This window comes from Serinus canaria, chromosome 5 (genome assembly GCF_022539315.1).
Source record: "Serinus canaria isolate serCan28SL12 chromosome 5, serCan2020, whole genome shotgun sequence".
Taxonomy (NCBI): Eukaryota; Metazoa; Chordata; class Aves; order Passeriformes; family Fringillidae; genus Serinus; species Serinus canaria.
This window is the reverse complement of record NC_066319.1, coordinates 4,430,902-4,719,259: the sequence shown is the minus strand read 5'-3', so window position 1 is coordinate 4,719,259 and position 288,358 is coordinate 4,430,902. Positions and strand designations below refer to the sequence as shown.

General features: G+C 39.0%; 1 protein-coding gene and 1 long non-coding RNA gene across 3 annotated transcripts; both read right to left on the bottom strand.

Annotated features, from left to right (window-relative positions):
• Positions 1-13,618: 13,618 nt before the first annotated feature.
• Positions 13,619-20,029, bottom strand: LOC127059696 (uncharacterized). Of its 2 annotated transcripts, none has more exons than XR_007777734.1 (3): positions 19,939-20,029; positions 19,036-19,186; positions 13,619-13,702 (listed from the first exon to the last, which is right to left on the bottom strand). It is a non-coding gene; the product is annotated as an uncharacterized LOC127059696 (long non-coding RNA). The 2 variants fall into 2 exon arrangements; XR_007777735.1 differs by lacking the exon at positions 13,619-13,702 and adding an exon at positions 18,187-18,236.
• A 76,462-nt stretch (positions 20,030-96,491) lies between these two features.
• Positions 96,492-221,501, bottom strand: LUZP2 (leucine zipper protein 2). The gene is made up of 12 exons (XM_050975281.1): positions 221,279-221,501; positions 169,867-169,984; positions 167,185-167,255; positions 164,168-164,246; positions 153,518-153,580; positions 141,089-141,151; positions 137,458-137,520; positions 125,544-125,618; positions 120,784-120,948; positions 101,352-101,444; positions 97,575-97,652; positions 96,492-96,832 (listed from the first exon to the last, which is right to left on the bottom strand). The coding sequence occupies exons 1-12, from the start codon at positions 221,338-221,340 to the stop codon at positions 96,728-96,730; spliced, it is 1,035 nt and encodes a 344-aa protein (XP_050831238.1). The 5' UTR covers positions 221,341-221,501; the 3' UTR covers positions 96,492-96,727.
• Positions 221,502-288,358: the final 66,857 nt, after the last annotated feature.

Sequence of the window (288,358 nt, the reverse complement as noted above, 5' to 3'; positions counted from 1 at the left end):
AAGCAAGAGTGCACTGAGGGCAAAGTGCTGCTGTCATGATGGGTTTAAGCAACTCCAGATTTACACAGGATAACAGAGAAAAACCCTGCCTGGCACTTCCAGCAGAATAAACAAAATATCTGCTGGCTGAAGCAAAGTGCTGTGTTGCTTGTCAGCTCAATAGGGAATGAGCAGCCGTGGCTTTGTTCCTGTGTGGGACAAAGAAACAGAGGGAAAAACCAAGTTTTTGGAAGCCCTTAATGCTGCTTGGGACACCTCCATTTGTCAGAGCTGATGATCAGCCACTCCCCAAGCTGTTCAGACACAGCTTCCCAGGGTCATTTCAACTTTCTGACTGCACAAGTTACAATTTAGGGTCACCCAGGTGGCTTCAGGGGAGAAAAGAGGCAGCACAGGATCTTGTTCTTTGGTGTGCAGGGCAGGATTTGTAATATTCCTGTGTTTAATAGCATTAAATCATTCATTTTTATTCAGTTCAAATTGTTCCTGTGATGAGTAATAAACAGCAAATACGAAATGTCACAGTTTAGCAGAAAAAAATCATTAATTTAAGCAATTTTCCCCAGAAGGAATAATCTGAACTTTACTAATTGCCCAAAATGAAGCACTGCAAGACAAAACAATTTGGTTTTATTCTTTTCTGTGGATGACAGGAACTGTTCCTGTGAGCTCTGTGTGTGTATAGCATAGCTGTTCATACCCAGGTGCTCCAGGTTACCTGCATTTCTCATATATCTGTCTGGGAAGGACCATGCACCTCCCTGAGTGCTGTAAAAATTAACACTTGAAGGAGCATGATCAATGAGTTAGCCAAGTAAAATTATGCTTTTATCAGTGCAGCCACTTTGTAATGACCTTTGCAGGGCTGGTACTTGGTTGGAAATTCAGCTTGCTTGGTGACACAGATCTATTGTCCCCTTTCCTTCCTGGGGAGGGGAAGAGAGAGAGGTAGAATGGAAGAGGAGAAGGGATGAGAAAGATGGAGCTGAACCCCAGGTTCATTCTGGAAACACACCCCAAAGCCATTTGATGCAATCTACCCTCAAAACTGAGGTGTTTTGGTATTTTCTTCAAATTTCATTATTGTTGCCAGCAAAAGGCCTGCTGGTGATGAAAGCTTGCTGGTGATCCAAGTCTGAGTGACTCTTTCCTTCCAGAGAACATGCCAATCCACAGAAGACAAATGTCTCTAGAGAAAGAATGGTCCAGAGCTGCCTTTGGCTCCCCAAACATTTCACCTCAAATTGTATCACCACTGGTTTTTGGAATTACATTGCAGTGGTCTCTTGCAAGAGGGAGCCCCAGGAATGATGGAAACTCTCTCCAGCTGCTTTGCATTGAATATTCCACTGGCAGATCTCGTGCTGGCAAGTCCTGCTACAGAGTCAGAACAGTTTTATATCACTAAATGTCTGAAATCTCTGACCTGACTTGCAGGGACAAGGGTAATGTGGTTAGAGGCAGAAGAGCCAATGGGTAGCAGCCCAAACAATATTTTTTTAACATGGTTACCTCTGGCATTTTCTCCACTCACCACTGGAGCAGCAATTTTGGCCTGTCTCAGCAGTCTCAAAGCAGTTTTAAGTCCATTATCAGAGGTTTTCTGTCAAAGGTGGACCTGTGCCACACACATCCACCCTTATTCTCACCTGGTTTAAGTTCAGACAATGCCAAGGCTTCTTGGTAGAAGGGATTCTCTCTCTCTCTTCTTTCTCTGTCCACCACTATAAATTTCCAGTGTAGCAGTTCTCATAGACCAGAATCTGCACTCTGATTTTTGGGTGCTCAGTGCTGGTCCCAAAGCATTGATTTATTTCACTGTTGTTACAGATCAGATCCTGCTGTTGTTGTTTATTAATAAAGTCCAAATGAGTGATGTCTGCTTTCCATGCCCATTTTAAATTACAGACCTGACCTAGAGCACCTCACTTTTATTCTAAGAATAAAGAACTTTTTTCCATTAAAAAGTTCTGAAAAAGAGAAGGCCACAATGCATCCATAATTTTCTTTTATTACCCTATTTAAATCTAAATGAAGCTGTGGGTCTAGGAACAGCAAATAGGTCCCTCTATACATAAAATCTTGCTTTATTTTGAAGCAGACATTGTTCCCCAGTCTCCTTTTGGCACCAATCCCTTGCTCTTGCCTGACCTGCTTCACAGCGAGGTTTGCTCTGCTTCTCACAGACTGCACTTTCATCTCATGGGACTCACCTGAACCACAAGAACTGTTACATCAACAGAATTATTCATAAATAAGGGATCTTTTACACCAAAGGGAACACAAAGCATCTCAGTGATGCTGTAGAAGCACAGGAGAAGTGTGATCTTAATGAGATGGCCACGTGGTGTTTGCTCAAACACAGACAGCAATTTGGACTGAATGAGAATTGCCCTGAGTTTATGAAGAGCTAAATCTCACACTTCCTACCAGCAAAGATTAAGCAGCATTTGGCAGTTCTTAGAAAAAAATTAGGCACTCTATCTAAGATAAAACACTATATCTTCACCTAAGTGCATTAGCTAAAAGATATGGATAAACATTTCACTCTGTAATAGCCTCCTTTATCTACATAAAGTGGAACATGCCTGCTGCCTTTTCCCACCAGAACTGCCAGCAGGATGTATCTGTGAGCCACCAATTTATACCTATGGAGCCACTTTTTACCCTCCTCCCTCTCCTTTTCTGCTTAACAAGGCCAGAAACCTGCGAGTAAAAACATTACGGAGCTTTAAATCACTTTGTTTGCCACAGCAAATAATGAATGAACAGAGTGACCTTCCCAGAACTCGTTTTTGTGTGTACTGAGGGGGAAATTCTTCCTGGCATGAAAGCAGACAGCAAGAAGAGTGCTTGCCATAAGGTATGGATTGAAACAAGAAACAACTCTCAGGTAGCTGTCCATGCACATTTTAAAACTTAGAGATTTAAGAGTGCCATCAGAGCTGGTTTATGAATCCTGCAGATCATCTGATTACACCACTCAGTTCCAGGGCATTGTGCAGTGCAACCTTAATCAGTGATGCCAAAAACTATTCAAGAGACCATTTAAAATGGTGAGTGAGGCTTCATCATATAATTATTGTATTAATATCAGTAATTCCTCCTGGAAGCTTTTACATTTGGCATTGCTATCATTACTAAATGTGCTTATGTCAGCCACTTTAATAATTTTTCTAATGCCATAACTTTCTTCAGTTAATTATAAACAAATTGGCCCACTAATTAATGGGTCCTAGTACTAATGATATATTATCCCAGATATGTGTGAGTGATACCCTGCTGCTAGCAGTGATGCAGCTCAATTAATGATGCCAAACATCACAACCTTCTCCATAGCAAAAGGCACACCAATGCTCCTAGAAGGAAAATTAGACATCTTTAAAACAGAAACAAAGCAAGAGTGCACTGAGGGCAAAGTGCTGCTGTCATGATGGGTTTAAGCAACTCCAGATTTACACAGGATAACAGAGAAAAACCCTGCCTGGCACTTCCAGCAGAATAAACAAAATATCTGCTGGCTGAAGCAAAGTGCTGTGTTGCTTGTCAGCTCAATAGGGAATGAGCAGCCGTGGCTTTGTTCCTGTGTGGGACAAAGAAACAGAGGGAAAAACCAAGTTTTGGAAGCCCTTAATGCTGCTTGGGACACCTCCATTTGTCAGAGCTGATGATCAGCCACTCCCCAAGCTGTTCAGACACAGCTTCCCAGGTCATTTCAACTTTCTGACTGCACAAGTTACAATTTAGGGTCACCCAGGTGGCTTCAGGGGAGAAAAGAGGCAGCACAGGATCTTGTTCTTTGGTGTGCAGGGCAGGATTTGTAATATTCCTGTGTTTAATAGCATTAAATCATTCATTTTTATTCAGTTCAAATTGTTCCTGTGATGAGTAATAAACAGCAAATACGAAATGTCACAGTTTAGCAGAAAAAAATCATTAATTTAAGCAATTTTCCCCAGAAGGAATAATCTGAACTTTACTAATTGCCCAAAATGAAGCACTGCAAGACAAAACAATTTGGTTTTATTCTTTTCTGTGGATGACAGGAACTGTTCCTGTGAGCTCTGTGTGTGTATAGCATAGCTGTTCATACCCAGGTGCTCCAGGTTACCTGCATTTCTCATATATCTGTCTGGGAAGGACCATGCACCTCCCTGAGTGCTGTAAAAATTAACACTTGAAGGAGCATGATCAATGAGTTAGCCAAGTAAAATTATGCTTTTATCAGTGCAGCCACTTTGTAATGACCTTTGCAGGGCTGGTACTTGGTTGGAAATTCAGCTTGCTTGGTGACACAGATCTATTGTCCCCTTTCCTTCCTGGGGAGGGGAAGAGAGAGAGGTAGAATGGAAGAGGAGAAGGGATGAGAAAGATGGAGCTGAACCCCAGGTTCATTCTGGAAACACACCCCAAAGCCATTTGATGCAATCTACCCTCAAAACTGAGGTGTTTTGGTATTTTCTTCAAATTTCATTATTGTTGCCAGCAAAAGGCCTGCTGGTGATGAAAGCTTGCTGGTGATCCAAGTCTGAGTGACTCTTTCCTTCCAGAGAACATGCCAATCCACAGAAGACAAATGTCTCTAGAGAAAGAATGGTCCAGAGCTGCCTTTGGCTCCCCAAACATTTCACCTCAAATTGTATCACCACTGGTTTTTGGAATTACATTGCAGTGGTCTCTTGCAAGAGGGAGCCCCAGGAATGATGGAAACTCTCTCCAGCTGCTTTGCATTGAATATTCCACTGGCAGATCTCGTGCTGGCAAGTCCTGCTACAGAGTCAGAACAGTTTTATATCACTAAATGTCTGAAATCTCTGACCTGACTTGCAGGGACAAGGGTAATGTGGTTAGAGGCAGAAGAGCCAATGGGTAGCAGCCCAAACAATATTTTTTTAACATGGTTACCTCTGGCATTTTCTCCACTCACCACTGGAGCAGCAATTTTGGCCTGTCTCAGCAGTCTCAAAGCAGTTTAAGTCCATTATCAGAGGTTTTCTGTCAAAGGTGGACCTGTGCCACACACATCCACCCTTATTCTCACCTGGTTTAAGTTCAGACAATGCCAAGGCTTCTTGGTAGAAGGGATTCTCTCTCTCTTCTTTCTCTGTCCACCACTATAAATTTCCAGTGTAGCAGTTCTCATAGACCAGAATCTGCACTCTGATTTTTGGGTGCTCAGTGCTGGTCCCAAAGCATTGATTTATTTCACTGTTGTTACAGATCAGATCCTGCTGTTGTTGTTTATTAATAAAGTCCAAATGAGTGATGTCTGCTTTCCATGCCCATTTTAAATTACAGACCTGACCTAGAGCACCTCACTTTTATTCTAAGAATAAAGAACTTTTTTCCATTAAAAAGTTCTGAAAAAGAGAAGGCCACAATGCATCCATAATTTTCTTTTATTACCCTATTTAAATCTAAATGAAGCTGTGGGTCTAGGAACAGCAAATAGGTCCCTCTATACATAAAATCTTGCTTTATTTTGAAGCAGACATGGTTTCCCAGTCTCCTTTTGGCACCAATCCCTTGCTCTTGCCTGACCTGCTTCACAGCGAGGTTTGCTCTGCTTCTCACAGACTGCACTTTCATCTCATGGGACTCACCTGAACCACAAGAACTGTTACATCAACAGAATTATTCATAAATAAGGGATCTTTTACACCAAAGGGAACACAAAGCATCTCAGTGATGCTGTAGAAGCACAGGAGAAGTGTGATCTTAATGAGATGGCCACGTGGTGTTTGCTCAAACACAGACAGCAATTTGGACTGAATGAGAATTGCCCTGAGTTTATGAAGAGCTAAATCTCACACTTCCTACCAGCAAAGATTAGGCAGCATTTGGCAGTTCTTAGAAAAAAATTAGGCACTCTATCTAAGATAAAACACTATATCTTCACCTAAGTGCATTAGCTAAAAGATATGGATAAACATTTCACTCTGTAATAGCCTCCTTTATCTACATAAAGTGGAACATGCCTGCTGCCTTTTCCCACCAGAACTGCCAGCAGGATGTATCTGTGAGCCACCAATTTATACCTATGGAGCCACTTTTTACCCTCCTCCCTCTCCTTTTCTGCTTAACAAGGCCAGAAACCTGCGAGTAAAAACATTACGGAGCTTTAAATCACTTTGTTTGCCACAGCAAATAATGAATGAACAGAGTGACCTTCCCAGAACTCGTTTTTGTGTGTACTGAGGGGGAAATTCTTCTGGCATGAAAGCAGACAGCAAGAAGAGTGCTTGCCATAAGGTATGGATTGAAACAAGAAACAACTCTCAGGTAGCTGTCCATGCACATTTTAAAACTTAGAGATTTAAGAGTGCCATCAGAGCTGGTTTATGAATCCTGCAGATCATCTGATTACACCACTCAGTTCCAGGGCATTGTGCAGTGCAACCTTAATCAGTGATGCCAAAAACTATTCAAGAGACCATTTAAAATGGTGAGTGAGGCTTCATCATAGCCCTTTAAATATTTTGACTGAAACTGAAAGAACATTCTGCAACACTTCTTGCATAATATGAGTCTATAATATAACCTGTTTACTGAGAGGTTTTGTGAGTCATTAGGAAGTTCCTCACTTAGAATAATAATTTTTTGGCTGCACCTACTGCTAAAGAAAAGCAATGGATGATTGTATGTACAAGCTTGCACAGAACAGTTCAATTAAAATTCAGGCAGCAGAAAAGATCACTGTGTAAATGAGCAACCAACAAGCAGATCCTACAAGTGGAAAATATTCCCGAGTGTGGGCACACAGCTGCCAAGTTTGCCTTGTGTGCAGCAACACTGACAGAGAAAACAGTTGAGGGGGATTGATGCTTACATTTTCCACCACAGTGAACAAGAACAGACACTGTGAGTTGCATGTTTAGGCTCCATGTTCTCAGAAGGCTCATTTATTTCTTTGTGATACTATATTATATCAAAGAATACTATATTATACTGAAGAATACAGAAAGGATACTGACAGAAGGCTAAAAGGATAATAATGAAAACTTGTGACTTTTTTCCAGAGCCCCAACACAGCTTGGCCCTGAGTGGCCAAAGAGTGAAAACAATTCACATGAAACCAATGGAACAATCTCCAACCACATTCCAAGAGAGCACAACACAGGAAGAGCAAATGAGACAATTATTGTTTTCCTTTTTCTCTGAGGCTTCTCAGCTTCCCAGGAGAACAATCCTGGCTGAAGGGATTTTTCCAGAAAATGTGAATGCCACAGTCAAGATTTTCCAAGAAGGGCTATCATTTTCTGTTCAGTGGCAATTCTGCCCCAAACTCCTTAATTTTTATTGATCTAAACATATTGCTTCATTTGCTGAACATAAAACCAATTTCAAAACTAGCTTGTCCATGTTTTTAAATGCCCAGGAGGATTTCACTGTGTAGCCTGTCATTTGGATATGGGGACACCTTTCTGTAGAGGCAGTGAGACAAACCCACCATCAGTGGAACCCACAGAAACCAGCAGGTTTGGTGAGTGCAAACTTGTTAAAGTGCTGCTGTTGTTCACCAGCAGATAAGGCCCTGCTCGGATTTTTAGGAGAAAAGATTTTTTTAACAGATATTTAAAATCAATTATTCATTTATTCAAATTCAAATTGCAGAGTGTGACTATTGATGTCAGGCTGCAATAATCTTCTCAAAAGCCTGCAATGCAGATTGCAAATGTTCATTATGTGTGTACCAGCTTCAAGGAAACAGGGGTTTGTTAGCACTGGATCTTGTAACCTGAACTCCAGTTCTTTTGCCATTGCAATTACTTAAAATGTTTGCAAATATTTGTGATTTAGTGTCGATATTTTATTTATTTATTGTGAAGAAAAGCTCTGAATGCTTTTTTAGATTCACACATGAGCTTTTAGCTTAAATGTGGAGCAATAAATGAGAAGCTCAAATGATAGATCACTGGAAATATTAGTTTTCCTATTGCATTGGCAACAAGTTCAAGCTAATGTGCCCACATATTTAAAATGCTTTTCAATCAGACAGCATGTTCTGCAATAGGAGAGAGTGTACTGAGCAGCACAGAAAGGAACTAAGGGAGGTTGATGGTGAGCATGAGAAAAAGGAGCAAGAGTTTATCACACAGTTAACTTGATTAATCAAATCAAAAACTTTGTTCCATGTAGATTTTAGTTTAGTGCAGTTTATTGCTTCTTAAAAAATTGATCTAAAACATCAATTCTCAAAAAAAGCTTGGGAGTATGAAAGTACATCCTTCATTACATTCTGCCCTTCATTTCCTCTAATTTGAACAAACCCCTGGTAAAGAATTCCCATGGTCCGAGGTTTCTTTTCTCTTTCTGAAACAACAGACCTTGACTTCCTCTTCCCCTTGCTGTCAATGCTTGATTGCAAAGTCACAGAAGCTGGACATGACCCTGCTGAAGCTGCCCAGCCATCCCCTCCCTCCCAGCAATTCTGTGCTGGCTCTCATGGTGCTGGAGCCCTGAACTGCTCCACGCTGGGCTCTGCTCACAGCTGGGTGGTTTTGCAGCTCAGGGAAGCGCTGGGGTAGGTATCAGATCTCAGGTACACTCCAGGTGCTCAAAGTGACTCTGAAAATCTACTGGACAAGAGAGAAAACCCTTGGTATTCATCACAAGCAACTCACCGAGATGGTTCCAGTGCCATTAGTGAGCCCCAAGAATCTAAAGTGCCAATTATTTCCCATTTGTGTTTCTTTTCTAAAACAGAAATACTGATTCTCCCTTTTTCTCAGCTTCAGTTTGTCTTGCATATTGACACCACGACCTCTTCTGGGTAAAGCCTTTGTGTGCAGCCACTGATGTAGACTGGTTTTGATCCTACTGGTTTCTAGTATAAGTAAGGCAAATACTTAGTAAAAAGGGAACTGCCATTTTTATCATCCAAAAAAATGAACAACCTTTAAACATTCCAGACATTTGTTCCCAAATCTTGCAGAAAGATACTTTCAGTTAAATTAAATGCCTGCTCTTCAATTCTTTCAATGAGAGAAGTTGCTGTAGATTTAATAGTCAAGTGTTTAATTTGGCATGCTATTAATGGGTTTAATACCATGACTTTCAGCCTTCCAGGATTTTGTGTGTGTTCTCCAGGGTCTAAACTAATCCTCATGTTCATCCTGTGCATCTCTCTACTTTTTTATTCCACTTGAGGTAAATTAATCAACACTTCAACTGCCAACTTCTCCAACAGAAGCAAGGCTGTCTGTCCAAAATAATAAGGGGCAAAGAGAAGCCAAACCTCCTATCCAGGCAGTGAGACATTCAGAAGCATCTGAGGGAACAGGGAGCTCAAAAACTTAGGTTACTGAAAAATACATTGCTTTTATTCTCAGAAATAACTGGAGGTTTACTTTGAAATTCTAGTCAAGATACTTACCAGGCACGGTCAAAATGCTCTGTCCTGACATCCAGCTCAAGGAAGTCACAGCTATTTGGTACAAAGAGTTCCCAAATGTCTTGGTTTGGAAAGACAGGGCCCTGCTGAGGAAGGCAGGAGCCTCCCCTGAAATGGAGAAAATTACCCCCACCCCCTTTCAAATTGCTATAAATTTTTAATTAAGGGGTTCTCAGGCAACAAAAATTATGGGAGCAGGAAATAACAGTTCTTTAACAGGAAAGAAATAAAAGCATAAAATAAACAATGCAGTACACTGAAACACTGTCAGAGCCAGTGCACAACCTGACTCCCTGTGGGTCAGGGTGTTGGTAGCAGTCCCATTGGAATTGTGGCTCAGCCCTCCTGGAGTGTCAGGGGTGGTTCTGTTGGAGCAGGGATCCTGGAGAAAGGTGGAATCTTCCTCCAAAGATCCAGTGGAAGAAGAGGCAGCTGCTGTTCCTCTGGGGAATCCAGTGGAGAAGCTGTGGAGTTATTCCAGAATCTCCAGATTATATCCGGGTAGGAATGCTTGGCTCCTCCCTCTGGGCTCCCATCTCCCAATGGGATGCTGTAGTTCTTATCAGCCATGCAGGGACATTCAATGGCCTGTTATCAGCAGATGTCCCCTGCCAGGGAGGAGTGATTGTGATCACTCAGAGAGATAAAGAGAATTGCCCACTCAACAAAAGACAGCTGCCATGCAGATGGTAACAGAATACATCTTGCCTTGAAGTCTGGAACACCAATTTAATTCTGTTGTTAATTCTATCAAATTAAGTCACTCAGAGCACGGAGCACCAGTCACTCAGCAAAGGAAAAGGCTGAGCCCTTGTTGGAGCTCACTGTTAAGTTGGCAATGCCACTCGAGTTAAATACCCTGCCATTCTGGGTGCTGGCAAACAGCACCAGCACCTCCCAAATCTAGAATGTGCTCTGTTTCCAAGGATATTTCCAGCTGGCTGCCATTTCTACTGAAAATTGGAATTCAAAGGCCGTTTTGGGAATGGTTCAAAAGTACCTTGAATGGATTTGTAAGCTTTTGTGCTTTGTCACCTTTCAAGTGAAATAACATGAAGAAAACAGTTTTCTTGGTTACTGAAAAAGTAAACCCCTAATGATTTTTCTAGTGGGTTTAGGATCAAGCAACTGAAACCTTCATGCTCACATGGCTTTTTTTTTTTTTCAGAATATCTTCTGTTCTCAACACCCTGTCTCAAGAAAAAGCTCTTAAAATTAATTTTAAGGATATTCCAAAGAAAATGTCTTCTAACAGCACAACAGATCTTTCCAACACTGTAATTTATTCTGACACTAAAGAAAGTAGCTAGAAATCTTTAAAGTATAAAATAGTATTTTATGTAGTATAATAAAATACAATAAAGTCAGATATAAAGATTTGCACCACCGTAGAATTAAATTTAATAGCAGCTAATGAGCTATCAAAAGGAAAAAGATGGTACAACCTGACTTGGCAAGCAATGCAAGTTCCTCCTGCTGCATGTAATACAAGAACACATTTACCATACAAGAATAACTTCAGAGAGCCTTCAAGTCACATTATTGAACTCTGAAATTAAGACACTGTTATTGTGAAACTGCCTTCAGAGCCCTGTGTGTATCTGGTGACCACAGCACAGTATTTACTGACCTGTCACATATAAATTATATACAATTTAAAACTGCCAGTAGCTGGTTTGCAAAGAGGAAATAAAATAATTTTCATAACTACCCCAATTTACTTTTTCTATATGGTAATAATCACAATACAATAATGCTATATGGTAATAATCAAAATATGGTAATAATAATAATAATCAAATGGGTCTCAACAGCTACTGTTGTTACAAACTAAACAAAGTGCAGTTCTGTGATATTTTGGAGGATTCTCATGGGCAGCAAAACTGTACAAGAAGGCACAAATACAGACCAAACAGCTTGGCAGTGTCACACTGCTGCCATGGATTTAATTTCTGCTGCAGTCTGTGGGGTATTTGTGAAGAGAAGCAGCATTGATCCCAGACAAAAATCCTCCCCCTGGGGCTTTCTAACAACCTGGAGGAGTTTCTGTGGGTCAGAGCTGAGACAGCTGACTTCTCCAACTCAGAGCAAGAAAGATCCACACAGATTTCCTTTGATATATTAAATAATCAGGTCATGTCAAACCAAACCTCACAGACTCTAAAACGAAAACTCATTTTCCTGCTTCACAATTATCTTTTAAAGCATATTGCCTTTCATTGTGAATCTTGTTTTTCTATTGAATTTCGTGTAGCCTTCCTGTTCTGAATAAAATACTGCAGAATACTAATTATTTAAAATGCTAAAACAATTGCAGAAGCATTGGAAAGCTTCTACAAGTCTGTAAGTATAGATGAAGTTCTGCTCTGTATTCTGTAGCTAACCAAAACACCAGCAAAATAAAACCTCTAACAGGAGCTCCATGTTTCCCACAGTCTTTTATTAGACAAAAGGATGTCATTCTTAGAAAAGGAAGAGTTCTGCCACATACCAAAGAACCACAAATCAATATACCAGGGGGCTGGGCAATAGGGGGCATGGGAGGGAGAGGAAGAAAGGTCCTTAACAGATGGAGAGAATAAAGAAAAAAAACCCCAAAAAATTATGACATCTGCCTAGAAAACACTAAAGAGTGGAATTAGAGCATTTATGCCATCCAGAGCACAATATATTATTCAATAATTACTAGTGTTATTGCTGCTACTCTCAGTAGTAGCAATGTTCTTCAGCCAGCAAAGTCCAATCCCAGATCACTACTTGTGCTCTAATTATGTGTTTATTTCTTCATCAGAAAAGCATTCTTACTCATTAAAGTACCAAAGTGCAAGCTTCATTTCAAGGGTTTAAGAATGCACTAAATGTTAAATTTTGCTTACATTCCACTGAATAAATCTTTTAAAGCAGAAAGTTATTGGTCTACTAGAAATAAAAATTTCCCTTTTGTCACAGTCACGTTTTCTGGAGATATCCCTTTGCCCAGGATTTTTCTCCTGGGAAGCTGAGCAGCCTCAGAGAAAAAGGAAAACAATTCTTATCTCATTTGCTTCCCTTGTGTTGTGCTCACGTGTGGAATGTGTTTGGAGATTGTTTATCCAACAGGAGATTGTTGCGTTGGTTTCATGGGAGTTGTTTGACTTAATGACCTATGAAGGCCAAGCTGTGTTGGGGCTCTGGAAAGAGTAATGAATTTTCATTATTATCTTTTCAGCCTTCTGTCAGTATCCTTTCTGTATTCTTTACTTTAGTTTAGTATTCTTTAATATAATATAATATCATAAAATAATCAATGAGCCTTCTGAGCACATGGAGTCAGATCCATCATTCCTCCCTGCCATGGGGCACCCTGCAAATACAAGACCCTTTCTCTTGGGGAAGTTCTAGGTACAGTAAAATGTTAAGGACTCTTGAAAATCCCAAAAGGAGAAAAGACTCCTCAGAATTTGGTCTGGATGAAGCCTTACAGATACCCTGGCTATTCAGTTCTGGGTTTCATTTTGATTGTTTTGTAGGGATGAACACTTCTGACAGATACAAACTCAAATGTGGAACTGAACTTGACAAGAATTTGATTGGATGGTTTGCAGCCATGGCTTGACCTTCACGCTTTGAAAAAAGTTTAAATATTGGGACTTCTAGGGCACAGAACTTGCAGCCTTGCACTCTCCCATGAGGTTCCACTCTTTCCTGACCCAGTTTGATCTGTTCTTGTGTGCAGAGCCGTGGTTTTGGGAGTTTTTAGGGGATTGCTTTGGTTTTGGGGTTTTTTTTTGGGGGGGGTTGTGGTGGATGCAGGGAAAGTTTGGAGGTTGGGTTTTTAGTTTTGGGTGGGGGAGGTTTTTTGGGTGGGTTTTTTTTGAGAGGCAGGATATGAATCAGAAAAAAAAAAGACATGACTGCAGCTTCAATGGCCACCAAATTCCATAGCATTCCCTGTAGTTTTGTTTTTTACTAACATTTGAAATTTCTATTTATTTTCTATGGTTGGGTTTTTTTTTTTTTTTTTTTTTTTTTTTTTTTTTGTTTGTTTTTTTGTTTCTTTTATGTGGGGATAAAAGCAGAAGAAATCAAAAGTGTCTGAATATATTGGCAGCTTCAGTGGAGAACTGGCTTTTCTCCCTGAGCATTAATGCACTTAAAAAATGGGCATGTGGATAGAAAAGATATAAAAATGCTCATAGAATGGAATAGAAAATGTTTTACTTGCATTTTTTCTCAATTTTCCTATATCTGGAATTAATTTCATTCCTTGTTCCCATGGAATCTTGCAACCTCTTTCTGGCATACTCTGCAGACGTAGGTAAAAGACTGCTGCAAATCAGAAAATTATTTTGGTTAATATCTGAGAAATAATGAATGCTTAGCAATTAACATCAGGAAATACAATTTTTTTTAACCCAAAATTTATCTCGAATTCAAACCAAAATTCACCTTCACAGTTAAAGACATGCACCCAGGGAAACAAACTCTTTAAAAACATGCTCACAATAAATGTTGTATTCTGCTGCTGATTTTCTATCAAACTTCTTCATCCTCTCCTCACTTGAACCAGCTCCTAATTCACTTGGTGCTGAAGAGATACTCTGCATATTACCCACATATTTACCTTCTGCATATCAATGGCAACTGGGAAAGCAGAGACAGCTTTTCAAAAGTTCAGGTATTTTATCTTAAAACTCAAGCAAATTTTAGGCTTAGCAAATTCAGTGCAATATTCAGAGAAGAACAGCAGCAATGGAAGATGCACGAGACAACCTGCAGGATGTTCTCTAAATGGTGACACAAGTCCTGAGCTGGATACAGGGTGGATTCCATGAAGGAGGATCCCATAAATGTCATGGCCCAGCATGAAATTGCTTTTCCTTAAGCACACTTTACTAAAATATGCACAGTGGATTTTTATGGTTTGCTTCCACTCATAATTTCCAGGTTGGCAGAAATGTTACAGTATCATTTCAGCCTTATAACCCTGCACTAATCATCAAAATCTAACCTCTTTTGAAAACAAAGTGGACCTCTGAATGTTAAAACATGGGGAGAGCTAGACCATGTGCTGTGGGAAGAAGATTTGACAGGAAATTATCTTTACAATCTGCTGCTGAATAAATATGAACTTTGCTTGGAAACAGGTTCTTAATAGAAAATGTTAAACATTAGAAAAAAGTGGATGTTTTTCTCCAAAGCAATGAAGCTCATACAGCCAAAGTGATCTGCATGAAGAAACACCATCCCACGAAACACAAAACATCAGGCAGTGCAAATATCAAAAGACAATTTGAAGGGTAACATCCAGTTTGGTTTTTAAAAGCATGTCCAGCAAATACAACAGAACCCCTTTGTGAGTTCTGTCCATCCAAACTGGGTCCCTGGGCTCCACATGCCAAGAGCATGAAGTGAGAAATGGGGGAAAGTTGTCCATGGGTGAGAAAGCCCTTCCCTCTGCATGTGAGGAAGGAGCTGCTGCTGGAGCTGGTGGCTAGCAGAGGAATTCTGCTGGTACCTGGGCTTCCTCAGAAATTCCAGGGAAGCAAGAGCACAGGTGGTGCTCAGAGCAGCCCTTTGGGTCAGAAAGGGAAGCTGGGACAGCCCTGGGAGAGCCAAGGACAGAATTAACAGCACTTGGCTCCAGAGAGGGAGCAGTGGGTTTTAGGGAGCCAGAGCACAGATGATTCTGCTGCTCCCCTGTTTTTTCACTAAGGAGAACATACAGATTTTACCTCCTGGACCTTAAAAGCACTTTGTAAATCTCCCTGGAAGACTAAGAGTTAGATTTGAGAAATAGGAGGTCTGATGTTTGATACTTGTGAAAAATTTTCTCTCTGATGAAAAGCTATATTTTCCTGACCTTCTGTGTAACTACATTCAGGCTTTTACCCATCTAATTTAATTTATTTATTATCTATCTATCTATCTATCTATCTATCTATCTATCTATTCATCTATCTATCTATCTATCCATCTTTCTATCATCTATCTATCTATCTATCCATCTATCTATCTATCTATCTATCTATCTATCTATCTATCTATCTATCTATCTATCTATCTATCTATCTATCTATCCATCCATCCATCCATCCATCCATCCATCCATCTATCTATCTATCTATCTATCTATCCATCCATCTATCTATGTATCTATCTATCTATCTATCTATGTATCTATCTATATCTATCTTTATTATCTATTCTTCATTTAGATCGATTTCAAGACAGAAAACTAACACTTGAAAGCCACAAAGCACCTTGCAGTACAATAGAATGGCAATTTCCTCTCTTCACCACACAAAGTAGGCAACTAATAGTTAGTTCTGTCTAACCTTTTATTTCCATGCAAATAAGATGTGCCAGAAATATGCATACACTATTATTTTCACAGGCTGGGTTGAAACAAACTCTATTTAATAATAAAAAAGAAAGGTTAAAGTGACATTAACTTTTAAAGTGAATACTGTTATTAAACCAGTAACACAAGGTGAGATTACTGTGCTGTTCAGACCTCATGAATATGTGAAGATTTTCCTATAATGCTGGCACAGAACTGTCTGAAGGAATCTTTCATGTAGTACACATTGCCTTTTGCTCTGCTCATGGACGTATTTAAAAGTTTAGATACTTTAAATAAGAAATGAGGTTCTGTTTGACATCCTATTCCACTGAGGTTACTCTGAATTATGAAAAGTGAGCCTGATTCTGTAGAGATACAGCCCTATGAGCTAAGGTACTTCTCAGAGATTAAATATGGTTTCTTCATGAGTCACATTGATTTACAGAAAACCTAGAGATTAGAAAACATTAACTATTAATCAAGATCCTAATTTTATTCAGGCCTTGTATGGTTTAACCTATTGAAATACCTGAATGTGATCACTGAAATTTGATAACAAGAGGGAGAAAGAATTCTTGATGAATTTGATGCCCACTGTGCTTCAAAGACTGCACTTTAATAAATCCTGTACTTAGGAACACTGAGCCAAACTCTGAAAGGCTTTAGCATGTGAAGACCATGATGTGATACCAAAATGTGCCAAAATTCAAATTGCTGGTAACTCAGAAGCTCTTAGAACTATGTGGCAACTGAATGCCTGCTCTGAAAAGCTAGAGTTCATGGAATTCTCCAATCTAGTATTCACAATGTCATTTTTAGTTATCTTACTTTAGGGTATTTCTTGTTGAAAAATAAACTCTGCCCTCTCTCTCTGCTACTGTGTGGAAATAGAAACTACCAGGAGCAGTCCCTGGGCACATGGGGCTATCTGGGATTTAATCTGTAAATGCTGAATAACTGAAGTGAAACACGGTAACAAACCATGTCCTTTTCAGCAGCAATCCATGATTTTGGAGGGCTAATCTGAACTACCTTTAGAGGCTTTGATTTCCTTCTCACCTGTCCTTCCAAGTGGAAATAAATGCAGCAAAGCAGATGCTCCATGGTTGCTAAGAGCAATCACTGCCCTGTCTCTTTTTTTTTTTTTTAATTTCAATATAAACCATCCCACACTAGAAAACCTGTCATTTCTGAAAAAAAAAAAATAAATACTATATTTCTCAAAAAATGTACTGTTTAAAATTTGTTCTGCCCAGCAAATGACCACTGTAGAGAGGCTTGATTTACTTCTGGGGGGTTCCTGTCTCCCAAGTTGAGGGGCACAGATCAGACTTTGCTTTGGATTGTTCTCTCTAGGCACCTCTCAGCCAACTGAACTAAACAAATAATTTTAATGAGCAGTGATGTGTGCAGAAAAACAGAGTCTTTCATTGAGCCCAACTAATGAAGCTGGAAAAAAAATTATTTTAGGCTCACAAATCCTTCACGTTAAGTAAATAATCAATTTCATCATAAGTAAATAAAAACACTGTGTAGATTAAAGGAGACTGAAGTTTAGGAATTAACATTTATTTGGGGGAAAGATTTTACTAAATTTTCGTTCAAGCAATGTTTTTTTAGTGGAATACCAATGATTAAGAAGTATAAGGGAAAAGGTGGGAGTTTGGGCCTTAGTTATCCTTGGTGGGGATTTGAGGGTTTTTGCTGTTTTGGGCTTTTTATTTTTTTTAAATATAAAAGCTCTGAAAAATCATAAATCACTTCATAGAAGCACAATCTATTTTAGCCCCTTAGTTTTTAAAGAATGCATTAGCTTTCACTCCTCAAGATTCATTAAAAAACTCCATTTAAAAGCTGCCTTGAGCCCCTCAGGAAAGTGCCATCTGGGATTGTGTCACCCAAGAATATTCCAAACCCATTTAGACTTGAAAAGGCTTGCTTTGGAAGACAAAGCCTTCTCACAATTATCTCTCTGAAGCTGTGTAAAAAAAATATATATTAAAAGGGAAGATGACAGACAACCATCTGCTTCACTTTGTGAAGGTAGAGATGAAAATAAACACAAAAAAAACCCTTTAAAATAAGAGGCCTCCACAGCATTCATGCCAAGAAGGAAAAAGCCAGCCCTGCAGATGATACCAGGAGTGAGTGGGGTGCAGATGATACCAGGAGTGAGTGGGGTGCCTTGACATGACTTCAAATCTCTGCTTGGTTTGTCTGAACCCTGACAGGACCTTGCCAGGATCTGGCCTGTCAGTAAGGCAGTGAGTGCAGGGTTAAAGATGCACTGAGCTCAGGGATGTCTCTGGGCTCAGAGGGCAGAATAAAGGTGGAGAGGAACGTGACAAGCACCAGTGGGTGGGCTGAAAAAGCTTTGGAGCTCCATGGCAGGCTGGTGGGGAAGGGCAGGACCAACAAGTCCTTTTTGGTGGTCAGGCACTCCCTGAGGCTGGCACCTGGCCCTGCTTGGCTGCAAACACTTCTCTTTTTTCCACACGTGCCAAAACCATCAGTTCCCTAAAGAAAAGAGGAAGAAAAACTGCTTTATGAGAGGGCAGGGTTATAAAGCCTACAAAAGCTGTTACCATAAAGAGAGTTTGCTCTCCTGTGTGAGAAGGGCTCTTCAAAGCAAAAGGGAAAGCAAAGACCCTCATTTTCATAGCTGCACACACAGCAGCAGGACAGACGGACAGTGCAGGATGCACAATTTCTATTGCTGGGTGACTTCACTGTTACCAAGACTGCAGTAGTTACTAGGTGTAACTACTAGTAGTACTAATTACTACTTTCAGCTTTGTATATTTTAGGCCCTTATTTCCCCAGCTGCATTTCTTTAAAGAGGCTGCTGTCCCAGTGGATGTGTTCTGAGCAGAACTTGAACAAATAAAGGATTTTTGGTATGATGACGTAGGAGAACATAAGATGTGCTGTAAATATTTGTGTATGAAAATGTCTCTCCCAGGTACAGCAGCACATTACCTACCTGGACACCTGACAGATCAAGATATTTACAGTGCAGGGTGACACATCAGAATAAACAACAAACAAATCACAGAAGGCATTTTTGGAGAGTGACTGAAGGTGAATGGATCCCTGATGCCAAACACTTTCAATATTTCCAGCTGGAAGGCAAAACTGAAAGCTGAGTTTGCTGCATGTGTGTGCCCCAGGGAATGTGTGAGTGCTGCAGGTGAGGGTTCCAGCAGAGTGCATGGCTCCCCAGCTTTGGGCACAAGCCCACCCAGAAGAGCTCTCCTCTCTGCTCCCTTGGTGAGATGCCACCAGCTGCTGTCCCCATTGTCCCCAGTGAGCTCACCTGGCCTTCCAAGGACAATAAAGAAATAAAGCTGAGTGAATTAGGAGCCTCCTCCAGCCAGGTCTCATCAGCTCTTGGAGAAATATTTCACACCCATAGCTCAGATGTCTCAGAAGGCAGAAAAATCAGCAGGATGGCTTCTGTGGGAGTGCTGGAAACAAAAAGGTTTTAATAAAAGGCTAAATAACAAAAAACTGAGCCAGGTGCAAGAGGTCCTCCTAACCCTGATAAAACATCCCACAAAAGCCATTGGTTCCTTTGCTCTCTTCTTTTTCTACTAAATTGCTCAGTTGGGACCTTTTGGCTCCTGCCCAATTAGCTCCTTAAATCTGAGGTGAAGTCCCCCAGGTCCTATGAGACATCTTTTCACCTAACTGAGGAGAGAAACTTCTGGGCTCATTTCCTTTTCAAGGGGACAAAGGACAGTTTTGTCACTCTGTCAATAAGGGGCACATTCCTACAGCTGGGCAAAGTCCTCAATCTGTCCCAAGCTCCTTAGGAGCACTGGGGCAGGGCATGCTCAGGTGAGTCAGGTGTCTCCAGACTTCTTAAACCTGAGTAAAAGGTTCAAGACTTTAAAAAAAAAATTAAAAAAATCTTTCTACACTCCTTTCTAGAACAGAATTTTTGCACTTCCATTCAAGTTTCCACCCTCCATAATTCATACTTCAAATTCCAGGCCCAAGAGCAGGAATTTCTGAAGGAGGAATCTCAGGGCTCAGTTATATTCACAAGCTCAGAAAGGAGGGCAGATATTTATTGCAGCCACTCTTAGGACCCTGAGAAGCTCCTCTGTAGGGCACAAAGTGGGAGGCAGCAGGAATCTGCCTAAAATCTCCTTAAAAATCCAAATCTTCTCTCTGTATTTGGGAGAATTACCCAGCCAAGCTCATCAGTACCCACCATGCAGCCAAAATGCAGCAGAGCTGCTGGATGCATTTCTCATCCTGGCAAGATGCAGAGAGAGCTCCAGGTCCTTTTGTCTGCTCTGTCCCAGCTGCCTCACCCAGGTTAAAATGGAAAGGAGGAGTCACTTGGAGCAAATTCCAGCCATAAATATAATGCACATTAATTTAGCAGACATGATTATATCAGAATAATTACATGGAGTGTCTGGGATGCCAGACAAGTATTTAGTCACAAAACAAACCAAAAGGTGTCTAGGTGAATAATTATAGTTGAATAATTAGGTGAATAATTATAGTTTCCCTGAAGCTGGCTTTGTTTGGATTTTTTGGGGTTTTTTTTGTTGTTGTTGTGGTTTGGTTTTCCTGCACATCAGCTACAGGGCTATTAAATGAATGAAAAATCATTTTCCAAAATTACATTTTTCACTTGGGGACCAATTTATTTTCCCTGCACAGAGATTTTGCTTGATGTATCAGCATAATTTTGAGCATTTGCCACTCTTTGCAGATGTCAAGCACATCTCCATTACTCTCAACATATGTGACTTCATAATCTCTTTTTTTTCCTTTTCTGAAATCATATTGAAAGCTTTGCAGACTTTCATCCTCCCTGTCCCTTGAGGAGAGACTTCATTTTTTAAAAATCCTATTTTTGTTTGTTTTGTTCTTAGACTTCATAAGTTATTTTATAAAACTCTCTGTATTTTTGCAAAGATTAAGGATGTAATCAGTTATGGCCCCAAAGAACACACCTGTGTAACTTTTCACTGGCAATCCTCTGGGAAAACTCAAATATAAACAAATCCAGGCAGAAATGGGTCTCTCCATTGAGTTTAATAGAAGAAGAGGAATATCAAATTAATAAAATTCCACACTGCAGGAAAAAAAAAACAACTCCAGAAAGGATCATTGCTATCTCAATCCCACTTTGGAGAGCAGAATCCTATGGATGATCTCAAGATCAGGGTTAGGATATTTTGGGAATGATAATTATCAACATGCTGTTTTCTTCCCTCACCAGGGCCTTAGAGAGAAGGAGACTGGTTCAAACTGCAGATTCAAAATTAGCAGAAGGATTTAATCTGTAAATTTCAGTTATTAACAGCAGGGTACCACATGATTTAAATCCAGATTAATGCTTTGGTACCTTCTTTATGGATGAGATCTGTTCTTTCAAATGTTACTTTGATTTACTTGATGAAATAGTCACCTAATTTATGTGATTATTTGATTGAATTCATAGAATAGACAGGAACAAGATATTGGCAGTGAGAGGAAATAATCCTCTCCTTCAGCTCTGGAAAATGCAATGACTTGTGATTCAAACAGAACCAGAACTCAGATCTGGCTGAGTTCAGTGAACTGAGCTGTGGCTGCAGCAAGGCAAGGCTCTCAGCTCTAACAGCAACTTCCAGATGGAAGCTCTGGAGAGCACTTCAGGGCTTCCTAAAGTGATGCACATAAGAAAGAAATGAATTATTGTATTTTTAAAAACATAATTTAAATATTATATTGTGATTTCCCATCATATAGTTCTTTTTTTAGGCTTATTTTTAATGCTAAGAATACATAACCAAAATTTTTTCAGCAAACATACTATGCAGGTGTGGATTGAAATGATCTTACTGGATATACACATAAGAACATTTCCAAAGTCTAGAACTCGATTTTTGGTTGAGGGGGAAGAGAGTGCTGCTGCATTTCTTTGCTCCACAACACATTTATTTATTGTCCCCACCTGTAACAGAGGTGTCAGGGTCTGCCTCACATTTAGCTTCAGAGAAATTAAGAAAAAAAATTCAGTTGAATGCTTATTAAAAAAAAATATTTTTTCCATGGGAAAATTTAAAATTCTTATGAATTTTTCCAATAATTTTCTTCAAACTGAAAGGATTTCTGCTGGCAATGCTCAGCTTTCATCACCCTGGGTTTTTATACTGACTGTGTGCAGCCACTGCTGCTGTGACAGTCAAGCATCATTCTTTCAATTCAAGCATCATTCCTTCAATTCTTTTCAATTCTTGATTGTTACAGTTTTTCTCATACTCTCTTTTATTCAGGTTAGTGTAAATTATTTAGAACAAAAAAGGAAAACTCCTAATTTGCCTCCTCCTGCAAGCATAAGATCCTTAGCTGGCATAAATCAGCTGATATATGTCAGAGGAAATGCTGTCCCAGAGAGAGTTTGGGATTTAGCTGAGAGGGGTGGGGGTTTTGTAAATATTTAAATAACATATTTCCACCTATTAGTTTTCATTAATTTACTAGGTGTCACCCTAGTCATTTGACTTTCAAATTACCAATAAGGACACTAATTTCTGCTGGACCCAGGTACTCCAGGAGGGGCTGGTTTAAAATCCAGCTGGAAGATCTTTGTAGAAATCAATTTAAAAGAAGCAATTAAAGATAGGACTTTGGCAGCTGCCTTAAAAGAAAACTGACAGATCATCACTAGAAACATTTGGTTTAATATTGATTACTCCTTGGGCTGTTCAATTAGGTTTCTAATTAAGATTGATTGGTTGTGTCCTTAGCAATGAAAGCAAAGATGGCACCTGAGAAAAATAAAAGTGTAGGTGGTTGGGTTTTTTAATGAATGTGGGCATGCATGTCCTTTAATCAAAGAAAAACTTGCAATACCCTACATATTCTATATTTTTTTCTGTTTCAGTCTCAGGTACACAACCATCCTGGTTTTGTATCATACCTCCTGGTGTGGTTCAGTCTATCTAAATAGAAAGCAGCAGAATGGAAATCTGCTTTTCCACAGGGCCTGAAAGAGACCTCACAACTCTGGAAAAAAAAAAAAGGAAATAATAAATTACCAGGCCATTGAGTTCCTCCCAGCTGATCCCCAGGGCATTGAGAACTGTTCTGTTCTCTCTGGTTTGTGTCCTGCGGCTTTCAGCTATCCCATGGCACAGTTAAATTTCTCATGGAAGGGGATTAAGATCCCACAGTGGTTTCTAAAGAATTTTCCACTCTTGATCACTCAGTTCCACACATCTGTTTGAAGCAGCTGTTTCTGCCTCCAGCACGGAGGTGGCTCAGGAGAGGCAGGCAGGGCCAGCCTGTGAGCTCAGCTGAAAGCAGAGCCCTGCACTGCCCTGGCAACTTCCACAGGTTTTATCCAGACTAAAGAGCTTTCCACACTTCCCTCTCCCATCACTGCTGTCAGCAATGTCCTTGCTGACCTTGACACTGCCCTCCCTGGTTCTCTCCTGCACAGAATTTTCCTTGGCCATCCTCTCACCTGTTGTGGTGCTGTGGGTCCCAGGGTGAGGTGAGAGATGAGAGTTGGACTCCAAGTTCTCAGAAGGATGATTTATTATGTTATTATAATAAAATAAAATAAAATAAAATAAAATAAAATAAAATAAAATAAAATAAAATAAAATAAAATAATATACTAAAACTATACTAAAGAAAGAGAAAGAAGACATCAGAAGGCTGGACAAGAATGAATAATAAAAACCCATGACAGAGCAGAGAGTCTGACACAGCTGGGCTGGGATTGGTCATTAATTAAAAACAATTCACATGGAACCAATCCAAGCTGCTCCTGTTGTGAGCAACCCCCAGACCACATTCCAAGCCATCAGATAATTATTGTTTACATTCCTTTTCTGAGGCTTCTCAGGAGAAAAATCCTGGTGAAGGGGTATTTCAGAAAAGATCCTGGTTACCAATTTATCCATGTGCTGGGGAAAGGGTGGAGGGAGTCCTGTCTCCAGCTGCCTGCACCAAAATTACCCTGCTGCCTCTGTTTGGTAATTCCCCTGTGTTAACATTAATAGATTCCTGCTATCCAGGGACTCTGAACCTGGCGCTGCCTCTTCATTTAAATGCTTGAAAATCAAGCCCCATTAACTTCAATCAACAGAGGGTTCTCTCATCACCTCGGTGTAATCTCGGATTTGCACTGACAGCATCAGATGGAACACGGTGCTCATTATGGATGTATAGCTACAATAATGCAGTGGGAACAACCCACATGGAACTGACTTGGAATGCATAAAAATGTAGGCATTTACTGACAGCCACATTCCTTCAGGTCCCTGTGTGCTAATGTCCCCGTGGTGACAGGAATTGCTGCTGTCCGGGGCATCTTCAGAGCTGTTAATTGACTTTGTGTTGGCAGGTAAGAGCCATCAGCTTAGGATGAGGATCCACTAATTGTGCAAAGCAGCCAGCTGCAGTGAGCAGCTTTGGCTTTCTGGAGTACTTAAAAGCAATCCAGGGATTTGTTCTCATTAATGGCAGGAACATTGGTGTGTTCAGAGTAGAAACAGAGCCCACCTCTGCCTATTTATCTTACAGCTGGATCAGGCAGGATGCACTGAGCCACAGCCTCTGAACCAATCTGATTTGGATTCAATTTATTTATTTTTAAAAGCAATTCAGGGATTTGTTCTCATTAATGGCAGGAACATTGGTGTGTTCAGAGTAGAAGCAGAGCCCACCTCTGCCCATTTGATCTTACACCTGGATCAGGCAGGATGCACTGAGCCACAGCCTCTGAACCAATCTGATTTGGATTCAATTTATTTATTTTTTTAAATCTCATTTTATAAGCTAACAGGCTCTTATTTACACGAGGTATAAAGAGGTTCAAATAATTTCAATTTTTGGAAATGTTTAATCTATCTCACTAGATAGAGATAATTCTTCAAAGGCCAATTTCTATGCAACAGTCCATTAAGGTCTGACTGAGCTTGCTGAGACCAAGCCAGGCTAATCTGTCCCATTTATTTATCCTTTGGGAAGCAATCCTACTGCAGAAAGTTTTTCTGCATCCAAGAAAGAAGCACGTGAAACATACAATTTTTAAATTTATTTCAGCACTGACATTTGAGTTTACTCCCAACCCTGGAAAGGATTTTGGGGGTAAAAGAAGTGCCTTTCTTGTACAGGGGATTGTTTTAAAGGGAAGTGGATGGAGTAAATTGTTTTAAAGGGAAGTGGATGCAAGAGTGTAGGACTGGAAGTCTTAAAATCCCAGACTATTGTTGGGTTAAAGATCTGTTGCTCACACAGCTCACTGCAGCTGCAGACCAATTAAAATCTACCAGGCAGGATTCTCATGGCTCTGTTAGAAAAAACAGCCAGCACTCAATACTTAAAATATCATTTATGCTGCAATTCAGACTCCACAGTTGTGAGAGAACAGTGGGAAAAGCCCAAACCTTTGTTTCACTAGGCCAAATTTCATTTGGGGTGAGACATACTAAATAGCAGAGGCATGAGCAACAAAATTTGGTTCTCAGGGCAAAGAGAGATTTTGAGCTCCAGCTCCAGCAGTGCTCTCATTGCCCAAACCTCTGCTAAGATTCTGTGATGTGGAGAAACAAAGCAGCCACAAAAGGTGCAGCAAGTGCCCCACTGGTGTTCTGCAGAGTTCTTCTCACTCCCTAAATTCAGGAATTGAATTGATCTGAATGGATTCTGCTCTGATGTCTCTCATTGCTGATTCATATTTATTCAGGCTGCCTCCAATTATGACTTGAAATCTTCCCCAGGGGATGCAGAACTCATGTAAAATTCTCACTATTAATGCACCCTACATCTGACACACAAATTTACAAGGCAAGGGCAGACAGAGACCAGGAATTATTGCAGCCTTTCCCCATTTCCTAAATTTTCACTCCTGGGAACATTCTCTGTCACCTGCTCCATGATTTTGTGAAGTGAATTAGAGTTCCTCCTCATCAGGGCTGTGATCTCACCTGTCCAGCACATCAGAGCACATTCCACATCTCACCAGGATGAGAGAGAGCACAGAGGGCTGTAGGAAATTAAATGTACTCTGAAATGAACCTCAAAGTGTTTGTGGATTAACAATTCTCATCCCTGGAGCAGAGGGGTGCAAGAGGCTTGCACAAGTAGCAACTAGTTTTCCAGTAGAGCCTAAAAATTGGCTGTCACTTTGAACAGCCCTTAGCACAGCTGAACACAAGGTGGAGAAAATACTGAAAAAGAAAGAAACAAACAAAAAAAATTAAAAAGAGAATGGGCTGTGTCTGAATGTCATTTGCAAGGCCAAGCCCCCTCTGTTTCAAAACAAATGGAAAAATATGACCCCAGAAACCATGACATATTTTATCTTTTAAAGCCAGTACCATCTATTTTCATCCAGAAATTATTGGCTGCTTTTATAATTAATATCCAGTGGTACAGAAGAAACTTGTTTAAAATGAAAATCTGCTCTGATCCTTATTAATTTGCCCAGCAGTGAGACCCAGATGCAGCACAATGTTGGTGCCCAAGTGGTGCAAAGAGGGTCAACCCCACGGTGCCATTCCAGGGTTAAGGGCACCCTGCCAGGGTGTCAGGATGGAGAGATGGAGAAATGGGAGAGAAGGGGAGGCAGCAATGGAAAGGAACTTTGTTAAATTGGTATGAAAGGCAAGGCAGCCAGCTGAGCCTGCCCTCTGCTTTCAAATCAAACCTGCCTGACTGAATTCCTGCCCACAGAAGGGCCTGAGCTGGAGTCCTGCTGGCAGAATCCCATGTGCCATTTGTACAGCTGGATTAATCTGCTCTGACACAGCCTGCTCAAGCAGTTCATGCAGCAGTCATGGGGCCAAGGCACTGCAATTCCATCTCCTGCTTTCCTGCCTTCCTGCTTGCAGCCACACACAGGTCATTTGAATTCTTTGATAGCTTTAAAAACAAATAGATAAAATCTGTTTTCAGTTGAGCCTCCTTCACTCAGTTTGCACCCAGTGCCCCCATCCCTGGAGAGTCACAGCACCTTCAGGCAGTCCATTCAAATCTGGCAGGGAACACTGACCTGGAGGGCCCCAGGTAAGAAGTGAGCTCTGCTCAGCTCTGCAGCTCCACTCCAGCCCTGGATTCCATCCCTGTGCATAATCCCTCCCTGCAGATACCAAACTGTGAGTACCAGTGACACTGTCACATTCCCTGGAAAAATCCCTTTGCCAGGATTCCTTCTCCTGGGAAGCTGGGAAGCCTCAGAGGAAAAGGAAAACAATATTATCTCATTTGCTTCTCCTGCTGCTTTGGAATGGGGTTTGGAGATTGTTTACCCAACATGTGAATTGTTTTTACTTGATGACCAATCCCAGTCCAGCTGTGTCAGGACTCTGGGGAGGGTCACGAGTTTTCATTATCATTCTTTGTAACCTTCTGTCTCTATCATTCCTTATTCTTAGGATAGTAGATAGTAATATAATATAATATAATATAATATAATATAAGATAATAATAAGAGAAGATAATAATGAATATAATAGAATATAATAGAATATAAGATATGTTAGTCTTAATGAAGTATATATTCATATTATATTATATTATTTATTTATAATTAAATATTATTATATTATATTATATATATTATATTATATTATTATATTATATTATATTAATGATATATTATACAATAAAATTACAATATTATATGATATAATATTACAATATAATATAGGAAGTGTAATATAATATAATACAATACAATACAATAAAATAAATACAAAATAATATAATAAAGTAATTGTAATATAATAAATATATTATAATATAGCAAGTGTAATATAATACAATACAATATAATAATATAGTACAATAGAATATAATATAACTATATAATATAATATTACAATATAATATTACAAAATAATATAATATAGTAAGTGTAATATATAATATAATATAATATAATAGAATACTAATATAATATAATATAATATAATATAATATAATATAATATAATATAATATAATATAATATAATATAATATAATATAATATGATATGATATATATGATATGATATAGCAAGTGTAGTATAATATAATACAATACACACAATATAATACATATAAAATAATATAATAAAGTAATTGTAATATAATAAATATAATATACTATAGCAAGTGTAATACAATATAATACGATACAATATAATTAATATAACAATAAATATAACATAACACAACATAATATAATACAATATATAATTATTCTGAGAACATGGAGTCAGATTCTCAACTCCTCCTTCATCCTGGGGACCCAGCAAATGCCACCATCCAGGGTTACCACGGAAGGGCACCCTCTGAAAGGCCCAGGAGGACCCAGTTCCTGTGAAAGCATGTGACAAACAAACATTGTCATCACATAACCCTGTCAGCAGTTCAGCCAAACACAGTGACACTCTTTGTCCCCAAAGTGCTGAATGTTAATCAGATTGTAAACTGCTTACAAAAGTACCAGCTTGGGGTTTCTCATTTTTCTCCCAGATCCTGGATTTTTGGGGGGCTCTTGGAATTATTTCTCTCTGCAAATGGATTCCATTACAGGACTGGACACTCTGGTCCCTGCAGGAGATGGAGCTGGAATGGTGTCAGATAAAGTTGCCCAGTTTCAAGAAATGCATTTGTCTGTATGATTCCCACAAGTCAATTCCTTCTGAAAACACAAAACATCCTGATAATGCCTCAAATGCCACCAAACCTCCTGGCAGATCACTGCTTGCAAACAGAACAGCTTCTCTTAAATCATCCTGCTGTGAAAGATCATGCTTTAAAAAGAAAGGAAAAACACCCCAAGCCCCTCAGGATTCCTGAGCAACTTCCTTAAAAGCCTTTTTGCCAAAGAAAGTGCTGTTTTTTCCTGCTCATCAGCTTTCATCACATGTAAGAGTAGAGCAAAAGAATTAAATTCACCTATGTAATTGCAAAGGATGTCCTGAGTCACCAGAAAAAAGGCAGCAACTCACTCTGAGCAGACACTGCAGGTACATTTGGCAACTCAGGTTCAAGCTGTGCACCTGTCAATAAAGGTCTCTTGAGGTTTTCCAGACTGTTGCAATATGATTTTATATGTCACACAATGCATGCTACGTTAGCAAATGTTATACATATTACAAATTAATTTTAAAAACAAAGTTCTATTCTTAAAGGCTAAAAACTCCCTAACATGAGGCCATGTTACATAAAACTGAATTATGTTTAATTCATGCTTGAACAACTCAGACCAAAGGGATTTCTTATAAATAGGGAAATTCTTTCTTAAATTTAAAATAAAAAATCAATCCAAATAGAAAAACTAATGGAATAGTCCTTTAAATGTTAAAAATTTAATTTCTTTGTGCCTCTCTCATTAATAGGTGGAAGGAAATAAGACAATGGATTTATTACTTCAAATGTGATGCAATTGGTGCTGTGTCCAAGGTTCCCAACCCAGTTGCATCAAAATTTGTTCCCCCTCATTTGTTTACAGACAGGTTTCAAAAGGATGAAGAAAGAAGTTGCCAACAAACTAATTACATATAATTCAAGGGGAAAAGAAAAGCAAAACCAGTAACAAATTCCAGGATTATCACTGCAGCCCACAAACTTCATCTAGCAAGTGATGCTGAAAAGCAGGCAGAAAAACCTGGAACATGTTGGGAATGGAACCAATGCATCTGGCACACCAAGCTGGCCATTGGGTAGAGAAAGATGCAAGAGGATCTGACTGAAATAATCCCTCCTGTAAACACTGCTTAGAGCTGGAAAATTGACAGGATTTAAGAATAATGAGGACAGAAACAGTAGCCAGCAGGAGCTTGATACAGCAGTGGTTTTTTATACCATAACCAGCTCATCCTGTGCCTCAGAAACATCTTGTTTTAATTGCTTTTAGAAAATCCCACACCTGTACTCCTGAGATAATCACAAGGCACCTTAAAATGCAGATTAGGCCTCAGGAAGAAAGGAATGACACAAATATTGCCTGAGGATAGCAAAGGCACACAGAAATTTAGAGGCATATTGGGAATGCTAAAAACACTTCTTGGGATATTTCTTGGCTTAATTGTCAGATTCAAGAATCCCCAAATTGGAACATTTTTTGTGAAGCAGTTGACACACAGCCAACTTAATCTGAGTTTGGGATGGAAAGACAGGCAGATGCCAGTACATTTTCTGCTTGAAATATTGATGAACTTTGCTTCCACTGTGAGTTTTGTTCAGGATGGCCCCTGTGGATTGAGGAAAGGAAGGAGGCACTGCTGAAATTCCCTGGGTTTTGGTATGGCTCTGGACTGCTGCCACTGGCTTGGCTGGAGTCTCTCTGTTTTGGGTAAATAGGAGGTGAATCAGCTTCATGCACTTCAGGAACCACCAGGTGACACTTTGGCTGGAATAGGGTTAGATTAGGGTTGGGGTTGGGGTTGGGGTTGGGTTTGGGGTTAGGGTTGGGGTTGGAGTTGGGGTTAGGGTTGGGGTTAGGGTTGGGGTTAGGGTTGGGGTTAGGGTAAGAGTTGGGGTTGGGGTTAGGGTTGGGATTAGGGTTGGAGTTGGAGTTGGGGTTAGGGTTGGGGTTAGGGTTAGGGTAAGGGTTGGGGTTAGGGTTAGGGTTGGGGTTAGGATTAGGGTTGGGGTTGGGGTTAGGGTTGGGGTTGGTGTTGGGATTAGGGTTGGGGTTGGTGTTGGGATTAGGGTTGGGGTTAGGGTTGGGGTTGGGGTTGGGGTTGGGGTTGGTGTTAGGGTTGGGGTTAGGGTTAGGGTTAGGGTTGGGGTTAGGGTTAGGGTTAGGGTTGGGGTTAGGTTTAGAATTAGGATTAGGGTTAGGGCAAGGGTTAGCGTTGGGGTTTGTGGGAATCCACAAAATCAGAGGGTTTTAGGAAAACTGCAAAAGGCAGGCCTCAGAAACAGCAGAAATGTGATTAGAGCTAAGTAGTAGCCATGAGATACGTCAGCAGAAATATTGTTTAAAAAGTAGAAAAGCAAGGACAAATAAAACGGTCCATGTATTAACACTTGTCTAGTGTAACTCCCTAAGCTGCAGAAAAGTTTATCTAGCAAGATATTGGTAAGTTTGAAGCTTAATAATGGAGCTCTGTGCATTGTATTTTAAGGCTGACAAGCAGGCATTGTATTCAAACTAAGCAGGCATTGTTTTAACCAAAGGTATGTGTGCTTATAGTGGTTGGATAGAACCACTGTCAATGTGCTTTTGCTTTGTGTGATTGGTCAAAAAAGTTATAAAGTGAGTTGTAACATTCAGTTCTTGGTCTGCTGCTTGGGATGTGAGCTGCTGGCATCTTCCCATTGTCATAGCCATGTAATGAGAGTGATGCTGGAAAATAAAACAGCTCAAGGAACGTTCCACAGCAGTCCTGTCCTGTTTGTGGTTTGTACACAGCCCCCGGCCGGTGGCAGGGTTGGGGTTGGGGTTGGGGTTAGGGTAAGGTAGATGGCCTTTTCCTCCCTGTAGCCCTTTTGCAGTTTGATGCCTGCCAGTGATAAAATTGAAAACGATCCAGAAAGCAGCAGGTGGGCACTTGGCAGATTTATCCTCTCTGCTCTTGCAAGCAGCAGCCAGGAAGGGCAATCAAAGCAAGGAGAAGAGTTATCACACCTTTTAATTTGTGTGTAACTCCTTCAACACAAACTGATAAAATTACATTTCCAGTCTTAGCCCCAAGGACACATTTTTGGCCATCTAGCCACCCCTTAACACAGAATATTGTGGCAGCTGCATTTTGCATTCTTGCCTTGGGATTAACCCACTATCAATGGTGCAGTGGAAGAGTGTTTATTCCGTTACCAGTTTATTCCATGACCAGTTCCAGGGCATTTTTTATAGAGAGACTTGCACATCTCCCAGCAAGTCTCCAGCAGAACCTTCCACCCTGCAGCTGAAGATCAATGTGCTGTTGCACTGGCCAATTTCTCCCTCCCATCACAATTTTCCGAGGGGTGTTCTGGAGCTTGCCCAGCTGATTTTTCCATGGAAGTAAACAAGTTTCACTCTATTCAGGTAGTAGTGGGATAATAAAGAGAGAGAGCTAAAAAAAAGATCAGGAATGACATAGAAGTAATTCTGGTTCACCTATTTTTTTATATACTCATGTATCTAATTTCAATTGAATATTCTAAATCAACTATTACTGTTAGAGCCCATTACTCATGATGCAGCTTGATTTCAAACTGAAGAATACAGCCCCCAACTTTGCTGTAGATGTAGAATTTGAGAGTTTGTCTCCCTATTCACGTGAAAATTTCGTTTAAGGGGATATACTTTTGTTAAGCTTTCCCCAAAAAATCCCTGGGAATAATTATTGTGAGGCACAATGATATGAAAATTCTCAAATTCTCAAATTTTCGTTCTACAATCATTGGAGTCTGCACTAAAACAGAACTCCTGCACGACTAATTAACTCCTAATTAATTAACTCCTGCACAATATGATTAAGCAGAAGCCCCTCATTATTTACATTATGCACTTATTTATACATTCTAGCCCAACATGCTGATCATGCTCTTCTCCATGGGTGTCCAGGTGTTCTGCAGGCACTTCCCAGAGGATGTGATTGGTTACAGACCAGGCTGTTCACCTGGCTGTGGTCTTGGTATTCTGTTTCTCAGCCTCTATTTCCTAATTTAGCACAGTTTGTGTCTTAGTGACCTCGATGCACTCCAGGGGGCTCTGAGAGAACTCTGGCAAGAACAGCTACAAGCAGTTTGGCTGGTGCACAGTGGGGCCTGGCTTGCTCAGATGCGTTCCTGCAGGAGTCCATAATTTGCTGTTTATTAATGTTTTTCAGGCAGATTAATGTTTTTCAGGCAGATCCCTTGGGGATAAAAGATAGTGGCAGTGATAATGGACACCATCTTGTCATAATCACATTCTCTGGAAAATCCCTTCACCCAGGATTTTTCTCCTGGGAAGCTGCGAAGCCTCAGAGAAAAGGGAAACAACTCTTATCTCATGTGCTTCTCCTGTGTTGTGCTCATGTGGAATGTGTCTGGAGATTGTTCCATTGCATTCTGCTGGGAGTTGTTTTCACTCTTTGGCCAGTCAGGGCCAAGCTGTGTTGGGACTCTTTCCAGAGTCACAAGTTTTCATTATTATCTTTTCAGCCTTCTGTAAATATCCTGTCTGTATTCTTTAGTATAGTTTAGTATAGTATTCTTTAATAAAATACAGTATCATAAAATAATAAATGAGCCTTCTGAGCACATGGAGTCAGATCCATCATTCCTTCCCTCATCTGGGAACCCCACAAATACAATTACCCCACATTCTGTGGGGAAAACCTGAAAGATCTGGCATTGTTTCACTTACAGAAAACATGTTAGGGAGTATACAACAGCAGCCTTCAAATATATGAATAACTGCTGCAAAAATAGTTTTTTCCAGTTACACAGAAGATATGGCACAAACTGAGGAGCTCAAATTTGTACATAAATATATACAACTGTAGTTTTTAAAAGACTGCAATAGTTTCACTGAAACCAGTGGTAGAGAACAGAGTAAATGAACTTTTGGTTTGTTAAAAGTTTTTTTCCATTGGCTCTAATTATAACTTCCTTGCTGATTCACAAGCAAGAAAATAATCTCATATGAATCGACTAAATAATTCTCTCTGAATAATTCATTTAGCATGAGTATAAAATTATACTTTTCAAATGGAAAGAAAGCATGTTTCAAAAAACTCAGGTGATAAAAAATCATCAAATAAAGACTTATTTCTTGACCAGATGTATTCTACAGCAGAATGCTTGAATTCATTGAACTTTCTGCTGGGTCTTGGTGGCTACCAGCATCACTCATGGACAAAGGATGGCTCTTCTCACAAAACAGAGCTCTAAATAAGAGCTTTCAATCCTCATTAATTTATGAGGCACCCAAATGGTGTCAGAGATGGCAGCACTAGCAATGCCAGCCCTTGGCTAAGGTCTGTGATTAAGGCTCCTGACCTTCTCTGGGGCCTGGCTGCCACTTTGTACCTTTGGTTACAGGGAGAGACTCTGTGCTCTGATAAGTTTCAGCTTTGAAACTAAATCAGTGATAAACTTTTAGGTTCTTTACTAATCTCAGCATAGAAAAAAATATCTCAACAGTGAAATTCAGTTTTATTTATCAATCCTACATCTTGTTTTAATGGGGTTTTTAATTGCCCCCAATGTGGAAGGCACTATGATGTAAAGAACATCTGAAAATGTAAAACCTTCCTATGGAAATGACATCTCCAATTTCTGGAAGTCATTCACTCTTCAGTTATCTTAGGTGTAAATGAACACAGTGAAAGATCTCTGGTGTAAACTTAACCAACAGGCAAGATCACACTGGGGTTGTTTAACCTCCAGGAATAATTAAAGTGCTTTGGCAGCTACACTTCAGTGCTAATTTATAATTAACTTCAGGTGCTTCTTTGATCTCCCTGATATAGATTTTCCCTGTTTCCTTATCAAGAGTCTGCATGCAGTCTGTAATTTTGCTTCTAAGTGTGACCACAGCTTTAAGCAAACACATTAATATTAGCTTTGGGAAAATATGAGTTGAGCCAAAGCAAGCCCTTACCTCTGAGCTGGAGCATCACCTGGAGCCCTGTTGACCAAAAATGTAGGATTAGGGTAGCTCAAAATAGGTTTGCCATAAAAATAAAAGAAGGATTCCCAGTTTTAAGGTAAGGCATGACAGAAGCAGTAAACCTTGCACCCTACCAATGACCCACAAACTAATAATCCACACGTTATTCAGAGCATTATTACCACAACACTACAAAATGTCATGTTTTATATCCAACTAGGCTCTTCAGCCAAAGAGGAAGGCATTTCAAATTTTTTTATGAATAATGAATAATTGTACCAAAAAGATTTTTTTTAAATGTTGTACCAAAAAGGGTTTTTTTTAAGTATCAAAAGCTGTTAAAATAACAGTGGTACAGACAAACCTACCTGAAACAAGAGAAAAAAATACATAGTGCAAGGCAGCACTTAATTAGTTCCTTAGCTAATTGCTGAGCAGGGTGGCAGAACAGGTAGATACTAATCCTGACACACTGCTCAAGGACTTTTTCCAGCAACGTGACCTCCCCACTGCAGGACAGCTTCCTTTGAAATCAGTAATTCCATAAGAATCAGAATCATTCTATAAGAGGAAAAGAGGAATAAAAAACCAAAAAAAAAAAAAAATCACAGAATGTGTGAAATTCACAAGCAGAAGCTAAGACTGATGGGTGAATAAACATGAAGGCACATCTTTCATTTTATTAATTTTTTTCCTTCTACAAAGATGAGATAAAACCAGCCAAGTAGCAGAGAAATTTTTTAACGTCACAGATCCAGGAGTCTCCCCATCCCACATCACCAGATTAAAGGCATGTTGTGCTTAATTTACTGCAGACTCATTCATTATTCTACCTGGCAGCAGCCTGGAATGTTAAAAATAAACATTCCTGGTACAGCCTTGTAGCTGATGCCACACAGCACCAGCTGGGGTTGTGCCAAGAGCAAATTGAGTGGCCCAAGGAACTTTTTCCCTGTGTCAACAGAAGCAGCTGTTCATCCTCGTGAAATCTCTGTGGGCCATTATATCCTTCTGCCTCAGAGTCAGAATTTTGGAGTGTGCCATCCAGGAAGAAAGGCAGAGTGTTGTCCATGATGGAAATTCCATTTCCACAGAGCAGCATCAAGCACATCTGGAGGAACATCTGGCAGGACCTTGCCAAAGATATTTTGGGAAGGAGAATTTTTGTCTCTCTATATAAAAAAATGAATGTGTTCCATTCTCAACTGCTCTCACAACTCTGTTTTTTTTCATTCAAAACTACTGCAGTCCTTCTTGAATTATCAAAGCTTGCATTTTATATAATCATGAACAGCTTTTATTAAATAGTGAGAAATCCCACATGGTAACCTTTTATGAAATCTTCTTGTTATGGGCTCTTTTCTTAGACATTGTAATTTCTTTATTGATGGTATGACAAAGATTCATTTGTGCTGCAATGTTTCTTTTCTGGTGTTTGTGACATGCTTTTTCAAAATACAAGGGATGCCTTAATCTTGCATGTTCATCTAGGAAGATTTCCATTCACATTTTCTGGAACTTCTCTCAGAAATTACAGAGTATCTTTCTGTGTGCTGAATTATTTATGAGACCTTCAGGGAACAGTGTAAAATATCTCTGCAAGAGTGTACAAGTGACAATGATACCATCAATGCATAAACAAATTAATTTAATACATATTGTTTACAAAAGTGAAAACTAACCAGGCTTACATCTTAACCTCTTTTTTAGTCTTTTGCCATGGTGGAATCACCTTGGGGAAATTACACTTAACACTATTCTTCAGGTCAGCTCTTTCATGTTTTTCAAGGCAGATTTTGCCTGTTCCTGTAGCAGTGATCAGGCTGATTTGTGTGGCAGAAACCTCAACAGGAAAAAACCCTGAGAAACCTGCTTTGTCCATTTGGTCAATAAACAATTTATTCAATTCATTCAGGGTGACAGATTCATGTGTTACCCTGTCCTGAGGAGGAGATGCTTTGACTCTTATGTTAAAATAAAAAAGTCAAAGAAAAATACATAAATCAATAACTGAAGCTAAGGCAAATTCAAGTGAGATATGAATTTCATAGTTGTGACATCGAGTGTGACACTTTCTTACATGTTCTATTAACTGGGCAATGCTAAAATGTGATTTCTTTTTTTTTTGTTTGTTTGTTTGGGCTTTGAGTTTTATAAATGGCTTCTTTCACACAGTAGTTATTTCTGCAGAGAAATCCACAGTCCAGTCCACTACAAACATTTTTGTTGAAGCCAATCATATGAATAAAACAATGCTTGAGCAGAATCTGCAGAATCTACTGTAATAGATATAGAAAAATAGCAATAGAAATAATAATAGAAAAAGCCCTCCAGAGAGCAAAACAGATTACCCAGAACTAGCACAGCTCATTTTCTTGGGGAATTACAGAATGGTCTTGTAGGGCAGGAAATTTCAGCTCCAAATCTATCAAAATAAGTGCTAGCTTTCTTAAATGCATTCAGAACTATGAAGCATGTACCAAGAAGAGCTAGAATGAAAATGAAATAATTGAAATAAATGAATGGTTTAGATTAAATGTAGTAGGAATTATATGATTCAGCAAAAATTGGAATATACATTTAAATCAAGCTTAAAGAGTCATTTGTCAGCAGAAGCAAACAATAAAGCAACTTGAGAACCAGAGGAAAAACACCTGACAGAGTGACTTTTTGCAGGAATGGCTTTGTGTGACTATACTGGGACACTGTTTGATGGGTGCTAGAGAAAGATCCACCCAAAAATTTAAAACACACAGAAAGCAACTATTTGACTTTTAATAGAAGTCCCCATAAAAATAGTTATCTTCCTCCAAAAGCTGTGCCACTGCCCAAGGAGGAATGACCCCAAACCAGCTCAACAAGGCTCAGGTCAGCTCTGAGGGCCTCCCACAGAATCCAGGAGAGAATTCCTGCTGAGCTCCACAGGGCTTCACCTGCACTTGCTCCTCTGCCCCAAGTCTGCATCTGGGCACCTCTCTGGGCTCCAGCTTGAAAACATTTGTGTGCTAAGGGACAGCAAAAGCTGCTGCCCAATTTGTGCCCAGAATGTGTTATGGCAGTGTTGGGAAGGATGAAAGTTTGACAAGGAAGTCTCACAGATAGGTGTGCTTGGCAGAAAGATTTTTACATGTAGAATCTGAAGAAGGAATAGAGATGGAAGCAAGTTTTGATAGAGAAGGAAAGAATTGCTGAGCCAGTCTCACTGGATAACCAAGGAGGCAAAGGGTGTGTTGGTTAGAAGGGGTTTTATGGCTTAGAGCAAAGGATAAACCCACCCCAAACCAGAAGATGTTTTTACCAAGAAGAAAGCACAGTTAAACAAGTCAACAAATGTGGCAAGTAGAAAAAAGGTCTCAGAATTTTCCACTGCAAGAAAACTGAAAAACAACTTCTGGCTGAAACTGTAATGTACTGACTGTGAGTGATTGGAGAACAGCACCATGAATATGGGAATTACAGGAGTTATGATAGGCTATAGATAACAGTTAAGGTATAGATTGGTTTTATGTATGAAGATGCTCAGCAAAGAAAAGTAAATAATGGATTGTGACCAAAATAAAAGTATATGTCACCCACATGTTCCATGAAAAATCCTTTCCTTAGGATTTTTCCCTCCTGAGAAGCTGAGAGGCCTCAGGAACAAACTGCAAACAATGATTCTCTGCTGCTGTGGGATGCAGCAGGTGGGGCTGGGATTGGTCTCTGTGGTTGTTTCTCATTAATGGCCAATCCCAGCCCAGCTGTCCAGACTGTCTGGGTCACAGACAAACCTTTATTATTCATTCCTTTTCTATTCTTAGCCAGCCTTCTGATGGAATCCTTTCTGCTATTCTTTTAGCATAGTTTTTAACATAACATATATCATAAAATAATAAATCAGCCTTCTGAACATGGAATCAACTTTCTCATCTCTTCCCTCATCCTGAGACCCCTGTGAACAATGCATCAAGTCTACAATGCATTGTAACCTAAAGAAAAGTAAATAATGCACTGTAACCAAACCAAAGGGTCTCCAGGGCTGCCTGCAGCTGGAGCTGACAGCTGTGGGCACAGCTCTGTCACCCACAGCCCTGGAGTGCTGTGACTCTGGGATGGAATAAACTGCATTTTGGAGAGCCCCTGGAGTCCCCCATCCCTCACTCAGGCTCTCACATTGCAGGGCACTCCTGCCTGACTCCTGAAGCCACCTGAGAGTGCCAGCCTGAGAGCTTCCAGCTTCCACCCTCCCTGGGAAAAGTCTGTCCCCCAGGTCTGATTTAGTGACAAAACAAAGAGCTGCAGAGTGCCAGCACTAACTCACCCTCACTGGAAAGGCTGGACAAGTTTGAAAATATAAAAGTACACTAACCTGTAAGTTTATTTCCATTTCCAGTGAATTGTGAGAGGCTGTACCTATAATCCTTACAGTTTCTTTACAGGACCACGTGGAATAATATTTTCTACAACTATGCAGGTAACAATTAAACAGTTTGAGTTGCTGCAAAAACAAATGGACTAAGGAAACAAGCAATATGACAAGAAATGCTACAAAACATATATTTTTCTTTGCAAAGGGGGAGAGAAAAGCACAACCCTGCAGCATCTCCTATTTGTTATCAATATTTTCTCCAGGTTCCATAAAATCCTAGCAAGCAACAAACAAATGCAACCAAGAATGTGTAAACACAATTGTTTCTGCAGCTTCTCATCCTCTTTGGGTCAGCAGCTCAGAAGGAATTTTCATTGCTAGAGAGGAATACTTGTGTGTGCAGGCAGACTGTCACCCTGCACAGCTGTGGCACAGTATGACCATGCTCTCTTTATTCTGCTCTAATGCTGCAGACAAAGCTGGTACAGCTCCCAGGAATGAAATACATTCAAGCCACACATCAAATTGGAGGTTAAAATCAAATATTTGTTCCAGAATTGAAACTGTATTTTCACCAACTATATTTCAACCAAATATTATATTATGTTAGTTATATTATTACATTATTTATATTATAATATATATAATATAAATATAACTACTAATATAACTACTCATATCCATCTCTAATACTATAATCCTCTCCATCTCTCTATCAATCTCCTCTCCTCTACTCTCCTCTCCTATCATCTCCTCTCTCTCATATCCTCTCCTCTCTCCCTCTCCTCTTCTCTATCTCTTCTGCACCTTCTCATCTCTTCTATTCTCCTACCCTACCTCCTCCTCCTCTTCTCCTTCATCACTCTATCTCTATCCCTTTTTACCTCTACTACTCCTATCTCTTCTCTATCCTTACTACCTCTCTCTTTCTCTTTCTCTCTCCGCTCTCCTTCTCTCTCTTTCTCTCATCTCTCTCTCTCTGCTCTCCTCTCTTCTAGTCTCTCTACTCCTACTCCCTCTCTCCCTCTCCTCCCTCTCTTACCCTCGTCTCTCCTCCTCTCTCGTCTTTCTTCTCCTCTTCTCCCCGCCTCTCTCCTCCCTCTCCTCTTCTCCTCTGCTCTGCTCTGCTTCTCCTCCTGTCCTCTCCTCTCCTCTCCTTCCTCTCCTCTCCTCATCTGTCCTCTCCTCCCTGTCCTCTCCTCTCCTCTCCCTCTCTCCTCTCCTCTCCTCTCCTCTCCTCTCCTCTCCTCTCCTCTCCTCTCCTCTCCTCCTCTCCTCTCCTCGCTCTCCTCTCCTCTCCTCTCCTCTCCTCTCCTCCTCTCCTCTCCTCTCCTCTCCTCCTCTCTTCTCGTCTCTTCTCGTCTCATTCTGGTCTCTTCTTTCTTCCCCTTTCGCCCTGTTCTCCTCGCCTCTCCTCACCTCTAGCAGCCAGGCGCACCTCCGCCAGGCCCGAACAGAATGACTAATAAAACCCCTGGACCTCCTCAGAGAGTCTGGCACAGCTGGCTGTGATTGGCCATTGAATTAAAACAATTCACGTGGAAGCAACCAAACATTCACCTGTTGGCAAACAATGCCCAAGCCACATCCCAAAGCAGCAAACACAGGAGCAGCAATCAGATAATTCTTGTTTTCATCCCTCTCTGAGGCTTCTCAGGTTCCCAGGAGGAAATCCTGGGCAAAGAGGATTTTCCAGAGACTCCCATGGTGCCAAAGCAGAGCATCCCAGAGCATCCCAGGGTGGGAGGCATCCCCAGGGATCATGGAGCCCAGGTCTGAGTGAATGGCCCGGCCAAAGAGGCTCAATGCCCACACCAAGTTCCCTTTCAGCCCTACCTTAAAACACTACCAGATAAAAACATTTTAAATCAGAGAGGCCTATTCTTATCAATCTGAGATTTTTCTGAGCCTTTCAATCAGCAAAATATTTTGATACTTGGACTTTTTTCCTTAGTTCTGGCTGAAAGCAATGTTGAAATGGCATTTCCCTTAGGAAAGATTCTAACTCTTCAGTTCTTTCTAGATATTATTTTAATCATGACTCTTTAAATAGAGTGAAATGGCCTAGCAAAGCATCAAACTGGGAATTGTTAGAGAAAGTATGCTCTGACTAACTGTTTCTCCCTTCCTGAAAAATCCATTTACAGGGTTGCAAAGGTATTTACTTTTATATGCAGGCAGGGTTTCTGTTCCCACAGCAATTTTGCTCTCTGTATGAACTAGCACTTCAGGAAAGAGAAAATGAAAATATCTATTTTCTGCCCTAAGAATTAGTCTTTAAATTTTGAAATGTTCTTGGTCTCCCATTTATAAAGAAGGAATGGTACTGGGTTCTTTGGCAGCTGTTTTCATTTTACTGGGAGTATCTGGTGTTCCTCTCAGCTTTAGCTTTCCAAGGAAAAGGTCTCATAACCAAATGCATCCTAGTTCAGACTAAAAAAATGACACCAACAGTAAGTTAGAAACCCCAGAGACACCTGGAGTCAAATGAAGCTGGGCCCAGTCCAGCAAAACACTGAATTCTGTATTTTTGGCTCACTGGGGTCAGTGGCAATCAAATCACAGTCTGGGCACACTTAAGCAAGCACAGCACCCAGCTAAGAACATTTTCCTGCAAGCTGCCCTGCCTCATTTGCCATTCCCATCCAAAACATTCCCACTAAAGGAAACTCAGCCCTGATGTCTCCATAATTTATAGAGTTTGAGTACTTGCACTGCCACATCTGTTAGAGGACTAGACCCAATAAAAATGTTTTTTTAATGCATCTGTGAATGCAATAGCTGTGAAGAAATGCCATTTACCATGTCAGAAAAGGATTGCTACAAACTTTCCCCTGCCCTAGTTATCCCAGATCAAAGCTGAACACTGAAAACCTGTTAGCAGAGAACCAGACAAAGCACAAACCTGCTAGGCAAATCAAAGCAGCCAGTGGGGAAATGATAAAATACTGAAATAACTATTTTAAAATTGCATCCCTCAAGCTCTCAGCTAGATTAAGATGCATTTTAATACTGCTTGACAAAGTGGGGCGTTCCTCATTTTTCTTCTACCCCATGCTATGAGTAAGGAAATGATTTTTCAGGAATAAATCTGTTAACCAGTGTCTCCATTCTTCATTGGCATGTGGATCTCAACACTCCATCCTTCAATTATGGAGAAAGTTTGAGGTTTGGAGCTGGAACCTAATGCTTTATTTATCTCACACCATAGAAACCCATCATCCTTGTGTTCTGGCCCCTAATCCTGACCCTGGAACAGAAAGTGCTGGGGATGGACCACATCAGGGGATGGACACTCTTGGTCATCCTGGCAGGTTTTGTCCAGTAAACTTCAAAGCTTTGGAAACTTCTGCATGTTCTCTGCAGGTACAGGAAGGTCTCCTACTAAAAATGACCTTTTTGCAGAGTCTAATCAGAAATATCCTTCTAGAAAGTGCACGTGACCATTAAATCACTAAATGTTATAAAATAATTGAGATAATTCTATAACTATATTTAAATATTATTAATAAATAATCTGCTGATTGAAATACCATTTAATGTTTAATCATTTAAATTTAAAAAACCAATGCAGCTGCTTATTTTTATTTCTTGGAAAAAGAATTTAATTTTCATTTGCAAGGCTTGCAATTCAAAGCCATGCTTGAATCTTCTTCATGACAGGCAGGGCAGATGTGCAGAATGCTTGGGGGAATGCAGAGGTCTCCTCTGCAAGCTGCTATTCCCAGAGGAAATAACTCTGCCCCAGAATGTCCATCCCTATCTCAGCCTCCACTTGAGTTTTCTCATCTTTCAGACCTGTGGATATTCCTGAACTCTGCTGGATTTGTCTGAGCCCATTTTTGATCCTCTCCATAGACCACAGGGAGCACATTTCATACATCACTCCTGTGAATTAATTATGTTAACAGATGAAGGCTGGGATCATATCAAAGGGTGTGCACATACCTCTGGAATCACCTGAGCCAAAAGCCTCTTTTCTTACAAGAAACTTGGTTTTCTTACAAGAAACTTGGGTTTTCTTACAAGAAACTTGAGTTTTCTTACAAAACTTGGGTTTCTGCTTCTTCTGCTGAGAAAGCCTGAGGCAAAATCTGGAGGAGTGCAGGGGATAAATCTCACTGGCTTCCCTATTCATTAAGGCACTGAAGAAATAGTGGCAGCTCTGCAGCACTGGGAGCACCCCAGAGAGTCCCTTTATTCAAACCCTGCAGTTCTGGTTCCACTGCCAGTGTCCATGCAGCCACTCTCTGTTTCCCCCCTGCTGTTCCCTTTGATGCCAGACCATGGCATTTATTTAAAACCCCTCCAAACCCTTCTCACCCTGTGAGACACAATCCTGCCCTGGTCAGGGGAGAGCCCCTGTGTCCATGTGGCCAGGCCAAGGTGACCAAATTAACACAAATCTGTCAGGTTGCCTCTGCCAGCCCATTTCTGTGAGCCCCAGCACTTGGTCACATCCCTGCAGTTTCAGGGCCACTCACTTTTTCCAGCTACAAGGGTTTCCTTAATAAAATCTACTACCTGAAGTGAACTTTCTTTTTAAGCCTGTATAACCTTTCTGTGTAGCAGCACTATTTACTTTTGCTGCAGAAAGGGTGAGAAAGCTGGTGTAACTAATAAAACAAGTAAGAACAGTGTAGCACAATTCATACCTGGTGGGAGAAAGTCTCAGGAGAGAGTTAATTCTTGGGGAGTGGTGACTGCTTTGCTTTTCCTCCCTTTCTCACATTGCAAGAGAATTTCACAAGATGGGAATGAATTTTAACTGCAGGACATGAAAACACCAGGGGAAGGAAAAGGCAAAATAACATGACAATACTGCCAGCTCTCCTTGCAAAACACCTGGAGCAGCTCGTTGCAAATGAGGTGTCAATCCTGCAATTAGCAATTCAGTCAGTATTAATTGTGTGTGTGCTACTCCCTCTCAATCACTGTCATTTCCATGTAGGCAGGATGTTTTCTAGAGCTCAATTTGTAAACAATGTGCAAAAGTTTAACACACTCTAAATTAATATGGCTAAGTAGGAAAAGGGCTGGTTTAGCTATTTCTTTCTGTAAATGGAATTTTACAATTCCAGTAGGTCCTAAGGGAAAACCAAACATGCATGAAAGGCCATTAGCCCACATCCAAAGCCATTGTAACCAACATATAGCACATACTGTCTTGTAGCACAAAACTGAAAAAGCCATGAGAGGGAGAGTCAAAGGCACAAGCCATCCCAGCAATTCATATTTTATGAAGCAAAGTCTGTTCTTGATTTAAGACATGTCCAGCAGGACATAATCCATGGCTTGCTAGCAAGTGGGGGTCCAATTTTTAAAAAATATTTAATCCTCTGTCTCTCAATTTATCCATTTCAAACATCAGAACTTGCTTTATTTTCATCTGATAGATTTCAGAAAGCTCTCTGTAGGAAAATTGTGTTTGTCATTAGTTATGAGAACATATAAATTATATTTCTCATATAATATCTACTGCAACCACCCTTTCACCTTGGATTTGATAGATTAAGTAGATTGAGCTCCTGGAATATTCCTCTTTAATAACATTTTTCATATGCTTTAATTATTCCACTGGCTCTTCTCACTGGTGATCAACAGCCTTACTGAATTGTGAACATTTGTCTTCCACTGGGAGACCACTGAAAGTGCCAAATAAAACAAAACTTCTATTTAATATTCTCGGGATTGCATTAAAACCCTTGCTGCTAATTGCATTCTTTCTGTCCCACACCATTACTGCTTCTGACTGAAAATTAATTGCTCATCCAGCACTTGGAGCCACTTAGATCCCGTGTTTAATATGGGCAGGCTGTTCCTCAGGCACTCAGGAGAGACAGGAACTCTGAAGCACCTCCAGAAAATATTTCATGTGTCATGAAATGAATCACAACCTGTGACTGCCTCCAGTCTGTCTCCTCTGGAGAGCTCAGCCCAGGGCACAGGCTGGAACTGGGGTGTGGAGCTGCCAAAAATGCAAATTTCAAACTGGCTACCAGCTTCCCTTTCTCTTTAACCCCAAGTTAATCTAAAAAACACAGACTTTGGCCAGCTTCAGCCTGGTCTGCACAGCTTTCAGGCCAACTGTTTACAGTTATATCTCTCAATAATGTGCTCCTTTGCAACTGGAAATATCTAGGCATAAAAGTTGCCAGAAACAGAAGGGCATCTTTTAACACTTTTCAATACTTTATGCCTTTCCTTACCCCCACTTTGGGCCTCACCAGCCATCAGGTCAGGAAGGCTTCCTAAAAATATCCACACCTCACTGGCTCCAAAGATAGGAGTATTTCAGTAATTAAGTAGGTGCTCTAAAACCTGGGATTCCATTCCAGCAGGTGTGTTGGCTCCTGAAAACCCAGCAGACCTGCTGGGACCAGAAGCTCTCATTTTCCCACATGAAATCTACTGGTGTAGAGTATTCATATTTATGAATACTATTTATGAATACATATTTATGAATATAGCCCCAGTGCCAGCTCCCACTGGGCCTGGTGACTCTCACCTGCACCCTGGAGCTCCTGTGTCCCACAGCAGCACTGGTGGCATTCCCCAGAGAGAGTGTTCTGGGCAGGATCAACCATTGCTCACAGCTGGAAAAGGGCAGGAAAAGTCTTCTATACCAGAATTGCACTCACATCCATCCCAGGAGGAAAGACACAGAAAATAAAAACTTAAACAAGATGAATAAAAGGTTTATCTTCCCAGCTAACAGACAGCAACATATCCATTTTACTTATACCTCTGTATCCTGATATTCCTATATATTCCCCACTGGCTTTTACTCTTACCTATAAATAACCCATGATTTATCTATAAAACATTCTTACAAGCTTCGAAATGGATTTAAAAACACGGACAGCATTATGGAGAAGATGGCTGCACTGAAAAATAAAACTGAAAATGCTAACAAAGTTTTGACATTCAGGGAAATTACAGACAGCATTCTTGGGGAGAAACAGGATTTATCATCTCAGTAGCTCACTGTGCAGATTTTTTCCACTGGAGGTACTACAACAATGGAAGGGCCCTAAGGAAGCCCGAGCCATTGTTTAGGAAGATACTTAACAATGTTTTTTGCTTCCAGCATGATTAATCTTATTACTTTCAATGGAACTATTCACATGCTTCAATTAGGCTTCCAGGAGTATGTTTACACAAAGTAAAAGGGGGGAAAAAAAAAATCACAGCCCTCCAGAGCATCAATCGTTCACAAAACTCATTAAATCAGGATTTTGTTGTTCCAGCTCCTGCAGCTGACTGCCTCAAAGAGCAGCACAATACCACAACCTATCAGCACTCCTTTTTGTTCTTTTTTTTTGCCAAATCTTTGGATCCATTCTGCCTGGATTCCTCCTGTACACCTCATTTCTCACTTTGGGTTCTTTCACTCACAGGGTGGATCTCCACTAAGAGTTTGCCTTTCCATGACTCAGATGCAGGAGGAGACATTTTACAGTGACACAGAATGTTCAGAAAGACAATATTTATCCACTGCTCAGCATAAAGCACCTTGAGCACCCTAGGGCAGAATGGACAAGAACAGATTACAGTAAATTTTGCTTTCCAGAAGAACAGTTTGTTATTTACTCTCCTGGGGTGCTTGTCACTCAATTCAGTGTTGCTTCCCAGGCTCTTCTCTCATCTTCTTCATCCCTTATGGGCAAATATCCCATCATGGTGTGGCTGCTGCATCTTTATGGTAATCCTGCTCATCCTAAGATGGGTTTTGGAAGTTCACTTGGCTTTTCTGACCAACAGCTCTAGAGGAAATGACTCCCTTTGGTGCTATTGAGACACAAAGCAAAAATAAATGAGTAACAGAATCAGGAATCGACTGTTTCCTCCACAGCTGTCAATTCCCCTTGCTGTAACTTAAATTTCTTTGAAAATACTGCAGTGAAATTCCGTTCCTCTGGAATTCTGAGCACTTTAAAAGAGTCAAGACTTTATGCAGATTTTTTCCCTGCACTCTCACATTTTGACACACATTACTAAGTGAAAAGCCTGGTGCACATCTGGTTTTGGCCCTGGTTTGCCCGGATCCAACAGCAGATATTATTATTCCTGTCTGGCACCTACAGCTGAGCAATGCTCCACGCTGCTTTGCAACATTTCTGCTTCAACAACCTTGTCTGTGTCAGCTACAGTTGGTGTGGGAGCCAACAAAAAAACCTCTTTTAAACAGAAATTTGTGATTAGCTCTTGTATCCAGTGGTACACAAACACAATAACAGATGGGAGATTAGCAAAGGGAGGAAGAGAATTCATTTCCCATGTCATTATCTCTCCGAGGTGGGAAGTACAAAACAGCACCTCTTCTCTTCCACCTCTGGAAGCACCATGGGCTTCTGTCTTTGGGCCAGATGGGATCTGCTTTCTGAAGGAAGGTGGAAATGTGATTAGAGTGCACTGTGGAGAGACTGACCTACACTCACCTGAGTTTTGACTAAAGCAGCTATCTGACACATTGATGTGTTGCAGGCTGCAGCTCTCAGCTTCAACAGCCCCTTCAGAAAGCCCCAAAGAAGAAATAATTGCAAGGCAATGACTGCAGCACAGTGCAAGTGCAGCTTGCTGCTCCATTACAACAACAACCTTTTAATTACCAACAATTAAAAGAGCCCTTTTCTATGGACACTGGGGAAATTCTAGGAATTGTGAAGTTCCTACAGTTCCCATTCATTCCAAAGGACCTTTCCAGCACTTATCACCACTCAGGACTTCACTCACTCAGAGTAATTAGATTTTTAAACCATTACTTACTTTTGAAGTTTCAGACATCCAGCCAGACCTTCAGCAGAACACCTGATAAGGTCATCTGCCTTTTTTTGCTTTTTTTTTTTTAAAGAAAGTGTATCAAGTGTTTACTTTAAAGGATTTACAGGTCTTTATTTACAAATGCATTATATTTAAGGGCATCAATGTACCTGATCTGCTGGTTTTGCCCTTCAGTATGCAAAAATTACTTGAGAGGACGCCACAGAAAGAATGGAATTCAGAGCATTTGCCAGCTCATTTCCTCTTCCAATTAAATTCATAGCATTAAGAATGCAAACCTTTCCCTTGATCTGACAGGTAGCAGAACAAAGCACTTGTATTTTAGGTGTTGTCTGTCATGTTTTATCTGAGGAAGACATTTACATACTTCAACAATGCCAAGAGCACAGGCTCCCAAATTCCTATACAAAATGGGAGCATCCATTAATCACAGATGAACTAGGCAGCAATCCAGAAGACCAGCTTGCTCTGAGGGCTTGATGCCAACTGAACATCCATCAACAGGTTTCTAATATCCCTGAGAACATTTTGTATTTCTAAAAATTCCAGCAGCAGAAATGTCAAGAAGAGATTGCAATAATGAATAATTATTTGCCATTACAGCCAAGCAGTTAATACACTGATGGATATCTCCTTTATTCCCCCCTGTAAGATAACTGATGGTTAATGCATGTTTCTTTGTGGGAATATTACTCAAACCCCAAAACATTACATTAGTCTTAAAAAAGAGGTTCTGATACTTTGCTGAACAGAAATGCTGCAGAGTGGAATAAATGCTGCCCATTGTTTCATTGCAGTTCTGCAGAGACCTGTGTTAAAAACCAGTGCCTCTTCAATGCTGAGCTTCTAAATTAGGATTTGTTCTGCAACTGATGCAGAAAAATACAAGCAGGCAACAAGAACTTATTTTTTTCTATTTTCCACACAAAAAGGCTGAAAAGAGATGGAATATTCACCATTGCTCACTGGAGAAAAAGAAGCTCAGGAGAGATCTGATCATGCTCTGCAAGTGCCTGAAAAGAAGTTGTGCTAAGGTGGATGCTGGTCACTTCTCCAAAGCCATATCTGATGGGAAGAGAGTTTGTGCAGGATTCCAGGCATGCCTGGCTCTGAACTGCTGCTTAACTCTCCCCCAGGAAAAGACCAGTGGTCAGGAAAGGGAGAACACTCAGCCTCACCTTCCCATCACACAGGCTGGCGCAGAGATATCCTGAACTGCTGATGGTGCAGCCCAGGGATGAGTGGGTCCTGCAGTGACCTGAGCAGTCCTTCAGAGAGCACAGTCTGTCTGTCTGTCTGGCAGACCTGCTGGGGGGCCCAGCTCATGCATCACACACCACCTGTGGCACCATCACACCTTCTGAACCATCCCTTCCCCAGGACTTCTCTCTTGGGAAGCTGAGAAGCCTCAGAGAAAAATGAAAACAATAATTATCTGATCTGCTTCTCCTGTGTTTTGCTCATGTGGAATGTGGTTGGAGATTGTTTTAGGTGGTTGTTTGATTGGTTTGATGTGAATTGTTTAACTAAATGACCAATCCCAGTCCAGCTCTGTCAGGGCTCTGGAGGGAGTCATGAGTTTTCATTCTCACTCCTTGTAGCCTTCTGTCTGTATTTTTTCTCTATTCTTTAGCATAATCTATTATATTATAATATATTATAATAAAATATATTATTTTATATTATAATTATGCTATGCTATATTATGATATATAATATAATATAAATAATAATAGAATATAATATATATATAATATAATAAATAATATAATATAATATAATATAAGATAAATAATAAATAATATAATATAATATAAAGAATATAATATAAGTATAATATAATATAATATAAATAATATAATATAATATATAATAATGCATAAATCTAATATATGTATTAAATGTAATAAATATAATCAAAAGAGTATAATACAATATAATAAATACAATACAATAAATACGACACAATATGATAATTTAATAATTAACCTTCTAAAAACATGGAGTCAGATTCTCAGTTCCTCCTCCACCCAGGGAACCCCAAAAACACCACACACCTGCTCTGGTTCAAGCCTCCCAGGACAATGCAGCCCATGAAACAGTGAGGAAAAACAATTTTTTTTTCTCCAGCGAGCAGCCAAATTTATTCTAACTACCAGCAAAATAAACCAGCAAGCTTTTCAGCCCTGCTGAAAACACACACAGCTCTAGAGGGGCATATTTTTTCATCTTCAAAGCTTTTTAGAAACACTGAATAATCTTAATATTCCACTAGTATCTGTCAGTTAAAACCAGGACAGAAACAGAGGCACAGAGGAGCTGTAAGAGAACAGCTCAGATGTTCTGAGTAGGCAAGACCTGCCCACCCACTCTTCAGCTGGAGAAGGTTCTGGTCCATTTGAAGTTCCATGGTTTTATCCTTTACTTTGCTAAGAGCCAGCACAACTGGTATCAAGCTGGGTTCTTGTTTTTCCTGTCTCCCCAAGGGAGCTCATGGTAATAAATAAGTAAGGAGATTAAACAAAATTCCCTGTGCAGCATTTGAAGGGTCAGCTTAGTTTTGCTGTTTTTTCAAACTTACAGATAAATGTTGGCTGGCTGATCATCAAAGAGAAATTCAGCTGGGCCCTCCCTAGAAATGCAGTGAATCCATTGCAGCTCAAGAACAGAGAATAAAAAAAGAAATGGGGTCTGCTCACCTCTGCAAATGACATCCATAAAGGTACCCCAACAAACTGCTCACTTCAGCAAAGGGCTTCATCTGATTCCTTCTCACCTTCCACAGAGCTAACTCAAAATGCACTGCAATGATTCAAAGTGTATCAGTGCCAAGGAGGTATGTGGGAACCCTGAAATACTTCCTGGATGGAATTGTGGGTGTCTGGGGCATCACATTCCCTGGAAAATCCCTTCACCCAGGATTTTTCTCCTGGGAAGCTGAGCAGCCCCAGAGAAAAAGGAAAACAATTCTTCTCTCATTTGCTTCTCCTGTGTTGTGCTGCTTTGGAATGTGTTTGGATTTTGTTCACCCCCAGGTGATTGTTCCATTGCATTCTGCTGGGAGTTGTTTTCACTCTTTGGCCAATCAGGGCCAAGCTGTGTCGGGGCTCTGGAGAGAGTCAGGAGTTTTCATTATTATCTTTTTAGCCTTCTGTAAGTGTCCTTTCTGTATTTTTTAGTACAGTTTAGCATTCTTTAATATAACATAGTATTACAAAAAGTAAATTAGCCTTCTGAGCACATGGAGTCAGATCCATCATTCCTCTCTTCATTGGGGCTCCCTGCAAATACAATTGGGGCCCTGAGGGGCATTCCCTGGGTTAGGGAGACACAAGAAGCTTCCCTCAAGGGATTCCCTGTTCTTTTAGACCCCGTTGGCTCCTTCCCCAGTTCCTGTGTCCCTCAGCCTCTCCCTGTCCCTCCCAGCCCTGATCCTTGCCCTGCCCCGTGTCACTGTTCAGCCCCTGCCTCTGGGGACACAGAAACACCTGGGCTGTCCCCAGGAGTGCCCCTGGACCCTGAACATCTCACCACACTGCTGAGTTAAACATCTGTGGATGTTCTGCAAAGGCCCTTCTTGCTTCCTCACCCTGGGCTTTACTAGCAGCTGTTCTGGCTGCAACATGCAATATTTTGAAAGATAAAAGAAGGGAAAATCACTGTGTTGGATTCAGGGTTCTGATTATCTGGGATCTGTCATGCTAATCTGCTCTTCAGAAAGAGACAGTTGTTAATACACACAGGTAAAATCCTGCCAGTTGTAAGGAAAGGATGGGAACAGGGAGAAGGGAATAAGTTTTCACTGTTCTATCCTGAATCAGAATTACACAGATGAAAAAAATGTGCCAGAGGAAGGAAATTTTGCCTGCCTGAAGTACAAATTCTGCCTCGCAGCAGGAAGGAAAGAGTGAGAGCTGAGGTTCACCTTCCTCTGGCTTAGAGGTGCTCAGTCAAGGCTTCCAGGCATCCCAGGCACAGAGCCCTGCAAAGGAGGCAGTGAAAAGGCACCTGAGAGTGTTGGAGGGCACAGCAGAGCAACAGAGCTTTCTTCTATTGCCCCAAACAGTCTGAAGTGGGATCACTGCCTCATGGCTGTCACTTCTCTTCAACAAGAAATGCTTGTTCTAGCTGTCCAGACAAGAATTACTACTTTCCCACTCACAAGAGGGAGATCCTTCTGGGTCATGGAGTTTAGATCCAGATTTGCTTCCACTTAGTGTGATCAGAGATAACAAAAATGTGTCCTTCTTCTAATCACGAGTTTCTTTTCCAAGTGCTTTTTTAAAAAGCAACAAGGATGTTGAAAACCTGTAGCCTGCAGATATTTGAGAGTCCATGGGCTATTTTTCATGTCCACAAGACACATTATCAAAGGAAACAAGCTCAGGCCAATAAGATTTAATTAATCATGACTCAGACCATCAGTGAAAAAATTTCAGAGGCTTGCACACTGAGAAATTTGAATAACTGCATTAGGGTGAATTTTTTGTCAAGTCATTTTATTAGATGAACAAATCATTGTATTTCAATGTATGCCACTTCTTGCTTTGTCCATTCTAAGAGACACTTTTAACTTCCTCTCATCCTTACATCTTAATGCACCCTTGCAGGTTCTACCAAATACAGAAATCAAACACTGAAAAATGTAGTCCAACTATGACCTAAGTCTTTAAGAAAGTATTTATCAATTATTTTGCACATTTGGACACCCAGCCACAATCCTCAGTTTGCTTTCTGCTGTGCTTGGCTCAGCTCTTTGTCTTCTTAAAATCAGTTAGATAATAAATGTATTTGAAGCTGCAGAGGTAGAACTGGAACAATTCCATCAAGATTTCCTAAAGCAGGAAGCTTCATGGGTGCCTCTGTCAGATTCTGAGAAATGAAAACCAATAAAGTGTAAAACCAGGAGGATTTAGCATAAACTGTACTCTGTGCTTTAAAATGGAGTTCACAGTAGCTCCTCTTTAGCTTTAATGGAAATGTTTGTATTCACTGTGCAAGGAATGGCACCTCAGATGAAATTTGTGCTATTGTCTGGCTCTTGCAGATAGTAAAGTCTGCTAAACAATGACAAGACTGCATTTATTTTTATGATTACTGCACTAATGGTAATTTCTACAGATGTGTGGCATGACAGGACACAATATTAGACTATTTTCTCAAAAGTTTTACACTATTACTACACTAGCTACGGTCTGTGGGCTCTTTGTCCCAAGACACAAATTGTAAAATCATGTTTTCCTCTTTGATTTCCCCCTTTTTCTTCCCTGTGGGTTAAGGTGAAGATACATTCAAATATCTTCAAAAAATATTACATATTTTATAGGCCATTTGAATGATGAACATTTAAACAACAGAAAATCATGTTTTCCTCTTTGATTTCCCTCTTTTTCTTCCCTGTGGGTTAAGGTGAAGATACATTCAAATATCTACATTAAATATTTCATAGGCCATTTGAATGATGAACGTTTAAACAACAGAAAGCAAGATGGTCCAAGAATCTGTGAGTAAAATTTTAACTTGGACTTCATACTGATCAGACCTAGTGCCCTTGGAGCATCCAACTAGTCAGAAGAATGGTGTGCTAGGTGTTACAGCATGAATAAAGACCAGAAAAAACAGAATTAGCTGGTGATCCTCTGCTTTAGTGAACTGCTGAATGGACTCTTGAATTGATTGCTGTTTATTTTACTGCACTAATGTCACAACCAAGATGAGCATGGCCTTGGGGAAGCTGTGTAGTGCAGGAACACCTTGCAGAACACAGTCCTCACCCTTCTGAATTGGCAAAACTCTGCAGAAAATGTGTGGTTAGAAAGATCCCAGAGCTGCTGAACTCTAATCCTTTGCTGTGGCCTCTGGACTGCAAGGTGCCCAAGCTATTTCTCTGTGACCATAAACTGCCATGTGCAGCACCAGCACTGACATTAAGGAATAAAAACAACAACAAAACCAAAATCTACCTCAGAAATAAACTCTGAAAATGCACTGGGAAAATCTAGCACCACTTTTTTTAATCCAAGCAGCCAAAGTAAATGCTACAGCAGCCAAAGTTCAGCCTACAGCAAGGTTGTGCTACCTTTTCCTGCATAATAGCTTGCACAGCTACAATAACACAAAGTGCAATGCAAAAGGGCTATGTTTGTGTTAATTTATTGCAGAGAAACACATGCTCTGTTCACTAGGAATTCCATGCTTGCCTTTGGCCTGCCAGATGGTTTTTTTCTCAGAGAGCTGTTTTGTTTGGGACTGTGTTTTTGTTTGGTCAGCAGGCATTCCCTTGTCCTGCTTCTTCTGGTAGGAGTGATGCATCCCAGTGTCATCAATGGATCAATCCACAGGGAAGTTTGCAGGGTTGTGCAACGTGGAGATGCTGCAAGTTTCAATTCAATTGGATTAATTACCAATTATTCAATTGGATTAATTACCACCATCATTACTTGGGCTGCTACTGGAATCTAAAGACCCATTTCAAGGAAAGTAAGAAGCCAAAAAAGAGATAAAAAAGAAGGAGGGTATGACAGATAACGGGGCAGACAGAGGTGTAAGGGCTGCTCTGCAGGTGGAGTGTCACAGGGAAGGTTCTGTGGTCACACACAGTCATTATCAGCAGGTCTGCAGTGGTAAACTCTCCAGTGTTTACCTAGCTTCACTGGTTTTATTTTTTTCTTCTTTTTTATTTTTCTTCTATTTTTATTTTTATATTTTTTTCTCTTTGCTGGGTGGAATTGAACCCTGCTAGGAAAGAGAACCTTTACAGGATCAGTGGTGAGTGTGGGAACACAGCTTATGAAGGTGTTCCAGACTTTGCATGTCACTCACATCATAAATGATCACTTTTATTGTGCATTTTTAGCTACTGTTCTCAGAATTCCTGCCTTTAAACCAGTAAATGGTACAAAAAGCAATCCTTCTGCAGTTTTCTAGGAGCAAGGGTATAAATTCCCAAAATATCTCAGCCCTGCTGTAGCAGAACATGAAGTCACAACAGCCACACTGGGTTTTATGTTTCCTTGTGCTCCTGGCACCATTTACTTCTCCTGGTCCCTTCCTCTTTGCCTTTTCCTCATCCTGTAATCGCCATTTCCTCTCTACTTTGACAAATCCATTACACAAAACATCCCCCAAAATAACAGAGGACAGACCTCTGCTATCTCTTAGCAACCATCTAAACAACGAGCTCTGGCCACACTTGAAATTTTGAAAAGAGCATCCAAACTGACATTTTTCTCACCATTTCATTTTACATATGTTGAGTGAAGTCACCTCAAAAATATATCAACTCCACAGTAGCTTATTGCATTTAATGCAGGCTTTTAATTGATACAATTTGATTTTTCATATTGCTTTATTCTAAGGGGCTGCAAGGTACTGTCTTCATTAACAGGATTGGACTAAATACTGAGATCACATTACCCAAAATTTAAAAATACTGAGATCACACTACTCAAAACTTAAAATTACTGAGACCACATTGCTCAAAACTTTAAAATACTGAGATCACAATGCTCAAAACTTTCAAATACTGAGATCACATTACCCAAAAATTTAAAATACTGAGATCACAATGCTGAAAACTTTAAAACACTGAGATCACATTACCCAGAACTTAAAATTACTGAGATCACATTACACAAAACTTTAAAATACTGAGATCACATTACCCAAAATTTAAAAATACTGAGATCACACTACCCAAAACTTAAAATTACTGAGACCACATTGCTCAAAACTTTAAAATACTGAGATCACATTACTCAAAACTTAAAAATACTGAGATCACAATGCTCAAAACTTTCAAATACTGAGATCATATTACCCAAAACTTTAAAATACTGAGATCACAATGCTCAAAACTTTAAAATACTGAGATCACATTACCCAAAACTTTAAAATACTGACATCACATTACTCAAAACTTTAAAATACTGGTTTGGGACTCAAGTGACAGGAAGCTGATATTCCTGGAGGCTCTCCCACACCTGTAAATAAAGATGCAGCAATCAGGGACATGATTATTTCAATACAGGCAGTTCTGATTTTTTAATGCTGTGACAGTTCACAGAAAACCAGCTCCAAAGTTCTTGAACCACACCTTGGTGCTCCCAGTAGGAAGCAGCAGCAAGTGGACATTTCTGCCATTGCAGGGAAGGCCAGAAGGCAGTGGATCATGGCTAAATGGTCTGGAATTGATTCCATCACCAGGCCCACATCTCTGCCAGAAGGCAAGGTCAGCTCTGCAGAAGGCATTTCTGGAAGAGCAGCACCAGTAGCCAATGCAGAACACCAGTATTGGATGCTACTGGTTCAAATATTTCAGCTCACTCTTATAATTTTAACCACCAAAACCTGTCAAAGATACAGGCCTTAATTTTTATATATTTACCAAGCTGCCTCTCAGGTTCAAAATAAACAATTACAGAAAGCAAAGTCAAATATCTCCAGTGAAAATGTCATGCCAGGTTTTTGGGCCAAATTGTGATTTTTATCAATATTAACTCCTGTAGTTATTCTGGATAAATGCTGCTTGCTGAAGATCAGAATATATTCCAGCAGCTTGGGTTGTATCTCCACTTAAAAATGCAATGGCACATGCTAAAAAATAAATTAAAAAAAACCACAAAATAACTTACTCAAAGCACATGGCTTTGTTTGGTTCTCAGTTTATAATCTTTGCTTTGTAATTCTGCCCTTGTCACTGTTAGTGTAATGGTAAATGTAGAGCTGTGTAACTATAATATTAATTATTTTTATATCTCAAAGTAATGTTCACCTTTTGTTCAGCCAGCAGTTGCTTGCCACAAGTTCTGGCTGTGTCCATTCTGACCCCCCGAGGTTTAAGGTAGGGCACAGCACAAGAAATGCCATTTCTGGCTCCCAGCTGAACCTGCTGGAAGGACATGCTGTGGAGCAGAGGGCCAGATGCTGCCTGCCAGCCCTGGTGGCAGCCTCTGCTCTGCCCAGCTGCCTTGCACTGCCAGGCTGACAAGGAGAATTTGTCTGAGCAGCCGGTGATTCCCAGAGCATTCTGTGGAGCAGCTTTCTGTGCCAGAAGCAGACCTGCTGCACTTACCAATGAGTGGCCTTTCAGGGCTCTTTCAGGCACACACACGTGAAAAAAGGCAAATCTTAGCATCAAAAATGACTTTTCTAGATTTAAAGGCACACAAGTACAAACATACCTTACATATGTTACACTGTCCTACTGTATTCTTATATATTGGTTTTTAGTAAGAACATTTTCCTTGTAAGGGCAATACAAAATGTTTCCTCACCAGAGAATTGTTTTATTCCAATAAACAATGTGACATATATACTAATGGATAAACAAGAATAATGGACTTTGGTGCAGAATTAGTCACAGATTACGTGAGGGTGCTATGCTTTCATAGTTGGGAAGGAACAGAAAAGCCCACAAAGGAAGAAACAGCACATCCCCCATTGGAGAGGTGGCACTGTCACCTCTGTGATAATGGAGATGAGCAGAAATGCAGTTTGCATCTCCAGAGAATGACATAACTCATGAAATAACTCCCCAAAAACTCACTTCCTTTCAAACCAGGACACTCACACATGCAAAATGAAAGAAGGAAATGACTTGACCCAATTTAGATTAAATTCTCTCTGTATGTAACAAGGAGAGCAGTCAGTTCTCTGCTGGGATACTCTTTCTCAATGGAATGGCAATTCAGGAGTGACCCAGGGTGTCCAGCACCTAAGATCTGAAAATACCACAATGCCAGTACCACCAGTTGTGTTTCAAAACATAGGACATGTTTTTATGCTGACATTGTCTAAGTTTTATACTTCTGAGCAGATTTAACTGTTGAGGAACAGCTGGTGCCTTTTAAAATTCAATATCCTCTTAAATTAAATATCCTGGGTAAACCCTCAAAGAACAGAATCAAAATCTGGCTTCCAATTTGCAACACCTTGAAATAAAACCCTCCAGACAGGACCTACATCACAAAAAGTAACTGTGGCCTATGTCATAAAAAATCTCCTACACTGTTGAAGTGGTGCTTCAGATTTGCTGCAGGAAATGCACTTTTTGTCACTTTGCAGCTGACTGAACATCAGCTTTGTGAGAATCTGACCCGCAGGGGCAGGATGCACTGAAAGGAGGCGCAGAGCCAGCCCTGCACATGCAGTGTGAGAGGCAGCACTGCTCCATCAGCTGAGCGAGAGGTGCTGCTGCATCCAGGCTGGATCCTTTGCCTTTCTGCCACTGCTCTCTGCTGGCACCAGTGGGGCAGAGCAGCCCCTGGATGTTCCTCTTTGCTGCTGCACTGTTTCCTCTCACCATCCCTCTTTGCTGTCATTCCCCATCTCTCTTTGCTTCAAAAGCTGCTCTGGTTGCTCTTAGATGAAATTCTCAATTGCTCATTTGCAATTGAGACCTTTAAATTGAAGCAGTCTGTGGGAACTCAGCCCATCCCTCCTGATGTCCAGAGCTACCGAGAGAACCCTGGGGGGCTCAGGGGCCTTGGAATGTTGCCAAAAGCACTTGGTGGATGGATTTTGATCCATCTAAGGATGTGCCACCTGGGTATGAGGAGATGGAACCTGTGGGAATCACTGGGGTGTGAATGGTGAAAAGAAAAAATGCAGTTATAGGGTAAATCCCAGATTTTGGGGTTTGGGTACAGGGGGGTTGTGGAGACAAGATGGAGCAATCAGGGCGTGTCACAAGGCTCTTCTTTCTTCTTCTTGTCGTCCATCTGCTGTGGTGTTGGCACTTGGGGATTGCTCTGGGGTAAGGGTGCACTTGGTGACGAGGGTGACAGGTATTGGGATAAAAAGTAAATCTGATATCCGTAGTTTTTGTTATAAAAGATGTGCCCGCCTTGGGGGTGGTCAGAGTGCCTTTGGCTGCCCTGCTGGTCAGATCCAGGTCGGGCAGAGAAGGGACTTTGTAGATAAGAAATAATAAACAATTCTGAAGACTGAAAAACCCAGAGTCCAGACTCATCTTTTGAGACACAGCCTGCCAGAACCATCCTGGGCGTGTGTGGGAGCAGAGACAAACAGCCAAACCCCACAGCAGTCTGACCAGGATCCCCCTCAGGACTCATTTGGTGCCTCCTCAGGTTTGCTTTTTCCACAGAAACATTTCCCAGTGGTCCTGGAGGCCCCTCCCAGTGAGAGGGAACTGTGGCCTCACACATCCATTCCTCAGCTAGGGCTCTCTCCTTTAGGGCTAGGTGGCTTCTGGGGATGCTATCAATCATGACATGCAAGTGAGAAATCTCTCTTGTTTTGCTCCAGGGCAGAGTTACAGCTGGGTTTTTTTTGCTTTTCCCCCAGCAGTAGTTGCACTTGGTTTGGGTGGTTTTATGTGACAGTACACTGGGGTGCAATGAACTTTCCTCTGGACTTTAAAAAAAAATAAAAAAAACCCAAGAAGAAAAGTTGGTAATTGCCTTTCCTTGGTATATCTCAGGAGACTCAAGGGACACTGGGGACAGATTTCAAAAGCAGAACTTGTCCATTAAAACTCTTCAGGCTGACAGAAGCTGCTGGACAAATTGCTTTCCCTTGCTTCCAGAAGACCTGGATAAATCCTGGTGCTTTCTGCCACCTGAAGGATGGCTCCTGTGTTGGAATAATACCTTAAACCAGCAAACTGTGAGCTGGGGTTCCAGAGTCTGAGTGTACCCAGCACTCACAACTCTAAACCCAGCATAATGTGCTGTAGCTATGGGACAAGAAAGAACAGAGGCTCACACTGCTGCTCTCAAGGTGAAGAGCAAAAAGGGAAGTTTATTTTCTGATTTTAATATTTATAGTTTTAAAGTGGCAGTGGATTGGAGGGTGACAGTGCCACCTCTCCAATGACACTGCACAAACCAACAGCCCATCAAACTTTTCCTCCTCTATAGAAGAATGCAAACCAATGAGTTATTTACAGAAAGTGTGTGAGAAAGTTCTCTACAAGAATGCCAACATCAGAAGGCTCAGAAAACCTTAAAGAATCAGGGTGACAATGTGCCTCCTGCACTTTCCCCACAGCATTTCTGGAATAACAGCACCAGTAGCCAATGCAGAATACCAGTATTGGATGCTACTGGTTCAAATATTTCAGCTGACAACAGATCACTCTTATAATTTTAACCACCAAAACCTGTCAAAGATACAGGCCTTAATTTTTATATATTTACCAAGCTGCCTCTCAGGTTCAAAATAAACAATTACAGAAAGCAAAGTCAAATATCTCCAGTGAAAATGTCATGCCAGGTTTATGGGCCAAATTGTGATTTTTATCAATATTAACTCCTGTAGTTATTCTGGATAAATGCTTCCTGCTGAAGATCAGAATATATTCCAGCAGCTTGGGTTATAGCTCCACTTAAAAATGCAATGGCATATGCTAAAAACAAATTTAAAGAAACCAAAATAACTCACTCAAAGCACATGGCTTTGTTTGGTTCTCAGTTTATAATCTTTGCTTTGTAATTCTGCCCTTGTCACTGTTAGTGTAATGGTAAATGTAGAGCTGTGTAACTATAATATTAATTCTGTGAGCTCATCTCAAAGTAATATTCACCTTTTATTCAGCCAGCAGTTGTCACCAACATGTTTTATGAAAAATCCTTTCCTTAGGATTTTCCCTCCTGAGAAGCTGAGAGGCCTCAGGAACAAACTGCAAACAATGATTCTCTGCTGCTGTGGGATGCACCAGGTGGGTCTGGGATTGGTCTCTGTGGTGGTTTCTCATTAATGGCCAATCCCAGCCCAGCTGTCCAGACTGTCTGGGTCACAGACAAACCTTTGTTATTCATTCCTTTTCTATTCTTAGCCAGCCTTCTGATGGAATCCTTTCTTCTATTCTTTTAGTATAGTTTTAATATAATATATATCATAAAATTATAAACCAAACCTTCTGAACATGGAGTCAACTTTCTCATCTCTTCCCTCATCCTGGGACCCTTGTGGACAATGCCACAAGCAGTTGCAGGTTTGTACCCAGCTCCCAAGCCCTCGTGCAGCCAGCAAACCAACCCACAGCAGAACTGGAATCATTGCAGCCTGGCTGCCATTGCTGCTGGGGAGAGGCTGCAGTGCAGACCTCAGAGGGCAGGCAGGACCTGAACCTTCTCCTGGAGCAGGGACAGGCAGCAGAGGTGCCAGGTGTGCCCAGGTAGAGGGCATCCCACAGCAGCAGGGGGCTGAGCTGCCGGAGACAGCAAGAGATCTGAGGGTGGCCAAGAAGGACTTGCACAGGACTTGCACAATCTAAGGATGGCCAAGAAGGATTTGCACAGCTCACCCCAACCCACAGCCCGTGGTCAAACTGCCCAAAGCTCAAGCCTCAAGAGGATGGGGCCAGGTTCCTTTCAGCCAAGCTCTTTCAGGGCCCCACAGCAGGAAGGGAGGCAAGGCACACAAACTGAAGCACAGAAAGCTCCAGCTGAATGGGAGGAGAGGCTGTGCTGGGGAAGCTTTGCTGCTTTGAAGCTGGGGAAGCTTTGCTGCTTTGAAACTGATAGAAGTGGAACAGGCTGCTCAGAAAGGTTGGGGAGTCTCCTTCTCTGGAGATATTAAAAACCTGCATGGGTACAAGCCTGCTCTGGGTCAGGGGGGGTGGATGAGATGATCTCCAAAGGTTCCTTCCAACCCAAATCACTCTGTGATTCTGTGGAGGGCCCTGTGAGCTCCAAAAGATGTGGAATCTGTCTAGAGCAGGGAGTTCAGGCAGGAGGAACTAGCCCTGTGAGACAAGAGGACAGGCATGCCCTGGAAGAGAGAGCCACCCTCCATCCCTGGAGGTCTCCAGGACCTGATGGATAAGGTCCTGAGCAGCAGGATGTGAACTCCATGCTCGAATTTCATTGTGCAGGAGTTTGTAGGCTGAGGCACACCTGAGGCTGTGAGCATCCTGGTTTTGTGATCAATCCTGACCAGGCTAGGGATGAGGCTTTTCTTTCCCCTCGCAGCAGAGAAACAAGGTCAGAGGTGTTTTTATTTCTGATCCACCTTGGATTTCATAGTAAATGATGAGTACTGTTATGATATTGTCAGTGCATCAGCATGATGCACTGTGGAAAGAGATTGCAGTGGAAAGAGATCATTTGTAACCTATGGTTCTTTTCTTAACCTGGCTCATGTTGTCGGCATTGCAAACTATTTCTGGGAAAGCAATATTTCTGCTTTTATGACAAGTTCAACAAAAAAAAAGTGCTGTCCAATTTTTTTTTTGGTTTTTTTTTTTTTTTTTTTTTGGGTTTGTTTGTTTTTTGGGTTTTGTTTGTTTGTTTTTTCTTTTTTTGTTTTGTTTTTTGTTATTGTTGTTCATTTCTTTGTTTAGAACACCTAATAATATTAGGCCAGAGTCATTAGGAGAAGCTGTATCTTTTATTATAGCAATTGATAACTGCCTGGAATAAAAAACCAGATTTTCAGATGTACTCCCTATCTCAGATTTGCCTTCTCACTATCTGTGATTTCATCAAGCCACTGAGAAAAGCATTTTTGAGAGCTCCTGGCTATCAGCAAGAGCAATGGTGTCATATCTTTGGTCCAGAGCCTGTGGACCAAAACAGGTTGTAAACAATGCAAGAACACACACAAGCAAATGTTCATGTGGAAAAACTTCATGGTGCACCAATCCTTGGTGAGACTCTCTGTTGCTCTGATTTTTTAGGTTTTTCTAATCCTTCTGATGTTTACATTCTTGTGACAAACTTTCTCACACACTTCATTGTGCAGAACTTACTGTTTTGCATTCTTTTATAGAAGAGAAGAAATTTAATAAGCTGTTGGTTTGTCCAGTGTCATTGGAGAGGTGGCAGTGCCTCCTTCCAACCCACTGTCACTTTTGGAAACCCATAAATGTTAGAGTCAGAAATTAAATATTCTCTTTTACCCTTGTGAAGAGCTGCATGTCCCCACCCTGTTATTTCGTGTCCTGTAGTGCCACCTCTGAAGTCATTGCTGAGTTCAGTGAGGATTTTTCCATCAAGAAGATGATGAGGGAAGTGTCTTTGGGCTCTAAGGATACACAGGAATCTTCTGTCTCAGAGCATCATTGTGCCAAGTGCTGCCCAGGGGCAAGGGGCACATCCCACACTGGAAAGCTTGGAACAGGCAAAATGTGAGAGAGAGAATCCCTGCACCCCTTTTGAGGGAGGACATGAAAAGGTTCACCCAAGGTCATGCAGGATTTGTCTGCTCTGGTTGGGAATTTAAGGTCAGATGTGTTGGGTGCTAAGCTTGTTTCCACACCATTCTTCTGCTCAGCATCCAGTGGGGCAAAATGTTTTGGGATTTATTCATGGCCTGTTTTGATTCTTCCTTTTTTGCTGTAGAATTTGGAGGGCTTTCTTAACACCACTGAGAATAAATGCATAACTCCTGAGATCAAATTCTTTCATTGCCACACCAACAGCAGCAAAGGCTCAGTACAAATGAAAATCTCCAAGGTACCCTCTCCCCTTACCTAATGCCCATCTTTTATATTGTCCTGTTTTTCATGCAAAACACTTCATTAATTTACATATTTTCATGGTTTTGTCTATAAAAACAACTGATATGTTGATGAAAATTATGACTTCTTATTACTTGCATCTTCAAAAAAAATCTATCAAAAGGAAACCTTGAGACAGGCCCTTGTAGAAAATATTTAAATGCATCCTTGTAGAAAATATTTAAATGTGGGTTTAAATATAGTCAGTCAGATGTTTCTCACACTTCAGTGATTAAAATAACCACTGTCTCTAACCATTGCATAAAATTGAAATTATCCACAACCTACTGATTTTATCATTTAGCATAATCATTTTTTGAGCATGATTCCAGAGAATCAGGAGCTTACTACATGCTTGATTTGAGTCAAACCAGGTGTTCTGCTCTAAAAATCCACGTAGGAAACTGGCATACAAGAAAGTAACAACAATTTAAAATATGCACATCATCCAGGGGGTAAAAATGTATGTCTGGAAAGCCATGAAACTTCTAGCAAAGCCAAATTGGGGGTGGGACAATTACCCTCAATATTTCTGTATCTGGAAAGGATACAGGAATGACAAGGCAGGATATTTTTATGTAACATATCTGGGCCTAAAGAAAATCCCAGAGCCATCAATTGGTTTTGGTTTGAAAGGACTTTAGAGACCATCTAATTCCAACCCCACTCCCTGACATGGGCAAGAGTAAAAAAGGTAAAACTGAAATGATTTCTTGGTGGTAAGAAGTAACCAGTAAGGCCTAAGAGGAACAATGTGTTTCATACATATTCAGAGAAGGGCAACCCAGGGCTCTGCACGTGAGCTGTTCCATCATTCTGAGGTTTCCATGGTGCAGCAGGTCTGTGTCCCACCTGGAGCATGCAGGTGTCCCTCTGAAGTCAGGAGTCACCCCTCAGCAGTGTGTGTGTGTGTGTACCTGAACCAGCCAGACAAGGGCACTTCCAGCCAGGCACTGTTTCTTCTGCACACCAGAAATGTCACAAGCCTGCACCTCTCCGTGATGCCTGGGCTGGATGTTGCTCACTGGCCTGGTTCAATGGCTTGAATAAAGCTCACCTCTCCGTGAGGTTTATTACCCTTTCAGAAGAGCAATGAGTTTGAAAATAAAAGTTGTTCCCTTCCATACATCTCAGTAACAAATGTATTTGGGGAAATTTTTTCCATAAAATCATTCAGAAGTACTGCTTGACATTGATGCATTTTAATTAAGATCACCGTTTTCCATCTTGCCCAAAACAGAACTAATACAGAATGATTTCTGTAAAATTAGGTTATCTCCATTCATTTTGAAACCACATAACTACTCCTGGGTATCAAGCAGAGAGATTTTAGTGTTAACTATAACAAAAAAGTTGTGTTACTCTATAGCCTTGCAGATAAAGCTAATTATATGGAAAATTCATTCGACTGAGTTTGCATTGCTTGATTTGAATCTGAATTAGCAAGGATTGGATTTGTATTTAGTTTTCTATCTCAAATTAACAAGAAATGCACACATACATAATTTTTCTCTGAACATCTGAATCAGGGAAGTCTCTGGAGCTTGAGACTGTAGCTGTTGTATCCACACAGAATCTCAATGACCTCCAGGAATCTCAGCACAGGCATGAGGATCCATGTGTGAAGAAACAGCTGCAGAAATGAGACTTTGCTTCCCTGCCCTGGCTCCGACTTCTCTGGCTACATTTCTAACTGAACTGCCACATTTTTGTATGGACCCTAACTACAAGGGTATGAACTTCTGAAAGCCCTGAGGTTACACAGGACTATTGGAATAAAATCCCAATATTGCTGGGTGGAACGTGCCTGGGCTCATCCGGCCCTGGTGCTGGACCAAAGGCAGCAGCTGTGGTGTTTCACCTCAGAGACACCTTGGGCTGGCTGGAGGTTGCAGTCAGGCACTCAGAACAAGTCCAGGCATGGCAGAAACTCAGTTTACCTCTGGTGGAAAGGGTTCAGGTGATGGTGAAGAGGAAAAGGAGAGGATTCTGCCGGAGGGTTAAATCCAGAGTTTATTCCAGGGTCACAGAGCTCTGAATCTTGGTAACAGCTCCAACAGAATCCCAACCACATGGTTGTGGTATTGTCCACAAGGGTCCCAGGATGAGGGAAGAGATGAGAAAGTTGACTCCATGTATCAGAAGGCTTGATTTATTATTTTATGATAGAAAATATATTAAAACTATACTGAAAGAGTAGAAGAAAGGATTTCATCAGAAGGTTTAGCTAAGAATAGAAAAGGAATGAATAACAAAGGCTTGTGTCTGACCGAGACAGTCTGGACAGCTGGGCTGGGATTGGCCATTAATGAGAAACAACCAGATGAGACCAATCCCAGATTCCCCCTGTTGCATCCCACAGCAGCAGAGAATCATTGTTTGCAGTTTGTTCCTGAGGCCTCTCAGCTCCTCAGGAGGGAAAATCCCAAGGAAAGGATTTTTCATAGAACATGTTGGTGACACATGGTCTCTGTGACTTTTAAACCCACAGGGATGGGGAGGGAGAGGACAGGTGAGCCACCAACCAGGTGGGAGGGGGAGGGTCTCAGGGGACAATGACACCTGGACAGGCCAAGGACCCCAGGGCTGAGAAGCATCTTTGGAACTTGTGCCAATCACACGAGGCCCTTGCTGGGATGTGGAGCTTGATGGACACAGTTAGGAAGGGGCCAAGGGGGAGGGGAAGGGACAGGTTGGCACACCTGAAGGGGGACAGGATATTGCTTCACACTGCAACCTAGGACAAGAGGGAATGGCTTCAGAGTAAGAGAAAGCAGGTTCAGATTGGAGAATAAGGAAAAATTATTTCCTGTGAGGGTCATGAGGCACAGGCTGCCCAGAGAAGCTGTGGAAGCCTCATCCCTGAAAATGTTCAAGGCCAAGTTGGATGGGGCTCCAAGAAACCTGGTCTGGTGGAGATGTCCCTGGCCATGGCAGGGGGATTGGGAATAAATGATCCTTCAAGTCCCTTCCAACCCAGACTGTTCTGTGATTCTATGTCATAAAAACCAAACCAAGAAATGTTTAAGCAGGACTCAAAAGAGAAGAGATGGCACTTGGGATATTCATATTGGGGTTTTGATCTCTCCAGAGTTTGGATGCAGCATTATGACATGCTTTGCAAAAAAAAAAAAAAAAAAAAAAAAAAAAGCTCTCAAAATTAGAGAATTTAGACCCTTATCAGGCAGGAAGGCAGGAATGACCAGAGGGATAAGCTCTAAAGTGAGGAACACTGTGTGACCCATTAAATTGGGATGACCTTGATATGCTTACAGGGAAGAAAAAAGAGATGAAAATTCTCTGTAGATTGTAATGTGCTCTAGAAAGCTTGAATCAATTTAGTGAAAATGCCCAAGATACATCACAGGAATTGCTCCGAGTGACTGCACTGAAAAAAATAAAGTTTTGTTTGTGGAAATAATGGAGTAAGGTTCTTCATAATGCATTAGAGCAAAATACAAGGGATTAGTTTTAGTATCTGAAGTTACTCTTGTGAAAACCATCATCTCTGATAAAAAAATTTCACAAGCATGAACAATAATCCTGAAAAATCCCACCATAATTAATTATTGACTCAGGATACAAATGTGCTACCCAGAATTTGAAAGAGAGCAGAGAGGCAGATTTCATTCCTGTCATCCCTTGCAACAAGAGCCCAGACAACAGGCAGGAGGAATTTCAGAGGAAAACAGTGTACAGGAGTCCCAGGCAGTTGCAAAGAACAGCTTTGAAGGTGACAGACATGGTAACATGGAAAATACTGTGAAAGTGTTGAAATAAAATCAGTGATAAGGCAATAGGAAGCAACACACAAAATCCAGAATTTTCATTATTTGTTGGAAAAAGTGAAGAGTAACAGAATAAAAAATCTGTCAGGAAATATATAATATAGAAATATTTATGAAGGAAATGACACCAACTGAAAGGAAGACTGGGAAAGAATGGGGGGAAAAATTCATTTTCAAAACCACATCCCTGCAAAGCTCAATCTAGTACTTTAATGAGTTCTTCAATGCTGAAATTTCCAGAGGGCATGAACAAATAGCTATTTTCCAATTAATTATCTACAGGAAATGCATCTTCAATGAGATTCTAGAGTGATCAGAAATAATAAAATCATCTTCTGCTGACAGTGTTGTTGCTGAATTATAAGAAGAAATAATAAGGAAAAATAGTATGTAGCAATAATGAGTAGCAATAAGTAAAAAAAATTAGAAATTAATTCTGGCATCCTCCACTTCAGAAATCAGGCCCAGTAAACACAAAACTACAGAGGAATTTTCTCATGACAGCAGCTTTTTAAATTCTAACTGAATAAATAGGGGATGCATAGCAGACAGTGACACATATTCATCCACTGCTAAAAACACTTTTAAATTCAGAATGATTCAGGGAAGGAGAGGAACGTGCCAGAATAAACATTTTTCAGATTAAAAAAAATAACACAACAAACTAATAATTTCTGAAATAGTCCTTTTATCATGGCAGGATATGAAAGAATCACTTTTTTTATATTGAGACAGCACAACTGCTTGTTTTGAATGTTGGCATATGAGAAAATTAGTCTCATTTAATCCTGGTAAATAATGAGGAAAAACTCCCCATCCTTGACAGTCTTTAACTTGACCACAAAAAAAAAAAATAATGTCTTCATTATGTCAATTTCTGAATGGGATGAATCAAGCAAACTGAGCAATTCTTGCTGGTGAGCTGCCTGGTTTGGGGTCTGAGAATATTCTGTAGGCTCCAGGAGAGAATAAAGCAAAGCATGGGGTCAGATCAAGAGGGCAGCTGTTGGCAAGATGAAGAGATATTAAACAGGTTAATTAACAGGTTAATTATTAATAATTAACAGGTTAATTATTAATCAACCAACAACCAAAAAATATCAGCAAGTAAAACACCAAGAAGGAGCAATAATTCATAATGAGTTGGAAAGGAGATTAGGGCAAAGATTCAGACCAAGAAGGACAATGATATTCTTTTATATACAGCATGTGAGACATGGACACCTATGAAAATGGGAAGAAATGTAAAAACTTTCATTAAATAGGGCTCAAGGGTGGCAGGTTGGAGACAAATTCCAAAACCACGTGGCATAACATGAAGGACTAAGCCTAGAAAACATCCACAATCCTATAGAATCCCTAGGCAAGACTTAAAACCAGGATAAGACAAGCCTAACACCCCTGGAATCCTACGTGCCCATGGCAACAGCTGCAGACCCAGCACAAACTGCTCCTGGAAGTAAAACACACCAGGAATATCTGCTCTCCAGGCAGATTTCTATTCTTGGTTTCAAAGGCAAGCCTAGGGGACCAGAACCCACTGGGCTCCTTACTCAGACTCTGCTCTAGGTCTTGTGCATGGATAAAGCAATCACAGAACGCCCAAGGATTTGACACTTTTTGCTTCAATAAACAAACTCAATTCATGAATTCAGCTGAAGATAATTCCTGATATCCTTCCATTTTAACTGCAAAGTCTGAGGGAGGCATTCCTTTGACCAACCTTCTGACATCTAGAATTTAAACATGCAGCATAAGCTGGATGTTCTTGCTTAGGGGAGAAATTTCCCTTTTTAGTCAACAGAGAGAGCAATAAAAGACACCTCCAGAGCAAGTCTAGGGTCAGCTTTCCCTGACATTACTCTGGCTGATTAAATATTCAGTAATATAAGGCTATAGTTATAACATCTAACATCTATATGTAAGCATGGCCTGCTTATAAAAGAGTCTTTCTTCAATTGAAACAGCATTCTAAATTCCAGAAGACTTTCTTGGGCACAATCACCTCCTAACTTGGGTTACTGCATATTGTTAAAATACATTGGCTCAACACTGAAGTCTCTGCCATTCTACTGTGTCCTTACCATCAGACAAAATGTGCAGCTCTTTGGTTATCTGCAATAATAACTCGTTCAAAAACAAAGTTTGTCTGTGGTTCAGATCTTTTTCTCATTTTTTATTTTAGAAACCTTTAACTTTGGCATGGATCCAGTATCCTGTGACAATATTGTGCTACATTAAAAGCAGAACTGCAAATTCAGCTGAAAACAGTTCCCCTTCCTGAACACAAGCTGCCATTTCTCAGGTAAATCAAAAGCTACTGCTAAAAACTGCCACAATCTCTGCCTTTTCAAACATCAGCAGCTTGTGTTGGCACCAAGAACAAAGCAATTTTTCCAAATGTAAAACTGAAGGGTGCTATCCAGCAAAAGATGCCATGTGAATTGGTATTGCTGGCTGAAGAGGCTCAAACTACCTGCACTGAGCATGCAGTGCTGTAGAAGTCAGATATAGTGACATGTCAGTGAGTGCTGTTTGATTATCACAGAATCACAGAATCACAGAATTTCTAGGTTGGAAGGGACCTTTAAGATCATCGAGTCCAACCCATGTTCTAACAGCTCAACTAGGTCATGGCACTAAGTGCCACATCCAGTCTTTTTATGAACACATCCAGGGATGGTGACTCCACCACCTCCCTGGGCAGATGATTCCAGTATTTGACCAATGTTATGTTAAAATGTGCAGCTCTTTCTGCCACTTGCTCTCTTCCTACATTTCCATCTGTTGGTTTCATTTATCTGCTCTGTCCAGCGCTTTAGATTTTCATCTGTTGAGGACTGAAACTCTTCCTTATAAATGTCCACCTCTGCAGAGCCCTGACTTGGCTGGAGTTTTGAGACATCCAGCTAGAAAACCCCACAAAGCCAGTAAAATACCACAGCAGAGGTCCAAAGTGGTTCCCTTGTTCAGCAGACACTCTCTAATCTTCAGAGCCTCCCCCCCACACCTTCCTGTCACCAACATGTTTTATGAAAAATCTTTTCTTTAAGATTTTTCCTCCTGAGAAGCTGAGAGGCCTCAGGAACAAACTGCAAACAATGATTCTCTGCTGCTGTGGGATGCACCAGGTGGATCTGGGATTGGTCTCTGTGGTTGTTTCTCATTAATGGCCAATCCCAGCCCAGCTGTCCAGACTGTCTGGGTCACAGACAAACCTTTGTTATTCATTCCTTTTCTATTCTTAGCCAGCCTTCTGATGAAATCCTTTCTTCTGTTCTTTTAGTATAGTTTTTAATATAATATATATCATAAAATAATAAATCAGCCTTCTGAAACATGGAGTCAACTTTCTCATCTCTTCCCTCATCCTGGGACCCCTGCAAACATCCTCACACCTTCCCTCCAGGACATGGGCTGCTTTCAAAAGAACTGCTCTCAGATCTGAAGGCATTTCTATTAAATTAAATGTAATGTTTTAGAGATTAAAAGAATTTGAGTCACAAATAATTTTATCTATGTGCTTAAACTTTGGATCAAACCAGCCAATAGGTTGAGCAGATAGAGCACAGAAGTACAAAGCCAATAGCATTTCTCAGGGACACTCAGGAGGATACTCAAAATCATAGAACAGAAACACAAGATGATTTAGGTAGGAAAAGAGCTTCTTGATGTCCAACCTGAGCCTCCCCTGGCGCAGTTTGAGGTAATTGTCTCTTATCCTATCACTGCTTTGCTGAGAGAAAAGGCTGACCCCCACCTGGCTGTGCCCTCCCTTCAGGCACTTATGGATAGCCATAAAGCTCTCTTCTTCTCCAGAATAAACACCCCCAGCTCCCTCAGATTCTCATGCTCCAAACCCCTCCCAGCTCTGTTTCCCTTCTCTGGACCCACTCCATCCCCTCAATGTCCTTCTGGAACTGAGGGGCCCAGAACTGGACAGAGCCCTCGAGGCGTGGCCTCACCAGTGCCCAGCACAGGGGGACAGCCCTGCCCTGCTCCTGCTGGCCACTATTGCTGACACAGGCCAGGGTGTCACACCTGGGCACACCCTGGCTCATTGCCAGCAGCTCTTGGCCAGCAGCCCCAGGACATTTGCCCTGGATCACTTCCCAGCCACACTGCCCCAAGTCTGTAGTGATGTACAGAGCACCTAACCACAATGGCCATGGAAATTTAGAAGGTTATAAAGTCAAAATAGACATGAAAAAGAAAATGTGTATATATGTATATAATATGGGGGTTTTGAAGAAGTCATGAAGATTTTAGATGGAGAAATTACTGCTTCTATCAGTTCTACTAAATCCAACAGATGAATCCCACTCCATGTCATCCAAGAGTCTCCATTCTCAATGTCCCTTCCCACTGTGAGAGATACCAGCATGAGTTACCTCATATTATCTGTTTCTAAAATAGGCCAGAGACTACACATCACCTTTGTAAAACTGGGCTGTTTTCATTTTCTTCCCTCTCTGATAACATACACACTTCTAAATGGAAGCTACTTTCAACTACCTAGAGATGTGCATTGACAAAAAATACATTTCATCAAGGCTCCAGTGGAAAAAATTTACTGCTATTTTAAACCTATTCTTTCTGTTGATCAATAGAGTCTTGACTCATGGAAAATAATAAAAGCAACAAACTGTGTAAGCCTATAGATGTCCAGAGGTAACTCTATTTTATGGAATAGCTCTTGTAAAAAGGGAAAAAAAAATCCAAACAAACACAAACTCAGATAGGTTGAACATCAGCCACAACATAATTTAAAATGTCTGATGAGAAAATGGTTAATTACTTCTCTAACTGAATTTATTTTTGGCTTTAAAACATGAAGCCAATTTGATGATATAATAAATAGTTTAGTTATATTAAATATCTCTTCAGAAGAGAGTCTCTTTGACACTAGAACAGAGTCTTACCAGTTAAATGAGGTTGTTTAACAGTGAAGAGGAGGAGGAATTTCTTGAGTATTACATTATGGGCACCCCTTGTATAAGGTCTGTAATCTACATAAATTTCTGAAACATTTGACACCTCCATCAGCATCTGCTGAAGAATCAAAAGAAACCCAAGAATAAAATAACACAGGCAAGGAGTGAAACATACACTGCTCTCATCCAGCCTGTTAGCATTTCCAATTTGCCTTTAATTCCAGGGTGACAGAAACGAAGATTAAAAATCAAGGAGGGAAGAAAATGCAATATCCGACATCCAAAACCCTGCAATTTCAGAAATGCAATTTATCACAAGAACAATGGTCCCCTCCACCATTAAGGCTGTTTTTTATGAACTCCAACTGGAAAAGAAGTTTCCTTTGGAAGCAGTAAAGTATTCAGAAAAGCATTTCACACTCAGTGACACTGCACTGCAGCTCCTAGACATCTGAACTCTCACTTTCAGTGTGTTGTCCAAGCTGTTCAGAAGTTCTCACTTTACAGATGCCCCAATTTTCTCATTGATATCAGTCTGCAAGCTCTCTTAGAGATTTGTGGGGGAAGGAGGGGCTGTACCCCCTTTGATGTATGAGTGCTTCTTAAACACTTCAGCACATTTGCATTTGGTTTCCCCAGGTAATCTCACCAACTTCCTTGCTAAACTCCAACCTGGGGAAAAGCAAACACATTCCAACCAGAAGATTTAATGAAACAAGTAGGAGAGAGAGCTAAATGGAGGCACACTGGTTGTGACACACTGGGAAGAATTATCAAATCCACCTCTAATATCAAATACTCTGCCTGGGGAGACATTACACAGTAAAAATTCTTCCAGCTATCTGGGAAGAGAGATGTGAGATCATGAGAGATTAAGAGGGACAAAAAAGGGAGTTGCTTTTAAGAGAATGAAAAAGGAGTTCATAACGTTCAGAGTATCACATAATAGGCACTTTCACACAGAAATAAAAGCAAAATGCTGAGTTAAAAGCTCAGAGCCTTTGAACAGGATATCTTGAATAGAATATTAATTTTTATTTTCAAATGGAGAATTCAAAACAATAGAAGCAATAAAATTCTGTAAAATGTGGAAAGGAATCCACTAAAGGGTTCAGCCACTTCAGTCACATTTCCTTTACTAATCCTTGCCACATATGGAATATGCACCCCACTATGGATGATTTTAAGCAGGTCTTTATTGTAGCAGTAAACAAAGCCAGCTAAAACCCACCCAGCTTCTCACAGCAATATGTCTCCTTTGGAAAGCCAAAAAATAGAAATGTGAGCACTGGAATCCTAAGAGGGGACAGGGCATGACATATGGAAAGACAAATGCACTGGGCTTTCCAAAAATGAAAGAACTAGAGAAGGCAAGATTTCAAATTAAGAAATTAACAAACCCCTGTGTGGGGCTTAGATAGAAAAGAATGTTTCAGATGCAGGGAAGGGAAGTGTTTAAAATCAAGCTGGATATAAAACTCAGTGATAGAAAGACTAGGGAAGTATTAGAATAATGCCCAGCAAAATTGTGATTCTCCATTTGCAGAGAAAACCACATTCCTGTCAAAAATGTGTAAGAACAGCTTGTTTCATCCTAGGGAAAAGGAATAAGTCATGTAGTTCCTTCATGTCTTTTCTAGACCAGTTTCACTAAAGACCACACAACTCAGGGATTCTTACTATCTTTTACCACTTCTGCAGAATTTTCACAAGCCAGGGTCTAACAGATTCTGCCAACACGAGGAAATTTTCTGAAATGGATTCTGAAATTTTCTGAAATGGATCTGGCATTTCTGAAATGGATCTGGCATTTCTGAAATGGATCTGGCATTTCTGTTACATTAAACTATCCAAAATATTGAATAAATGACTCAACCCTGGGTCCCCATGCAATGGATGGTGAAATCCTCCCTTTACCACAGATAGAACCACAGCATCCTGAGCACAGCAAATCCGTGTGTGTCCAGGCAATGCACCCACACAGGAAATATTTACTGTTTCCTTTTGATGTAAAACAGGAAAACCAGCCAGACCAAAACCCTGTCTCTCCTTAGATCCTTATGGAATGATAAACAATTCTAGTTACTATTCTTTATGCTCATTTTGACAAGGGGTTTCCTTAGAGAGTGAGTTTTGGATTTCAGTGTAATCCCATGGTTTAAGCACTGGAGATAGCACCAACTCTTCCAGCTCTGGGAAATGCTCCATCTCCTGACTCCACCAACATCACCCTTTGTTTGTCTTGTTTAGACAAACAAAGTTCTCTAAATTATGAGTAATATTTTCCTCTCACATGGCAAACATCCCACTGGGAGCCTATCATTAAAATATCAGCTTCACCACAAGGATGGCATCTGACTTATCAATCCAGTTGTATTTTTATATTTTTTTCTGATCCTACTTACTCTGTTCTTCCTCTCATCCTCTGCAAATTGTTCTTTAGTACCACAATCTACAGTAGTGGGATTCAGGTTTGTTATCCTAATCTTTGCAATTTATTTAATCCACCTAGAAACGTGTGAAATCTATGCATACAACAGATCTCAGATGGGGAGTAATATTGTTACTTCATTGAGAATATTCAAATTAATTAGATCCAGATATAATTATGGCATGAGTACTGAAAATTTGGATGCAGTCAGATTCAAGATCATTTAATTCAGGCCAAGTGGAATGTGCCTAAACACAGGGGAAATGTAAGTCACTGTGCTGCAGCAGCAGGCAACACCAGCTATGAATCTAGCACCTAAAGAGCTGAGAATATTGAAGAGTTCAGGTTGACTCAATGGATGCTGATGGTTGGAATCACTGCTACTGAATGGAGGAGTGCCCTCCACCCCCTCCAATATTCTAGATGCAATTTAGGCTTTGGCAGCCTTCTCACTGGAATTCTGTGCACATATACTTGTGTTCAAGTCTATGTCAGAGCAGATGGAATACCATTTCTTCTGCAATGGAGATTCCAGGGCAAGATTTTGAAATGCAGTCCGTTATTATTTCTTGGCATCCCAAGATACTCCCTCCCAATTCTATTTAAATTACACCAAAATTAAAATTATTTCAACAAGTCCACCCTTTTCAATGAGAACCACATGATAAAGTCTCCATCAAGAGCTGAAAAAAGTCCTACAAAGACTTTTACAGAAGTCAAATACTCTGACTCATGTAAAGGCCCACTGGAGCAAATATAATTACTTAAATGTATGAGAATATATATGTAAATTGTGACTGTGAATTGGGATTGTGTATACTTCTACTAAGACACAAAGAATGCAGCAGCCTTTACAGTAAGATTGGAAGTTAAGGTAGGTATTAGTATGTTTTATCTTAAGCCTTTATCACAAACTAAGGAAACTGGAATGCTGAGAGATTTCTTCCTTCAAACCAGCACCAATCATATTGTGATCATCAGATATCCAAATGCCAGAGCAGCCTACAGTAAATTTCTAGAAGTTGGAACAGGCAGATGGATATAGAATTATTAAAAGCTCTAAAGGCCAGCAGAGTAAGCTATCTGATATATTTATCTTAAAATGTTTTGCACGGATTTGATTGCAAAAAACTCTTCTGTACATTTTCTAGAACAAATAATCTCATCTTTTGTATTGTGCCAGTATGCAGAGCAGTTTGAGGAAAATAAACAGAAGCTTGTTTCTCAGAGATAAGTTTTTCCTCAAATTGGTTGCATTTATATAATTGTCAAAACATATTCAAATAAAAATATCTTCTGTTTTCATTACTCCAGTAGAAGGAAAAGGGAAGCCAGTATGGAACAATCCTTAGAGCTTTCTCTTTCAACTCCTCACCCCTTTAAAGCACACAAAACCAAATCCAGTTCTTGGAATAAATTTGCAAATATATTAGACTGCCACTTCCAGTATTTTTCATGAAACTACACTTTCTGTTAGACATTTCACAGTGGGGTGCATTTATAATTATTTATCCTGTCTGCATTCAGAATGTAAACTAATAAAATGTCTATTTTGGACTATTAGATATCATAGGGGGCTTGCTCTGCTCAAGAAATGAAATGCAGTTGAACTGAATGCCTGATGGCTGATTAGGCTCATGTTTCACAATTTATTGAAATAAATGGAATAATTTTAGTTCTAAGACCAAGTCTATACAGATCTAACAATAAAACTATGGTAATATAAAAAGCATAATTAAACTATAGGTGGAAAGTCTGATATTATTTTCAATTATTTGAAGGGGCACCAAGCCTAGAATGGAGGCTGTAATTCTGACAAACTTTGATACCAGTTATTTTCATTCATTATTCAATAGCAAGCTTTATTAGGCTTTTTGTAAGGAGAAAAAAAAAGAAGAAAGAAAACAACAAAAACACAGAATAAAAAGAAAAAAGGGATTTATATCACATTTTGTTTCTTGTAGTGAGATTGCCACTCTGTATCACTCTTTATCTGCCTGTTGAAACTGATTGATCCCACATTTAACATCCTTAAACTCTGCCATTCATTTTCAGTGAGCTTGGGTTAGAACCTTAATTGCTAAAGCAACAAACCTTGGAAGTCTTGACAGGCAATAATGAAATTTGCAAGGAAGGGACTGGTTGTCAGCATGGAGTGTTTAAAGTTCTTATCAGAGAAGAGCCACAAGACTTCCTTCAGTCAGAACAAGGCAACAAATACATTTCAATGAAAACCAAGCAAATAAAAATTAGAATAGAAAAAGTATTCAAAGAAAATTGGATACCAAGGAAATTTGAATTCTGGGAATGTAGAAAAAATGGACACAAACAAAAGTGAAAAAACAAAACCTCTGGAATGTTTCTTACTGACAGTATTGTTGACTCTGCTTTGTGTGAAAGAACAGGAAAAGTTTCTTTTCGAAAGACACAAATAATAAAAAAAATACATGTTCTGAAACATTCCCACTTGCAATCAAAGTGTTTTAATATTTATAGAAAAATTGATGTCATAATTTTTTCCTGAATTATTACCTTAAAGTCAGAAATCACATTAAAAAAAGATTTGACTGTCGCTGAATCAGAGAACACCTCTGGATGTTGGGGTCATGTGAAAATGAATTTTCAATTAATAATACATTAAAAAAGAAAATTGTTAAAAAAAAATTGTTAAAATCTTAATATTAACATTTTTCATTAAGAGGCCTCAGGAAAAGAAGAGAAAGGTTCACAGGAAATATTCTGAATACACCTAGGTCAAGTCAAGGACACTCTCATTATTACTCAGGTCCACAATTCCCATGGCACCTCCTCTCCAGGCAGTGTGCCCCTATTCTACAGCAAGGGCTTTTCAGCTTGGGTTCTCTTCCTTATTTCTTCATGCTCAGAGCCATTTCCATCCCTTTACCTCACTGGAAATAGTCTAACCCAGCTGGTTTAGTCTCTTGATGGACAGTCTCCATGAAGAGCATCTGTGGAGGTTTGGCTTTGTCCCAAGGTCCCTGCAAATTTTGTGCCCTACTGGAAGATTATTGGGTGTCTCTTATCCCCTCAGCTATAGAGAATATTTCAGTTTTTGTTTATATTGTGTCCTTTAGGTTAGCACACTGAAAATATGGGCTTAGGACTGTATTTTCACAAGTTTTCTACTTAGGATAAAGCATTTACGTGCCTATTTATTCAAAATCCATGTTAAATTTCAAATGCATAAGTGGAAGAAAATGGTTTTTTCCAACTTTGGCAAGGATCAGTTTTTGACAATGAAGTAAACAGAAAAAAAACTTTATAGCTGTCTCCTGTTTCTCTGATCTGCATCTCAAATTAACTATGAAAAAATCATAGTCAGTATCATGATACTATGAATGCCAGTCAGTATCATGAAAAAAATCATTTTCAGTAGAAAATCCCACTTAAGTTGCAGTAACCATCTTACTTTACTGTACTGCTCATCTGCTTACCTGCTGCTAAAAGAAAGGTTTGCTCAACCTAATCCTCTCATCTTTGATTCATGACAGGATATCAAATCTCAAACCAGTCAGCTGAAAACCTGAAATAATTTATAATTGGAGATGCTCCTCTGCATACATCTCTTCCTCCTCAGAGATCAAGGAAAGCCAGGCAGAAATCCAGCCTTGTTTCTAACCAATTCTGTCCAAACTAACAGAACTCAAATAATCTCTCTGTGGAGCACACAGGCAGCTGTGTGGGGTTTCTTACATTTATTTCTGGAGGGGAGAAGACAGAATAATTTTTAACAGGAACTTAATATCTGCTAAAACATTGCTGCATGTTTTTGCACAACCAAAAAAGGCAAAAAGATGTCAACAAAAATGCTATTTCTTAAAACAAGCTTATCTTCAACCATTGTGTTACCTTCAAAGAGTAGGTGTGACAATAACAGAAGCTGAAAGTTGTATTAGAAATCAGCTGGGAAGTGTGATTAGGCAGCTATAGGAGATGTCCCTACAAAATTGGAATTTAAAAAAAGATTTCCTTTTTTTAAATAAAATAAACTAAAAATTTTATTTAAAAATTTTAAATAAAATAAACTAAAAAAAAGAACAGGAATAAAAAGAGAAAAAAAGAAAAGAGAGGACATAAACAGACCAACATAGGTAAAATTACCCAGACTAAATGTACCCTGGTTAGGAAAAGGTCAGAAAGGGCTTTCTAGCTTTAATGGCAGTGGAAGGAGAAGGAAAAAGTAGGAGAGGGAACTTCAAGCTCTGTCTGCAGATGCGACCTGTGCAAATTCCAACTGGACAAGTCACACCCAGAACATTTCTGTGCCTCACATGGGTGTTACAGCTCCTGTCCAGCAGAACAGAGGGAGGAGAACTAATTCAGCAGATTGTCCCTTCTCTGTCCTGAGGGGTGTGGGGGTGTCTGCAGGGGCCCCAGGATGAGGGAAGGGATGAGAATCTTGATGAGAATCTTGACTCCATGTTTCAGAAGGCTGATTTATTATTTTATGATATATATTATACCAAAATAAAATGATATACTAAAACTATACTAAAGAAAGAGCAAGGATTTCATCAGAAGGCTAGAAAAGAAAGGAGTGGAATAATAATAAAATCTTGTGGCTGACCAGAGTCCCAACACAGCTGGACTGGGATTGGTCATCAAGTAGAAACAATTCACATGAGACCAATAAAAGTTGCACCTGTTGCATCCCACAGCAGCAGATAATCATTGTTTACATTTCATTTCTGAGGCCTCTCAGCTTCTCAGGAGAAAAAAACCCTGGCAAAAGTATTTTTCAAAAAATATGTCTGTGACAGAAGGGCCTGATGTGGCTTGACACAGCCACAGTGCATGTCCTTAGCCGAGCATCCACTCATTCCATCCCACCTGGAGAATCCCTTGACAGCAATGCCATCTCCATACCTCCCACCACAGGCAATGCCATGCTTTTCAAGCAGAAAACATGCTGGAGAGGTATCCATACTTTAGGACAAAACTCAGTTCTGCACATCTGTCAGGGCAAAACTGATACTCCTCAGATGTTTTGAGGGTTGGTCAGCAAGCTCTCAGTGGAATTCTAAAAATATAAAATGAGAAGACAGAAAAAACCCTCGAATCTACAACATCACCAGTTCCGTCAATGAGGAGGGACAATTTTTACATTTTTTATCCAAAAAGCATGAACTCAGAAGGATCCAACTGCTGACTTACAGCAGATTTGTTTGAATAATAATCCAATTTCAGAAACCTCCCTTTCTAACCTAGGGATGGTTTACAGCTCCCAGCTTCACTGGGTTAAAGATTCCCTTGGTTGTAAAGATTTCCTAAGCTGCTTCTCTTCATGAGCAATGGATTGCTGTGAAATCATTCCTCTGCACTATTTTCTCAGTGAAAAGGTCCACAAATTGATTTTTCACCCTTTGCCCTCCCTTTCAAGATACAAATTCAAATATAAACATGGCAGACTATCACTGACAGTGCATTTGTCTTTTCCCTCCAGTGACTTTATAAAAAGGCAACATATACAAAGTTTTAGACATGTATCAATTATAAAACCTACATGAAGAACTTAGAGAAACATTATGAGCTTTCATAAAATTTCAAATATAACCTCTCCAAATCCTGAAGAAGAGCCCACTGTACTAAAGTGGGAAGACTGAAAGTATTTCCTCCCTCTGAAAATGATAGAAGGAGTTAGATCTTCTGTTCTATGGGAATCCCAAACAACAAAACATTTCACAACTATATTGTTAACCTTTTAGGATTTTTATAATTCTCCTTGCATGTTCAAGACTCAAAATACTTCATCCTGACCCTGTATTACAGGAAAGAATGCAAGCTTGGAGAAAACCAGGGCATAAAGTACTAAAACACTTCATAAATGTAAAGAAATTCCTTGAATGACACCTTGAAATGAAGCCCACAGGTAGAGTACATTCCCTCCAGAAAAAGTACCTGGAACTGTCAGTTGCATTCTGCTGAACTTCCTGACTGCAGCCTGGAGAGTTGATAAAATCTGGTCATGGAATGCCTATTTTTAAGCTAAACAGCTATGACAACAAAATGCTTGGAGATATTTTCAAAATACATGAGCTCTTTCTTCAAAAATAGAACCATTTGTACTCAAAAGAAAAACCCACCACATTTAGTAATGGATGACTGGCACCAGATACTTTATTTTAAGGTAAGTGTAAAAGGCAAATTAAGTTTATTTTGCATAAGATTTTTGTAGAATAAAAGACATCTCCATTTTCTATAGCTCTGAGCATCACCCTAGCAATGGTGAGTTGAAAATTGGCACTCTGCTTGTTGCTGTAGAGATGGACACAGGACAAACAGACACACCTGTGCAGCCACAGCCATGGCTTCTCTTTTATTACAAGTTGTTCTGAAGTTTTATACCCCTAACAAATCATGATCTTAAATCATTAGTTGCATCAAAACACTTCATTATATTAATTGGACAAAGCAATGGCTTCTTGTACTTTATTGGCACAAAGCAATTAACGTCAAGAATTAATTGGGAAGAGTTTACAACAAATTCTAAAGCCACGTGTGCTGCTCACTGAGGCACCTGCTCTCTAATTGCAAATATCCCTTCTGTGTCTGTTTTATTGGTTTCCATGCTAACAGCCTTGCTTTCTTCCTTGCTATGAATAAATCCATTTTTTATCAATTTCTTCTTCTGATACCTCAGTTGTTTGCCCTGCAGACCAGCTGCTAACTCTCACTGTGATTTTGGCCAGGTCATTCTCCCTTGAAGAGTGGCTGAACCCACTCGCAAAAAATGAGGTCAAAATAAACAAATATTTGACATCACAGGGGATTGGTGGGACTCGGTGTAGCAATTGAAAAGCCATTTGCAGTTCTAGAGCATTTAGCAAATGCCATGTCCCATTCTTTTCTTGTGAAGAACATGAAGGGGTGACCTGCAGTACTTGTGAAGAGAAATGAGTGAGGCCGCAGCTGGGGGCACCCACTGTTTCCAAAATATCATGTGCTATAAATAACTATAAGTGGCACTTTCAATCTTTATAACCTCCAGTTTTTCCATCTGATATTCCAAATGGTTCCTTGTCTCAAGAAGTGCAGGTATTTGTGGAGTTTGCTGAAATATCTTCTGGTTGAAGCAGCCTGACGTGGTCTGAGTTGGACAAATTTTACCATGTGACACCTCATTAAACTGAAATACACCAGCCATTTCAAACAAACATTCAATCTCATAAGCTGAAGATTGGATTCTATAATTTTTTTTTCAAGATTGAGCATTTGCATATTTATTAATCTTAGATCAGAACGTGGAGCTCTGTCTGAACTCCAAGCTGTCAATCCTTTGATACACAGTAAAGAGCTCTTTGGTCTCTTCACTCTTTGAACTGCAGCAGCAAAATTCAAGATTTCACTGGGATAATTCCTTCCTCTCTTCTTTGAGATTAGAAACTTATTTCAAAACTTGCCCTTTTTTAGTTTTTGGGTTTTTTTAATCCTTATTCCACTTTAAAGCTACCATGCATTTAGTCAAGAAAATGTTGATTTTGTTTGAATGCTGATTCCCCTTGAAATACCTCTCCCAGCAGAGAAATACCATAAGAATTAAACATTTTTCATGGTGAATTAGGAAAATCATTGCAACTGTATCTGCTGTCTGTTAAAAATCCTACAGCTTGTGGGGCTACACATCCTTCCTGGCATATAAATCAATAAATACAGAAGTCCAAAATGGAAAGATTGTACAGTGTTCCTTTCACAGACTATCAAATTAACATTGTGATACTCACTTTCCCTGCCACCAAATTATATTTTGACATTTCCTTGTTATTAAATGTGGACAGCATTCCAGAGAGCAATCCAAATTTCTGCTTTCAAGACTTTAAGGGCCCCACAGTGCACTGAGGCTCTCAAAAGGCTGTCTGGTTTCCACATTTCAAGATATGTGATCCTTTATAAAATATTTAGCATTCCTGTAGTTCTGGCCCAAGATTCTGATGGGAATAGCACCCATACACATGGAGAAGCCTTGCACACACTTCCCTTCACTTTGCTAGTGCTCTGCCTCATTCAGGTTTCTCTTTTGTTGGCCAACCCCAGTAGCCAAACCTACACCTTATTAACAGATTCACTGTGGTTTCTGCAATATCACTGGGTGCCAGTAACTGCCCAATCTACAGCAGTAGATATCTTAAAATACCATGAGCCCCACTGGTATCTAATTATTTACCAAATTCTGGTGTTAAGCCCATGAAAACATTTTCCCAGTACTAATTTTCACCCTACTACTTTTCATTTACTTCCTATGGCAAACAACCAAGCTGCTGATCTTTACTTCCACTCCCCACTATCAATTATTTTGACTTCAGGACAACAAAGGTTGTGATTTAGAGGCAAGGAGAGCATATTAAAAACATGCAGAAAGCCTGTTTTTAAAGCATGTTCTCATACCAAAACACTACACCCAAGGATTATTTTAATCAGGTGAGAAAAAGAGAAAAAAAAGTTAATTCTAATTGGTCAAACAAACCTGAAACACTTTTCAGGTATTGAATGGTAGTTGCTGTACATTGAAAAGTTTGAAAACCAGACCTTATTCCTTGATATAGGTAATTACTATGGAAAAATTGCTAGTTTCATGGAAATACTGCACTTCTGTCAAGTGCAGACCAAGAAAAATGAGGTTACAATAATTAGCTATAGGATAAAGTGTGAATTATTTACTAAGCTTTATTTACATGCATAATTCTTAACAGACAAGCATGCAAATTAGATCAGACAATTCCACACAATTATATGATTGCTAATTTCATACCCAATTACTTCATCAGTGTCTGTAATTGTATTATTTAGAGCTACAGATCTGATAATATTCTTTTTTACATATTTTACAGACAGCTAGTACATTTTTGGAGTCTATGTAGATACTCAGCACAGAATTTTAAACCCCAATTTCTGTATTTCAGATATAAAGATAAGGTCACATGCTCATAACAAACGTTTCCATCTAACTGTAGAAGAATATCTTCAACTTCTATCTTTCTGTGGTTTGGAAGGCACAAACTGTGCTCTGTTACAAATCAGAGGGACTTTTTTTCAATGGCAGAAAACATATTTCAGTATTTGTTTGATAGAGGGTAGACAGCAAATGCAGAGTAGCCTTTTACTTAAGTCCTAACCATTGCTGCCTTTAAGCCTTAAGAACAATCAAATTGTGCTGCAGCTGCTGTACTTGACAGATTCAGGTAGAAACTTAAGAAAACTCTATTCAATATTCAGAATTTCTACTGATAGTTATCTTCTACACACTGTTCTAATCTGCAGTTTCTATGACAACTGGAGCAGCACTAATTCCTTCAAATCAAAAGGAAACATAATTCAATTTTTATATTTAAACAAGAACAGGCACAATTTTCTTTGCAAGCTGTTCCAGCTGATTGAGCATATATACATCTACACATATATCTCCACTTTAATGCAAAAAACCATAGCCATGTATATTCCATTTCAAAGGTTTAACACAGCAGAGAAAAGAGCAATCTGTTTCAACCTATTTTTTATTAGGACATTAGGAACTTTTGGAAATTTTAGTCAGTACTGAAAGAATTGTACTTTCACCTTTTAAAAATATTCAGTACAAACCATGTGAATTTCTTTAATTACATGGAATAAAACAATGAAAAAAAACCTGCATAAATATTGAGTTTCTTTGTCAAAGAGTTTCCTATACATCCTATATGATTAAGAGGCTTAGGATCTTTTTTTTTTTTCCCATAGATTTATAGCTGCTGCTTAAGTTGAACTCTCAGAATCTACCAAAAAGAAACACAAATATCTATAGAGCTATAGTAAGATTATGACTCAGTGTATTGATTTCAGTGGTAGCAGTCATGCATTTGTGTAATGGCTTTTCTAGTAACTCCAGTTGCCCTAAATATATTGTGGTCTTAGCCACAAAAAAAAAAAAAAAAAAAAAAAAAAAAAAAATCTAATGGCACCAGAATAAACAAAATTCATCATACCCACTGAAGGTGTCTGTGCCTGAAGAAACAGGTTATTTTTTGTGCTGCTACTGTATCTCTACTTAGTTTAGCCTTAGCCCTTGCTAAGTGTTCTTGCTGTGCCACTGGGCAGCCAGGCAGCCCTCACACAGGGCAGCACTGGACAGCTCATGGTCATGGAATGAGTTCTGCATCACCACAGAGCCCCCAGAAATCAGCTCACCTGTCCAGCCTCCCTTCAAACACTGAGGGATTGACACAAAATACACATCTGTAAAATCAACATTTTTTCAAGCCACTGCTATTCTGCCAGAAAAATAATAGCTGGGTTTAAAATTGTGTACTGGAAAATACATTGGGAATTCATTTTCTGATTTAAATCAAAACATTACTGAATCCATCCTTCTTCCTCTAGTTATTCTATTGTCTCAGTATTCCTTTGTGTTAAATTATTTCTTTTCCTTGAAAAGCCCTTCAGAGGGAGCAGGAAATACAAAAACATCTTGTCAAACACAGAGGAATGTTGTCATCTGTTTCTGTTGTCTTAGTTAGCACGAGTTCTAACATCATTATAGTGCAAGGATTTCATACTGCCAGAGCTTCATACCTGCTCGATGTTGGCAAAATTAACATAAAACTCCTCTGCCTTACATTCTTCTCCCTCTGCCATCTCCCCATCATTTAATATCCAAAACCAAGAGTAGGCTATATGATTATGGTCCACCTCTTTCCTCTCATGTGCTGCTTCCCACTTGGTGATGTTAAGATAGCATTCAATTGATTCTTTTTTCTCTGCTTTGATGGACAGGAAACTTGATGAGTGCATTGGAGCACTCTCTCCACTTTATCCTGGCCATCCATCAGCCTTATTCCAACTGAAATGGAAAAGCAGCATTTAGCAAGAACCATCCAGAAAGTCTTACCCTTTTCTGTAGCTGCTGGGAGAAGAAACTCTCTGCAAGTGACATTTGTAACCACAGTGGGAGTCACTGTGGGTACATGTGTCAGAACTACACACTGAACCACAGTGAGAGTCCCCACAGTCTCCACAGACACTGAAGTATTTTTTTCCAACAAAACAGGAAAAAATTGCTTAATTGATGGAATTTCTGTGATTTTACAGATTATTAGCAATATATACCTGTGCTACCATCAAGAACAATCAAAATATGTATTTCTGCACTTGAAGGCAGAGTTAATATGGCCATTAAGAATTAAATATTAATCCTTTTCCCCTGTGCAATTCACACAAGCCGTAGCAAAATCCACACCTTTCACTCTGCATCCATTGAGCTTTTGAGCCTCAGTCCAGCAAACACCTGTTTACAACAGAGGAATTATCCCATTGATTTTAGATATGCACATTAAATATTTTTTTATTGGATTGGAAACTTGTATCTTACTTTTGTCAGCACAATCCCTCTCACTGGTTATCAAACAGCTCTTGGATCCAGCAGTTCTTTGGAGAATGAATCAGATAAGGGTTATTACTTGCTCTGGGGAAGAGGGTTGCTGGTTTTGCTTGTCTGACATGTAATACATGAACTCAGTTAACATCATTTTAATTATGTTTCCAAGATACACACAAACATTTTGTTAGCACGGGCTTATCTCTGGCTCAAATATAATTAAGAATAAATATAATATGGCCTAAATATAACTAATATAATCTCGGGCCTAATTAAGAATCTAGGCTAGAAATGGAAGAGCTGTCTTTAAGCATTGCAATGGAAACACAGTGAATAAGATGGAAGAAATCTTAAATATGAAATACAAGAACTAAATGGCATATTGTAAAGCACGATGTTATTTGTTTCTATAACAGCTAATGGAAGGTTTTATACAGCCAAGTCCCTTCCTCAGGAGTCAAAAATAATAAAAATGACTACTGGTTAGAATTTGCCACCTTAGAAATCTAAATAAATTATTGTGAAAAGCACAAGTGTTATTAATTACAGTTAAAAGTAACTAAATGTGTAATTTCTGAGATTGTCCTGTCAGACAATCCTGAGTTGGCACTGGTGCCAGCTTGGATCTGGGAGGCATCCTGAGCAATGATGGTGTAACATCTATTAAAGATGATATTACACTTTATGCTTAACAAACCCTTAAATTCTCCCCATTTCATTAAAACATTTAATATTGGAATTTCATAGGCAGGGAAACCCATGACAGTTCAGGAGAGGCAAAGACAAAAAATTGAAACTCAAGGAAAGAAACAGTGAAAGGAGCTGTGAAATCAATTAGTGAAATGATTTCTGTTAGGATAAACAATTTTGCCCTGTGGGAACTCGAACTCAGAGATGACTTTCTGTGGTATTGTCCACAAGGGTCCCAGGATGAGGGAAGAGATGAGAAAGTTGACTCCATGTATCAGAAGGCTTGATTTATTATTTTATGATAGATAATATATTAAAACTATACTAAAAGAATAGAGGAAAGGATTTCATCAGAAGGCTAAGCTAAGAATAGAAAAGGAAGCAATAACAAAGGCTTGTCTCTGCCCGAGACCATCTGGGCAGGTGAACTGTGATTGGCCCTTAATTGGAAAAAAACAGGTGAGGCCAATCACAGATTCCCCCTGTTGCATTCCACAGCAGCAGATAAGAATTGTTTACAGTTTGTTCCTGAGGCCTCTCAGCTTCTCAGGAGGAGGAAAAATCCTAAGGAAAGGATTTTTCATAAAACATGTCGGTGACAACTTTCAGTTGGCACAAACATTGTTCCAAGTATATTTTAAGAGCATCAAGTGTCTCCTGAGAATTTTATTTCCCACATGGCAGAAGGTCATCTAAATCCCAGCCTCATGGGCCAGCACCCTGCATTCCCTACTCCAAGTGCTGAACCATGTGCTATTTCATGTTTCCCTGATGAGTACCAGAAGCACCCTCATGCCAAGACCTTTACATCCTGCAAATATGGAGGATTCTTCCTTCTGTCACTCCTAGACCCACTCCACAGGCAGAAGCCACAGGAAGGAGATTTACCAGTGGTGTCTTTTTTGATGCACTGGGGGTTCAGTGGGAGAATTCTCGCCTGCCACGCAGGAGTGCCCGCACGAGTGGGGGGCCAAGAGCTGAGTGCTCCTCTGGCTCTGGTCCAGGGGTCTTCCAGATGTCTTCTGCCCCATCTGGGTCACCAAAAATTGATGCCTTGTGAAGGTTCACCTAGAGAATGGACAGAGTTAAAGAATAAAGTAGGGATTTATTAAACTGAAAATTAAAGCTAGCGCTTTTCCCTGGGAAACAAAACTCACCTTCCCAGGTTCCTGATGGCAGATTGCAGGAGCTACTTGGCACTATCAGACAATCTCAAGTTGGCACTGGTGCCAGCTTGGGTCTGGGAGGCATCCTGTCCAAGGAGGAATTTCAGACGCCAGCCTGCCATTCCTGAGACACAGGGCCCTGGACACCAACACTGGCCCTTTCTCCTGGGAAACAAAACTCACCTGTCCAGGTTCCTGATGGCAGATTTCAGGAGCCACTTGGCACTATCAGACAATCCCAAGTTGGCACTGGTGCCAGCTTGGATCTGGGAGGCATCCTATGCAATGTGGAATTTCAGGAGCCAGCCGGCCACTCCGGGCCACAGGCCCCTGAATCAAAACTCCAGGCCTTTTCCCTGGGAAACAAAAGTCACCATCCCAGGTTTCTGAGATCACTCTGCAGGAGGCACTTGGCACTGTCAAACCAGCCCGAGTTGGCACTGGTGCCAGCTTGGGTCTGGGTGGCATCCTGCACAATTCGGAATTCCAGCAGGCAGCTGGCCGCTCCAGGCAACAGGCCCCTGAAAAAAAATTCCACCCCTTTTCCTTAAGAAACAAAACTCAGCAGCCCAGGTTTCTGAGGTCACTTTGCAGGAGGCACTTGGCACTGTCAAAGCAGCCTGAGTTGGCACTGCTGCCAGCTTGGGTCTGGGAGGCGCCCTGTGAAATGAGGAATTTCAGGAGCCAGCCAGCATCTCCAGGCAACAGGCTGGCCCCTGAAAAAAAATTCTACCCCTTTTCCCTGGCAAACCAAACTCAGCAGCCCAGGTTTCTGAGGTCACTTTTCAGGAGGCACTTGGCACTGTCAAAGCAGCCCAAGTTGGCAGTGGTGGCTGCTGAGGTCTGGTTGGGATCCTGCACAATGCGGAATTCCAGGAGCCACAGGCCCAAGGCCTCCATGGATCCACCTCGGGCAGCACAAGAGCCCAGCCAGGGCTACACCCAGGATGAACCAAAATGGTCACAAAATGGACAACCGGTCACAGGGTCTCTCAATTTCATCAGTCCTGGTCCATTTTATTTTTGAGTTAATTGTCCAATTATAACTTTAGCTTATGAAATCCCATCCTTCTTGTTTTTCTCACTTCAGCCCACGGTGTTTGTGCTCTTGGGCCTGAGATTTGGATCATTCCTCCTTGGTCCTCAGCTAAAGAAGGAATTGTTTTGTCTTTTTGTCTGCAACTGCCTTTTTTTGCAACTTATAAACTGCTCAGCCAGCAGTGGAACAATTCCCCTTCCTTCTCTGCTACATGCCCATTCTGTCAGCCTCCAAGAGCCAGGATCCGTGGTGGAGCTCTTCCCTGCCCAGCCCCAACACTGATGGGTCAGGGCCAGGAAAGTGCTTGCCTTTTTCCTGGGCACTGTCAGCACTTGTCAATAAGAAACACACGATGGCACTGTCTGCTCTCCAATGAGGGGAACACAGCCAGCCCAGCTCAGAAACACTCCAAGGGCAGCGCCCTGTTGCAAAAGTCTCAGCTCTCAAATTCACTGTGCAGCACACAAAGATTTCTCTGATCTTCCCCTTCTAACTGCATACTCTTCTTTACACCACACACAAAGGAAAAAATTAACTCCTCTGTTTTAACAAAGATTTTTGCCCTGAGTCTGCTAACAGACTTGAAGACATTGGGCAAAAACAGAGCTCACAAAAGTGCCAGCTGAGAAAGATGCTCGCTGCCTGCAGTTTCAACTGCATCCATTAAACTACCAGCACACACCTGCTATGGGCACTTTCCTTCTCAGCTCTGGGTACCATCCTAAGCTTTCAGTTTCACGCAGTCAGGATCCAAACAGAACGGCACAGGGGAAGGCTCACACACAGAACCTTCATTCTTCTCCATTTGTGATCTGAACAACACTGAAACCCAGCCATGGAATTCAGCTTTGCTGCTTTTCAGCATGTCTGCTCTACAGAACTACTGTGGTTTGTGCACAGTTTTTCCTCTGCTCCAGGTACACTTGTGTGATTTCTGCTCTGCAGAGTCCAAGCTCTCCTTGGAACTTTCACTCAGGGAAATGTGGCAGGAGTGAAGCACATGCTGGACGAGTCATTCTATGTCCAAAGCACTCAACACAGCACCAGAATTAGCAATTTCACTGCTGTAAGACTTTTCCTTTTTTTTTTTTTTTTTTGGAGAGACAACTCTTTTTCAATCTTTTCAATCTCTCAGAGCCCACTAGCAAACATGAAAACTTCAGGCAAAAACGGAGTTCACAAAAATGCCAGCTAAGGAATGTCTTACTGCCTACAATTTCAATTGCACTCATAAAACTATGAGCACACACCTGCTATGGGCACTTTCCTTCTCAGCTCTAGGCACTGCCCTAAGCTTTCAGTTTTGCACAGTCAGGGTCCAAAAGGGATGGCACCACTCACTAATGTTTCATTCTTTGCCTTATATGATCTGGACAGCACTGAAGCCCATCTGTGGGGTTCAGCTTTGCTGCTTTTCAGCACTACCCTACAGAGCTACTGTGTTTTGTGCATGGTTTTTCCTCAGCTTTCCTCTGAGACCTTCAATGTCCATCCACCTAGGTGGCACCACTGGTTTTCATGCCCTTTGCTATCCAAATGTAGGATAGTACACAGCTCCTGCTGTGCCTCTCCGTGTTTTCCTCAACACAGGTAGAGATGATAAAATACTCTCATGGGAGGTAAAGGCCACCAAGATAATGGATTATGGATTATGGATTATGGATTATGGATTATGGATTATGGATTATGGATTATGGATTATGGATTGTGGATTATGTCCAGGGACTTTTTATGTGGGAGCAATTCAGTAGAATTATTCAATGTTAGCTGTACACCAAGTATTGAAACTGGGTTGTCACCGACATGTTTTATGAAAAATCCTTTCCTTAGGATTTCTCCCCTCCTGAGAAACTGAGAGGCCTCAGGAACAAACTGTAAACAATTCTTATCTGCTGCTGTGGAATGCAACAGGGGAAATCTCTGATTGGCCTCCTCAGGCTGTTTCCAATTAAGAGCCAATCCCAGTTCACCTGTCCGCCCCGTCTTGGTCTGGGAGAAGACTTTTGTTTTCAATTCCTTTTCTATTCTTAGCTTAGCCTTGTAGTGAAATCCTTTCCTCTATTCTTTTAGTATAGTTTTAATATATTATCTATCATATAATAATAAATCAAGCCTTCTGAAACATGGAGTCAACTTTCTCGTCTCTTTCCTCATCCTGGAACCCCTGTGAACAAGGCGACACTGGGTGTCCCTTTCCTTAGGAAGGGAAACAACTGCTCTACTGCAGCTGCCCATCGAAGGCAAAGGCCTTCAAGTTTTTTCTGTCCTGAAAATTTTGTGTGGGAGCAATCCTTGGACATATGAATTACTGGATATAGTATACAAATTTTGATAGTGTGCTCTTGAAAGTGTTTGAAAGTTCTTTTCCATAGGAGGGAAAGTATCCAGCTCTAGTGTTTCTGGTTCTCTCCTGGGTGTCAATGGTAGGCAAAGGCCTGCTAAATGCTTTCTAACCTGGCAACTCTTTTGTGGAAGTAAACCCTGGATTGTGTTCAATAGGTGAACTCAGCTATAAATTTCATTTGTCGAATCCACATATTGAAACCAAGCATCTTTGTGTCCTGACATGCTGTGTTTGAGTAGGGATGTTTTCAGATTTGGATCTGGACCCTGAGTTGCTTCGTCAGCCATTTTCCATTTGCTTTTTTTGCAAATAAACATTATCGTCTAGTGGAACTGTTAAACAGCGACAGAGGCAGGGTAAAAGCCAAGATTTTTTTCTCCTAGCACCTTTGTTTGGGAGCAGAAAGTGGAGGGGTGAGGTTTTGGATTCTGTTTTTCTTGGTTTTCAAGACTGAAAGAACGAGATCTGGGAAGGAAAGAGAATAGCCTTATTGTTGGCAGTGCAGTTTATAGGTTGAAAAAGAAAGGTTCAATCCAGCACTCACTCTTTCTTTTGGGCCTTGGTCTGTGAGACTCACTGCTGAATTTTTTTGTTTTTATTTATGTAAGACTGAAAGTGTACAGTTTTACGTAGGACTGAGGAAGAAAACATGCAGAAGTGTGTGGAGCAGTTTATAAACTGTAAGAAGAAAGTGAAAAACTCTGGCTTTTTGTTCTAGGACATTTAGTATGGTAACAATTTACTAGACCTGTTGAGTTTCGACGTTGAGCTCCACAACAGTACATGCAGTCCAATAGGAAACTGCATAGCTCCATGGTGTGGCTTAAAATTCAGAGGATGCAAGTTAAAAGAGGAGCCAGCAAAATTTTTCTGGTCTCTTTTTGTGACTAATATTTTTGCCAGACGTTTTTGATTTTGTAGGTGGACTCTGCAAAAGAGAAAAAATGTAAAGGTATATCGAGCTGGAAACAAAAACCACAGCTCCAGTGTGTGTATTTATGTGTGTGCAGTTTACAGGAAAGCTGCCAGAGCCATTTATTCTAAAACAGTGTGTTAAAAAGAATGTGGTAGTACACAGGGTAGGACAGGGAAGCTCAAAACCTGGTGGTGTGCTGTTGTTGATATTCTCTGATGTGTATATTAAACCTAAAAACTGTTTTGTCACTGTCACTCTTTGTGGCCAGATTAAAATGATAGGCCTGGACTCAGAGAGAAAGAAAAAATAAGAGTGCATACAGGTGAAAGTGAAAAGCATAGCAACAGTGTGTGTTGTGCAGTTTAAGAGTGTAGGGGAAAAGTGATGCCCAGAACTCTTTTTTTGTTCTAGGACTTTATTAATGGTGCCAGCAGTTACTGAACTGAGAAGGAATTTGCATAAACTCTTCACTGTCCATTTGAAATGTTTAATTTGCACAATAATCAAGGGACAATATCAATTCCCCTCCAGCTGTATGTAATAGCAACTTATTTCACTTTTGCAGACGCTCGCTACAAGATTGAAAATATCCCACAAAAACCTTGTACACAAAATGGGCAAGAGGAGAAAGCTGTTGCTGGCTTCACCTTTCCCTCACTCCCCTGGAACTGCACCACACACATTGGTGTTCTGTGCTTTCCCTCTCAGCAGCACATTCCACCTTGTAGAAATGATATTTAAAATTTCAACAGTCCAGCAAGTGCTCCCAAAACCAAGATCCTGGAACAAAATGACATTTGTCATTTCCCAGTCCCTAAAGTGCTCACTTTCTCTCAGGTTTGTATACCTGCACATTTCTCTCTCACTGATGCAGGATCCAAAAAGGACCTGCCCCATTTACTGATCCCACTCTCAGGGTACCAGGAGAAAGCACTTGTTGGCTTTTACCTTCCCAATGCTGCTGTCCTGGTGTGACTGATCACAGGCTGAGTGAGCCGAGCTGCAGCCCACGAGGGGGAGTTTGTGACATCTCTTCAGACCTGCAAGAGCTTTTATTGTTTAATATCGTCCAATTTCTGTGCTGGTGAATGCTTTGCCTGGTAAATTTCTGTGCTGGTGAATGCTTTGCCTGGTAAACAGGTTTTTCCCACTTTTCTCCAAGGAAATCTTTTCCCAATCCAGTTGGGGGAGAGGGCTACTTGGATTTGCTGTCTTCAGGGACCCCAATTAGGAGGTTTTCTCCAAAATGTGCTCTAAACCAGGACAGCTGCCTTTCACTAGCTCCGCTAGATGGCAGGGTGCACTCACCAAAGAAGCAAACCTATCGTGGTATTTTTAAACCACAAAATACGCAGATCCAACGTGGAAAAAGTCTTGTCAGTACTCTCAAACAAAATATTCCAGGACAGAAAGATTTCACTGACATTACTGTTATTTTCCAACGTGTATTTGAACATGAAGTGGCACACACTTTTCCCTTGCAACATGTAGAGTGCACCCACTTAATAGTGGTGTGCAATTTCCTCCTCACATGCACTTTTGTATGTCCACAAGAGCTCTTCCATCAGAATGAAAGCATGTAGCCCCAGTGCTTCATGTACAGATTGCAAAGATTACATCTTTACCTGCCCAGGGAAATAAAGATCAGCAAGACATTTTTGTCCCACCACTTTTGTGTTAGGACTGTGCTCAGGCATGCTCATTCTTGATGGCATTATTTAAATGTTGGTGTGTGGATTCACAGGAAGAAAAGGAAACAGCCTCAGTGTTTCACATGTAGCCTTCCAGGGGGCAGTAAGGGCCAGCAAGCCTCTTCGGTTCTGCCACTTTTGTGTGAGAAGAATCTTTGGACAAATTCATTACTGGACCTGGCATCCTCGTTTTGGCGCGCTGGCCTGTTGAGAGTGTAAAAAATGCTTTAGCAGGGGAAAGAAAGGATGTTGCTGCAGTGTTTTAGGGGCATGTTCTAGGATGTTGAGGTAGGTAAATTCTGGAGAATCACTTCTGTCCTGCCCTCTCTTGTGCAGGAGCAATACTTCCCAGTCTTTATCAATATATCATTGCTAGCCTGTTGAAAGAGCTTTTCCTTGGGAAGGAAAGCGTGTACCCACTGTGTTTCAGGTGAGTTAATAAACTGTCCATGGGAGGTAAATTCCACCAATCACTTTTCTTCTGTTCTCTGTGTGGCAGCAATCCTTGGGTGTAATAATTATTGGAGGTTGTATCCTCATTTCGTGGCTTGCCTGCAGAAGTGTCAGGAAGGCTTTTTCCCTGGAAAGGAAAGCATGGAGTCTTTGTGTTAAATTGTAGGTTATAAGTTGCCCATGGGAAGTAAATGCCAACAAGTTCCTTCTGTCCTTCTCTCTCTTGTGTGAGAGCAATCCTTAAATATATGCTTTGTTGTAAACCATAACCTAATTTTCGTCAGGCCTTTGAAAAATCCAGGAAGTTCTCTTCCATGGGAAGGAAAGCATGCAATGCCAGTGTTTCATGGGCTGCCCAGGGAGCTGATAGCAGGAGGAATTTCTGTCCTACCACCTTTCATGTGGGGTCTATCTATTTGTGTGATCTTTATTGCTAAATGTTGGTGGTGAGCTCTTGCCAAAGAACATCAGTTGCACTCTTTGGGAAGGAAAGCACTTCTCTTTGGTGATTCTGATAGAAGGTGCAGTCTACCAGTTAGAGAAAGGCAAAACAGGGCAAGGTAAGGGTAGGCAAGGCAATGAGAGTCTTAGGAGAAGAAAGCAAGGCAAGGCAAAGACAGGGAAAAAGAGGCAGGAAAGTCCAGGTGAAGTGTGACTGACTATGGCAGAGCAAGACAACGGAGTGGTGGGAAGGGCAAGGGCAGGACATGGAAGTGTAAGTGAGGAAAGGCAAGGCTCAGATGGGAAAGGCAAGGCAAAGGAAGGGTAGAAAAAGCTGAGCAAGGCCAGGGACAAAAGCTGTAAGCAAGTCAAGGAAGGAGATGGGCATGCAAGGCAATGAAGTGAGTGGTAAGAGGCCAAGGCAAGCCTAGGGTTGGCTTTGTTAGGAAGGGAAAGGTAAAAGCTGACAGGGAAGACACCAGAAAATTGTGTCAAAGGAAGAAAAAAGGTGTTCCTCTGGGAGGGTGACATGGCTGACAGGCAGGCTGAGGTGCCTTCCAATCAACCCATGCAGCATGGGTGACAGGAGGAGCTGGAAGCCACTGTGCTGCAAGGTATGACCTTGTTGCGTTACTGGAACTTGGTGGGATGAATCCCACGAGTGGAGTGTCACTACTGCTAGCTCCAGCCTGTTCAGCAGATACAGGGGGAAGGAGAGGTGGAGGGATTGCCCTCTACACTGAGAAGTTGATTCCACATGAGGAGCTGTTTTTGCAAAACAGCCGTGAGCGAGTCAAAAGCCTTTAGGAAAGAATCAGTGCCCAAGGCAGCAAAGGAACCTTGTGGTTGGTACCTGCTACAGGCTGCCTGATGAAGGGGATCCTATTGACAAAGGCTTCTTCCTAAAGCTACAGGAAGCATTGTGCTCACAGGATCTCCACTGTGCAGTGGAGATCCTTTCTTGACAGATGACTGAAACAGAGTTTCAGTGCCCTTTTCAGTTAAGGAGTGTCATATGCAAAGAAAAGTTGCTTTTGGCATCACTAGAAATTAATGCCAGCTGTAGATATGAGAAGATCACAAGTCTCTTGCCCAATGAATATTTTGAAAGACGGCAGACTGTCTTCAGCAAGATTTAGGATCAGATGCAAAAAAACACATCTGTTTTCTGATTAATGTTGTGGCCATGATATCTCTTCTTTGGACTCTTTACATGGATAGTCATAAGCCATTCTTTATCATTATTTGGTCAGCTCATGAGGTTTTTTTTCTTTTTAAAACTGTATTTTCTCAAGGCAGAGAATTTGCAACTATCTGCCTTTGAGTAGAGGAGCATATACAAAGTGTCAGGGTGAAAGATTATTCACACCAGCAAGGAAAGGGCAGGTATTGAAGGAGAGACTGTTAAATGCTAAAACTGAAGACAGCACCACTAAGTCAAATAAAAGATTTGTCTCTTTGCTTTTAAACAAGGCAAGAAAATAAAAATTATTATAACTACTCTAAATCTAGTAAAAAAACGTGCTGAGATGTGCATTAAGATAAAGGTGGAAGTTTACAAGTTACAAATGCTGAAAACACTTCTTGCTAGGGATAGCACAGCATTGCATCAGGCATTTTACTATTCCAACTGTTCTGGAAAGATCTGCATCTCAAAAAGTTATGGCATTTGAATTCTTAAATTTGACCAATAATGACACCCACACAAACAAGCAAAACATCCTCTCTTCTCCTCCCCTTCTTTCTGCTTTCTTCTCAGAGAGTTTGTGACCAAGGAGAAACTGAAGGAATCCACAAGTGACAGAGCTTACTCCAATCAGTCCTCCCTGATGGAGTGATCAAAGGCCAACTGCAGTGGACAAAGCAGGGCTTTATCCTTTAAAGTATATTTTATCCTGTTGAGATCAGCACAAATATAGGGGATGAAACTGACTTCCCATGGCTGCCATCCAAGCTAGGAAACTGTAACTCGGCACCACCTGCAAATTGTTTTTGCTTGAATCCCCAAAGTAATGATCCTCTCTCTCTCCATCCCTTAAACTCCCATTCTGTCAGCTTTTCAGTGCTCAGAAATGGACTAGTTAAGATAGCAGTGAGGAAAAAAAGAACAAAATAACCATATTTTATTGTGTAGGTCAGTAGATTTGAGATGGAAGTACTAAAAGGTAAGTATACATGGACCCCCAAGCACACAGTTCTCTTTTCACAGTTGCACTTAAGGATTGTACTTCAGATGTGGTGACACAGCTATCTTCCCCCCCTGCCCCTTAAAATTAGAACCTAATCTGCCACAAAACTACATGAAATAAAACAGACTGAGAAATAGACTTGAGAATGGCTGTTGTTTACAAAGAAGGTAATTTACAGTATACAATTACTGATAAGGTAGAACAAGAATTCAAACCTGGACTGCATTACAAAGCATTTCTTCAAACATCCATTTTGGATTATTGCTGTAAGGTACTAACTGGTCTGTTCTAGACTAATTTACAGACATTCATAAAATAGTGAAAAATCCATGCTTTAAAACCTGGGACATTTCATGCCTTTGTGCTAACAGAACAGGAGGATGAAGTGATTGGCAGTTTTCAATGTAGATTAGTAGCATTTAGAGGTTTTTTTCTGGCTTGCTAACTGATTCTTCGTATTTTTTCTCCTTCTTTTCAGGTGATTTTTTATCTTCAGGTGTAGTCCATGGAGGGCTGTGAAACTTCTGTAGAGGTAAAAACATAGTACAGAATCTGTATAGAATACATATATCCATAAGCAAAAATAAAAAAATGCATGTTAAAATAAAAATTAAAATTCCATGGCATAGAAAAACATATAGAATACATATAAACATAAACAGAAATTAAAAAAGGTATGTTAAAATTCTATGGCAATGGAATTGTCCCTAGAAAAGGGTCCTGATCTCTAGTAAAGAAAGCATAATTATTAATTATGCTTTCTTTAGTGCAAAACCATACAAGTCTTATGCTGCATACAGCTTCATATCAATGCATATATATATATGTGTGTGTGTGTGTATATATATATATACACACATATACATATATACATATGTATATATATATACACATATATATATTTATATGTATATATATATATACACACACATATATATATTAAAAAATATATATGTATATGTGTTTATATATATATATATATATGTATATATATATATATATATGTATTTAATATTTAATTATTTTGCAAATCTCCCCCTACCCCTGCTTCCAGGGCTACAGACATCACACTACCAAATTAAGTAATTTGACTACTAATTCATTTGACTACAAGCCCTTAATATATTGAATAGTTTGCAACTTGTTACCAGCCAGAAAACATTTTGAACAGATGAACTTGGTGAAGAATGTGCAAGTATACTTCAAGTAACTGCATTTCACAGGACCTTTGAGTACAGCCCCACCAATTACTCCGACAGGGAATACCTGAAAGCTTGTGCCTGTTTCTGCTGCCTTCAAACGAGGTGTTGAATCATTACGATTGCCCAAACATGTCTTGGCAACCTGGCAATAGAAATAAAAACCCACCGTGTCTTCTGTTAAGCCTACTTGATGAAATGGAACAAAGTTTTCATAGCTGAGCTTATCCCAGACTCCCATCAGCCCTGTAATAATCTTCAACAAGACAGTCCTGTGACAGCCAGTTTAACAGCTTATCCAGCTTTTTTACTTTATATTTAAATCTCATCACCAACAGTGAAGTTTACCCCTACAAGTGGTCCTAGGGAACAGAAAATTAATTACAAGTGTCTCTTATGGGTGAAGAAATAGTACCAAACAGTAGAAAATCAGCATACAGTTAGAACTCCTCTATTACTATTCTCTTGTCTAAACTCTGGATCTCTTGGGTATAAGAATCCCTGAAGAGGAATATAAAATCACTGAATGGTGAAGTCAGATGATTCTCAAGGTTCTCATTTACAGAATCAAATTTACTTTAAGGATTTTATTCGTTTGAAATTTTGTTGTAAAAATGGCTAATTTTTTTCTCTTGTTACACCCTTTGGACAACAATTGGAGACTGCAATGTGATCAAAGCTCTGAAACTGAAACTGTTTTCAGAAAATAAAGCAAAATGCTGTAGTTGCTTAGAAATGTGTGCAATTTTGTCTCCAATACTGAATGTCCTTTGTCATTGAATGAATAATGAACATATAGTGTTTGTTTACTGCAGGAAATTAAGGCAGTAAATAAAAGCACTATCACTTCTATTTATCAGAAAAGATTCTATAAGGACAAAACAAAAAATCTAATATGACAACAGAGAACCAAGAATAATTTTATCAATTCTTTGATGTTTTGGCAATACCAAATAGGTGCTTTAAAATGATATGTTACATGCATAAGAATTATTTGACATGAAAAGGGAATGAAGTAAATCATGGTGTAAAAGCCAAAATTTTGGGAAAATAGAAAAAAGGAAGGATTACAGGGGAAAAGCTCTGCAGAACTCTGGTTCTGCACAGAGACTTTCAGGAGTCAGACAAAGGAAAAAAATCTCTGGATAAGGCCAAGAAAAAGCAGTATTAAAAAGATGCCTCTAATAAAATACAAATAAACTAAAGAATGGAAACTTTTACAACAATATTTAAATTACTGAAATTAGTATTTTTTTTTGTTTTGGGGGAATTTCAGCTTCTGTATCACAGGATATTCTACCCACTTCTGGCTATTTCTGGTCCTATAACAAACTTCATTACAGATAAATATCAGCAGTGTCTAATTTCCAAATTTGCTACTCTGTATCCCATTTGTCAATACATTTTCATTTCTATTTGTTCTAATGCAAACTAGACTAATTACTGTGAACAGACATAAATCCCATAAATATAAAATTGCAGAAAGACCACAAATTTAAGCTGGAGATGCTTAGCCACACACTTAAAAACACCAGTTGGAACCAGCAACCAACCATTTTGCTTTATTTTTTGCCTCAGTAAGATTGCATGTTCTTCTCTAGTTAGTCTTCACTACCTTAATTTTTCCAAAATATTAATCACATTTTATTTATCAGAGACACAGTAAAAGGATCTTTGTAAAGTTCTGAGAAAGGATTGCTGAAATATTAGGTTTCTAAGCAACAGAGGTTTTAAGTAAATCATCAGGAATTTTTCTTAAAAATGCTGCATTAAAACCTTAACCATCCAACCTTAATCTTCCTTCATTTGAAGTTATGCAGCTGCAAACACTTCAGAAAAAATTATGCACAGCCAAGTAATGAAAAACCACAATTCAAACTCTTCCGAAGTGTTGAATTTTCTCCAAGTGAGTGTAGAAATTGCAGCTTTGCATTACTGAAGTAATATGATCCTTTGGGGAAATAAACTCCTTCCAGCTCTTTCAGAACTTCAAGGTTCTGAAATTATTGGCATTCTTCTTTAATGCCAATATATGAAGGCTAACTGTGGAAAGAGACATTTTCTGTTCACCTCTCAAAGCTAATAATTTGAATTCTTCCTTGTGTCTGTCTTCCTCTCTATGTTAATGTGAGATGATGATGATGATGATGCAGTAAAAGGTTGCAAGACCAATCTCATCACCTGCACTATTTTAATGTCCATTTTAGCCTGTGTTAAGAGGGACAGTGTGTACATCTGCTGACTGACTAGACAGTTGGAAATACCAGTTGCCAGAAATACAAAAAACCAGCCACCAGCTAATCTAAATAACTAAAACCTTGATTTTATGGAAAAGTGAATTTTTAAGTGTCTTTCATCACAGTACTTGATACAGAAATTAAATACTCTTTTGATTTTTGAAATGTATTAACAGTTTTTTTTTTCTTTCTCTTTTAATGAATTCACTTCTGTAAAAAGAGCTCTTTAAACTTTCTGACACAAGTATTTAGCCTCAATTATTGCAGTCTCTACTGAAAGTATTCTACATTTCATCAAGCCTTACACAACTTTTCCAAGGAATAACTAACCTTTACTCAAAATCTAAATGGAGTTCACTCCAACTTCATCATTTTACATGTGTTTCCTTTCCTCTCCTCCTTCAAATTTTATTAACAGCTGAAGTTTCCTTTATTTTAGATATTAAGAAATGTGCAACAGCAAAGCAGGCACTCTTATTGATATATAATTTCTTCTTGTTCTGTAGAGGAGGTGGCAGAAGGGAGGTAACTCATAACTGAACAAACTTATAACACCTTTGTAATAAATGGATAATTATTGTATACTAAATTATATAATTTTTTTTTTTCCAGAATTTTCTTCACACTGTCATGATCACTAACAGCAATTTACTCAGTCACCTACACAGGATTTTTTTAAATCTTAAGATATAACAATATATTCACTATATATTGAATACTTTATATATATCTATATCTCTCTATATAGATATATATATATAGATATATTTCACCTGCAAATTAGTCAGAGTAGCACTATACTTTTTGAACTATTGAGCAGAAAATCCTCAACAGTCAGAGCAGACTCTCACAACAAAATTTGTCTCACTCATTTTTTCTGCTTTTTTTTCCTGTTCTATTTGTATCTTTATAATTGCATGCATTTGCAATTGCAATTGCAATCCATGCATTTGAGATTTCTGTTAAGGGCTCAAACCATGCTGTTTGACTGAGTAAAAGCAGCAGATTTTGCTTTCTGTCAGAGCTGTCATGGGAAAACCACAGCTCACAGCTTTTCTAGACTGGCAGTGAACATCACATCCTTTCAACTGTTCTACTGTCATGTCTTACACCTCCCCAAAGGCTTTGCTTTGTTAAACAAAGCACCTGTGAAGGCTGTACCTGATTATTATTATAATATTGTACCTGATTAATATAATAATTTATTTATTATAGACATAAATAAATTAGTAATAAATATAATGGCATGTAAACAAGGGGTTTGCATCTCACTATACTGCAGGCAATATACTGCAATATCTCAATATACTGCAACCTGGAACAAACAAAGTTTTGACTTGGTTAAACATCAAATGACACTTCCCACCACTGCTCTTCCTGCAACAGCTCTACCAGTTCCATTAAGCAGGTTTTAATAGAAACCTGGATAATATATATGCACAGATTGACAGCAAAGAGCATTTGCTCCTCAGCCCTTTAATGCAGAGCACAGTGGGCTTGTAAAAAATACCATCCTGAATAGGAGAGGTCCCACTGACAGTCACCTAAAGCTTTCATGTTTTATACAACCCAGATTAGGCTTTGTTTTACAGGTGAGCTAATCTTACATCTTGAGAGTCACACTCCTGGGTGCTTTGATTTTCTTCCTTTTTCAAGGCCACATGAAAATTCTCTTTCTCTGCTGAGACGTTTTGCCAGACCTGAAAAACAAAAATATAAAATAATAACTAAAAAATTTAATACAATTTTGATAAAATATCAAATAAGTCACACCTGAAAATTCAGGACAACAATGAATAACCAAGAGGTCATATACTGAAAACTTTATATATACAAATTTTATACAGGGAAGTTAAAACTTCAGACAACAGTTTTGAAACCTTTCCATGTCACTTACACTGCATTGAATTACTAAATAACAGAAATGAAGATCAGAAATTATCAACAGGACAGGCCAAACTAAGCAGGTCACTATTTACAATTTAACATAAATCATGAAAAATAGTTCAATGCATAGTTGAAATAAAATAGTTCAAATAATCTCCAGTCAACAGCTCTCCAATGAGGATTTGTTAGTTTTATAGAACAACTATAAGGAAGGAGTAATGTGGAGATAAACAAATTTTAAAAATCAATATAATGGTTTTGTTAAATAATAAATGTGATTTGATACCTGTATGGAGTGACCTGTCTGTTTGGACTGAAAGAAATCACAGTTCTTCAAACCTGAATTTCTTCCCATAGAATAAAAGAAGCATATGTTCAATAAATAATAAAACCTATGTTCACTTGATTTCTTGAGTACCTGACACATTGAAATTCCATGGGATGCCAGCAGAACCAGACAGCTTTAAGCTCTACTAACTGAGGGGAATAAATGCCTATGCACAGTACTTCAGAATTTGATTTTTGCTCAAGATTGTACCTGAGCAAATGACACACAATTTCTCAGTGTGTTGTACTCATTGTTGCAGAAGAAGGGGAAGTTTGAGATTTTAGCTGAGTTGTCATCAAAAAATTGAAGTTACACCTTGTCAGTAAAAGGCAATACAAGATTTCAGCCTTGCCATCAGCAACACTTTATTCCATAAGAGTGGAAATGGTGAAATATTTGCTTTCTATGATCATCTGTAACCAGGTAGGTGTTCCCACAGCTGCCCACAGCTTCTGTCTCACTTTAATAATTTGGCTGATATTTAAAGAGGAGAAAAGTATCTCTTGAAAAGCATTTATACTTTGAGTGTATACCAAGATACAAAAGCTTGTGCCTTCAAAAACAACAGCTAAATTACACTTTAGATAATCCAGTTTAAAAATTTAACAAGTCCTCTTAGTTCTCTACTGCTCTGTTGTAGATGCTACTGCTTTACACACCAGGAGCCTTCTGACTTTAACAGGTAAAATAAATGTTCTATTGCTGCTCAATTCATGTTCTTGGAAGTCAGCAAAAGTATTTGCCAAAAGCCAGCACTGCTTCTAACCATGTGGCAATGTGTGATCTCAATCCATACCATGGATTTGGAGAGCTTCCTGCAGTGTACAGCTGCTAATGAAACATCTGGGGTTTGGTCCTGAAAGTCCCAAGCACAACCACAGCAGTTCCAGTGGCAGCTGAGAGGGCTCACTGCCTTCACAAAAAGGGAAGGCCTTCCTCTAAGACTTTCCCTGCCTCCATTTATTTAATCCCCAAATGCAGCATTTTCTAGGACATTTCTGTGCTGACACGTTCCTGAGATTAATTTTCTGTCACCAACATGTTTTATGAAAAATCCTTTCTTTAGGATTTTTCCCCTCCTGAGAAGCTGAGAGGCCTCAGGAACAAACTGCAAACAATGATTCTCTGCTGCTGTGGGATGCACCAGGGGGAATCTGGGATTGGTCTCATCAGGCTGTTTCCAATTAAGGGCCAATCACAGATCACCTGTCCAGACTGTCTGGGTCACAGACAAGACTTTGTTATTCATTCCTTTTCTATTCTTAGCTTAGCCTTGTAGTGAAATCCTTTCCTCTATTCTTTCAGTATAGTTTTAATCTATTATCTATCATAAAATAATAAATCAAGCTTTCTGATACATGGAGTCAACTTTCTCGTCTCTTCCCTCATCCTGGGACCCTTGTGGACAATACCACAATTTTCCATCCTGGCACATGCTTTAAAGGAAATGTTTGTGTAGCATTGCAGGGTTGGAGTCCTGAGTTCAGATCTCATGGCACTACAGCTGGGTCCCTTGCTTATCATAAAGTTCTGACACAGCCACTTTCCTAACTAATCTGATGGAGTGTTGCTAAGGTCCATAGCCATCATTTGCATACATATCCCAAGAGATCAGGGCCCTAAAATCTTTATTTATATTGTGGAGGCATGCAGATGCTGTTGGATGTATTTAAGAGCATGGACATACCAGTCCTAAATTGCTTTCAAGGCACTTTACTGCAGCAAATATACTTGAGCATATAATACCCAGATAAAGAAAAATTAAAATAATCTCTAAATGGCAAGGAAAGGATTACATTTATTACAAATATGACTGGGTTTCCTACACAACATCTCAAGACCTTCTTCAATTACTGTTTTTCAAAGGACTTTGTAATAAACTTTTATTATTCATATCATTAATCCTTCTATTTAAATGATAAATTTTTAATGTCTTGTTTTCCTTAGTCAAATAAAAAATTGGGGCAGCTTGAGAAATAACTGGCTTGGCATGTAGTGAAAGCTGTATCTACTTTTGATCTCCTGTAGTTATTTAATGGTTCAGTTCTGTGGAATATTATCTTTGCTACGGATCTGATAAAAAAGCACTTAGATATCAATATATTTATAATATTTATTTAAAGGCAGGATAGCTCTACTATGGCTTTCTGCATGACAGTAAAAAAAGTGTCCTTAACTCTCATTTCAGAACATAAACTTCAGATTTCAGGGTCTTCTATTACTGTCTGGCAATATATTACACAATTTTTTTATTCAGGAGATCTTTCTAAATATAAATAATTATTTAAAAATATTTTCCCCCAATATACCTTGAGTTCTATAGTCCTGAATATGCAGCAAGACTGCAGAGTCCCCTACAGGTACTCCCAGTACCTCCATGGTCCTGGATTTTATACTTTCTACCTACTTATCCTGCCTCCTGCAAACACCAACCCACATTCCAAAGCAATTCAGCAGTCAGAGCCGCTAAAGAATTACAAAGACAGACACAGCACTGTGTGACTGACCTGTGCAAATCAGAGCCTTGGGGGAGCTGAGAATTCACCCCCCAGATGGTGCTGCTCACTAAAACAAACAAAGTGAAGCAAAACCCCAAAACCAACCTTCCACAAAATGAAGCAAAACCCCAACCAACCTTCCACAAAACAAAGCAAAACCCCAAAACCAACCTTCCACAAAGTGAAGCAAAACCCCAAAACCAACCTTCCACAAACGAAGCCAAACCCCAAAACCAACCTTCCACAAAATAAAGCAAAACCCCAACCAACCTTCCACAAAATGAAACAAAACCCCAAAACCAACCTTCCACAAAGTGAAGCAAAACCCCAAAACCAGCCTTCCACAAAATGAAGCAAAACCCCAAAACCAACCTTCCACAAAACAAAGCAAAACCCCAAAACCAACCGTCCATCCAAATGAGCAAAACCCCAAACCAACTTCCACAAAAACAAAGCAACACCCCAACCAACCTTCCACCAAAAAAATGGAAACAAAACCCCCAAAACAACCTTCCCAAATGAAGCCAAACCCCAACCAACCTCCACAAAGTTAAGTCAACAAAACAACCCAACCACCTTCCACAAGTAAGCCAAACACCAAAACCAACCTTCCACAATATGAAGCAACCTCAAAACCGCCTTCCACAAAGTGAAACAAAAAAAAAAACCCCAAAACCAACTTCCACAATGTGAAGCAACCCCCAACACCAACCTTCCCCATGTGAAGCAAACACCCCGAAACCACCTTCCGCAACTGTGAAGCAAAACCCCAAAACCAACCTTCCACAAAACATAGCAAAACCCCAAAACCAACCTTCCACAACCCCATATCAGAAGGACAAGATGGCAGAAAGCACATAAGGGCATCCATAGCAATATTAAAAAAGGAAGAAAATGAAAAAGGCATTGGAGACAAATGATGAGTTAAAAAAAGGAAATTTGGTATGTTTGGAGAATGTGTCTGCATGTCACTAACACCAGCAGATATTCAGGCAATTCTGTCTTCTTGTCTCCTGGTCTTTAGTTCTTGCTTGTCACAGAAATCAAAACCTATTTGGAGCAATGAAAAAGGGTGGATCTGATAAAAAGGCTTGAAAGAGCTCACTTACTATGTTTTGCAGTGAACAGTGCCCCTGATTTAATAAATGAGAAAACAGAAGTCCTGCATGGCAAAATGCAGGATCAATTAATTAGTGCAAGTAACAGGAACAGAGCTTTGCTTCATTCAGTTGCCCATGCTACATTTTACAGCCCTTACCCCACTCAGGGGCAAAAAGTGAAACAACAGCACATCAAAATTAGGAATCTTATGGCAAAATATAGAAATAATGTCATCTCCAAACACATCCAAGTCTTCTTTCAGGCCCTGAACATGAAAAATGAATCAATACATTTTTGGCTTCCTGAGAGAATTCACACATCTAAAATAAATTAAAGAATGGGAATAAATAAAAATCAAGATGGCAAGTAAACTGGGGTTTACATTCTGCACAGAAACAGGAAAACTTTAGAAATACACTGTAATAAAATTTTTAAAATGAATAAATATCCAACTTCAAAGCACAGGTTGCACATCATTTGTACAATACAAACTGTATAGCAGCAGGCAAAACCTGCAATTTCATTTCTATTATGTTTACATCATAAGCTATGATATCCATCCCATTAGGATTTTACATTTTTCTAGACCTCCTAGCATTTGGGAAAAAAACTTGAGAGAAAAAAATAAAACAAGCACCAAAACTTCTTCAGTAAATAATATATACATTTTAATCTTTAAATTATACAGGGTGGGGTTGTTAATCTGCTTGACAGAGATCCAGACTTGCTTGCTGCAGTTGAAGATGTGTGATATAGTACGCTAAATATACTGCAAATATCTAGGCACAGTATGGAGCTGAAGGGTCACCTTGGCCAAGCTAAATTGCTCTTGGTATTTATGTAACACTCTTACTGCCTTTCAACAGAATTTTATGCAAGTCAATACCTTTTTAAAAAAGCTAGGCAATGTGCTTCTGCTATTTTTGGCTGTAAATTCACACAGAAACAATTTCATGCAGCTCTACAGAAACTAGTTTCACCTTAAAATCATGCATTTGTGATGATTTTTCACTTATTTTCTTCCATTTGATCTGCAGTGGGAGTTAGACTTTAAACTTTTCTGTCTACCCTTGTGATTTTCTGGGGGGTGTTCTGCCCTAGCATGATAGAAATGTGAAGGAAGATAAAGCATGAAACCACAAAATCACAATATTTTCCTGCCAAAGTCTCATGATTCAGAGACACAATTATTGCTATTATGACAGCCCAAACTAGGGGGTTACAGTCACAAACAGAAAGGCAGGGGAGGAAGGCGCAACTGGAAGGAAGGGGAGGAAGGGGGGGCCCGCACGGAGAGCGACCGAGCCAGCACGAGCGATCAGCGAGCTGAGCGAGCGAGCGAGCGAGAGCGAGCGAGCGAGCGAGCGAGCGAGCGAGCAGCGAGCCAGCCAGCAGCCAGCCAGCCAGCGAGCAGCAGCGCGAGAGAGCGAGCCAGCGACGCGAGCGAGCAGCGAGCGAGCCAGCCGACCGAGCAGCGAGCGAGCGCGAGCGAGCAGCAGAGCGAGCGAGCAACGAGCAGCGCGAGCGGGCAGCGAGCGCGAGCAGGAGCGAGCGAGCGCGAGCGAGCAGCGAGCGAGCAGTCGCGCGCGCGCGAGCGAGCGCGAGCGCGCGAGCGGGCGAGCGAGCAGCGCGCGAGCGAGCGAGCGAGCGAGAGCGAGCGCGCGAGCGAGCGCGAGCACCGAGCGAGCGAGCGAGCGAGCGAGCGAGGAGCGAGAAGAGCGAGCGCGAGCCAGCAGCGAGCAGCGAGCGAGCGAGCGAGGAGAGAGCGAGCGAGCGAGCGAGCGAGCGAGCGAGCGAGCGGCGAGCGAGCGAGCGAGCGAGCGAGCGAGCGCGAGCGAGCGAGCGAGCGAGCGAGCGAGCGAGCGAGCGAGCGAGCGAGGAGCAGCAGCGAGCGCGCGAGCGAGCGAGAAAGCGAGCGCGAGCCAGCAGCGAGCGAGCGAGCGAGCGAGCGAGCGAGCGAGAGCGAGCGAGCGAGCGAGCGAGCGAGCGAGCGAGCGAGCGAGCAGCGAGCGAGCGAGCAGCGAGCGACCGAGCGAGCGAGCGAGCGAGCGAGGGAGCGAGCGAGAGCGAGCGGCGAGCGCGAGCGAGCGAGCAGCGAGGAGCGAGCGCGCGAGCAGCAAGCGAGCGCGAGGGAGCGCGAGCGAGCCAGCGCGAGCGAGCCGAGCGAGCGCGAGCAGGGAGCGAGCAGCGAGCCAGCGAGCGAGCGAGAAAGCGAGCGGGAGCCAGCAGCGAGCAAGCGAGCGAGAAGCGAGCGAGCAGCGGCGAGCGAGCGAGCGAGCGAGCGAGCGAGCGAGCGAGCGATCGAGCGAGCGAGCGAGCGAGCGAGCGCGCGAGCGCGCGCGAGCGCAGCGAGCAGCGAGCGAGCGCGCGCGAGCGCGAGCAGCGCGCGCGAGCGAGAGCGAGCGAGCGCGCGCGAGCGAGCAGCGAGCGAGCGCGCGAGCAGCCAGCGAGAGCGAGCGCGCGATCGCGAGCGCGCGAGCGAGCACCGAGCGCGCGGGCAGCATCAGCTGATCATCGCAGCGCGAGCGATCGCTCGTCTAGCGCTAGCAGCGAGAAAGCGAGCGCGAGCCAGAGCGAGCTAGCGAGCTGATCTCTATGCGTCGCGAGAAGCGAGCGCGATCCAGCAGCGATCGAGCAGCGAGATCAGCGATCGAGCTACGTATGGCTACCTATCTGAGCTCATCAGCGAGCTATCAGTTATCTGAGCTATCGAGCTATCTATCTATCTATCTATCTTTCTTTCTTTCTTTCTTTCTATCTATCTGTATTTCTCTCTCTCTCTCTCTCTCTATCTATCTCTATATACATGTATACATATGTACATTTGAAAACTCATTTTGTTGCTCTCCCCTGTTGGATTCAATGAGCAGCTAATAAAATTCTGACCCAGGGAGGAGGCATGTCTAATCTGACATTCATTGATTAAAACAGTTTCACAATGTTGGTATTAGTGAAATGACTGAATAAATTTCTTCTTATTACATTTTTCCTGCTAGAACAGCTGTGTCCACAAATTCATGACAAGGTTGTGGTTGGTAGAGGAACAATTCTCTTCCTGCTGTGTGAGAATCGTTGCTGTTTGCTGTACAAGCACAGAGACACTGCTCTACACAAGCAGAGCAAAACAGATGGTGAAATTCCAGCGCTAATTCAAAGCCAGACTATTTGATCAGAAAGGCATACAGATATCAGTACAGATAAATAAAGATAGTAACAAACTTAAAAACATATAGGTAACCATTGGTATTTTTCATTCTAATTGCACTTAACTGGTCATAGATCTGGGTAACAATGAATAATAATAAAAACCACCTTTCATTTAGACCAGGAATAAAGATCTTGCAATTTAAAAATGCAGAATAAGCATCCTATTTGAAGCCAGAATAATTTTAGCTTGACCTAGTGACTGAAATTTCAGTTACAGACATTCCTTCATGGCGAAATTTATGCCAAGGAGCTGAAGAAGAAATTTTGTATTTTCAAGAAGAACTAGAATGTATATGTTTAAATACTTGTAGACCTCACACCAGGAGCTACAACATAGGAGAGGTGATACATAAAAAGTTCTAAGACTTAAATGAACACATCATGAACTAAATGTAGCTTGACTGTAAAAGGGACTAAAGAAACTGAAGGTATTGGGCAAAAATCTTTAAGTACTCCACAGATGTTTAGGGATGGGTGTAGAAGTTTTAGATTCTATATAATAGAAATGAATTCTTTTATTGCTGGTGAGCTATCAGTTGGACTTACAAGTGCTGGAACCCAGGACATTCCTCTGGCTGCCCTGGAAGACTCCAGACCCTGGCAGAGGCTCAGAGACCTTGGCACAGAGTCAGACACCTGTGCCTTGGATTTTAGCCCTTGGAAACAATTCCCAACTTTGTGTGAGGAGTTACAAGCCACAGGAGTTTGAATAGAATGACAGTGAATTTATAACAGAGTGAAAAAGTAGAATTTTGGGGATTTAGAATGGGGGTTCAAGAGGCAAGAGGGAGGGATCTGGGCATGTCCTGTCCTTCTCCTTCTTGTCCTCCAGGCTGTAACTTCCAGTACTTCTGTTCCAGAAGGCAAGTGTATTTTCTGACTAATTATAAAACCGTGAGATCTTTTATTCCCATAAATACAAATTTTTTTAAAGCCATTCTACAAACTACATGTAATGGCAGAGTACTCCTAGGACCCTTTGCATTAAGTGATTAGTGAAATATTAAGCAAGTAGTTGTCATTATATAATCTTAAATGAATGAGGAAAATGAAATAAAAATGCAGCACTATAATCAGAAGACCTTGATTTTTAATATCTCTACCTTTCAAACCTTTCCATTGCTCTTGATTCTGTGCTTAATGATTCCTCTGGTAAATATGAAAAATGAAAGGCAGTCTGAACTCAGATTTCATTGAGATAGTGACAAAATTCATTACAAAGACCTGGCAGGGTTTACAAGGGAAGGAGGCAGCTGTTGGACATAGTGTTTACTAATTTATTTCAACACTGTTTCTTTAATCACATTTTCCCCAGTAACTCTAGCCTAAGATTTTTGGCTTGACAGTTGATGTGTCCTTTTCCTTCAACATTTTTGGCTGTGGCCTGGATTACAGGCCAGTGTGTCCTTTGCCAGGGCTGCACTGAATTCAGTGGTGATGTATTGGCATGACAGGGAAAGCCATTTCCATGCAGGCTGTTAAAAATAAAATCTGCATCATTCCATGTGTTTGGAAAGAGCTTGACTCACCTATTTAAACAATAAACAGTAACGGGGTGGACAGCAAAGTCAGGTGGCACTAGGAGCAGTCAGCAATGATGACACAATAGCAGATGCTAAATGATTCCCTAAGGAAATTTACTGTCCTTTAAAATTATATCTGTTCAGCTCTTTATTATCTAAAAACCAAAATATGCTGAAGGTTAATAGAGAATAAGAATGGTTAGAATTCTGTCTGGCTGACTGGATTTCAGAGTCATTTTTTTCATTAGTTTTTTTTTTTTTTACTGTAATGAATGTCTGTGTACTAACAGGCAAAATCTGGGCTTCTCTTACACTGGCTACCAACGTGCAAAATAGGAAAGGGCTGAGTCACACATTTATAGCTCCTTTTTTGCTGAATTTCTGCTGCTGAGGTCATGGATGAAAGCATTATCTGAGAGGTTTTATACAAGGGCTAAAATGGTGGAATGAACTTTCAAGGCGCCTACATCAAGAATTGTATAGATAACCTTTGTGGCAAAAATTATGAGACAAGATGTCCACAGGAGTTTCTTCTGTCCTCAATGTGTATGAGGATATTAAAAATTCACAGCATAAAGTAAGTATCAGTGATTCCAAAACCTTTTTTTAATGTCTAATGCCAGAATGAAGTATGGATCATTTCACTTCAGATTTCTTCTAATAATCATTTGCTTAGCAGTAACTCTAGACGCCTTTTTAAAATTTATCTGTAGCTAAAACACAAAGAAAAGGAAATAGAATTAATTTGGTTTGAAAACATTCGGTTTTGTTGAATACTCATGCATACAATAAATATTATTACTAGATGAAAAAACTTGTTAGGAAGTTTTTATAAGTCAATTATCTATATTAGATTATATTTAATCCTGTAATTTCATATTCCCTTATTAACAGCTACATTTTTGGATCATTTTTTCTCCTAGAGCAAGTTCAAATACCTTGTACTTTGTAGATGCAGAGCTCAAGGATTGCTAGAGATCTGGGTGCATGCTCTTGCAAATCTATGCATATATAAACTACATGTAAAAATACATCTTCTGCTTCATTTCTCCACCACTTCTGAAGCCTTAAAAGAGGCACCCTCCATCCTTCACTGCAGGGTGTCACCGACATGTTCTAGGAAAAATCCTTTCCTTAGGATTTTTCCCTCCTGAGGAGCTGAGAGGCCTCAGGAACAAACTGCAAACAATGATTCTCTGCTGCTGTGGGATGCACCAGGTGGGTCTGGGATTGGTCTCATCTGGTTGTTTCTCATTAATGGCCAATCCCAGCCCAGCTGTCCAGACTGTCTGGGTCACAGACAAACCTTTGTCATTCATTCCTTTTCTATTCTTAGCCAGCCTTCTGATGGAATCCTTTCTTCTATTCTTTTAATAGAGTTTTAACATAATATAGATCATAAAATAATAAATCAGCCTTCTGAACATGGAGTCAACTTTCTCATCTCTTCCCTCATCCTGAGACCCTGTGAACAATGTCACAGCAGGGAAAGGAACTTTTTTTTTCTAGGACTATTAAGGTACTTAGCAGCATCTTCAGCTGTGTGTGGGAGGTCGATGTTACAACACTTAAGAAACTGAAACCATCAAATAAACACATTCATCCAGCAACACTCTTCATTTCCTACAGCCATCATAAAGGAAAAAGCAATTATCCACGGGATAATGAACTCTGAGTAACATCACTGCTACCCAGAGCAGCAATAGCACACACCAGAATACATCCATAGGCAATTTCAGTCTTTCCAAAGGAGTGAAGCAGCTCTTCCAGTTACAGACATGAACAGCTCTATTTCCAGGAGGACAAAGCAAAAATGCCCAGCTCTGGAAGAGGTACAGACCCCAGGAAGAGCAGCTTGGTGAATCTGGAACCCTTCTGAACCATGACCTGAATTCCATAAATGGGCTCACTTGGAGAAGGGCTTTTCCTTTGGGGGCTTTGACTTTTCTCCCTCAATTCTGCTTGAAAAGAGGCTTTTTTAAATAGATTTAAGTATGGTAAAAAAAAACTTTTTTAAAAAACACCTCTACTTGCCTGTGTGAAAAATGTGTATTTTATGATTGGCCTTTTGCAAATATTAAAATGAATTTTATATGTGTTATGTTAGAAAGTGATGCTGTATTAATTTTCTTAAGCAGTGTGTTAAATATAGTTTTAGGCTATAATATAATGTTAAAATAGAAATTATGCTATGTAGGATACTTTTTTAAAGAGAGGGCTCACACCAGAGAGCAGCCACAGGACACCTGAATCTTTCAGAGAAAGAGAATTTATTGCCCCATTATCAGGAGAAATGAATTTCTTCCTGCCTCCCTCTCTCAGGATGAAGCTGTCAGGATTCAGAGTTGGAAGCTGACCCTGCCCAGCCAGAATCCTGTGTGTGAATGGAGTTGATGCACCATGGATGAGCTGTGTGAATGTGCACCAGGCTGTTGCTTTGAAGGGTTAATCCTCTGTTAATGTGGGGCCTTTTTCGGGCTTATTTTGCCCAGAAAGAGGCACCTGGACTGTCTGTAACTCTTTGTTTCTATTGTCTCATATTGTCCTAATCCAAACTGTCCAAATTTTTACTATTATAATTATATTTATATTTTTATAACCATTTTATTAATATTAAACATTTAAAATTTTAAAAACAAGTGATTGGCGTTTTTCACACCTGTTTATTGAAGTCCCTTCTAAACAGTTGCACTTATAAAAAAATTACCTGACAATACAATAACGTGGCAACAGTTCCACCAACAGATACAGAATATTGTCTTTCAAAAGATATGAGAGAAAAAGGACTTAATAAATAATTTATGAATTACCCCCAAATATGTAATGATTGAGTATTTAATAGTAACTAATTATATCACTCCACTGCTTCAAGCACTCAATTTGGGCACCATCCAAATAACTTTCAAGGATTTGAACCAAAATACTCTCAATGTTACAAGTTGTTTGTTGCAAATGAGTGTCTGCTTTTCCATTATATGACAGCACATTCCTTCAGACTAACCAACATTTAATTTCTTATTCTGCATTTTATCTATTATTGTTTTAAGGCAGTAAGTAGTATTTTATATTGCTCAGGGCTAAAATGAACTTAAATGCCTTGGATTTAATCCCTAGTTCATTCCTCAATTCTTATGCCTTATGATTTAATACAATACTTCTAATCAAGTTACTAGAAAATTCCTAATAATGGCCAAAATGCTCAATGAATCTTTTCTTTATGAATATTTTCCAAACCAGATCTTTGCTCAAATCAAAGAAAAGGATCTTAACTGTTTTAACATGAAACAATTTTAACTTCCTTTAATGTTTCCCACTTGGCTGCCCATACACATATCAAGGCAAGCTCTGTAAGATTAATAATACATATTTTATAAAGATTACATGCATTAATAATTTCAAATAAATCTTCAATATATCTCTGGGTAGCAAAACTCCCTTGGGAGCACTTTCCAAATTATACTCTGTTTTCTAAACTACTTAACATGATCTGTTGGCTCCTCTGCACATTTTCTGTGTTCATTTACAGAGACAACCACAGAAAAAATTGATATTAAAAAAAAAAGGAAAATGGGGCTACTAATGTGCAACTGCAAAACCAAATAAATTCAGTTTAAATGTCATTGCTCACATGCACATTTTTTTAACAGAACATGTAACAAACACATCACTTAGGAAGGTCAAAAGATGAAAAAATTATTAGTATATTTCTGCTAAATGCACCTTGAACTAAAAATAGAAATAGTGTACATTTTAGCAATCATCTCTGCTGTCAGGCAAAGAAACCCCCCAAAAAAATGAAACTTAAGAAAAATCACTTGATGGGAGTAGGTGAAAATCATAACCTCTAAAATGTTAGATGTTATTATAAAATAACAAATATTTTTTTCTAAAATAATAACACCTGAAAAGTACTTAAGGGGCCTTCTCTGTTTCTGGTAGAGAAAAAGCTTGTCCAGAAATCTGCTGAGCAGCACAGCCAGCTGGAGGCTGCTCTGTTTGGGGTCCTGGCTTTAGACTGCAGCAAAATCAGATAAATGGATGGATGCTGCAAATGCCAACCCACAGGTCCATGCCAGACCTTCCACCATCCCTAACAATCTGGATTTTGATGGTATTTAAAACATTTCTTAAGAAATTTAAATTCTGTATATACATGCGCCTTTTCAGCCACTGTCAAGCAGAAATCCACAGGATTTTGAGACATTTTATGTAATAGATTATGGGAGACTTTATTGAAACATCTGAGAGGGAAAGAGCCAATTAAAAAGGGTATTTGGAGTGAGTAATTATGGAGTAATTGTAATTTACAGGCAAAGAGATCTGCAGTTAACAGCCACAAAAAGTGCAGCAATAACCAATTAACAGTTAGCACTTTAACCCATCAGCAGATTGCTAATTTCAGAGCTGAACCCTGGGGTGATGGGCTACTGACACTCTGCAACAAAGAGGAGTGAGGGCAAACAGGGAATGAAATGGAGACAAAGATTGTGCCTCTAAAACTTGGAGGAAAAGGATATTTTGTGTGTGTGGGTGTTGGTGGGGAGGGTGGTTTAACAGAATAAATAAGAGATACCAGGTACTTATTTCCATTTCCCTGGATTGTATTCAGCTGAATAAAAAAAAACCCTCTAAAAGTAATTTACTACCAATGTAATGTACTAATAATAAAGACTTCTGTAGAGTAAGTAATAAACCCATAGAGCTTTAGGTTTCAATTTCATGGTCTCTGGTGTTAAATGTTTTCCAGCATGTAATTAAATTTTTTTAAAAATTAGGAACAGAAGAAAAAGGGCTGTAGAAAAAGTTCTGTGGAATCTTTATGAGGCAACAGCAAAAAACATAATCTAATGTAAATTTCAGAAATAAAAGTCATGAGCAGGAGTTGCCATAACCTTGTGAACCACCATTAACATCAATACTGGATTACAGCTGCCATCTAGATGATCCTAATGAGAATAAACCTCTATTAGCCCAAAGGCAGCCATGAAAAGCAGAACAGGAGAGACTTACATGAAGAAATAAGTTGTGTGTTTGCAATTTAATTACCTTCTATCTATTTCAAAACAAAATTCTTTCTCCATTAGCCTTACAGAGACTCACAGTACCTGACATTTCTGAGGTAAGTATCATAGGAGACAGGTATTCCTTTGCCTTCGAAATTAAATCCTAAAACAATGGATAGCATCATTTTTCAATGCCATTTTATTTTTCTAATCTTTATTCTTCCAATATTTCTGCATTGGGAAAGGTTTACATGCTTGCATGTCATTACTGCACAGCACAGAATGTGTCTGACTCCACTCTCAGCAATTGCCTTTTCTTCTTTTTAATTGTAGTTTTCTGATCCCCTGGTTAGACACAGTGATCCACAGGGGACTGAAACTGCAGGTTTTGGTGAGACCATGAACTCTGGCAGCAGCAAAGCTGGAGGCAACAGGAGCTGGTAAGGTCTGAGGTACCAGAGCTGACTCCTAAGACATAAATAGAGCACAAATCCATGCACTGCCCTCAACACTCCTGCTGTCCCTTAGAGCTGGCCACAGATAGAAACACAGGGAAACTGAGGCAGGAAAGGACCTCTCAGAGCAAGTCCAACCACCCAACCACATCTAGATGGTTTTTATATTGTATATCTAATATAAAACCACATCTATAATGTTTTGTGCCTGTTAGGTTTTCTTTCTGATGAAGTGATGAGGGCACATGTTATTTTTACCCCCAGCTATGAGCATACAACTATTTTCAAATAATAACCCTAATCACAGAATTACTGGATCACAGAATTAACCAGATTGGAAGAGACTTTGAGATCATCCAGACCCCTTCCATTCAGCCTGTATTTTCTGCTCTGATACAAGGAATCTGATGTGGCATTCACAGGTTGTCTTCCAACCTAAGCTATCTACAAGATGGGAATGGGTGCTGTTGTTTACAGTTTGAAGTTCAAGTGCATTTCCACTCTTAGAATAGGGCAGTTCACAAAATACACAAAGCCTGCAGGGAGCTTATCAAGAAGAAATTAATTTGGGGAATACATGGAACAATGCTTTTCCATTAGGAAAAAACACTATGGACACAATCTATCCCATATTATTTTGGTATCACTGTGTTCCCCATGATTTTTGCATTCAAGCTCAGTACTGGAAACAGAATTTTCTTGTTTCACATTTGATTTTGGTTTTGATTTTGGTTTTTTTTGCCATTAATTTTCCACAGTGCTGCTAAAGCTCATTTTGTTGTGTTTGGAGTACAGGTACATTTACACAGCCCAGCCAAAGATATTATCACAGTTTTTGGTTTGCTTGATGTTAACCATCTCCAGAAAATAATTAATAGAATTAATAGGAAGAGGAATTAATAATTAATTAATAATTCCTCTTAATTAATTAAGAGGAATTAATAGAAATGGAGTAAGAATGCAATCTCTCCACTAGCTCCACAGAAATTCAGAGTTTTTTTTGTCTTGCCAAGACTAAGTGCAGAAAATGCATCCCAAGCTCTCCAGCAGCAGTGCTTTGATTCTCTGACCACCCCAAGCCACACTTCCCATGGCCAGCAGCCCAGTCAGTGTTATGATTTCCATCCCTAAACTGCACTCTTTCACTGTCCAGGTCCTCAGGCATTCATGTGGAGGACAAAAAGGAAAGCAGAGTTTCAGTCCTCTTTTGTTTTCCTTTTTCTCTTTCATCACCACCCCTGTCATGGGAATGAGGCAAGAAAAGGGCTGCAACAAAGGGCAGATCCAGCTCTCAGCTAGTTTGGAAGGATTTTCCACTGGCAGAACAGAGAAGAGTTATTGACATTACAGTGCAAAAGAAAGGTTGTAATAAAAGTAATAGTCAATAACACAGGAAGATAAAAATGCCATGGTTAAGGATTAATGATCTGCCTTGATTTTAGTTGTGCCACTGAACTTGTATGCACAGAGCCCTGAACCCATTTGTCAATGTGTACTTTCAGCACCAGTGCTATGACAGGTACATGACAGGCAAAATGGCTCTGAATTGAATATTAGTGCCAATTAACATGGCAAATTCTGTCTTTTATATTCTTATTCTGCAAATATTAATTTATTGAGGACATGTCAAAGAGCAGACCTCAGATTTATACTGCTTTTGATCACTTTAAGATCACTTTTTCTTGATTTAAATGTAAAACTTTCTCATTACTACGCAATTTTCCAGATTAATGAACTATCCAGAACAACTTTATTTTTGCACTGATTCAGGCATTTAACAATGCCCTGCTTTGCACACATTTTTTAAACCTAATTTATTCTTTTTCATATCACATTCTCTAGGAAAAAACAAAATGCCCAAGTACTTTCTTTTCAAGAAATGTGGCAACTTGCTTTCCTAGTTATCCTTTCCACACCAGATTCTTGTGCTGAATCTCTCTAACAAGCTCTCAGGTATCACAGTTACCAATAATGATTACAAATATACAGCCCTCTTATTTGGATTTTTTTTTTAAATGAGGGAGCAACCCCATCCCAAGGAATAATTACCCCCAAGTGGTGCAGATATCATGCACTGGATGATTTATCCTTCCATGGATTTGAAGTTTGACATTTTAGAAAGTAACTTTCAGGCTGGAAGAGAATAATTTAAAAATGTTTACTGGACAAATTATCATTTGTTGCCTGAAGGTGAAAGTGCTGCTTATCAGACACGACAAGACCTCTAAGTGCTGCTCATAAGTTCCCATGTTTATGTATGATAACACATTTAATTAATCACAAACACTTACATTCCCCCCAAATACTGGCCTGCTGTATCAAAATATTTGCACAAATCTAATGACAATGAAAAAGAGAGCTATACATCTTTTTTTTAGAGTTAATTGGTGTTTGTCAAGGGGGAAAAAAATGCCAAAGAGGAGATATAAAACAAAGGGTGTCATAATAAAAAAACACCTATACAGCTCAAGTGCAGAGGGTGACTGACTGTGATTATCAACTTTTTTCACAGTAGCAGATTTCTTTAGTTTTGTAATCAAAGAAAATCCACAGATCTTTAATAATAAAAAAAAACCACCTATACAGCTCAAGGGCAGAGGGTGACTGTGATTCTTTACCAACTTTTTTCACAGTAGCAGATTTCTTTAGTTTTATAATCAAAGATAATCCACAGATCTTTCATAATCACCTACACAGCTCAAGTGCAGAGGGTGACTATGATTCTTTACCAATGTTTTTCACAGTAGCAGGTTTCATTAATTTTATAATCAAAGATAATACACAGATCTTTAATAATAAAAAACCACCTATACAGCTCAAGTGCAGAGGGTGACTGACTGTGATTATTAACTTTTTTCACAGTAGCAGATTTATAATCAAAGCTAATCCACAGATCTTTAATGATAACCTCTACAGCTCAAGTGCAGAGGGTGACTGTGATTCTTTACCAACTGTTTTCACAGTAGCAGATTTCTTTAGTTTTATAATCAATTATAATCCACAGATCTTTAATAATCACCTACACAGCTCAAGTGCAGAGGGTGACTGTGATTCTTTACCAACTTTTTTCACAGTAGCAAGTTTCATTAATTTTATAATCAAAGATAATCCACAGATCTTTAATAATCACCTACACAGCTCAAGTGCAAAGGGTGACTGGCTCTGATTCTTTACCAACTTTTTCCCAGCAGCAGATTTAATTAGTTATGTAATCAAAGATAATACACAGATCTTTAATAATAAAAAAAAAACACCTATACAGCTTAAGTGCAGAGGGTGACTGTGATTCTTTATCAACTTCTTTCACAGTAGCAGGTTTCTTTAATTTTGTAATCAAAGATAATCCACAGATCTTTAATAATGAGGGGTCAATGTGTGGAGGAAGAGGTTTGCAGGCCATTGTTCTTTCAGACATTTTCATGGCCCATGCCAAGGGCAGAGAAATAGGAGAGCTGCCTGTTAAGAGGCAGTTTAACTTGTTCCAACACTCCTGGATACAGAGGACTCCAGGCTGGTTTCTCAAAAGGCCAGAGCACTGAAGTACTGACCCATTTTACCAGGTACATTAAACACAACATCTATCATGATAATTGAAAAAAAAAAAAAAAAAAAGGAAGTAAGAGAACTCTGTATTTCAGTCAAATGTCAAAAATCCTTATTCTGTATTCTCATGTCCCTGTGTGTAACATCAAGGAGACCCCAAATTCTCCCAAGGCTCTGACCCTAGACCAGTGTTGAACAGACACATCCTGGCTAGCTGGCCCTTATCCTTCAGTACCTCTCTCAAGACAGAGGCATGGACACTTCCAACCTGAAGCAAAGCACAATAACCACAAGATAAACAATTCTACAGTTCAACAATTATTCAGGAACAAGGTGCTCCTGAGATCCCAGAGCCCTGCTCAGCTTGCACAGCCTGCAAAAGAAAAGTCTGCCATCCTGTAAACACAGATCCAGTGAGCTTAATCTAAATGAACACTATCTAATAATTAATGAGATGCTAATAATTAATAATGCTGCTAATAATTAATACAGTGCTATTTTTCCAGAGGTAATCATTTTTGGGAATGATGGTTTCTTCCTGCAAAACAGATATTAATAAACCAACAATCCTAATTTTAAGAGTAGCAATGTGATAGCTGGTTTTATAATTATATTCTGCTTTCTGAAATGGTATTTTAATTACATATAGAAAGATTACTAATTTTTGGCTTCAGTAACAGTAAATACATCAGCTGCCATATATAAACTGCAAATTGGCTATGGGTTAGCAATTCCTATTTTTATTTCAGTTTTGTAATGAAAGGAGGACACTGAAGAGTCCTTCAGTCATTCTTCTGTACAACTTCCTTTTCACTGAAATTACAGATTTCTCCTAGATCTATCTACTCAATCAGTTGAATTCAGGAGCAAAATGCAACACTGCAGGTGAAAATTACTGGGACAGTAGTTAATCAGTGTGAATCTTGACTGTGTTATAACATTTGAATTTATTGACTCAAACCAGTTTTCATCTTTTTCTTTCCTCGTGCTTTCTCTGAAACTGCCCCTCTCATCTTGCAAGACTGGAATATTCCCTATTGTCAAGTTCACTGATCCACTTTGGCCATTTTGATCTGGGTGTCCCAGATTATTTTATGGTTTTTTACATAGTTTTTTTATCCACTGAAAGAAACCATGATGAGCAATCCCATTTTACTGTTTAGTGCTGTCTTACCACAAACTCACCTTCAGTGCCTGGCAGGTGAATGATTCTGTGAATTAACACCCTCATTTATTTTAAATGCAAATCCATCCTTACTGTAGATTTGTCATGCAGACATGATCCATGTACCAAGTGATGGAATTTTGTTACTCAGTAAAATGTAGCTGCTTCCCAACTAAAAAACCAATTTATTGACATCAGAAACAGTCTTGGAATTATCATCGAAATTTATCGTGATCTTCCAACGAATGTGAAATCCTCCTCAGTCTCAGTTTGATGGTTTTACAGGACAAGATGTTAAGAAATAAACCCAGCCAAGAGTGAAACCATACCTTGGTGCTTGTGCCTTGCAGTGGAGCTCTGGAGGCCCTGGCAGAGGGGGAGCTCAGCCTCCCAGCTGGTTTGGGGGAGGCGAGAGTGGCGGCGGCGGGCTGGCTGCGCTGCACGGAGGACAGGCAGAGCTGCACGGTCTCCTTTAGGGCTTTCAGCTGGGACTCCTGGGGAAAACAAGGAGCCATCACTTCTCTGGGATGGGCTGTGAAGAGCACAATGGCTCACCTTCCCCATCTGTGCTAAACCAAGCCCTTCTGAGCAGCTGCTGCTTTTTTACACTGATGGAAGGAATTAGAACTGTCCAAAGCAGCATTTTGATGGGATTAGGACACTGTACATTACACACCAAATTAGGAAGTCACTGCACTCTCTTCCCATCCCTTCAAGCATAGATTATTCAAATAGTACTTATTTATAATTTTTTTTTTAAAAGAAAAATACAATTTACCAAATATCATACAGCATCCAGCCTTTTATGCATAATATCTACAGAGAAGTCGTAAGTATTGCAAGACACAGACTTTGCATGGAGTTTTGTCTATAACATTTCTAATATTTGGTATTTTTCCACGTTATAGATAGATTATAATCCAACTAAAATGGCTCCCCTCATGGGCACATTATACTTTTGCACTTATATAAAAATATAAGTCTTTTTAACACTTTAAACTATATTTGTCCAGACCCACTACAGTCCACTAAGCCAAAATAAAAGTTCTAAGTGGTGGAGTGCTTGAGACTCATGTTAGAACATTTGTATTTCACTCCCATAAACATAGATATATTAATAAATATAATAATTTATATATTTAATATATTAATTTTTATATATAAAATAAAAGGCTGTAATTGAAATAAGCTGAGAGAGCAAGAACAATGAGATAACTACAGCAGTGAGGAAATCATATTTTAAATCTTTATTTCACCAAAGCCAGACCTGTCAAACGTTAACCATTGAGGTAACTTCTTACACTCACTTCAGGGGGAGTTAGCAACATTTGACATTAAAAAAACACCTAATTTCTAGTTTTTTTTCTTTTTATTAAACATGCACCTGTAAATACAGAACACGTTCACGTTTCAATCTTTAAAGATTTTTTTAAAGGTACATAAATCAAGGGGTACCATGGCAAAAGCTGGTGGAAAACATATGTATATATGGTGGAAAATGTGTATAAAACATTACACACTACATATAGAGTATTTAAAATATTTAGTATAAAATAAAAATATGTCATAGTCATTTAATCCTAAGCAATGGCATACAGAACGTTTTAGTTTATTTTCTTAGCAAATATTTTTGAGACCATGACAAATTTTCTGTTTTAAATCAGATACATGCCCTGCTTTCAGTTCAAGGGAAGTTTATCTCTTAACTGGAAAAAACTGAGTGTTTCTTAAAAAAACCAAACAAAGCCAGTTAGTAGAGTGTATTTCAATAGTAGGACAAAAGACAACACTAGAAAGAACATTAATGCAGAGCACAAGAGGGAAAATTACAGAAAGAGGAGATGGAACATGTTATCACCTGCCCTGGCAACTCAGGTTCTTGTTAACAGATCTCCTGGGGCAGATTAGAGTGAAATACACAAAATTATCTGTGGTTTTTATATGTATTTTAGAACAGCTTGGCTGCAATGGAAAGGAAATATGTGTTCTGGTTATTACCTACAGTAATGTATCAATGTAAAGGCATGGAAATAACACTTTAAAAAGGGAAGGGAGAAAAATAAATGAAAAAGGAAGGAAGGACGGACGGACGGAAGGACGGACGGAAGGAAGGACGGAAGGAAGGGAGGAAGGGAAGAAGGAAGGAAGGAAGGGAAGGAAGGAAGGGAAGGAAGGAAGGGAAGGGAAGGAAGGAAAGGAAGGAAAGAGGAAGGAAGGAAGGAAGTGAAGGAAGGCAGGAATGGAATGGAAGGTGAAGGAAGGAAGGTAAGGACGGAAGGACAGTGAAGGACGGAAGGAAGGAAGGACGTGAAGGTAAGGCATGGACTGGAAGGACAGGAAGTGAAGGCATGGAAGGAAGGAAGGAAGGACAGGTAAGCTGAAGGAATAAAGCAAAAAGATATCACTAGCCACGGATCCAGTCAGAGACTCGACTGTTACAATTTTGCTGTCCCTTGGTCAGTGATATTCCCAGTCTTGTTTCCCTGGAGATGAGGGAAAGCCCACAGAACACAGAGTTCAATGTTTGGGCTTATTTGGGAGTACCCAGGGTACCTCTCTTGAGGGAGCAATTTACACTGTCTGGTGCAACACTGTGGATAATGGAAGGTCCCAGAAAGAGTCTGGGGACACTCTGGGAATCTTTGATGGGTTATTACCCTTTCCAAGACATGAGAGCTGCCTCTCCCATCAGCACAGCTGAGCCAGCTATGCCCCATCAGAAGGGACCAATACCCTCAAGCCCATTGAGTGTCCTGTGGGAATGGGAGTGTCCCCATACCTTCCCTGGGGAGAGGAGTTTTACCACTGAGCCACTCACAGAATCACTGGGTTGGAAGAGAACTCCAAGACCATGGAGTCCAACCCAGTCCCAACAGCTCAGCTAAACCCTGGCACCCAGTGCAACATCCAGGCTTTGCTAAAGACACCCAGGAAAGGGGACTGCACCACCTCCCTGGGCAGAACATTCCAGAACTTTATCATCCTTTCTGTACAAAACTTTTTCCTAATATCCAACCTATATTTCCCTTGGTGCAGCCTGAGGCTGTGAGCTCTGGTTGTGTCAGTGCTGCTGCAGACAGAGCCCAGCCCCAGCTGAGCACAGGCACCTTTCAGGAGCTGTCAGAGTGATGGGAGCACCCCTGAGTCTCCTTTTCTCCAGGCTGAGCACCCCCAGCTCCCCCAGGGCTCCTCTCAGGGTTTGTGTTCCCAGCCCCTCTCCAGCCTCGCTGTCCCCTCTGGATGTGCTCAGTGTCCCAAGGTCCTTCCCAAACTGAGGGCCCAGAGCTCATCTGCCAGCTCCCTCATCCCCCTGGGGTGGATCCCATGGATTTATGAACATCCAAGCAGCTCAGCAGTTCCCTGACTGCCTCCTCCTGGATCACAGGGGCCCATTCTGCTCCCTGACCCCATCCCCCAGCCCAGGAGCACGGCTGTCCTGAGGATGAGCTGTCTTCCCACTAAAGGCTGAGGCAAAGAAGGCATTGAGCACCTCTGTCTTCTCCTCATCTGCAAGGAGTTCCCTCCTGCATCCAGTAGAGACCAAAGGTTGTTCTCACCCTTCCTTTCACCATTAATATATTTGTAAAAGCATTTTTTATTATCCTTTACAAATGTTGCTAGATTTAGTTCAAACTGAGCTTTGGCCTCTCTAATTTTTCTCCTACATGCCCTAGCAACCCCCATAAATACTTCCTGAGAGACCTGACCTTCCCAAGATGATACATCCACTTTTTATTCCTAAATTCCTCCAAAACATCCTTGCCCATCCATTTATCCATTTGACTCAGGCCCCCTTTAATTTCTAATTGGCAGCAGAAGGTACTAGCATGCTTCTTTTCAATGTAACATGCCTTTAATTCCAACTTTTCCAGTTGGTGGCTGCACAGACAGCACAAATCCCCATTTTCTATGGTTAAATGGGCAGAAATTGTAATTCTGCAGGATGATATGGACTCAGTCAGTCTAGTCTGATATGACCTCAGTGCTTCCTGCAGATTGCACCCATCTGAAATCACTCTCATCCTGAAATCTCTCATCCTCTGACTTCTTAATCCTGCCATCCAGTGCTCATTCTTCCTTGGCTGCAGCCACTCCAGTTCTGCCAAACCCAAGGCAAAGGAAGAACCAGTACATTTGTTTCCATCCTGTGCAAAGCATCGTTCAATATTGACTTTGCTGACAGCAGATCTATAAATGAACCTCATGAGGACACAGGTGAAGGAAACACTGTTGGAAGCAGGGATGGAATCTGACAGAGCTCTCTATAACCTTGCACAGATGGGGATGTGGCCAAAACAGGCTTCCTGCTGGCCAAAATACTGCCCACAAAAGAGGCATGTCTTCATATTTCCCTGGTCTATTTGTACTCCTGTCACATGGCAAGATCCACAGAATCAGCAAGATTCATCTTTAAGACCACCTGTCAACACAGCACCATTTCAATCACCCCTAAATGCAGGTTTAGAGGTGATTAAATCTTAATTAAATCCAGATGCCTCTCTGACACTGCTAGAGGTGTTACTGCCCCCACCTTCCAGGGCAGATTATTCCAATGCCTCACCACTTCTGCAGGGAAAATAAAATTTCTTATTTCTAATCTCCCCTGGCACAACCTAATGCAATTCCCTCTCAGCCTTTCATTGGGATGTGGCAGAGGAAACCAACCCCTGCCTCAGGGCAGTTTCCTTGGGCAGTTTCCATTCTTGCTATCTGGGGCCTGCTGATACAAAATCTGTAACCATTCCAAGGGTCCATGGAGGGAAATAGAAAACTGCTCTGGTGTAAATGAACTTATGGCCCACACTAAGTCTACTGTCAGCACAAACTATAGCTCAATAAATATCTAAATCTACTAAAAATCAGGGAGAAAAAAAAATTTGAGCTGTTTTTATTTTGTTTCACCAGCCTCTTCTTAAATAACTTTGCAGATGGACTTAACTTCCCATACCATAATCAGTTCCACTGATTTCACTCTTAAATACAATTCAGATGCAACTTAGCATGCACCTAAACAACTGCAAGGCTTTCATTTGTTTTTGGTCAAGTTACACCAAAACACCCCCAGGTGATACAGGCAAACACTTCTTACTTTGTCAAGGGCTGCGTTTTCCAATTTGTCTTTTGCAACTGATAGTTTTTGCTCCAGGTCTGTGAGCTGTTGTGCCTGTGGGAACCAAGAAAAAAAAGCTGATGCAACCTCCAATGCATTTTTTTCATGTGAGAGAGAGCAAAGAACAGAAATTTTTACAGGTAATACATATGGGTTGAGTCAGATTTGCTTTTCCTGAGGGGAAAAAAAAAATTAATTCTGTACTATAAAATATTTAATATTATGCCATAATATCCTTCTGGAAAATCCAAGGTATTCAAACGTCTTTGAATAATTGTGTTCATTTGTCTGACTTCTGAGTGCAATTTGAACATTGTTTTGTATTTTTAAACACTGAGATGCCAACATTAAGCTAACAGACAAATTAGAAACCACCCAAACATTCTTGCATGCGGACACCTTATGAAATTACACAACCTACTGGTTTAGAACTCCAGATTTTTTTTTTTTTCTCCATGTCTTTTCCTGGAAATACAAAAGGAAAATTCACAAGAAGAGTTAACTCTGCAACTACACAGCAGGAAAGCATTTTGGGAGAAGCATTTTGTGTTTGAAGCCAGGATCAGGCTAGCAGCCTGCACCCTGAGTGGAATAGTGTATAATGTATCTGTCATTCATGCAGTGCAGAGGCTCAGGAGATGCTTTTAAATGTTCAGTAAATAAAGAGAAATATTTTCTCTCTCTTTGCCTAGGAGTGTGTAAGCCCAGCCTGTTCACTTGAAGCAAATCCATCCTCTGTAAGGATTTTCTGTTTCAGGGAAGCAGATTCCTGCAGTTCCCAGCCTTGTCATTAATAACACATTACTGTGCAACCCAAAGGAATAAGGATTCTTTTGCTGTTGTACCTGCAAAAAAACCCAGCCCTGTCATTGTTTTCCCTGTTGGAAAAGGGAGCCAGAGAGAAGGACACTGGAGTAGCCACTTATCTTTTCTCTCTGAAATTCTGCTTAGGTAAATATACATTTTGTACGTGCAGAATAATTGGATAAAATCCTCATAAAATCCTTCACATTTTCATTTCAACCCAATATTTGCATTTTCCCTCAGCACCATTCCATGCTCCCAAGTTTCTGGGAGTACAATCCCAGCCAGAGACTTTTCCTTGACAGGCCTTTCAAGATCTGCTGCACTCTGCTGATTGCAGCACAGCCTAATGCATAACCCCACTGCACAAATGCTATTTGGTGTAAATGCCATAAAGGTGCTTAACTTGGTTTCTGCTGGGGTATGACAGCCATAAATTAATGTCATGGATGAGGTGATGAGCTTAGGCAAGCCTGCAGCCCTCAGCAGAGAGCTAATGTGATGTTCATTGGCACTGGGCATAGGCTGTCCTGCCAAATGAAATGTCCAAAGCCTGGAATTTGGGAATTCCTGCAGTTCCCAACTCATGCAAAGAACTGCTCGGTTGCATTCTAAAAGAGGATAAGGCATTTATCTCCAGATTTATCACCAGTCACAGCTTCTTTAGTCAAAACCAAACTTGATTCAAAGAGGAAGCCAGCTGTTTGCTCGGATGGGGGAAGGTCCCTTGTGAATTGCAGTCCCTAATTTACCCTGCATCACTTCCCTTACAGATAACACCAGCCACAACACACATGTCAGACCACTGGCTTGATCCTTTAGTCTGCCCACAGAGGATTCACTACAGAAATAATCCTTCCATTTTATCAGTTTGCAAAATTTAAGTGGACCTATCACTGATTTATTAGAGAAAAAAAATTACTAAGATATAGGAAATTGCTAGAATTCAGTAACTTTTTGGATTTTTTTCCTAAATATGGGATACAATATCACTCACAAGAGACATGGCCACAATGTCTGAAAGACTGAACACTGACTCCATGTGATGCAGAGACAATTCTCACAGACCTAGACCAAGACACTTCTCACATCGTTAACATTTTTATATTGTTACTTATTGCATTATTTTTCAGTACAGCCACACAAATCAACACACTCTCAATTAAAAGAGGATCAAGATTTGGAAACCTGCATGATTTCAATGGTAGAAAGGAAATGACACAAGATAACACAAGACAAAGGTGAGGCTAGGCTGGCACCTCTGCTCTGCTGAAGAATTGGAACCAGGTGGAAGATGGTGAGGTAACTTCTTCCTTCAGCAATGTTACAGTTCAAACCAGAGGAAAACCAGAGCTGCAGGTCTGATTTAGAGGGTGTCTGGTTCCCTTCAACACAGGCAATAATTACAGAGGCATCTGAAAGCCTGGGTGGGTGACAGAGAGCAGGCAGAAGTGACTCCTGTCCTCTTCCTCCCAGGGCAAGATGGAACTCAGTGAAACTGCTGCCACATCAAAAATCCAGTTGGAGGAAAAGTACTTCAGTTCTCTAATAGATATTTTCCATGACAAAGAATTATTACATTGCAATAACACTCTGCACATACAGGAAAACATTTGTGGTTTATGGTGAAAAGCTGCTCTTCCAAAGAACAGGTTTTAAAGATATTAGTCAAGGTTTTCTGAATGCATCATTTACCAAGACTTATTCTCATTTTTCATTTAACTGCCCTATGTTGATGGACTAAAATTTTCTGTAACGTTCATGTATATTTATTTCATTTCACAGAATACTGAGCAAATAGCTCAGTGATATCAATCCCACTGATACCAGAAAAGAGTAAAATTCTGGCACTAAAAATGGATTCTGATGAACCATTCACTTGAGAGTAGTGATAGTTATTTACTTCTCAATACCAAATCTGCAGAATAATCTGATTTTTTTTTTTTTCTGAAAGTTTTTGTCTCTCAAGGCTGAATTCATATTGCAATAGTTCCACTGCTGCTGCAATTTAGGAGTTTTTTAGGGAGCCTAAATGAACTAATATGGCTTTGATACTGAGTAAAGGAAAGGATGAGCACCAATGGGACAACTCAAGCCCAATTCTAATAAGCTGAAAAGAGTCTTTAAAAAAAACTAGAGCTAAAAAAGTATTAAATTCCTCCAAAATATTCTTACAGAATGAGGTCCTTGGCAGGGAACAGTGAAATAAATGAAAGCCTTCCAATGCCTGATGGGTGCCTACAGGAAAGCTGGAAAGGGATTTCAGGAGTGACAGGACAAGAGGCTTTAGCCTGAAAGAGGGCAGGTTTAGATGAGATGTTAGGCAGAAATATACTTTCTGTTCTGTTCCTCACTTGTGAGGATGCTGAGGCATGGGCCCAGGGTGCCCAGAGAAGCTGTGGATGCTCCATGTGGATGCTCCACCCATGGAAGTGTCCAAGGCCAGGCTGGATGGGGATTTGAGCAACCTGGACTAGTGGGAGGTGTCACTGCCCATGGCAGAGGGAGCTGAAATTAAAGGGTGTTTCAGGTCCCCAGTGTCCTTTTTCCATATTGAAAAATATAGATGCTAACAACCCTCCACCTTCTTGTATAAAGATATTTAAAAATTCCTGTCCTCTAAGTGCTTTTCAGCAGCAAGCTGGGTTTAGATCTTCAGGCCCCTCCTGTGTTGTTAACATTAACACATTATTAATGTTTATATATGCCAACAACATACAAATGCCAAATATGACATTTGAAACAAGAATATGCACCAATAATAAGATGCCAATGTAAACAGGGACATCTAATTTCATCCTCATTTCTCTTGGGGCAGAGTTAATTTCTTAGCAGCTGGTGCACTGCTGTATTCTGGATTCAGCTGGTCACACACTGATGTTTGTTAGTGTTTATCCTCTGAGTCTCCTGCTCTGCTAGTGAAGAGGGGCAGGAAAAAAAATATCTGGGTGAAGTAGAGCCATTACAAGGGCCATTTTCAGTGCTGTCACCAGGACACCACAATGGCCAGCATGGGAACAGGAAGAAGAGACAGGAACTTTGCAGAGAGACCTTCTAGACTTTTTTTTGTCTTATGTGCAGCTATTGTCTCAAATAATGTGCTTAAATGTGCTTAAAATGTGCTTAAAAATGCCACCCATGAAATGTTATAACAACAGGAAAGAGTCCTCTTCCAGGCTCTGTTCAGCTGTTATGCAGCATGATGAAGTCAGCCTGTAGCTTATAGAATTTATTATCCCTAATAATGCATTGCAAGATTTCTGGTAAAAAAAAAAAAATCTCTAATATTTTGCACTGCATTTATGTTTATAACTGGTATTTTGCTATAGTTTTTAGTTCAGTTATATCTTTCCTAAATGGTTCTGATAAATTTTCCCAGGGAGGTTGCACAAGATCCAGATGCTGAAGCAACACACTGGATGAATAAATCACAGCACAGACTAAAGATCCTGTCTGAAAGCAGGGGAAATTGCAGTTTTCTCTCAGGGAAGTCCACACAACAGGCCAAAAAGGAAACTGTTCCCAGTTTTATATCATCTCCTTCAAAGACTGAATTATAGAAATTATATTTACCATTGTAGGGCTATGTAAAATCAGCAAGACAGACAAGAGCATTCTTTCTGTGTTATGTACATGAATGCACAAATAAAATTATAGAAAAATTACATTGCTTGTTTTTTTTTTTTTTTAGAAAGCTTTTTGCAAGGAAAATAGAAGTTTATTGGTACTTTGAGAATAATGAAGCATGCTTTAAAATCGGTTAAATTTGGTTTTTCAAATAGGCAAAGTCAGCTGAATTCTGCAGCTGATAATTTTAATATGTGCAGATGCAAATCGTGGAATATGGGAGATGGGGTGGTTTAGGATCAAGCCTAGTCACCAGCAGGATACAAATTTGGAAAGCCTGAAACTTCCATCTTCATCTATGTGCCAGCAAAAAAATACTTCTCTAAAAGATCACCACAAATTTTAAATATGCAATAAATTATTACAGGCCCAGAAAGCAATACTAATGTTTACACAAGTTCTCTGCCAAAGCAGCTCTTTGGTGGTTTTCTGCTTGGCTTTTTTCCTTTGTTTTTCTTTTATTATTTCATCTCTTTCGTTGTATGTAATATGGAATCTCATTGCCTTAATTAGTGGAATAAGTAATTTAAAATTCTGGGAAGTCAGTTTACCGTGGCATGTAATTAACTTGGCTAATAGAGAAGGAAACACACATGGCATCAGTTCTACTTCAGAGGGAGGAATGGGGCAGATGTTTACCAAATCCAGTCAATATGAGGCAAAAATAATTTCACATAGCTTTGTATTTAACTCTAGCACAGCAAATTATTTAAATGATTTTCACATGTCAAATAATGACCTAATTTGTGTAGAACCAGGTGTTTCAAAGAACGTGGAAAATAGTTTTGACTCTAAACTTGCAATAGTGATGTGGCCCCTAGTTCTTTGGAAGCACTGAGCACTCATTGTGCTTGAAACATTATTGAGGAGTGTAGGAGTACTGAAAGGGAAATGACAATCTCGTTTGAGAAGCTCCTCTTCAAAGAAACACGTGAGATCTAAAGAATCATCATGGAAACACTTGAGCTCTAGAGAATCATCATGGAAACGCTTGAGCTCTAGAGATTCATCATGGAAACACTTGACCTCTAGAGAATCATCATGGAAACACTTGAGCTCTAGAGATTCATCATGGAAATACTTGAGCTCTAGAGATTCACCATGGAAACACTTGAGTTCTAGAGCATCATCACAGAAACACTTGAGCTCTAGAAATTCATCATGGAAAAACTTGAGCTCTAGAGATTCATCATGGAAACACTTGAGTTCTAGAGATTCATAATGGAAACACTTGAGCTCTAGAGATTCATCATGGAAACACTTGAGCTCTAGAAATCATCATGGAAACACTTGAGCTCTCGAGAATCATCATGGAAACACTTGAGCTCTAGAGATTCATCATGGAAACCCTTGAGCTCTAGAGCATCATCACAGAAACACTTGAGCTCTAGAAATTCATCATGGAAAGACTTGAGCTCTAGAGATTAATCATGGAAACTCTTGAGTTCTAGAGATTCATCATGGAAACACTTGAGCTCCAGAGATTCATCATGGAAACACTGGAGTTCTAGAGAATCATCATGGAAACACTTGAGCTCTAGAGATTCATCATGGAAAGACTTGAGCTCTCGAGATTCATCATGGAAACACTTGAGCTCTAGAGATTCATCATGGAAAGACTTGAGCTCTCGAGATTCATCATGGAAACACTTGAGCTCTAGAGATTCATCATGGAAACACTTGAGCTCTAGAGATTCATCATGGAAACACTTGAGCTCTAGAGAATCATCACAGAAACACTTGAGTTCTAGAGATTCGTCATGGAAACACTTGAGTTCTAGAAATTCATCATGGAAACACATGAGCTCTAGAGAATCATCATGGAAACACTTGAGCTCTAGAGATTCATGGAAACACTTGAGTTGTAGAGAATCATCATGGAAACACTTGAGCTCTAGAGAATCATCATGGAAACACTTGAGCTCTAGAGAATCATCATGGAAACAAGCTAAAAATCAGGCACAGCAGAGATGTCAAGGGCTGGCAGCAAGGTTCCCCACTGTTGTGGTTTGCTTTTGGGTTTAAATGTTTAATTTGTAATATGTTAATGTTCCTTCCATGCCCCCCCACTCAGTTTCCCTTATGGCTCTTCCCAGAGTGGGTTCCCCCATATTTCATATTTTCCCACCTTCCCTTATGCCAATCTCCTCCAGCCCTTCCATGTTTCCAAACTCCCCCCTGTCAATCCTCCAACCCCAGCCCCTGCACCTTGTCAGGTATGGTTTGCTGCATCCCTTTAACCTGAAATTTCTGGGTCAGTTTTGCTGTTTCCCTTCACCCATTTGACAATGATGGATTCACTCCCCTCTCCTTCTTCCTCACTGGTGTTAAATTGAAGTGAATTCCATGCTGCTCCTTGCTGGCCCCTGGCTGGTTTGTAGGCAAGAATAAATATCAGCAGTTACCTGGCTTGTTGTGAGTTAAGGTACCAAGCTGTTGTGTTATTTGTTAAAATAGCCACTCCTATTTGCTTGCTTCTTTAAGATTAAATACATTAGTAGGCCAGGTGCTGTTAGCTGCTGCTCACATTTGAACTTTTTCCTGTTTTCCTAGGACTGCCAATCAAGATACTTTTTCTTAGAATTTGAGCAAAAGGGAAAACAGATGGAGTGGTAGATCAAACATGTCTGAATCTGTAGCAAAAGCCTTAAAAGAAAGAGCAAAGATACACTCAAACCACACCCCTGAAGCATGATCACCTTTTACATTTATGAGAGGAATTTCAATAATACAAGGTACCTGTACAACCTGACATTGGAAATCATTGCTAGATTTATTTTTATTCATCTCTTATCACTATCATATTTACACATTTGGATTTCATGAACAAAAAAACCAAACTATTTTTAATTATTTCCTATTTTAGTAAAACATGAGACTTCTTCCAGGGCAATATAGCCTAAAAATGGGAAGACAGCTACTGAAGGAGAAGTAATTGAAAAAAGAAGTGGTCTGTAATGCCCAAAACAAATGCAGACCTCAATCTAACAAGGCACTTAAACTGAGAAGTACTTCACTGAATCAGGGGTTTAGGCTGATAATTTAAATTATTGCAATTCAGAGCAGTGTCATTCAGAACTAGTAAGTACCTACTTACAAAGGCAGTGATACAATTAAGAACATCCAGTGGCAATTTTATTAATAATTTCTTGGTTTTCTCATTAAAATACAAAACGAATTTCAACTTGGGTCAATTTTTTTTAGAATAACATGCTGCATGCTTTAAGGGACTGAAATGTGAAAAAGAGACAGAAACTCAAATTATAATCTGTAGAGATACTGACAAGCTCTGAACCTGAATTAATAATTTTTGTGATGCTCATTTCTTCTCTGTTCCAGGGCTTTATATCACTTAGGGAGAGTTTTAAAAATATCAATTAATATTAATTAATCCCTAATGAATCAGCTAGGTTATAAAACACTTTGAAAACATAAGAAGTGTTAGTAAGATATGATAAAGAAGATATCATGTACCAATTCACAGTCATGTTAAGGAAAAAGTTGCCTTTTTCCCATTTCTCTTCTTCTCCCACTTAATGCCCAGAGGTCTAGATCAGACCAGAGCCACTGACAGCAACAGGTACCAATTCTTGATGTGAATTATGTAAAATAAAAATCAAACAATCCCTCCCTATTTATTTCAGATCTATCTGCAGAATCGATGCCTTCAGAGAAAGCAATTTTGTGATGGACATGAACTGCAGCTTCCCTTCTTGCCCTTTAGAAACCCAACAGCCTGCAGCTCACAATCCAAGGAGATTGCAGTGTCCACATCTCTAGGGAGAGCAGACGTCCCTGAAATCCTCAGTAAGGCACACAGAAAATAGTTCAGATTCTCCAGAACTCAATAAATAAATAGAGTTTAGTGGATGGGAAGGGAGTGGAAGGGGAAAAGGTAAAAGCCCAGTAAAGTGAAATAGCTGGCAGCCAGGATTTCATCCCAAACATTCCTGCTGTGCTGACAGGAGGACTATCCATCCCATTTATCAGAAAGAGCAACAGCTCCATAAAACAGCCACAACAGCAATGCTAACATCAAATCTGCCATGTTTCCAGTATCAAAGCAACTAGAAATGAAATGTCACCTGTTCTTGCCCAAACCTAGCAGCCTCTCTCTGGTCAAGCAGTGTTACAGCATGGGCTGTGAGCAAAGGTACCCCACCCCCTGCATTACCTCCTGATGGACTGCTGAGGTGGCTGCACCACTGCTTCTCCATCCCTGACATGACTCAGCCATGGTAACTCCTTCAGCCACCCTGAGGGGTCATCCCTGCTAAAGGGCCATCAAGGATTGCCCAGAATGACTCAGAATCACCCCAGCCCACTGTGCAGCTCCCCACCCCAGGGGAGGTACTGAACACTCCTGCCTCTGTGTAATCTGGAGTTTGGGACAAGATGACACGTGCCACTGGAGTGCCAAGAATCACAAGGACTCTCCCCAACCAGACCTTTCCACAGGCTCACTGCTTTGACAAGACCACATCCATCACTCCCATGGGACTGCAGCCCCCATTTAACTGGACTGCTGCTCCCACACTGCCCAACAGGTCTGCTCTGACTTTGTCAGTTTGAACCAGTGTTCCTGTACTACTGCCTTCATGGTAATTTTCCTATTAAATTGTAGCTCTGCCTTGAATTCTTTACCAAGACATTTGAGTGGGGTTCATTCCTCCCACTCAGCACAAGCAGATACTTTAAAAACTCTCCAGACTACACCAAGTGGCTTCTGCTCTGCTTAGTGAGTCTGTCTTCAGACACGGAACACACACAAGCACACTGAACCAATGTTTTAGAATCTCAAATGATTCAGGAGGATGGCATAAGGCTGCTGCTCCCTCTGCTTCACAAATCAAATTTTCTTGGACAGGAAAAAGACTGATGAATGAACCTGCACAAATATTTCTGGTTGCATACAAAGGATATATCAACATTAGCAAAGCAGGCATTCAATCTCATACAGAATCGCACCCTGTCAAGAGATGTTTGAATTATTTACATACAAATACATAACACACAGTTCTCAGTGTGTGGGGCTTTGGAATCCACAATTCATCGACATTCTCCATCCAAAGTTAGTTTTTTAAATTACATTAGATCACAGTTTACCTGGAAGGCAAGTAACTATCCTTGTTTTGCAATAAGAGCTCTCAGAGGAGAGCCCACCCTACACAATTTGGGACCTACATCTCAGCTGGTGGCTCCAGTGTTCCATCATGATCAAGAACAGTAGGAAATGGATTTGTGGAGAGCTCTCAGGGCCTGGCAGAAGGCCCACACAGTGTGCATCCATATGCAAACTTTGAGACAAGAGATGCTGGCTTAGAAATGCCATGGAATAGGACAGACATTGCTGGGAGAGAAATGGAGCTAGAAACAGGTTTCAAAATTAGAAACAAGCCTTGCAAATAAGACTGGATACTGTGGAGAAACAGAACTAGGAAAGATGCACTGTAGTGGGACCCATGAGGGGTGATTTTAGATCATTGGCTTTAAGGCATTTACACCATTGGTATGGCTAAAGCTGAGAGGCCAAGAAACACTTGTAGTGTATTGTAAGTAATAAATAATTCACACCATGTTATTGTGATGGTGTCAGTTACAACATCTGTATTATCTCACCCTAACTAGGAAATATTTCCCACCATCTGATTGTGATGCTGTCAGTTACAACCTCTGTATTGTCTCACCCTAATTAGGAATAATTCACACAATCTGATTGTGATGCTGTCAGTTACAACATCTGTATTGTCTCACCCTAATTAGGAAATAATTCACACCATCTGATTGTGGTAGTGTCAGTTACAACATCTGTATTGTCTCACCCTAATTAGGAAATAATTCACACCATCTGATTGTGATGCTGTCAATTACAACATCTGTATTGTCTCACCCTTCTCATGAGACTGAAAATGGAGTAAAAGTTTTTAAAACACCTCCCAGTTGCCCCATCTCTGGGTCAGGAAAAGGGGATTTTCTGACAAGGAACTTTGTCTACTCAATGTAAATCAAGGACTTTAGCTGCAATGGTCCCATTTTCATCTTCTGTAAGCTTTTTTCAGGTGGGCAGTACTTGGCAGCAGGTCCCTTGCTAGGCATTAAACACACCCTACCACGGCTCAGATCCTTTTTTGGGATCACTGTGTACTACCACAATGAAAACAACAAGTAGATAATGGTGCTGAGCAATCCCACTGCTTCAGCCAAAGAAAACAAACTTGCACAGCAAGGCAAGATCAGAATTTTTGATCTTTACCTCTGCTCAAGCTCTCCATTATAATGAAGTTGAAGAAAGTTGCTTTTGTTAATGCTAGATGGCATTAAAAGTTAAATGCCTAGATCTATAATATACCTAATTTTTGTCTCTGGATCTGTTCCCTGGTTTTGGTCTTATGGAGACCAGAAATAAATGTCCCTGAAGAACCCTGGAATGAACCTATGAATTAAAAACAAAACAAACCAAACAAACAAACAAAAAAAGCACAGAAATCACACTCTCTTTTAAATGGCCTACATTACCCTATATTTACATTTTTACAGCACTGCATATACAACAGACACACAGCAGAGAGAGTTAAACACTTCAGGAGGACAGTCTGGAACTCACATATATTGACATGAATGACTTTGTAAGTGATTCTAGGTCTAGTCCCTTTGAAGGTGACTCCTTCATCTCCATCCTTTATGCTGGGAATAAATAAAAGCACTGCTCCATTAACAGCCTTCAGTCAGGTTAATCTGCATCTCTCTCCTCTTCCTTTTAACAGGGATTAACTTCTCCCTGCGCTAACAAGGACTTGGTGCCCTTCAGCAATGTCTTCATGTTTTCTCTTCCCCTCCTTTATTTTAAATTTTTTAAAATTATTTTTAAAATGTGCTAGCTAGAACAAACTATGAATTTGGATTGTTTAAGCAACAGACATTTCTTTTTTCTTAAATCTTCAGCCCTAAGGAACACTACATTGCTCAAGCTTATCATAAACAAAGAGGTTTATATTTAAATTTAAAGCAAAGAGGTTTGCTTTAAATATTACCAATACTTTGCCATGGAGAAGTGCTAATTAAAGGAAAACCAAGAAGCATCTGTAAAATATTACATCATTCAGTTAGAAAGGTGAAAGACATGTTACAGAATGTATGGAATAGGGCAACAGGTTTTATTCATCAGCAGCCACCTAGAATTTTGCTTTTTGTGAGCACAAAAACATAGATGGAAGTATATTTCTGAAAATGCATTATGGTATTCAGTCTGGTTTGGTGTTGTGAGCTCTTTTCAGAACAAACTTAGAACTGCAATAATACAGAACTGGAATAATAAGACAAACTTAGACCTGCAATAATAAAGAACTGCAATAATAAGACAAACTTAGAAGTGCAATAATAAAGGCAGCTATCATATTCCTACTTTACTCCAATGCTACATTAACCTTAAAATTTCAGCTAATTATAGTGAAATAAAACTTACCTTAAAAATCAAATCCTTTTTCCCATAACGAAGCTCTTTCAGCTGGGCTTGAATCTTTTTTGACTGAAAGTGAGGATAAGCAAATCAGGTTTTGGGGTTTTTTAAATTTTATATATTAAAAAAAAGCATTGTAAATTCTGAGAACAGCAGAGTCTAGATCAGATTTAAAATGTAGAACTCTCCACTCCAAACAATTGTCAATTATTATCCAGGCTCACAAGTCAAACCAAGCAAAAGCAGTGAGGAAAATGCAGAATGGCACTCACCAAAAGCACACACCTGAGCTGGGACTGTAAAGAACAGCAGCTGGGCTCACACATTTCAGACAGGAGCTGCTATTAATGCTTTCCATGAAGCATTACTGAGGGAATCACCTTCAGAGCAAACAATCTTATTCTTAGAAGAAAAAAGGCTCCATAGGCTTAGAGAGGTCTTTGTGAGGATCAGGGTGTTCCAGTGGCATCCAAAGGAGCCCAACTATCCAAGGAATGTTATTTCAGTTTTTATCTAACAATCCTCTCAAAGTAATAAATTTTTTTCAAATAAAATCCACAGTCTGTCACCAACATGTTCTATGGAAAATTCTTTCCTTAGGATTTTTCCCTCCTGAGGAGCTGAGAGGCCTCAGGAACAAACTGCAAACAATGATTCTCTGCTGCTGTGGGATGCACCAGGTGGGTCTGGGATTGGTCTCATCTGGTTGTTTCTCATCAATGGCCAATCCCAGCCCAGCTGTCCAGACTGTCTGGGTCACAGACAAACCTTTGTTATTCATTCCTTTTCTATTCTTAGCCAGCCTTCTGATGAAATCCTTTCTTCTATTCTCTCAGTATAGCTTTAATATAATATATATCATAAAATAATAAATCAGCCTTCTGAACATGGAGTCAACTTTCTCATCTCTTCCCTCATCCTAAGACCCCTGTGAACAATGCCACAACAGTCCCAACTGATACTCAATAAATTTTCTTGTATTAATTAATGCCCAGTGTTTTGAAGTCCTTGGAATGGATTAAAAGTCTGTTTTCACATTTACTGAAAGAGCATTCCATAAACATAATATATTACAAAAGCAGTATGTCTTTCTTAAGCTGGAATTTTTGAAGGATTTTATCTCTTTGCAGTCAAATTTGGACTTTTGGGAAGGCTGAATGAATCTAAGGAATCAAAAATTTTAGAACCTGTTTTAAATGTTCAAATAGCAAGGCCAAAATGGTTATGGGTGTTCTGTAAAATCTGAAACTAACAGCCAAGATCAGCCCAGCAGAATTCTTTGTTCTGGCACTTTATCCACTGCTACTTCATTCAAATAGCTCTGTCCTCTGCAATTAATTGAGCTAGGGAATATATTCCACGCCACCTAAAAACCAGTGAGAAAATGTTCACCAATTTCAATTATTCTGAGGGCCGTGTTTAATAAAATATACAGTTTCTGTGATTTACACAAGGCATCCAAATAGGCTGCAGAGGAACCTGAGAGTGACAATTAAGGTAAAACTCATTTGTTAAATATGAAGCCTGTGATGAAATTAAGAGTCATAAAGCTAAATTCACTCAGTGCAGGTCAAAAGCAGTGTATGACCTGCAACTCTTCGTGATAAAATTTGGTTATTTTGTGGATTTTCTGTGCTTCAAGGGAGAGGATCTCTTAGTAGAGCCAGACAGATAAAATTACCATTAAAATGACCATTAAATTACCAGATAAAATTACCATTAAACACAGGACTCTAAAATACAGAGTCTGGTAGGACTGCCCTGGCATGTGTCCTGGAAACCCCAATGTTTGCAGCACTCTGTCTTCCTCCTTCCAAGGCCCTGAATTCCTGGAGAAGGAAATCCAGAAGGAAATCCAGAAGGAAATCCAAAAGGAAATCCAGAAGGAAATCCAGAAGGAAATCCAGAAGGAAATCCAGAAGGAAATCCAAAAGGAAATCCAAAAGGAAATCCAAAAGGAAATCCAAAAGGAAATACAAAAGGAAATCCAAAAGGAAATCCAAAAGGAAATCCAAAAGGAAATCCAAAAGGAAATCCAAAAGGAAATACAGAAGGAAATCCAGAAGGAAATCCAAAAGGAAATCCAAAAGGAAATCCAAAAGGAAATCCAAAAGGAAATCCTGCCTGTCTGCATGCAGCCTAAGGCAGCAAACCAAAGCAGGAGCTTCCTGGCAGGCAATTCTACCCTCAAAAGGAATTAAATGTAATACCTGAAAGGAGTTCACACAGTTGTTGTGCTTGGAGAGCACAGTGCTCAATTAAAAACAGAAAACACACTGAGGTTTTCTGGCTGGCACAACTTTACTGGCAAAATGAGCACAAAAAAAGGAGCATTTACAGTGGCATTTCTGCTTGTTCCAATGGTAACATGCTCAATAGCTGCACATTTGCCAGGAGGATTCAGAAAGCAAGAGATTCTCACACTTTGAAACGCACTCACAATCTGCTGTCTTGACTATTGCTTAATTTATCTTTAATTTTCTGCAGATCTCTGACTGCCAGAGCTTGTCACACTGTAATAAAATTAAGTTATCCTTAAGCTTCCCCTTTAGATGCAAATATTAAAAGAGACATAATCAGAGAAAAGACCTTCAAGTTAGTGACCCAAGGTTCAAATATTATATATTATTATATATAAAAATGCAGCTAGGGGTGGTGGTTTGACCCTGTCTGGATGCCAGGTGCCCACCAAAGCCAGGGAACAGAAAATATTTACTCACATTACTTTAGCCTGGGTTTTTTTTTTTTTTTTTCCATATATAATTTCTTTTAAGGTCACTGCACCTTGCCAGAATAAAACCAAAGCATGAAAAACTTCCTCTGTACTAAAATTGGAAACTTGACCTCCTAAGCACTGATGTCTAACTTAAAAGGTAGAGACTCTAATGAAGAAAATGCATTCAATAATGATTGGGAAAATTTGGGTACAGAGGAAATCTTTTATGCTTTGGTTTCATTCTGGTGAGGTGTAATGACCTTAACAGAAAATATGTGTAAAAAAACCCAGGCTAAATTAATGTGAGTAAATCAGATTCATGTGTAATATCTTTTTTTAAAAATGAAAATAAAAATAAAGGGAATGCTCACATGAGCAGGTACTTCTGCACTGAGGAATTTGTCAAAAATAGGGCTTTTTTATTGCTTTCCCTCAGTTCCACAGTGACTCTTTTTCCCTTGAAATAACAAAACATTCTGGGAATCAACAATAATAGCTCTTCCCTGTCTCCATTTGAAAATGGGCCTTTGGCAATTCCTGGCTCAGGGCAGACATGGAGTCCATGTAAATGAAATCAGGTTTATCTAGGTTATAGATGCATAAATCCAGAGTCATTAGATTATATATAGAGTTATTAGTTATTATATATATTAGAGTTATGTCACAGGCACGCCCAGATGATTTCATTTGTCTAAAACTTGAATTTGCAACTTGCTCTCTGATACACTTGAGCTGCTTCTTGTGAAGACACAAAAATTAGTTGGGATGGCAGCACTTCAGGAAGACTCACCAAATAAATATAATATATATCTATATTTTTTCTTGTGTATCTGTACAATGCACCAGGACCTCAGTACAAAACTCTTCGATGCAAACTTTTTGGGTACATTAGATTCAAAAATAGAGAGGGAACTTCCTTACCTCTTCTGCATGCATGCCACAAAGCTTGTTTCCTGACAAGAGCTTGTTTTTGAGGCTTTTGTTCTGAGAATGGGACAAAAAAACCCCAAAATAGTTTATTAGCAAGTGTTATTAAAATGTTAAGGGACCTTTTAACTATTTGATCATACCAACTTTATTTTTTTAATATGGATAACATCTTCAAATCACCAACAAAGATATAAATAAAACAAAAGAGATCAATCAAGACACTGTATATCCTCTAACAGAATTCTCAAAGATATTTGCATTAAAATTTGGTTCAACAGGACCAGGATTGCCCATAGAGACCTTCTCAGAGCACTGGCAACTGAAAGCAATTTAGATTTAATAAGCTGAGGTACAAAAGGGCAGAAATAAACCTCTAATCCTTGCTTGGAGTCAAGTCCATAGCTCAGTATCATTTTCTGTAAATCATTTTAACAACTGAGTGTTAGGGCCAAGGCCTCATCACTTGGCCCTGATGATCAAAATCAAGGGGTGTTTCTGCTAAATTTTATAATTAAAAAATGCAAGCAATAAAACCAGTGGAAAGTGAGTTACCTGACAGCATTCTGCCAACTCAATATGGTTTTTCATGAAGGAGTTTTAAATGTACGTCTTCTCATTTTCAGGGAAAATAACAAACCCTGATAAAATTAATTCTTCATTGTAATTATTTTTCCACTAGTCACTCATATTGATTACTCATATTGATTATCAGTTGTGGGATACCACAACTGATAATCAAGGTTGAAGATTTCTCTTCAAGGAGTGTGAACAACTTTTAAAATTGGTCAAATCCATAAGTATTCAACAGGCAGATCTACAAGTGCTGAACCTAACAAGCTGAACATGAAAAAATAAAAAAAATATTTTAAAATATTAAAAAATACATTAAAATATTAAAAAAATATTAAAAGGTTACAAACCCCAACTATTCCTGCATTAATGGACTGTAAATATACAAGGAGAAACAGAACCCACCCAAATTCAGGAACGTATGTTTATTACTGAACAGCAGCAGCTTTCCTGTACATTGAGCACAAGAACAAGAGGAAAATGTCTTTAGAGGAAAAAACATAAATCCATCCAGTTCAAATTTAGGTCTGCATCCCACTGAAACACTGGAAGCTTTAATTCCAGGACTGGGAGCTTTGAGTTTCCCTTGAAAATAAAAACTTTTTCTTTTAAACCAAATGCAAAGAAACTAAAATTTCATTTGAAAACTCATTTTCACTATTCCAAAATAAGAAGGAGCTCTGACAGAATTTCACATTTCACTGTTGCTGGCTACCATGCTACCAGCATACATTACTGCAGGAACAATAAATTTTTCCCAGCTGTTTGACATGGATGCCCAAAATTCTCTGAGACAACAGAAAGGAGCTAGGATGTCATTTTGAATGAGACAATCCAACAATCCAGATTCTCTTTGAAAATATGATTTGCATTTAGAGCTGGACGTTGCTCTAGTAAGTGTCACAGTTAATTTGAATTTGGTTCTTTGTTTGGAAATTTATATTTTTATGTTGTAACTCACCAAAGAGCAATAGCCTATTGGAAATACAGAACAAGACACCTGGCTCTGAAAAAATGGAACTGTGCAGCAGAACCAGGATGAACAAAGGCAAACAAAATAAAAATCAAGGACGTGAAGCACACCTGACTCATCCACTGCTCACCAGGGGTGCAGCTAAAGAACCAGGCTGTACTGGTGAACACAGGGTGAATGTGTTTTACATCCTGATGGTTTCAGCATCACCTTTTGGGATGATTAAACATTCATTGGGGACTTGCACTTAATGAACCCAGGGTATCAAGTGATCCCTCTGGTTTGGCTGACTCGTTATCCTCCAGTCCCTCTGCAGACTGGAGATGGTTGGTCCAATAGAACTCTGTCCATATTTCAGAGGCAAAGACAGAATGAATTGTAATCACTACATTTTTATCCATTTATCTTCCATTTGCCCAGTACAAACTATTGTAAGAAATAACTTCTGCTAACACATTAATCTTTGTAAGTGGTTTCCACAGAGGCTATTTTAGAATACCATGCAGTAACCCAGAATGTGAGCAGCCAACAGGACACACAATGTCCTAGGTGGTTGTCACAATTTCCACATTTTGTGCCAAATAAACCTGGCAAAAGTATATACTTATACATATACAGAATTTGTCCAAAACCAAAACTTGATGAAAAAATTCAAAGTTAGGAGATGGACTCAATTTTTGAGATTTAGAGAGGTTGGTTTAACATGATTTCCCCTTTCTGTCTCATGATCCAGTGTGTCTGCAACAAAAGCACCCAGCAGGGTTTTCAGAATGCAAGCAAAATAGTCCTGATTGCATCTGAACTTCATAATGTTTTTGGAAATGAGAGCAAGCATTAAAAGTTAATATTATCCAGAGTATAATAAGTAGGAGCTTGTTAGAAGTAGATGACAACTTCTTGGCTACAATTTGCATGATTTTATGTTCCTTCACAAATCACATATCACTGTTGAAAATAGATCTGCATCCTGATTAATAGTGCTCATTTTTATAGAATATGAAGCACACCAGCAAAAACATCTGGAGCATAACAGAGCCTTTTTTATAATTAATTCTGAATTAAAACCTTTCTTCTTCTGAAAGAAGTCTAATCAGGTACATATTCTGGAGGAATATGTCCCTTTTGCTAGAAATTGGCTATTCAAAGCCAGATTAATTAATCAATGACATTTTAAATTTACAAAGGCCTATTGATTCAGAACAGAAGTTCTGACTTCTAAAAGGTACAAGGATTATAGATAATGCTCCTTTTCTTATTAGGCATCCCTCAAGGAGCAAGAACAAATAAACTAATCAGAATTTTACGCAGTTTTAATTTCAAATACTTCATTTGTAATCAAGTACTTCAGTGGAGAAGATCTTGGACATTTCAATCTGAAAAATAAGGAATGAAGTATCTTTAACTATATCTTTAGTAATCAATTTAAAAATTATACAGAAAAATTATTTTAATTAGCAATGGCCTTCTAGACTTGGATTTAAAATGTCATTATATTCAAAATAAACAGGTATTTTAATGTACTTGAACATCTTGGAAAGCTTTTAGCAATCTGTAGGGTGAAGTATTTGCATGCAATCACATCCTTGAGCCAAGTTCCAGCTGTACCTGCATTAGCAGGGAAACTCTGTCCTCCAGGAGGATCCTCCAGTCAATCCATAATAAAGAGTTCATTTAATGGAAACACAGGCAAGGGACAGCTGGGATGGGCACCTGGGGGCACTCTTAATCCAGTGACACAGAACTCCAATTTAATCTCCATTAATATTTAATGATTTCCTGAAAGTCTTTGAACAAGATGAAGTGAAGTCAGGAGCAGGACCTAATTTAGAGGATCCAAATGACTTTTTTTGAGCCATTAATGTCTTCATGAATCACTGACCAACCTAAGATACTGAACTTACATTTTATGCCTGAATCCCTTGCCTTGGGAAAAGGGTAAGAAAGCAGAATATTCTAATTTAAAATTAGCTATTTTTCCTTGCTTTTGAAAAGCCTTTCTCCCTATTTAAGCTCAGCACAGCAACATCAGACAAGATATTTTTTCATCAGGCTTCTAAGAATTATGAAAAAATAAAAAAAGGCTCTGAGTACAACTTAAACTGCTTTGGTTTTTGAGAGGAAATAGCATGTATCTGCAAGCTAAACATTTTCAGAAAAATAACCTCAAACCAAACACACTAAATAATATTCCAGCAGAAAACTGAGGAAGTTAAAGACTGGCATAAAAGAGAGTTGGAGACAACATTTCTTAGCAGTTATAAACCAGCCTAACCTGCTAAGGGACACCCAGCTCCTAAGAGCATCTGGGACACAAGGTGATCTGCCTGATCATCTTCTAACCACTCCCTAGTTCTGACATGGACATCAGCTCCTCATTATGAATATGGACTTGGGTGAATATCACAAAGTCAAGGAAGCCTTTCAGCGAGATTGGGGTCATGCCTGAAAATGGTAAGGGTTGCATATTGAGAAATAAACATTTTCTCAGTAATTTTCAGATGTGTTTTATATGATGTGATCATCCAAAGTTCTTTAAAATTATTCCCATAAAAACCTTTCCTGTTGATGTCTTGATTCACTACTCAAGCTCAGCAAAGAAAAAAGGTCATTTGTTGATTGTCACCTCAAACAATGTATTGTTAAACAGCAGAGGCTGTCTGTGTAACACTGAAATGAAATCACCATTCTGATTGTATTAAAAAGGACAAAGCCCCAAATATCCAAAGAAAATGAGTTGGTTTCCATTCTGAGTTCCTGCCCCAACACCCTGTAACATTTGGCAAAGTTACACCTCCAAAATTTGGCAGTGAACTGCGCCTAGAAATGAAAAGCACATGCTTCTGTTTTCAGAAAAATGCATTTCTAGTACTTCCCTCTATCTTTTAGCACACCAGGAACTGTCAAAGAAGTCCTTTCCTCTCTAACCAGACTATTAGTCTTTATGTGATCTCCTGGCATTCTGCTTTCTGTGCTCATTCCAAATGTCACCCATTATTGATAATATTCTCTGGACAGCTGCATTGATGCAAAAGCTACAAAAAGAAATCTGGGTCCATGTACTGGAGCTATTCACTGTAGTAGAATGTAAAAAACCCAACTCTGTAATTACTGAAGGACTTAAAATTTTTTCCTGTATTTTTTTACCTGAAAAAAAAAAAAAAGGGAGGACTTAACTTTTTTTTCCTGTATTTTTCTTCCCTGATTGAGACTGCTGGATACCAACATTTCCTCTAAATCTATTTTCATAAGTTAGATCACAATCTCTTCAGTGCAATTTACTGAATTTATGTCAGACTTTATATGTCAGAAGCTCAGCCATGAGTCCATCTAGTTTGTAATGCTTGGCATATTGAATTAGCATTCTAAACCAGCATCTTCCCCTTTTTTGACACACTTTCACCTTCCCAAAGCAGAGGAGAAATGACACAATATATTTCATTCTGCTATTTTTTGACTTTCCTTTGATCACCTTTGTCAAGCATTGCTATGATCAAAACCACTTTCATTTCCAAATTAAAAATACAGTGTTTCAGCCAGTCTACTAGATTAGCTCCAGTGCATCTAGTGTAAATATCCCCACTGCATTTTGCATGTGGCAATGTGTGTCATTCTACTGCAAACTCTGTAATAAAGACACATTATTAATTAGAAGAACGAGGTTTTTATATCAGTGATAAATATGTTCAATTTCCTGCACTCACAGAAGGAGAGGCTGGATTGTCGGAGCATTGCTCACCTCACAGACCACGTGGTGGTCATCTGATAAAGGTCTAAAATGTGTGAGGACAAATGTGTTTTAAAACACAAAACAAATATTGCCACGACAAGCTGCAATTCCAACATTTTTGACATTCTGGATGGGAGCCACCTCTTAGCCAAGGCAGGCTGATGAACCTTCCCATTAATTTACCCACCAACAGAGCCCCATTTATTCAGCCCCTCATGATGCCCATTGAAAGGAGCCTAGATTTTCCCTGGGGACTACAGCCCTTTTTCTCCTGGCTGTGAATATCCAAGCCAAAGCCAGGTGGGAAGCACAGCAAGATCTAATAGCAGAGAGCAGAGCAGCCAGGATCTGCAAAGCAGGGCTCAGGAACTGCTCTGCCCACATCAGGCAGCCATGAAACACTTTCCTTTCAAGGTCTGAGTTTGAGTGCTGTGCATTTAAAATCTCCTCTGCAGAAGCTGAAAAGGAGCTGCATGATTGTGGATCCATTCTTGAATGGTTATCACAGCTTGAAGTGTTAAGCAGGCAAAGCAGACTGTGGTAAAGAGCAAAGTAAGAAAAATGCTGCTGTGCTCTTACCTCCCACCTTACCCTGCTCCTTCTTTGAAGCACAGGAGAGTGGTTTGGTGTCACAGACATATTTTATGAAAAATCCTTTTGCCAGGATTTTTTTTTCTCCTGAGAAACCTCAGGAATGAAATGTAAACAACGAATATCTGCTGCTGTGGGATGCAACAGGGGCAACTTTGATTGGTCCATGTGAATTGTTTCTACTTGGTGACCAAGCACACTCCAGCTGTGTTGGGACTCTGGTCAGCCACAAGATTTTATTATCATTCCACTCCTTTCTTTTCAAGCCTTCTGATGAAATCCTTTCTTCCATTCTTTTAGTATAGTTTTAATATATCATTTTCTTTTAATATAATATACATCATGAAATAATAAATCAGCCTTCTGAAACAGGGAGTCAAGATTCTCATCCCTTCCCTCCTCCTGGGACCCCTGCAGACACCATCACAGTTTGCAGGTAGAAACTTTCTGAAAGTCTTTCTTTCCTTACTTTAACATTTGCAAAAAATCAACTATCACTATGTGATGGCTTAAAATTGTATTTAACTCAGTGGTTTTTTTCAAATGGTGTTAGTAAAATCTGCTTGACTGTGTTTTCTCTACATTGAGAGCAGTCTATATGCATTGGCAAAGTATTTTTAGGACTGTAAACATGCTTTATGAAAAACAGGGGCTTGCTGTTAGTTATTTTGCTGAATAGAATATAGGCTTATTAATTTTAGGAGCAATTATTCTGATTTTGAGTCAACCTCCACAGGACCTTTTATACTAAAAATAGAACCAAATATATCTGGTAAGAGAAATAATTCTTCACTTCTACCTCAACTCAAAGCCTCTAAAATATTCAGAGGCTTATGAATGTGAATAAAGAATGCTTCTATTTCTCCTTGAGATTAACAGAATGCAAAATAATTTGCTGAGTGTGGTAACTGATCCTTAAAATTATATCAGAATTTAATAGTTGTACTTTCCTGAGACACCTTCTGCATTACAAACCAAGACAGAAAAACAGATGCTGATGGGTTGGTAAAACTGGATAAAGTTTATGAACCTGGAGAACTACCATGAATACTTTAACAACCTCATCTGGTTAAGACAAAAGTGCTGCATACCCCAAAATAAAGATAAAGATAAATCTGAGAAAGACCAGGAAAACTGCAAGGGAAACAGCCATGTAGTCTGTCCTTGTGCTGTGTCTGACACCAGCTGCACTCCGTGCCTGCCCCAGGCAGCAGTTGGAGATAACCAGGCACTGCCAGGACCCAGGACATTCCTCTGGCTGCCCTGGGGGACTCCAGACCCTGGCAGGGGGCTCAGAGACCTTGGCATGGAGTCAGAGACACCTTGGATTTTAGCCATGGAAACAATTCCCAACTTTGTGTGTGGAGTTACAAACCAGAAGAGTTTGAGTAGAATGACAGTGAATTGGTCACAGGGTGAAAAAGTAGAATTTTGGGGATTTAGAATGGGGGTTCAAGAGGCAAGATGGAGAAATCTGGGTGTGTCTTCTTCTCCTTCTTCTTCTCCTCCTGGTGACACTTCTGGATTGGTTTAGAGCAGAGACAGACTGTCTAACACAGGTGATAGGGATTGGAAAATTACTGTAAATAAAGCACAGGTAGTTCTTAGTATAAAAAGCCAACAGCACCCCAAGGGCAGGGACTGTGCCCCAACCCGACCTGCTGGGCAGATCTCAGCAGGGCAGGGAAGGAATGGAACAGATAAGAGAAAATAACCTTGAAAAGCAGAACTGACAAATCTCAGCTTCTTTGGTTGTGGGGCTGGGAAAAAAGAGACTTTCTAACACCTTGGGGTCATCTCAGCCACAGAAACCTGTATGGACATCACAAGTGAAGACAAAACTGGGTTCAAACCAAACCCAAGCTGTCAGCCCAAAAGGAGCCCAGGGGAAGTGAACAATTTGTCTGTCTGGTTATTTAAGATGACTGTGCACCAGGCCCATCATTCCTGTGTAGGGCCTTGAATTAAAGACTGAAATTTTAGTGCAGAGAGGTTGGAAATAGATGATATTCAAGGTCCCTTCCAACCCAAACCATTCTATGTATGCAAGAAGCACAAACACATCAAGAAAAGCCATGTTTTAAGAAAAGCCATGTGCCATAGATGGGAGTGATGCCTCCTCTGCCAAGGCACAGGGAGGTGAATGATGGAGAACAGCCCAGCTGCTCTTGAGTGGCTCTCTGAGAGGAAAAGGCTCACACAGAAAGCAAAAACCAAGCATGGCAACTTTGCTCTTTAGGTGCAGGTCCTGGGGTGACACGAATCAGCAAAATTATCTGGTAAGGATTGGGGAAGAACAAAAAGCAAAGGAACAAACAAAACTCTAAACCAGTGCCAACGAAAAAATAAAAATCTTCAATATTGATCTGAATAATTGTTGTACAGTCAGGCAGCTTAGCTGAAAATAGTTAACTGAATTTCAGTGATGTAAGGCTAAGTGTCAGACAACAGGTCTGGCTTTGAGTTTTTCAATATTATATAGAATCCAATCAAGTCACACCCAAAAAGCTGTAACCACTTAATACATTCTAGTTCATCTCTCTCCCCCTCTCTGTTCCCTAATCCTTCAATTCCCAGTATTTAAAGCTCAAATTGCTAACAAGGTGCCTCAGGGCAGGTCATGCCTCAGCTCCACCTCACAGACTGCCAGGATGGGAGCTGTCAAATTGCATGACAATGAGCTTGTGCCAGATCTGAGCCTGGCTTCTTGATGAGTGCAGACTCAAAACTTGCACAGCTCTTTTCAAAAAGATGCTCCAGTCCTGAATTTTTTTTTTTTTTTTTTTTTTTTTTTTTGTATTTCAGTGTCATGAAAGAAAATGCACAGAGATTTTAATCCCCTCTTCCAAAGTTTTAACAAAAAAATCATTGAAGACAATTAGTCTAACAGAACACACACAAAAAAAAAATCTCTGGATTCATTTTTCACCTTTTTTAAATTCAACCAAATTATCTATCTCAATAGATGCATTTCAATACCTATTAGATTTTTTTACTTGACATGAATAATTAATAGGTTTGGTCAGGAAAGCAAATTTGACTGCCAGTAGATTTCACATTAATACTTCTTTGGAAAAGAAGGGATATAAAAATGCAATTTATCCAGTCCAATTATATCAAATTGAACATTGCTCTGTCAGTCATAGGCAGACAATCTAAGTAATGCATAAGCCAGGAAATTTCATAACTTTTCAGAACTGTTGTAAAGATCTGGGTCTAGGTCACAGCAGGTGAACTTCTCATGAATGATTCTTTCAGCTACAGCTGACTAGGCATGTTATTTAAAAGTGGCAGATATTTTTATCTGCAAAGAGTATTTCAAGATTTCTGAAGGCAGGTGAATTTTCAGAGAAGCAATCTTTTAATGGACTTACTGCTCAACAGCTGCAGGTCTCATCACCCATAATTTTTTCTCAAAATCCAAAACCCCCACTGATGATAAAGCTGTGTCATTCCAAAATCCCAGCAGTCCAGGATTAAATAGAAACATTTCCAGGCTTATATTCCTGGCAAATATGAGCAACTATCAGACCCAGTATGATAGGCTAGAAGTCATATTTGGTCTAATAATTGATACATAAATAAATACAGGGCTGCTCACTCTGTAACAGGCCATCTACAAAAGTGAAAACTTTAAAGTATCTCTTTTTATACATATTCTATTTTATTCTACATTTTTGCAAGCTTCTCAGTTCTACTGGTGCTTCTGCATTTCCAGACTTCTGGGTTTCTTTGTCAATAACAGAAATAGCTTGAAATAAGAGCATCGCTGTTTGCATGCCAGTCCTTTAAAACTGAATTAACACAATCCACACCATGTTCCAGCTGGAAGTCTGACAGCTATTTCTGTGGCATTTGCAGGAAGCACTCCAAGGCTTCTAAAACCCAGATGATTTTGAGATACCTAATCCCTTTCTGCTCTACCTGGCACACTTTTTCCTCAATACCACAGACATTTATATTTTTTTTTGGTTTATTTTTTCCCCCAAAGCCTTGAATAGGCTAAAATTTGCCTTTCTGTACAATGTCCTCTCCTCAGCCACTGCAGGACAGCTGCAGCATTCAACTGCAAGGCTGCTGCCATCTATTTGTATCTCCAAAAGGCAAAGCTGAATGGCACTGAAAGGGCAGAAATAAAGAGGAAATAAGAATAATAAGAGCAGAACTAAATAGGAAATAAGCAGAAATAAATAGGAAATTATTTTTACAGTCACGGAAGAGCCTAAAATTGGAAATTCACAGTTTGGCAATGTAAAGTGAGGGTGAATGCAATATTTGAAATAAGAGCTGCTGTGAAGGAAGCATTTTCATTATCTGTCTCTATATAGCTGTATGCAGATGATTGTTTCACAACCTACACATAAAATGCTATCAATTATTTAAATATATAGCAGATCCAAGTTTATGAGATTTTAAAAAGCAATGTGTATTCAGTGTTTGGAGGCAGGACCTAAATAACATAATATTTCCTCAAAACCATATAATTTAAATTCAGTCAAATTTCCAAAAAAAAAACCCTGATATAAGTGGTTACTTTTTTATACTATAAATATGGTATAAAAATTTAATAGAGAGCCATTAGGTAGAAAAAGCTTTTGGTTCCTTTTCTACATAGTAGCTGATATTTAGTGTCAAAAGAAAAATTCCTTTCAAAGCAGATTTTCTAAATTTGCTGTAAATACAGTAAATATTAGAAAAGTCTACTGACCTCCCTCAGCAAATCAATAACAAAAGAAATCACCAGACAGTTTGAATGTTGATTAATGATGTATTTGTGTTGAGTGAAAGATTGTTAATGACTGCTCAGCAGGATGAGGCTGATATGATTAATGAGAGTTTAAAGGCTCAACTGCAAAGCATCCAGGGGTAACAGATGAGAGGAGAAATCAAGGCATTTTTGGCTGGAGATGGAGGAAACTGAGAGCATGGCCTGAAGAGGATGAGCAGCTGAAAGAGACATTTCCTGTTTCTGAGGTTTGGGAACAGAACCCCCAGGTCAGTGCCCAGGGAGACTCTCCCAAACCAGCTCACTCATCACTCACCTCCCTCCCCTCCTGGGACTGATTTGGGGATTGGAGGCACAAAAGTGAAAATTGCAGCTTGAGACAAGAACAATTTACTAAAAACAGCAGTAAGATAAGAAAATGATCAGTAACAGCAACAATATTAATAACAAAAGGTGTAAGAAAAACAAATTACACAGAGAGCAGAACAGTACCAGACCATTTCAGGCACCTTGCTCTTCTCTCTCAAACAGAACCAGAAATCAGAGAGCTCCCCCTTCCTGCCCCTGGCAAGTGATGTGAGATGGTGTGAAACAATTTTATGGTTCAGCCGTGCCCCCTCCTGACTACTGTAAAAAAGGACTCCAAAACTGGGATACATCTATGACTTAAAAAGCAATGTACACATTTTTCAGATGGACCATATGTATACAGTCTCACAGACCAAGGAAATCAGAGATTCCTGTTTAAATGACAGCTTCAAAGAGATCAAGCTTTCATACACATAGAATAGTTCAAAAAAGCAAAAGAATTGAACAAAGCAGATAAAGACAAGAAGCCTGGCTGGCAAGAGAACAAGGCATCATATGAATAAAATAAAATAAAATAAAATTTTATATTAATAAAAGGCATCATATGAATAAAAACAAACAAACAAAATAAAAATAAAATAAACAAACAAAATAACCAAAAATAAAACAAACAAAATAAAATAAAAAATAAAAAATAAAATAAAAAATAAAATAAAAAATAAAATAAAAAATAAAATAAAAAATAAAATAAAAAATAAAATAAAAAATAAAATAAAAAATAAAATAAAAAATTTAAAAATTAAAAAATAATAAATAGAATGAAGTAAAAAAAATATTTAAAAAATTAAAAATAAAATAAAATAAAATAAAATTTTCAAGCACAACGTTCTTTGCAAAATGAAGGAATGGAAAGAGAAACTGCATCCTGATTTAGGCAAACTGTGTGGAGAGAAAGGGATAAGTAGGAAAAGAAACATAATGCTGCTCAAATATTTCATGTTTTGATTCCAAGGCCAAATTTCAAAGTAAATTCAGTTTATTACCACTAAATATTATTTAAAACACGTTATATATTTTATTTAGACTTTTGGGATCAATCTAGGATTGATCTTCATGGCACACAAAGCTTAAAAAAAAACATTGTAGGAGTTTGAGTTTTTTTAGATTTTATTAAGAATCTCAGCTCTGATCTTGCATTTCCTTTCTCCTCCTCTTGCTGTGTATTTCTAAAGTGAGCAATAACAATAAGAACAAAGTTTCCCTGTGTGTCAGTAACCTACAGAAGTCCCTTTCTGAAAAAGCAGCAAAAGTTACAGAAGTATCAAACCAAGCATGGAGTCAACCACTGCATTCAATAAAACACTATTTCTAACTGCACACAGTCCTCTTTGTTGGCTTTTCTGTCCAGAGGATTTCCCTGGTGCCTTTTCTGCCTGCTGCAATGCCATGCTTTCCATCTGAGGCCAAACCAGACCCTCCCAACCTGAAATCTGAATGGAGGTGACAATCAAAAGCTCCTCTTACCTCGTTCTGGAGGTCTCGGATCATTCTGCTCTTCCTTTCCATTTCAGTCTTCAAAAAGTTAATCTGCAATTTTAAAGCAATGTTGAGTGGAGTGGCTGAGATGTAATTGTAAACACTAATTAATTTTTTTATGCTTTTAATAGCTTTGGGAAAAAAAAAACAGCCACCAAATCAAAAAACTTTGCTTGCATACCAGATTGGTATAGGTCACACTCAAGTATCTGATAAATCTACAAACATTTACCATATTACCTAGAAAAATTACAACCAAAAGAAGAAAATTGCTGCATGCAAATAGGCTTATTTTGTTTTGTACCAGCAGACATAGTGTTTATTTCTCAATATGATCATCAAAGAACTGAGGATTTTTAAAACAATGTTAACTGATTTTCTAACAAAAGCATTTTTCCCTCTAAGAACAAATCCATCAGAGCAGGTTTCTAACACAGGTATTTTATTTGAGTGCTACAGTGCTGGTCCTAATTAGATGAAGACCTTGCTTCTAGTCAGAGCCACCTGTGGAATAAAGTGTGTTACACATGAAAACATTCAAACATGGTCTTTAGATCCTACTAAAGGCAATGACTTGACTTGGAAAGTAGAAACTCCAGTCACAAGGCTTGAGACTGAATTTAATCAAACACAGTTTAAAAAATTATTTTTACAGAAGAGTTTTTTCAGGACTGAGCTTTAATCGCAGGTTATGGAATACAATGGGGAGGAACAGGACATAATTATAAACAACTAAAATAAACAACTAAGATTAAAAGAATGCATTTCTGTTATTTAAGGAAGATGCTTTTGGAGGGTTTAATTAACAAAATACTCATCCCCATTTGTTGTCTTAGATAGCAAAGGTTCTATCATTATCATAGTACGAGGATTTCATATTATCAGAGCTTCATACCTTCTTGATACAGGCAGCTCCTCTACTCACTGACTGTTCCACGTCCTTGCAGCAATCTGACTCTCCTCACTCCTCTTTCCTTACTCTTATTTATCACTAGTTCTCATTGATTACAGGTGTGGCCTGTTAAGATCAGGCCCACCACCAATCTTCAGCAACTGACCCAGCTGCAACTCATTGGGGGACAAGATCACCCTCTACAATTCCCCCTTTTTCTTTTAACCACAGAGTTGCAACATTTCCAGAAGTACGTATTCAAACAAATTAACATTATTATATATTTGTATATTTCATTTAGAATTAAGAGTTATACAAGTGTTCAAAACAGCATGTTACAGCACAGACATGTATATATATTTCTAAATATTAGTTTAGTTTTACAGCTTTTCCCAGTTTACAAAAGCACTTTTCTTCAAGGTCTTTTACACTCATATTTAGGAAACACCAATAGCTGTAATTGATATATTTTGCCAATAGTTTAGTGTTCAAGTCCTGTTCCAGTTCTCCCAAATCCATGGGGTTACTTGGTCAAATCCAGTTCTCCCACATCCATGGGGTTACTTGGTCAAATCCAGTTCTCCAGAATCCACAGGGCATCCCAAATCCATGGGGCACTATAGTTTGGTCCTGAATCACGTCGGGGTCACCATTTGTTGTCTTAGATATCTCGAGTTCTATCATCATCATAGTACGAGGATTTCATGTTATCAGAGCTTCATACCTTCTTGATACAGGCAGCTCCTCTACACACTGACTGTTCCACGTCCTCACAGTAATCTGACTGCCCTCACTCCTCTTTCCTTACTCTTATATATCACTAGTTCTTATTGATTACAGGTGTAGCCTGTTAAGATCAGGCCCACCTCCAATCTTCAGCAACTGACCCAGCTGCAACTTATTGGGGGACAAGATCACCCACCCTCTACACCCATTTACTCTGTGTCCCATGCTGTTGGTACAAAACTCCAGGACATTCCTCTGGCTTCCCTGGAGGACTCCAGACCCTGGCAGGGGCTCAGAGACTTTGGCACAGAGTCAAAACCACCTGTGCCTTGGATTTTAGTCCATGGAAACAATTCCAAGGGCTAAAATCACACAACTTTGTGTGAGGATTTACAAGCCACAAGAGTTTGAATAGAATGACAGTGAATCTACAACAGAGTAGAAAAGTAAAATTTTGAAGTTTTTAGAATGAGAGTTCAAAAAGCAAAATAGAAAAATCTAAGTGTGTTCTGTCTTTCTCCTTCTTCTTAACCTCCATCTTCTTGCTGTAATAGTAACACTTTTAAATTAGTTTAGAGACACACTAACATAAGTAATAAGTATTAAAAAATGATGGTAAATAAAGTACACTAAAGTTTTTAGTATAAAAAGCTAACACTGCCCTGAAAGCAGAGTGCCTCAACTCGACCTACTGAACAAACCTCAACAAGTCAGAAAAACAATGTATTAGATAACAAAAAATAAACAACCTTAAAAACAAACCCCAAAAAATCCCGTTTTCCTCTTCAGTCTTGAAGCTAAGGAAAAAAAAACTTCCTAACACCTCAAAGTCATCTCAACCCCAAAAACATCATCAATGGTCAAGGGAAGCTACAGCTGTTCTGGCATCACAACAGAAAAACAAAACTCCTGTAAGAAAACAGATTCAGATTACAGAGCCTTTGACTAAAAGGTGAATGGGTTGGATGTCAAGGGCATAAAAAATGAACACTGAATCCACCTGATGTGAAAGCTGTTCTTGTAATCATGTCCACACTCAAGCAGGCATGTCAGTACTTTAAAAAACATCACAGAACTGACAGCACCCTCAGCTGTATCAAAAGCAAAGTCAGACAATGCTATCATCACTTCAGACAGAAATGCAGGTCCATGAAACTAGTGCCACCTGACATACATAAACAGAACTTCTTCTCCAAACTCTACCAAAGTTCTAAGTGCTTTGATTGTGGAAATATTGATTTCACACCCCCTACTGGCAGAGAATGATGCTTTATTCAGCACCTGCCTAGAAATGACATCCACAAACACTGAAATTTAGAACATGTCTGGATAATAAATATGAATATTTTGCACAACAAAAGAACAAAGGTCATAATCACAATATCAGATCAAGATGGATGGGGAGAAGCACAATACAGCTATTTGTTGTGATTACTTTGGTTTTTCAGCTGTTCAACGGAATTCCCAGCTACCTACCATTAAATACTAAAAAGAAAGGTATTTTGACCTCCAGTAAAGAGTGCTCCCTTTCTTAGATCTATCAGGAATATTAATATTCCTTTGACGCACTTCACTTCTAGCTATGAATATATATGAAATAATTAAAGATATGTGATACCAAAATTATTACCTCTGCATAGCTTGGGTCTTTTAGGGAAGAGACATTTAAGACCGTCCAGTACTATAAATTCATCCAGTAAATTTGGTTAATTACTCTTCACATGCAACTTATATCACTGCTATGGACATCCTACACAGTGCAAACATACCATTTCAGCTTAGCTGAAAAAACCAAAAATTAAAATTAACAAATCAAAAATTAAAAAAAATATTTTTACAGCATTTCCTTTTTCAAAAATAATGGAAGTATTATTTAGGAACTCATTAATTTTTGCCTTTAAATTGTAACAGCAGTTTAAGGGTCTTCTACCAAGTCTCTAACAAATGAAGAACCACTTAGTGACAAAGAATAGATATGGAGAGTTACCTAGGAGGGATTTATATGACTTGTGTGCCAAAGGGATAATTTTGCCTCTCCATTTAAGTGTACCCATGTATAAAACTTCATGTTTTAGGCAGATGAATCTGTACCACACCATCTGCATGATGCTCTCAGTAAATCTCAAGGACAGCACATAATACAATTTTCCAGAAGAGATGCAAAAGTACTTCTTTCACTCATCAAATACTGAGAGGGTAATAGGCAAGAGTAGATATTTATACCCAGCTCTAAATTAATAGGGAAAAATGGCATTCACCCCTTTCCACATGTTGTCTGCCTTTAATTGCAGTAGACAATTGCCTTTAATTGCTATCTGGCTGCAATTATGAGAGTACAAAATGAAAACAGGTTGTTCTAAGGCTGGACTTTCCAGTACTGAGCAAGGACACTGCTTCCATATCCTGGAGAAAGTCATTCAAGACACTCAGAGCTTTGTGTGTTTTGGAGCTCATTATGTTTCTTAAAGACAACAATTTCCACCCAGTGGCCTTTCCTCACAGCAGTTGGTGACCTTGAAATGTTTAAATTGAATTTTCCCCCATCAAAACAGAGAATGCTTTAGCAGATGGTAGTGATCTAATTAAAATAGTCAGACAATAGTAGTTTTTCATGACAGGATGGTAAATTCCCAATAAACTGCACAGCCAAGACTCAGCTGTGATCACATTCACTTACCTCCAGACTTCTTCATCTTGCTCAGGACTAAAAGGAGCAGTTAGGGATTAACTGAAATTCCTTCCTTAGCACCTGACTGTTTTGGCCATATCTGGAAACCCTGACACACTCAGTGTTCATTTTCCTGGTCTGCTTTTCAAGGTATAGTGCAAAAAAAAATTCACTTCAAAAGCCAGAGAGGACTGTCGAGGCTAATACGTAAAACATAGAAAACATTCTTCCCTTAGGGCACAATGTCTGCTAAATACTTTTCAGAACAAAGCTAAACAGATTTCAACTATTAGTCTTTCTAAGATGAATGTAACTTTTAAGCTGCAAGTTACAGTTTGATTAGCAAATGAAACTTTTGTCAAAGGAACATTTAGGACTTTATAATAGACATAAAGGCTTTTACTAAGAAAAAAAAGTAATTTTGAAGGGAAGAGAACTTCAGATCATTTTACTATAACTCTTCCATGTATGGGGATAATACTGAATCAAATTCCCCACATTAACCTTTTATTACTAGAAAAACCCTACTGATTTAAAAATGCCCATATTGTTTATGGTTCCTTTATATATAAGTGTTACTTAATTCTCATTTCTCATAATGAACACTGAGCAAAAAAGGAAATTACACAGACAAATTTTCTCCTTTATTTTGTCAACTGTAATGCCAAACAATCCACTAGCATATCTTCTTTAAAACTGCTAGCATGATATAAAATACCAACAGAATAAAATAGAAAAGGTAGATTGAACTTACTCTACTTAGCCAAACCTTTTTTGAGTGTTTCCATATTTCTTTATCTTCCCCTCACCCAGAGCCAGCCAGCTCTTTATATAAATTTAATTTAATGGGAAGAAAGTTTTCAAACTTGCTAAAAATGGAACTATTTCTCAACATGCACACATTAGCATGAAGGAGAGCCAAGCAAAGAGTCAGGCTCCCAAAAGCTCCAAGAGCTTTTTAACCTGATGAAGACAAACAGAATCAATACTTTGTTCATTCAAATTCACTGAAAAACCCCAAACAAACAAAACAAGACACTCTCAATCACAGGTGCCATTTGCTCTGTGCCTTTTTGTTAACAGAAGTGAAAATCAGGCAGCCCATGATCTCCAGCTCTGTTTCTGGAAGAAGTGGCTCCACTTCACATTTAGAGATAATAGCTTGACATTACAATTTTTTTTTTTTTTTTCACTGCATGAAAACTTAATACAGATTGCTTTAGGTATTTGATGCTAAATACAGAACAAAAAAATTTGTCAACCTTTAATGATTGTTAAAGAGGACATCAGGTGGTTTGCAATGATGTCACACATATTTTATATGCATTTTGTATAAGTCAACCCAGTATGGTCCTTCTGAAATGCTTTTAGATGTAAAAATAATTTAAAGTTCTAGTGTGAGATGATCTGTAGATCATCAGTGCCTTTACATGTCCTTTGGTGCTCCTCATGCCTGAGCTGCTGCTCCTGTCCCCAGAAGGTTTTCCCACCCAGCAGCAGCTCCACTCTCTCCACCAGAGCTGGTACCCACCAACTTCAGCAGCTGCCCAGAACTTTGGTGCAACCTACATTTTTACAGCAACTTTTTTGCTGCCTACACTTCTTGGTTTGTCTAGTCCTAAAGGGTGAAAATTTTTATTTATGTGAGCATAATAACACTGATTTCTCTGTTTCTGGTGAATCATTCATGCAACACCAGTGAAAAGCCTTGCCACACATCACTCAAGAAGGTGAGGTCTAATGCTTAGCTGTTGTGACTCCTTTTTTCTTCTGTTTTGGTCAAAGCCCTGGAGTAATTCCCCTGTTATTTTTCATTTAATCTGATTTCATTCTTGTGGATTCTTACACTTTTACACTGACCTAATAAAGAACACCTTCAGGCAGGTGTTAGGTGTTGAATTTGTGCAGCCATACATGCAGCAAGCATTGCATTATGCCTCCTGCACAAATGCAGGAAAATGTATTTCCACCTCTCCCCCTCCCACCAGGGCTTTATTAGTGTCTGTGAAATGTAACTCTGCTTTCATTTCCTCTGATGAAAATCGAGATTTATTTCACCAAGTCCTATAATATAAAATGTGCTTAAATTGGACTAGAAACAAGTTTCACAATTAAATCAGAATTAAATTCAAGCTCCCATTCTATCACCGGTGTTGCAATAAAATACTTAGACCTTCCTTCATAGATTTCACATTGACTTCAGAAAAACAAGAAACCCACAGAGAAAATATAAAAATAACCTTGTGTGTCAGGAGTAAAACAACCTTGTGTGTCAGGAATAATATCCATTTCCATTTCTCTTGCAATTTTCATCTGAGGATCCTGAGCTCCTTTTTGAATATTCATTCAGTCTCACTGTACTGCTGAGCTTCACTATGAACATTGTCCTCTGAGGCACAGAGAAGTACATCACAAGCCAAGGGCGCAGTTCTGATTTCCTTAGAACTATTAGCAAGTTTAATATGCTGTTAGTGTCAAGAAATGGAATTCAGCTGGAGAATTCTCATTCTGCCACCACCCCGAGCCAGATTCTGTTACAGACTCAGAGCAGCTTTTCCTGCTTTCCACACCAGGTGATGTTTTGCTCAGAGTTAATGGCAGATATTGCTTTGTGTGGAACAAATCTGGTGCTCTTCAAAGTGCCTGAGTGGGACTGAATGTGCACAAGGCACTGTTGCTCAGATTAAAAAGCACTTTATAACAAACACCAACAAACCCATCCACTGTAGCTGAGATTTATGCAATCCACACCTGAATTAATCTTGAGTATCACCATCCAATCAAGAGATTCAATACTGAAATATGTTTTCCACCTTCCATTTGGAGCACTAGAATTGTGCTGATAAAGTCAATAGGAGCACCCTCAATGCACCTGAAAAAATGTCAGCTTTCCACCAGTATGTTCTGAGTACTTATCAGAGGTAATTAGCCACTCATTTTGTTCTTATTTGAGAAGTGGATTGAAGGAGGTGGTTCTCCCCTTACTCTGCTCCTGTGAAGCCCTCCTGGAGTGCTGTGTGCAGTTGTGGTGTCCCCAGGGTAGGAGCAGCATGGAAATGTCAGAGCAAGCTCAGAGGAGAGCTGAGAAGGGCTGATCCCCCATCAGGACAGGCTGAGAGAGTTGTGGCTGCTCAGCCTGCAGAAAAGCAGGAATGAGATCCCAGAGCAACCCTGCAGTGTGAGAGGGGAAGCCAGAGAGAGAGCCTTCATCAAGAACTGCAGTGACAGGACAAGGAGCAAAGGGTGACACCAGGATATTTTCTGGAAAATCCCCTCACCAGAAAATATTTTCTCCTGAGAAGCTGAGAGGCCTCAGAAAAGAAATGTAAACAATAATTATCTGATGGCTTGGAATGGGTCTGGGGTTGCTCACCAACAGGAGCAGCTTTGATTGCTTCCATGTGATTTGTTTTTACTTAATGACCAATCCCAGCCCAGCTGTGTCTGTGCTTATTATTCATTCTTGTCCAGCCTTCTGATATCTCCTTTCTCTTTCTTTAGAATAGTTTAAGTATATAATTTTATATAATTTCATATAATATAATAATAATGAAATGAAATAATAATGTAATATAATATACTATAACATACTATCATATACTATATTATAATATAAATTATTATACATTTATATAATATAATAATATATATTATAAATCATTATATATTTATATAATAACTATTATATTATATCATACAGTATATAATATATTATAATAGAATTTAATATAATAGAATTTCATAGATTTCATAGACTTTCATTAATGTTATATAACTTCATGTAATAGAATTTCATAGAATTCATAGAATTTCATTAATATCATGTAATTTCATGTAACATAATATCATATCATATCATATAATTTCATATTATTTCATATCATATAATATGATATAATTCCATATAATAGAATAAATCAGCCTTATGAGAACTTGGAGTCAAATTCTCATCTCTCACCTCATCCTGGGGACCCCAACAACCCCACAACACAGAGGGTGTCAATTACAAGAGGGGGCACAGAGAGAGAGGGGAGGCAGTGGGACGGGCTGCCCAGGGAGGCTGGGGATGCCCACGCTGCCAAGGTTCAAAGCCTGCTCCAAAATCCCTTGGGCAGCCTGATGTGGTGGGAGGTGCCCCTGCCCACAGCACAGGAGGTTGGGACTAGATGATCTTTAAGGTCCTTTTCAACCCCTTAACATTCTACAACTCCAGGATTCAATACAGACAATTTATAGATGGTCTCAGCCCAAAAGGATCTTTGGCTTTTTTCTGGATATGTGCTGTCCTGGCTAGAAAAACACCAAATATGCCATCCTTTTCAAACTCAGCACTGTCGCCACATTTCCCTTCACAGAGAAAAACAAGGCACAATTCTTCCCAAGGATTTCTGGGATTCACATTCTCTGAACCTCAGAGAAAGGGAAAACACAATTCTGGTCACTTGCTGTGCCTGGGTTGTGCCACAGCAGAATGGAACATGGAGATTGTTTATCCAAAGGGATGAAATGTTTTGTGTCCTTGGCCTGTCAGAGCCAGCTCTGTGTGTGAGCAGGTGTGGGCAGAGTGAGTGCCTGGCAGATTCAGTTTTGATGAAATGTATAATAAATATGATATGATATGATATGATATGATATGATATGATATGATATGATATAACATCATATAATGTGATATGATATAATATAATAGAATATAATGTGATATATTATAATATAATATGATATAATAGAATATAATGTGATATAATATAATATAATGTCATATAATGTGATATAATGTGATATAATATAACATAATCTAATAATAATATAATAATATATAATAAATATAATATAATGAAATATAATATAAAAATATAATATAAAAATATAATATAAAATATAATTATAAATATAATATACTCTACTATAATATCAATATAATATAATATAATATAATATACTATAATATAATATACTGAATATGATATGATATGATATGATATTATATTATATAAATATGATACGATATGATACAATACAATACAATACAATACAATACAATATAATATATATAATTAGCCTTCTGATACCCATGGAGTTCTCCTCCTCATTCTCTCCCCTTCATCAGTCACCTTTGATTTCACAACACAGCTTTCAGATTACTTCTTTCAAGAGGTATCCTCAAGAGGATAAAATCTCTTTATTTTTTTCCTCTAGACAAAAGTACAAGCACCAAAAATGCACTAATTTTATGTTGTGTGGTACACAAGAACAGAAAGTATCTTTACAGGCTATTGAGCAACAAAGGAAAAAAATGTGTTTTCAAAAATCAGATTAACTGAAAGAAACCTACACCAGGAATAGTTGGGCCCACAATCTGAGCTGTTCCTAATAGAAGGAAGGAAAACATACACTCTCACATTTTGTTCACCAAGGGAATAAAGCCACACACAAATCACAGTCAGACAAAACAAGGCACTGTGAATATTTGTTGAATTTAAAAATTACTTTTAACACTTTGTCTTGGGAAAACCCTTGCTTTGTGACCCCGGAAGACAGCAAAATCTTCCTCAATAAATCAGTATTTATCCAATATGAGCTAGAAAATAGATCTTTAAACACTTCAAGCAGGTTGTTTTCAAATACAGAGTTGAAATCCGAAAACACTTCAGGTTTGAAGGAACCTCTGGAGATTATCTAGTTAACCTGTGCTCAGTTGTGTCCATGTTACAGGAATATTAATAACCAACATATGAAAAATTTCCATTTTTCATCTCAGTAAACATGATTCTACTTCTTTTTCCCCTGCAGTTACAAAATAGATCTATTTATGCTCCAAAACATTACACTGCTACAAAGTCAAAACAACTGTGCAGTTTGTCCAGAAAGAGAATTCCAATAAAGCCTGAAATCTTAGTGGGACTTGAAAATACCTTCCAGAGTGAGAATTAGAATTAGTGGTCACAATCAGACACTCTGCTATCTATTTTGCTGCTGAAAATCCATAGAAATTCCTAAAAAAGTCAACAGATGTATGACAGTCTATATTAGTATAGATCAGACATGAAGGTTCCTAAAGATCACCTCACCAGGGAGAGGACTTGGGCCTAAATTTCCTGTCTAAAGTCTCCAAAAGTGTAAAAACATCCCTGAATCCCACAGAAATAAGGGAAGGCAGGAATATTAACATTTCAGAACAGTAAAACTTTTCCCAGATCCTTTCTTCTGAATCTTGCAGAGTGCTAGCACATATGTGAAAATCCATTCTATTTTGATAAAGTTTTTTGAGCTAATGAATTCTCAAGGCAAGATTAAGAAAAAAACAGAAGAAAAAAAACCAAAAAATGAGGAAAGAGAGAGAATCACTCACGGTGGCCTGCTGCTTCTCTGCTTTCTCAGCTGCCTCATTGAGCTGCTTCTGAAAAGCTTCCTGGAGAGATTTCACTTCCCTGGGTTATTGGAAACACAGAACACAAACTTCAGCACCAGTGGCCATGAGGAAATACTTATTCAGGTTAAAACATTTAATTATTCAGAGTAGCAAACAGATGTGCTTGGTCTGTGAGTCTCACCCATTAAATCATAAGGATTCCACAAAGCAGAGTGCCAGTGCAAAACAAAAATTATCTGTGCTGCCAAGTGTTGGTATCTGCTGAATGGCCTGCTGTGCAAAACACCTGTGCAAAAGCATCATTTCTAACTAATAATTTCTAAATTCTATCATTTCTAAAAATGACTGGCACCAAAAAAGTGAGGGAAGTAGGCAAGTGAAAAATCCACTGACATCGAGACAAACTATCATCAATAAGAACTACTTTATATCTGCTTTAAAATAAACAAATAAATCATGCTCTGATAAAATTCAACCTCATCTGACACTTTCTAGGGACAAGCAACAAAAACATCCAGTAGGAGATTCTGGCATGAAAAGGGAAAATGAACAGGATAATTGCTTGGAGTGGGATTTATTTGAATCAAGTGAAAACCCTGTGCATGACGGAGTCAGTCAGAGATTTTCTCCAAATTGTGAGAACTTTCCACCCACAGCATGTGACACACTTTGGAGATGGAGCAGAGAGCTAAAGTGACATATTTCATGACAGCTGTAGAGCTTTTGCAGGATTGCTGCTGGCATGGATAAACTCTCAATGAAGATCAAGCCAAAACCGGATTTACAGACAGTAACATAAAATATTTTAGCCCAGTGAAAACTGAACTGAATGGGAGCCACATAATTCTAAAAGAACTTGCTGCCTGTGGGATCATCTCCTTTTTTAGCTGATAACCCCTGCTATTTCCAGCAATTTTGGCAACATTGGAACAGAAGAGATTTAATTGAAAAAGTGATTGAGCAGCACGAAAACAATAAACCATCAGCACTAACAGATGCCATCCTTTCAGATGCACAGATAGAATAAAATGGGGACATCATATTAAGTGACCAAATTTTACTTGAAACTTGGGAATTACTGATGAATTTGCACAAAAGGAATTTTTCAAAAAGCTGGTTTTGAATTCAGCAGAACATTTACTTACAAGTCCTAATACTCTAAACTTTACTGCATCATCCAGCATTGCAGAGCATCATCAAAGCCACACTCAGACCAAGTGTGCAGCTCATCTTTGTGCAAAGAAAGATCACAGCATTAATACTGGGATATATTTTGAATTTTGGCTTCAATGCAATAGATTTAAGCATAATAGCTATCACTTTTCTTCATTTACAGCAGATAAAATGTAGCCTGAGGACCCTGGCTAATGAACTGTGACCTTTCCCTATTGAAATTCTATGAGGAAGACTCCCTGGCACACTTTTAATACCTCTTTCATACACTGAACTTCTGCACCTCTCTGGAAATGAAATCTAGTAATTCTGCAAACTGCTGGCAGCAGCAGTAGCCCCAGAGCATTTCCTTGTAGCACACTGCAAAAAAATTCCATTTTCTGAATGGTGGAGTGGGCTGCTCAGCAGCACGTTGCTCTGATCCACTTCTTATTTCTGGGAGCTGCTCTCATGCAGTGCACTGAGTGTCTGGATGCCCTAAAAGCAAAATCCAACCTGTATTTTTGGGTGGACCTTGAGAGTCTGCAAGTGGTGCTTTACAGAGGAGATTAGGAAGGATATTTTTTCTTTCAGCAGACTCACATTTCCCACCTGCCACTAAGATCTATTGACCAAACAGTCCATCCATACTTTCAATCAATTCCTGCCTCAATTTCAGAAAGGAAAGCTGCACAACCACCAAACTACTCCAAAACTGCATTCGTGTATGGTGAAGGATTTTGTCTGTGCCCAGGACAGCTGTGATGCTGACACCTTCGGTCCCATCAAAGCCATGTAAATATTTAAATAGCACAGTAGTAAAGTCTTTCCTTTATCATTAATTTGTCTGGAATACCTGAAAGATTGCTATGTATCACAGTAAAAATAAGAAATTCTACTGGTATTGGATTGCAGACCTTAAATACTGGATATTTAAGATATGAAAGTCATTTTCTCACAAGGTTTCTATGCAGCAATTAAATTCCATATGTACTTCCATGTGTACTTCTGCAGTGAATGTTGATGTAAGACAGCCATGGAATTTAATTATTGCATTTTTAACAACAAAGGAACCATGAACTAATTCATTTTTCTTACTAAACATTTTTCCTAGGGAGAAATAGGAAGTACAGATGCACCCATTACATACTATTTTCCCAGCAAAACTGGTCACTCTATTAGTTATGTTTTCTGGTCACTAAAATTGTAGTGATGTTGCTATTTTCTGGGCTGAATTTCAAGAATTAAGAGGCACAGAATGATGAGACTTACTCTCAGTGAAGCACTAGGGAAACTGAGCTAAGGACTAGGCTGGGAACTTGCATTCCCAGCCATGGGAACTAATCTTTCAAGTGCTCAATGAATAATTTGAAATTAATAGTTTTTTCCCTTTCTAACTCCATTCATCACAAAAATCCAGTGGAAGCATTCCTGTTTGCACATGGACTAGTGATTGTGAGAGTCTACACACATTTAATTAAGAGGTTTGCATAAATGTCATCCCCTCCAAACTTAGGGATTTAGACACTTTGTGATTTGAATTTTCTAAAAATCCTGAAATTATTTTTAAGGAACACTCCATGACTAAATCTTCCTTTAAAATCCAAAATTCCTTTCCTAGCAGACATTTCACCATACCATTTTAATACATTTTCCTATCATAGGTCCAATGTCAGCAAATCCATAGTTTGTTTGTAAGAGAACACTTCCTGCCTTTATTTTACTGTTCCAATGAGCAGACTCTGGAATACAGCACTGTTCATTTATGTGGGGAAAGGAAAGGTGGAATTTTCCAGTCTTTTAGTCAGGAAATGGAAAGAGAAGGAAGGAAGGGAGGATCTTACCTTTGGTTCTGGCCCAGTTCCAGAAGTTTCTGCACATCACTTTTGGTTGATGCTTCATCATTTTTTAAAGACTGATAGCAACAACAAAAAAAAACCAAAACCAAAACCAAAACCAAAACAAAAAAAAAAAAAACCACAACAAACAAAAAAAACCCTTCATTAAAGAGATCCTTTTTATTAATAATCAATAAAATATTTAGCCCTCATTCATAAAATGGTCCAGGTGAATTGCAGACATTACCACTTAAGAAAAATGGAAGAATACTCTGATTTTTCACTACTGTAGCTCAAACACAGTTAAGTGCACGCAGCTGTGTATTTTTCAAATACTAAATGAGAGATGAATACAATAGGCAGATTTAGAAACAGAGGAATGACCAAAAGCATTAGAATTTTATGACCAAGTAAGAGTGCATATGCAGAAGATAATTCTACAGCTTTGTGCCCATATCAAGATCTCTGTAGTGCTGAGTCTAAAATATTTCACAGTGTAATTTTCCTGAATAGTACCTTCAACTGTGCTGCATTCTAAAAGAAATTTGCTACAAGGAGAGGCTGTTTCTCTAAAAAGTAAGAAAAAGACTACAATAGTGGTGATAAAGCAGTCAAAAAACCCCCAAATTAAATCCAACTCTCAAACCAGAAAGGTTGAATAATTCAAACCAGAGAAGTCTGGAACATAAGAAAATATATAATATAAATATATAATAAATATAAAATATTATATATATATATATATATTAGTATAGTATATATATAGTATTATATATTTATATTATATATTTCATTTATAATATATATAAAATATATAATATAAATATATAATACTATAATACAGCACAGCACTGGTGCATACACAGCACTAGTATTCTCCTGTCAACAGATAAGAGTGCTTCTCCTGCTTTTATTTTTCCCATAGCTTGTATCCATGAAGACAAAGATGTATGGTCAGAAAAATAACTTCCTTTAAAATGGCATGAAATGCAGAGACCAATTTCAATTGATAATATTTAAATGTTTTCACCAGACCCACAGACCCTACTGGGAAAAAGCAGGGGCTCCCTATGGAGGGGTTTGACAGCTGGCTTGTAAACAAAGCTGAGTTAATAGAAGAAATAATACTTGATGATTTTTGGGTGGATCTACAGTAAGGAAGAAGACAAGGTTGTTAGTATGGAAATTGATTAGGAAAGATACATGAGAATTTTTGTAAGTTAGACTACGTGTTTGAATAGATGTGTATATGTGTTGTATTAAATTTCTGTAAAACTTTTGCCAACTTACATTGACACTGATTGCTTTGCACCAATGAACATAACAAGTTATTGTGATGTAGTTAATGACTTAAGATCATGCTTTGTTAAGAGTATATACTAAAAAACACTCAAAATACAAATTTTTTCTCTTCCTAAACCTTAGTCACGTGTGTATATCACATCCAACCTAACAGTGACACTCCCTCAGCTGAATATCTCCAGGGAAGCATTTTCAATCTAGTTTTTCCTCTGAGGAGTTATTTCACTGCCCTTTCAGCCTAACTATGGCATCCAGAAGTTAGAAATGAGGAGAAGTCTCAGCTCTCAGCACAGGCTCATCCAGCACAGTCTGTCAGGGGAGAGCAAAGCCCTGCAGTAAATCCAGCCAGGAGGTGTAGATGGCATGGAAAAAAAGGTAAACTGAGCTCAACTAAAATTAATTTGAGTGTATAGAATTCAGCAGCCAAGATCCAAGCTGCAACAGCAAAGGCCACCCTTTGGAGCAGCTGCCAGGACAAAAGTGAGGCAAGGGGCCAGCTGGAAATGTAACTGGGACAGTAGAAGGTCACATATTTTAGTTAAGGTCTTAAAAATAGTTAAGAAAGGAAGTCAGCTAGCAAAGATCAAGAACCTTAGCTAAAGAGTTACAAATCTATGGAGAAAGAGGAGCTAGAAGTGGCAAGGACAGATGAAGCAATTGTGAAGAGGCGCAGACATAGAAATACCTTGCCTCAAGAATAATCCAACAGTTGGGAGAGGCTTGGACTGTGACCAGCAGGTGAAAAATTCCTGCTAACTGGCTACAGGGAAAGCCTTCCCCATGAGGAAGACGACTTTCTTCCTCCCATACACCCATTCCCCTATTTCCAAATCCCACCAACCCAGTTAAGGGAGCACAGCTGAGCAGCCCCAATGGATTTTCAGCTGATGATAACACAAAGCAGGCAGGTAATGATTCTGTATCATGAGTCCTTAGGAAGCACTTGGATATGTCAAACCTTTCCTGTATAAACAGTCTGCAACTCCTTGCACGTGTATTTGGAAATGATTCCACATGTGCCCAGTGCTGCAGTAAAATATCCTTCTTTTCAACTTTAATTAGTTGAAGAGTCATCTGTCCGTGCTTCAAATGTGTGCCAGCTCCATTAATGCATATTTCTTGTCCTTCCCTTCCTTTTAGTGTGTTCTATTTTCATATTTTCCTTATTTTTATTGAGTTGACAAAGGCCCCAACACATTAGGATGAAATTTTCCATGACACCATCAGGTTTATGTCAAGTGGAAGATCACCAAAATAAACAAAATAGGAATTATTCACATTTTTAATGATTTTTAAAAAGAAACATTTTTTTTGTAATTAAAAGACACCAATAAGAAAATGCTGAGGTAAGTAAGTAATCTTATAGAAACTGAGACAGAGTCTAACCTGGAGGTTTACTTTAATTCCCTGAAGTTCTTTAGAAGTCTTTAACAGCTGTTGAAGTAGGTTGCTCCTCTCCTTAAAGACTTCCTTCAGCTGTCTTTCCAGTTCTTCATATCCCTGTCTAACACAAAGAATAAAAGCATGAGATCATTTCAAAACATCTGTCAATGCAACTGAAAGCATATCTTAGTCCCCTTGAAATCTATAGAGGGTGCTCGGATTATTTAAATTTGGATGAAATGTGTCCCTTTGCCCACCTACAGAACTTCATTTTTCCTACTGTAGATGAATGGATGTTTTATACAGTGATGTTTTATACAGTGAAATGTTGTCCTGATTCTGAGTGGGTAAATGACCAGATTGAAACACTGCAAATGATGGATTGGCTGTGGAGAACAGGGCACATAAATGGATGTATTTAGCATGGAGAATTTTCTTACCCCAGAACATACACCATGCAAGAAACAAAGGAAAACTTTGAAAGTGTGAAGTTTTGAGACATCAGCAAGAACAATTCAGCTCTATTATAACTTGGTATGGAATGGAACACAGGGCTCCTTTAACACAAGCACCTCGGTATCAAGTACAGATTAATGGATGAGTAGAAACATTCTATCCTTTTCAAAATGGAACTTTTACTGATTTTTCACAAAAGCTCTACAGGGTTGAGTAGATAATTTTAAATTGAGCACACCAGCTCATTCTTCTCCTAAATTTTCCCTTTTCTGTTCTGATCCTCTTTATCATTCATGTCCATTATCCCACCTTTGGTCTGATTTTCTGCTGCCCATCTAAAACTTTTGTCCAACACCTCAGTGCTGTGAGCGTTCAGGAACACATAATCACAAAAAATGATTCTATGCAGGAGCTTTTATTGAAGAGCTCTGGGTGTCAGGGGTACAAACCCAAATCTGACTCCCACATAGGTTTGGGGTGAACACACTTTTATATTCTACTGTTATATAACTTTCATGTTAATTATTAAACTTGTATTGTTCTATTGTATACATAGATTTCTGCCAAGCACAGCCTCCTTAGATTAGGAACACATAATTTCTCATGATTCTTCTTATGATTACACAATAATTAAATTTAATTACAATTAATTAATTAAGTAAACAATTATCAAATCTAACAATTATATCATTTATGATACTACTTAATGCAATGCAAAGCTTAACATTTCAGAGTGTCTTGACATTTTCCAGGGCCCCACTATCAGTGCTACACCCTTAAATACAGCACTGATAATGGTGCCTCCTCAGATAGCATCTCTTAATTTCTGTTACACCTTGTTTTATAATCTGATCCAGCAGCTGCTTTGGAACTTCACATTTCATTTTGATGGACATGACTATATTTTATATATATGGACACTGCTACATTTAATAAAAAAGGGAACCTAATAAATCATGAAATCTATAGAAAATGATAGCAAATCTCAGTCCAAACTGTTATCTCAGCTGATATCAAGCTGAAAAATTTTTACTTTACTTGACAGAACTGCCAATGAGTATCCCCTGAAAGTCTATTTCAATGTTTAATGACTTAGTTCATTAAAGTTCACTGACAATGCAATTCTAATCAATGCTGCTTTCTGCATCATTTACATGAGGGAAGTTTGGAGTAACAAAATGTAGACCCAACAGTGAATACAAATTATGAGGAAAAGACAAGGCAAACAAGAGAACTGGCAGTTTAAAAACTCTGTTTGCTTGTGAAACATTAAAGACAAATGCTGGACAAAAAAGGGATAGATTTTAAAGAACAAGTAATGCAAAACAATTGAAAAGGGTATAAAAGCAAAATTATTTCTCTAATGCTTGCCAAATGTTGCAAACTTATATAAGAGATCCATAATCCTCTCAGGTTAAATGACAGGAAGTTATTCAGAAATGGCTCCATGCATAAAACACTGGAATATAGCACAGTATCTACTTTGTGTCTCTCCTTTCAGCAGATGACATGCAGAGCTATGGGGATTAATTCAACAATTCTTGATCCTGTTAAATGGCTCTTTCTGTTTCCTTCCAAAATGAACTGAAAATAAAGTTTACAAAAAGTGACACATAATAAGGAACGGCTGCTCTTCCCATTTGGCCAGGCACTAAAACCATGTTGACTTTTCTCCTTTAAAAAGTTAAAGACTTCTCTTTGAAGTTTGTCTCCACACAATTAAGCTTAATAACATTTCACTGTCTAATGAAAACTGATTGTGACATTTATAGCTTGATGAGCCATCAGTAATGTACCTGAAGAAACAGAATAACATGTGAATGTACAGACTCTGATGGAGAACCTGATGGATCAGCCAAACTTAATAAAAAAAAAGTAAAGGCATGCTTTACTTTTTTTTATTAAGTATGTGTTTTCTTTTGGAAATAAAATTTTATGTTTATAATAGTCATTTTAGGTTAACAGGAATAATATTTATTAATTGCCATTTCACCCATCCATTTGGAAACTTATCTTATTGGTGTGTAGGGCTTTGGTGAGATTTAGATCAATTCTTCATTAAATCTTTGGGGGTTTTCATTTAATGTTTCTATTCTGAAAAGCACTGAAGAGCTATGACAAAACATTCAGGGAAATTGTCTACCAGTGTTCTCACTATTCAGGCTCTCATCCAGTGCCTAAAGCAGTTAAAAGCATTTTTTTTTGTTTGTTGTTTGATTTTCATCTATCATTGCAGCATCTAGGTTCAGCAGCTGTGATTTTTGTTGATCCACAGACCACACCAATGCTTGTCACATCTGGTTCCTGTTGAAATCCTCATGTTTGCCAGGGCTCACTTCACTCAGTTACTCAACTCTTGATCAAGACCAGGTCATGATGTTCTTGTGACATAAAGGACAAACCAAAAGAAGAGCTACAGTTGTATCCACACCTGCATTAGGACACTGATTCCATAGCTACTTCATCTTTAAACCACTTGGAACAATAAAGAAACATCACAACCTTCACAATTTCACCCTTTTCTCTTTTGAGACTCTGTGGGAACTACAGATAGATGGGGCATTTTTCAAAGACGCCAATGTAAAATATAATAGAAAGCATTACCAAGTGCAAATATTAATGTTTCTGTCTCTTCCCACTACCATCTTTCAAATAAATTTAAAAACATCCATTTCCTGACTATGCCATGATGAGAATTACATGGGGAGGGAAGAAACAGCCAAATTTACCACACAGCAAACTCACATAAAGTGCTAAGCTTATCACATTTCAGTCAAATTTGCGTTTGCTGTGGAGAAAATCCTTCTGAACTGCTGAAATGCAGATATAAAAAGCAAATGCTGACAACAAATGCCCAGCTCACTTCCTCCAGACTTCCCTTTGCTCAGACACCAATTCTTCCTGCAGCAGATGGCTCCATCAGCAGCCAGCATCTGCTATGTTTTCTAGATGGAATTAAATGGAACTTACTGCTAAATTCTTCTTTCCATCAGGTTCCCAGGGACACGAGTGCTTCTCGAGCTGCGCCAGGAACTCTGAGAGCTGAACCTGCTCAGGGAGTTTGTCACCTAAAGAACAGCTGGGTCCATGTATTTATTTGGGTTTTCCTCCTTCCACCTCCACATCTCCTTTGAATGACATTTCCCTTGCTAGATCAGTGAAAGAAAATGCTGCAGGACTAAATTCCTCAGCAAGACAGTGAGATGAAGTTTCTTTGAAGGAATGGTGCATGAACACGCCTGAAATTCACAATATAGGTAGAGATGATGGTTCAAGATATTATTTCTCCTGAAAAAGATCTTCCTTCACTCTGTGTTCATCACATTTTCTCTGGATTAATACTTCATTATATTGTCTATATGTACACTTTTTCTTTGCAAGACTGTCACACATTTTTCTACATTATGCATTGGATTTTGTGATCTTCCCTTAAGTGATCTCCAAAACAACCAAACCAAAACTGAAAAGGGTGGAATGTGGCATTACTGTAGCAATATGAAGAATTCCAAATTCCTTCTGAAGACATTTCCCACATTAGCAGCATGTAAGTTGTCCAAACTCCAGCCTGCAAGTGTCGCTGTAGAATTTAAACTTTTCTAAATTCCCCAAATATCAGACTCCATAATTCTATCCTCATGATTCATTTTCATAGATGAAATTAATATATAATTTAAAAGTAAGAATTCAATTCACAACATTGCCATGAATTGAATTGAAATTTGAGCAACTCTAGGTATAACTTAAAAATCCTCCTAATTCCCCAAAAGAAAAACAAAGATTATGGAAATATTCACAGCAGCTAGTTTACATATATTCTCATCTCTGTGAAAGCTGTGCTCCTGTGCAGTAAATGTAGAGATTTTCCTACACTAGGAAGAAAGGTAATGGTCAAACTGCATTTAAATATATTTAATGTTAAGTAACTCATTTGAATAGCTTGCAGCATTTTATTTTGAACCTATATTCAACTTCCCTCTGATAATGGCTTAGTCTTGAGGGACCTAAAAATGCTAATTTGAACAAAAAAGCTTTAGACAACTGAGTTTTTTTGCTGGTGCTGTCACAGGGCATCACCCACCAAGCCCAGCACTGACTGACACATCCCTGATGAAGCTGCCAGCATTGATCCCGAGGGGGTGGGAGCTCAGACCACTGGGAATATCCAGGCTGGCTCTTTCCAAATGCCCTTCACAAGGAGGGGGGGCATGGAAAATAAATCTCTCTGCTGCCACAGGAACACCTGGAGGTGAGATGTCTTTGTCTCCTCGCTCCTCAGCCCCCACCACGTGCACCCCAGCAGTGCTGGGGGATGCAAACAGAGTCCAGGGGCAAGGTTCTATCCTGCACCTGGAAATACAAAGCCAGACTGTCAGAAACTAGGCAGGCTTTGGCAGAAATGAGCTACAAAATAAGCCACAAAGTGAACAGCACCCAGCCTTTCAGGAGGCTGCAAAGCAGACACTCCTGTGTGCTGCTACACATTCCAGGGAAGCCAGAGAACGAGTTTAACCTGGATAATTCAACAGCAATTTATTGATTTAGCTTCCACCTGAGCTGCAGAATGGTTTTCTCAAGGGTGACTGCAGGGTGAGATCACTCACCAAGGATAACTCCACTCCTGTTTCAGGGATGTGTTTTGCCTTGTAGCATCTACACTCAGATTTGTGACTGCTGTGGTCTGACCCAGGAAAGCCATTCACTGGCTCCCTGCTGCTAGAGCTGGGCAGAGGTGAGGGGGAAAAAAAAATTAATGAAGGACCCACGAGTTAAGAACTGGGAGAAAATACTCTAAAAGCAAAACAGGTTCACATTTAAAGGCATAAGGTAAATTTTATATTAAGAGAGCCAGAGGAGGATAATGAGAAGAAAATAAGCCTTTAAACCAGCTTTTTTCTCCCCCAGCCAATCTAGTTGAACTGGAACTCTTCCTGATAAATGCACTATTCTCATCTATGTATTTAAGCTTGGCCCTGTAAATCCCATTTACAATTTGCACTTCAAAAAGTCTTTGGCAAAGCTGTTTGTGTAGTGTAGGTTTTTAATCAGAACAGCATAAAAAATATTTATATTAACAGACAAAACTGAGTGGAAAAGGAGAAACTTCTGGATCTGACAGCTTTAAAGATGAATCCTAGAACAGAACATCTTTCACATTTAGACATTATTTTTGTCTAACAAGACAAATTCAAGCTTTCTTTGCTCTGTAATATGTAGGTATTAAATGCAAGACAGAACCTATTCCTGGTGCTATAATCTCTTGCTAAGATGACAATATTTTTCCCTATAAAATTTAACTTGCAGGATTTCCACTGCCATCCAAAGCCAGTGAAGCAGCTTGTGCCAATTAAGTCCACCCACGGTGTTTCTCAGCCTCTTTTTTCCCAATGCTTTCTCTGGAAGTTGAAAACCAGAAAACAGTTGGACTATCATATTTAAAATACATGTGAGGAGGATGAGAGGTACAGAGAGCAGAACCCTAAAGCCTGGAGGCCTTTTCTGGAACTACTCTTTTATCTGCCAGTGGAGAAGAATTGTAAGGACATCATGGAAGAAACAGGACAATGAACCCTCATTTAAAAAATAAAAAAATCCCCATCTCTGGCTCTCTTTCAGCAAGTATTGTCCATTTTATTTTTGCCATCCCGGGTGCAACACTGCTGTCAGTCAAAAAGATATTTTTAAAGACTAACAGATGATCTGGTGTGATGTTAGGCAGGTTTTCTGCAGGTTCTTTTTGTGCTGCCTACAGCCCACCCAAGTCAGCACGTCACACTATCAAGGAATACATTAAAAAAATTAACTGTCCTCAGGGTTTCAGCAACTGAACAGAAAATAAAAATTCACTCCATTCAGGAGCTAAGAATTTATTATTAATTTTAAGCTAAAAGGTGCAAAAGCTAATTTTTTTAATCTCTTAATTGATGATTTAGATCCTGGTTGTCAAACATTGTTAAACCTACCTCAGATGTTCTCAGCCTGTAGATTCCACAGGCACAGACAGAATATTTTTATTACTCTTATAATTAGCATTCCAGGTACAAACTATGGATTGAATGAGCAATTTACACCTCAAGGAACTGGATTTTATGTTATATAGGGCCACTAGCCTGAAAACAGACCAGATCATGATTTCCATGGTAGGGAAGGACACCTTCAGAGAACTGACACAATGAAGGAGGCAAATATGGTACCATGCAAATTATGGATCCATAAGCCTGTTTGAAGTTCCAGCAATCATGGGGTGGAAAATGTAAGAAATGTAAATGTGTGTGACTCTCAAATTCTCTCTTTTTTTTTGCTTTAAGTTAGAAAACCATGGATTGACAACGGGATAAAATATAGGCTGCATGATTTCATTCCCTAAAAATAATTTTTATAAACAGTCTTAAGTTTAATTAATTAATAATTTTAAGCTAAAAGGTGCAAAGGCTAATTTTTGAAATATGTTAATTAATGTTTCAGATCTTGGTTGTCAAACATTGTTACACAAACCCACCTCAGATGTTCTCAGCCTGTAGGTTCCAGAGGTGCAAACAGAATATTTTTATTACTGCTATAATTAGCATTCCAGGTACAAACTATGGATTGAATGAGCAATTTACACCTCAAGCAACTGGATTTTATGTTATATAGGGCCACTAGCGTGAAAACAGACCAGATCATGATTTCCATGGTAGGGAAGGACACCTTCAGAGAACTGACACAATGAAGGAGGCAAATATGATACCATGCAAATTATGGATCCATAAGCCTGTTTGAAGTTCCAGCAATTATGGGGTGGAAAATGTAGGAAGTATAAATCTGTATTACTCTGAAATTCTCTCTTTTTTTTTGCTTTAAGTTAGAAAAGCATGGATTGGCAACAGGATAAAATATAGGCTGCATGATTTCACTCCCTAAAAATAATTTTTATAAACAGTCTTAAGTTTAAAAAAGAAGCAGAACCCACAATAGGAAAGCAGAAGCTCCACTAAGATGACAGTCATATTTTGCACTTACATTGACAAAGGAAAACACAAATGTTTCTGACACATGGATTTAAAAGCTGAACCTAAACTGTGCCCTTAGGAGAGAGCAGATTTGTCAATTACTTTGTTCTTGTTCTCTAACCTGCCACAAAAAACCAGCTCCATCCCAACATTGACCTAGAAGCCTTTATTTAAAGTATCATCAATCTACCAGCCTAATCTTTATTTTCTGTTCTGAATGCACATAGTGGTTATTAACTTGAGAGAGAGAGGAGGATCAGCATCTATCAGGTTGCCAAATTAAAAAAAAAGGCAAACTAAAAGAAAGCAGAATCACAGAATCATCTGAGCTTCAAGGCATCCATAAGGATCAGTGAGTTCTGCTCCTGGCCTGGCACAGGATGGTCCCCAGGAGTCACCTTCAGCTCCTGTCCCTGCAGAATAATGACTTTAACACAAAGTTAACAGGAAAAGTGTTTCACCACCACCCCAAAATGTTCCCATTCATTTTGAAGTCTCCAGCTACACGATATTTTTTGAGAGGGGTACAAATATGCCCCTTATTTCTAGTACTGTTCATCCCTGTATTTGAGCATGAGACAGAGGAAACTCTCATTTATTTAAATAGCTAAGGAGTCCCCTCTCCTTTCCAGGACACTGCTGCCTGCTGTCAGGCTTTCCCTGAATACCCTACAACCAGGGGTAAGACACTAAAATTCATATGGCAGCAATTCACATGCACAAGAAAGAAAGGAAGGAAAATCTAAAATTTAAAAAAAAAAATAGAGTGAAGGAAAAGAAACCAACACCAAACCCCACAAGATAAAGTACATAGAGGTTTAATTACCTTGCTCAAGAAATGTATTTGAATTGGATGAAGAAACCTAACTCATTAATCTTTTCAGAGCTTTGTCAATACCACATCAAGTAGCTGCCATAAAAAATACAAGATTTCATCTATTTATTTGAAGCAATGCCTAAAATTTCTGTCATTAATGAGCAGATCTGTTTATCAGTGATAAGATGGACCTTGAAGGGCATCACATGGAGTACATTGATTTTGACATTCAACACCAACCTCTGCCCTGTGTGCCAGCCCTCAGGAACTGCACAGGAGCAATTAGAACAAATCAATAGATTTTTTTTTGCTGGTTTCTAAATTCAATAGGTTCAGAAATTATACAGAACAGACACCTATAAACTTTAAGCATTCTAATTGAAATCCTATGAATTTACCCCGTCATTATCATATTTTCCCCTTTCACCTACTGAAAACGATTTTGCTCATAAACCCTCCCCAAAACACACCAATAATTATTTACATAACATAATACTAAGATTATGCTAATTGGATCCTTATAGCAATTAGAATAAACTCCTGTCTGAGATAATCAGAACTAGGCCATGTGCAAGACTGGCATCCAAATACTTTTATAATAATCAAGGTGACCAAATCACCTCAGGTAATTTAAAGATATGCAAACTGGTAGATATTTGATCTGACAGTCAAGTTGCTTCAAAAAATAATAATAAAAAAATTTATATATAGTATATATAACTCATAACACCCTTCCCTACCTTTTACATTAAGAACCAGAGATATCCCAGTATCTATATATATAATATATTGCATATATATATATTATATACAATATATATACATGTATATATACAATATATATTATATATTATATATTATATATATATATTATATATTATATACAATATATATACATGTATATATACAATATTTTATATATATATGTATATATATATAATATATAATATATAATGATATTCATCATCATTAAATCACTGTATCCTCTCCTTCCATTCCCTTTGTTCAGATGTGTAATTCACTATTTGCTGTACATGAACAAAAGCTTTTTCCTACACAACCATCCTTCCAGATTTCTGCAGCAGAGAGGAGCTCAGGGGTTGATCATAAGTTCAGAAGCAATACCCTCACTGAAAAAGCTGTAAGTTTGACATGAACTTATTTTGTACTATAGGTTTTATTTTATATTTTTTATTTTTTAGGTTATTAGAGAATCTGGCTTAGAGAAAAAAAAAAAAAAAAGCAAACTGATTTTCATGCAGCACTTGGCCTTTGAAAATTTTGAAAATTCAAGTATCTTTAGATGATTCAAGAACACACTGAAGCAGAGATGTCCTCAAGTTTAATAATGAAAACATCTTCAGAAGCACTTCAGTTGACCAGTGTTGATTCTCACCCATGAATATAACCCTTGGATATGCATAAAACACTTAAAGATTTCTGTTCATCAAATCAACAGCATGTTCTGCTCCTGCACATTCTGAATTTGCACAGAACAATCTTGTTTCAAGCCCTTTGTCCTTCATTCATTTTCCATTCTTAGAATATGCTGACATTTTAAATTCTGCCAGTGTTTGGGAATTCTGCATTCTGGGAATGCTGGTACTCTGCAGCACTCGAAGGGAGAAAAGCACATGACAATAAATAATTTCACAATATTTCACACAGGCTCTTCATCAGCACTAGTTTTTTACTATAGCTACTGACATTTTTTCCCATTGGGGAACACAATTACTTTGTTTATGAAAGTGTGAACACTCAAATAGAGCCCCACCAGTGTACACAAACATTTATGTCAAAGGATTTTTGTGTATTTTGGAAGTGCCAACACTGCTATCACACACTTCCCATCAACCTGCTCAATATTTTTCTTGTCTGTGCATCGATTTTTAGGTACATCATGGAATCCCTCAAAGTCTTTTTTTTTTTTCCTGTTTTCACTAAATTAATTTTTATAAAGGTGCCCATTACTACTCCTGCTACCTGCCTCAAGTGTTCTCAATTCATATTTTGTTGACAGGAGTAAAAGACTTGGCTTTTAAATCCTTATTTCACATTTAGAAAAGGAGAAAAAAACACTGCAGTGTTTGAGAAAGCAAATCAAAGTCTTTAAAACAGAACCAAGTCAAAGTAGAAGCGTTTTAGCTGAATTTTTAGAATTTTTATGTGCAGTCACATAAAAATTGTCTCCTCTCAGAGAGGCTCAGCCACTATTACGGGGTTTTCTATAATCCAGTTACTCCTTTACATACATTTACAGTTTGAATATATATATTTACAACAAAAGAATGTGCATATATATATTTATTTATAAATTCTCATATTGACAGTTTCAGACCAAGAGCCTCTCAGCACTTGTTTGCATTACATTAACCAGCCATTTCTATGCACCTATTTGTATTTTCAGACACACATGAACCATCTCATGCCCAAGAAAATACTCTCACAAGCCTGATGACTCACTCCTTCCCTGAAATCAGAATTCCTAAATCATTGCCTGGTTCAAGGAATTTTAGGAAGGGTGGAAACAAGCACTGGACCTTATCTTCAGCTGCTGTTTCCTCTTTAAGGGAAATCTCTGTGTTAACTTTTGCCTTAGAGACTCAATGAACACCAAACAAGCATCTCCACCAAACACAGCCAATATAATTTTAATTACCAAAATAATTATTTTGAGACATCTGGCTGACTTTTCTGAATTATTTGTACTAGCTACAAGTAATTCTTTCATCTTTTCTGTTTGCAATTCTGAAAGCAAAGACAAATTCCATTAAAATTGTTGATCCACCATTACTGAAAGGACACTTATACAAGAATAAATGCATAGACATGAAAATATTACAACTATTGAACAGAAAAATGGAATTCCATGCAATTTTGAGCATCACTTTATACATTTGTGTGTCATCATGAAATTAAGAGCTTCTAGAAGGCTTGACCTGACCCAAAAGAGATCAATTTCAAGGGCACTTGCCATTTATTGTTTAACTGGACTAAGATCTTAGATTTGAAATCAGAATTGTAAATTTAGTTTCATTATATCATGGTTTTTGACAACTGCCCTTTATACTGAGTATTTTTTTGTGCAAGTATAAATATATCAGCTCTTAAAAGAATCACATTAGAATTCAAATGCTTCACATCTCATGAGTTTTCTTCAGCTTACAGAAATACATTAAAGCAGAAACTGAAATGAAGATTTGACCTTGAAGCTGTCTTTTAATTTCTCTCAAAGGTACCACAGTATCAATAATTTTCTTGCTGAGATATAAATTTCAGTCAGGGATATCTGCATGTTCATTCAGCAGAGAATCTGGGAACTCTACTTCTGCTGGAACTGAATCATTATTATCTTTTTAGCCTTCTGTAAGTATCCTTTCTGTATTCTTTATTATAGTTCAGCATTCTTTAATATAATATAGTATCATAAAATAATAAATTAACCTTCTGAGAACATGGAGTCAGATCCATCATTCCTTCCAGCAAACACAATAATTTCCAGCCACATTTCCAGCAACTCATCCTCATCAGTCGACTTCCAAGGCCATCTCCTCCACACCTTCATTTTCCTGCCCCTCTTTCTTCAACATGTGTGAACAGGGACACCCCATCCTTCTCTCACAGGCTGCAGGGTTGGCATGTGATGGAGTGTTAGCACCCATAAATGCAACCAGAGCTTGTGTCCCACAAGAGCAGAAAATGTCAGAAAGTGTCAGAAAATGTCTAAAACCCCACTCAATATGCTCACAGAAGCTGAACAAATATTCACTGAAAATTGATCTGCAACTTGTTTAAATAACTGCAGACATGAAGGCTCTCTGAATCAGATGAATCTATTTCATAATACAGCAGACAGTGTGCATTCTGCACTGTGGGTCTGCAGGTTGGTCCGTGGAGATTCTGTGCAAGTCACAGACAGGGGCTGCAAACTGAACTCATGCCCACAATTAAGGCAATGAGAAGCAGCAGGTGCAGTTTGCTCAACTCCTTCACATCAGCTGCAATTAATCAAGTCTAGACTAATATTAAACAATTAATCAAGACTAATTAATCAGGTAACGGCTAAGCCTGGAATATCTGTTTTTGAACTCAGTACAGAATCACAGAATAATTTCAGTTGGAAAAGGCTTTTATGATCACTGGGTTCATCTGTTAACTCAGCATTGCCAAGCTCACCAGTAAAATATACCCCCAAAATGCCAAAAAAACCCAACATCCTTCTAGATTTATAACAAAATTAGGATTCCTCTTGATTTTCACAAGCACACCCTTGCCTCGTGCATTCCATGGGTGTATGCTAGCAAGATCATCTTTGATCCATCCATTCACAATAGTTTCAATATCTTTATTCTACATATTTCACTTTCATTCCAAAAGAAAGCCAGGAAAACATGCAACCCATGTTGATTAACACTGACCAAAATGAGATTTGCTACTGTTTAAGCCCTTTGGCAAGAATCAGCTTTTACTCACTAGCAAGAACACAGATTAGCAGTATGTGGGAATTACAACCAAAAAAAAAAGAGGATAAAAATTATTTTGAAGGAAGATTTTAGAAGCCACATGCAAAATCAAACAGATTTGTTATAAGTAAAATAATTAAAATTAAATTCAGCCATCGTACTTAACATTGTAATAAAACTTCAATTTCCTTTCCTAATTCCTGACTCCTTGTAAGACTTGCTTGTAAATTTAACACTTACACCATTTTTTTTAATGGGGTGATTTGCAGAACTATCAGTTAAGGTTAACTGAAAGCAGATGTCATCAGTTCTGCTAAAGAAGCTGCTAAAGTACCCAGGTCTTTGTGGCTCTGAATGGAGAAACACCATTTTCAAAATTTGACAAGCAGCATTATTTACATTATTTATTACCATTATTAATAAATAAAAATATTTATTATTAACATTATTAACATTATTTACATTATTTACATTATTTACATTATTAATCTCATAGCAGAGTCAAATGAACATGCATGGGGACAAACAAACTGCAGAGACAAATAGCTAGAATTACAGATTTTAATTTCTTCAAGTTCCTCTCCCCTTTTTTTGTCCTTTAAAAGTATGAACTCAACTTTAAAAACCATTTGTCCAACAGACACATAGAGATGGAAGAAAGGAAAATGAAGGGTGTGAACCAAAGCCAGCAACTAAACCAAGAGCCCCCAAAAGGTGGTGGTGGTGATTTTGATTGCACATAGATATCTCTAAATATGTTTTTTTCCTAGGGACAATAACCTGCATCCTCCTGCATGTTTCAGAATGGCTGTCAGACCTGGCACTTCCCAGAAGCCACAAAAGACAGGACATTCAGGGACATTTTTACATCATTCCAGGGTTTTTTTGGGGTTTTTTTTTGGTTTTTTTTTTTTTTTTTTTGTTTTTTTTTTTTTTTTTTTTTTTTTTTTTTGTTTTTTTTTTTTTTTTTTTTATATTTTGGCCAGTGACAACCTTTAACAGACCCAAACCAACAAGAGAACTTGCTGCTGCTGCTACTCCCTCCTCCCAGGGAGGCAGAGACAGGCTAATTCCATCTGGAGCTAAATATAAACTGTGATCCTTCCCTGGAATGCTCACCCAGCCCATCCCTGAGCTGCTGCTCACCATCAAGCTCTGAGCCAAGGCTGGATTTAAACTGCTGGGTGTCACTTACCTAGCAAACAACCCAAGCCAATCACAACATCTTGACATCCTGTTATAAATTAGGAAAGGATACAACTTAATATTAAAATAATAATAATAAAAACAATCTTAATATTTAGGAGGCAAAATGAGGTGTGGAGAATTTCACTCCAGAATAATCTGATTATGTTAGAGCTTGTAAATGCCTACACAGACATCCCCACATGCAGATCCTAATGCTGGGAAGCTTGTTTCCAGTCCCTTAGGCTTGTCCCTCTCACTCTGGGAAACAGACTCTCTCCAAAAATACAATGCAGAGAATTCCTCAGGAAGATTCTCTTTTTTTTCCTAAATGATGGATGGCTCTCAATGACTTCATTGCTTTCATAACGAGGTCCTTTGCAGGATTAAACATCCTTTTTTTAATGTTATACTGAAATGCAAGAGATAAACAGCAGGACAGAACTTTAGAAGGGAAGTTTATTAGATTTTCCTTCCTCTCAGTTTTCAGTTTGGGCTTTTTTCTTGGTTTTAAACAAACATTTCCAAGTATCCTTACAATAAATACTCCTAAAGGCTGTAAACTTCCAAGCTTCTCAAGTCCCTACAGTTCCCACAGTTACAAGGACTGCTAACATGAACTTCAGCCACTGCTACTGCTTAAGGTAAATATAAATATTTATAAAATATTATAAAGACAAACACACTTCAGGCAATGATGATGGGTGCATATTTCCATACTATTTTTAAAAGGAAATAAAATAGCATTATCTAGGAGCTTGTGCAACAGAAAGGAGTACAGTGGAGTTCAAACACTTCAATACATTTTAGGAACAGCTAAAATCAAAATATCTGTGGAAATACCAAACAAATAAAATCGAAACATAATGCTGTCCTGTCTTTTTTAATTACAGGACCATATTATAAATATTATTACACTTAAAATATGCAACTCTCTCCCCCCAAACCAAACCAACTCCCAGTGAATTAAAGGAAGAGCCCACAAAAAAAGAGCTTCCCACATTGCTCTATTTTTAATTGGGCATTTAACTTTCTAATTGCAATCTGAGAACTTCTTCAGAATATTTATTAAGCTCCTGTTGAAATTAATATGCATATGTAGGAAAATAAAAAATGGTTGTCAAGTTATCACCAGGCAAAACAGAAGAGATGAAGAGAGTTTGGCCATTCTTTGTCTCTCAGATAAAGATCTTCTATATCCCAGTTGTTGTTCCACAACAAACAACAACAATACATAGGAAATGCCATTCTTTCTAGTACCAGAAAATCACATAACTGGCAATATTTTAATATTTAATCATGCACATGCAGGAGCAGCAGAATTTGCAATTGATTCGTGCAAAAGAAAATGCAGCAACAATTAGGATGAGCCAGGATTAAAGGATGTGGGTCAGAGGGGTAAAGCAGTAAATGTGTGCCACAATAACAAGTAGAAGTGAAATAGTCTGGAGCATTTGACCACTCTATAGTTAATAGGAAATGATAAAGGGCAGAGGTTCTATGAATAAAATCATCTTCACAAAAAAAAGGCATCTTTACTTTTGAGGAGCTGTGAAAATTGAGCCTCATCTTTAGCCAGAGCTGCCATTTAAAAGCCAGTCAGGGAGTTGATGCAGATCCAGTGAAATCTGAGCAGTGCAGCAAGCCAAAGAGTTCTGGAGGAGAGCAAAATCACAGATATTGTGCTCCATTTTAGGGGAAAAATTGGAGAGGGGTTGAGAACTGTTTTCCTATGCAAGCACACACGTCTCATCAGTGCAGAACCTGGAGTGCAACGCCTCATGAAACAAATATTTCCTTTGCCACCACTTGTCTTGTTGATCAGCACTTCCAGGAATTTGCAATAAGAGATCAGAAACCATAAAGGATCAACCAGACAGGAAGAGACCTGCAAGTGCCTTTTACAGATTTCATTAAATATCACAGAACTCATAAGGGATGGTTGTATAACTCCAAACCAAGTTCAGCTCAAAAATAACTCTCTTCAAGGTTTAGTCATTCTGGAAAATACACAAGAGAGAAAGCTAGGATAAATCAAGAAAGCAAACTTCCTGATTCAAGTTGAAGGACTGGAAACTGTTCCACAGTGCTGTATTTTTATTTCTACTACCAGTGAACAACCTGCATCCCTGAGCTTGCTGCTCAGAGAAACTTTTCCCCAGAAGAGGATTAAAAAAAAAAAAAAGCCCACTGTAAAAAACACCAATAAAAAATTGTTTTCACACATCACTGAAAATTCGTAGATATTTTGTTTACATGCTTCAAGAGAAGTAGTTTGGTTTACATCCTTCAAGAGAAGAATTTTTAATTATTTTCTCCCACTCTGAAGGGACATGGCTCAAATGTGAGCTTTAACAGAAGGTTCATACTTCCCAAAGCTAAGCCACAGGAATTGCAGAGGGCTATGCATTTTATCTTCTGAAGGAACTCAGGAAAAGTTGGGAAGGGCTCCAAAGCTGCTTGTGAGTGTTTTGCAGACAGATCTTTCCCCTGCAGAGCTGGGAACAGAAAAGGTAACTAGAAAGGTCTCAATAGATCACTAAGAAATAAATCAGCAGGAGAACAACCTCTACCATTCTCTATTTGTGCAAGCAGTCACACACCTGCACAAGGGGATTTTCCATGGTTTTTAGTCAGCTTGGAGTTGCTCTTTGTGCTGCCATAAAACCCAAGAGCTGTACCCAACATTGCCATATATAAAGCCCTGTTAGTCACAAAGACTTTCCCTCTTCCAAATGGTCACTTTGTCCTGAGTTCTTCCTTCATTTTAGTGACTGGACTACAATTCAGCATAAAATCAAAGATTCCAGTTTTCTAAGTAGCTTGGAACACAGATATTCTGTCTCCATGGTATTCTCACCTCATGGCATTTCCTGGAGTACTGGATCTTTTTCTACAGAACTTTTTTATTATTACTCCTTCCCATGCACAGCAGAAAAAGGAGAGGTGATAAGAAGTTTATTACAATCATCTGAATGTGATCTTCACCTTGAATTTCTTATCTGAGAAGCTCATATCTACTGTTTTATCTCAGATTAGAAACAGAAACAAGTAGTATTTGTCCAAGCACTGCCTTTTTTTCCAACATATGAGCTATCAACCTTACATATGACTTCTGGAATTGATTTTGCTTTCTCTTTTTTTATTTTAAATTCCTTTTAATAAATTAACTCAAGCAAAGCCAACCAGGAGCAATGTACTGCAGTGGATTTGCTGTACATGATGGACATTTTTCTCCAGTTTAGTTTAAACTAAAACAATAATTTTAAACTCCTCCAGAAAACAACAGCTAAAAGTGTAATACCAGAATCAACAAATCAAATGAGACATTTCATTCACTCTGCTGCTCTCAGCTATCCCAGAATCAATCTTTCTGGGTGTCTGTTTAGAGAAAAAGCCTCAGCAATCCCTTTTCTGTCAAGGAAAAAAACAAACAGCAGTGGATGAAAGTGAAAAAACCCAACTGTTCATTGACAAAGTGCCAGAATGGCATGGGGAAAAAAACAGAATACAGGCTAGATATTGAACCATCAGAACCCCACCTCAGCAGAAGAAAAACCCCAGAATGTCAGGGGAAGGAACAACCTGGCTGGCTGCATGGTGGGCTCCTGTCTCAGGGAAGGAAAGAAGGTCATGCAGCAGCTCAGGTAAAACAGAGCTTGTTGAACCTGTGACATTGGTCTCCTCCTCAGAGCAGATGGATTTTGGTGATTTTGGATTTGTGGATGTTTGAACCCACAGCAGGTAGATTTTGGGGTCCTTTCTCCAGTTGGATCAGCTTTTCCTGAGGTCTGGGGCCAGCAGAGAGGTTGCCATGGCTCCCTGCAGCTCCCCATCAACCAGCTCTTGGAGACTGTTGGATGTTGGAGTAAAAGCAAGACAAACAGCTCAAGGAAAAACAAAAGCTGGCTGCAGGATTGCTGCTGCACTCCGCAGGTCAAGGAAAGGGGAAAAAAGAAACCTCTTGCTGAAGTTAACAAAAAACCAAGCTAGCTAAGCAACCAAGCACCCACCAGTCTGCTGTGATGGTGTTTGCAGGGGTCCCAGGATGAGGAAGAGATGAGAATCTTCACTCCATGTTCAGAAGGCTGATTTATTATTTTATGATATATACTATATTAAAACTCTACTAAAGGAATAGAAGAAAGGATTTCATCAGAAGGCTGGCTAAGAACAGAAAAGGAATGAATAACAAAGGTTTGTCTGTGACCCAGACAGTCTGGACAGCTGGGCTGGGATTGGCCATTAATGAGAAACAACCACAGAGACCAATCCCAGACCCACCTGGTGCATCCCACAGCAGCAGAGAATCTTTGTTTGCAGTTTGTTCCTGAGGCCTCTCAGCTTCTCAGGAGGGAAAAATTCTAAAGAAAAGATTTTTCATCAAACATGTTGGTGACACCCTGCACCACAGTGAGCACCCCCAGCAGCCAGGCTGTGAGCAAAGCCCTTGCAGGAGCCCCCAGAGCTCCTGCCCATCCCCAGGACCCTCCCTAAATTCACAGCATCCTTTTCTGGATCTAAGGCAGACATCAGGAACAGAACACCATCAAACCAACCTCAGACTGGGTGAGTGGCTAAAGGGAGAGCAAGGCCTTACAAGAAAAGAATCACCAAACTAATGTCCCAGAGTTTCAGCCAGGACAGGGCTCATTTTTTACAGCAGCTGGACAGAGTGACTTGTAATCCTAGAGGATGATCCCATAGGATCACTGGAGCCCAGGAGTTGTGTTGTTCCATAGCACCATGTCACTGCCAGGGGCAGGAGAGAGAGACTCTTGTGTCACTGTCACTTTTTCTGGAAAATCCTTTCGCCAGGATTTCTTCTCCTGGGAAGCTGGGAAACCTCAGAGAAAAAGGAAAAAGAGTATTATCTCATTTTTCTCTCCTGTGTTTTGCTGCTTTGGAATGGGGTTGGAGATTCTTTATCCAACATGTGAATTGTTTTTACTTGATGACCAATCCCAGTCCAGCTGTGTCAGGACTCTGAGGAGTCAGTCATGGGTTTTTCATTAATAACTTGTTAAACCTTCTGTCTGTATCCTTTCTCTATCCTTTAGTATAGTTTTAGTATAGCATTCTTTAATATAATATAGCATCATAAAATAATAAATTAGCCTTCTGAGAAAGTGGAGTCAGATTCATCAATTCCTCCTGGGGACCCAGCAAACACCCCACTCTTGCTTCCCACAAGGACACGCTTTCTGTTCTGGAGAAAGCGTGGTGGGGCAGAGCCAGTCGTGGTTTGTCACAGTCTTTCCATGGAAATAGTTTCTTTGTCTTATACCTTTTGTTACTAATATTGTTCCTTTTCTATTCCTTTTCTTAGATCATTGCTGTTTCCAGTAAGTTTTGCCTCCAGTTCTCAACTCCATCCCACTGGACTGGAAAAGGAGGAGTGAGTGAATGGTGTTTGTTGGGAGAATCAGTGGGGGCACTGAGCTGAGGAGTTTTAGTCCTAAACACAATAAAAGCATCAAAGCAAGAAGGCCACAAATACTAAATGTTAATCTCACCTGAATGAAGCTTTTAATTCTGATCAAAAATACTTAAGTAAATTTTTTCTGCATTTATGGTTCAGCCTTTTGATACTTCTTAGTTCAGTTAGCCTAGCTGGATTTTTCTCCAGAAATTGTGACAGTAGAAATTCGGAGCTGTCCAGTGCAAATCCTGGGGTTTTAACCTGTAGGAATGATGATTGTTTATTATGTATTAGACCCAAATGAAGCAAATATTTCTCTGGAATGGAATTGCCTGAGCCTTTTGATCTTTTGATGCCTGTTCAGGTACTTGCCTGTAAACCAGAAATGACATTCCCAAAATCCCTGGATGCAGAAGCCATGGTACTAGGGGTGCAAAAGGAATAGAGGCCTGCTGCCAAGAAGCTGATGGCATTACCTACATGTCCCTGAAGGAAAAACCCAACATTTACTGGAGAAAAGACTGAGAGGCAATGAAACAGTACAAAGACTTCAGAGACAATGAAAGAGGAAAACTACTGTGTAAGCCAAAAAGAAGGCATAAAAATTACTTACACTGAATAGAACAGAATAAACTTTATTTACCCTAAAATGAAGTGTTTACAGTAAAGTTTCCAAGTTATTCAAGTAAAATTTCAGATCCCAAATTAATTCTGGTGTCATAAATGGCCACTTAAGAGTGTACAAGTGAAGGAAACTGAACACTGTTTCAGAGTATTATAAACTTCACTTTAACCCACATTTCATTGAAGTATTTAAGGAATTTTTTTCTCCTGAACCACTTGGAAAAAAAATCTATTATAATCTAAGAATAATCTTTCCAAAGGGATGGAATAGTACCAGAATTACACAATATTGAAAATTCTAAGTTAATATAAATCAGCAATAACAAATAATTAAAATACATTAGGTGTATAAAGTACAAAGGAAAATAGGTTTTAAATACTTTGGAGAAAATGAAAGCCTGCAGTTACATTAATGCAATTTACAGTAGCAAATGGTTGTGCTTTTCATGGCTCAAATCATTTCAATGAGGATGCCTGGGGAAATTTCAAATCCAATTTTACCAACAGAGCTCAACCTCATCCCTGTCACCAGACACAGCAGCAGCCATGGTGGGTAAGGCTGGAATTAAATTATCTTTATGCCACGGCTGAGCAGAGGACTGGTGCTAGGAATTCTTCTTCCTCAATTCATCCCAAGTGTGTGAAAGCCTGAATCAGCCACACCAGAGGTGGGGGTGAATCTACACAAGGTATAAAAACTGAGCAATTAAAGATTTTCAGCAACAATGATGGGTTTGTGCTGGCCTCAGCATACACACTGAAAAGGAAATTCAAAGCCAGGCAAGTGGGAGAAATAGCTGATTATTTTTTGCCATTTCTTTTGTTATGTTTTTGGAGGGGTTTGGGGTTTGTTTTTTGGGTGTTTTTTTACAACACAATCCTCTTGGACTTACAAAAATGTCATATTAGAACTGTGCTGACTTCTTTTTGGTATGAACAGTTCTAGGGAGTCTTTGTGGTTATCCAGAATCATTTCACACAAAAGACAGGTAAAACATCCAAAGTTTTCTAACCTCATTTTTAACTTTTTTACCTTCCACGGTACCTGGTCTCTTTGGCTTCCTGTATCAATTAAATAAATTATCCCACCTCCTCCAAGAAAGCAGAACTGATTTTTTGCATGCTATCACCATCCTGCTAGCTGCTAGTCTCTTCTTTCCCTCAGTTCTCTTTGGAGTAGACATGAATAAGCTACTGATCATATTTACATAGCAGTTAGCACAAATGAGAATCTGATATTTCAGCCACTTCAAAAATTTATGTAGAAAATAAAATTTGCTAGTCACAATTAATTGTTCAAATCCTCACATTGAAGATGCTGTGAAATCTGTGAAAAAAATAAACATTCCCATAAATAGCAAAAGATGGGCAAAACAAAAAGAAAAAAGAAAGTCCTAATTTTCCAGGATTTTTTTTAAAATGGACAGATGCAATTCCTAGCAAGCTCAGTGCTCAGACTAACAAAATATTACTGTTTTAGCACTGTAAATACAGTACTGGGACAGCTGGTGCACAGCTCACAGAGCAGAAAGGTTTGTGAATAATTCTGCAAACACATAACAGCTCTTCCCACATCTCCTGGGTAACCCAAAAGGTGCAGGAGCAAAAATCTGTCTCACAAATACACACTTTGTTGTCCTTACATGGCACTGACCACAGGAAGTAGTCAGTGAGGAAGTTAAGGTTGATTTTGAGAAAATGGATCTTCTGATAAGCTGGGGAAGTAGGAAGCCAGGAAAGGACTTGTGCTGGCTCAGAAATTTATCAACCTGCAGCAAGGTGAAGGGCTTGGTGTCCTTTAGACAGAAGAGCATCAACCAAGACAAAGCAACTCAGGGCAGCACAGAATGGCCAAGGTTGGAAGGGACCCCAGACATCATCCAGCCTCCAGCTCCCTGCCAGGGACAGGGACATTTTTCACTGGACCATGCTGCACTGGATCAAGGGAGACACGTTCAGCCAGGGACTGAACACTCCCAGGCATGAAACATCCACAGCTTCTCTCTGCAACTCCTTCCAGTGCCTCAGCACCCTTTAATAAAGATTTTTGTTTCCCCAACATCTTTTTTTCCCAGTGTGAACCTACTATGTTAATTTTTCATTCTTTCTTGTGTCCTGTCACTGCCTGCTCTTGTAAAAAGCCTCTCTCACTCTTCCATGGATGTTCCCCTGAGGGGCTGGAAGGCTGCAACAAGATCACCTCAAAGTCTTGTCTTTTCCAGGCTGAACCATCCCCACTCTCTCAGCCTTTCCTTGGGGGGGAATTCCTTCATCCCTCTGATCAGCCTGGTGGCCCCCTCAGTCCAGTGGGGCAGTGTCCTTCCTCTGCTGGGGACACCAGAGCTGGACACAGCACTCCAGCTGGGATCTCACCCACCAGAGCAGAGGGACAGGAGCCCTTGCCCTGCCTGCCCACCCTGCTCTGGATGCAGCCAGGACACATTTGGCTTTCTGGGCTGCTGCTGCTCATGGCTGGGTCATGTCCAGCCACTCCGCCAGCACCCCCAAATCCATCTCAGATTCCTGAAAATTAAACACTCCCAGAGGAGAACTCTGAACAAGCAAAATAATTAAATAATCTTAGCCCACAGAAAATTTTTTTGCATCTCAGAGGAAATAATAATGCATATATTTTATATTTAGATATATATACATATGGAATAATATTTAGAAATATACAGATCACATAAAACACAGTGCTATTCTTTGTAAGAGATAATATGTTAATGAATATATTATATGTTGATATATTCATTAATATATTGCCATATAATGAATATATGTTCCCTTTCCTGCCAATAAATAATACAAGAATATGTTCTAACAAATAGTACAATTTAGTATGGGAAAGCCTACTAAAATCTATAAATGTTACACACAGCTAGAGCTGAATAATTCATTAACTGCTTAACACATTTCCTAAACCAGCAATGTAAATTACTGCCATCACAGAGCTAATCCTAATTTTTTGTTTTGTTAAGGGATTCCTTTTTTCCTCCCACAACCTGAGAGTTTAATTGCAACGTGATCAACATGAAGCTTTGCTAATTAAATCAGCTGAAGGCTATTTAGGCTGATAGCCTGCTAGGTGCTCAGATTATGAAACTGTTCCATCACATTAGATATTGGGAAAAATGTGTATTTTATGATTGGCTTTTTGCAAACATTAAAATGAATATTCTCTGTGTTGTGTAGGAAAGCTGTGCTGTATTAATTCTTGTAAGTGGTGTGTTAAATATAGTTTTAGTTAATAAAAAAATGTTAAAAAAGAAATTGTGCTATGTAGGATACTTTTCTTTAAAGAAAGGACTTGCAGCAAGATAGCAGCCACAGGACACCTGAATCTTTCAGAGAAAGAGAATTTATTGCCCCATTATCAGGAGAAATGAATTTCTTCCTGCCTCCCTCTCTCAGGATGAAGCTGTCAGGATTCAGAGTTAGAAGCTGACCCTGCCCAGACAGAATCCTGTGTGTGAATGGAATTGATGCACCATGGATGAGCTGTGTGAATGTGCACCAGCTGTTGCTTTAAGGGTTAATTCTCTGTTATTGTGTGTCCTTTTTGGGCTTATTTTGCCCAGAAAGAGGCACCTGGACTGTCTGTAACTCTTTGTTTGTATTGTCTCATTTTGTCCTAATCCAAATTGTCCAAATTATTATTACTTTAATTGTATTACTATTTTTATAACCATTTTATTACTAATAAACTTTTAAAATTTTAAAAACAAGTTATTGGGGTTTTTCACAGATATAGCACATTGTAGCAGCCAGAACAGCTGCTAGTAAAGCCCAGGGTGAGGAAGCAAGAAGGGCCTTTGCAGAACATCCACAGGTGTTTAACTCAGCAGTGTGGTGAGATGTTCAGGGTCCAGGGGCACTCCTGGGGACAGCCCAGGTGTTTCTGTGTCCCCAGAGGCAGGGGCTGAACAGTGACACGGGGCAGGGCAAGGATCAGGGCTGGGGGGACAGGGAGAGGCTGAGGGACACAGGAACTGGGGAAGGAGCCAACGGGGTCTAAAAGAACAGGGAATCCCTTGAGGGAAGCTTCTTGTGTCTCCCTAACCCAGGGAATGCCCCTCAGGGTCTCCACAACACAAGAGATAAACTAAGAGCCTGTGGTATTGTCCACAAGGGTCCCAGGATGAGGGAAGAGATGAGAAAGTTGACTCCATGTTCAGAAGCTGATTTATTATTTTATGATATATATTATGTTAAAACTATACTAAAAGAACAGAAGAAAGGATTTCATCAGAAGGCTGGCTAAGAATAGAAAAGGAATGAATAACAAAGGTTTGTCTGTGACCCAGACAGTCTGGACAGCTGGACTGGGATTGGCCATTAATGAGAAACAACCACAGAGACCAATCCCAGACCCACCTGGTGCATCCCACAGCAGCAGAGAATCATTGTTTGCAGTTTGTTCCTGAGGCCTCTCAGCTTCTCAGGAGGAAAAAATCCTAAGGAAAGGATTTTTCATAAAACATGTCAGTGACAAGAACCTGTTAACTTGACCTGGCAGATAATGGAGGAGGAAGAAAATAATCTTTACAGTACAGCATGTAGTAGATACACAGCTCTGCTAACTGCAGCTTTACAGTTTTCTGAGCCATTATAAGGGGTTTTAATGATGTTGTTTTCAGTTTGAATGAAAAAATAATACTTGTCACTAGCATTTTACTTACTTGACCATATAATTACCAAGGATGTGCACCTGTTCCTGTGTTGACAGATTGATATTAAGTAAGAAATCTTAGAAAAATCCATTTAAGTTTAGAAACTTTGACTACACAGCTTTAATAAATGTGGTGGTAAGCTAGATAAATTAAGCTTTATGTCTAAATTATTATCTGGGCATGATCACCTAGATGGTGGTACTCAGTTAATGTAAAGTCCTTTTTCATGTCAACACCAGTGAGTGTGTATAATCACCCACAGACAGAGAGAGAGGAGCAGGGTTTGGATAAAACTGCAGTGAGATTGTTCCTTGATATTCCCCATGAGCAAGAACACTAACACACACAAAAGGAAATGTGTCTGCCAACCAAGAAGCATGACACTGTTTTCCTGTAAGATTTAAGTGCTAACTGCTCATGAAATTCAGCACCAAAGAGCAGAACTCCTCCTGTTTAAGTAATTTCAATCATTATAGCTGTCCTTTCACTCCAGAAATCAACCTCTCCTGTCATCAAAGGGAAAAAAATAGAGCAGATAAAACAAGGTCAGTCAGTTTAGAGTATATGAAAAATGCTCCAATTTTGTAAATTAAAATCCTTGGTCTCCTCACTTTCCTTCCAAATGACTGAAAGAAAAATAGAAGCAAAGGCTAACAGTAAATATTGGTATGGATACTAATATCATACAATTAAGACTAGAAGTTATTTAAGAATCTGTTAGAAATGGGTTCAGATAAAGATATGATATTTTCCAAGATATGATTACAATCAAAATACATTGATGTGTCAAACTTCAGAGCTCATGCTCCATGAAACTTTAATACCAAGGGATGAACTGCTGCTTGCTTGGTTTTCAGGTTTAGAAAAATGCTTACAACTGTTGTCCTGGTTGACTGATTTACCTTGCAGCAATTATTCATTATTGTTGCTATGCTCTGGACAAGACTAAAGCCCTTCTGACTAATGAAAATATCTTCCAACCAGATCAGTCCTTCATTCCCTTCAAAGTAAACTAAATCAATGCAAGATAAACTTTAAAAACACGTGAAACTCTTCTCCTGACACTAAGAAATGATTGGATTTTGTGGGCTTTTTGGAAACTTGCACAAGATGATGGTGATTCCAGCTTTCAAGTGGACCAGGCACTGGGAAAATGTTAATAAGCTTGGGAAACATCCCAAAGCTTCCTCTCCTTTTCATACCACCCACAGGAAAATTGTTATGGTGCATCACAGATGGCTTATAAAGGATGCTAAGCCATTCCTGTAAGAAGAGGTGCTCAAACGTAACTTGAGATTGAAGAAGTTGGATCTTTGGAAGAGATCCAGAATTTACTGAGTGTTCCTTCACAAGTTCTAATTTGCTTTTTCTGTAAGCTGTGCTTCACACCTGGCCTGTCCAGAAGTAAGAAAAGCCATCAGAATTTACAGAAGTGATTAAAACGTGGTTGGATTTCACTTAGAAAATTCTTTTTTTCAGAGACCAATAAACAGTCACAAAAAAACAGAGTTGATGTTTTTTTCAAAGTTGATATTACATATCCTAAAACTGCCATTATGCCTATATGTCACATCTACATATATATGATTCCAGATGAGTCATTCTTCTGGTGGAAATTCAAGAGAAAACTTCTCCCTTCAATAAATCTGCATTCTCAGCTCCTACCTTGATCTTCTCATTTTTACCTCTGCTTCTCAGAGCATCTCTCAAAACTTCCAAACTTTATTGAAGCTTTCAGTGTTTCAGGTTTGCAAGTGCAAACTTTAATTTGCATTAGCAAACAACTGCTGATTTGAATAATCTCACTGACACTGCATCAATTCAGCAATATGATCTATATATGTGGTTTTTTTTTTTTTTTTTAAGCTACCTATTATTGTCTTTCTCATGAAACACAGAAATCTTCATTTTGTGCTGAGTGGGTTTTGGTTTAACTACACTCAGCTGAACTTTTCAGTCACTTAAATGACAGGTAGCACAGACTTGGACTCTTCACTATCATGGTGTATTAGCTGTGTATTTTATTTTCCTCTACTCTCATGCAAGAAAATCAAGAACAAAGTGACCAAAGGCTTTGCAGTCTTGGTGTGCTTGAGCAGAGCTTGACTAATGACACCCCAAAAAAGAGGCAATACCCATCAAAGAGCATCTCAGAGTAAACAAGAACTTTCTGTCACTCACTGATGACTTTTTTGAAGGAATTTTGACATGAGTAATTTGATGCAGGCAGTATAGAGTGTGCACTAGAATGAACAGAACTCACTGATAACTTTTTTGAAGGAATTTTGGTATGAATATTTTGATGCAGGCAGTATAGAGCATGCACTAGAATGGATAGAACAAACCTTCAGTCTGAGAAGAGCTCACAGCATAAATCTACATTATTGTACACCTGCAAAATTACATCTATTTTGTGCAATGGTTACTGACTGACATTTTACTATTTTGGGAGAAAGCATAACCTGTAGTAGTCCAACATTTAGATCCTAGAAAAACAGGGGTAGAACTGATTCAGGACAAATCCATGAAGAAGTCACCTTATTTTAAAAGCTACATAAAGTCTGTTCAACCTTGTTACTAATGAAGTACCACAGCTAATTACCTCCCACTAATACACTTGCATGAGTCTTACTGACCAACAATTTTGAATTTAAAAAAGCACTAGCTAGAGCTCAAGAGATTTTTGAGGAAATGTATACATTGAAGGCATATATAACATACATATAAAATACTTTTATATTTTTATATATACATATAATATATAAAAATAAATATAAATAAATATATATAAATAAATATAGTTATATATATAATATTTATATATATATATATATAAATATATGAAAAATATATAAAATATAAAAGCACTAAGAATACACTGAAAGCTTATGTCTTGTCCAATCTGTGATTTAAGATAAGCAAAATTTATCATGTTTCAAAGAGAATGAAAATCTAACTGGAGAAAGGTGGCACAATCTTCAATGGTGTGAGGTGCCTCATGGATAAATGCATTGTTATTTCCAAGCCTTAGAGATTCAAGCTATTCATTTCTGATTTTGTTTTTTCCAATAACCAAGTTTGCAGGAAAACCAAGGAAAGATTTCTAATACATACAGTAAGAGCAAGATAAAATCTCCATTATAATTTATTGTGAAAAACTTAGAGCTCAGGTATTCTTTCCACTTTACCACCCAAAATTCGATTATTATTATAATATTATATATTTAATAATTAGTTAATATTATATTTAATAATATTTAATATTATATTAATATTAAATATTATATTTGTTTGCTCAACAGCAGGGCCCATAGGATTGAAATAGCAATACTGATTAGCAGTCATCTTTTTTCTCCAGCCTTCCAAAGCTGATGGCACAATGACAGCTCCACTGGATGAGAGCTGTTTCATAAAGGATGCACAAAAATGAGTTTCCTTGCATGTGAGAGGCCATTGACTTCTAAAATAATTACATTGAGGAGGATTGCTAATTCATAGCATTGGCCAAAAACCCATGCACTGGATGCCATTGCTATTCAGGATTTATGTCTCCCTATATACTAAAATTATAGGGGAGACTGCTTTAGTGAACTAATATTTCTATTACCTGATTGTAACAGCAATTAAAGAAAAAAGCAAACATTACAAGTGCCTCCATTTTTAATTAGGTGCTAGTTTAAAAAAAGAAAACAACCACTCCAAACCAACAACAAAGAAATCCTTGCTAACCACAGCCAAGAGAAAACCCTGAGAACCCTCAAAAAGAAACTGAATTGTAAGCATCTGGAATGTTTATGACTGTCAAGTTCCATTTGCAGCTATTCTGACTCTATTCCCTGGCAAAGATTAAAATACAGAATGTAAAAAATGGATGTGCAAACATTATGAAGAGGTTTTTATATTACATTCTTGTATCTGTGATTTCTACTTGCAAAGGCATCGCTGTTGTTGCACAACCTGATGTAAAATTTCCTTAAAAAGGATGATTTTGGTGTTTCTCTTTGTACACTTTTCAAGCCTCATCAACAAGAAGAGAGATTTAATCCATGGAACAGAGGGCAGCAAATATCTGAGGGAGGTCCTGGTGTTAGAAAAGCAAATTACCTGTTGGCAGGATGACTTTGTTACCATTTAGGGCTGGACGTGCTTCAGTTGTCTCTGACCTAGGGGGAGGCTAACAAAGCTTGGGAAGAAGGATGTGCCACTGAGAGTGGACACAAAGAACTCTAAATTTACAGCCCAGGAGGACATTTGGCAGAACCCCCAAGGAAGAAGCTAATAAGGACAACTCAGCAGCTGTGCTGAATCAGCTCCAGCTGGGTAAAAGGCAATGCTAACCAAGAGATCACAACCAAGAAACCACCAACCCAAAGGAGAAAGGGCATGCAGACTACCTAGCACGAGGAGTGAGAGAAATACTGACCAGTTGTAGGGAGAATATCAATTAAAAGAACTGGGTGACTTGTACCCAATAAACATGAATGCTTTTGTGTATTAAAATGAATAAAGAGTGAAAAGTTTTGGTGGCTGTTGTGCTGCCTTCATGGGTTTGCCACCCAGCCCTCCTTTGCATGCAGAGCTGTAAATAAATCACATCCCTCAGCTGGGAGTGTGGATTATTGCACACCAGGTGAAAGAACCTACTTTGGGACAACACTTTCTCTGCCTCGTTGAATCTGTACTAGAAAGATTGAAAGTTTTATTATTTTTGTGCTTCTTCACATGGCACTTCATGTCCATAATTGCAGGTACCAAATAAAGAGATGCAGATCCCTGTAGGTAAGGTCAATCCCACTGAGATCTGCAAGAGCAAAAACGAGCAAAAGACCATTTTTTATTTCCTATTTTATTTTACCAGCAAACCTCTCTCTCTCTTGCTTAATTGCAGGTTCATGTTTATTAATCACACCACACAGATTTCTCATTCTAACTGATGAAACAGCAGATTATCTCTTTCTTTGGAGAATGCCTGCCAAGGAATAACAGGTTTTATAAAACTAAATGCTATATAAACCCAGTCCAGACTTCTTTAAAGAAAAAAAAATCCTCCCATTCATATCAACTCATGGTTTTGCTTAAAGTTACATTTTGCTTCCACAGTTCTTGTTTTGTCTGCTTTCCTAATTAGCACATCATTTAGGAACCTAGTTGATGATGCCAAATTCTAGCATTATTCATTCATTCTTTCCTGCAGAGCAGCATTGAATGGGCAGACTGTATGGATTCCTCTGCCATTTCCTTGGCCATTTCAGGGATATTCACTTTCCTGGGCACTGGAGAGTCATTTGAATGCAGAGCACTGCCACTTCTCTATGAAGCATTGTCAGCACCAGGATGCAATTTTATTTATTTAACCACAATTCCTGTAACCCCTAGGAGCCTCCATCAGAATGAAGACCAGAAAGAACATTTGGCATGTGCAAAACAGACAAGCAGCCTGGGTTTTCTTTTCTGTGTCAGTAATAAGGTATTTCCTTATAGCTGCACAAAAGTCCAAGACATTTCCACTCCTCCACCTCCCTCCAGAAATAACTACAGGGTTTTTCTTGTTCAATCATGAGACAGGCCATCAATGCCCAGCTCTCTTCCAACAACTTTTAAATTTAAAGGTCTGCTCACGTTGGTAGGCAAAGATAAAAGCTGTGCAGCTAAAATAATTCTGCTGAAAGGTCTGCTGTCCTTGGGTATTTTGAGTGCCTGTATTTAGCTCTAGGGACTCACACAGGCTGAAGGCCTTGGTGCCCAGAATGGGGACAGACAATCCTGTGCACATCATTTGCTGTGACATCTCCACTGCTCACTGACCCACCCTCCCACAGGAAAACAAAAGCTGGAGCACAAGAAATTCCACAAGTAGGGAGGACCCCACGGTGTTCCCCTAATGTTCTCTTCCATCAGTACATCCTTCTCAGTTGCAATTTTCTATTACCAGAACACTTGCTGGCACATTGAAGACTCTCCTCATGGGCCAAGGAATAGAATTGCCAGTAAAATGAACCACAGACAGCAAAAAAAAAAATCAAAAACCCCTTTAGTAAGTATGGAGAAACATATGTGATCCCAATTAATCTGCTTCAAGTGCTACAATCACTTACTGAAGTACAGTCATGAAACCTGACATGTTCTGGGTTGGAAAAAGCACTCAGGTACAGAAAAGAAGCCTTTCCAAAAGATGGAATGTTTCAAACCACCAGCCAGACCATAATATTTTTTAATACTGCACTTGAAAAATAAGTTTATATCTTAAAAGGGACAAGGAAATTTAGTTGGCATCTCAAAATACTCCAAGCCAGAAAAACCCAGCTTTTATTCATTTCCTCTGCTTGAGTTTGATGGGATTTTTTGCCTTTGGGTTGGTTTTTGTGTGGTTTTGGTTTGTTTGTGGTATTTTTTTTCCTCCCTCTTTCATAGTTTATGAACTATAATTGCTCAAGCTGGTGCTTTACCCTAAAATAAATCACAAAATCCTGGCTATTTTCCAGACTCAGGACTGGCTGCAGCTTCTAGATAAGCTGGTTGCATGCTTTTCTGTAGGGTACAGATCCATGTTGCTCTAAGGTGTCTGCCCCATCTAACTCAAAATCATAAATTTTTAATTGCTCATTGAGAAGAAAGAGGAAAAAATAAAGTGTTTGTACATCAAGTAAGTGTATTTTCTGATTTGAGAGACAACAGAAAAAGTGGTACTCAGCCATGAATAAAATGGCCTGGTGGGAAGGAGACTCAAAGATCATCCAACCCCAACCAAGTTTTTTAGTTTTTAGAAGGTAATCCACTTACACCTTAAAGCCTAAACGCCAGTTTAAATTACATCACCAGAACTTGCTTTTATTTCTTTTTAAAAGCCATTTCAAGAAGCTCCAGGTCCAGTGATCATATCTACTTAGATCAGAGCAAGCACAGTTAATTCTATGTGTAGAATTAAATAATTGACAAATCTCTATTCTTCCAACAAAATCGGTTTTTTTAGTTCCTTACAAATACACAGTGTCAAAATGAGCTTTCAAACTGATTTTCTCTCATTCACATCTACTTACAGAAAGGAAAAAAACCTTTAACATTTACCTATATTCTAAGTACAGGAACCTTAACGTTTACCCATACTCTAAGTTAATAAAATTTATAGGTCCAAAATTTCTGCCCCAAGAGCAACAGCCAGGGTAAAAAAAAGGGATTTTGAACATTGATATGAGTCATTGATATGATTTCTAATAAACTTTAGCACCTCAAGTAGTCTGTGCTACTCAGTACAAGAAAGACAAGGAGGTACTGGAGAGGATCCAGCAGAGGTCCCAAAGGTGAGGAGGGCTCTGGAGCATCTCTGCTCTGGAGCATCTCTCCTGTCAGGAGGCTGTGGGAGCTGGGACCATTCTTTTGCCAAGAATCTCACACTGAATTTTAAATACCACATTTTGAAATAGTAATCAAACAAAATAGCCAAGTGAATGTCTCTAATTTAATATTTCTCTGACCAATACATTTGCATTTGTAATGATCAATAATGTAATGATTTGTAATAATGTCATTTTGCTTAATATGCTCATTAATAAATGAAAAAAATCCATTGCAATATTGATTTTAGATAGTTGATGAATTTTTTCTCCATGAAACTGCCAGTGTGATAACTTTTACACTTTTTATTTTTTGTACTTCACGAAGAGTCATTGCCAAATATTGCCACATAAATCTAATTCTTCTAATTTTCCAAATACTTGCTTGACACAAACAGAATTTACACAGTTCAGTCAGAACATTGAAAGCAGTCTGTTCTCTCAACAGCATCAGCTGTGCAAGAAGTTATTTCTATTTTACTGTGGTCCTTTATTAGGAACAAGTTTTGCTGTGCTTAGTGGTTTTTTCAAGCATTGGGGGGGGGGGTTCATTATTCACACAAGATAGAAACCACCTAAATATCCTTTAGCTGGTAGAACTGTGGAAGAAAGCTGGCAATGTGCACATTTGATGGGATGGTTTGGTGATACCCATCGAGCCTGACAGCAGGACTGTTCCATATTTTAAATATTTCCAACTGCCCCACGGTGCATTTTCACCAATCAGCCCCAGAAACCCGTTTTGTGTTTCCTGCAGAAGCAGAAATTCTTGGAAATCACTTTTCACTGCTGAAAGGAATTCCTGCTTCATCTTGTGGGTCAGGACAAGGTTTTTACTCCTCTGCTGCCTGCCCTGATGATCTTCCTGACTACTCTCTCTGCCTCTTGACCATCCAAGATAAATTCCTGCAAACACACACCAGCCTTGCCTTTTTTTGTTGGGGGAGGGACCCAGCACCCTTCAGTGGTTTCCCCAATCAAATGTGCACCCAGTCAGTTTTTAAACACAGAGCATCCAAGAGTTGGAGGTTGCCATGTAATTCAGATCTGTCATGTGTTTCTATAAATGTGAACAGAATTACACCAGCTGTTATGGGTAGGTGTTTTGGAGACTTTGAGCAGAGTTTTTTGAAGTTTTCATAAACACATTTACATAGAAAATACATAGACTATATTTAAAAAAAATCTTTTATGGCTTCCTTAAGGAAAGAATGAAAAATTTAATTCCTGAACTTTATTATTCTCTCAAGAGATTAAAATTACTCCAGTGCTTATGTAACTCCTTGCAAGGAGGTTTCTGCTAAACCAGAGGAGAGAAATGAAACATCTAGCTGGTGTTTTATGATTAATCATTTTGTTTAATGACAATTTGAATTGTCTGCTGATGCCTCTCTGTGGTTCTCACATGTTTGCTTACACATAACTCTGCTCCTGCCTGCACTTGTGTTTAGGGACATTATCAGCCCTTCAACAGAGCTGGCTAAGATTCTGCTGAACCAGTGATTAATTTATAAAAATTAAAAGAAAAGCTTTTGGTCTGTTAAAAAAATAATGAAATAAATTTCTTAAAAGAGAATTATAAAATCCACTCCAGCATTTCCTGCAGCAATGAAGATACAGAAAATAACACAGAAGGAAACAGGTGAAAGCAAAACTAGCTGGCTGGCTGTTTATTATGCAGAAAGCTTGAGCACATTTTACATTTACAGAGCATTTTCACAGTAAGATTAACCCTAAGGTGGAGACAAACCAGATGAAATTATACACAAAAACTGAAGAAACAGCAGATGCCATCAGAGAATCCCAGCAGAGAAACTGCTGAGCACTTCCAGTCCTTCTTAAGAACCAGAACAACCCAAGTACATGAAAGATTTTTTTCTGGCATAATTTCAACACTTCAAGGAGTCAAGTTGCTTCAGCTTTCAGTGAGAACCCTAAATATTGTTGGCCCTAAACTACCTGACAAACATACTTTCCCAGAACTCCATTACTTCCATAAACCACTTCCACAACACCTATGTAGAGAAGGAAGGGGGAAAAAAACCAGGGATTTTTATGGGATTATTGTCAGGGATTACTATGTTTGTTAGCCATTCATTAAATAAGAATTCCTCTACCAACAAAAATGCTCCAGACAGCATTTTTGCTCCAGAGATGCTCCAGACATTAACCCTCCCTCTGCACAGCAAAAAAAGCTCTCTCCAAAGAAACTCCCCAGAGTCTGAAATATCACAACTTCCTCCAAAGAAAAAACCCCAACTTGGAAAAACCCCAAAACACAACAACAAAAAACAACCTTGCTACCAGAGAATGAGCTTCTAGCAAGTTTGGGGTTTTTTGGGTGGCTTTTCTTTGATTTTGTTTGTTTGGTTTGGTTTCATTAATTCTGAAAATAATGTATTTTCATTCCCAGCAAGTTCATTCCCACTTTTCCTTACAGAGGCTCAGTGCTATAATCCACAAGCCAAAACCCTCCCTGATGTACAGAGCCACCCCACTGCCTCTCCTGGCTTGTCTGAAGGACTTGCAGCCACCCATGGCAGAGCTCCAGCCATGCAAGTCATCCCAGCACACATTTCTGATGGCAACCCCATCATGCCCTACTGCTCATTTAGGGCAGTTCTATTCTGTAACATGAAGAGAAGAATCAAACAAAATTAAAAGTCCACGTTGAAATACTTTTAGAAATAAATTCCAATTAAATTGATCTCAACTGCAGCAGATCAGATTTGCAAGGCACCTCTTGACTGTACAAATAGCTTGTGTCACACACACTGTGGTTCTGGAATTGTGCTTTACAAGACATTAAAAGAACAGAAGGATGTTAATTCATCCAAGAGTTGCTACAGAAGCAATCCTCTTCCTCTCTGATGAATTCCAAAGTGACCATTCAAAGCTAAGCCAGAGGAGAGAAATGAAACATCTGGCTGGTGTTTTATGATTAAACATTTTGTTTAATGACAATTTGAATTGTCTGCTGGTTCCCTCTCTGTGGTTCTCACATGTTTGCTTACACATAACTCTGCTCCTGCCTACACTTGTGTTTAGGGACATTATCAGCCCTTCAACAGAGCTGGCTAAGATTCTGCTGAACTGGTGATTAATTTAGAAAAATTAAAAGAAAAGCTTTTAACCTGTTAAAAAAATATGAAATAAATTTCTTAAAAGAGAATTATAAAATCCACTCCAGCATTTCCTGCAGCAATGAACAAGGGGAGTCTCCAGCCTCAGATCTCTGGGGGTCTCCAGCAATGTCCCCTTCCACAATAACGACCTGCTGTCACCAACATGTTCTATGAAAAATTCTTTCCTTGGGATTTTTCCCTCCTGAGAAGCTGAGAGGCCTCAGGAACAAACTGCAAACAATGATTCTCTGCTGCTGTGGGATGCACCAGGTGGGTCTGGGATTGGTCTCATCTGGTTGTTTCTCATTAATGGCCAATCCCAGCCCAGCTGTCCAGACTGTCTGGGTCACAGACAAACCTTTGTCATTCATTCCTTTTCTATTCTTAGCCAGCCTTCTGATGGAATCCTTTCTTCTATTCTTTTAGCATAGTTTTAATATAAAATATATCATAAAATAATAAATCAGCCTTCTGAACATGGAGTCAACTTTCTCATCTCTTCCCTCATCCTGGGACCCCTGTGAACAATGCCACAACCTGCCATGCTCTCTCTCCACACTCCTGTGCACTCCAAATTCCTATCACTTCCACCTGCTTCTTCAGTAACAGTCCTGCTTGCTAAAGGCACAAGAGGAGAAGTTTCACAGAGGCATGAAAAGCTGTAAAATCAGGTTTGCTGTAAGTTTAGACACTGTTCCTGACAATCAGTATGGTACAATCCTTTTAGATCATCCAATGTACCTGTGTCCAACAGATTATTTAGAAAAATAAATGTGAGCATTTTAAAGCTATAGAAGAAAGCTTTAATTGTTTTATATTCTCTAATTCACTAGGCATCCACCTTAGTCTACTCATGCTAGACATACTTCAGCATAGAAAAGTCTTAAAGAAAAGAAAGGCCTTAAAACAGGCAGTGTTTTAAAAAAATGAGTATTCATTTCAATTGGTAAAAAGAATTTTTTTTCTAAAGTGGAAATGCAATTTCTGAAGAGAAGAAAACAAATCTATTTCTTTTTAGCCAATAAAAGAGGTTGCTGCAATAAATTTAGGCACACCTCTAAAAATCCAAGTAAAAATAACATATTATTCTGCTATGCTGAATATTCTGTTGAAAAAGAAATTGGAACAAAAATTAAGTATTTTTCTTTGCCATTAATTTTTAACCTGAATTCTTCACTCAAATTGACTTTAATTTTATAGTCAACCCCCAGCCCAGCTATTAGCTGGGTCTCTTTCTGACAAAGTAATGTAACAAGTTTGGTGTCATCTAAGTCCACACTGAATTGGCAAGGAAGTCTGATTCACACAGTCCTTTAAATAGTAACTATATAGCTCAGTAGAACTATATTTTTTTATAAAACTAAATTAAAATTAAATCCTATAATGATGTAATGTCATGGTATTCAAAAATATACAAATGCATTTTCCCCTTAATGTTTTTTTTAAAGCCAAATTTAACTACTGACCTGACTTTCATTCGGAAAGAAAGATATGAGAAATAGCTATGATATGACATTAGAATGAACAAAAGTGGGAAAAAAATACATATATTTTGTCTTTGCCTTAATTCTATTGGGAGGAAACCTATGTCATGATTTTAAATTAATAAGAAAATGAATTATTACACTCATTAGATAAAACAGCCAGTTATATACACTGCATGTATTAAAGCCAAAGTTAATCTCCTGACATCAGACTGCTAACCATACACCAAGTCCAAACCCAAAAATCTCCTAATTAATGCCAAAACCCTGAAAAAATAGATCTGAGATACTCTTCTGTATGATAGCAGCCTGAAAATTCCCAATTCGTGGTGCTGCTTTTTTCCATTTCTTGCTGCAGAAACCATCTAATGCACACTGCTCCCCACACAATTTCAATAGCAGCTGAACTTGGAAATTTATCCTTTCTGACTGCTGGTATTGAAACTAACCAGAAGAGTGGGTGGCTTAAAAATTGTCAGAGTCCTGAGTTTAAAAGCCAGATTTTCATGGTGAACTTATTTGAAAGCCTTACCCTGTCCTCATCCCTGCAGGAATGCTGGGCAGGTTAAATGCACAGCACCAGCACTAGCTGGACTGCTTTGCTATTTTTCCCCCCTGTACTTGACACCTCTGCAGCAATTTCACATTTCTAAATCCCTACTGCTACTGGGAAATTATACAGGATATATGAAGGAGTTGGACAATTCCATCTGTAGCCTTTTCCAGCATGTTGGTTTTATCCCTTCAAGCAGGGATGACTCCTTCTCCAAGCTGGTGCCCTCCACAGGGAACCACATCACTGACCTCAGATCTTGTCTGGGCAGCACTTTCCTCTTTTCTTGGCGGCACAGATCCTGCCACAATCTCAATATGAAATATCCAGATTCCATTTGCAACAGAAGCATCTTTCAGCTGTGATGTGCAACTCTTCCTGTTGACATTCCATGCCCAGTTACTTACAGACACTTACAATTTTTCTGCCTTGCCTGTTGAATTCTAAGAGAAATGGAAATACAGCCTTGCCATGGCTGCATTCTCCACTTTGGCCCATCAGAAGGCACATGATTGAGCTCAGTGATAATTTGATGAGTGCTGGTATTTCCCCTACTCATAGTATGCAGCAACGTCCTATGAGCCACTCTAAAATAGTTCAGAAAAACAAAAGGAAAACAAACTTCTAAACCAAAGGCTTAAAATGTTAAATAAATAAATAAACTGGAGCTGGTAAAGGTGCACCTGGGACACGAGGTGTCTTGCAACTACTGTAACAGGTAGTGAATTAAGGGCAAAATTAAGGTGCCCATTAAGCACAAAATTTTTATTAGCATCATTCAAAACTATAAGAAGAAATTCCACAATCTTGGAAGAACAATGCCTTTTATTTCCCAAAATAAGACGACTCTCAGAGAAATATAAAAGGAAGGTAAGCTAGAAAGGTCTATACACCTGAGAGCTCTGGGGTGTTTGGCAGTGGGATGCCATAAAATTGGGACAGCTCATTCTTGTACTCCTTACACAAATAAAAAGTCATAAAACTGCTGAAGAACAGTAACCTTCAGAAAACCAGACATTAAAAGTAAAATGGGAAGTGGGCAAAGCCTGAAAGAGTCCTTCCACAACACAGGTGACAAAATGTTGTACCAAGAGTGTCCCTTTTCTCCCAATTCCCCCAGAATGAAATAAACAAGGGGCATGACCTTTTCCCACAGAGCTGGAGTAAATGTGCTAGCTGCTTGTAAAACAAGAAACCTGCTGACCAAAAAAAGACAGATCTGTACATTATGCATTCCACAGTTACTGCTGTTCCACGGGCTTTAGAGTGAGCAGTAAATCTGATGGGCAGTAACAAAATAGAAAGGCTATAAAGAAAGAAAGAAAAACTAGAATTCATTCAAGGTATCTTCAAAGATCTAAATATAAAGCAAATTTTAAAAAATATAAAAGCCAACTTTCACATAAGAAGCTTTAAGTCTGAGATTTTCTCTTTTAGAGAAATTAGAGCTAAATAGCAAAAGGTGAATTAAAAAAAAAACTCTCTTGTATTTAAATAAGAGAAGAATTATATCTTTTAAAAAAATCTGTGTTGTCTTGGTTCAGGTGCTGCTAAACTGAATGCCAATTTCTTATTCTCTTTTCACACATGCTGGGAAGATGCTAGGATATTGTTCCATGATTAATGGGGATTCATGAACTCAATGGATGCTACAATGGAGGGATCAGAAGTGATTTATTTAGTAATTACTGAAGGTAATCAAATAATTGATTTAAAGCTCCAGGCTGTTATTCAAGTTTTACTTTAGTGCAATCCTGCCAAGCCACACAACATTCTCAAGGCCACACATCATCTGAACAAGACAAACCCCCATGACCTTGTGCAGAACCCCTAAAGATGGCACAAATGTGTGTTTCAACACACAGCAGGAGAGAAAAGGAGGCTGCTGGAGCAGGGGGCCATGCAGAGGACAGGCAGCACTTTCCCAGGACAAACATCCTTGTTCCAGTGCCTGGAAATAAGCACAGGGCGAGCACGTGCAGCTCAAGGGCAAGAACGAAGCCAAGGAGTGGGCACAGCCTACAAAGGTGGGGATCAAGACCACCAAAGAGCTCTGAAGCCTCTGACCCATTTCCAGAAAGATCTGAAAGAATGAGTATGGGAACTAACTTGAACAGAAAGTGAGAAACTTTAGGTTTTCCCACCCTAGAGGTAGCCCTATTAATTTTTCGTCTTACCACGCTCCCAGTGCTTATACAATCAGGACAGGTGCTCACATACCCATTTCCATGCCAATTGTGTCATTTATTAACAAAACTTCAGTGAGTTTCTGTGGTCTCTGTGACTTTTGTCACCCCTTTTAACCATGAGCACCTCTGAATCTTGGGTGCATCCTTCCCCTTGAGGTTGGGATGTCACAACTTGATCCATAGTGCAAATCACAGATTTGGGGGTTTGCTGTTTTTAAGCTTAAGCATCTAAAGTCCATGGTCCTCCCTCATTTTTAAGGTTAGTATTTTAAAGATTGCACCTTGATGCTCACTGTGAATTTACACATTTATAATGTTCTAATATATTACTGAAAGAATTATTCTCTTCTATTATCCCTGCTTCAATAACTGGAAGACAGCTGAACCTCCAAAACCAACCTCCATTTCTTATAAATAACCCAGGCTATAGCCACAAACATGGATCATGCAGGATTAAAACAACAAGAATATCAGTTTGGTTTATCCAGAACCATACAAAAACATAAATTAATTTTGTTTTCTACAATTTTTTTTCAATTTGGTTTGCTGTTTTTAAGCTAAAAGATCTAAAGTCATGGTCTAAAGTTTAGGTCCCCTCTTTATGATAGTGTTTTAAGATGCACCTTGTGCCACTGTGAATTTACACATTTATAATGTTCTAATATATTACTGAAAGAATTATTCTCTTCTGTTATTCCTGTTTCAATAACTGGAAGACAGCTGAACCTCCAAAACCAACCTCCATTTCTTATAAATAACCCAGGCTATAGCCACAAAGATGGATCATACAGGTTTAAACAACAAGAATATCAGTTTAGTTTATCCAGAAGCATACAAAAACATAAATTAATTTTGGTTTCTACAATAATTTGGTTTGCTGTTTTTAAGCTAAAATATCTAAATCCATGGTCCTCCCTCATTTTTAAGGTTAGTATTTAAAAGATTGCAGCTTGATGCTCACTATAAATTTACACATATCTATGTTCTAATATATTACTGAAAGAATTATTCTCTTCTGTTATTCCTGTTTCAATAACTGGAAGACAGCTGAACCTCCAAAACCAACCTCCATTTCTTATAATTAACCTAGGCTGTAGCCACAAACATGGATCATGCATGATTAAAACAAGAATATCAGTTTAGTTTATCCAGAAGCATACAAAAACATAAATTAATTTTGTTTTCTACAATTTTTTCCAATTTCTCATACTCCAAATGAAGCTGTTATGGAAATTCTAGGTCTTCTGGGTATTTTAAGAAACAGGCATTGACACAAGCCTATTAGGAATGATCCTCAGAGTAGCTCCAAGATGAAAACCCAACTCAAGTGCAGAAGCAGCAAGCCTTACCATGCCCATAAAGAGCCCCAGCTGCCTTTTTATGGAGGCAGGACTCAATCAGCCCTTTCACCTACATCAACCTTTACACATCAATTCCAACACAGGGTTCTGGAAGATGAAAAAAAAGGAAAGAAAATACACCACCAACTGCTAAAGTTTCTCTTTCAGCAGTGAGTCCTAAGCCCTGATGACAGGAACCAACAGCCATCATCAACACAAATATAAAATTCTGTTGAAACACAGGGAATTTAAAGAAAGTGAACATCTTTTCATACACGGAAATGCAAGGCTGTCGAACTGAAAGACTGCAAAAGTGGAAGCTGGCAGAATAATTCCAGGTTAATATATCTGCCAGAAACAATGCTTGTCTCCAATTTAATTTCTTGCATTTGAAGAAAGTGGCAGGATATTAAAAAAAACCCTCAATGTTACCAGTAGAATTAATTTGGTATTTTTATCTGCAAAAACACAGTCACATTTGATGCCTTAGCTGTTGAAAAAAAATTTCAGCTGTTTTGAAGTATTTAATTCTGTAGAAGCAGATATATATATAAAATATATATATTTTACCTATTTTTATACTTTTATATTTCTAATATTTACTCTTTAGATTTTTACTCTTTAGATTTTTACTCTTTAGATTTTTACTCTTTAGATATAAATATATATATGTATGTATACTGATGAAATTGATATCAACTTTGCAATTCTTAATTTCTTTTCATCAGCATCCACAATGACATTTTGTTATCTACCCCAGATGAGGAGACTTTCTTACTGCCACTGGTTTTCATTAAAGTAACAAGAATCAGGTAGGAGTTCTCTCCATCCTCATTAGTAATGAACACTCAGATTCCCACACATACACTATCTGAAACACAGTGTTATCTGCAGAACCCCAAAATTTTTAGCACTAGGTGTATATAATTTCTGAAATTTAAAATGTATGGAGAATAGATTTCTGCAGCACAAGAAGAACCTGTTCTATTGCCCAAAGATTGAAGTGGAAGTGCTAGGTTTTTTTACTGCTTTCTTATTAGGAGACTTTTAAGATATATTTTTAAAACAATTTTAAGCTTCTATTCTAAAGAATTAAATGGTATATATTTAATGCAATACTATACTATAGATATACTATATATATTTCAATACTATAATTTCCAAGTCCTGAACAGTAACAGAAGAGCCTAACAAGTCTCCTCCTCTCCAATATTGTCTCTCTACACAAACAGCATTTTTTAAAACCTTTGTTTAGAAAGAGCAGCAGCAGATACAGTCAGCACCTGGTAAGATACAGGTAAATCATTTGTTTCTAGAATAGCATCAATATTTCAACTTACTCATTCCCTACACAATGTCCCTTTTTATCCACTCCTTCTAACAGGCTTTGAAATGAGACTTTGAGATCTCATCTCATCCTGGCAGGTCCCAGAACTTCTCCGGCAGTTTCACAAACCTGGCTTTGTAAAGTGATTTTTCCTCAGTGGTTTCCTTGAAAATGAGGTGCTTGAGGGGATTGCTTGGACATGTGTGCTTGTCTCTGGCCTACCTGGCAGCTAAACTTCTGAAAACACATCCACTTCTTTCTCCAGATGGGTCCTTGCAGATACTCACACACAGACTCTGTTGTGGATACTGAACACTCTTCTAAAGGGATGGTGCAAGCTGCCCTAAGGATCCTTTAATTCCCTAAACCACTAAGAGAATTAAGGCAGATTAAATCATTCCATGCTGCTTCCAAGGTATCATCAGGTTTAATCTAGTGTGCTAAAAACTTCCACCTTGCTGTAATTACTGAATAGTTTGGGAACAGTTTCCCATTCCATTTAAAATTACCACTTTAACATGAGACATCACCAGCAAGATGGAACAGCAAAGAAACAGACCAGGAGAGGGACAATTAAAATATTTCAGCCTGACTGCAGCATCAACTTCTGCTCATCCCCTGTTTGATGGGAATGGCTTAAACAGTTACAATTATACTGTATAAACCACACAATTATATTGTATATATACTATATATATATTATATATATAATTTATATATTATAAATTATAATATTTATACAATATAAATTATTGTATAATATGGTTTATACAATATAATATATATAAATTATATATTTATACAATATAATTTTTATCTATTATATTATATTGTATAAACCATACAATTATATGTATATATATGCTATATTTATATATACACATATATATTATATATAATATATATATATATAGATATTATATCTATATTATGTTATAATTATATAATAGATATTATAGATATTATATATTCTATATATTATTGTATTATATATTATATATGATTATATAATTATTGTAAACCATATAATTATATTGTATATTTATACAATTTTATTGTATAAGCCAGTGATGCAGTCACCACCTCATGCAAAGGAAACAGATATTCCTTAAACCCTTAGTTCTGCTAAGGGTCCTGTATATCTTCCCAACTCTTTGCAGAAAAGAGCTAAATTAATTTTTTTTAATTAAATTTTTTCAGTTTAGATACACATGCAACTGACACTCCTACACACTATGACATTGAAACAGATAGAAATGCAGGGTTTTTTTTTTCCTGAGTCAAATGGACTATGATTTCTTTAAAACTGGTCTTGCTATTTAATTTTTACAGCATTTTAATTTTTTCTGCACCCAGGAACAGACAGCAGTCTGCCCTTGAGCCAAAGGAACTCCATCTAAGTAAAAATTAGCAAAGAACTAGGATGTTTGAAATGGGAGCAGAGGAAAAGAAATATATTGGATTAAATTAAATGTCTGTTTTCATGAACTTTCCTGAGCCAAACACAGCACATCTGTGTACTGAAGAGCAGAGAGTGGTTTTGCAAGCAAACAAAAAAGCAGATGAGTCCCTATTCACTATCTGTGCACTTGAGGACAGTGGGTTTTTCATCTATGAATGAATATATATTCATATATATTTATTTATGAATGCAGTGCCCTCACAGAAAGTGGTATTTGAGACTGATCCTTCATCAAATAACAGCATAGGCTGCACTAATTGCAACCTTAAATTTGCTAAAGGAAACAGAAGGAGGGCAGCAATGCTGTAATGGGCTCTGACCCTTCCTCCCTCCACTGCCATTGATGGTTACAGATTAATTACCCAAGCCTTGCCCTTGGCATTGAGCCAAACATCTCATTCCTCAGCTGAGGGTAAAATGAAGACAGCTGCTCTTTCTAGAAGAGGTCAGGATGGATTCCTAACAATCCCAACTGTTTGGTGTCCCCCATGCCATTCAGCACCTAAAGAATGGCCCAAGATTCAAGGAATACAGCTCTTGTCCCAGAGTTTCAAAAGGTTACTGCAGTCAACCAGCTGCCTCCTTCTGAAATTCAAAAGTCACCAGATGAGACTCTTCCAGCACACTTGAAAGAAAACCCATTGCAGATTATAGGTAATAAACCCCTCAAAAATATCTGGTCCCTTGGCAAATGTTGGCTCCCTTCACAGAAGGGGGAAGGAAACAAATCAAAACCAACAAAAAAATCAACATTATCTGTTTTCAGAAATAACAGGAGCTTCTGGAGCTTCATGGAACAGAGGGGGAGAAGTAAAGCAGGACTGGTGGACTGTGCCAGCCACTGATGAGCAGGAAGAATACAGGGGCTATTTTGGACATTTTGGCACTGGAAATAACAATTAATGATCAAGTGATTTGTTTCAGGATAGCATCTCAAAGGTTCAGCTACCAAACCCCTAAACATCCTGCAACCCTTGCTGAGCTTCACCCCATCCTGAAGAATACTTCTTAACAAAATAAAAAATCTTAAGTGAAGCAGTGTAAAAATTGGTTTTATTTCTCCATTTTCAAGAGAGAGTCTCTCTTTGCACATCAAGCACTCATTTCATTACACTGCCTCAGGAGGAAGAAACTTCCTTAACAATCTAATGCTACCCAGAGCACTGCTGCTGCTTTTCAGTCTTGTCAGCACAATTCCTCCACACAGTTTTTTAGTTTTCTCTTCCGCATTTCAATAAAATCTCAGTTTTTTCCCCCCATGTTTATTGCCACTGACTAGCCTGATACAAACTCAAGGCTGCAAAACCACCCAGACATGATGAGGATGATGCTGGGCATGGTGTAACTGCTGGATTTATTGCTGCTCTTCCTTCACCAAGCAATCTGTGGTCTTGCAGATCAACAAAACCACAATCACCTAAAGAACTGTATCAACTACAGAGAATTAAACAATATAAAACATAAACTCTTTTGTTTCCCCAGGCACACCAGGTAATTTGTCTCCCTTCCCACCACCAAAAGAGGGTTTATAAACACCCATAAAAGCTGCTGGTGATTTGTTTATGTATGATTTTACAGTGGTGAAATCACAGAGACTGAGCCCCACCATAAATCCCCGTTGCTGCACAGAAGGTGTTTTGATGCTGTTAAAGCAAGGGAATGTATCTGGGTCATGGATAGAAGTGTGGTGGCCTGGAAGGCTTTTAAATGGAGACATAGAAAGATATTTTCCTGCAGTTCCATCTCCAGCTAAAAGGGAAAGGTTTTAGTTCTGCAATTACATGTGACTCAGCAAACACATGCTCTGTGTTCTCAGTGCTTCAATCTCTCCAAAGCAGGTTTACTTTCTTTTTCCACCTCCAGAGTTAACCATGCAAAGAAAACCTACCTATTTCCTGCAAGGAAACTGACCACAGATTGACTAAATATGGCCATTCAAAAATGACAAGACTATGTAAATGGATGGAAAAATCAGCACTTTGGGTAATTTACACTAGGAAGAAAAGATTCATTGGCTGCCAAAGACAGCACATGAAGACAAAATACACCAGAATTTTTTGACATTCCTCTATTCTTTTCCATAGAAACTATTAATCAGTACCAAGTAAGATATCAATAAATGCTAATCAACAAGTAAGATATCAATAAATTACCATCAACAAGATATCAATAAATTCTGTATGCACTCATTCCTTCAGCTTGTAAGATTCATGTGCTGATTTCTCTAATAACTGATTGAAGTATTGTTTGTATCTACAGAAAAAGAGGGAACACCACAAAAAATATTGCTAAGGTAAAAACCAGTAAAAGGAAACATTAAAAACCACCAGAACCATGTAAAGGGGAAGATGAGCAAGTAAGGAAAGAGTAAAGAGAATCACAGAAGCAAATAAAAACTGCTGTTTGATGAAATGTCATATTTATTCTTCAGTATTTCTAAAAGGTCCTTGCCCTCCAATGTGTTTGAAATAGCAAATATACCAATACACATCTTAAACCTCTGCACAATATTAATACTGAAGGATGGTGTGAAAATTTCCTTTTGGAAGTCAAGCAATGTGTTTGTCAGAAAGCAAACAGAGAATATTTACAATCTGACTCCTCACAGGACAGACAGCACACCCATTGTGCAGAATTAGACAATGGGAAGAAACACTGCTTTGACAGGTGGCATAAATGAGGTTTCTTTGTCTGCAGAGTGGTACATCACAAGGAATACTGTCTGTGAACAGTCTTCTATTAAATGTAGGAAATAATATTGAGCTGACAATCTCACTGAAAAGGGGATTACAATTTAGGTTAGGATCTCCTTGTCTTCTGTCCTGACTGTAAATTAATAAATGAGACAGAGGAAAGTGTCAGCATTCTAATTTTTCTAAACACTAAAGAATACACTAAAATGTCAGAAGTAACTCCATGGCAAGTCTCTTGGGCAGAAATGCACTAAACATAGCATAACAAGCAGAATTCCAATACCACAGAAGATTTATTATTTTTGTTTTAGTTTTTCTGGCCAAACTGAGACTTTTTTTCTGGATTTTTAGTCTAGGTTGATGATATAGATATATGGAGCACCATCAATATTGCCAGTGCATTTTTCTCTGTTCCTTTGGCAGCAGGCTGCAAGAAGCTTCCAGTTTGCTGTGTCAGGCACTTTCTTATAAGTCATCCAAATAAAGCCATCAAGCCAAACACATTCCATGAAATTATGGAGTTGCACTACTGGTTTAAGCACCTATTATACTTATATAGTTTACAGGTATAGAACAGCCCCAAATCACATCCTAAACACCACGTCTGTACCTCAAATATAAATCCTTACAAGCCATCAACCAAACAAGCATCACCATCCACACTGAGGGAAACCAGAAAGCTTTAAGGCCCAGAAAATTTAGACAACAAAATTGTGAACTCTACACAGGAGAAAAATTATATTTTGATTGCCCTTGCATTTCTGAAAGAATTCAGAGAGTACGTTAAGAACCTACAGCAAAATCAGGTATCATAATTTCTCCTAAATAAGTACCAGCCTACTACCACTGAGCAGAATTAAATGTTCAGCTGAGAGGAAGAGAAGGGACACTGCTGGACCTTGGTGTGAGATGTCTCAAGTGAGAATCAGTTCTGGTTTCCTGCCAGACAGGATGTTCCAATGGCACGAGCATCCATACCCAATGAGCCTTGTACTTCACTTAACACCCCATAAAGAAAGGCTCCATCTACTCTCATATCAATCTAAATGAAAAACAGCTGCTTTCAACATAACATTTTGTTTTTCACAACCAAAATGATCTCTAAAATCTAGAAACAAGGATTTTCAACTTCCCACGCCAGACAGGTTCCTCTGTACCTTTTCTCAAGACAGGCTGAGTTATTTACACACCTTTATCTGAAAGGAGGGGAAAGTTATTTTCAAGTCCCTCAAAAACAATTACCAAACCCAACAAATGTAAAGAAAACAGTTGACCTTAAAAACGCACCCAAGGAAATCTCAACCATTCTCAAGCTTAATTAGGAAATTCATCATTTTTTTATCACTTCCAACAACGGGCATATACCAGGTCAACACCTGTACATTCATTAATCAGCTTGAAATGAGCACACTGCTTTTTTCCTGCTACAAAAACCAAGAGATGCATTATTCTGAAGCCATAGTACTTTGCTTTGTAACACCAGTGCGGTGAGACTGAAAATTAACTGTATTTTTAGAAAAAAAGTTACCCCCAGGTACTTCTCCACAATTAAAAAAATCCTGCCTTTTACAGCCCTGTTATTTTCACATTCATTAAATGACTTGCTGCAGTGGAAATATTACAATTGTTATTGAAGTGCATCTTGTTGTGTTTATGGTCCTGTTCTCTGCCACGAAGCATTCTACTGCAATCAAATTATTCAGTGTCTTGTATCTTTGTCATGTTTCACATGTCTACAGAAAGGAATGCACTGTCATAAGAAAAAAAAAAAAAGAAAAAATAAAAAAAAAAAAAGGAAAGCTCTGTTTCACATCAGGTTTCTTCTAAGGAGCTGTATTTTGTTGTTTAGACAAAAAATTTTGGTACATAGCATTTCAATAGTAATGTTCAAGTAATATTCAGAAAAGTGTCCTTTTAGCTAACAGTAGGGAGGTCTCACTAGAGAAGATCACCTGGACCATAGTGACTGACCCAATGACTGCCTTCAGGTAAGATTCCCTTTTGCAAGCAGCATTCCAGTCAGACTATCCAGGTATCCACAAAAGCAAGTAGCCACAGAATAAGATCCTGAGCTTATTGTGCACTGTGTCTACTCCCCAAACCCTCAGGGCACTGAGACTCATTTCTGATGTCATATGGAAACCCTCCATTGTCTTCAGCATCATTTGAAAAAAATCAGCTTATAACATCTATCTCATCAAATCTGCCAAAATTGAAATGTCAAAGGAAATGTAAAAGTAGACAGGAAAACACAAATTTCATATTTTTACCAAGTTAAATTAATCTTCAAAAATGTTCCTCAGTAATTTTAGCTTATGCCATCAAAATATTCATGTTTAACTGGACAGACAAATTGAATTCAGTCTTCTGACCTCTCTGGCACCACATCCAACCAGAAATAGGATTAAGATTTATCATTGTGTCTCAAAGCCATACCAAAATCCAGTTTAGATAATGCAGAAAAGATCATTAATTTCAAAATCATGAACTTTCTGTAATTTTATGGGCATTTGATTAATGCATGCGATTTTAGACCGAGTTTAGAAGTTACATACAATTATGATTTCATGGTGATAGGTGTGTACTCTCCTTTTCTTAACAATGCCATCAAGTAAGAAAAGATTACATGCTGCCTTAACTCATTAATTCATATTTGTTTGCAAATAGGCTTGAAGACATGCTGAGACCTTTCAAAACAATCACCATAACATGATGCAAAAAGGATGGCCACGCTGCCTGGCAAGGAACAAAAACCCCTGAGTTGTCCACCTCTGCAACAAGGACTGTGTTCACTCATTTTGGTGAGATGTATGAAATAGAGGACAAACTTTTACAAAAATAAACCCTTGTGATGGAAAACTCTGTCCTGCAAAGTTAATATTTTGCCTTAGCCAAGCAATTTCACATGGAATGATATTTTACCCTGATTTTTTTGCAAGGAAAACTATTCCTGCAATCCCACCTCGTTGGGTCCAACCAACCAATTAGGCATAGGCTTACAACAAGTGTTAACTGCCAGAGCCAGAACTGCCTCCTGCTGAAGGAGATTAAAGCATAATCTCTTTGCAGAAAATGGCATGTTGACACCATGGCATGTTTTAAACTTCCTGAATGTGCTGTTGAAATGCTGAACTCAATCTTTACACAGCCAGTGAAAAACCAAGTGACTGCTGAATAGACCAGGGCTTTTATAGATCTCCAACTCTACAAGAGAATTTCAGCCTCCTTCGTAAGGGCATGACCAATCTGGTACCCAAACTCACTTTGCAACCCATCCTATGCTTGGGTGGAATTTTAACTGGAATTTCTCTCCCACTGATCACTTCCATCTCTCGATTGCATAAGAACATGAACCATCACAGGCCACAACACTGTGCTCCTACAAAAATATACACACTCCTCAGAACTGTGATTTTCATAATTAGCATCCACATGCCAGCTTCAGCTTCTTGATATTCTTCACAGCTATGTTTTGAAAGTTGAGGGAGGATTTGAATTTATTAGTGTTTCTGACAACTATCCAGAATTAACTATGCTTCATTTCCCAGACTGGTCACATTTGCTCAAGAAGATAAGGACTCAGTTTTAGGGCTCTGCACTCAATACCTTGACTCCCATGAATGTTCAAGCAGCTTTTAAGCTTTCCAGATCTCCTTTAGGTTAATCTGCACAAGCTCATGCAAGATAACAAACCTGCATCTGCAAAAGCTGGCTTGGTGCTGCCTCTCAATTTTAACTCTTCTTGCAAGGATGCATCACTCTTTAATGAGCATAAAACTATCAATCCAAATTAATTCACATGACTGCTAGTGACAGTTTCCTTAGACCTCATATTAAATCAGAAGAATTGAACCACAATATATTCCCCCAAGGGCAATATTCCAAAGCCCATCAGCATGGCTCATAGGGACCAGCACTAGGGAAGCCCTAACCAGAAATGTTACCTAAAAAAGGTATTGGCCTCCTTGTGCCAGGAAAAACCCATTCTGAAGTAAGGAAGTTAGAAGCAATTTCCTGATTTCTCCCTGCATTAGGACATTTTCCCATTCAGAAATTTTCAATTATTATTTGCCTGTGTATGCAGCTCCTGCTGTCCCTCACTTGACTATGGAGCAGGCACACTTTTTTTTTTCTTTTTACATCTCAGTGAACACCTTATGTTTCAAGCCTTAAAGCATGCAGTGCTTCTGCAAAAGGCTGCCTTGATGCCCATTTTACAGGAGGAGACACTTTTAAAGGAAAAAGTCACATTTTCCTGAAAAATGTACACATGTATATCCTCCAAGAACATGCTCTAAAGACTCATAACTATTTATTATACACTTGTTTCTGTGTTATTATTCCAAGACAGCACAGAAATACCATAGCCAAAATTTCAGCTTGATTGACTGAGGAGGAACTGAAGTTGAGCAGTCTGAAGAGCAGCATCATAACAGATCTGCTCTGTACCCAACATTAATTTCTCATCTGTGCACATCAAGACAACGGGATAACGTGTCTCAGCCTTACCTTTTCCTGGCTGAACACGTTATCCTGACAGCACAGACAATTTACTGCCTCTGAGCAAGTGAGCAGAACACATTGCCTGATCAGAACACTGCATGGCCAGATCAGGTTTATATTTTAGCTGCAATAGATGTGGTTCATATTTTCTCACACTTACACTTTCACAGAAAGGAATTATTCTAGATTGCAGCAACTTTTTATACATTTACTGGCATTGAGGTAACACTACAATATCTGACAGTAAAAAAGGTAAGCCCCCAAGCATTATTCAGATACAGAATCCTGAGATGAGATTGTTCAGGTGTTTTTAATTTTTTTGCACTCTATAAGGGAAAACGTTAGCAATTCTCAGCTTCACCTGTTTGCCTTCCTTAGCAGTGCAATAGAGCCTGGTTTAACTGCTCTCTATATAAAGCTTACATTTGTCACTGCCTTGTTACACCCCACAAGCTCCTCAAATTATAGAGGAGCATCTTCTTCCCAGCATAAAAAAAACCCAAAAAATCGATGAACAAACCAAAAAAACCCCAACAAAAACCAACCAAAACCATGAATAAACAAAAAACAACAACCAAAAGAACATTCATTCAATCTCGAGACGATCAGGAGGGGGAGCGAGACAGATGAGAATCGCAGACGATCTGAGATCTCTAAACTTAACACCCCAGCAAGACCTGAAATCTGCATTATTAGAGTATTATTTCTCTTCAAAGCGCTGGATCTGAGAGAGCAAACAAAGCAGGAGCTCAGTAAGGGAAAGAGCGGTGGGTGCTCACCGAGTGCCAAGGACCAGAGCAGGGAAGAGAGGCAGCACGTAACAAGCAGCGATGAATTTCATCCCTCCTCTTCCTCGCAGCGCCTCCGTCCGCCTCTCCTCCAACCTCGCCTGGCCCTGGGAGCTGCGGAGAGCTTCCGGCAGGACAGACAGACAGACAGAGCGAGGAAGGAGCTCCTGGAGAGGGGTTGGAGCTCCGGCAGCGATGCCGGGGCACAGCGAGCCGCGGCAGCCCCGCCGCTCCAGCGCCGCCGGCTGCGCCAGGACGCGCCCCTTAGGGGCGGCCGAGGAGGGATTACGGCGTGATGCTCTCAGCTTCATTGCGGGGGAAACGGCCGGGAAACCCTTCCTAGAATCAAAAAAAAAAATGTAATTAAAAAAGAGAAAGCCGCAGTTGAACCACCAGCGGTGTTTTGCAGGTAGCGTCTTGATGCGATGCGAGTATAAAGAAGACAGGTGATAGAGGCAGGAGGTGGCGAGCCCCAGGGCAGCCTGGCACTATAGGTAGCCACGTGTCATCTCTGCAAAGCTGGGACACTCAAGCTACTGTTTCAATCGGGTTTTATTCACCCCGTGTCGAGTTGAAGGTAGGAGCAGAAATAGCTAAATAGCTTCCAGAATAGGGTTTAGAGCAATGTCATCTCTAAAAGCACTTCATCACCTGAAACAGTGGACAAGAGGAAATAAATGCCCTTTGTGAAAAACACCAATCACTTGGGTTTTTTTAAATTTTAAAGATTTAATAGTAATAACATAGTTATAAAAATAATACAAATAGAGTAATAATAATTTAGACAATTTGAATGAAGACAATATGAGACAATAAAAACAAAGAGTTATGGACAGTCCGGGTACCTTTTTCTGGGCAGCACAAGCCCGAATAAGGACACAGTTAACAAAGGATTAACCCTTAAAAAACAACAGCCTGTTGCATATTCATACACCTCATGCATGATGCATAAATTCCATTCAAACACAGGATTCGGCCTGGTCATCCTTAACTTCTTCCTCCTAATCCTAACAGCGCCTTCAAGGTGGGAAGAAGTTCCTTTCTTCTGATAAGAGGGCAATAAATTCTTCTTCTCTGAAAGATTTAGGTGTCCTGTGGCTGCTATCTCACTGCAAGTCCTCTCTCTTAAAAAAAGTATCCTACATGGCATAGTTTCTATTTTAACAATTTTTATAACCTAAAACTATATTTACCACACTACTGAAGAGAATTAATGCAGTGTTACTTTCTAACACAACATCTATAATATTCATTTTAATATTTGCAAAAAGCCAATCATAAAATACACATTTTTCACACCTTCAACTAAATTAATACCCTTTTCCTGTGCTTGTGTTCTCACAATCTCAATCATAAATTACAGAGATCAGCAAATTTAGTTTAAAATGTTTTCAGTGTGTAGATAACTGCCTACCTTAAAACAAGTTTATCTGATGGCAAATAATATGAAAGGATGATATTTAAACAAAAGGAATCTTTCTCTGCAAGACCCCAATCAAACAAACTTGTCTTCAAGTGAATGAATTGTGGTCATTACAACAAAGATTTCTGGTCACCTATGGGCTTCTCTGCTCTTACAAGAGACATCCAGGAGCTACATTACACATTACAAACATAAAATAAAAATGTCCTTAGTTTAAACTGGTTGGTCATTGCATTGAGCTGTTAATAGCAAAGTAATTTTGTGTTCCATGACAGAAAACAGAAATTTATTGTTTGAAATGAGTGGAAGACTTTTTAAAATTAGCTCTGCCCCTTAATAAGACATGCATATGGTGAATACAGACAAAACTAATAAATTGCATCCTTCAGTAGCAAACTGAGAATGATGGGAAGTAAAAGAAATAAAAAGAAAAGGTGATATACACAGCCAAAAGGGAACAAAATAATTAATTTCTGACTTTCTGTGTCCCAACTCTAGTATCTTTCTCAGCACACCTGGCAGCACATTCTATTCAACCACACGAATTGAAACCTTTATTTATTGTTATTTTGATGCTATGTACCAAAACAGCATGAATGAACAGACATGTTACCATGGATACTTATAATAACATGGTAAAAAGGTCCTAAAAAGAACTGTTAGCTTGTCATTTTCCCTTCTAGAAAAAGGCAACATTTCCAGTTTACCAGGCACTTCATAGTAATGTATCAGCAGCTAATACTGCTTTCATCTTCCTATCGTGAAAAATGCACATTTTATAATTGCCTTTTCACAAACATCAAAATGAATATTATATGTGTTATGTTAGACAGTTATGCTGTATTAATTTTCTGAAATAATGTGTTAAATATAGTTTTAGGTGATAATATTAAAATAGCAACTATGCCATGTAAGATACTTTTTTCTAAAGAAAGGACTTGCACTGAGACAGCAGCCACAGGACACCTCAGTCTTTCAGAGAAAGAGAATTTATTGCCCCATTATCAGGAGAAACAAACTTCTTCCTATTGTCAGCATATTTCAGAAGTTCCATACCTTTTCTGTGATTTCTCACGGGCAGCTACTCCCAGCCCTGACTTCTTGAGAGCACAGCCAGCAAACTCCATCTCTCTCCTCACCCAGCTAACCCACTCTTTTGTAGAATCTCTTTACTGGACACAGCTGTGTCCTGTTAAGGGCAGCCCTGTTCCCAATCTCTGGTGATTGGCACAGCTGCAGCTCCTCAGGTGTGAGATTGCCTTCTGCACCATCTTTATTTCCTTACATTCCATCCCTCCGCATCTTCCTGCCTCTCTCAGCCCTGGAGATGCTGTCAGGATTCAGAGTTAGAAGCTGACCCTGCCCAGCCAGAATCCTGTGTGTGAATGGAGTTGATGCACCATGGATGAGCTGTGTGAATGTGCACCAGGCTGTTGCTTTAAGGGTTAATTCTCTGTTAATGTGGGGCCTTTTTGGGCTTATTTTGCCCAGAAAGAGGCACCTGGACTGTCTGTAACTCTGTTTTTATTGCCTCATATTGTCCTAACCCAAATTGTCCAAAATTATTATTACTCTAATTATATTACTATTTTTATAACCATTTTATTCCTATTCAACATTTAAAATTTATAAACAAGTGATTGGCATTTTTCACACATTTATGTGCATTCACACAGGGTGGAACAGAGGGGAAAGTACTAGTGCATCGAGGCAGTGGAAAATGCTGAGGGATCTTAAGTAACCTTGTGAAATTTTGCACCTTGAGGAACTATTTTTCAATTTTATTACTGCTCTGCCTCTTCCTTTGGGAAGTGGGGGTGGAATGGAGAGAACCACTGCTGCTTCTTGGCTTCACCTCCAGGGGTTTTAGCAGGCTTGCATGGGAGAACATCTCCACAAGTGACTTGAGTAGAGGCAATCTGCAGCTACCACAGTGCTACATCACCCAGATATAACATCACCCTTCCATGCAAAATTTCTCCCTCCCTTTTAGAGGTAAGCAGGGTTGGGCACTTCATCTTCAAGGCTGCTCTTGTCATACCTGATTGTATGCTAAAGACACAAAAGAGCATCCTTTTTCTCCCTCCTATTGAGATAAATGACCTTGATCTTGACAAGTTGGAGGGGGTCTTGTGTTTTGGTTGGTTGATCAGTTTTATGTGAAAAACGAGGTTCACACTCCTGGTAAAATTTAAATGTTTAATAAAGGACAATAGGATAAAAAAAGTAAAGCAAAGCTTAATAGCCAGGTGTCACTGTCATATTCTCTGAAAAATCCTCTTTGCCCAGGATTTCCTCCTGGGAAGCTGAGAAGCCTCAGCTCCTCCTGTGTTTGGCTGCTTTGGAATGTGGTCTGGAGATTGTTTACCAGGTGCATGATTGATTGGTTTCATGTGAATTGTTTTTAATTAATGGCCAACCACCATCAGCTGTGTCAGACTCTCTGAGTCAGCCACGAGTTTTTATTTTTCATTCTTGTTCAGCCTCCTCTCTGCATCCTTTCTCTTTCTTTAGTACAGTTTTAGTAGAGCATTCTTTAATAGAATATAATACATAAAAGAACAAATCAGCCTTCTGAGAAGATGGAGCCAGATTCTCATCTCTCACCTGGTCCTGGGGACCCTCACAAACTCAACAGCTGGGTGCTCAGCCTTCAGCCAAGAGCACACCTTGTTTCAGACACCCTTTACACACCTTTCCTATTGCATATTCATCAACAATTCTGCATATTTCAACATTTCCCCAAACTGGATCACATGTTCCAAGAGCTGCTTAGCATGGCTCCTCCTCAAGACCACCTTTTTAAAGTAGAATGAAAAATTATGCTCATGTAAGTATAAAAGCTGTTATAAATGCAAAAAAAAAGAAAAAAATAATAATTTAAAAAGAAGACCTAATAAGCCTGCATTTAAGGTAGCTGAAAATCCTGAAAAGCTAATGAGGATAAACCCAGTGAAAAAGGTAAAGAGAAAAGCATCCATTGCTTTGTGGAGGTTGCTGTAGGACTGAAGGAAAAGACACTCAGAATTGTGAAAGGCACCACCCCATACATCCTCATTTTTCAGGACTTTATAGAAGTATTGGCAAGACAGCAAAATGGTAGAGCTGAGACTTCTTTTCCAAAAACCCAGTTGGAATTCTGATCCTTATAAGGATGCTGAAATGAATGCAGCCTAAATCCCATGATAACCAGCTAGATATATAGGGGGTTTGGGTTTTTTTCCCTAGATAAAACACATTTTCTTTCTACAGGAATATTCTGCTTTTATGACTTTAATTCATAAATATGAATTTCCATTCATTCATGAGCTGTCCTTTAAGATTTTAGGAGAAATATCTATCCAATGAGTTGCATGTGAGCCACTGAGCAGGAACAACTCTTATCTCCATAGATCTTTTGTCCATTCCCATCTCTCCTCTCTGATGCAGGTTTTGCCAGCAGAAGTAAAAGGAAAAAGTACTAATGGGAGGAAAGCTCAGCCATAAAGTAGCCAACAACACAAGGGCACAAGCTAGAAGTCAGCCTCTATGAAGTTACCTCATAGCTAGGTGAATTGCTGTATTTCCTTCCAAAAAAAAACACTTTTGCAAAGGAGAATCTAACCCCCAACCACTATTTTTGTGGAGATACAGTAGATATTTTTGCCCCCAATGTCTAGGAGGAATGATGAGGAGGACTCCATCTTATCAGAGGCTAATTAACTATTTTATTATACTATATTATTCTATATTATATTACATTACACCTGAACTGAATCTGCCAAGCACTCAGCTGCACCTACTGCACAGCATCTCGTGGCTGTCAGCCCACAGTCCCCACACACACCTGGGTTCAACTGGTCAGTGACTCACAGCACTCACACCAGAACCCAATTCCCAATCAGTTCCCTTCAGGTAAACAATCCTCCACACTGCATTCCACTTGTGAGCAACACAGGAGCACCAAATGAGGTAAGAATTGGTTTTAATTTCTCTGAGGTTCAGAGAATGTGAAACCCAGAATATTTTTGGGAAGTTGTGCCTTGCTTTTCTATGTGGCCACAGAAGCACTCAGGCTAGGAGGCTGGAGAAGGAATATGACTTTTTTGGTCATAGAAATGAACTGGGTCATGAAAAAGTCCATAAAAAGAAGTCAGGCATTAAAGTACTGCACAGAGCATGGCATGTACACACACAGCTGTGCAGCTTTCAAATTCCATTCTTTAACCACAGTGGGTTCTGTGGAGAAGGAATTTATTTGAGCTATGCATGAGGTAGAATGGTTTGGCCCTAAGTACACTGGCATTTCCATAAAACCCTCTGGGAAAAGTGCTTTTTATAGTGTAATTCACTAGAAAAACTGAGTCTTCATTCTACCTGTATTGAATAGTTTTTTGTCATATGGAGCACTTTACATTTAGGAAACTTGAGACATTTAATCCACCTCTGCTTAAAACAGGGACCAAACACATTCAGGCAGAATTTCAAAGGTGAAAATCCCTGTCTAAACCCACACATACTGAGTTTCCTAAAGGTCTGCTTAAGGACACATGATAAGTACATATTATATGACTTTATTACATAATTTACATCTATGAAATCATTTATTTGGAACCAGATGATTTTATATTTTCACCTGAATTTGTGGCTATATTCACTTTCATACATCCCCTAAACTGAAAAGATACCAAAAAAAGCCAAGCTTTTCTGACATTTATAGATCAATCTTCCTGAAATTTTATTCTGCATCTTTCTCACAGGGTAGGTAACTCTGAATTTCATCTGGTGTATTTTTCATATTTTACAAAAAGCTGTGAAAAGGCTGGGAACACAACAGCCCTACTTCAAATAAGGATAATTTTTTTCAGGCAAGGTACCAGTGCAAGGCTGTCCTATATGAAGACAGCTGGAATAAAAATTAGGGAATATAGGAAAAAAAAAAACCCAAAAACATATTATAAAATAATTTACTGTAAAAAAAGAATTACTTAGATCATCACATTATCTGCAAATCTGCTGTGACACATTTTTGCTGATCTAGTCTAATATTCCATCTATGCTGAAGGCATAATGGAGTGATTTGGTTTCTAAAAAAAGCAGCAGTTAGGGAAGGAGAGGGCTTGGATTCTTACCAGGTATGGCTAAAGTGTCCCTGTTACTTCAGCCTCCAAACCAAACAATGTAATTTTTGTGTTCCTTCTGAATGAGCAACTTTATAGTTACATTGTCATCAATATTAATTTCTGCTTTGTGACTCACCAAAGAGCAAGCTCATCATCAAGGTAAAGCAAATCCAAGTCTGGAGCAATACATTTGTATTTATTATCACCCCATAAAGGGATAGGAATTGAAGAGAGGGCTTGTTTACCATTTCTGAAATGTGAAGGAATTATCAGCATGCATTTATGATGTACAGAGATTTTATTGGCTAGTGATTTTCACCCATAGCAGAACAGGTGATGGAAAGATTAGCTCACTCCATTCATTATTTCAGCATTTCTGCTGAGATTTGTTATTAATCTAGGGCAGACCATGATATTTCAAATCTTTACCCTGGCTACACTGTGAAATCTACTGAGGGACATATTAGTTTATGAGGAATTTTTATTATAATCTTTCAGCTTTTTATTAGTCAGTGAAGGCTGGAATACAAAAGTGCTGGAATACAAAAGTGCTGATCTTTTCAAAATCAATATTTAACCATGGAGAGTTCCACAAATGTTATGAGTAACTCTAAAAATCAGCATGTATGTACAAAGTACAAATGTATACTTAGTGTTCTTTAAGAACATTATTCATTCTCTTAAAAACATCACAACCTGCATTCCACATTTAGCAGTTAAATCCCCCCAAATCAACTTTCCTATATTTTATTTGAGCTTCACACTTTTGTACTAAGTGACCTTTAATATTCAATTGGCCCAAGACTCTCTTATTGTAGTTTCTTAATGTGGGCTTGATTCTGTCACAGCATGAAGCCTGTCATAGCTTGATTCTGTCATAACATAAAGAAGAGGCACTGGGGTCACAAATCAGCTTTATAATGATCTGCTTTTCCCTACCACTCCCAGCTGTCTTGTCACTGCTTGTCACACAGAAATTTTAATTATACAGCACTGTAAGTGACAAGTGACAATTTACCAATAAATTAGTTTTGTAACACCTACATGACTGAGACCCTTAAGAGGGAAGTATCATGACAGTAGCTAGGGTAGCTAGGATCTGTTTCATTGCTTGCTGCCCTCCAGGGAATCTGTGTTCCTTTACCAAAGTCTTCCAAATGCCACTGTCCTGACTTTTAAACTCTTCAAAGCCATCAAGGACTGTGGTGGTGTTCACAAGGGTCCCAGGATGAGGGAAGAGATGAGAAAGTTGACTCCATGTTCAGAAGGCTTGGTTTATTATTTTATGATATATATTATATTAAAACTCTACTAAAAGAATAGAAGAAAGGATTTCATCAGAAGGCTGGCTAAGAATAGAAAAGGAATGAATAACAAAGGTTTGTCTGTGACCCAGACAGTCTGGACAGCTGGGCTGGGATTGGCCATTAATGAGAAACAACCACAGAGACCAATCCCAGACCCACCTGGTGCATCCCACAGCAGCAGAGAATCATTGTTTGCAGTTTGTTCCTGAGGCCTCTCAGCTTCTCAGGAGGGAAAAATCCTAAGGAAAGGATTTTTCATAGAACAGGTCGGTGACAATGGACTTCTCCCTGTTTGCACTCTTCCACACAAGGAACTACTGAGCTTTCTTCAGAATCAATAATTCTGAACAGAAAAGTCTTCCTGTTTTTAAAGTTACAGATTATATTCAGTACACAAGAATATTATGTCATGATTTCTCCCCAACCTTGGGCAAACCTTCAGATCCATATTTTCAGTAGGGTTGAGTGCAGAAATGCTCTGAGGCAAGTAAATATTAGGTAGCTTAGATGGTTTTTAAATAGAAGACAGAACTAGTGTACTCACTCCATTTTCCATTTTATCTATTTAAATATTCTCACACTAAGAATAATTATAATGTCTTAAACCAAATCTGCCCAACTATCCCAATATGCTATTCTAATCAGAAAAGAACCTAATTCCAACACAATTTGCTCTTAGTGCTGCTGGGTTCTTGCACAATCAGACATGATAAGCAGCTTCTCTTCCAAAAACAATAGTGAAAATTATTGATGGATTTTTCTATTGTGCAGTCCAGAGCAATTAAGGAACAGTGTCTCAGCTGCTCCAGTAGTTGCCAGTCTCTTGCAAACACCAAACACAAAAGCTGATTAAGTTACCAGAAAGAACTGCCAACTTTTAATTACCCTCCAATATTCAGCATGGATATTTGGAAGATCAACGGCTCCTGAATTACTGCCCTGGAAATAAATTCACATTGCTGGTTCAATTGCCATGTATTCTAAAGCAAAACAGAAATCTCTTTGTTCTGAGTAAGCTCTTTTTCTTTATCTTTGTACCCCTTTTTCTGGCACCCCAGTGGTTAGGTGGAAAAAAAGAAGTAAAAATAAATATTAATAAGACAGAAATCCCTGGACAGTGTGGAAATGGCAACAGTTGGAGACTTGCAGAAGCAGTTGTTTTTCAGGGTAGTTGTATTTCAAAAGGTAGGAAATAATACAAAGTTCCAAAATGGATTTGAAATTAATCTTTCTCTCTCTAAGAAAGGGTGGGGGCCATGGGAGCTGATCAAGAGACCCTCCTGGCTAAGGGAGCACCAGTTACAAGCAGAAACTTCCTTAGAATTTTTTGTTAGTTTATTTGTTTGTGGAATTTTATTGTTGTTTTTTGTTTTGTTCTTTTGCAGTGTCTCATTTTTTGCTAGCTGTCATCCAGGATCAGACTGAAGCAGTTCCAACAAAAATGTTTGGAAGCTTATGCATTTTACCTGACAGGGGAATTAGATAAAATTATTGATGGCTACAAACCTGTAGCACAATTTGCAATTTAATTTACAAGTGTGAACCATATGTGACAATGCTAAATTCCTGTCCAAGTGCCCTCTTTCTATAGCTGAGAACTCTGTGAAATGTAATTTACAGGTTAAACAAGGAACAAAATGGTAAAAAAAAAGCTGTTTTCAATGTGTTCTCTTTACTGCACAGCTTTAATCCCTTCAGTGTTTATGCAGAGAAGGAAGGGAAAAGTTGAACATTTTTTCTTCAGATACGGGACTTTGTATATTTTATTTCATGTAACTTGATGGCAAATCTTGAATAAAAATCCCTGCTTACTAATCCACAAAGGAGAATTGAGCTTGAACTGATGTTGATGTAAAACATCTTCACTTTTCCCTTACATAAGTCAAGTTTTCAGGGAAAACTTGATATTTCAATACTTGACATAAAAGAAGTTGTTACAAACTCATCCCCCCTCCCCTGCCTCAAGTGACAAACACATCAGGCAGCAAGACACTGGAAATCCACTTCTGCAAGAGGTTCTAAACAGGAACAGCATGAATCATCATCAGGATGCCGAGGGAATTTGCAGCTTCAAAGTTTTACAGCTGGAAGCAGTTCCAGAATGGGAGAACTGGAGTGACATGGCTGAGTCATCAAAGGCATCACTCACTCCATGCAGGGCAGGTCAGGCACCAGGTGTGGGTCTGACTGACATGAAACAGCAACCAGACCTAACTCAAATTACTGAACTTGAGTCTGTCAGAACCAAATCATCCAGAAACTTAATTCAGCAGACTCTGTAGAGGTGATTTCTTCAGATTAAAAATTCCCTTCCTGTCCTTCTTTTAACAAGCCTTACTTTGCTTTTATTTTCCTTCAAAACAGATTTCTTTACAGAACACTGAGATCTATGCATTGAAATTGCTCTGATTTTGCCACTTCAATCATCCTCTCTCATTCATACTTCTGAGAAATACTATTACAGTGTACTTCAGTGCAGCTGGCTTGAAAACAAAATTTCCCATCCCTAATATGACAGTAATATGTCTTTCCTTCAATTTTTTGGTCCCTGACAACAATATTCAACTAAACCAGAAAGAAGTTATACATTTTCATTGACAATTGTTCAAGAAGTGGGAATATTTTATTGTTATCTTTTATTCAGAGCTCATGAAATTAGGTTTAGATAAAAACCCTACAGAGCACAAGCAAAATTTTTAGAGTCAATAACATGGAAAGAAGGAGTCCAAACACCCTCCTAAAAAAAAAAAAAATTACAGAATAGATAAGTATTAACTCAAAATTGTCACAAATCCCTTTATTACACTTTCTAAATAGAATCTATTAGTTTCATATCTCATAAATCTGAGGAGACTTTCAGTCCTACTGGAGTGCTGCAATTCAGTAACTGGGGGCTGTGTTTAGCTTTCATTTATTATCCAGCAGAGTAATTCAGCAGACAAAACAAGTCATGAGGACATAAGACTGATTCCACAGACACATGAACCCATCTGAAGGACACTTTAAGAACTTCCACCAGCTGTGGTGCCAGCCACTGAAAAATGGGAAGAACAGACCCCCTAGGTCTTCACACAGCCCTCCCTCTATTTCCCTTTCTCCCTGTGAAACAGCTCTTACAGGGCTGCCTTAAACCCACAGACTTCCCCCCTGGCTGGTTTGATTTTCCAACAAGAGAGCTGGTGCTCACTCTGCAGATAATTTCATAAAGTATTTCAGTCATGAAACAGGAATTTTTAGATTTAGGTTTTATTATGCCTTAATTTTAATAGTATTTACTATTAATTCATAAAGATAATTTCAGGGGCAGTAGTAAATATTAAGAACAGTACACAACAACAAATTAATGTATAACAGCTGTATATATTAATTAATGTATAAAAAATTAATGTATAAAAAATATTATTATTATCTGAAACTTCTACAGAAGTAGAAGTTCTTATTATTATCTGAATCTGATCTATAGTAGATCAGATTCCTAGTTCAGGGGGTTTTTTAAGGGGAAAAACCCCCAAACTACTGCTGGCTAGCAATAATGAAAACCTAATGCATGTAAGACCTAGCTGTGAAGAAATGTTAGAGTGCATGCTCCTGCTGCAACTAGTCAGAATTTAGAAAAGACTGAATGACCGTGCCATTTTTCAAAAAAAAAACCCACAAAACCCATCAAACAACCCAGCCACAGTCCATGCAGGGAACAAGCAGGTCTGAGATGGAGCACGTTGAGCGACTCAGGAATGGCAAATTTGGGTACCAGCTCGTGTGGCTCTGCATCACTCACTCCTCAGTGCTCTGCCCACCCAGCTGTGAAGCACATGTGTCTCCTAGCTCATCCCTCAGCCCCCCTGGTTCATCATTTCAGTTTTGGAGAGCCAGTGAAAGTGTTTTTGAAGAGCTCCAGAGACACTTGATATTCCATGGAACACTGCTCCACCTCATGCTCTGAGCAGCTTTCTGTCATCTGCCATCAGTGACCCCACTCATGTGGTTTGTAACATTCACATGTTCAAGATGCTCTATGAAACAGTGGCTCTCACAAACTCCTCTAATTAAATCATTTTTTTTCTTATTTAATTCTGTTTCAGCATAAAATTTTTTAACAATTAAAGTGTTTTACAGCTCCATAAAAAATGAAGTGCTGTACATCAGTCCTACCTACATTAAAGCAACCCAATAAGCTGAATTTCCCATTTTTCAGTGAATTTTCACCAGTTCTGCATGAATCCTTTTGAAGAAGCACCAAAATACTTGCTGAGATATTACACAGAGACTTAAACAATAGAAGCATAATTGCAGGACTACTTCCCTTGAGCAATATTATAACTGCTAATACCTAGAGAAGAAATCTCTGTAACATCCAGGCTGCAATTTCATAATTTCTCACAGATCTTTGATCCTTTTATCAAAGCCATCCTCCTCTACATGCAAAAATAAGCCCATTCAGGCTTCCATATTTAATTAGGCACAGCTTTCTCATGATGTCAGTGTGGGTCATTTGCCTTATTCAGATAAAAATTCTTCCTAGGCAGGATCAAGGATATTAATATGGAGCAATTCCATCACTAATATCTCATTCTGTCTGATATCATGCTGCATATTTGCCCACCTTGCAGAAACAGGATGATAACATTCCATCAACATTCCTTAGGTGGTTGTGATATATTTTCAGCCTATCCCAATTTTTAAATAAAGATTTTCAGTTTTTGTAAGTTTGGCAATAGAGTGAAACATCATTTTATGTAATAGTTCTTTGAAATTGGTGGTGATAATAAACCTCCTTTCATCTTAATTGCAACAATAGTCATGTTAAATCAGAATAGTGTTCAAAAGAGACAGTGATCTGCTAACCAGATCAGGTGTTGAACGTGTCCTGGTTTAGGGCAAATTTGGGAGGAAACCCCTGAAATGTCTCCTCTAGAAAGCAGATTTCAGTGGCCCCTGCCCCATCAGGGTACAGAGATAATCTCCTTCAAGAAAAGTGAAAAAAAACCACATTTATTTAACAAACAAAATATTCACAAGCATGAAAAAAGGAGTAATATTATCCTTATTTTCTGATTGCGTCTGTAAATGCATTGTTAAGCAAACAGCAGATACACAACCCCGGTGGCCCAAATTTCTATTAAATGGCTGTTCTAAGAAATATTATCTGTAAAGATAACAGAAGCTTTTTCAGTCTGTCACTGTCTTACATTACATTTTCTTTTTTTTTCCCCTATCACACAAATCTCTTCTTGTGTGTGGAAAACTTGACTTTAATGACACACATTATTAGCAGCAAAGACAGCATTGCAGAAGTACTATCATCATCCTATCCCACTGTCAGGGATTAAAAATCCAGCTGAGAATTCCATCATCCTATCCCACTGTCACGGATTAAAAATCCAGCTGAGAATTCCATCATCCTATCCCACTGTCACGGATTAAAAATCCAGCTGAGAATTCCATCATCCTATCCCACTGTCAGGGATTAAAAATCCAGCTGAGAATTTAACAATCCCATGAGAATTTAAGCCATAAACCACTGTATTCATAAATACTTGAGTCTTTACTGCTCTTGTAATATTGACAAATCTTGGTCATGATGTGCTGAGAATTTCCTACAGGGGTGGTTTTTTTTGTTTTGTTTTTGATAGTTTTTTGGGTTTTTTTGGTGTGCTTTGAACGACTCTTTAAACTCACTTGAAATAAATATAGATGCAGGAGTCCTTCATTTATTAAGAGTTTTCACCATGAAATTTTACTTAGATATCTGCTATTAACTGTTATTAGCACTTACTTGGAATTCTGAAATTCTATTTTGAATTTAAGAATTCAGTATGTTGAAGTTAAATTTTGAGAAATTTCAAGAAATTCAGGAAATTCAAAATTCAGAGTACTGAAATGCTTTCTGAGGTACCAGTCTGTTTTAACTGCTTCAGTAACATCCTCCAAAGTTAAACCAGAAACTTGACAGTCAGTCATTTCCATTGCTCGTGCTGAGAAAACTCAGATTTTCAAAGAGAACCCATTGCAAAAGAGTGAAAGGGTAATTTCCTGCCCATAAGAGACAGAGCTGGTTACATAGAGATAGATTTGATCCATAAATCCAACCAATGATCTGATTTTCCCTATCAATCTACTGCACCAAAGGAAAACAAAAATCAAATGTAGCTGGGGTTCTGAATGCAGGTTAATACTTGAGTGCAACAGACTCATTGTAATGTAAAATGCATTAAGGCTGGTGAGCAGCTGACATGGTTATCCATGTGTGAGGAACAGTGAGAAATTATTAACCAAGATGGCAAATACATAATGAATCTGACAAATGAAAGATCCATTATGTATTTTCTTCCACTTCTCAAACTGCTGAAACAGTATAAAGTGTTCTGGATCAAGAGTTTAATAGGAAATTAATTTAACATCGCATCCAAATTATTTCTTTTCCTCATATGTCATAAGAATGACAAAAAAAAAAAAAGTACAGGGTTTTGCATATGCTTCCTCTTTTAAAAACACTCAGAGAGCTGTACTGCTGTTCACCTGGAGCATTGCTGAATTTAGAAGTTAAGCTGTCACAGACTCTTTACAGCAGACTAAAACCCACGCTATGAAATAAGAGAGGAAAGGTGCAATTCCATTCATTAACCATGCCATTTTTTTCTCACACAGTGAAAACAGAAACTACATTACCCAGAACTGCCTGGCAGTTATTGCAGCCACCAAGGGCAGTTATCAAACCACACAGTTAGCTGTTTTCTTCTTATTGCAGAGCTCATCTTCTTCTTCTTCTTCTTCTTCTTCTTCTTCTTCTTCTTCTTCTTATTCGTCTTCATCTCCTTCTTCTTCTTCTTCTTCTTCATCGTCTTCATTTTCTTCTTATTCTTCATATTCTTCTTCTTCTTCGTCTTCATCATCTTCTTCTTCGTCTTTTTCTTCTTCTTCTTCGTCTTCTTCTTCATGTTCTTCATTTTCTTCTTGCTTTTCATCTTCTTCTTCAGTCATTTTTATATTCTTATTCTATCTTCTTATTCTTCTTCGTCTTGTTTCTTCTTCTTTTCTTATTCGTCATCTTCTTTTCTTAATCTTCATTTCTTCTTATTCTTCTTATCTTCATCTTATTCTTCTTTGTCTTTTTATTCTTCTTATCGTCTTAATATCCTTATTCTTATTCGTCTTCTTCTTATTCTTATTCTTAGTCTTCTTCATTATTCTTATTATTCTTCTTCGTCTTCATCTCCTTAGTATTCTTCATCTTCTTCTTAGTCTTTTATTTTCATCTTCGTCTTCATCTCCTTATTATCTTCTTCGTCTTCTTCTTCTTCGTCTTATTCATTTTCTTCATTCTTCTTACGTCTTCATATCTTCTTCTTCTTCGTCTTATTCATATTATTCTTCGTCTTTTATTCTTCATCTTCTTCTTCTGTCCTTCTTCATTTTTCTTGTTCTTATTATTCTTCTTCTGTCTTCATCTTCATTCTTGTCTTTTTTCTTCTTCTATCATTCATCTCCTTCTTGTCTTCTTCGTCTTATTCATTCTTATTTCTCTTCTTGTATTATCTATTCATTATCTTCTTCATCTTATTCTATTCTTGTCTTCTCTTATCATCTTCTTCTTTATTCTTCTTATCTTCTTCTTTCGTACTTCTTCTTATCGTTCTTCATCTTTCCTTCTTCATCTTCATCTCCTTCTTCTTCTTCTTCATCTTCTTCTTCTTCGTCTTTTTATTCTTCATCTTCGTCTTCATCTCCTTCTTCTTCTTCTTCGTCTTCTTCTTCTTCGTCTTCTTCATTTTCTTCTTCTTCTTCGTCTTCATCTTCTTCTTCTTCTTCGTCTTTTTCTTCTTCTTCTTCGTCTTCATCTCTTTCTTCTTCTTCTTCTTCTTCTTCTTCGTCTTTTTCATCTTCTTCTTCTTCGTCTTCATCTCCTTCTTCTTCATCTTCTTCTTCGACTTCTTCTTCATCTTCTTCTTCTTCATCTTCTTCTTCTTTGTCTTCTTCGGTAATTAGCACAGCTGCCACTCCTCAGGTGTGAGATTACCTTCTGCACTTTATTTTCTTACATTCTGTCCGTCCACAGTTAGCATTATCAGAGTGACAAGGATTCAAAATTTCTGCAAAAGCCTACTGAGATGACTAAAAATGTTTGCCTTCTTCACAAGCAATTTAAATGGCAGAAAAGTAAAAGATGTTTCCTAGCTCCTCAGCCTTCAAACACACCAGTGTCCACTTAAGCTCACAATTTTGCTACAGAAATAAGCCCAAACAGGGTTAAATTCTTCTTAGAAAATGCCAAACAGTACAGTATTGGTGCTTCCCTTACAAACTCTTTGAAGAAAGTTACAGATCAGAGCCCTTGACCAAGCAGTGGCACAGCTCAAACCCTTCCTCACCTCAAAAACTTTTGTTCTACAACTCATCCCTCTCTGCTTCATAGAATGCTGAATACTGTTGGAGCATTCCTGAACAAGTACAGGACAAGGCAGAGAAACTTTTTCTGAAGACTTGGCATGAGTTTCTTGATTCTTCTTGAGTTTAGACTCCACATATTGAGGTACAGAGTGTATGCTGACAGAGGGCTCAGCACCTAACCTAAATAAAATGCCAAAAGCAAGCACACCCTCAGGAGTCAGAAGCTATTGAGGAAGGCAGGTTTGGACAGACTTTGAATAGAGATATTCATCAGGCTGATGGTGAAATCTCAATACTTCCTCTATAAAACTGGAAATACTGAATCAGAAACTTCTCGGACCAGAAGAAATTTTATTCTTTTAATTAAGAGTACATTGGAGCCAAGCAAAAGACAAGGAAATAAAACAAAAAATACAAAAACAAAAAATACAAAAAAACAAAACCCAAACCCCCCAATACTGAAGATTCAAGACCTTTTTGGGGTGAGTTTACAACCAGGGATATATTTCTGTGAGTGGCAGTATTTCACCAGCCCAGATTACAGCTGGTTTCACTGGGCTTTTTTTTATTATTCACCATGTAGAGGAGAACACTGCTTTCCAATGCCTCACTGCTTGTCCTTCACTCCCATGTTTCTTGACTCTTTTAGAGACTGTTGAAATATTTGTAGAATATATATGTTCAGCACTTCAATACAAATAATATATAAAACAAAGCTGGGATGGATTTCCCTGATCTTCTAGCCATATTTAGTAGAGCCAAGAACCAAACTATTTTTGCAACATAGTAATGTTGCATGGCTGCTAACACCTCAAAAATCAGCTTAGCTTTCTTCCAGCCTCAAACAGAGATCAACCCAAGGAGATGAGTCATTAAAGGAGATTAGCTTCTTCAGTCTAATGAGGAGGAGAGCAGCAAATGCTTCCCTCTGAATTCTGGTGATAACAATTTCAAAGCCTTTCATTTCAGAGAAGTAATCAGCTGCAGTTATAAATCATAAGCTACTAGAAGCATTATTCTAGTTTCTGGCATACTCATATTCACAAAAGAAAACTTATGTGAGTAAAGAGCAATATTAGTATATTGCAACATATTTAGCAACTACTCATACTGGGTATGCTTAAAATTTCCATACCACTTTGACTGATGGAGGTCAAAACTGATGTATTTGCAAAATGAAATATGAATAGGAATAGTGAGCAAGGTAGGAGCTAAAGATTCTTCCATACAGAGATTTTGCCATATATCTGTATCTAGATCTAATCTATATTTAATCTATATCTATATCATCTACCTATATCTATATAATCTATCTATATTTATATCTATCATCTATACCTATATCTAATATATCTATATCTATATATTCTATCAATATCTATATCTATATCAAATATCTATATCTATATCTATCTATACCATCTATCTATGACTATATCTATATCTATCTATATCTTATCTATATCTATCTAATCTATATCTAATATATCTATATCTATATCTATCTGTATAATCAATCTTATAATCAATCTACATTGATATCTACTATCTATATCTATATCTAATCTATATCTATCTATATTTATATCATCTATCTATATAATCTATCTATATCTATATCATCATATCTATATCAATATCTATATCTATCATCTATATCTATATAATCTATCCATATCTATGTCTATTTCTATATCTAATCCATCTATATCTATCTATATCTATATCTATATCTAATCTATCATCTATATCATCTATATCATCTATATCATCTATCTATATCTATCTATATAATCAATCTTACAATCAATCTTCACTCTATATCTATATAATCAATCTTACAATCAATCTATATCTATATCTATGTGTATATCTAATCCATATCTATATCATCTATATCTAGATCCATATCTATATCTAATCTATACCTATATATCATCTCAGAACCAAGTAAAATCTCCAGAGTGACAGTGACTAGTTGTAGCAGATAAAGGAAGGCTTGCATGATGTACCCATTCCTGAACCCATGGAAATCAGTTCATACACTCCTGGTTTGCTGCCAGAACTGCATAGGATGACTCCAGAAATGCTGGGACATGTCAAAGCTCCTGTGGATTTTCACTTGTGTTTGGAGAGAGAATGAACTAACTTCTGCTCTGAAAACGAAAGGGCACACAGAGGTTCACAGAGAATCACTTGATTCTGCCCTAATGAAAACAGCTAGAAACTAGATTAATAGACCAAGCAAATAAAATTGACAAGTGCCAAAGCAGCCCTGATCTCTTTCATGAAGTCAGAGTTTTTAGCAGTGAGAACAGGTTTTGATTTCCTGCACTCTACTGACTGTGTTGAAAACCCCAATACTACATCAATACTACATAATAACTGTCACAGTCACCTGTGTGATTTGGCCCAGTATTTTTGGGAAATTCACATGAGTTTCAAGTACACCCAAGGATTTCCACCATCCTTCTGGGGCCTGCTACAACTGCATCAAACATTTATGCCACATCCATGTCTTCTTGTACATTAGCTATGTAAAAGAGCAGAGCAATGTGGAACAAAAAGTCACCCTGAACAATCTGTGATACACTAGCTAGTCGTTTTTACATGACATGAACATGATCAACATTATTTGTTATCATATTTTTGTTTTCAAAGTATCACACTCTGCCTGTGTACTTCTAGAAGAGACTGCATTTAGCTAATTAACAGAGTCTCAAAGGCAGGAAGTTTAATGCATAACTCAGAATAGTTGTTCACTAATTAAACAATGCCTCCTAAGCATCCTGAATTCCTTGTTTTAGCTCTCTAAGGACAAGCCTGCTGGAAAAAGACTGTAAATCACAGTAAGGCAGCACATTACAACTCTTGGATACCATTCTTTTACTCTGTGGGATGAATAATAATGCAACCCTCCTTTACTGCACAGTTCATAGCATTTACTGACTGTGGAAAAGCTCAAGACATAAAACTAAGGAAGCCACTCAAAAAGCCACCTGCATATTGATAAAGTTTTATTTTGAATATTGTGAATACAGAGTCCAGCTGAAGAAAGTGGTCTGATTTAACTGATGTACTCAGAGTTGCTTGGAGCAGTTCAAATCCTGTTCACAAAATATTCAGTAGACCAAATTCCAATTATTAGATGTAGTTCTCTAATAGACAGAGATCAAATTAGCTAGAAATAAATGCAAACAGCAAGGTTTGGGTTAAAACTGGGCCACCTAAATCTCTGTATCAGCTAATGGGGCACTTCACTCAACAACCATCAGAATTTGATATTTAGTATTATCTTAGGTAACCTCAAATCTTATTGTTTTCCAGATAGAACTGTGCCCAAAATTGTTCCTGCCTGTTTAAGAGCCTGTGGCTGAGAAACAGAACAGAGGAGCAGGGGGTGCCCTGGGCTTCTTGGGCTTGGAGGAGCTCTCAGAGACCTCTCTCCCCTCCTGGATTGCCTCTTGGCCCTGCCTTGTACCTGCCTTTCCTCTTGGCTTTTGCTGCAGAGCAGGGGCAGCACAGGTGGAGGGTCCCCTTTTGAGTTTTCCTTTGCTTCCAAAAGCTGTCCACCATCTTTACTGCTGATTTAGCTTAAAGAAGTAACAGTCCTTCTAGTCAGCTCTTTGGGAATTTTTTTATTTATATCTACTTGCATTCACTTCTCCCTGTTGATAGAAAGGGATTGGTTAAAGCCATAAGGGGATGCAACTCATTTTAGAGTGTCCACCTCTGAAAATTGCCCTAAACAATGACAAATTTGTTGCCCAGCTAAAGGGCCATGAGAGAGAAAGTGTAAAAACAACAATTTTGTCCAAAACCATTTGTCTATTGTGTACAGATCTCACTGGTCAGCACACTGCTCAGTCTGATCATGAGGATGCAGCACTGAATCTTGTACACTTGTCCAGATATCTTGGGCAATTTGCCCACAAGATCAATCTTTTTTGGATCAGGGCACAAATCAAGATTGCTTTGTTGAGATACTCTGTGGTACCAGCTTCTATCAAGATAACATCAGAGACAATGAACATTATTTGGGGTGTGCATTCAGTGCTGTTTGCCTGTCCTGATCTCAGCTGCTCCAGGGCTTCAGCAAAAATTTCACTGAGTCTCTTGGGGGAGCAGTAGGGAGTGATCTTTCCCAGCCACTCACCTCCTCCTCCCCTTCAGGTCTGACATATCATCTTTTGAAAGTGCTCATTCCCTCTAAATATTGAAGACACCATGATTTTTGATAACCCTGCCATGTCTCCTCTGCTGAGATTTCCAGAAAGGTCACTCAGAAATCTGCCCCAGTGGTGGGAAATCCCTGACTGGTGTGGGATGTGGGCTCATACTCTGCCTGTTTTGAGAGGTAGAATAGAGATAGCAGTAGTGTAGAGATAACACTCTCCCAGACATGCTCCAACCTCCTGCTGGGGCAGAGAGGAATCCCAAAAGCACAGCCTGGAGATAAGCTGTGCCTGGGGGAAGGAGTTTGTTAAACTGGACTGGCAGTGGGCCTCCCCTCCCTGCTGCCTTGAGGTTTAGCCAAGCCTGATGGTGTCTCTGCCACCTGGCCTTGTCAGAGAGGTAATGAAATCAATCTGCATTTCAGCTGGGGGTGGTTAGAGATGAAATGAAATAAATCTGCTCTTTGCATCTCAGCTGAGGCTGGGCGGTTGCCCTGGTTACCTGGATGTGCTGATTCACACAAGAGGCAAAACCTCCACTGTCATCATGACATTGAGATGTCTGGCTTTTAGCTGACAGATTCTCCAACTCTTCTCACAGTGTCTATCAGTGACACCCTTGGAAACTTTTTCTTCTCTTTTTTAAACCACGTCATGTCCTTTCAGCCATAATCTGGCAGCATAAATACTATTTTTACACCTACTCTATCCAAAATAGATGTCATATTTTAAGTCCTTTGAAACTCATACACACAGCTAATTCACACTAGAGGGCTTGGCCCAGTGTGTTTTGAAATGTTAGGTTATTTAAGTAATTGTAGGAGGAAAATAAATTGTGGGAGACAAAAAAAATAGCCCTCTTCATTACTGCAAGTAATTGGGGTGAAGAAAGTCCTCCTATAGGCAATCTAGAAACAGCAGACAATTTTGATATCTATGGTGTCTGCAGAGTTTTCTCCTGTACTCAACACAATCAGCTTCCATACCAAAGGATAACCAAGATGAATGACTACTAAGGGGGGAGGGCAGAGGGGAAGGACCATTTGTTAAATAAATTAGTTTTTAAATTTTTTTCATTAATCAAGGCTTGCTCTTTAACTGGATCCTAAAAGGAGCTGGCATGCCTATGAAATTCCAGCACAGTTCATTACTCAGCAGAACCTTGCCAAATCAGGACCTCAACTTTCTTAATTTCTTGGGGTTTTATTCATCATTGATAAAAATTGTAGCTATCACCAGCTTTAAAAGACTCTTTTATTGCATAAATTCCCCAAGCTGGGACTTTTCCTTAATACTCTTTTCTTATCCATCTATCATCAAAATGCAGATTTTAGAGATAAAGGGACTTGAAGTTCTTTATAACCAGAGGCAGGAAAAACATGACTGAAGAAGACTCCATTTATAGGCCTAATTTTACTCATTTTTTTATTATTATACAACAGCATTTTTAACACTTCTGCAATGACTTTGCTGAGAAAAAAATTGAGATACTCTTTATGAAGTCTAAGGAAGTTACTGATATCATCAAGATCTGAATCAGCAAAATTCAATTTACTATGCTGATCAGGCCTTACAGTAATTTAGCCTACAAAAATACTTTCAAATGGCAGAGGTGAATTTTCTATTCCCCAATGAAGGCCCCAGCCTTTCTGAAATATTTTGGAAGGATAGAAACAAAGCATTACACAAATAACACTCTACACTGTTACAGTTTAAAATAAATAAATGTTAGCAACCTCTGGGAGGACCAGTTCTTTTTGCATTGATATCTCCATTTCCATTTGCACTGATATCTCTATTTACATATCTCTATTCACATCCAAAATCCACAGATTTTGGCCACTGTTGGAAACAATTCCTCTTTTTCATTACTCAGCTCTTCGAGTGTGTACCATTGTGTTGGAATATCTAACATAACATTTAACTCTGCAAAATTATGGCCATCCCCCCAGTTCTTCTGTCTCAGCTGACATATACCCTGCTTCATTTCAGATGAGTTGAGTAGCACCAGCCAGCTTCAGTAACAAACACAGTGAGGCAACAAACTTTACATTTGAATGAGTGTTTATTCATTACCCAAGTGTAGCTTCACTGCTCACTCCAGCTGGGGTTTCCTTATTTAAAAAAAATTGGCAGATGTTTCACTGCCTGCTTTCCTTCACTGGAAGCTCTGAGGAGATGATGATGATCTGGGAAATTGAGGGACATGGTGAGACAGTTCCTTGGAATGGGAGTCCACGGCACCCTGGTGATGCTGTGGAGCTCAAACTGTTTCAGACTGCAGAATGAAATAATGTTTGACAGACATTAGGGGCAGCAGCTCCCCAGAAAATGTGTGAACAAAACCCTGAAGCTATAAGCTATAATTGCCAAAATTAAAAAATATCAGATAAATCTTTTTACATAGAAAATAATGTCCAAAATATACCATATTATATTATATTATATTATATTATATTATATTATATTATATTATATTATATTATATTATATTATATTATATTACATTATATTACATTATATTACATTACATTACATTATAATATTTATTACCAATATACCATAGAAAATAATGTCCAAAATAACACAAATAAAGAGTTTTTATGCATCTGTGCAGGGAAAACTGAACTATTAAAAACTGAGAATTATTTCATCTGTTCTAAGGGAAAGAAATACTGCACAGCAAACACCTTCTCCCCTTGATGGACACCCAAACATTTGTTAGCTGCACACTCACATCATTTAAACAGCACCTGAACCAGCACTGAAAGCCTTCCTAGCAATCTCCTTCACAGCACATATCCATCTGTGATTTTGCAGATGAAAGACTGTGCTCTATATTGCAGTTCTTCACTGATTAAAACACCAATTTGGATGTTCCAGCCAGGAAGCCAAAGGAAGGATGGAGTGAGAAAAAAAATTATAAAAGAAGGAAAAGAAGACAGATGAAAAAAAAAAATCAAAGAAAGAGAAACAAAACAGCAAAGGAATAAAAAAAAATCATTCAGAATGAGGAAAAAATAATTTTAATTTTTAATAATAATAAAAACCCCCAAAGCTATTTACTAATCTTCATCAGGTGTAGTCCTCCAAATGTATTTAGCAATTATTAAAGACTACCAAAGTGAAGCAAGGCAGCCATGAGGAAAGCCCCAGTGGTGATGGCAAGGTCTGCTTTGTTTCTCCTATCCCAAAGATATTGAGAGATTCCTCTTAGCTCAATGCAGACACCAATTTATAAACACCCAAAGGGAGCTCTAAACCCTCCCTGTGACTGCTGCAGGCATAGCAGCCTCTGCAGGGCACAACCCATTTCACACCCCCTGGACAGACTGACTCAAGACAAGATCTGCCAGGTCCTTGTCAAGCCCAACCAACTCTTGGTGACTTGCACAGAATTCTCTGCATTCCTGGAGTCAAAAGTTTAATCTTCAACCCTTTTTGAAAAAGCAGTTCAGCACCAGCCAAGCAGAACACTCTGCTCTCACCATATTTGGTTTTTCAACACCAGGTCAGGTTTCATTTGCTGAAGAGCAGTCTCTTTATTACTTCACAAAATCATAAGAGCCAGCATTGCCCAGGTGCCGCGCTGCTGCGTTGAGTGCACTCTACTCCCTGAGAGCGGGGAGGAGGTGGCGCCGGCTAGCTGAGAGCACAGCAGCAGCCAGCAGCGGGGGGCACTACCTGGATGCGTCAGGGACGTCTGGGCAGCGCCTTCGACAGGTTAAAAGCAGCCTCGTAGGGAGCGGCGAAAGAACGGAGAAGCCAGAGAGAAAGAGGGTCTTAACTCACCTGGTGCAGTCCAGAGATTTATTGTCTCCAGGGGATCCAGGTGGGAAAAGGCAGAGAACAATGAGTAACAGCAGTATATAAAGGGGGTGGAACATAGGTACAAGAACCAATGGGGGAAACTGAGGAGGGGAATCGGACACAACTGACACGGGCGAGAACCAATGATACAAGAGCTAGGGAGGGGCCTCGGAGCACTTGCCCAATCACTCTCTGAGGAAGGGAGAAGTTTCTGGAGAAATGGGCAGGGCCCCGGGAGATGGACAGGGCTCTGGAGGAGGGGAAAATGTAACAAGTGGGGTGGTAACTATGGAAACGGGGGTGGAGACAAGGGCTTGGCAGTATGGCCAGACTGGGAGGGAACCATTTCAGGGAGAGAGGGAAACCAGAACTGAACCATCAAAATAGGTTTAGGATTACAACTGGGGGGAACATTACAAAATGGGGAGAACAATACAAACAGGGAAGATAATACAACTGGAAATTGGATGCGCACCACAACACCCAGGGTGTTTAAACAAAGCTTGATGCTGTTCTTGTCGCTATAAATAACTTGGGGGTGCACACACCTTTAATTTTTATAGATTTACATAGATAAAACAGTCACACCTTGTGATCTGAACACACAGCTTGCTTAATTTGCTGGCTGTGATGACAAACATGCTGATGCAGCACACACCACACCAGATTGCCCAGTTTGAAGTGCCTGACAATGCCATGAGACTGCTCTGTTACCACCACCAAAAACCTTACCATGAAGGATCACTCACTTTAATTTGTTTTAATTCATATTCTGTGGGGTTTGCCTGGCTGTATCTTCCATTTCCAACTTTGCAATGAATTCTGAGGTCTCTTGCTAAAAAACCAGAAAGTGACACCTCCTTTCCTCTCAAAAAGCCAAATATGTTTCCTCTGTGAGTACCCTAAGAAAACTGAGTTAAAAGCCATCAGGATCCAGCCAGTAATTCCAGATGGTCTGAAAGATCTATGGAGATTTCTAATTCCATATACAGCACTATATGTACTGCATATATATGTACTCTCTATATATATACACTCAGTATATATATTGAAATTTCAGAAGAGAAGTTTTGGAAGCCCTTGAGTGCAAACAAATAATTGATAATGTTTTCTCCCCTAAATTTCTTATCAAAAGACTTATTTAGATGAAGCTGCATCTCCTCCAGAGACAAAACAATGAAGATTTTTTTCAAAATTATCACATTTTATCACAAGTTTTATTAGTAAATTTATATGTTGTCAATTGTAGGAAACAATTAAAAACTGAACTATTTTACATTTTCTTTCACAGGTAACTTACAAAATCTTCCCCACAGAAAAGAACACAAGATTAATTAGATGGCTTCATTCCTAACTCTGCTGGTGAGTGTATTTGACTCCTTTGATGAGCCCTCTCCACCAGAGGAGGGAGTGCAGTGCTGTTCAAGCTAATGCCTCCAGCTTCATTGCACTTTTCCACAGCCAGCCATGAAAAGCAAGACCTGGAAGGCTGTTAATGAACACCTTCAGACCTCCAGGGTCTCTGCCAAGCCAGAGCAGCTCTAATTCAGTCCCTAAAGGACAAGAAGGGTGCAAACCAATGGGAGTGAATGGCCTGCCTCAGCTTCAGCAGGAAGCCTGTAACACCTTCCAAAAGCCTCCCACATTTCCTCTGTTCCTGCTATTTCCTCTTTCTTAAGGAAGCCAATTACCTTGTAGAACATTTCTACCCTTCCCTAAATTGTAAATACATTTTCGACCTCTCTGAATTTCTGCTTCATCCTTATTCAAGCTTTCCTGTTCTGTATTCAGCACACACTCACGCTCCCACTTGGTTATTCATCTTCAGCTGCCCTGTTTCTCTCTCAGACAAAACACACCACATTTCCTTTGCTTCCCTGGAGAGGTTTCTCTGCTCTCTGACTGCCCAAACTCAGGGCCCACCAGGTGTGCCATAGCTACAGCAATAACATATCTGACACAACTGCTGCATTAGGAAAAAAAACTAACTACTTCTCTATCAAATATAAAAGGACAATGAGGATAAAAGTGTTCCTTCCTGCTCAGAGACAGAGGGGACCCCGCAGAACCTCCCAATTACCACAGGGACACTCCCTCCTGGGAGGAGAAAAATAGGAATGATCAAGGAAAGGACAAAGGTTCCCCTGGCTGAGCTGTGCACAGCTCTGGATTAGTCACACAGGCTTTAGCTCTGCAATCCATCCAGCTCACAGGTTCACAAATTCCAATTTCCAAAGTGCTTCTTTTGGCACAAGCCCGTGGTTTATTCACCACCATTGTTCACTCTGAGGAAATTTATGACTGGTTCTGGCATTCATCACTCTTGTTTGCCTTTGCAAGCATTGAAACTGAATTAATTTCATTTCTTAGCACTGCAATAATTTCTTTTGTTAGTAAATTAGTCCTGCTATTGAGCAGAAGCTCAGCTGCCCCCATTACTGACCTTTGCTGCTCATAAGTTTCTTATTTTTACCATATCCCTTTCTGAAATCTTCCTGTCATCTTTGACCTTTGTTTGCTGCATTTTTATCCTCCCTTCAAGTCCTCTGACCTTCAATATTATTAAATACTCTTTACTTGCTCTTTTTTGCCATGCATTTGATTTTTTATATGTTTGCTTTGGATGCATGCACACACACAGAATTTATTACTTGCTCACCCCCACTAGAAGCGCCAGAGCATGGCCATACACTGATCAAGAGTAAAGGGCAAAATGTGTTTCAATCACAACTTAAATTTGATTCTGGTCAAGGGCTTTTTACATTCAATAATTCTGTTGTGTTCCAACACACTCCAGGCTTTTAGAGTGCCTTGAGCTGTAGTCAGAAAGAAGAAACATTCCAGTTTTATATGGAAGTTGAAATTCAGTGACAAACTGAGAATTATGGGATTATGCAAAGTAAAAATAAAATTCTACAGCTGCCATAGCCAGATGTTCCTGAGCTGTACAGATCTATAGCAACAGTGACCTGCCTTGACAATGTTTAGCTCTGTCATTCACTGCTAAAGGTTTGTCTTGTGCAATTTGAATGCCTTTCTGTCATAAAAAACACAATTTGCAAGACAAATTTCTTTGATGGTTATTTCTTCTTTCCATACCAATGCTTCTTTATGTCTGTTAGATCTTCTCCACAATGAAATTCAGAGGTAAATCTGCTGTCAGAGTCTCTTTTTATTGACACATACTTCTCTCAGTGCTGACTGCACATCTTAGTTCCACTGCTGGGTTTTTTATTTTTCAATTTAAGCCTTGCTACATTCAGAACTTGTCTTGCATACAAATGACTGAATAGCTCCATGTGGAATAAATTATGAGCATCAGAATATTTCCATTATCAACTGTCAGAACACAGAAAGGCCTGAAAATTCTTACAGAAACTCAGGTTTCAATTGTAATCCAACAGAATGGGGGGGCCATGAGCATACACAGGATCAGAGTTCCCATCCCTCACTCTGTTTCTTAGAGGGTTTTCCCCACCACCCTTGCCCATGTTTCAAAAACAATAGCAAAAGAAAAATTATAAAAAATTATAAACCCCACAGGCAGAGGATGCAGGGTGTGAAGAGTGACTGATGCCAAGTTATTTCCATTTTGGTTAGCCAAAAAAAAGAACACCTGCCCACAGGGACAAGAACATCAGTTTAATGCTTGTTTAGAAGCTTGGTGTCCTTTGTGATTCCACAGGAAAGATGAAAGACCTAAACAACCACACAACCAGGCAGGAGAAAGAGAGTTAAATCCCACAGTGTGTGTAGAGACACCTCTGTACAACCCACCTGAACCAAAGCTGCCTGCTGTGTGACATCCCAGAACCTTCCCTGTGGCATTGTCCACAAGGGTCCCAGGAGGAGGGAAGAGATGAGAAAGTTGACTCCATGTATCAGAAAGCTTGATTTATTATTTTATGATATATAATATATTAAAAACTATACTAAAAGAATAGAAGAAAGGATTTCATCAGAAGGTTTAGCTAAGAATAGAAAAGGAATGAATAACAAAGGTTTGTCTGTGACCCAGACAGTCTGGACAGCTGGGCTGGGATTGGCCATTAATGAGAAACAACCAGATGAGACCAATCCCAGACCCACCTGGTGCATCCCACAGCAGCAGAGAATCACTGTTTGCAGTTTGTTCCTGAGGCCACTCAGCTTCTCAGGAGGGAAAAATCCTAAGGAAAGGATTTTTCATAGAACAGGTCAGTGACACTTCCCACCAGAATTTTCACCTTGTGCTCTGTTGCAAATCTTCTCTGAGTTCAGTACTCATGAGAGGCAGCAACTGAACTGAGCACAGACAGCCAGCACAAGTAGGAGAAACTATTTTTACAGCTAACACAATCACACACAACAGCCTCTGTCATGACCCTGAAGTCAAGCCTGGTATTTCCCACAACTGTGTTTGTATTTATTTCTGACTTTAGTAACACCCAAAGTATTTCAGAGAAACTCAATCAGCTGTAATTTAGTATTGTCATTTGTATTAGCCTAATGGCAGCAAGATGAATTTTAAGTTGAAATAAAACAGCTGCCCCTTTAGATGAAACTGCACTTCATTTCCTTTTTCTCTCCAGCAGCTGCCCTGACAAGAACCTTCTATTCCAGAAATATATCTTCAGTTATGACAGAGATTATAACTCTTTGAATGACTGCAAATATATCTGATTGGGAATTTTTATTTTCTTCCTTTGTATAATGAAATATGTACCTGTGGATAATACATACTTCTAATGTATATTATTTGATTTTTTTTTTGGCAAATGTTATGATGATAGGGTAAGCATGATGTAACAAAATACACAGCTATAAAAATAATTTCTGTGGAATGTATATGAAATACCTCCCACTGTCTCTGTGGAATTTTGACAGCATGCTCCCCATCTTCATTAAAGATTCCCTTATTATTCTTAAGGATTATTATTCTTAAGAATCTTTATTGTTCTCAAGGAATTGACTGCCTACCCCTTGCTACTTCGCTCAAAATCCAAGCATTAGAATGAAACCAACTCAAAACATCCTGTCCTACCAGGTTTTTTGGTTGGTTGGTTTTAAAAAATTTTGTGGTTTTGTTGCTGGTTTTCTTTTCCTTTTTTCTTTTTTTTTTTTTTTTTTAATCCAGACTCTCCATCAAACTTCTCTAAATTCAGACATGAGATAAACAAACATTTACCTGATCAGACATTTGCCTTGAAAACTATTTGCCAGACATAAAATGGGAAATGGGAAACCCTTCCCAATCCACTGTAAAAGGGGACTTGAGGAACATTCTTTTGGATAGATTTCTCAGATGAAAATAAGCACAAATGCAGCAATATTATATCTGAGATCATTTATTGATAGAAAAGGGTAAGTGCTCCTGCTAAGGTGGGATAGAAAAGAGAGCAGAGAGGGAAAGAGAGAGGGAGAAAGAAACAGAAGACAGGGATGATGTTGCCAGAAGAAGCCCAGGGGTCTGTCAGCATCAGCTTAGCAGGCAGAGTGTGCACAGACTCACTTTCCTTTTTGTGGATGGAGAAGCTCCATCACTTCAACAACCCCTACCAAATTTATGGATTTTTGAGGGCATCTTGCACCATCGTTCTTTTTTTTTACATTATATTTGAAAGGTGGGTCAATATGGAAGTTGCCAACTTAATTAGCTCATCAACCATCTACATTTCTGTTCAGTCACAAAAGTCATTTCCTGCTGAACTGGCAGCCAAGAGCTAAACTTGTTACCAGAAGATGATGAAACATTTTGCAAACTAAGCAAAGGACACTGCAAGAGGATTTTAATGTCTATTTACATGCCCTTCCATGTCAGCTAAACTCCCAGAAGCTGAAGACATACACAGTGTTTACTCATGTCAGGTTCTCAAGAAGCCACTTCCAAATTGTGCTAAAGTAAGAAATCAGAAGGCAGAAGTGTCAGAGGCCTAAATCTGGCTCAGAGTGGATTTCCAGAGTGAGCACAGAAAACTTTCAGCCATTAGTTTTAATGAGAACTCACAATTCATTTGTCAGATGTACTGCAAAGGCTTAAAAGAAAAAGCTTAAAAATAAAAAAAATATTTTTTAAAAAATGTAAAGCACTTTAAAGGAAGTTTTAAGGTTTAAAAACCTCTATCTCTCCTATCCTCAGATCTCAGAATGCTCACACTAAATCTATACAAAGGTAAAGTGTTCATTGTTCCAGTATTTGACATCAAACCTTATCTAACATCTCTTACACAGCTCATACATTCTCCAACCCAAAGGTCTGCTCAATGGAAATGCTCTTTAATAGCTCTCACAACAAATGTTAAAAAGCCCCAAACACCACCATCCTCCCTTCCCCCCAACATCCATTCAAATAACCAAAACACCATGCAAAAGACAACTTAAAAAACATTTTAAAAAGCATACCAGGCTTGGCAAACGAGGAGGGGGAAAATGGTGAAAGTTTACTTGTGGCATTTTGTGACTCCATTTCCCCCTGTCACACTTCACTCTGTAGCTGCTCCTGATCTCTTAGGCAAGGCTGTTCTGCAATTACAGCACTTCTCAAAATAGTTTGACACTTCCAACTCTTTCTTTTCCCCCTGCAAATAGTTATTTGGTTTTTTTCTGTGATATTTTAAATTGCCCACCCTTTAGGTATAAAATTGTAGCTTCTTATTCTGATCTATGAAGAGATACTGGAATGTTCTAGTTTCTTAAGGGGGAAAAAATTGCCTTTCAGTCAGATTTGCCTGTGATTTCTGCACTTTTCCCATAGACACAGCAGCAATTCATACACAAAAGTGCCATTTAGGTGATTGTAGCAGTGGCTGCAAATGGCATTTAAATTGCATCTGTTAACCCAGTTTTCACCTAGGTACCAAACCATTTCCTTTTGTATCATAAAGAAAGGGACTCCATTGCTAGGAAATAGGGGCAATCTCTTGACAATAAGAACTGTCACATTTATCCAATTTGATTTGGAACTGGCCATGGATACAGATTCACTCCTAAGTTTAATGATGATGTGAAAATAGTTTATTAATTGCTAAGACACACTGACTGTAGCAGATACATGACATAATTTTTTTTAATTAATGCCAGTGAAAATCCTCTTTCTTGCTTTGATCTGCAGGTTATGGCTATAGAGCAATTAAAGAAAGTAGTTATGGCAGTTCTGCTAGACTACTTCAGAGATTTACTACTTCTAGATAATTTTGACTAACATAACCAAGCTCACAAAGTTGCACTAACACAGCTGAGAAGACAAAACACAGATTAGAAGAACGAGAATTCACCATTAAAGGACAAGGTGGAATCACAACCTTTATAATTAAAATGTTTATGTTCTTGGTTTCTTTTATAACAGCTCAGTCTTTTACTGCTGAACACAATTACTAAGTTGGAATGTTCATGTCAAGTTCCTTCTGAAGGGATGCACAGTGCTCTGGGACATTGACCACTCCTCCAATCTTGGTGTTATCAGCCAAACTTGCTGAAGGGACACTCCACCCCTTCATAAATAAGCTAAACAATACTGGAAACAGTATTGAACTTCAGAGGACACCAGCAGGTGCATGCCTCCAGCCAGACTGATCACACCCTCTGGGCTCTGCTCTTCAGCCACTTCCCAATCCACCACACTGCCCACCCATCCAGCCCACGCTTCCTGAGGATGCTGTGAGAGACAAGGTTTAAAGCCTTGCTGAAGCTGAGATTGACATCTACTGCTCTCCCCTCATCCATCCAGGCTGTTGTTTAATCACAGAAGCAATCATGGGATGGTCAAGCATGATTTACCTTTGGTGAATCCATGCTGATTGCTCCTGATCATCTTGCCTTCCGTGTGGACAGAGATGGCCTCCAGAAGGGGGCACTTCTTTGTCACAGACATGTTTTATGAAAAATCCTTTCCTTGGGATTTTCCCTCCTGAGGAGCTGAGAGGCCTCAGGAACAAACTGCAAACAATGATTCTCTGCTGCTGTGGGATGCAGCAGGTGGGTCTGGGATTGGTCTCATCTGGTTGTTTCTCATTACTGGCCAATCCCAGCCCAGCTGTCCAGACTGTCTGGGTCACAGACAAACCTTTGTTATTCATTCCTTTTCTATTCTTAGCCAGCCTTCTGATGAAATCCTTTCTTCTATTCTTTTAGTATAGTTTTTAATATATTATATATCATAAAATAATAAATCAGCCTTCTGAACATGGAGTCAACTTTCTCATCTCTTCCCTCATCCTGGGACCCCTGTGAACACCATCACACTTCTTCACCTTTCCAGGGATTGAGGTGAAGGTGACTGGCTGGTGGTTCCCTGGGTCCTTCTTCTTGCCCTTTTTGAAGGCTGGGGTGACATTTCCAGTCCCCAGTCACCTCTCCTGATTGCCATGACCTCTCAAAGATGGTATCTACCAGCTCTCATGAATTCATCTTGGCAGGGCCCGTGGACTTGTGGATGCCAAGTTACCCAGATTCTCCTTGACCAAGGAAAAGTTTTCCTTCTGACTGATTCCTTTATCCTGCTCTCCTGGGTAAAGGAATGACTTCTTGTCAGGGAAGACCAACACAAAGAGAGCATTCAGTAACAGTTTTCTCTGTGTCCTCTGCTACCAGGGTCCTCCCTCCACTGAGTAATGGCCCACATTATCCTGAGCTTGCCTTTTGTTACTGGTGTGTTTGATAAACCTTCTTGTTGTCTTTGACATCCTGGCCCAGATTTAATTCTTGGCCTTCCTTTCTACTCTGATCACCTCTCCATATGGATTCCAAGTGGCCTGACCCTGCTTCCAAGTGCCATTCCAGGTGGCCTGACCCTGCTTCCAAGTGCCATTCCAAGTGGCCTGACCCTGCTTCCAAGTGCCATTCCAGGTGGCCTGACCCTGCTTCCAAGTGCCATTCCAGGTGGCCTGACCCTGCTTCCATCTCCTGTGTATTTCCTGCTTGCACAAGAGCAAAGGCAGGAATTCTTTTTTCATCCATGCAGGTCTTTTCCCCCCTTCACTTCATTTCTTGTTCATCAGGATGCAGCATTCTTGAGTCTAGAGGAAGTGATCCTTGAGTTCCAGCCAGCTCTCTTGGACAATCCTTAGGTACACTTCAGTACCAATAACCTAAATTAACAGCTGAAGAACAGGCCAGCCTGTCTTTGTTTCAGCTTACAAACAAATGTTGGAAGTCTATAGAGCTGGGTTTAGTTTGGTCTCTCTGTGCCTTATTTTAATGTTTTCTTCCCCTCCCCCTGTCAAGTTCTAGAGCAGGTGAAAAATCTGGTTCACACTGTGCCATTAACTCACCCTTTTCCTCTCTCCCATTTGCATCTCTCCCTTGCACCTCTCCAAGCCAAAAACCTGCTGGAAAGCACAAACTGGAAGGAATACCTGTTCCAGCATAGCAGGTTTCCAGCATGCTACAAATGAGCCAAGGAGTACCTGATGGTCACCCTCAGAAATAATTACCTCCAAGCTCCACATCTCACAGCATCTCTGTGTTATCCCATGGCAGATTTGCAGCAAAATTGTATCATCTGGGGCAAACCCAATGCAAAACAACTAGAGAAATTCATTATACCATGCTAGGAAATCAAATGGCAAGAACACTCGTCCCCCCAGATATCAGTGAGAATTCATGATGATCTTTTCACCCAAAGAAAATTAATTTCCTTTCATTTAGTTTTGAAATGTTGTTGTTAAAATACCAACTTTATTTTCCCTCCAATTATTATTTGTTACCATGGTAACATAAGCTACATCACATTCATAATAGATAGAAGCCTAAGAAGGAGAATTTAGATTCTTGTAGTTTCATTTTTAAAACTAAAATTATTATCAAAAAGGCATAACAATTTATTGAATAGATAATACAAAATTATGAACTGGCATGTTACTCTAAACAAATTGGCACAGCTATTACCCTCACTGAACATAACAATAAATAACAGATAATGGGTAATATAAGCCTGAAAAGCATCCAAATCTGGCAAGGGATAGTTTCCAGACAGAAAAAGTTCTTGCCTAATATAAAATGTAACTTGAAGACAATCAAGGAAAACCAGACAACTTCTAATAAAACTTTTAGGAAATTGAAAAATCCTGATAAAGAAGGGTCAGAAAGATGCATTCATGGGATAAAGAAAATCTTAATTATGGTGAGGAGAGCAGATATATGTGGAAACACATTGGTCTGCAAAGAGCCAGGCTTAGGAAACCAGAGAGCATGCTTCTAAGGGTATTGGCAATAAACTAAGATATTTAAAGAAACAGGGAAAAAAAAGGATGGGAAATGAAAAAAAGGGACTAGTGAAGCCTGAAAAATATAAAAATTAACAATAAATCTGAATAAAATTACCAGAAGGTTGCACTCTGAGGTATAATGACCATATTCTGCCAATATTGCTATGCATATATCAAGATGTAGGAGAGGACTTCAGGAGGTGTGGATGTGGTGCTGTCAGGAGGGTTGGAATATTTTTGCTGACTGGAAGGAGCCGCCTGTCATCACGAGAGCAAACACTACCAGATGTCTTCAAGTCTGGACCTGGCACTCTTCAGTTCTTCTGCTGCTCATCCCTAAGCCCCTCTACCACACAAGGATTGCTCTTAAGTAGGTTAGTGCTTCAAGAATTTAATAGAAAGGGTAATTTGCAAAAGATGAGGTTGTTTTGTACAGAAAGTCTATTGGACAGAGCACTGCTTGGAGTCTGCAGTTCCTCATAAGCAGTGAAATGCTTTGTCTAGTTCATATGATTTTTTTCAGCCACCCCTGATCAGATAGAAGCTGAGTGATTTAGTTACAAGGCCTTCAGGTCCAAAATGCAAACTCAGGAAAGGACTCAGGAAATATTTATCCTGCATGGGAGGGAGAGAGAGGGACACAAGCCCAGGTCTTCACTGTAAGGTAACTAGAAACAGCAAAACATCTACCCAAAGAACGCTGAATTGAGAACCAAGAAGAGAGATGAAAGCAAGAAACCTCCAGTAAATCAGCTCTTCTTCTTCTCCTCAGCCTTTAGACCATTTCAAAACTTGTCAACTGACTGGCATTGTGTATTTGCAAATGCATGTGTAAAGTTACAAATTTATAATAAAATTCAGAGTGGAAAGGGAAATAAGCAATGCCAGTGCTGATCACATAGAGATAGGCTCCTGCTTGTGAACTGAACTTTTACAATTGTCTTCACAAATGGCTTAGAAACAGACCCAGTTCTGCAGAAGCATTTATTTGAAAGAATACTCTGTGGCAATGCCAATTCTATTTTAACATGCATTTCTTGACTGATGTGCCCACTTAAAACGTAACCTGAGAAAAATGTTGAGAGGTTATAAAAGAAATCAAACTGTTCATGCAGTCGTGTTGTGAAACCTGATAATGGAATGCCATTAATGAACATCAGAACAGCAGAAGAGTGGGAGTCTGAGTGTTGAACCAGTCAGAGGATGAACAGCCACTAAGTCACAAATAATGTTTTAGCTTCATCAGAACCAGGGGAGGTCCCAATATCCTTCTTCAGTTTCGTTTGTGTTCAGGGAGCACCACCACACCCACAGTACAAAACACAGCCCAGACATTTTTTGGGAATTAAATGCACTTTAGAAGATTAATGCTTTGCCCTTACCTAAAATTGGTGTTCATAAAGCAATGTTGCAGGAATCATCTGGCTTGGTATGGAACAGTTTAAGACCAACAGCATGTCAGTTTCTCCTATCAACATTTAAGCAAAAGTCCCCAAATTAGATTCATCAGGCTTGTAAATATCACTGCTTTGTGATCTATAGAGAAAGGGAAAAAAGGCACAAATAAATCCAAAATATTTATATTATTCCAACTACTATTATATTCCTAACAAGCATGCCAAGAGGCACTCCAAATTATGCAGGTGGAACAATACTTAGTGTGTCAAAGTTTAGGACCTGTGGACTTGATCAGAAAGAAAAGGAACATTTTACCTATATAAAAGGAGACATTCCTTAGTGTTGTCTTGAACTAAAGCACAACTACCTGCACTGAAGCATCCATTACACATACAAAACCCACAAACAAGAAATCATGGTCAAGACCCATTCAAACTCTTTCCCTTGTTTTTCATGAAAGAATAACATTTTTTCAAAAATAAAAATGTAAAAAAGATAAACAAAGATGTACAAAAAATAAAGCAGACCCTCCGAAGTTAAGAGCCCAGGATTCTTGAGATTCCACTGTTCTATTGTTAGCTGCATTGTTCTGATGTGATTTAAGAATGAAAAAGAAACCTTGTGAATAAAACCTTCAGCTCAGTAGGTTCTTTTGTACCAACCCTTGTATCCAACCATGCAAAGAGTGAGGATAAAAAGCACATTGATTTGCATCTCTTCAGCATATAGTCCAAAACCAAAAGCAGTTTATATGGTGAATAATACAAATTACTTATGGAAATGTCTACTACAAATTTTTAACAAAAGAGTCTTTTAGAACTGTTGTTGAAATACAAATGCCAGATACCCAATAAAATATTCTCAATATTGTACCCAATAAAATATTTTCTTCTTTAATTTAGGACAGATCACCAGTAAATTTTATCTTTTGCAATCTAACACTTCCAACTACTTCTTTTCTTAGCAGAAAGTTATTTGTCTTCTTTCTTTTGTGGATCAAACTCAGAACACCCAGTGTCCAAACTGGTAATTTGCCTTCATTATCACCCCATGCATTTCCTAAAGATCCACTTGCAAATCTCAGGGATTTCCAGCTTGTTCAATTCACATCCTTTAATTTTTTCAGCTCCCTGCTGTTCATTTTTTGCTGGTGTGGAACTTCCCCTTCTCATATGTGAGTTACAGGTCACATGTTTGTACATTGTTCAGAGACTGTAAAACAGGAGAGGGAAAAAGAAAAATCTTGTCTCTGATGAAGTATAATTAAATGCTTTTTCCCATTTAGCCCATGAGCTCCCTGTTGGGGCTTTCATGTACCCAAAAGCAAGATGAAGGAGCACCATCTGGAAAAGTGTTATTTCTATTAGCTGCAAAACCAGTTTTATATTTTCCTTCACTGCCTCCTATTAAAGAAAAATGACATTTGAGCTGTGCTTTGTTTACCAACACTTAAAGTTCATGGCTCAAGTGATGCATATTCAATGTACAGGAAAAGCTGTCTAATCTTTTCAGCTTCCTGGAATGTTCCTTCATTCTCTCTCTTTGCAGTAGATTTTCCCCCATTTCTTTCTCTCATTTTCTCCACTTTCCTTCCAGAAGACCTTGTGTGTGCTCAGTTATTTCTTGATATGGACAGGTCTAGTTGACCTCACCATCCATCTAATATGGATTTGTGGGCATGTGAATTACACCATAAACTCAGTGGGTGAAATCAGCTTATTCACTGATGTGTCCCTTTCCTAGCATGGAATTCCTCCCAGACTGAAGACCTTACTTTCTGTAGTACCCTAAGCTGCCTCCCCCCAAATGCACACAAAACCCACTTAAAATTCAAGTTGTATAGCTCATTTCTGATTACACTAACTTAATTTTGTTTTCAGAATTTCAATATCTCAGCTGAATGAAAAATGATCCTGGAACTTCGATGCCAAGAGCTCTTAAAATTTGAGGAGTCAAAAACACTAGCAGAGATTTTTATTCCACTGCTTAAATCATATGATAGATTATGACCTTCAGCCTTCCCATTATACCACTTTATTTTACTGACCATAACAAACTGCCAGGTATTGCTTTATCAATAAATTCTCCCAACTTGCAAAGCATGTTCAATATTAAAATACCACAAAATATCTTATCTTTTAATATGGAATTTAAATTAATTTAAACTCCCAGCAGAGCCCCTTCAAGCAGGCACCAGTGGTGCTGGTTTGGTGCTGGAAAAAGGAATTAGGGAGAGCTCTCTACCTGGCTGCAGCTTCAGGGGAGTGCTGCTTGCCCAAACACGCCCCAGGCAAACACAACTTTCAGATGGAAAGCCTACAAGATGGTGCAGAAGCTGTAAATTATAGAATAGGTTTGTCTTTATCAGCACAGAATTTTACCCAGCAAATTTCCATTAGGTGCCAAGTACAAATTGGATTTTGAGGACATCTTGAGCTGCTGTTTTGGGTGGCATGGAACAGCCAACTTCCTAACCCCAAAAACACCTGAAATGTTTACACACAATAAGAAACTGGTCACTGATGTTTCTATATAACAACAACTACAAGGGGCAGTCATTACTCATTTAAACAATCATGACAAACCATTTGACCTGGTTCAGGCTCAGGATCCAAAATTAAATTTTGAGCAATGAGCAGAGGATATGAACAGAAGCTAACACAGGGGTGTAAAAATTCACTGAAGGAAGAACACAAACCAATGAGAAAATTTTCCTCTTTTTGTATTTTTACTAGCTATGAAACTGAATTATCACTCATATCTACAGCTATGTGACCTATCTCGTAAAAACTATCCCAGATATTGAAATAGTAGGCAGAGTCCATTCCCATGTCTCTCAATGATTGATTTATATATATATATAGTTAAAAAAATATACAATGTCTTGTTTTTTTAAAAAAAAAAAAATCTTGTTTTTTTTGTTAAAAAACCCATCATTATTGCAGAGTTTCTGCAAAGATGTTCAGAAGCCACTTTCCTTGTTCTGATTTCTTATTAATTTGTATGTCTAAGGCAAAGGCCAAAAGCTCAGCTGTAAAAAGAATGGATTAATACTTTAAAGAAGTCTTACACAAGAAACATTAATTTAGAGTATTGATTGAAGATTGAGGTTATACTCAACCAGTGAAAAATTCCATTATAACCGAGCTGAGAGGTTAGGTGGCTCGAAGGCCAACTCTACTTTAGACTCTCCTGTTCTGAAATAAAAGAGTCACCTGCAAAACCAGAATTTTTAGCAGTGCTTCAGCATCAGGTACATATAATTTAACAGCTTTTAAATTACATTTTAATCAGAAAAGTGTCTCTGGATCTACAGATCTGTAATAGCAAAAGACAGCATGTTCTCTTCTGCATTAAGGTACACTAGATTACCTAATTATTTTCTTTTTTGTGGTGCCAAGATGGACTTTCAGCCTGTTTCATTTTAGCTTGCTAAAAATATAAAAAGTCTTGTACCTTCAAGAACCAAACATCAGTGTCCTACAGACCTTGTCACCAAATGAGCACCATGACCAAAACATTTCTAACCTTAATCACACACTGGGGGACTAGTTCAAATAAATTCTGATTCAATGCTATCCTATACATGGAATATGTATAGAATATTCTGTGTAACACAGAATTTAATTCTCTCAAGAAACCATGCATTTACTCCTGCTCATTGTGCTACAAAATGAAATTTCACACAAGAGCTAAAATAATACAGTTTTAAATCTTTATTTCTATTTATGTTTTTAAAACATTGTTTTATTTGTTTTGTATGTTTTGTTTACAATTGTTCTTGTGGGATGGGAAAAAGTTATTACACATATTGGGAAAGCTTTCCAGACATTTTGGACAGAAAAAAATAAAGCATTGAAATCAGCTGCAATTATACAGCAACAGTATAATCCTGCTACAAACTAAAATTCATCTTGAAAACGTTAAGGTTTGCATTGCATTTTGTGTTTCTGGGAAGTTTCACTCTGCTTCCTTTTGAGACTCATCAGCCATTTGGAGGATGGCTATGGTGCTGCTAGTAAAGGTACTTTTCATATAAAAGAAATTTTGGCCACTCTAATTAGTGATGCTATAACTCTTTTTGAAGAGGGCTAATTGTCACTGACATGTTTATGAAAAATCCTTTCCTTAGGATTTTTCCTCCTGAGGAGCTGAGAGGCCTCAGGAACAAACTGCAAACAATGATTCTCTGCTGCTGTGGGATGCACCAGGTGGGTCTGGGATTGGTCTCATCTGGTTGTTTCTCATTAATGGCCAATCCCAGCCCAGCTGTCCAGACTGTCTGGGTCACAGACAAACCTTTGTTATTCATTCCTTTTCTTAGCCAGCCTTCTGATGAAATCCTTTCTTCTATTCTTTTAGTATAGTTTTAACATAATATATATCATAAAATAATAAATCAGCCTTCTGAACATGGAGTGAAGATTTTCATCTCTTCCCTCATCCTGAGACCCCTGTGAACAATGCATCAGGCTAATATTCAAAGCATTGCTGAATTTCAACTAGAGTTATGTTTTGAGCTGAAATTACTGATTTTATCAGTTTGTTTTAGCAGAACCAGCCTAGCTCCATCTTTTTACATGCTCCCTTGAAATATTTGTGCACATTGATGAGATCCCCTCAAGCCTTCTCTTCTAAGCAATCCCATATGAGGAGCCCCAGTCCCCCCATCTTCCCTGGGCTCTGTTGCAGCCCCACATCTGCACAGACCCAGGCACACCCTCAGCCTTTGCAGCCTGTGTAGAGGGAGATAATCACATTTTCCAGCCTGCTGGCAATGCTTCTCCTCATGCAGCCCAGAATGAAACAATTCTTGGCTGTTTTCTAATGCAAGCAACTTCTTTATATGTTACAAACTCTTTTCTTTTGTGGACAGCTGTATGGAGCCATTCAGGCTTCAACAGCCAGAAAGTGGGCCACATGAAAGTGCTTCCATGCAAAAAGAACCTGGACTAAACCTCACAGAAAATTAAATTCTTCTATCTGACCCAAAGATTTGTTTGAACCAATCAAACATGCCTCTGTTGGTAAGTCATCCCCAGACCACATTCCAAAGCAGCAAACATAGGAGAAGCAATCAGATAATTATTGTTTTCATTCCTCTCTGAGCCTTCTCAGCTTCCCAGGAAAAGAAATCCTGGCAAAGGGATTTTTTTCCCAGAAAATGAGTGTGGGGAAGGTCAGTTTAGCAGGAGGTTGGCTTGTCAATAGCATAGAGAAGGATTGGTACAGGTGTGGGCAGTGTGCCCCTGGCAGCATCTAAATACCCAGTGCTGTCCCTTTTTCTTTTGTTGTGGCTCAATAAACCTTTTAAAATTTTAAGAAGTGAGTTTTGTTTGGCCAATGACTGCTAGCTCATATCACTCTAGCATCTTCTACTCCAGGCTGCTGTACAATAATATTCACACATTCATACAATAAAATTCCTAATATTCACACAACAACATTCAGATTTGAGCTACCTGTTGGCAAAAAACCTGGGGCTGTTTCATGCTTGCAATTTCTGCAGTCTGTGCTCTTTGAAAGTAAACGACAAAGGACTAAGATATTCATGCCTGAAGTTACTCTTTATTAACAGAAAATCTGTTAATAAATAAAATATATAAAATAAAGTAGAGAAACAAATATCAGACACCAGAACACAAACCAGGAGCAAACTCCTAACTGAAGCAATTAAGATTTTTTTTAGGGCACAGTGTAAAAGCTGCATTCTCTGTAGGATATCTTAGAGAGGCAGTAGCCTCTTCAGCCAGGACTTGACATAATTGTGGAGGAGTAGTAGACAAAAGGATTTGTTTGTTATGATTTCTTTGGTTGTTAGCACAGGACTAGGGCACTTTTTCTCAGTTATTCAGAACTTGGAAATTTAGGTGCAAATACCACACAAACACATGGCAGTTATTTTAGAGCATATGTTGTTTGTGCAGCTCACTTGGAAAAAAGATCACACACAATTTTTTAATGGCACTTTTCCTTTTACCGCAGCAAAATTTTGCACTCTGTGCTAAACTCTTCTTGCAGCTGGAACAACTGAGATAATGTGGAGAGTGACAGAACCCTGGACAGAAGCTATCATACTCTCAAAATGTGACCTGCAGATGTCAAAGACAGTAATAATTTCAGGAGTGCACCAGCAAAGGACACCATCCTTTGCTTGAAGAATTCTGCAATTCACATTTCTAAAAAAAAAAAAAAAAAATCCTATTTATTTAAGCAAAAGTATAATGCAGTTTAAAATGTGCTTTTTGGCTCAAAAGTAGAATTTTAGCCCTCTGTTAGTTTGTATAAATTAAGTATGGTTGTTCATAAAGCACAGTTTGGTTTCTTCCTTTGGGCTAGATATTACAATTTCAAAACAACATTAAACAGTGGAGAAGCACAAAAAATTCCAATATTTTGGGACAGTACAGCATACAGGTCTATATTCTCAACTAGAACTACTTCTTTTTAGCCATTCAGTTCTCACCCAAGTATTAAAGATGTCCAGATGTTAAAAATTACCTCAAAGCCAGCTATTTTGTCCTAGTTCAAAATCCACTGTTACTGTGCAGGTCTTGCTGGTATTTTTGACCCTGAAGACAGCTGCTACTGGGAAAGCATATTAAGCTATTTATCAACTGTGCTTCACTACATACCCCAAACACTCCTTGCTTTTGCTGTGAAAACATTAAACTCTCTCCATATTTAACCAGCAGCCTCATTTCACCCCCTTCATGTGGAATGGGGCATAAGAAAGCAGAAAGACAGGGTAAGTGTGTGTGGTACATCCTAGTCACAAGAATTTTATTCCATTTAGTACTGTTTCTCATCCACACACAAAGATTTAATGGCCTTACATAGATGGATGGTTTTGAACTACTTTCACATTAAAATTTTCAGTGGAATGAAGAGCTGGACTAGAACTTCTCCCTGCATCTGCAGGAGCAGCAGAAGGATTTTGTATCTTTAAGGAAAATGTTAAATTATCACATAGTCACCAAGAAGAAATTATCACCCCAGTCACCTGGGCTTTTCCCAACACAAAACAGTTGGAGCTCTGAGAGAACAGCAGCAACCAAGTGCTTTCATGGAAACCCTTTGGTTCCTAAGCCAACCATGCTTACTTTTTGTTTTGAGTCAAAATTCACACCTGTCTGACCAGCCCTTACTTCTTTCTTTAAGGATTTCACAGAGAGTTTTAAAACATTTTTTCTTTCTGCTAGGTTTTGCCTTGGCAGGGGGCCCAGAACCAGACCCCAGCTGCCCTGCACTCCCCCAGCAAGTTTTCCTCATGGACAGCACTCAGCCTGAAGGAGACAGATCACTTGTTGCATTGTTCACAGAGGTCCCAGGATGAGGGAAGAGATGAGAATGAAGTTGACTCCATGTTCAGAAGGCTGGTTTATTATTTTATGATCTATATTATGTTAAAACTATACTAAAAGAACAGAAGAAAGGATTTCATCAGAAGGCTGGCTAAGAATAGAAAAGGAATGAATGACAAAGGTTTGTCTGTGACCCAGACAGTCTGGACAGCTGGACTGGAATTTTTGGCCATTAATTAGAAACAACTAAATGAGACTAATCACAGATCTACTTTTTGCATCCCACAGCAGCAGAGAATCATTGTTTGCAGTTTGTTCCTGAGGCCTCTCAGCTTCTCAGGAGGGAAAAATCCCAAGGAAAGGATTTTTCCTAGAACATGTCAGTGACAATCACTGACCAAAGCCATGGAGCCATGGTCCCTCCACACCCTGATGGACAGCTCAGCAGGGCCCTTCCCAGAGGATGCTGGAGTCATACTGCAGCACAAAAAGGGCCATTAGATTTTATATAGCCATGATGGTATCAGTCACCATCCTCCACCTGTCCCATGTAATTTTTAAGTGCTACAACGAGGGGTTTTCTTTCCACCAGCCCGACTGCTCTGTGCCAGGCTGCAAAGGCACCCTTGTCACAGACTTGGCACTGCTTTTCCAGCATCAGCCTCTCAGCTGTGCCATCTCCATCACCAAGGACAGAAAATGTGTCTTCCAGGGGCACAGATGTGGTGGAGATGGATGTGACCAACAAGGCAGCAGCAGCAATGTTCAGCTGAGAAGCAGGGGATGCTGATCCCCTTTCTTGCTTGCCTTTCCCTAATGAGCCCATGACTTCATTGTCAGGTTCTAGAGGGCACATCCCCCTTTCCTTGGAGGATAGTTTGATTTATTGTTAACCCTGAAACCAGAAGGAAAATTTACACAAATGCAAGGAGAGGTGATGTTGACTGACTTTGCTGTGTAACTCAAACCTCCAGGTCTAGGTGAACCCTTCCAAACACACACACAGAGTTCCAGCATTGGGATATGCCAAGGATTAGGCACTCAATTAGCACTTTAATCCTGATGCAGCAAAGTGCTTAACACTGTTTATCTTTTAACACATGAAGACTTACAGTAGCTTACTCAGACCTACTGGAGTGAAATAAGCTAATTGCATACTTCACCCTCCTGCACTGCTGCAGAGCTGAACTGCTCTGCTCCTGGTGGGGCCAGCACTCCAATCCTTGTCCAAATGAGGCTTTCAGACCTCTGTAAATGGGAGAAGTTGCAGTTTGCACTGTTACTGAGCTGTTTGTGTCAAAGATCCCACAGGAGCAGCAAATCTCAGGGCTTGTTTAAAAACTACAAAATAACAAAACCTACTGAAACATCCACACAGTGCACAGGTACAGGTTGATTCGGGATAAAATAACTGCTAAGCTGTATTCTGTTTGGGTTTTTTAAAGCATCTTCCTCTTTTCACAGATATATTTTACATATATATTTTTAATATGTATACACATATATTTGTGTGCCTACATGCATGCAAAAACACGAGTAGGAACTACTTCATAAAGTTATTTTGCACCATAGTGAGCAGGGTAGTACTGTCTAATCAGGAGTATAATATGTTGCCCACTCAAATAAGTAGAAAAATAGAAAATATATACAGCTAGTTTATTATTCCAGTCACTACAAGCAAAAGGGTAGCAACAAAAAAAAAGATTAGAGAGAGTTGATATATTCCTTTAATCATCTTGTACTCAAACCCCTCCTGAACCACAAGTTGTGCAGGGCAGGGTAGAAAATTGACTTGAGATTAAAGGTCATACAGGCCCTGAACACCAGATAAACTGAGGAGATCTATTAGTTCATTACCTGTGGGGGCTCCAGTTGTGGTTTCTCTGGGTCTGGATTGAAGGCAATTGAGACAGTAATTCATGTTCACACTCAGTGTTTATTATTTCTCATCACTAAATCAGTCTCACTGCTGGGAGTTCTGCAGCTTTTCATTAGAAGGCACAGAATGCCCAACAATCTCTGGTTCCAAGGTCTTTGAAGACTGAACTCTCCAATTAAGAGCTGACACCTGGATTATTTTCCCTTTTAACCCAATAACTGATCCCACAGAGCTGCAATGGGGACTTTTCTGCCCAATTACAAAATGCCGCCCAAACCCATGGAGAAGGAGGAAGAAGCAGCATGAAGAACAAACCCAGGACCACACCCTGTGCTCTCCATCTTGCTTCCATCCACAGCACACTAAAAACCCCAAACCCTCAATTTCTCACCCAGTGACACACCCACACTGCTCTCTATAATCTATTGCACACTTTTGTGGGTTCCAGTCTGTCTTGGAGTCTGGGAAACTTTCTCCATGGATGAGGGTCAGAGTCAGAGCTGCCCTGGGGGCCAGGGCACCCCAGAGCAGACACAGAAATATTCCCTGTGCTGCCCTGGGTTTCCACAATTACCTTGAGCTCCTGTAGGATCAAAGGCTTTATTCTTTCACACAGCTGCTCCTCCACTGAACCCACTAAGGTGCATCTGCAAAATTCTGTCTTCCAGGAAGGCAGATTGTTGGTTTAAGTCAAGACTGTCACGTTATGGAAAGAATTACAGCTTCCCTGGAAATTAGGTCCACTGTTTGACCACCACATTACAATGGAGAATGGCTGGGGGGAAAACATGATCCAATTCCAAGACAAAATTGTCAGACTTCAGCTTCCAGCTGCTGGGTACCACTGGTCTGGTGAACATTGTGTGGCTGTTCAGTTTTTATTCTTTTTCCTCCTGTTTGATTTCTATCTATTTTTGTCACATTTCACTCCTTTCCTTTCTTCTTTGATCTTCAAGTATTAAACAGCCTGATCCTTCTCCCACTACAATGAATTTTCATCTCCTTTCAAAAGCATTGGACCTTTTTTCCCCTTTTTAGAGCAGCAGTTGTGTCACCACCTTAAAAGAAGTCACTGAAAATTCAGCACCATATGCCACTATCATGCTCATGCTGTGAAAAGACAAATTACTTTCTTGCTCTTATTTAGTACTCCCTTATTCACCCATCTGCAGAGCCATCTCACCTTGTTCTGTCACAGCACATCATCTCTTCCTCCCATACTCTTACCCCCAGCTCCTTCCACTAATTCCATTTGAAGTAAGCTCACACTCCTTATTTCTACAAGGATCCCTTAACATCCAGCATAAAGTTCATTTCTCTTTCAATGAACATCTACATATCATTCTTTCAGCTGCTGATTTATTTAAATGTTTCCTCCATATTGATTTTGTAGTTGCTGTTGCAAAAATGTAAGAGCTGAGCCATGATACACTTAATGGGAAGATTCCAGATAATCCATACTGAGTGCTGGGGACTGCTAACATCCATTCCAGCACTGCTGGAAAAGGCCATTCCATCCTGCCCACATATTTGCTTGGGTGGGGGTTTGGAAGTAAGGAGCAAACTTGATCTTTGCTGTAAGATAAAGCAACGGCAAGAGAGCTCCCTGCTGTGCAGTCAGCAAAGGTACATGGAGAATAAAGAGAGGTCAGGCTGCCAAAAGGGCAGCACTGGCAAAGGGCCCATGGGACCCTCAGCTCCTACAGTGACACTAACCCTACACAATTAATAACAGGAATCATTTAAATCAGCTTTAAATCAACAACTGCACAAGATTTCAGGCAGGATGGCCACACTTTGTCACCAGATGAAGCCACGAAATGATTCAAGGAGAAGGTGAGGAAGATTAGTTTATGCTAATCCTCAGTCCACCCTGCAGGAGAGGGAAGGAGTGATATCCCAGCCTCAAAATGCAGTAAAAGCCACCAGATGAGCCAAGCACCACAGTGGGACAATCAGGCACAGTGTGTCACACCCTAGAGACATTGCCAGGAGCAGCAGCAGCTCAGTAATTCTCCTGATGATGGATGGAGAAAGGCAACTTTCTCACTGGAAACCAAACTCATCATCTGACCTGCTAAGCATGAAAGACAACTCAGGGGAGCCAGGACAAGGGCTCCTCTCACCAATGAGCACCTTGTCCCAGATCTCTGAATCTGGGCCAGTCTAATTCTGCACATTTCCCACCTGTCCTTCTGACCACACAATGCTTGAGCAAAGTCATTCATAATTATCACTTCAGCATCTTACAGGCACCACCACTTGAGGCTATCATAACCAAGAAAGAAAGAAAGCAGTGCAGATGACTCTATCAGTTTTGCAGCTGCAAAAAGCAGCAGCTCAGTGGTTGCATTTCATGCAGCAAACCCACAGCTAGAACTGCAAACAAGAGGTCAGCTCAGTGCTTCAGTCTTGCACACTATTTCTGCCTGTCTTCCTTTCTTACAGCAGTTTTGAAAATAAGAAAGAAATAAAGGGTTTTACTGCTTCAAGGGACAAGAGATAACATTCATGTTTGTTAATTAAGGAAATTAAATAGTGCAAGAAACCACCTGTACAGAGTATATTTTATTTGAATTGACAGTCTATTTTGCTTTATTAAACAGCTTTCTATATTAGACTAGTCAAAGGAATTAATGCATCCTTAAATACTCTGGTTAATCTTGACCCACTCTGCAACCTTTAGGTTTGGTTTTGGGGTTTTTTCTGTTGTTGGGGTTTTTTTTGTCAGGTTTTTTGTGGTTTTTTTTCTTTTGTTTGGTTTTGGGTTTTTAAAAGTTTTTTTTTTACTGTGGACCTTCAAAGTAATTTCTAGAGATTTGAAAAACATTCCCCAGCAGAGTCAGTCTGCCTCTGCTTCAAGTTCTGTGCTTCCATTTGGGACTTGCTCCGTTTCCCACATTATTGCTGCAAATAAAATGTCTCCTGTAATAAGAAATCCAGCATGAAAACATGCTTCATTACTCCATATGGCAGTGAATACTGATTTTCCCTTGGACTGCCAGGAAGTTTTTATCTGTGTATCAAAACACCAATTTTATTTCATGAATCCTAATTACAGAGCATTTTTTCCTACCTCCTTAATAATCTTTACAATGACAAATGCTTCACCCCAGGGAGCAGAAGCAACACTGATTAAGATATTTCCATTTTAAAGGTGTCATGGCAAGCAATTTCAACTGCCCAAGACAACTTCAGCAGTGTTTGAAAAAAAGCTGTATATCTTTATTAAGACTTCAATGCAGTTTTCTATTGTATTTAAATAATTATTTGCCTTGAGACACTTTGTGATGACCTTTCAGGAATGGACCAGCTTCTTTATTGCTATTCACATTGTTTATGCAGTGTGAAGACTCACATTAACACTTTACAGAGTGACACTCTTCATCAATGAGACTGTGATGGGTTCAGGAATGGCTGGGGATAGGACCTGGCTGCACAAATATATTCAAAGCAATAGACTAATTAAAAGCAATACACTAACAAGCTCTGCTCCTCCATAAAGAGACAGTCATGGAGCACACACTCAATATTGTTCTCACTCAATAGGTGTCCCCATGGATTGATCCCAGAAGTCACAATGGAGCCTTTCTTCTAACTTCTCCCCATTTTTCACTCACTTTTATACAATTTATTTTACATTAGGTGGCACTTGAGTGACTGTAGTCATACATCTTGCACAGTGAGGGATGGCTGTACCTGGGGCAGGGGTCTCAGGATGGTGCCAGAGATTACCTTGGCATGGGCACCTGCATCAGTCCAAGGAGACTGATTTTGCCATGGGGGCTGATTTAACAGTAGGACATCATCCTTTATTTCTTTTGGTTCTCATTTTCTGTGCAGCTTATTAGCCAGAAAGTACCAACTAGTTTCCTCCTCCAGAGCCTGGCTTTGGTGTCCTCCCTCTGTTCCACTGTCCCTTTAGGCCCCCTCAGATTTTATTTTGTGGGGGAGGTTGTATATGTTCACCATGTTCCATGCAGGGAATAGCAACTGCATTTTTCCCTGTAATTTCCATACCCTTATCTTTTTGCCCCCAGTCATCTTCCCACACAATCAAAATAAATTACACTTGCAGTTCCCTTCCTTCCCATTTAAGTCTCACCCAATGATGAGGGGAAAACAAAAGTAACATTTTTAACAGTAGAGCTTTGTGTGTTTGCACTTGTCCAGCTATTCCAGACTGATGTTATTTTCAGACAGGACTTAAAGTATTATCACCATCATGATCACATACTGGAGCTAGAAGCTCACAAAGTACACGATAAAAATAGAAAAAAACCATGATAAATATAGAATTGTGATGAGCAGGAAAGCTCCCCTAAAGAAAGCAAGAAGTCAGCAGATAGAGACAAATAGAAATCATAGAAACTTTGATGGAGATGAAGAGTATTGCTTTAGAATATATTTTAGTTCACAATTCAGACACACAGACACCTTAGATTTGCACTGGGCTACAAAAAACCCTACAACAATATATTGTTTCCTCTGCTTAGCAGGGATTTGGTCAAAAAATAAGGACCTACACTGTGCTTGAATATAAGTCTGCTGAACTGGCTCAGCTCATCTGTACTGTGCTCTCAGTGCAAACAGAAGATAGAGGAGGGTCCTTAAACATGGCCATGAAAAGCCCTGAATTCCTCTGTACCACTGCCATACATGATCTATCCCACCCCCCTTTCAAAGGCTCCAGGAATGTACTAAAAACCAAAATGCACGAAGAAAGAAAACATATGGACAGTGCTCAGTTGCAAACAAACATTGAATAAAACCATTGTTGCTTCCAAGGTGGGAATATTTTCCTCATTTCAAGACAGGAAAGTGAAGCTCCATTATGAATTCAGAGATTAAATGCTTCTGCACACTCACTAGAGAAACTGATTGTTTTGACACATGTTGGTGGTAAGTTTTTACTTGTATCTTGCAATCAGAAGCTCAAATAAGCGAGTTACCAATACTGTACTTGTGGGAAATGGAAAGATAAAAACTTCCACAGACACTGAAGGGCTTGATGTGCAGCCTTAGAAGAAGCTTGTAAAAATGTCTGCTTAATGTCTGTGTATTTTATGTAAAAATAAAATACACAGACATTAAGCAGAAAAATCATAACTTGTGTTTCTATAGTTCTAAGTGAGAATATACCTTAAATAAGTAGGAAACTGTATTGATCAGATACTGAAGGGTTTCTAATGTAGGGGTGTGATTGCATAGAGTAAGCCAAGATTTAGATGTTCTGATAAAAACATGTGTATATGTGTGCTAGCAGCCCATTAGATAAAAGTCTCCCCAGTGCAACAGAATTAGGTAAAGGTGATAAGGTAGAAAAGCAAAATAAGCTTGGTGGCAGCTGTCCATGAGATTAGTAAGTTCTGTATTTTCTTGTGACAAAGAACTTGTGACTGCTTTGAGCTATGGCTGACTGCTTGCTCTCCCAGATCCCACAGCCTCCAGGACTGATGTTTATCTGAGTAATAAATCATTCTTAGCCCAGCTGTGGTCCCATCCCCTCATTAAAAACAACAATAATAATATGTACTAAAACTTCAGGTTAATGACAGTAGTACTTAGGAAAGTTTGGTTTAAGAAGGTTTCTGGCTACACAAACTCTGCTCTGTGATTTAAGGAATTTGACATGTAAAGATAGAACATTCAAGAATAATTTTTTTTTCAGCAGCAAAGCTAATCTCCTGTCTCAGAATAATGGAAGAAACAAGATCATTTCATCATCTGCTGAATATGAGTTTGTAGTGATTCTTGTCTCAGTGCACAAAACCCTACCAAACTTTCTCCAGAAGTGAAAGATGTAGCAAATGCCTACTCACCAGTGAGGTTCAACAGTTCTGACAATGGGATCATGAGCCACAGTGTCAAGTTTGCCCTCCTTCAAAATTCATCACAAAAACATTTTTTATTTTTTCCCTGATGTTAACAGACAAATAAATACTTCTTTCATTACACAGTCCCATTCCTTATTAAAACACACATCACCTTTTTCCTCTTTCTTTAGTGAAAAATGCTGTTCTCTGACAATCTTTGCAAACATCTTATGTATCATGAAATTCTCTAAATCCAGTTTTGATACTCAGCAATCACTGTAGTTAACACTGGCAAGACTTGCTCATGGTACCCCTGCTGTTATCCTTGATCTTGTTGCAGGCTTTGCATTAGCCAAATTTTTAGCAGGATTCCTTAGACATGCTCAAAGTTTCTTTTCTATGAAGCAAAGAACATGCCATCCCAGAGAGCATGAGACACAGCATCACTCTAGCCACAGACACACCTGACTCACTGAATTTGATCTCAGTGTGAGTGAATTTCTTCAGGGGGCTATCACAATCATCTCAGCTGATTATTTCCAGGACCCCCACTTTTTATATTCCTTATTACCTGTGCCCACACACTACAGCATTATAAATGTATTTTTACTGTAAAATGCTCCCCAAGTACTCCATGCTTCCTTTACAATTCCAATGACCACGAATCCAAACACAAATGGAACTCTAAAATCAAGATCTGCCTTAAAAAATACCAAAATGTGAAAAAGAACAGGCCCTCAATTAGATCAGTTTTTATATAAGTTTATATGTGTGTATATATATATAAGTTTTTTTATTTATATAAGTTTATATGTGTATAGATATATATAAGTTTTATATAAGTTAAATATAAGATTATATATTTATATAAGTGAACTCTGAAAATCTGTAGCACTTGGTTATCACTCTCAGAAAAATAATCTGTTGAAAGATTTCCCTTCCTGCTTCCAGGCAGACCAGACATGCACACAATCTTCTTTGTGGTATTTTAGAGTTTCTAGTCTCTGCTGCATGAAAGTACATTGATATATTGAGGTATGGTACAACTGGTCCTCAAAAAGTATAAATTTACACACTGGTTTAATAGAAGAATGTAAAAAAACCAAAAATCATCACCAAAGGATGACTTAAAAACTAAACCCCTCATCTTGCAAATTTGCAAGCAGCACTTCTAAATAATAGAGGAATTATTCTGTAGAGATGGAGGCCATTTGCAACCTCAACTGTTCTGATTGCCCCAGGCTCTTGAATGCTTTTAATAATTTCAAAGTTTAATGAACTGTTCATTCACCAGCAGAGTTACAATATTTCCTGGCAGAATTTCCCCTCCTAATGGAAACCCCAGACCAAGTCTTTCAAAGGCAGCTAGAACAGTGCAAGTGAACCAAGTAATTATGGCTGAGGCAGGCACTCTCCAAAAGGATGCTATTTTGCCAGCTTTGAAAATGCAATGGATCAGCCAGGGGCTGCATGATTAAATTATGTCATGCCCAAACTTCTCAGCACTGCAGCACTAGAAGGTTATAACAGCGGAGGGTATATGGTCTCCCAACAAAATTACCAAAACACCTACATGACCAGTTAATTTGCTTACAGGTGAAGTAGTAGCAGCTGGCCAAAGATAAGACAGCAGATATTGGCACTTGCAAATCTTCAGCTTGCTGCTGACTCAATCTCAGAACAGCTTAAAATGCCTGAGGTGTCCAGGTCCCACAGCTAAGGGCAAGGCTCCCAAGGTAAAAGCTCTGTGTCCTCCCCACATCCCCACAAGCCTGGACTAACAGTTCACATTATCACTGAGAACCTGTTCTGGTGGAAGGTGTCCCTGGCCACAGCAGAAGGATGAAACCAGACCACCTTTAAAGATCTCTTCCAACCTAAACAATTCCATGACTGTGTTACATACAGGCACCTGAGTGATGTCAGGCATGTAATGGCCACACTTCATTTTTTCCTCTCAAAAGAAAATTCCTGCCTTTTTGGTCACCAGGTCCAAATCCTCCATCAGAACTTTAAAACTGGATGCACAAGTTCCTCCAGAACCAACCCAGAGTCAGGTACCAGAGGGTCCTTCCCACCCCAGCTCCTTGTCTCTTTCCAGAGAACCACACAACATCCTCTGTTGGAAAGGACTCACAAAGATGATCAAAGCCCAGGTCCTGGTCCTACACCAGGATACCCCAAGGATCACATCATGGATGCCCACCAGCATGGGATTCACAGCAGAAAGAAAAGACCTGCAGCCTCACAGGTCTGACATTTCCTCTGCTTTGCTGGAAATGAATAAACCCGAGGTGCAGGCTCTGCATTCTCCAGCATTAATGCACATTCACAGGTGGGAATTCACTTTTTTAATTTCACTTTGGGAAATATCTCAGTGCAGCCTTTATTTCATGCAGGCAGTTTTTGTGGCACAGAGATGGCTGGTTCCAGAGAATGCTATAGAAATACATCTGCCCTTTGATTGACTTTGTCAGAAAGGCTAACACATTGAGCTTTGAAACCTGCCAATATTTCACAGCCTCTGGAACAGACAAGCTGTCAGATTTCCTTTGGGAGGAGGAAAGGAGGGGATGTACATCCACTGAATGAAAATAACTAACACAGAGCTGAATCCAGACTCAAATAAGTCTTTCATTGAATCAGGGCTACAGGCTTTGCCTTACTGATTTTAGCTCGAAGACAGTTCTAGGGTTGGCCTTCACATTTAAAGCATAAAGCTATTTTATAGGACTTGCCTGCCTGAAACCAGAAAAAGACTGAAAATCTGCACGAGCCCAGGACACAGAGAAAACCTCCAACATGTGAAAATTTATTCTGCAGGCACACAATACAAGACCAGCAATGATTGAAAGCTTGTATTGTCCAACACAACAGCAGAACCATGCAATGGAGCAAAATATCACAGAGCTTTGTAGTTACACTTGCTCTGACTTTTGAATGCAAAACCTATTTCTGTTACCTGTAACAATATCAACATGAGATAGCACACTGACACAGCTGTTTCAAGTATTTCTGGCAGAACCAACTGAACTATTACATTGGATTCACAGGAAAATCTGGGACATATCTATACCACACATAATTCCAGCAGGTGTTTTAGTGCAAGGTTTGGAAAAGCAAGTCTCCACATTCACTGTAAGACTCACTTTTCTTGTCCAGGAATTGTGGGGTTTGTGGGGATATTCTTGAAGTGTGAAAAATAATTCCACAAAGATAACCAAGAAATGAGCTGCTGAAAGAAATAATCACACCAAGGCTTACCACAGTCTCTCAAAAACCCGTATGCCAACTCAGAACTCCATCACTCTTAATAAAACCACATCACCACCAACCTTTAAAACTGATTAACTATGCCCCAGCAAAGGAGGACAGACAGAAACCCAGCAGCTGCCAGGCACAGTTACATAAAGACTATTGCAAAGGGTTCTGCTTCCTAGAGGAAGAAAAGCCTTTTTTTTTTTCTTTTCACATAAAAATAAAGGTTATCATAGTGGAGGGTTGAATAACAGCAAGAACAGTTACAGAAAAAACTGATGAATAAAGAAAGACATGCTGCTGGGGCTGTGCATTCAGAAAATCTGCATGGGGTAAAAAATGGCTGCATTGGAACATCAGTGCCATATCTATAGAGCTAATGCCATCAGCCAGGCATGGCTGAGAAATGAGGGCTAACGTGCACCAGCCAGAGAACTCCCACAGACACCCCAAAGAAAGGAGTCCTTTTAGCTGTTCTTACCTTTTGCTGGGGGAGAGCAATAGAGGAACAGGGTAGAAGGCCAGAACATTCACTCCAAAATACTAAATGCTAAGCAAACCCCTTGCCTCTGTAGTCACAGGTGATTTCCATGAAAAGGAGGTAATTCAGCTGTGAAGCAGTGCAGCCTACTTGACTGACTGCTCCCATATAGATTCAAGTAGGAAATCATGGAGACTCTGAAAAGAAGGAATCTTTGGCTGAAAGAAGCCTGAATTTGGAATTTCTCAAATTCCTGGTTCAGTGATACATGTCTGTGGGTATGTTTATCCAGTGTTCCAGCTTAACCTTCAGTGTACAGCTCTTGAGCCTTCTTTCAAAGCACTGGGGACTTACTCCAGCCCATAAAGGACCAATTCCTCTCTTCCTCACAGTGGAAGAATTGCCAAAATAATGCCAGGACAAGGAAACAAAGGGCAGTCCAGGAGCCAGACTGTTTGCACTCCCAGCATTTGAAAGGATGCAAACACTAAGGCCATGCAAAAAGGTATTTTCTGCAGGATATGGTGCCAAGAAAGAGAAAAGAGAGAAATATCATTCCATTTGTTCTAAATCAATGCATAATATCGAGAGGATTCACATTTGTATCTGAGTGCAATATTTAAATTATTATTAAGTATATTTTCTTGACTTATGTCTTGTTGTAAGCCCTGATGCAGTCACTGGGGCTATTCATATGCTAAAATACTATGATGGAAGATGCATTGGAAAGAGTAGCTGAAATAAGAATAAAAAGATGTATTTTTGAGTCAGAAAGGCTGCATGACACTCTCAAGAAGTTCTAGGATTGAAAAGGGAGGGCTGTAAAAGGTGGGAGGACTCCACTAAGCTTTCCCTGGCTTACACCAAGCCTCTGCAGCTTTTCTGGACAAAAGAAACAAAACTCTTTTAATGATAAAAGCAGAGCAGAATTGAGGATTTGCCCCAGTGCAAGAAGTGTGCTGATGTTGACTTGGAATTTTATAATTACTTTTATGTTTTAGAGCCTTGTGAGATCTGGATGAGGTGATTGTGTACTTCAGGAACACTCTCAGCTGAAATGAGGGCCTCAGGCACTCATGGACCTCTTGCTGTCACTGGCTCAGCCAGCAACCCATGCCCTGCCAGTCCTTTTCAGTGAAAAATTAGTATAGCATCCAACCTGATACTTCTAATTGCAAACAAAAAACTTATGAGAAATAAACTAATATCAGATTAGCTGCAAGGTCGGTGCAAATCTCTGATGAACATAAAACAACCCCACCAAAATGAACCCCACAGAGCAGGCTACAGAAGACAAGTGAACAAAGTGAGAATTTCACACTGTTCAAAACCAGAAACTGATTATTTCTTTTTAGTATAGGTTAATGCACATCTGGTTGGAAAAATGAACTCAAAAAATACATGAGTATTTTGCATTCAAAATACTCCAAACAACAAACAGAAATTAAGCTGAGGAAAAAAAAAAACAGTAGCAAAATTAATCTGGACATTTCTAGCCTCAATTTATTTATTATTTTACCTTGTAATCATTTTATGGGATTGCTTTATCTTTTTAATTTACCAGTCAGAATGAAATAGCACACTGATCACTTCTCAGGTTTCCTGGATAAGAATACTCCAACCTTCAAGGACAAGAGGATGTCCTTTGTTCCCATCTTGATTTTCAAAAGCATTTGCTCAGTATTTTGTCTGTTGTGTCAGGGCAGCTCAAGTACAAAAGATGCTTGCAAACATACTGAAAAAAAAAAAAAAAAGACATCCAGTCTTTTTTTACACATGTCCAGGGATGTTTAATCCACCACCTCCCTGGGCAGCCCATTCCAGTGCCCAATCACTCTTCAAGTGAAGAATGTTTTCCTGATGTCTAACCTAAACTTCCCCACGTGCCTACAGCCACCTTTCTAGAGAGTGATAAGGTCTCCCCTGAGCCTCCTTTCCTCCAGGCTAAAGAACCCCAGTTCCCTCAGCCATTCCTCCCAGGGCTTGTGTTGCAGACCCTTCACCAGCCTTGCTGCCCTTCTCTGCACATCCTTATTCCAACAGAAAAATCCCCTGGATCAAGCACAGAACCCAAATTCAGCCTAAGGCCACGTGCTTAACTTGGCTCTTGTTGTCTTCCCATTGCCATGAATATTGAGTTCACCTTCCCAGTGAGGCCCAGGGTGCTGCTGGAGTCCTGCAGCTTTATCATGCAGCAAACAAATGAAAAGGAGTGACACCAGACCTTGCTCCAGGGCTGTGGCTAAGAACAGGGGAGTGGCACAAGCTCCAGCTGATCTCTGCTCTCCCAAGCATGCTGTCAGCACCAGCTTCCTTCACAAGGCTGCTCTGACCAAAGACAACCTCAGTGACAAAACCTTCCCTCCTCATTCCAAGACTGGCACTTCCTAGGGCTCAACATTCCAGAGTATTTCCAGAGACATTCCAGAGAACAGTGAGCCCTTACTTGGAGGCTGTTCTTATCTGTTGGATCTTAGCTTTTTTGGAGGGAAAGAGCAGCTTGGCAGAATCCAGGGCAGCCATGCACATCCTGCTATTCTGACACAATTCTGTTGCAGATGCTCCTGTTCTGCACAATCTGAATATTCAACCCTTACTACTCCTGACTTTTTAATAATAGACAACTGTCACCACATTTCTCTTCACAGAGGAAAGCAAGGCACAGCTCTTCCCAAGAATATTCCTGGGATTCACATTCTCTGAACCTCAGAGAATGATCAAAACAATTCTTATCTCACTTGCTGTGCCTGTGGTGCCAAAGTAGAATCCATTATGGAGATTTTTTTGTTTCCTTGGCCTATCAGGGCCAAGCTACAGACATCTTTCAGAAAACCATTGTTATCTCCGGTTTAGCATCTCAGACTTGATGACAAGGAAGAACTGGGAGGAATTTTTTTTTAAAGCCTCACTAGAATAAAAATTATTCAATTGAGGCCCATGGCTGCAGGCTGTCATGCATGCTGAAGTGATTCCATACTCATCATGGCTTGTGAACACTGTATTCTACTGTAATCAGTCTTTTTACAATATAAAGCTATATTTATATATTTATACTATAATTATAAAGTGATTTTCATTTCAGAAATGGCATTGCAGTACCTCACTTTAAGAATAGTGAAAACAGGATGCTAAGGCTTTTGTTTAGCAGAGGGTCAGTAAGTTTGGCATGAGAGCAGACTTTGGCAAGGAGAAAGCCAGCAAGAGACCTGGCTAACAAAATAAGGATTAAAAGTGTTCCATTCTTCTATGGAACACTTTCCTAGAAGTTTTGGATTATGACTTTTGTCCTAAAGGGAAGTCTGGGGGAAAAAATGGTAAAGGCATGATGGATTGTTAAATAAATAGCAAGCATCATAGTGAAGTATCCCTACACTAATCACAGGCCAGGACTGAGGCACGAGTCAGATGGTGCAGGATGTAGGTGTGATTCAGCTGCTTCTTTCTAACATTTAAAACACTTTCAACCACTCAAGACTATTTTCTGCCACCAAGTCTCTGACTGGATTTTAAGAGTGGCAGCACAGACATTCAGCATCTGCTCTCAGAAGCAATGCTTCTCCTGTGACCCAAAACCATAATATAATTATTTTCTTTCTACAATTCACCTGAGTTTCTGCAAAAAACAGAAACAACACTCTCCCCTTTCTTGTTATGCACACCAGGCATCATCTATTTTTTTTTTAATCCCAAAAGTTACATGTTTTCTCCTGAAAAAGCCAAAGGGGCAGCTAATCCCAAACCTGTAAGCAGATATGTAATGATCCAAAACCTAAACCTGTAAGCAGATATATAATGATCCAAAATATATTAAGGCTGCTCAGCCAAGCACCAACAGCAAATCTATTTTCACAAGTTGGCTGGGCTTGATAAACCAAAATATAGTCATAGACAGAAAAGGAGTCGTAGTTCCTCTCTTAGGAATAAAAATATTCTTTTATTTTGATTTAAATATACGTAGGCATCTCACGCAATTTAACAAAAACTTCAAAAGACACTTTTGTCATGTGTTTGGACAGCTGTTAAAATGTGTGAGAAATTGCCAGGTGACATTTCACTCATCTTTTATATTTAAGTGCTTAAATGACTGTGCCTGCAGCTGGTAGCTTTTCATGTAGCCAAGTATGGTTCAAAGTCAAAGTGTCAATCCAGGTCATGGTCAGCCAAGGCCATGCACATTTTAAACCCCAAAAAGGGGAGAGTCATTTCTTCCCTTCCTATCTCTGTCATGGTTCTACTAAAACCAAACATTTTTCACCTCATTTTGAAATTCAAATCTGCAGAACTGGTTCATCTGAAAGATAATGTTACAACCTATATTATAATAGAACATCTAGTGATGGAAACACTTTTGAGAGGTTATATTAAAATGTCACAAATATATAATAACCCTAAAGGATCTCCTTGTATTGAATTAAAAGTCCTATAACTGCAATTACATTCTGGGAAAGGATTCAAAGACCTTCCTTAAAAATAGATTGTTCCTTTAAAATATGCACCTTTCTAAAGTAATTTATGTAGAAAACCTTATTGGTCTCTTTCCTGTTAAATGCCAAAGGATTCTTCATAATGGAATTAATTACAGAAGAAAAAAATACCATTTAATTCATTCAAACCCATGCATTAATAAAACCATTTTCTGGCCTAGATAAAAAAAGGACAGGACTAGCCTAGAATGAAAACACAACTCCACTGAGATGTTTTCTCTCCTTTGTAAATTACAGCACTTTTTTAATTAGACAGACTTCAGACATGAAACTCAACTCAGACCCACATCTTCTCATTCACACAAACAAGAGAGTCCAGGATTTTAAAAGAGTACTAAAGTGGAATAGTGAGTATGAAATAAAAGTTTTAAAAACCAATGAGCCTTTACAAGCAAAGGAAAATGCAGCACTTCTTCTACAATTCATAGAAAGTCTCCATAACAATGGTTCTATGCTGAAAAGAATTCAAACTGTGCAGTAATCCTAAAAATCACTGCTTAATCAAGAATGAGGAGAGAGGTGAAACTTAATAGCCCTCAAAACAAGCTCTGCAAATCAGTTAACAGTTCCTGTTAATCCAGAGATTAGCAAATCTGATAAATGAGGTTTGTGTTGTATTTACATCTTCAATGAAAAGAAGAACAAGAGGAGCTCTAAAAAAACAAGCAAAGCCCCAAATATCTTAGATTAATTATTATGTAAAGATGCAGGATGCACAGCCCTAACAAATCAGTTATACTTCATTCTGAAAAAAAACAAGACAACTAGTTATATATCTGAAGAACAATATGACCCATTTCTACTCCAATTAAAATTTCCAACCTCTTAATTGTATATTTTTATATACACACATATAATATATATACCATATTATATATTGTATGTGTAAAAATGTATATATTGTATGTGTATATTACTCCAATTAAAATTTCCAACCTCTTAATTGTATATTTTTTATATACACACATATATTATATATACAATATTGTATATTGTATGTGTACAAATGTATATAGATGTATATATATTGTATGTGTATATATATGTATATTGTATGTATCTATAGATACAATATATAATAAATTTAAGATCTATAATCTAGATAATATATATTTAATAACTACTGTATTATTTGAATTATGAAATATATATTTAATAAATATTGGGGATATATATACATTTTTATGCCTTTTTCACACAGTTCATTTGGATGTCATTAATATTCAAGTGTTATGGAAGGGATGCACACCATTCCAACACAGCTCCTGAGTCCTGTGGGAGATCTTGGTCTGTCCAGGAATTTTTAGCTTTTTTAAGGACTTGCCACTTTTCCACTTTTTCCACCTGCTCAGCTTTTTCTCCTCCACCAGTCCCAAAATCTCCCACGTGCTCCAGGAGCTGTCAAGGGCTGGCTGGCATCTCCATCACTGCACAAGTCCAGCATTTCCCTGTTAAGGCTCATTGTCTGCTGGTTTGTTTTAAAGCTGGTGATGAACAAGAACACATTTGATTCACCATGAATGGGTAGCAGAGAAAATGAAAGCCTGGGAACATGAAATCCTCTTCTCATTGTCATTCTCTTCTAGGATGGGATTAAAACATGAACATTCTCAGACACTGATGTGCCCTGAAAATTATGGTAACCATTTTTGGAAACACCACTGAAGAAAGATAATTCACAGCCACACAATACATCAGCAGAATTCTGGAAGTTAACCACATCTTTACTTATTTCCTGATTTTCACTATGGTTAATGGGATGAAACCTATATGGCCAGTGTGATGATTTCTGTTCAATTATTCCTAGAGCCTTCACTAAATATAGTCAGTCACAAGGAAAGCAGAAGTTTTGTATAATTTGATGAAATTTTTCTTCAAAACATTCTATTTCAAATCGAAAAATAAAGATATTACATGGTTCATTTCTTGTTAGCCAACATATAAGAATTGTATTTTCTCTACCAGTCTGTCAAATGTTCTTGCTTTTCCATATAACTCTGGCAATTTAATTGTTAGAACTTCCTAGAACTTCATTATCATAATTGATTTAGAGAATTAATTTTTACTTTTAGTTTTCCAGTTCCTATTCTCTATTTATTTGACTTTGATGTGGCTTTTCACTGTAAATGAAAACCTACAATCATTATTCATGTATTTATCACTAGATATAGCCCATGTGTCTAGGTCAAGTTTAGGTATGGTCTTCTCTTGTTTTAAGGACACAATTGAGGGAAAGAAGTATTGGTATGCTCATGGAATCACATGTTACCTTACATTTCTTATTTTTGTCAGAACATGCACCCATGGTGGCAGACTAATTTATATATCACTGGAAGTTTTATCCTTAAGATCTAGTCTGATATTGCTATTCCTACTCCCATATTTTGCCCGTTAATTTCAAAACTATAACAATTCAGAGGGAGGGGGTTTACATTTTCCATGTCAAGGGAGGCTCCTGCCTTCCTTAGCAGACATCTGTCTTTTCAAACCAAGACAACTCCACACAAAAAAAAAAAGAAAGAAAAGTGGCAGATTTTAGTCAAGTATGTTGTCAGACATTCCAGCATGTGTTGACTGCAGACATCAATTTGTGATGCTTTCTTTTGGTAGTGAAAATATGAATTACTTTTGTCTTAAGGTAAAGGTTTAGTTTTTAGGACACATTTCCATGATGAAAGAAAAAGAAATGCATGTTTGTGTCCTTCCCTTTTTGCCTTTCCCCCTATCCTTGCAGCACTTATTTACAACATGTGAGTGAATCCAAGTGTTCCCCAATAAGGAAATTAATGAGTTTTTAATAAAAACCAACTATTCAAACACACACAAACTATACAGTTATGTACTAAAATACAAGAGCTCAGAGAAGACTTTGTAAGATGTCCCTGCTCTGACAGCCCACATTTTCCATGGCACTGTTTGCCTAGGCTCAAAGCATTTCTCAAGTCTAAAGATTTAGCTCTGCAGAGTGACCCATATTAGTGAGTGGTCAGCCAGCACAAAAAGAAATTGTTAGAGCAGCGGTATCAAGCCAATTTTGAGCAGGACCAGATTTCAGACAGAATATATTTTGTAATGGGGTGTTTTATAGCTGTTGCAGTCTCTTGGAATCCAGACTTCACAGCAGGGAACACTCTGCAAAGCTGTGTCAAACTGGTAAGGGTCATTTGGCATGCAGAAGATGTGCAAGAGCTTAATTCCCTTCCATATCCAAGATATGAAAGTGGTGCCCCAGGCAGGGCTAGAGAATATCAGGTGCCTGCAGAAATCAAGCAGAATAAAAGCCAAGAATATCTGCTCCCATTCTCATCCAGTTGTAGGGGAAAATTTTATTTGTTTTAGAATTCATTTTGTAGCAAATGACCCCAAGTACACCTCTGCTAAGATGCTTGAGGGAGGAAGCAGATGCCTGGCTGTATGGCTTGGAAAGGAATCTAGTGCACAGTGGTTTTTCAGACTGTGAGAGGAAGATTTCACTGCTTTTCAAGGTCAGTTTGAACTCTGCTTGCCTTTGTGCTGCTAGAGTTTTAACTGCCCTTGAACTCAAACAGAAGCTAGTTTATTATTTAGAAGCAAATTTATGCTTAGTAACTGTAAACAAATGTTCTTTCTGCAGTCCCTAATTACTGTCTGAGGTATTCTGGACTGACAAAAGCATCCTACCAACATGCTCAGCACAGTACCTATAACCTGTTCTTTGGTTTAGTTAGAAATTGGGAGGGAGCTTCACGAGAATTCAGAGTTTATCATTATATTATAAACTTTTACAGATTTTATTCAAGGATATGATGCTACTGAGTTTTACACTGAATTTCTCCAGACTTTTTAGTGCTTCATATGCTTTTTTGCACATAAGGAAAATGTAGAAACAAAGGGCTTGTATTTAGTGTGCATGTTTTTAGTCACCAACTAGCAACATCCTTAACCTGTAAAGCTGTCTTGTTTCTGGCTAGAAGAAAAACTGGGTGATTTTGTTTTGATCTTAAATAACTCATCACAGAGATGTTACCAGGCTCTCTCACTGTCCCAGTCTTGGCCAGCAGCATGTCCATCTTCAGAGCCATCAGCCATTGGCTCTGCTGGACATGGTGGAAGCTTCAGCAGCTTCTCACAGGAGACTCCTGTGTGGCCCCTCTGCTACTGAAAACCAGGCCATGCAAAACCAATACAAGCACCTAAATGGTCCTGAAGTTGCCATGACAGAGGTGGAATTGCTCCCTTCCAGCCTGACCTGCTGGTCTGTAACCAACAGGACTGCACAAGGATACTCACCCGTATTGCAAGTGGCATTTACAGAGATACAAGAGCTCTTTTACAGACAGAAATTGACTGTCCCCTTTAATTTACCGCTCTGCAAGGATGGTGGCATGTACCCAGACAGCCAGAGAAGGACCAGCAAAGTGGGAGTGCTGTGGAGAGTGCCAGCCCTGGAGCCCTGCTAACCCAAGCAGACAGCAGCAGGCACACATCTCTGTCCATCAGGGCTGCACCTGCTCCCACAGAACCCGTGACACCATTGACTCACTCCCTTCCCACTGACACTCAAACTGTGAGGAACACCAGGGCCACAACACCAGCACCCACAGATGCTGCAGGTCCTCTTCCAGCAGAAGGCCTGATTGGCACTAAGCTGTTCCTTTCCTTTTCCTGCAAAGCACTCCATGTATTCATCACTTTAAGAACTGCCTATAACAAAAGCAAGAACTTCTGATTCCCAAACCATTGGGATAGTGGGACATGAGACAAATGATGGACTTTGGCCCTGGTTAGCATAAGGGATTTGATAACAGAATGCCTTGGCAATAGCAAAGAAAACTTTGAGGATTACATCAAGATTAGAAGAAGATTAAATCAGACAAGTTCACCATAAAAAGAGAATTACATCAAACTCTGCAAGCAAGGGAGAATATATTTTCATAGGAGCACTGGAATCACACCAGCATCAAACCATGACAAAATGCTGTAAAAAGCATAAATTTGTTTATGTGATTTTTAACCCCAATCATGGGAGTAAAACATTACCAGCCTTCTAAGATCCCATATAAGCATTTGTATCCCACAATAAAATCAGATTCTTTGACCATCTCACCAAGTCCCTGTCATGGCCACTCTTAGCACTTATCTTCTCTTGAATAAAGAGTCCTAAATTTTAAAATTCAAATAACTACAGGGTATGATAAATATCTGAACAGTCCCTATGATAAGTAACTGAACAGTCCCAAGTTAAAATCCAACTACAATTTAATAATGAATGAGTTTTAATTTTTATATAATTAAGTAGGCATGACAGCTTTATAGAGTATCAGCCAGAACTGGTTCCCCTCTCCAGATTGACATGCAATAGAAATAATGCAACTGCCTGTAATATCAAACCAAAGCAGGAAATCGAAGGTGTGATTATTGATTTGGAAAATACAGGATATTTTTGTGTCAACAGTACCACCTGGTGGATACCAAGAAGATAAGAGGCAGAGACTAATCAACAAGTATAAAAGTCACATTATGGCACAACTCAGTTCTAGTTTTGCACAAATGGCAGCATAACTAAGCTGTTATAAATGAAGTGATAACAAATTTTCAGATCTTCTAATGCACTCCCAAAATCCTGCAGAGAAATCACAGACGTTTTCAATACATATTTTTTCTTAAATCAGATATTCAAAAGTCATTAAACATAATTAATCAGGTGAATAAAAAATTCAAACCAATTCACCTAGCAGCCCAATTTAAAAGAAAAGCTACTGCTATTAATTGTTATCATCATGTTTCAAAGCTCTCATACCTTCTCAGTGATCTCTCATGGGCAGCTCCTTACAGCACTGACTCCTTCTTCACAGCCAACAAACTCCATCTCTCTCCTCACCCAGCTAACCCACTCTTCTAGAATCTTCTTACTGGACACAGCTGTGGCCTGTTAAGGGCAGCCCTGTTCCCAATCTTTGGTGATTGGCACAGCTGCAGCTCCTCAGGTGTGAGACTGCCTTCTGCACCATCTTTATTTCCTTACATTCCATCCCTCCACAATTAATGACTGTGTTAAGTATGTGGGTTTTAAATTTAATTACACAACTAATGTGTTATATCCTTACAATCTTATTTAGCAGGGTGGGAGGAGTAGACAAAAATGCCCTCAAAGCACTAAAATAAGAAAACTCCCTCCCCCCATCTATTACTATTAAGGTACTGTGAAATCCCCAAAATAAGCACTTATTAAAGGACCTCAATCCAAGTGACTTCACTGAAAGGTTAAAGCTTCAGCAAAAAATCATCACCCTTGAAACCCCCTAACGTACAGGCCCTCTGACACAGAAAATTGTTCCCTGACCTTGGTAGAGGGTCTGGAGCTAGGGGGTTGTCTTAGGTTGGAAATGCAAGATGTGGCTGGGGTGTGTATTCTATTGCCATCTCTTAGATGTGGGGCAGTCATCCTCTGTTCATTGGGTCACCTGTTAAAAACAGGTGGGACAGGGATTTTTATCTCTTCCACAACCAATCCTCCCTCCAAAAAATACCTTCTGTTCATGGCCAGTGAGTGTCCCTGCAGGGCTGATCAAATTATACAATCCGATGGGGAGATGCTCTGCCCAGGAGAGGAGCCAAGCATTCCTACCTGGATCCAATCTGCCCTGGGAACAGCCAGCAGCCTTTGCCCCTGCATTCCCAGAGGAGCAGCTTTCTGCTGCCCTGCATTCCCAGAGGGAGAGCAGGCCCAGCTCCAGCAGCCCTGGAGCTGCAGAGGAAAACTCCCCCCTTGTGCAGGATCCCTGCTCCAGCAGAGCCACAGCTGGCACTGCAGGAGGGCTGAGCCCCCTGGGATGGGACTGTGCCAGCAGCCTGAGCCCCCCTGGGATGGGGCTGTGCCACCTCCCTGAGCCCCCTGGGATGGGACTGTGCCACCACCCTGAGCCCCCATGGGATGGGACTGTGCCCCCACCCTGAGCCCCCTCTGGGATGGGACTGTGCCACCACCCTCAGCCACCCTGGGATGGGACTGTGCCACCACCCTGACCCACAGGGGCTCAGCTCCTGGTCTGACTCTGTGTTGTTTTATACTACTGCGTTTATTTTTTATTAATTTTTTCCTAATAAAGAACTGTTATTCCTACTCCATATCTTTGCCTGAGAGCCCCTAATTTCAAAATTATAATAATTCGGAGGGAGGACGTTTCCATTAACATGAAGGGACACTCCTGCCCTCCTTAGGGGACATCTGTCTTTTCAAACCAAGACAAGGCTCATTAAGATCCCTTCCAAGCCAACCCACTCTATGATTCTACCCTCACATGATTCCATGCCTGATTACAGATGGATGGAACAAATACAAAAACTTAAATCTGTGCTTCACAACAATGTATGACATCACAAGCTCATGAAATAAATTCTAGGACGAGAACAAAAAAGATAAACTTTTTTCAAAAGTACCGAGGTAGACAAGAATCTTGGCAGATGTAGCATGATCCTTTATTCAGAATACATTTGTGAAAAATGCCTGTTTTATGATTGGCTTTTTGCAAATATTGAAATTAATATTATATGTGTTGTATTAGAAAATGATGCTGGATTAATTTTCTTAAGTAGCGTGGTAAATATAGTTTATGCTTATAACAAAATGTTTAAATAGAAACTGAGCTATGGAAGAAACTTTTTTTTAAAGAGAGGACTCACACCACAGAGAGATAGCAGCCACAGGACACCTGAATCTTTCAGAGAAAGAGAATTTATTGCCCCATTATCAAAAGTAATGAATTCCTTCCTGCTTCACTCTCTCAGGATGAAGCTGTCAGGATTCAGAGTTAGAAGCTGGCACTGCCCAGCCAGAATCCTGTGTGTGAATGGAATTGATGCACCATGGATGAGCTGTGTGAATGTGCACCAGGCTGTTGCTTTTAAGGGTTAATCCTCTGTTAACGTGGGGCCTTTTTGGGCTTATTTTGCCCAGAAAGAGGCACCTGGACTGTCTGTAACTTTGTTTCTATTGTCTCGTATTGCCCTAACCCAAATTGTCCAAATTATTATTACTCTAATAATTTTATTACTATTAAACTTTTAAAATTTTAAAAACAAG

Coding starts and splice junctions, on each gene's coding strand:
- LUZP2 (XM_050975281.1), bottom strand. CDS start 221,340: ATGAAATTCATCGCTGCTTGTTACGTGCTGCCTCTCTTCCCTGCTCTG. Junction 137,521..141,088: donor GTGGCATGCATGCAGAAGAG/GTAAGGAAGTTC, acceptor CCTCACTTTCAG/TCAAAAAAGATTCAAGCCCA. Junction 96,833..97,574: donor AAACAGGCACAAGCTTTCAG/GTATTCCCTGTC, acceptor TTACCTCTACAG/AAGTTTCACAGCCCTCCATG.